The sequence below is a fragment of the Diadema antillarum genome, unplaced genomic scaffold (genome assembly GCF_040938485.1).
Source record: "Diadema antillarum isolate AM-2024a unplaced genomic scaffold, OU_Dant_1.0 seq00000998_RagTag, whole genome shotgun sequence".
In the NCBI taxonomy this organism is placed as follows: Eukaryota; Metazoa; Echinodermata; class Echinoidea; order Diadematoida; family Diadematidae; genus Diadema; species Diadema antillarum.
The window spans coordinates 1,907,947-2,147,466 of record NW_027271836.1 but is presented as its reverse complement, the minus strand read 5'-3'; the positions used below and the strand labels follow the sequence as shown (position 1 = coordinate 2,147,466).

At 38.2% G+C, this 239,520-nt stretch overlaps 1 protein-coding gene across 1 annotated transcript; it reads right to left on the bottom strand.

Annotated features, from left to right (window-relative positions):
- Positions 1–7,429: 7,429 nt before the first annotated feature.
- On the bottom strand, positions 7,430–220,784 carry LOC139742343 (voltage-dependent L-type calcium channel subunit alpha-1D-like). The gene is made up of 44 exons (XM_071652922.1): positions 220,496–220,784; positions 150,545–150,650; positions 106,609–106,748; positions 105,246–105,358; positions 104,443–104,595; positions 102,437–102,621; positions 93,696–93,799; positions 82,328–82,443; positions 80,238–80,291; positions 77,869–77,904; positions 71,379–71,472; positions 70,721–70,881; positions 66,659–66,884; positions 65,200–65,410; positions 63,423–63,543; positions 62,538–62,793; positions 61,186–61,213; positions 60,331–60,518; positions 58,269–58,398; positions 56,282–56,341; positions 55,758–55,864; positions 55,110–55,197; positions 54,153–54,313; positions 52,527–52,673; positions 51,682–51,883; positions 50,808–50,966; positions 49,623–49,733; positions 48,679–48,762; positions 36,398–36,520; positions 29,613–29,678; positions 28,823–28,914; positions 28,218–28,359; positions 27,869–27,996; positions 27,091–27,187; positions 25,675–25,777; positions 24,853–24,954; positions 24,195–24,325; positions 23,289–23,402; positions 22,530–22,933; positions 22,048–22,275; positions 21,147–21,164; positions 18,817–19,237; positions 16,331–16,714; positions 7,430–7,825 (listed from the first exon to the last, which is right to left on the bottom strand). The coding sequence occupies exons 1-44, from the start codon at positions 220,657–220,659 to the stop codon at positions 7,430–7,432; spliced, it is 6,654 nt and encodes a 2,217-aa protein (XP_071509023.1). The 5' UTR covers positions 220,660–220,784.
- Positions 220,785–239,520: the final 18,736 nt, after the last annotated feature.

Sequence of the window (239,520 nt, the reverse complement as noted above, 5' to 3'; positions counted from 1 at the left end):
AAAGCATGTGCATACTTTAGATATATATATAGAAAATTTTTAGAATACCAACTACCATATCCATGTGGTGTGAATCAGCAATATTTTGTCTGACGCCTAGCACTTTATCAGACAAGAGGATATCTGACATGACAAAGAGATGATTAGGTAGCTTAATGTATCTGTGAGAATAGGAGATTCTACTTGAGTTGCATACTGTATTCCAGACAAGATCCCGAAATGCTAAATTTATTGGAGCTTCTTTTTTTTTTCCGTACAGTGATGATAATGTGCAGGTGCTGAGTATTTTTACATTATGGAAATAACTTGTGTGTTGTCTACACGAGAAAGAAGTTTGAGGTGAAGGTTGTTTTTCCCATTACACATGTGTAATTATTGACAATTTCCCAACTGAAATATTTTGTGCAACTTTTTTGTTGTGCCCATGTGCGTGGTATATCTCTGTAGAAGGAAAGAATTGAAAATTCGTCGAAAACGTGTTCGTCCTTTTGTTTGCAAGTTTCTCCCGCGCCCCGAGGATATTCAAGAAGCGTACAACTCCAGTAATAACAGGAGTGTCACATGAAAAATTGCGCCAAAACTGGCTGTTGGTGCCACAAATTTTTTATTGGAAAATAAGGGAGACTAAAGACTATACTAAGATTTGTAGTAGTAGAGAAAACGTGATGACAGAGACAGGAGCCCACAATGCATGGACTGTATCTGTATGCATTGATGAGCATTTTTGTTATCTCGCAAGTCACAGCATATGTCTAGCATGTGAATGTATGTATTGATGATGGTCTTGTGAAGAATACCTTTTTTTTCTACAAATAAATTATTACACTTAAAATAGAATATCCAATCTACATGCAGTTGTTGCCTCTGTCATTACATACAGCGCACTCTTATCTCCCTTCCTCTCTATCACTCTCTCTCTGCGCACCTACCATATGAGTACCAAGAAAGGTGGGGGAAGGATGGGTCCAAGAAACGGTGAGCTGTAGTGATATTCTCATAAAATGTTTATTTAACAACCCCACATGTACTCTGTACAAGCTTCAGTATGACACAAGATAAACATGACATTCTTTCATTCACCATACGGGGCATGTTACAAGCCACTGGAATACAGGAACTCCAGGAAACGAGACGAGGGGAGCGCTGTCTGGCCCCTGACACACCTTCCCTGCGACTCTCGCCGTACAAACATAACATTGTGAATAGTTTACGCAAATGCTGTTTGATGTCGACACTGAACACAGATTTGAGGCCCTTCATGGTCTGACACTTAAAGACCTGTCCCCGTTTTGTGGGGCGGACCCATTGAAAGTTCCTTGTTTTTCGTGCTTACGCCATGATCAAACTCCAGCAGCTTGCATATTTCTCCAACAATGATAGACACGTGAAGCTGAAGGTACCGCATTCAATACTTGGTAACAATTTTTGTTCTCTTTAATAGTGGACAAAGCAAGAAAACCAACTTTGCCGTAAATACCTGCCTGCTTCATGTAAAGTACAATGTAAGTGTGCGTGGCATTGTAATCACACCGCCTTAAAGTGGATGAGTTACCTACTTTTGAATGTCGGCATTCTTATCTTTTAAAAAAAAAAAAAAAAAAAATCATGAAAATTGTCCAAAAACAAACAAAAAGCAGACCAACAACAATAATCTACATCTAACTTCAACCCTAACTCGTTGACAGGCGCCTATTAGATAATGTACAATATTTGGTCCCAAGTTCAAGTTTCACTCACTTGTGCATGTACAGTATAGTGGGAAGTGAAGACTAGGTAAGTGCCTACAAGTGCTCTTTCTACACAGCATATCAAAAGACTTAAAAAAAGGACAACATCAGTTTTGTGAAACAAAAGTGTTGTGTAGTGAAAAACCGTCTTAAAAGTCTACAAAAGTGTTTCTGAAGCAGCTTGGCTGTGGTACCACATTGCACTCAATGTTCTTTTCACGGGCCTTTAGGAACGGCAAATCGAAACAAAGTGCGGGCGTCACACTGGACATAACTTCTTCACACAGCATAGGTGCTTTATAGCTCGTGAAACTGGAACACAGAATGGTATGTGCAAAACAAATATAGAAATGGACAAATTTTTTGTGTGGTGGAGGAACAACATTTCCCTTCTTCGCATGAAACTGGAAAAGTTGTATAGACATGAGAAGCTGGACAAAGAGAGTCATTAAAAACATCAACTCTTTTTTAAATACTGAACCAAACTCATTTTTTGTGTGTGATAGATTCACTTGTGATAGATTCACAATATCCCACACATGCAGATTAGCTACATTGTGAGGCAGATATTGTAGTAATGAATATTTCAACCCTAACCTCCCTTGTTCCTGATAGTATCGTAATCTGCACACACATGCACACTGATTTGTCTAGTGTTATTTCTCAGCATGAATAGCCCTCTGTCCATCGGGAGGAAAAATCTGCCGTCAACCCAGTGACACACACATTCATTAACTGTCGATAAACACCAAATCACTGCTTCAGTACTAGTATCTTATCCTTGACAGTTAACTGTCATTTCTTCTTTAGACAATCTGGTACTATAAAGTATGCAGAAGTCGTAAAATCTGTATGCCTGTAGTCCTATAAATGCCCCATCGCTGTCGGAGCTTTCAAACGCAAAGTACAGTGCCCTTGTCATTAACGATTTGTCAGTACAAAGAGTAATTACTAAATTCTTTGGTTTGATTCAGTAGCAATGTGGTATCAACCACACAACCAGCTTGTCTCTCACATGAATGCATTTAAAAAAAGAAAACCCCCGCCTTCTCCATACTAAACGTCTCTCAAACTTAACAAAGATTTATTTAATGCTAGCCATCACAGATTACTATTTGACTTTTTGATTCCACTGTACCAGAAAATGTCAGGGAGAGATCTTCAGTGGATCCTAGAGAGTGTTCACTGTTCACGAGCATGGATGACTGTGGTCCTTTTAATAGTGTGCTTCATTGATTGATTTCCTTCCTTATACTTAAGGAAGGACTTTATATCTGCACTTTATGTAGATAATACAGTAATTGATGTTTCACAACATTTTACAACATAAGATGAAAGTTTGCCTTGGTCTAAAATGTTGTCATATCAACAACAACCACAAAAAAATGATAGGTAAAGAAAAGAAAACTGAAGTAGAGTATGAACCAACAAAACCGTAATGCTATGTAAAATCTAGGAATCCAAAGAGAAAAGAACCAAATTATTGCAGCTGGTGCCCACTGGTCCATGTTAAGAATTACAAACCCTTAAAAGCCTTGGTTTTTATTTTCATAGATTCAGTATGGGAAGACCTGCTGCTCTTTAATGTAATGTCTAACTTTGATACAAAACCAAACGCATGACAAGTGCTCTCATCATTACTTCAAATCTTACTTTGAGAACTCCAGTCCAAACAAAGCAAAGACCTTATTCGAATGTTGCGCACAAAGCTTTTTTACCACAGATAGAATTTCACTAATGAACTTTGCATGCAATGAACAGTGTATATGTAGTCGCCACATGATATTTTGAGTATATTTGTTTTTGTATGTAGGCATCTATGTCTGCTTATTTTATCTTTTCTGATATCATTTTGTCTGTGTCTGCAGCAGGCCTAGCAAACATAATAGGCAAACACTGGTTTAATGATTCCATTTTTCATCCATAAACACAACTACATGTACCTGCAGTAGAATTCTGAATGCAGCTATGAAGAAATACAGGTGCACCATATAAAAAAAAAAGAAAAACAAAGAAAGAAAATAAACAAACAGAGAGACTACTAGCTATACAATTGATACATTTGTTATATTATATTAGTTGGAACACATACAAACGCTGGGGTGTAAATCTATCATTCTATTGAAAGAGCTTAAATTGCGGGTAAGATCACACACAAAACTTTGCACACATGGACTGAAAATAAAGTGGAAAGATTGAACAATATAAACGCAATTTGCAAGACTACCTCTTGACAGCTAAATTATGCATTTGTCGACACCAATACACAGTTGTGAACCTTGTCTTACAGCTGTAATTAACCAAACACAAAATGAAGGGGGAAAAAGGAGCATTTCAAGAAATTTACAGAGTTAAGAATTGCGCATATGATGAAGAAATATAAGGCCATCAATCAATACATGTTTTACATCAGACTACATATCAAAAGAATTTACATTAAAAAAAATCTATTACTATTTTTTGTTGGTTTGTTTTAGGTTTATTTTTTTTTCATAGACGATTCATTTTGCCAAGCTTAGGCAGTTTAGATCTCGAAGGTATTAAGATACAGAGTATGTTGGTTCTCACTTCTTGTAACCTGTGTTGCTAAACTCTCTTATTCTACAACCTCTGTATACAAAACAGCACTGTCCCATCTCATTCCAGCTTTTATGAAAAGCATATAATGACTCGTAACCCAATAAATATGTATAAGAATATAATAAAAATATCATAGCAATGATTTTTATTGTCACTGTGAAATATCCATAACCGTTCATGATTATTTAGGCACCCCTGCATAAGCCAGTATGCAAATTTGTCAACAGAAAATATTAGATCGAAATGACTTGGCCACAGTAAAGTAGAAAGAGACGCATGTTCTTACACAACAGCGTTTTAGTGTGAAGAGTTCATCAAATAAGCATGTTACTCGAGAGCACCTATCGGTTAGAAACTGTCGAGTTTGGCAACCTGAAAGGGGGAAAAAGGCCATTTGTCCATGAAAGACGTTTTCCCTTTATGTTCCCCAGTATGTTTACAAGAGATTGGTAATACCTAGGCTTGCTGCCAACAGTTGGGAAATAATGTAGCACACTTTGTTTTCAGTGACATCAGCACCAGATTTTAGGAATCCCTTGAACCCACCCCCACACCCTGAGGGCCGCTAGAACAGCTGCCATGAAAGAGGGTTTTTTTCTACATTTGTTTGGGTTTTTTTTTCTGTATATAAAGGAGACCACTTAACCATTGTACAAAATTAAATACATGGGCTGCATATCCACCGACTAATAAATGCCTGACTACTATTTGCTCATCAATGTTTATTTCCTACGACAGACATCACTGCAATGGCATCAGTTCTTTTGGCATCAACTTGTTGAAAGTGATGTTGTACTGCAAACCTTATGAATTCTGATCATATGTGTATTTATGTTTGGCATTTATGGGAAAAGGACACAGATATAAGCTGTCGCAGTGAGAACTTTCTGAAAATATTCTCAAGGAATCAACATGCTAGTACTGCATCCGTGCATGCTTGTCAAAGGGATATGGCGCTGCTGTAGTAGTGGTCACACTTTTCAAACTTTCAAACCAGATTGAATGAATTTTGTACGCTCACGCCATCATCTTTTCAATGCAACACTGATATCTTCCTCAGAGAAAATATATCAAAAAAGACCAGAAATGCACAATCATTTTCAGAAGCTGCTTCATGGGTACATCCTAGCTGACTCTGTGACTACAGGCACTGAAGATCAAGTCTGAAATTGTTGACGCCTCTTCAAAACTATTCCATTTTTATGATTGCCCGTCTACTTAGTTGATCTCTGAGATAACTGAATGGGTATATGAGTGAAGTACTGCCTAGGACGGCCAAGCACAGACAGCACGGCATGTATCTGGTCTCGTCTCCTACAGACAGATTAATCCTTTAGGTGGTCTCAGTGCTGAGTGGCACAGAAATCCCAAAGTCCATGGCGCTCGCAAAAGGTTAAATGTGATATTTCTGTTCAAATAACCTTTGAATAACAACATGAAATCTATGGCAATGTCTACACAGTGATGCTGCATACACAAATCCGGTAATTCCACTTACAATGCCAACAGGGGCATGTACACCAAGTATTACATAACCAATATGTTTTCAGTATGTGTCCAGATCCAGGAACGAATTAATTTTGTTGTTTTTATTTTTTCTAAGATTAAAACAATGCGGCAATGACAATGTCACAGGAAATTTGCTTGTTCAATGCATGTGTGTCAGAAACTAATTACAGTGGGGGAGAGAAGAAGAGAGTGTTGAGAGATAGAGAAATCAATCCAGTTAGCAAGCGGTAAATTTTGTGGCTTTATTGTGACAGAGATCTGCCTTCGTCAGAAAAGGAAGAACACTTATGGGGTTTCGTCTTCCACAAAGCATTGTTCCCTAATAATGTAATGCCCCATTTACAGAGTATATACTACAAATCATATATCCTGTGATTTTTTCCCCCATAGTGCAGACAACACATTCTCTGTAACTCTGAACAAAAAGAAAAGCATCTCTTCTTTTGTCATAAAAAAGCATCTTTTAGTACTCTTAGACATTTGTGAAATGACTGTATATACCTTTTATATACAATCTCATCATTAAAAAAGAAACATCTATATCCATTTCCGTCAAAATTTATAATCACTTTATATACATAATGGTGATGATATAAAATCACATATAAGTAGTACAGTGCACCAGGCATGCTTCAAACATGATTTTTTTTCCCGACAAAGCGGACACAAAATACACAAGAATATATGTGTATGTACAACTCTGTTACTGCATGAAATTCATGACGACCAGACACCAAGAAATGCACTCCATGTTTGCTATTTTCTCCAATTCTTGCACAGAAATTTGCAAAATACTTCATATTGTGGCATGTGTTGGTATGCCACAAACAGTTTGAATATTCCTAAAAAACAAGCAATAGGGCACGAAGCAACGTATGAGGTCCTAGAATACAGTGCACTACCAAAGCTATAAGTGAGCAATGTTGCACATTAAAACTTATACTCGATTCATTCAGTCTCTTTTTTTCTCTCTCTTGGAGGTGTCCATGACGGTCGTTCCCTTTATTTGGTACAGAGCAGGTGCAGACAATTTTTCTCTCCTGCAAATCACACAAAATTAATCAATCAAACAAAATGCTACTCTCCTCTTGTTGATTCTAGGGAGAAGCCGAGTGGAGTCACACGAAGCACAAAGACACTTCAGCAAATCCCGTGAAATGAGCAGCTGATCCTCCATCACCATGGTATCCAACAAATCCTGATCATACTATCTTAATAATCTTAGATTATCTCCCTTCGGTGCTATGACACTTCACAAATGGCATTCGCTCAGTGCAGATTAATCCCTGCAGTGGATGATCCAAGCCCGCTTCAGCAGTAAGGAGCACCCGATCATATCTCCATCATCTCTAATTTTGGGGTGACAGCTGGTGCTGGGGTCAGATTGACCTTTCCATGTCGTCTCGCCGAAAGGAAACGGACTGGACTCTCCGCAGAGATCACACTGCAAACACGTTACAATCGTGTGTGAATGTGCGAGAGTATGTACAGGTACATGGTGTGGGAGAGACATAACAGAGAGTGTAAATGGGCCCCAGACGTGGGGGTGGGGGTGGGGGAGGGGGAGAGTGGGAAGATGAGGGGCAGGAGTGCAGTAGGGGTGGAAGTCACTGCTATAAAGTGGTGACGTACAGCACCCCTTCCTCATCAGCCTCCAACGTTCCAGATTCTGTGTCACTGTCCCTTCCCCCTTCTCTTCCTCCCCGGCCTCCGCCACCGCCCCCGCCCCTGTCCCCGCCTTCCCCATCTCCCTCCCGCCCCGACCGTCGCGTGTAGTCCCTCAGCTCGTACCCGCCCAGGTGGTCAAAGTACGGCAGCTGCGTGTCCACGGAGGTGCTGGTCGTCTTGACGACGGGCACCGAGGCGGGGTTGTCCTTGGCGAAGAGGAGGCGGTGGGCGGCGGAGTCCAGCTCAGCCTGAGTCATGTCGCAGGCCTCGGCCAGCTCCCTCCCAGCCATGCTGATGAGATCTCGATCATGAATGGGTGAGATGCCTTCCCCTGCCAGTAGCTACACCAGCACGGGAGGATGAGCAGGAGGGAAAAATACATAGAGGATACCAATGAGTCAAGATTTATGATGGGAGCTATAGTTACGTCCCATGTTACATGGACTTCTGACAGTATGATTAGTTAAACACATTGGATGGCACAAAGCAATGTTTGGGCTGTGAAATTTACAATTTTCTTCTGTATGAATTCCAGTTCAGTATGCAAAACCTGTCTCACCCCAAACCTGTTGCAGTCAATTACTACATTTTCATATAATAAACTTCTTTGTACGATATATTGAATGACAAACATTTTGACAGAGATTTGAGGAAGGAAAAAGCTTCAAAAAGTTGAAAAGAAGTGACTGACTCCACAAATTGCCCCTTTCTCCAAAAGACCCCTTGTGGTCTGCTCTTTTTCGCAAAGGCAAATTTTGAAATTTATCTTCATTATCATTCCATAATCACTCTACGACTGAAGGCACGTAATACAGAGTGAAGTATTATAATCAGGCACTGAAAATTAGCACATCATTGGGGATGTGATACAGGTAGCATTCTATTATGTTCATAAGGCCCCTTATTATGTACACAAGATTTCTATTGTCATTCCAAAACACAAAATAAGTAGTAACCATGGCAACATCCAAGAGTGCTGAAAACTGATTCACTTCAGCCACATGCTAACTTTCATTTCAAGTTATATATCATGGCATTAGTCTTTAACGCATTGGTGCCTACACTTGCATATACATATAAAAAATGTGTCCAAGCCACTTTTGGCAAAAGAAAAAAGGAAAACAAAGAAACTATTGGGCACGCAAGGTTTACTTTGCAGCTGGTTTTGCCAGAAGCTGCAGACTGACATAAGATAATGAAATCATGTGGGTATACTTTTACCCTACAGCCCTATAAATGAAATTACATGTATATCAAATAAAGTAGCTCTCCTATCATATCCACTTAACCTGTGACACATTCAAAACTCTTTCTTGAGCTACAACTTAAGCTGGCACTGGTCCCGGGAGGCAACCCCTTGGATAAGAATTATATCTCACTTCTGAACAGAAATAGCAAAGATCATTGAAAACCGTCAAGACAAATCACATCACAAGCTTTCATTTCAGTTATTTTTTCCCAGTACTGTCTGGATAAATGAGTAAAAGTTTAACCGTCCCTAGGAGCGGTAAGCCACACAAATACTAAACTGTGTACAGACTGCCAAACACTGCAAAAAAAAAAAGAAAAATAAATTCTACATGAATTGCTCATGAAAATGCAAATATATGTTTGGTGATTTTGTGATTAATATATATATATATGAGCTTTGCCACTTAATGTAAGCATTTTAACAGCAAGCTTGCAGGTCTGTGACTTGTTGTAGGGTAGGGTAGGGAGAGGGGGAGGGGAAGGGGAAAGGGGAGGGGAAGTGGGCAGGGGATGGATAAATTTTGATGGAATATAGTCAGTGTGGTGGGTTGCAAGCATGTGAAGACATAACTAAACCCAATATCTTGGAGCAATAACTGTTGTAGATACCGATATCTCGTCCTCATAAAGACTGACAGGTAGTTGAACCTTTGTTGCTTGCAAATTAATAAGGATGGGTTAATGAGTTACATTGGTTAAAAGATGCGATGGTTTTTGATAAATTTTCCACCAAAATATACAGTGGTTTATGACAAAAACAGGGCTGAAATGGAAGAGAAGCTTTAACTTTACCTGTGGACTGTAGCAATGAGTGATAACATGATAAATAATGGGGGGGGGGGGGGAGGGGCAGGGGGAGGGGGTTAGGTGTAGCTTCATGCTGTTAATAAAAATATGAAACAAAATTCTTGTCCACTTTTATCTTCAACCAAGGGGTTTTAGTATCTTGAATGAAGTCCTATCACTTTTAGCATGTTTCGATTAAGACTAAAGGTTTAGTTATTATCATCTTCTTATTAACCCTTTGAGGACAGGCTGATTTTGCTATAACACGCATTTTCCATAGACACAAGTATACTCAGGACTCATCTTCAACGGGTTAACCACGTAGAGTCCCCAACCAAACTGACTCACTTTGGTTGACAGTAAGGACTTGCATGGAAGGTGAAATACAGATGTCACATTTTTATTTTGATTATCATAAACATTGGCAGTTAAAATCATTTCATTTCAATGCTTGCCATTGATCAAAATATAAATAGACCTACATATCTAACAATACATTGTATGTGAATGATGCCAGAAGATTGTGGGAAACAAAAAAATATGAAAGAGACAGACAAGATTACTTGATTGTTCAGGGTAATTCTGAACCTGTAGCTGCACTGTAAGTCGGAAAAATTTGAAATGTTTCTGAATGAAAGACAAGACACTAAATAGTAATCATCTTCAGTTCTTATTGATATCCTGTGGTTGTGAAAGGCATGTGTGAGTATGGGGGGGGGGGGGGCTCTTTTTTTTGGCGGGGGGGGGGGGGGAGGGATGTGAAGTCCATATACAAACAAAAAGAAATCTCTCTCAGCTTCTGAGGGGATGGCCAATTTGGTAGACTTTATTTCAATAAACATGGTCAGTTTGCAAATATGTAACTTTAAGACAAACAAACAAAAGGGGGGCGGGATGGGGGGATATAAGTTGGAGCGAAATTTTCCTAGAAAACACTAAAATGTTGAGGAGATATTTATCAATATGGTTTTATATTGTATCTATACAATATGTAGCAAATATTGTTTTAGGGAGTAATTGTCTGAAACAAATCCATGCAAAATAAATGACTTCCACTCACAGCAAATGGTGGAGCCCTTACTTAAAAGAATCACACAAAATCTGCTGAATACTCTCCATATCTCACAGCACATCAATGGACTAATTTGCTCTGTGATAAAACTTTCTAGACATGGATGAAATTCTAAGGGATTCAATGGGAGATTATGATAATGTGGAGGTGGAAGGGAAATGGATAAAAACATGGGGAGGGGGTGTCTGAAGGGTTCCCGTGATTGAATGCCAAATTCAGTGAACCATTACCATGTTATGCCAAGTTTGCGTAATTCTTTTTTCATTATATCCACGTCAGCAAAATCACATCCACTAATTTGAACTAACAATTCAACTCTGCATAACAAGCTCAGCAAATGTGTATATCGGTTGATGGATTATATACATATTAAAGAATAATGAAAGAATATATGCATACATATGAGGAATATATAATGAACTACATGCACAAAATGATAATTAATGGTAATTACAGTGGTTTGGTGCAGTCATTATGTCTAAACAAACTGTGGATAAAAGAAATAAACAATTTTACAAGATGCAGGTACAGTACATATGGTAGGTAAATGTTTTACGAACTGCGCTTGCTGCATGAAAAATGTGTGCTCTGAATGTCTTCTTGAGTGGAAAAACTAGGTTTGCTTTTCAACAGCCCTCTTGATCCCCGTATGGTTAAAGGATTGGAAATGATTTGATTCATCTTGTTATCGTGTATTTGAAGTTTGTTGAATTGAAGAAAGATAGAATGATGGGGAATTATGATTCATATTACCAATTTCAAATGAAGAAACAAAATTTCAGATGTTGCACTGAGGCATGCCATGACTTTGATTATGCTTTTCAAAATGTATTGTGATTGTCCCAAGTTATATCTAGATTTATACTTTATTGATATCCTTAACTTGTTGTTCAGAATTTGATCAAATTAGTTGCATTGTAATTCAGGTGAAATGCCATCAATTCATCCAATTTATTAAGTGAATGAACAGCATTTCAACTCTGATAACCCAACTATTCTCTCCAAACAGTTCAAACTGCTAAAACAAGGTTCCTGATCAATTCGTGAGAAATTCTGGACAATAAAAGCTGAGAAAATGATCATAAAATTTGACACAAACATTTATCCTAGATAATCAAAAGTCTACTAAGTGGATTGCTTATTTGTACATCACAGATGCAAGAAGTCTGACTGAATATAATTTATTTCTTGCATATGTATAAATATGGAGAAAGAGTAAAATTTGTCTGAATTCAAAGATTGTGCTCCTCTTAAGATTAATAATGAAAAAAGGATAATTTAACTTAAAAACTAAAATGAAAAGGAGACTTTTTAGAATCTACTAATTCCTTGGCTTCATCTTTGTGCACATATACAAAAATATAAATGACAAAAGCACTTCTTTCTGCAGTGTAAGATAATTTTAGGCAGATTTCCAGGCAAGTGTATTTTGCATGTACAAAGTATGATCTGATGCATGGCACTTGCAATGATCAATACCCTCACTCTATTACAGGTGACTAGAAGGGACATTGTCATTCCTGAGCTTTAACCCTAACAGGGCCGGGGGCAGAATCCGCCCCCCCCTCGATGTTTCGCGCTATAATTCTGTAGCGCGAGAAGGCCTCGTCGCGAGGCTTCTTGACTTTCTTTGTTCAAGTCTCGAGCAACTTTTGAGACCAAATTTGCAACGTCCGCGCGTACTTTTTCGAAGCCATGCCTATTTTTGTAACAGCATGTTGCCCCAAAACGGGCACAATTTTGTGATTTTGTGTACATTTCCTATGGAAAACAGTGCTCTGTCATGAAAGTCATAAAAACCGGATTATTTTTACAATTAATCAGTTTCATTGATTAATTTTATGCTAATTATGATAGAAAAGTGGTCAGTGACAATTTCCAATAAAAAACAAAGAAAAAAAAAGAAAGTTGAAAAACAAAGAAAAACATAATAAATTCTGAAAAAATGACTTTTGGAAGTTTTGTGATGTACAATTGTTGAATATGCCAAAACAGATTTACAGACCAAAAAGTAGACTCTAAATGCTTTTGATTAGGCTAAAATATGATCTTGAGCTTTATTTGCATAATAATTGTTCTTCATCAGACTCCTTTAAAAGCAGTCTAAAAACTCACTTGTTTAAAGCCTCAATTTGATTACTCATTACATGTACTTGATATTTGTATGTCTTTTACTTCGTCACTTTCTCTTCCTTCCGCGCCTAGAGCACTCTGCAGAGTGGATTTGGCGCTATATAAATCATATCAATTATTATTTATTATTATTAATTGATTAAAATTTAAAAATTGAACGTTTCAAAAAATCTTATGACACAATCTTGTAGATTATGACGTGGGTGTCATGCATGCCAAATTTCATCGCAATCGCACCACTGATGGGGGGGGGGGGGGGGGAATCCGCCCCCCTCCGGTTCTAGCATACTGTAAAAGTGGATATTTTCGCGTGACTAATTTTTCGCGCTTGGCCGGGTCGGAAGAGTTTCGCGTGTTTTTAATTCCGCAGAATCAAGACATCACGCACAGGCACAAATGGCAAGCAAAAATATTCGCATGCTTTTATTTTCGCGCTAGTTTCTGGTTGCGCGAAATGCGCGAAAATTTGAACACCGCGAAAATTTCCACTTTTACAGTAGCCAAAAAAGCCCGGTCTGATTAGGGTTAAAGCTTGATCCTTTAGGTCATCACCATCATGACCCTGAACCAACCCGGAGAATCATACTTGCTGCCTGTGAGAGCTGCATGATACAACCATCACAGATCTAGAAGAAACAGCCTAATCCCACGCTCAGACATTTTTGCTCAGACATTTTTGCTCAGACACACTGCAGAGTATTGGACTCATCCGCAGTAGATGTGAAATAACTCCACCACAGCTGTAGATCCCATGACCTACTGTTTTAATGCCCTATACTGTTCCTGGTGGTCAACCCATATTTTGTGGGCTCATGCATGATAATTCGAACACAGGCCATTTTACAGATCTGTGTGATCTTATGACACCAATGATCAAACAGGACCTGCAATCCAAAAAGCTTTCTTTTATGTCGACTCCATCATATTTCTTGTTTCCTTTCATAAACCAGCATTACCCCCATCACTGACTATTTGTATCGTTTTACTGTCAGTAAGTTTATCCGATTGCTTTGTATTCGTTATTTTAAAGGCATAATTTACCATTTGCAGATGAAACAAAAACCCAGCATGAGTGCTTCAAAATAGTTTTGAATTGTGAGTTAGGGATAGAAACAACCAATGTAAAAATTCGAACCAGTATAATCGATGTTAAGTATTGTTAAATATACAAAATGTGAACAATAGTTATTATAAAAATGTTTCCAGACTAAACCGTCTACAGTTATGGTTTAATGAGAAAAATAGTGATATCTCCTTATACTTTAGGCTTTATTGCAAAAATTTCATACACATTGCAGTAGGATGTTTTGTGATACAACTGACCTAAACATATGCATCAAAAGTGATATCTTGAACATTTTTAAAATCACTGCTCCCAAATGTTAACTGGACCTTCATTTGAGAATCATGAAAATAAATGAAATGAAATGAAATGAAATGAAACACCACTTTGAATCATAACACAATAACTACAACCCTATCAGTATCCAAGTTCAGGCACGCAATAGCAGGAAACTACATGTAAGCCATTGGTCCATATGACTGTGGACCCACATTCACTATGTCCATCGAACCTAATTCGCCCAGGTCCAGACTTTGAATAATTATGTCAGCTGCGATTGTGAGATGCTAAAGCAATGTGTGCTCCCCCCGTGCCAGGGTTGAGATACAAATGTCAGGGGATGTGATTATGAAATGATTACACGGCCATGTGCATTTGTGTCCATGATGAGTAAATAGAAATGCAGATAGATCGACATGGAAGGGTACCACTCCCCTTCCTGTGAACATGTTCTGTGAAATTCCATGCAAGTAAAAACAAAAACCTTACATTCAGCTTTGCCATGCGTATGCTTTGCCTCTTGTACAGTGCTCTTTCCCGAGCCAAACATCTATGAATGCCTGACGAACAGAAATTTTTAACTCGTTGAAGACGGGCTGATTTTGCTATAACACGCATTTCCCATAGACACCTGCCCGAGTATTCTCGGGACTCGTCTTCAACGGGTTAATAGCAATGATAGGATTCCTTTTTCATGACCCAAACTAAAAAGAAAATATGTTTACCAACTAAGTGGGTGATCACTGGTAGATTTTGTGAAATCATTCCAATCTATTCTAAATCTGGTTCTATGAGATACAAACTCCTTTGTTTAAACATAAATATTTCATTTTCCTTGACTAAAGAAAATTTCAATTTTTTTTTCCTGGGGTAACTCCACTTTAGCTCATACTGTGTGAATCAGTTCAGCAGAGTTTAAAACAGATAACTGTAAATCATATAATTACTGAAATGACTTTTCAGAATATTTTGCTTAGTTTACAAAATGCTGTCAAACTCGCTCATGTATCATACCATCTATCTTTATATTCTTTTAGTTATATAAAGATTGTGCCTCACTGGAACAAAAATATTTTGGTGTAAAGTGCTCAGATTTAACATCTTAGTCTTCTCTTTAAAAAAAGGAACAAAGTGATGACTAGTGTTTAGTAATATTTACTGCCTATGAGAAATTTGGTTTGCAATTTGACTATTCACATTTTGTTTTATAAATTTCTCTATAATGTTTTACATTTGTTTTGTAGCTTATGGGGAAGGGAGTGGGCAAAAATTTACCCAACATTTCTCACTAATAAAGTAATAGGACTGGATTTAATTCAACTGTCTTTTCTTTTTCTAACCAGGCAAAGCTGACTGCAAGAAGTGTGCTTCAAATGCAACACAGTGTATATGTCACACAGCATTCTTAGCTCATTCACAGTTTCCTCGATATTTTTTAAAGCCATTTGCATTCACGCTCTCTTCAAAAATTCGGGATGCTTCAAGGCCAAAATGGTGTGGGCGCCCTCTACCTTTCTGTTTCTTTTCGGGTTTGGATTTGTTTAAGTCTTTGGGCGTGGACGCCGACTTGGCGGGCTGCGTAGAGAAACAGAAGGGGTGAAAAAATGGAGCCATGAACAACATGGTTTATGCCGACATGATGGAAATCAATATCAGTGGTGACTTTATTTACCACTAGATGACCTCACCAGTAACAAGACAATCAAATGACTCCTAAGAAACAAAACACATGAATTAAATTGCTATTACATGTTCCATACAGCTGGTACACTATAAATGCCTGATTAATATCATGATTCGTACTCACCTGATAGCTGAGGAGATTAAAAAAGTATCAAACATTCATTGAATGATGAAATTAAAAACAGCAAATTTCTATCGAACTTATAAGGACAGTAGAAATGAAAAGACAAGCCATAAAGTTTGAGAGTGATTCTAGGGGCAAAGGATGCCAAAAAAAAGTGCATGCTCAACACAGACATTTCAAAGCCCACATGATAAAAAATAAGTACAGGAATTTTAAAGCGACAGCGTATTCAGATAAAAAACAAACAAAAGGAAAGCAAATTATGAAGACTCATGCAAACAGATATTACTCAAGAAATAAACAAACCCATATCCAACCATTTGACTGCATAAAAGGTTCACAAACATTAAACCAAGTGTCAACAGAGATTAGAGTTGGTTGATTTGATCGGTATATGATCTGTCAAAGCAGCTAAAATGGGTGAGATTGTTAGTGGGCTAGGATCAATACTCTACCTGTGCAACTAAACTCTCAGCGCTACCCGCTACTTCTTCTGGACTGGGGTTCTGCCCCACCCCAGACTGACGCTCCACTTTGGACTTGGTGAGTGACTTGAAGAAGGCGGCGGAGGGGTCGCGGGACGTGCCGATCTCGCCCGTGGAGTGGCGCAGGGCCAGCGGCTCCTTGACAACGATGTTGTTGGGCGTGGCCGCCCCGGAGCCGCCCGTGGTGGGGAGGAGATGGGAGCTCTGAGTGGTAGGGCGGGGGATGGGGGTGTGGAGGGAGGAGCGCACCCGCCGGGGGGAGGACGGGGGCGTGAGCCACGCCCGCTGGCCCGGGGCGGACTCCCGGGCATTGCGGGTCTTGCCCTCGGGCGTCATTCCTGCCACGGCCATGACCTGTGAGAGAGGAGGGCGTAAGGAACACGGCAAATCTATCACATGCAAGACACAGCACACCACACTGTCAGAGAAACACAACGTTAGGCTACCACACGACTCACTGCAACAGTGAAGTGACTTACTGGGAGACAAGAATTTGGGGGAGAGAGAGTGACTCCTATTCTACTCCTCTAGAAAACCAATTCAACACACAGAAAAAGGAAGGAAGCATATCTGCTCATAAAGAGAATCAACTTTTCAGATTCCATGTATTTACAGTATTTCATATTACCATACCATCAGCTTTTTCATAATGCCCTTTAAAGCCTAATCTTTAAATGTCTGTAAGTTCATTTTAAGACTTAGCTCATTACAATGTAGTCATTGAAAACTTCAATTTGCCTTTATTGCCATGTCAATATCCAACTCATTGATTAAAATTCTAACTTCGAAAAGATGCATTTATAGATTATCCTATATTCACTCATGAATTTCAATCTCTCACTATGAATTTCAGTGAGCATCAAGAAATTGAATGAAAGGTTTTGTTGAATTTAAGGATTTGTTGAATTTCTGATAGTATCTATTCCTCATGCAATTTCGTTTTTTTTATTCTGACATTTTTTGGTTCTATTTCCAGACTTTTTTTAAAAGATATTAATAACTCTGCCACACAAGTTTAGTGTTTATTATTTTTTATCCTTATCTATCTTGCCTTTTTTGTGTGGAAACAGTCAGTGTTTGCTAAATTAAATCTCTCTTACAAAAAGGTGTATGTCTTCTCTTTTTGTATAACTGTTTACCAAACCCTCCTTTGATTTGTGTGTTCCAATGAATTTGTGAGCATTAAAAGGGGCAGTTTCCTTAAACGTATGTAAGTGGATAAAGTGAATGCAGGAAGGTGAGTGAAATATACAACTATAAAGGTCTGAGGAAACTTAGACAAGCCTCCCAAGAGATTTTAGGGTTGTTTCCCCCCCCCCCCCCCCATATTAATCATATGTTCCACCCTCTTAAGATTGGCACTATTCAAGAATTATTAAGCTGTAAGTACTTTAAAAAATAATAACAATACAAAATGTCCAATCAAAGCACATAGTCCATAAACTTTGTACTGAGACACATTGTACGTCATGGTATTTTACATTCTCCATGTCTGCTATGGGAGCTTTGGTCAAGTGCCCTTTCTATGTCCTAATGAAATAAATTTTGGTGAGATTTTCTTCGTGTTACTGCTTTGATGTCACAAAAATAGCTGTAAGTTCTTATCAAGAAATGGTAGCACATGGAGTTAATCAAAAACTTTCAAATTCACAGCATCTGATTAGACCTTCCACTTTTCCCTAAACTTTCACCGAGTGTTTCACTAATCTTTCTGTGTTCACTAAATCTACAAATACATTTGGGGATAATTCCCCATTGAATCAAACACTAAATCTCATGCTCTTAAGTCTCAACTACTTGTAGTCATCTTCAGTGTTAAGGGGTAAAACTAAACAACCGTGCTTTGGGTGCATTAGAATCGATCGCAGACCACGTGGTGTCAGCGTGAGAAAAACATGCCTCGGGAATGACTCAAGTCAAACAACAGCGCATCTTTTTGTGCCGAAACTTTAAAGGCTTCGTTTTTTGGGTAAAACTTCAGTAACAAGCATTCAGTCCATTTACTTTTCATTACACTTTTGGTGCACATAAAAAAAAAAGAATGAAAAAGAAGCCATTGAAGAGAAGGTATAAAATTGCATAGCAAAGGAAAATGAGCAGAACTGAAGTACGTTTTAAAATGGTACGTGAAGTTTTTGTGAGACTGCGCTGAAAAAATGACAACATTGCCAACGAGTGAGTCAAACGGTACGATGAATTAAGACATTCAATGATTTGGCAAGAGCCAGACGTTACGTGGAGGAGAACAAGCACTTCAAGTGCAAAGCATGTTAAGGAAAAAGAAGCTTCAAACAATCAGAAAATGAACATTCTCAAACTCATCGAGAGAAAGGCAAATTTGAAAGAGAGGGAGAGAGAGAGAAAAAAAAAGAAAGAAAGAAAGACAAGGAGAAAATAAGATTCTGTACTCAAGAAGAAAAAGAGCTAAATGTGATAAAGGTTATCACAAGACTCACCTGAGCTTGTGCTAGTTTGAGAGGCACTGCTGTCTTGCGATCTCCAGCGGGTACCAGACTGTCCGACTTTCCGACCCGTGACGAGAGAAGGGCCCGGCGGGTCGGGGAGCCCATCTTGCGGGGACTGTGGCCCAGACTGCCCAGACTCTCGCTGCCCAACTTTGGAAGACTTGTCTCCGTCGGCGACGGAACCGTGGTGGAGAAGTCGGGGCTGAGGGTGGCCGAGGGGGAGCGCGTGGGTGTGGGCATGGTGGTGGTGTTGGGGTGGCGGTTCGGGGGCGGGGTCGGGGTGTGGCTGCGGGACGAGGACGGGGAGCGTTCGGGGCTGAGGAGGGGTGAGGTGGGCGGATGGGAGGACGTCTCAGAGAGATTGTCTTCATCTTCCTCCTGGTAGCACTCTGTTCTTAGTGCAGGAGGCTCCCTGTGGATAGAAACAAATTAATTGCATTAACCAGTTTAGGACTACACATGTAGCTGATTTTGCTTTAACATGCACTTCCCCATAAACACCTGCCCGAGTATACTAAGGACTAGTCTTCAACGGGTGAAATCATCTTCTGCCCCCATGCGTTTGAGTGTATAACAACTGACCATGTTACCATTGCGTGAGAACCAATAATCTCAATCAAAGAATGACAAGAATAACCAAGACTTCTTCATCAGGGACAATGGAAAGTGTGATGCTAGATAAGCAAATTAGTAAGATGCTTGGTTCTCTTCTCTCGAGACAAAACTTGACAGAACAAAATGCTGAATATGTTAGGCTGAATGATATTGCAATACACTTTCATCATTACAGGTTCACTGGAACAAAAGTATATTATCAAGAATGAAAGCCTTGAACCTTTCTGATATGTTTTTGTAGAGGACACAACAACAAAATATATTTCATGCCATGTTGATGTCTAAGAATTGAACAATGAGATAGCCAGCCTCCACAAAGTATATCAAAATCACATTCAAGAGGTATACTGAATAGTTGATTGTCAAATTAAAATATTTCTGAACAGGTACTAAATTTACAAAGCTATCAAGAGAACTACTGATTATAGGAGTGACAAACTTCCTAGACCAAGAATCTAATTCATTTGTAATTGTCTGATCTTCAATTTGATCTACAAGACTAAAAAATGACATAAACAAGTAAAACATAATTCATACACAGCAAAGTAGACATTCAAGCTTATTCAAAGGGCTTTTAGATGATAATCACTTTGCTCATAGTAAAGCACAGCAACTCCCTATCTACTGTTTTCAGAAAAACAGCTCTGGGCCTATATGGTTAGTAAAATTTAAAGAAAACATATAAGATTACAGAATCCAACAACGGGTTATTACAAACCTGAGTCTATGACCCACATTTTATGACTGTTCCATCAAATTAGTATACAGAAAATCATTCACACAACAATTTTTAAGATGATTCATAGAAGTTACGACACTCATTTGTTAGATGTTTTCAATCATAGACACAGTGTTCATATTTCATGGTAGAATTTACAGGTTAGTGGAAAAGTTTACAGTTGTGTAGCACGAGCCACTTTGGTCCCAGATTTCACAGTTTAAACATGCTAAAGAAGAATGAAAGCCAGATATACCTGTGGATTGAGTGAATGCAGAAATATTCAGGAAAAATTGGACAGTTCCTTGAAAGACTTTAATCTAAAAGCTTTTGGTAGAGCCATCACTGGATGAAAAGACTACTACAGTTTGTGATGTATGGAAAATGATATACATGAAATAAAAAGAAAATTCCTCCAAATTTCCTTTTCATGAGAAGTATACGTTTCTTTGACATGTTGATGATATTTGTCATTAAAGGGTAATATTACTCCCCTGCTTTCTGATACCAGGTAAGTCAAGTGCTCTTTCATTATGCTCCAAAAGTGATATGATAAATTTTCTTTACTTTTGTTTTCTTCAAACCTTGCTGGTGCATGTGTTCTACTAATATTCCTGCATTCCCTCAATTAAGATATATATCTAAGTTTCATTCTCCTTTAATCGCTACTGTATAAATTGTACTGACACAAGATCTTTGGAACACGCCCACTCAACAGACACTTATCCCCATTTAGCATAACTAAAACCCATCCCCTCCTCTCAAAAATGAACATTATCATATAGACAGACGGACAGTACGAAGAAGTTAAGGTAGCATCCACAACTTTAACTTGATTTTGTTTACAATCTCATTGCATCACTGGGTACATGTATATTGGTGTTTCACTTCGCACAAGGGGTTGCTTTTCTTTTCTTCTCTTTTTTTCTTCCTTCTTCATTTGGGGAGGGACTCACCAACAAAGAGAAAAGAAATATTATATACGTACTCATAAACAGTGGACAGCCTTTCCGGCAAGAGAGGCATACAGGAAATGATAATATTTAGACAGGAGAATATTGGCTGGTCCCACATACACATATTTAGAGATATATAATCCTTAAAAGATACGAACATCAAATCAATTAGCAGAGTCTTTTCCATGTGTTTTACATTTGTTGTTGTTGTTGTTGTTGTATATGTGACAAGGTGATATGATGTTATTTTATGTTATATGATATTTCTATGGAAATTAGACAGAGTGGGTGATAGATTATACTACAAATTCTATCCACAAGACAGTAAGAAATGCACTTAAGAATGGATTCCATGCTGGTCTATTGATGTACATGAGGAAATGTTGGCACAGTTATGGTACCAAAAAAAAAAGAACTTTCTTTAACTGTATTCAGCTTTTATACCAATCTTTGTAATGTCACAGACACCTACTTTATTTATTGTTTAAAATTTGATAAATCTGAAACATTATTGATATGGCCTGATGCAAATATAAAAAGCTGTAATTGATTAAAGTTATATACATTGATGTTGTTGTAATTTGGAGCTATATGTACATGTATGCTGGATAACACTTAGCATTTTATCTCCTAATAGCATAAGGATAGTATTAACTCTGCACATGTTTATGGTAATTGAAGGCAGAAATTAAATTGCAAAGTGAAATGAAATCCAAACTCTGTAACTCTGCACATGTTTATGGTAATTGAAAGCAGAAATGAAATTGAAAAATGAAATCAAATCAAAACTCTCTAATGCTGCACATGTTTATAGTAATTGAAGGCAGAAATTAAATTGAAAAGCGAAATCAAATCAAAAAGCAAAATCAAATCACAATCAAAAGGCACATCAATTGAAGTACGCAGGGAAGCAATTCTCTTCCATACACCTACCTTGAGTAGTCCCTGTAGGGCTCCCGGTAAGGCTGCTGGTAAGGCTCCGGTCGGTACTCGCCGACCTCCTCCTCCGCCTTGGTCTGCGGCGATGGCGGCGGCTGATCCGCCTCGACCTCCCCACCGTCTTCCTCATCGTCATGGCGGTAAGGCGAATCGTCATGACGATGGTGGTGGTGGTGATTGTCTTCGTTGGGAAGGAGCGGCTGGCGTCCCTCTTTGCTGTTGCTGGAAAAGTGAGAGGGGCTGGGGGATTAATTTGACAATGTTTCTCACTGAAATACATTCAAAATATCACGAGAAGAAAGGGAGGCTATCTGTCAAGGATGATATCACAATTGTCAAGGAAACAAGAAACGATATCTAACACTGATATCCTGTGCACACACACAAAAAAAATGGATAAATCTTTTTTTAAAAAGGGGAAAAAAATAATGTGGTGAAAACATCACACCTTGCACTTAACTTGAAGGCAAGCTCACCTGTACCTGTTTCCAGGGCCCCGGTTGTTGGGAACACCCCTCCCTCCTGGTATCCTGCTGGACATGGGCGAGAAACCCCTGGAGTGGGGCGACGACACCTGTAGGGAGTTTGCGCTGTTGGGGGAGTAATGTCCGCCCCTGCCCCCGCGTAGTGACACCCCGTGGCCCTGGGGCCGCGGCGACATGTTGAAGGGGGACTTGTTCTGCGGGTTGTGGTTGTAGTTGTTGAGGCTGTTGGCTGGGGACAGCTTGCGGTGCTGGTTGGAGGGCGGCGAGATGACCAGGCTGTTGGGGTAGTAGGCAGGCGGGGGATCACGCCCTTGATAGTGGGTGTTGGCCATGGGCGTCGACTGCCGCCGATTGTGGTACATGTTGAGGACGGTGCCGAATAAGGAGTGACTTCTCTGTTATGCAAATTAGGCATACAGTAAGTCACAAACCAATAAAGAACATCGGTGAGTATGAACTAACTGTAGAATTGACTGTTATAACCTCTTTTACATAACCTTTATGCACTACTTCATAAATCTCTTATTCAAGAATAATACCCTGAAAACTTGGGGTTCATCATTTCTGGAGCAGCCTAGAGGATTGATGATTCAGACGGAGACCTCACAAAGTGATGATCTCTGAGTTTGAATGGTATTGTAGGCCCAACAAATTAGTTAATGCAGCAAATGCATTAACAGTGTCTGATTTTGGGGTCTGGACAGTCACATGTTGGTGTTAAGGCACCGAGAATAGAAGATATATACTCACCCTGTGATTTGGCTCGTCTGGTTCAAACTGCTCATTGTCGTCCATGCCTTCCAGGTTACCTGAGATGGCTCGCTTGATCTGAGGCCCAATCTCATGTAAGGTCCGTAAACCGGCCTACGGAAAGAGGATGACAACAAAAATCAATGGGTGAAAATAATTCAGGGTTGTAGAACATTGTAGAAGGGCACCAACACTGCATAAAGGGTATAATTTGGGAATTATTCTGCCGTTTGGCCAATGAACTGTTTCTTGGTTTATACGCATCTGAACGCTCAATAGTGGTGGCTACATAATTATTTTAATAGTGAATAATTTCTCTTTTTTTTTGATAGTGCATTATCTGCACCGGTGTACTGATATTGATTGAAAATCATGATCCCATGTGTCTAGGTGTTAGTGTGAGAAAGTGTAGCAGTCTCATCTAAAACATTTGACAAGGCATTTCAGATGAAACATTCCCAGCGGCAGTTTTACCGGTAGTGTGAAATAGCAACAGCTAAAGCACAACATTATCTTCTGAGGCAAGTTTATTGTGTTCAATTTTTTTTTTCAATTGTGGTAAGGCATTTTAATGCCCATTAGAAACATTTAATACAGTTGAATCTTTCAACTTGGTGAACCCTAAATCCAAGTAAACCTGTACTTGCACTAATGGTTATATGCAACAACATAGGTCAGCAAAGAGTACACACTTGCAAGTCCTTCACAAATTGATAGATTTAATTGTTCTAAATCACAAACATCTTGTTATGCTTGAAGAAGTAACAAATTTAAAATGAGTCACTGTAACACACAAGAAAAGAGTTTCTTCTCAGAGATGGGATATTTACAGTCCATCTACAAGACCCTAGAGCTATGCAAAACTTTTAATTGTCATCAGAATTCAAGCCCGGGGTGGAGACTTACCTGGAGAGCAAACGTGCTGTCGTGCCCTCCTGCTGACTTGATGGCTTCGTGCTTGCGCTTCTTGAAGCGACGGAAGTAGTCCTGGATCAGGAATGTTGCATAAAATTTGCCCACCGTCACATCGTCATCCCCTGAGAGGAGGCACGGGAGTTGCGAAGGTGGGAGGAGGGGGAGGGGGAGAAGATTTAGGAGGGAAAAAAAGAAACCATGCACTCAGCATTAGGAAATTCAACAACTATTCTGATCGATGCAGAAATGATACTGTTCAGATAAACATGTTTTCTTTCAATTTGAAATTTTACCCTTTAACCCTAAACTAAATCATTGCAATTCAAACCCAATAACTGTAATACAATTTACTACACACTGCTAAATCATATCCTATAGGACTATACATACAATTTTGTACTTGTGTTCACCTATTAAGATATGATGAGTCCCAAATAACTTTTGTCCTTTGTAGCAGGTTGCAACAACAATTGTTTACCATAACAAAGCAACATGGTGGTTCGTAAAAAACCACCAAGGAGCAGAATTTATTATTTTTTTTAAATCTATAAAGAAAGCAGAAATCACTCTTGACAGAGACAGTTTCAACCCTAGCTGCTATGAAGCTGGCCCATAGGAAAGGAGCAAGATGTATAGAGTTAATACTCACCTCCGGCGGGCGGGGCCACCTGGTCGAGAAGCTTCGGGCTCGTTCTCTTCCAAATCTTTTTGATGACAGCTCGTAGCTCCTCATTGCACTTGTCGATATTTCCTGTCAAAATGAACATGACCAATAGGTGTATGGAAGGAAAACTTCTTGACAAAATAATTAAAGCCTGTCAATAGATCGTTCTCCTGTAAAATTTTCTGGGGGTGTTGGAGTCACTATCTTGTTTACCGAGGCACTGATAACATGGTAAGTGAGAAAGTTGATGAAGCTTAACATACATTCATATGGACCAAACTTTTGGAAATGTAATGTATTCATCTGTATAGTGCCGAGGTTACTACTTTCATGGTGCCAGATATATATCCCTATATCCCAAAACATGGTCATAATGTGTGTGACATTTACCCGTCAGGTGTTACAACAACACAACAGCTCTACACAAAATGGCATTTTAATTATACAGACTCTGGTAGGATAACATTTGTAATTATATCAAAATTAATCTACTCCTATATAGACAGTTTGATTTATGCCATTTGTACCCATCAACAGAGAGCATGGCAATGAAGTTTGCCGACCAGTGAAAAAGCATAGAAAGGCTAAAGGGATCGACTAAAAGAAAAAAAGGCTCCTCAACTATAAAAAAAAAGTGTAAGACTGGGCATAAGATTCTGCATGAACTTTTTTTTACTTGAAACACCACCACCACCACCAACAATAACAACATAAACCAGAAATAAGATGATGACATCACTTCACATAAAATATTGTTGTAATGGGTTAGAGAGAACAGATTGGATGAAATGGAAGCAGTAATCTCACCTTCTGTTTTGATCTTGAGTGACGTCCTGATCAGTGCAAACAACGTTGCATTGAACATGACAGTGCCGTCACTGTTTAAGGGCATGTTCATTGAAACCAGCCTCTGCAACACAAGGAATAGGTACCAGTGATCACTTTTACATACAAATTTTTGACACAGCATTATCAGGAAAGTATTCTGGTGTTATTAAACTGCACTCTACAAGCATTAGAAATGCAGTTCACCTATCAGGTAATTAAGGTACATCTTTGTGTGGACTGCAATTCATAGCTCTTATTAGAAAGCACATTTACACAGTTTGCTATGATAAAAGCAATAATGTTGAGCATCAACTATTACTGTATTTGGTGACTTCCCATGGTTAGCCAAGCATGAATATGCATATAATCTCTGACCGAGGACTATGTGAAATATATGATTAACCAAAATCTTGATGAAGCAATCTAGATGATATGGAAGGTGATAGTATATAATATAGGATGTATTTGAATTTTTGTTTTCTTTCTGTAAAATATACTCCTGACATCTTGCTGGATGCTACTGCAGTGCAGTAATGGTGGTCCATAATCTCTTTTGTAATTTCTGCCTCATGGATATCACTAAGACTGATTTCTTATCTCAGCAGCAATATAATATCCTTGATTGAAATTCTCCTTCCATCATTCTCACTAGGTACAACGTACCACTTCATACTAAAGCTTGAAAAACTTGAAAAATCTTGGATACCAAGCTATTTACGCAAAGCAAAACAGGTGAACTGAATTGCAATTCTGCCTAAAATCATGGCACACAAATGTCAAACAAACTGCCTCTGCATCATGACAAATATTACAAAATTCTCCTCATTGCTTATAGATTTACTGTAAACATTTTGTCGCCAGTGGTCAGGTCCATCCGCTACATGTAAATGAATGACGTGATCTTATGCACCCACGCAAAACGTGCAGTAGTAATGTGGGGTCACATTTTTGGTGTTTACTTGTTTATTTCCAGTATAATGCGGTGTTATTATGCAGCAGGCACACGCAGAGTGCATATGCAATAATGGTTATTGCATCTAATTTTTCCCTTTTACTCTTGACTAAAACATATCGTCACCTCACATTATGAATACACTTTCAGAGCTTACAGTCAATATTTCCCCAACACTCAATTACTTACAAAACTACAAAATCTTGGTAGTTTGCAGATAGAGGTATTACTTGATGTTTTTTTGTGTACGACCAAATACAGCCTGCGCTGTGCACTGGCACAGTGTTGTCAACACATTTTAAACTTAAATCAAAAAGTACTGCTGCCATTTGAGTCTTTAAATTCATTTGCGACAGTGAAAATTGTGTTACACAGCAACAGCTTCCTGAAAACTGTTCCCATGTAGGGAATATACCCAGTTTCATGGAGGAGACTTCACTCACCTTACATGCTATCCTATGGGGGCAGAGTTTGCCAAAACCTAGAGGCGGAGATATGGATCTGAGTAACGTCACTACGTCTAGATGCTTGATTCGACCCCTGTCAAGTCAGATGGAAAGGATGAACAAAGAAAGGAAACCCTGTCAAAAGAATCGGCTTTAATCCACTATCATTCCTCTTTTAAATTTTACCTAAAAATATAGACAAATCATAGAAATGTTTTCTAAGAGGAATATTCTTGGAGTGACTCAAGCTTTCATTGAAAGATAAACATTTTTCTTGCATGAATTATACACAGACAAATATCTCTCTTGTTAACTCGATCTCTTCTCTAGGAGCTGAAAAAGAAGGGGCAGAGAAGATAGATGTTGAGATAGACGTATTGCAAGGAAGAAAGTGGTATATAAACACGTTTGTATGTACAAACATTCTTTATATAGAAAGAAAGAAAGATAGATAGATAGATAGATAGATAGATAGATAGATAGATAGATAGATACACGTGGATAGATAGAAAGATAGATAGATAGATAGATAGATAGATAGATAGATAGATACACGTGGATAGATAGAAAGATAGATAGATAGATAGATAGATAGATAGATAGATAGATAGATAGATAGATAGATAGATAGAAAAATAGATATAGATGGATTGATAAAAAGAGAGAGATGACATAGGTTGATTCCTAGTTTAATAAATAGAGACAGAAAAAGAGATTGAAAAACACAGATATGTAATGTGGGACACTCGAACCTTAAGGAATGAATCTGACTTACGTCGCATCAGGGTCAAACTCTGACCACTGTCTGACAAACTCGTCTAGATGGTGGGGCCCAAGAATTGACCAGTCCCTGGTCAGGTAGTCAAAATTATCCATGATAACAGCTACAAATAAATTGATGATCTGGCAAATGACAAAAGAAATACAGGAAATATTGCGAGTTGCGATCATGTGGAATACTGTGAAATGGATATCACTAGGTATAAGGCACACAAATATTGCTCGTATACAAGAGTATGTACACATTATAACAGAAGTGAACAGACATGAGATACAACATGTATGTTTAAACACCTAGTTATTTTGTTGGTGTAAAAGCCCATGATGTCTCTGGCAATACTCACAAGGAATGAACAGATGGAGTAAAAGGTGATGAAGTAGAAGTAGGCAAAGTTGTTGCCACACTTCCCCACCTCCTCCGACTCGCAGTCCGGCGAATCCGCACACGCCATCATGATCTGTTGCCATGCTTCGCCTGTTGCTGATCTACAGGGGGGGGGGGGAGCAACAAACATGTAAACACATGCATGTTTTGCATCTTATAAGTCTTCTTTCACTATTTACACAGAATTTGATCCTATCGGTTTCATACAAAGTCTTCCTCCTCACTTTCTTAATTTAGGCACAGTTGTATAAAAGTATCTGCCTGTTCAGGGGGACCAGCAAGAGTTGTACTGAGTTGCAACCCATTCCAAGTTTGTTAAATACATTAGTCAGTTTTATCTCGTCATTAGTTGCATATTACCTTGCAGGGCAATTGATAGAATTTATTTTTTTTTTCATTTTTACACCATAGTCAAAAAGTGTCAATTGTAGGCAACCTTGAGGATACCTCTCTGCCATATGACTGTTTATTGCCAAACTCAGAAAGAGGGCAGAGATCTACATTTAAAACCGAATATGATATTTTTCCTGTTTACTGTAATTAGTATATTACAGCTAGACTCACCTGAATAGCACCAATAGAGCAGCAAAAAACGTCTGGAAGTTATTATTCCTGTTAATCGCACCATCCTCTGTAATCTCAATTCTACCAAACATCTGTGGAGAAAGAATAAATAAAAAGAATATTACCCAATGGTTTTATCAGATGACTTACAATATATCTAACCCAAAGCTCCAAGAGCATCTTAACCCGTTGAGGACGAGTCCCGAGTATACTCGGGCAGGTGTCTATGGGAAATGCGTGTTGTAGCAAAATCAGTCCGTCCTCAACGGGTTAAATTTGTGAGTACCTTGGACTGGACTGTGAGCTGTTTGCATTTTTTCCTAAATCATATTGCAGCTATCACTGTACTTCACTGGTGAATTACTTGTCATGATGTTATCATATCCTATTTTGTTGCTAATGTCTTGAATGAATTATCAGTGTCATTATTCATTATTGCCATTCCCACTACTGTCATATTCATAAATTGCTACACATTCATAAATTTCATCAAAAGCATCAGTCAAAAGGTTGAAGGGACAATAGGAAAATGACTGCAATGCCATTGTCATATTGAAAATAGTGGTAGATAGGGGGGGGGGGAACTAGGGTATAGTATAACAATAAAAGAATAATTTCATTTCAGATTGGTCAATGTCTTTGCTCTCAGAACCTACTGAAGACGAGTCCCAAGTATACTCGGGCAGACGTATTGTAGCTAAATCAGCCCGTCCTCAATGGGTTAAAAGCATGCAATTAAAGGCTTTATTACAGGAGGACATCCTCACTTGGAAGAGGGCAAAGTTCTTACCTGCATTCCAATCACAGCATACACAAAGAACAACATGACGATCAATAACGCAACATAGGGCAGGGCCTGGAAGGGGTGAGGAAAGGAGAGATTGAAAAATACACAACATTATGCAAACAAATCAGAATATCATAATCATATCTATAACAATTATTTGTCTACGATTCAATCAAACCTCAAGTGTGACAGCCACATAGCTTTACTGAAGTGTTCACATCAACGGATATCAAAACCTTGCAAGAATTTTGTTTCCTAGTCTTGAGGTTTTCATGCCGTCAATCCCTCGTTTGAGGCGAGACCCCACTTTAACGAAGCTGATGGGATGCTATACCCCCCTAACGATCCTTCGTTTGAGAGTTGGGAGTCGAAGTACTTGTCCATTGCAAATTAACTTTCTGCTCAGGCGTGACAAACCTGGAGGCCAAGCCAGGGTTTAATGACTACAGCAGCTGTTGTATTACGTAAGCGCATGATAAGGATATCTGCCTGTGGCAGACCATTCAAAGTGAACTCAATTTTCTCTATCCTTTCTGAAGTTTTCAATTTTATATTCTATTGAGAAATTCTATGGTCATCCATTTTACATTTCAAACGAACAAAATTGACCCATAAATAACAAAAATACAGGAATAAGAAGGAGAGCATTGTAGAAGTTTGTCGACACACACACACACCATGGAGCTACATAGCCCATGCCAAAACCAAAACAATCTCCTCCTCTCACGGGTGCCCCCCCCCCCCCTCCCGTGGCGCTGTGGCGATGACTGATGCTTAGATTAGGCCAGGGTCAAGAAACAGGTGTTTTATATCTTTGCCCTTACAAAAAAGAACCATGGTTTTACCATGGTATACCATGGTATGGTAATGAACCATGGAAACCTGGTAATTTTGCCCTGGTAAAACCATGGTACATTACCATGGTATTACCATGGCAAAATACCATGGTATTACTGCTCTTACCATGTACCATGGTATATTACCATGGTATTACTGTGCTTACCAAATACCATGGTACCGGTACCATGGTACAATACCATGGTATTTCTGAGGTGATTTTACCATGGTATTACCATGGTATTACCCTGGTATTACCATGGTATTTACAATTTGAAAAGAAAAATAACATTAATGGTCGTGTATTTACAGCATGCAGAACTAGTATGTTACCTACATAACCTGGCCCCGAATCACATACACCTGTTTCTACACTATTGTACAAGACCTACATCCTAATCTATACAGGTCTACCTATCTGTATACCTAGAGTATACATCCTATTCCTAGATACATTGCTAGGGTATCAGTTCTTTATATATGGGCTGATATCTGAAAAGGTTTAAGGCATGGTTACTAACTACATGTCATGCATAATATTAGTCCTATCAAAATATGAATATGCATTGTTATAACACAAGTTAAAATAGTTGGTAACAAAAGAGAAATTTCCCAACATACTTCAAAGTTTAAACCCAGAATATATACTTTGGGTTTTTATGTCTTTTATCTATTTTCTCACCTTTTGCATGTTAGATGCTCTCTCATGAATATTCATGAGCGATACAGAAACCAAGTCAAAACATGGTTCGTGCAACTTGAATCAACTTGTGTTACATTTTCCAGTTGGGTTAATGAGGTTTAAACTGCATGGGAAGAAGTCAGTTCTTGGTACCATGGATATATTAGTACTAACCGGGTGTTTGCACTCACCCACACCCCCCCCCCCACACACACACACACAAGCACACACATACACACATACACACACTACACACATTCACACATATACTAAATACAGGCTGTAGTACATTTATTACATGAACATACCGGTATAATATTTTGGGTCGTACTTGGAATTTGTATGAGATAACACACAATGTGAATTAGTTCCAAAACTTTGCTTATCTTTAACGGGCCAGGCTTATTTGGCTATAAATGCTAAAAATTGCATTTTGGGAGGGAATTTCGCCTCCCCCCCCCCCTCCACAAGATCTCGACCATTAGTAGGCCTATTACGATCGTAGCGAAATTTGGCCCAAGTTACAACCACATTGTAATGTACAAAATTATGTGTTATATATCTTATATTTTTTTTTATTGTCAATTTCTAATTTTAATTCATCAATTAATTATTTGTGCAAATTAGGCCCATCATCTTATTTTAGCCTAATTAAAAGCATTAAGAGTCTATTTCTTAATCATTGGTAAGTCTGTTTTTTTACATGTTTAAAGACCATGCATCAGACATTAAAGGACTTCCAAAAGCCAATTTATTATGTATATGATTTTTTTTTTAGTTTCAAATGTATTTCTTTGTTTTTTATTGTTTCCTTTGTTTTCTTATGAGATTCTCATTGACCACTTTTATACCATAATTAGCATAAGATCAATCAATCGCAGTGATTAATGTTACAGCAGTGATAGCTCCAGGGGGCCCCTTCTTTAATTTTTGATAAGATAAAAATAAATAAATAAAAAGAAAACAAAATGAAAATGGGCGTGTCTGCCCCCTTTAATTGCGGAAGTGGCACCATGACAGATCCCTCCCCCATCCCCACCCCCACCCCATTTACGGAATTCCTGGATCTGCTCCGATAAAGAATAGTCAGATTTTTAAAGAGTTTCTTTGTTGCTGTTTTCAATCAATCTTTGCGTCGATTTTTTTTTTCAATCGGAGAAGGGACCGTACTTCACAAGCTTTGTCTTTTTAGTGGGTCCCTCCTTTTTTCACACAATGCATATTTCATTTATTTCACTTTTGTTACCTCAGCAACCACTGCATTGTACCCCTACTTTAGGTTTTCAATTATTGCTTTCTCTGTACAAATTCCATGCATTCTACTTTCATTGAAGAAAGCGAGATTTATGTTCACCAAATAGATTATTTTGCTGTGGAAAAAACAACAATGAATTTGAAGTTGAACTTGAAAAAAAGTCAGGAAAATGTCTCATGACAGGGTCTCTTCCATCACAGACTCGAAACATCGAGGGTGGATTCCGCCCTTCCCTCTCCTGCCACGTCCCTTAGAGTTTAAGGGGTTTACCTTTAGAATCGGTTGATATATATTTTGATTTTTCCCATTCGTTGCAAGTATACTCATAATGGTCCAATAGTTTTGACTGTAATGTATTGGTACGTTTATAATCGTTTAAAAAGTGGAATCAATTGGTAAAACTGCCAGATTTGATGAACTGGTATGAACTTCCCCAGTCATGCCAGTTTGATACATTACCCGGCTGGGTTCTACTAACTGTTACAGCCTAAACTTTATCAAAGTGCATGTAGGTTAAATCTGCATTGCTTTGAAGTTGAATAAATCTATCAGTTGTGTCAAGTCATTTGCAACAGGTATACAAGAGCCTGGTTCAAAAAAGTTGAATCTGCTGGAATCATGGAGTTGATGTTTTAGTATGCCAGTTCTTACTGGTAAATCTGCCTGTTGTGTCCAGTCGATTCAACCTGCACCAAATTGGTCCAATTTTTTCGGGGTCATCCCACAAGTCATACGGCCCACAAGCTCGACATTGCATCATGGGGCTTATTGTAAAAGTGTCGTGGGCCTTATTTACCTAGTGTCGCAGTCATGTGGGCCTTGTTCGCTAGGTGTCAAATTCATGGGTTGTTTGATTTGTTGGCTGTATGATTTGTGGGTGTCGAACTCGAATGTGCACTCATTGTTTCTACTGTAATCAACTGGTTGTTGTATGCCATTTCACACAATTTCTTTCAAGTGGATCATCAACTGAAAAATCTGCTTGTTGTGTCCAGTTGATCCCACTTTGTCTAAGGGCATACTTTGGTCTATTTCTTCCTACTGGAATCAACCAATAGGCTTTAATGTTCCAGTTTACACAATAGATCTAATTTTTTTAATCTGTCATTTTCATTAGAACAGTTCAACTGTTAGTGGTATGGCAGGGCCCTGTGGTATAGAGCAGCGACAACACTGGAGAGGCTCTCCTGGATAAGACCTTATTATTATTATTATCATTATTATTATCATTATTATTATTATTATCATTATTATCATTATTATTATTATTATTATTATTATTATTATTATTATTATCATCATCATTATTATCACCAGTACCACTATGCTACTACTATTAGGTATGTTGTTATTACACACATGTAACTCACTCATCACAGTTTGATCCATTTGTTCAAACTGGAGTCATCTATGTTTTCTCAGTGTACCAGTCCATTCCATCGCTTTCAAGTGGAATCAACTGGTAAATCTGCCAGTTGTGTCTAGTCAAGTTCAATACAATTATTGTATCTATACAGGAATCGGGTAGTTGATATTTCAGTATGACACTTTATTCCGTTTCTTGCAAATGGAATCCAGTGGTGAATCTGTAGGTTATGTCACTCTGTAGGTTATGTCAATGAATTCTAATTGGTAGACAATTGCCTAGTTTATTTCATTTGTTTCAGTCTGTCAGTTGGAATGAAATGTTAGTTTGGAGTCAACTTGTCTAAGTGGAGTCAACTAGTGAGTCTGCCAGTTGAACGACATGTTTTCCAGTTGGTACAAATAAAACTTCATAATCAATGATTTAGAGCCAGGCCATAATATTCAGCTGGAATTGATTGGGTTTTTTTTTTTCAGAGTGTGCCAGCTCATTCAATTTAGCGTCAGCTGGAATGGCGTGAGTTGGTATTAATTTTCATCTTTAATTGTATGGTAATTCACACCATGGTAATGTGAACGAGTATCGGCCTACTTCCAGTTTGCAACTATTTGAACAAGTTGGGTCAAACGGATAGCTATAATGGGACCATTTTTTTCCTTGTGATACCAGTAGAGAATGTACCTTTTTTCGTCATTATTTGACATTTAAAAGGAGTATACAGTACTGGATGAGATGAGGATTCAGCTTGTAACATTTTGCGAGATATTTAGAAACCACTCTTTGAAATGATAAAGAGCAGAAGAGGACTCAAACGTTTATTTAATGAAAACAGGCTGAGAAATGACTGAGATATCTAAAAACAAATTAAAACAAAGAGCTCCTAATGAAAGATGGGGCCTGTCAATTTGATTTTGATTTTTTTTGGGGGGGGTTGGTAATCTCAGCCATTTCAAGACGAATTTTCTTCAAAACGTTGAATCCTTCTTGAAATTACAGCTGTATATGCTCTTTCATTATTTTTTATTTCATGAGAGGTTTATCATCTAACAGAAAAAAATAAGTTGTAAATCTGAATCCTCATCTCAACCAGTACCTACTGTACAGTCCCTTTCAGCTATAAGAATATCATAATTGATATGTTGTTGTTGAACCATGGTATCACCATGGCTATTTTTGTGTACCCTTAGAAATACAGAAGATGACAAAAAGACTATGGTTATATATGCTGCGGTACGATTAAAGACCCTGTGGTTGTAGTACATGGTATGATGGTTATCATATGGTATCTCCGTGGTTATTCTATGGTACAAGTAGGCCTAGTAGTGCCAGAACCGTGCCATGGTATGATGGTTATTACATGGTATATCCATGGTTAATTAGTGCAGCGATACTGGGGAAATTCCTTATATACCATGGTTATTTTATGGTACAAGTGGTAATACCGTGGTGATGCCATGGTATGATGGCCATAACCCGGCATCACCATAGTTATTTTATTGTACCTGTATAGTTATACCAGGCAAATACAGTAGATGGCATGGTTTTTCCATGGTACTGGTAGTAATACCATGGTAGTGCTATGGTATAAAAATTATAACATACTATTACCATGGTTATTTTGTGTCGCCTATGGTAAAACCATGGAAATACCATAGACTTCACAGTTATTCTATAGTATACGTATCAGTACCATGGTCGTGTCATGGTATTGATAGTTTACCATGGTTTTTCTGTGGTATCACCGTGCATCACCATGGTTTTTCTGTGGTACTCGTAGCAATACCATTGATACCATGGTTTTACTATGGCAATTGAGGTTTTACCATGGTTTTTCTGTGGTATCACCATGCATCACCATGGTTTTTCTGTGGTACTCGTAGTAATACCATCGATACCATGGTTTTACTATGGCAATTGAGGTTTTACCATGGTAATACCGTAAATTTCATGGTTATTTTTTGTAAGGGTGGTTTTTAAGTCATTGATTGCCAAGATATACACTGGCATTATTTACGGGGGTGTAGCCTCTTCAAACGAGAGATTTGCGTCATGATCAACAGTTTCCAAAAATAAGTGGTCCTCTTATTACATAGCCATAATTTTATCCTTCTGGCCATCCACATAATGTATTATGCACAGACTTCAGAATATTGATCTAACATTATGTCTACTGTATTATTCCTGCATGTATCAAGACTGACGTTATGCGTGAATACATACATATGCATGCTCCACTTTTACACTATCCCGATAAAATTTGCAAACTGTAAAACCAGAAAAAAAAGTTGAATGTAATATTGGTGGAAAATACATACAATATGAATATCGAGGTTTATTTTTAAATCAGAAGTTTAATGTCTTAACTGCCTCCCATCTAAACATGAATACTCATATCGGGAGAGACCAAAATCATTTTATTATTTGGTTAACAATGTATATGCCCCTTATGTGTGAGCATATATACAAACAGTATATAAATTGCATATATATATATATATATATATATATATATATATGTACTGTATGTATATAAGCTCACACATAAGGGGCATATACATTGTTAACCAAATTATAAAATGTTCATACATATATGAGATACAATTTACCTACTTGAACATCTATGTACACAAAATAAAATTTCCCCTTACCTGGAAAGACTTGATAAATGTCCAGAGCAGAGTCCTGATTCCTTCCCCTCTGCTCAAAAGTTTGACCAATCTCATCACACGGAACAAGCGGAAGAAGTTGATGCTAAACTGCTTCTTACCCGGCTGCGGAGGGCAGAAAATCACGCAAAATATCATCAGTGAGCGTGGGACACAGAAAGAAAGTATAAAACCCATACACAAAAGCCAAAAAAAAAAAAAACTAGATGAAGAATGATATGCGATTACACTCAGAGGTTTCATAGTATGCTGCTCGGCAATCCTTTGTAGAGATATGTAAAGCATGCCAAATGTACACCATTACTCGCATACATGTGTTTCACTATTATGTTCATTCACTTGCAGTGCATGTGCATAATAGCTGACAGCCTTGGAGAACACTTTTGATGTCCTCAACACCTTTGTTATCCTCTTTGGGGAAACCCCCCAAAACAAAAAAACAAAACAAAACTTGGATGCCTTTAATAGCAATCTTTTTGTGTCTTACAACATGACTGCGCATCAAAACCCTGCTGGCCGCATGAAAACTGAAAGACATCCAAAGATGTCTACAAAGATATGAACTAAATGAATCAACAATGCTTGAAAGTACACCCTTTTAAGAGTGGTCATCCTTATGAACTTTGTTAGATGTAGAATATTTTCCCTGTCATTGTCTTACTATTCAAGAACAAATAATTTTGTTTGTTTTTTAATTTTTTCCCCTTATCAATATTTTTGCTCTTGTAAACAAAGAAATGACAGAAATTAATTTATTATGTAATTCAACAAAGCAAAAACCAATAGGGAAAATGGGAAATCTGAATAGTACAATCATTAACTTCATAAGTCAAAACTACATGACATTTTATCTATTTTATTTGCTCATTCTCTGTCCATCTTACTTGGTAATGAATTCTCTGGATTTTGCCACTTTTATAGTTCATCACATTCCTGGCAATTTTACTCCCACCACCAACTGCAACAACAATTATTTTTGACATACTTGACAAAACTTTTAAGGGCTGTTAAGAAGGAGTTGGTTATAACAGTCCGTTAAAGTACATATAAAAGGTCATATTCCGTGCCAAAGAAATGGATAGAATGAAAAACAAACTCACACTTTCATTAAAATTCTGATATCATGCTAAAATATACAAGATATTAATACTGTTATACCTAGAAGGCAAGATATCTTTAAAAAAAAAAAAACTTAGATCTGGTTTTCATTCATGTGCTTTGCAAAAAGAAAATAATTGTAATGATAATAATGAATAACAAAAATTCAGTGAGTCATGACAACTATTTAACCCAGAAGAGTGACCAACAGAAAAATAATACTGCTCTATGCTTCATTTTCTCTTTATATAAGTATGAAATGATGATATACTTACTGTATTTGCAATATTTGACAGATGCAAGTGCACTCTACTAATTTGTGAGGTCTCCAATTTCATGCACAAACACTATTTTTGCTCTCCCTATACAAGTAGCACTGGTGGCTATAGCACTGCTTTCCATGTTGGGTTAACCCACAACCAGTGATGCTGGTGCAGATCTATCTCGTATTAAACTAGAAGGGCAAGAACTACAGGGTAGATCATATCTTGGGCGTGAGAATGAGACCACGTCAAATTTCCTAGTCTGAATGCAAAAGTCTAAATAGATTCCAAACAGCAGATTGGTATTTCTCTTTTGGGAGGTGGATAAAGAAAAAAAAAAAGTGTGGAATGGTGCAAAATTCTGAAGTAGTCAGGAGTCTGGTGTGGGCAATCTCATATCTCCATTTTGCAGTGGGGAGGGTGGGGCTTTAACGTCGAGGTGCACCCAGGTGACTGGTGGGTGGACATGCTGTATGTCTTCATGATATATCGGTGTCATCTACGCTATACTGTCTGTGTCCTGTAATATTCCTCTCTCACCCTTATTAGTCATAGTCTTTAATTGCCATGTGAGTGTGATTAGGCAGCTAGGTTAATACTGTAAAAGTGGATAGATTTGTGTGAGTAATATTTCGGCTCTGTTTGGTATAAAGATGAATTTTTGTGTGTTTTTAATTCCACGGAATGAGGACATTGATTACTGGAACATAAGGCATGCAAAAATATTGGCATGCTTTATTTTCGCATAAGCTTCTGGTTGTGCAAAATGTGCAAAAATTTCAATACCATAAAAATTTCCACTTTTACAGTAATTTGTTATGTTCATTATTTCGAAGGTTCATTATTCCAAAGATTCATTAATTAAAAATGAAATAGGGTTCTTTAATTAGCAGATGAAATAAGATCTGTTATTCTGAAGGTTCATTAATCTGAAATGAAATAAGATCTGTATTTCCAAAGTTCTGTTAATCTGAAAACAAAATAAGGTTGGTAATTTTGAAGGCTAGTTATGTTCGCATCCCTCTTTTTATTTTCAGATTAACAAACCTTCAGAATAACAAACTTACTTTCATTTTTGGATTAACAAATCTCCCATATTACAAACTTTATTTCATTTTTGGACTGACAAACGTTTCGAATAAAGAAAATAATTTCATTTTTGGATTAAGGAACCATTGGAAAAATGAACCTTTGGAATAAGGTCGCAATGATCGGATTAAGAAACCCTATTTCATTTTCAGATCAATGATCATGTAGGTATAGGAAATTTGTGTGTTTCGGAATAATGAACCTTCGGAATAACGAACATCACCCAATTAGGCAGACAGAGTGTGTGTGTGTGTGTGTGTGTGTGTGTGTGTGTGTGTGTGTGTGTGTGTGTGAATAGCATTCCTTTACATGCGACTAGGGAATGAAAATATTACTCTTTCTCTCTCTCTCTCCCTCTCTCTCTCTCTCTCCCGTTAACAGAGAGTCTTTCAAAACATCCCTGCCTAAGTCTTGGTCTTAGCAACTTGTTGCAGATTTGTTGTAAAATCTAATTTCTTTCTTGCCTTTTTTCTTGGGGGGGGGGGGAGCACATATGTACATTCCCCCTTTTACTGAATATTATGAAATAATAGAATGTGATATCCTAGGAACAAGGCTTGAATGCACATGGATTATGTACACAAAGGGTATTTAATGGACTTAACATAACTTTGTTAGTGTTAAGAAAACTCAAGCCAGGAATTCCCAATGCATTGAGTGATCATAATGTGTGAACTTAAAGCCACATTTCAGCATTAACCATGTGTTGCTTGCATAGAGCAATAATAGACAAAAAGAAAATGTGTTAGCCAAGATGTACCAGTGCTGAGAAAAGTAGCAATATAATATCACAGGCTTGCTGCTGATGCAAAAATCAAGAGAGATCTAAGCTTTAAAAGAAAAAGATCAAAAGAAATGTCATCCAGCAAAGCCCCAATTAGATTAACCAAAGTTATTATGCAAGTAATAAATCAGGTCACTCACATTACAAACAAAGATTAAAGGAGGAAAACAATCCCCCTACATGCACAGTAAGAATGACCTGTAATTCCTGCAGTTAACTGAGTGGAGAGGGGAATGATATTTAGAATATTAAGAAGGATATTTGACAAATGCAAACCCAATACAAACTTCTGTATGTGAGTAGCAGTACTATATTATATGCTTTACATTCACCACCAAAAAAGTAGCAACTACAGCTTTTCCTTTGTCAATTCAAATAATAAACTTATTCTTTGGATTGCATTGATGCAAAAAAATCACTAAACTTGGTATTTCTCCTATTTTTAAAGGGAAAGGATCATCCTATTTGGAGGCAGTCAAAACAAATCTTTACCAATGGTGATGGTGTATTCACTCATTGCCACATAAGTGCACACATTTACAAGAAATTTTCTGTATCTCTATGTGCAGTGCTTCACAGATTTTGTTCAACAAGGTTTGGAAAAGTCAAAGAAACAAATCTAGGCCAATTTGACTGAAAAGTTTTGCTACCATGACACCAACATCCTAAAAAAAATAAAAAAATGACCTACTCAAGAACGTTGTGCCATATTAAAAGAACTGTGCAGAGATATGCTCTTTTACGGAACATTCTACAAGCAAATACACCTGGGTATAAAAATGTATGCGTGAGAGGGTGAACATATGTGTGTATGTGTGTGTGTGTGTGTGTGTGTGTGTGTATATGTGTGAGTTTGTTTGTCTGTTTCAACATGAGGGTTGGGGAGTGTCTTTGTCAGTCAAAGAGACAGTTAGCATTGATAGCAGTCCCTCATGAAACCATTCCAAACAGGCATACTGGTGTGACTACCAAGAGTGGTACAGGTCGAAAGATAATGGATATGTTGGAAGTGATAATGCTGCTAATTTCGGCTAGAGAGGACAGAAGAAAAAAAAATTATCGGTACCAGCTTCAGGTGCATTTGATGCTACTGAGAGAGTGAAAAATATCGGAGAAGGAAAGTGCAGCTAAGAAGTCGCGATGACGTACTAGTGAGGAGGACAGGCTAAACATTTTCAGAGTACAGAGTGCACGGATAGGTATGAGTAGATACTTGGAAGAAGAAGAGATGATCGCGGAAATTGTCGTTTGATTTACCGATTGCATAACCTGTCGAGCATTCGCCCCCAACAACCAAATGTAGCCATCGAACAGAAAAAAAAAGTAGGGTGAAAAAAAAGGAGAAATAGAGAATTCACTTGTCTAGTATGTCAAGACTTCTTGATAATACCAATAAAGAAACTTGTCTCACAAATACCAACAACGGAACCAGACATCACGACAAGAATACGACAGGTGTAGACGGTGACGACATTGACTAGTTATATCGTGAAATTTCAGACTATAATCTCAAGGGCCATACGTGTATCTCTACATGCATGTGCACTCATTCTGCAAAACGGGCATTTTTAGTCTTTTGTAGGTATTGCATGTGTGGCATCTTTCTATATTTGCAGTGAGATTAAGAGGAGCAAGACAGAGATGTCTAAATATTTCAAACAACACATGCAAGCCTCCTAAATTTGTATATTATATTTTCTTTTCTTTTAATTCTGACACCTGAGATCAAGAAAATTCATATTGCTGCAGCCAACTTCCTCAGAAAAGATATCTAATCACCGTTAATGTCAGCAACTTTCTATTTCATCTACATCACGAGGGGAAAATGGGAAAAAAATTTTTTGACGGTAATACCATTCAGGGTAAATATACTTATTTCATTTTCATGCACATAATTACATATCATTTTTTTAAGAATGTGGAAGGGGAAACGTTTGATAAGCCCCATATGTCTTTTCCAAGTTGATCAAGTTTATATTGGACAAAAATATAGAATACCATGGATGGGTAGTAAACATTCTCAGTTTCAAGGTTTATTGTCAGTAAAAAAGCACAGAAAATTTGTCACATGATTGAACTATAGCACTTTCACTTGTTAGCATTTAGATAATGCATAATTGATATCAAGAATTCCATTAAATCAAAATAAAATGACTTTTATGACAAAGATGATGTGTTATACACATACGGTGAACAACATATAGACACACAGACGTACAGACAAGGACGAACAAAGACAAAGTGATACGGTGACAATTCAGCTGGCAGAAATTTGGTAATATTAGTTTCTGAATATGCAAGTACTGGTGTTATAACCTACTGCTGGTTAAACCTGAGCCAAACTCCACATTTTCTTTTTCCTCTGGGTTCAATTTTATAATGTCTGCGCAAGAAAAAGAAAATCAGGCCCTTTTGGCAATTTCTATGAAATAAAGAAAATAGATGAAAAGCAAATTTTTCTGACCAAAACAAAAACAATAACAAAATGTCAAATTCAATGAACAGATTGCAATCTTAGGATCTAGCATGTAGTTGCCCATCAACCATCAGATAAACATTAGATTGTGGACAAATCATCTTGCCCAATATGTCAGCGATCTTTTAATAAGGAAATCCTTCCGTTGTGTTTGAGATTTATCTCTACCATAGTGGATGTGCACACTTCAGAAGAGTTTCCGAGGAATCAAAACAGAGATAGTTTTGAAATCTCTGCCAACCTCAGCGGCATTCAAGTGAAGAAATGACAGCTGTGAGAACACACACGCAAAAAGAATGTGCGGCTAGAGGTCACAAAAAAAATGTGTACAGTTAAAAGAAAACGTCACCAAAAAAAATCATATCATCGCAATCTTTGTAACGCTCATTCACTGGTGACATGGCAATTTGTGCATGTCTACTCTACAATGTGTCAGCTTAGCCTTAAAAGAATTGCAAATTATGTGCAGAAACTAAACAACATCTTAAGTTAAAAGGAAATTAAGTGCAGAAACTAAATCATACTTAATGTCACTTTAAAAGAACAAACAAACTGTTCAACAAGAACAAAATGCGATACATTTATAGAGGCGGTAGAAATAACTTGAGGTAAATAAAAATCGGAGAAAGAGAAATGTAGAGTTTGGCGTGACAGTATGACAGAGCTGAAACAGTTGACAAATTAAAAGGCTATCAGATAAAATGCTTAGTTTTTCCTCGGGTCCTACTTTGGCACTATACAGCTTCACATCAGCCAGCACTATTAGATACTAACATTCACCCCTAGAAATCAAAACTGACAAAAAAAAAAAACTTTCTTTAGGGTTCAGACAGTGGATTATATGCCAAACCACTCTTGAGACAAGCACTGATGTATGAGATTGACACAATTAATTTTGATCAAAACATGATTATCAATTAGTAGGAACATTGAGACACCTCATTACCAAAGTTTTGCTGATAATACCCAAACACCCACTGTTTACGGATCACGATTCCACATGTGACTAAGACACACAAGTCCACACATTCATTCTCTAATGGTTTACACCGTACAGTCAAATTACAGTGAACACCATTAGAATTTTAAAAAAAAGACAATTCTTCCAGAGTAAATTTCATATCTTCCAGAAGAATCACAGTATTATTTCAATTGAAAAATGAATTAACAAATCACAACAGCATTAACTCTCTGTGTAAAACCCTGCAAGGGGGAAGTGCAAACAAGTCAGCAATGTGAATTATCTGAAATGCATCTGTTTGAATAATAATCAAAATAACTCAGTCTAAGTAACACGGGGGCACTGAGGTATTTTGTTTTTCATTTTACTGATTTGTCTAACATTTAAGTCCTGAATAGGAACCAAAATTACTGGCATAAAGAAAGAAGGTTTGTCAGATGATAGTATGGCACTGTTATTATGAGATCTATCTGGTGAGAATGTCCTACGCTCCTTAGCTTTAATACAGAAGTATCAACAAAATACTAGCCAAGAAAAAAAAAGGAGCAAAGATCACTGCAAGGTTCAGAGTAGTAGGGTAGGAGAGAACACATAGAGAGGCCCTCAAAATGGTGAAAATGCCCATCTGCTCTTAAAAAAAACAAACAAACAAACAAAATGAGACTATCAAAGATTTAAAAAAAATGCAAAAGGTCAAGGGTTATCACACTATACTACTTACAGAACAGCCATATAAATAAATAGATGGGTGGCCTTAAAGTTAATCGCAAAAATGAGAATTTAGCAAGAAACAAAAGGGGGGTATAAAGAATGTAATAAAAGCATGGATGCTCACGATGCACAAACATTTACAAGATGCATGCATCATCTAAGAAAAAAATTACCATTTTAAAAGATGAAATCATTTCACTTTAGGAGTACAGGCTTAAATTTATTTTCAAGGGTGTTCCTTTGGATGTTTCACTTGTTTGACTGAACATATTACTGGAATAGAATTTCTCTCAACCTCAGTTTTAAGAAATACTTCAAATCAATTACAACAAAGACTATCTTATGCATTGATCCTTCTTTAAGATGATAAATTCACTTGAATCATTTCAATACCCAATTAAATGCCTCAAAGTACCAACATATCAAAAATAACTTCCACCTATCTATACCAGTCATGGGATCAGGGAATGTTGTATGATAAACAATCTGTTCTCATAAGCAGCAAAATGAAATTCACAATATGACTTCAGAAATACAGAACTAATTTTTTGGTAAAGAATAAAAAATGCAATACTTATTATAAATTGACAAGGAAAGAATACAATATTATCTGTGGGATTAACTCCATATTCAAGCATGCACTATTGACTTTCATTACTTTGAAAGGAGATAAATTTGAAAAACATTGCATGGATTTACTTGTGAGCAAAACTTTTAAAGGCATTCTTTTAAGGGGACAAATATTTATCAACAAAACCATCAGTGATTGTTTTACCAGGAGCATATTGGATTCTGTATATCTTCTTATCAGGCAAAACAAAATGATACACTTTGGTGATATTACAGTGTAAATCTTATGTAGCAATGTGCCTACTTAGAATATCTGTTGAAACCTTCTGTGTAATATTGGTAAAAATTATTCAGCATTAAAAAGGGTTATTAGCTGACATTAATATCCTGATGTATACAATGTGCAAGCAAGTAGCATATATCCTTATGCAAGAAAGTCCAGAAAGGTGATTATTACTACTTTTTTGTTGGTCTTCCTCGTTAAGTGATAAAATTAATGACACTTCTACAACAAATGGTTTCACAGCTGGAACCACACACCACAGGATGCAGTGCTTACAATACACTGAATGACTACATATAATTGTGCGCAAAAATAAAATAAGAACAGTTTCAATGCAAAAAACGAATGTTGTCATATGAAAGAATAAGCAATAACCATACATATTTACTTGGATAACTCTTTTTACAGGGCAACATTAGATCCCAATATCACCAATGTTAATTTCTCTCTCTTTTTTTTTTAATACATATGTTAACGGACAAAATAAGGTTATATGATGAGGATTAAACCAGAATATGATTTTTTTTCTTTTTTTTTACACACTGATATGAAATAAGAAGGAGAATGCACGAATCTGAATGCCCCACATGTAAATTTTACAGAATAAGCCAACAGATTTCCAACCAAATGCATGCAAAACTGTTTTTTCAACAGAAATACAAGATGGATAGAAAGCCATGTTTATTTGAAAGGAAGGAAAATGAGAACAAAATAGATGTTGCACCAACCCTCTGTATTTTTTGTAGATTATTTGATTTGGTTTGAATAGCAGGTTCAAATGCCAGGGGGGAGAACAAAAACGAGTACGGGGTGGTCAATTTGGATGTGGGTGTTTTGGAAGGGGAGGGGGTGGAAGGAATAAACAAATAACAAACAAAAGAAAAACAAGCAGGATTGGTTATGTTAGTACAGCAATCCAACCAAATTAAAAAAAGAATCCATGTTATTCTTAGTATTAAAAGTATTGCTCACATTAATGATACATTTCTAATGATACATTTTAACCAGGTGTTAGGTTAATTACCACCAATTTTCACATTACCCACCATACTCTGCACCCTATCCCTTTTCATAACTCCTTATCATGAATGATTTTGTCATGTTTTATGCTTTGCACGAAGCCTATACCCCATTAAAAACAAGCCCAGTGTATACTTGGGCAGGTGTGTATGGGAGACACCTGTTGCAGCAAAATCAGTTCATCCCAAACAGGTTAAGTACAAATCTTGTACAATGTTAATTTACATGGGGAATATTGAAACAATGGCTTTACAATGGTAATCAGATATCTTATGAATTACATGCCAGTTAGGGATTCTTGCCTAAGCCATACATCTATTTTTTTTAGCAAAAGCTATAACAACCCTTTGAGCTTTCACGGACTCTTGACTTCACATGTGACCCTGCATCATAAAACACACAAACAGTCCCACGGGATGATTTTCGAGTAGGCCTGAAAATGTCAACCTCAAGCCAAAACCATGTGTGATATAAGTAGCCTATACCTATATGTGCATATGGGTGGCTGATATGCCTTGAACACTATCTCTAACCTGTGCTGCTAGAAATTCCCTTGTGTTGCTGACAAAAAGTGATTCATGAAAGATTATACCCATACACAAAACCCTCCATTCTTTCTACTGTCATTTCTAAAATCTGGAACCACAGTGATCAAGGTCCTTAATTAAGTAATTTAGAAGGAATTCTATAGATTTCAAATCTTAATTTGGAAATCTGACAATGAACTTTGTTCATCGCCCTATCAAATCACAGGCTATGAAAGATTTGGTGTCAGAACTGCCACAACTGCTCAGAAGTCAACAAAACTACAATTCACATGATCTACTGAAATGGCACATATGCATGTCTTAATTCATATCCACACATATTGTGCTCAGATAAAAGTATGAGACAGGACATGCAAGGAGAATAAGCCTGAATATTCTTCTTTTTGTTTGCACCAAGTCTTGCCTCCATCGTCTGTACAAAAGCGCTAAGAGATGAGACAGTAGGTTGTACGACCACGGCCACTAATCTTTTTGGCTTAAATTTCAGTGCCTTATCCTGAAGCAAAAACTTTGATTCAATTTACACAATCTTATCTGATGACACTTTGCTGTTTTGCGATGCAAGGTCACATGTAATCTCATGAAGATCTTGACTGACTAAAGTATATATGTGAATTTTGGTATCAAACATATACAAAACTTTTAACCTTAAAGTACATATCTTTTTTTTTTTGGGGGGGGGGGAGGAGGGGGAATTTTCTGATAAACATGGGAGGATGTGGAGAACTGTCATATAATTAGTAAATGGGCATGTAATGAGTGATTAGAAACAAATCGACAAGTCCCTGGTAGTTTGGTCAGTTGATAGAAGATCCCTGTACCAACACAATTTACACTTACTACCACCGGAAGTATCAAAAAGGGACACATTATTGGTGTGAGTTATATGATGGTAGTGTAGACCAGGTAAAACATCTAACATTACAAAACATGTCCAAATATTCAGTAATGATTGTAATCATCTTCCATACAGATCCTGAAGAAAAGGTACAAATGCATCTCAGGAAGGAATAAAATTGAAAGAGATTAACTGTGTATGGTATTATCATCATTTCAAATACTACCCAATCCATGAATATCATTTCAATTTTGCTGATAGACCCAATTCAAACTAATTCCTTTAATCACTTTTTGTTCCTAACTTTCTTCTATTTTATCTAAGATCAAACTACATTGAATACTTGATATCTGAAGATATTTCTATGCACTAACAGCCAAGTAACCCTTGGTTTCTACAATATTCTACATTTCTGGTCATCAAGAGCTTGTATAACTGATTCTCTGAGAGGGGGCGTGTATCTTTTTTCCTAGGCCTCCTGCAGACTAACAAATGCTGTACACTGTAGGAATTTCACATTCCGGACATCCTGAGTTGTCAATGTTTCTAATCTTCAAGACATTGCCATGTTCAGGGTAAGCAGTTCTCACTGCAAAGTAAGGGAAAGAAGACGGCAAGCTGATTCATTCATTTTTTCCAATTGAATTTGGACTAAAATGAGACACTTAAAGTAGTCAATGTAGTTCAGATTTCTTTGGGGTTTTTTTCCATTCAGATTCCAATGCTCATTAGAACAGCCTACTCTGTCCACAAAAATTTAAGGGTGTTTACCGTTTCTTGATAATAACTGAAGTTCTTGTGATGGCTCCTTTCTAATTAACAAAGTACTGTGCCGTGTACAATATGTGATTCTGGTAAAATGAATACTGAAAATTTATTTTCTACCCCTTTTTTTTTTTCTAAAGGGGGATGGAGTTGTTTTATCGTATTTCTTGGATTTCCCGTAGGAACTTGACCCATGAAACATAAAATTCTAAACTTGATCAAATAAATGTTTTCACTGTGGCCAAAACTTCAATGTGTAGGTACAAGTATGTTCTCTTCTGAGATGTCAATGATAACTTAATCTATGGCAGTACTCCTAGGAACAGTGTAGACATACTTGTAGTTGATCAAGTGTCACTTGTATCTACAGGCTCAATATCCTTGTAGGAACAAAAGGTAAGATGTGCTTAAAAATATATCAAGAAGGGCATGAAAGATATACATAATGGTTAATAATGCTTGAGAATTTTTTCATCAAAATTCCTGAAATATTTCTGATTAAGATCTGGTGATCAGATACCCAGTAAATATGGAATCACACTTTTCATTTTATCTAACACTAATTCATTTTTCAGTGACGTAATGACAAGAAGTCTTTTCTCTGTGTCAAATGGTTTTTAAATTTTCCCCTTCTTCTTAAGGCACACTTCAACCTCTTCAAAGTATATTCCTCCCAGAAAATGTTTAAATGTTCTGGCCATCTATAAAAGTTTTGCCCCTTTTCATATCTGGTTGATTTCAACCTTTTAGAACTACTTGAGCCTAGAAAATGCATACATATAAGAATAAAAAGTTTGAGAAATAACAAATATTGGGAAAGAGAATAAAAAAAAAACACTTGTAAAAGCGAGACTCACGTTGACCTCATCGGCCACAATATCGATGATACTGCCCAGCACAATGATGAAGTCAAACACGTTCCAAGAGTCCCGGAAATAGTTCTGATCACGAAAATAGAAAACAGAAAGCAAACAAATTAGCTAGATAAAGGCTTGAAAATTATGTCATTCCGTCCCATATTCAATACAAAATATCTTCCACTACAGAGACTAGCAAGAATAGAATAGTCATAACAGCATGAAAACAAACCGCATACCGTGAATTCCTTTCAAGATATTTAGATTTATATTTGAAGTTTAATATGAGTTGAAGTTTTGAAGTATTTATACAAGAACACTATACAATCAGTTTAATTCACTGATGATTGCAAATAAGAACACAAGTAAGACACCTCAGCATAATCAGCATTTAATTTGCAAACTCTCCCATAACATTAACAAACTTCCATCCATTTTTGTCTCCATCATTGACACTTTTGGCCACAACTATCAACTTTTTGTCACAACACTGGCTAAAAAAAATAAAGAAAAGACAAATGGCCAGTGAAGGCTGAGAAGGGGGCATCAATGCCCAGGCTTATTTTTTCTTTTTCTTTTTCTTTTTTTTTAAATTCAGTAATTAGTTATGTGGAGACTGACCAGACCTGTTTTTCAGTAGTCTCATCTATCTCCAACAATTCTGCTTTGGTACAGTCATACAATCATACAATCATAAATGTCACAGTATATAATTGTATTTTCATTCAAAGTACTTTCCTTTATTACTATGTTGTACTGATTTTGCTTAACCATATGTAAATGTTTTCACCTAATTGTTCTTTTGTTGGAAATGAAAATGAATGAAATGAAAAATGAAAAAGAAAATGTTTCCTTTTTCTGGGCTCACGTAGGTTAACAGAGAATAAAGTCATGACATGCTGTCAAACTTATTGCAATCATAATTCTGTGCAAAGTCTACCAACCTTGGGTTTGAAGGCAACGATCTTGAGCAGGAACTCTACGGTAAAGACCGCAGTGAAGATGATGTTCATGTAATCCAGGACTTTCTCATATGGCTTTGGTTGATCCCGGTACTGTGCACAAGAACAAGCAAAAATACATACAATGTATACCCTTTGACTTCAAAACGTGGTCGCTGTCACAGACTAACACATGGCAAAGTTCCTCCAGCATGCAATAGTACCAAATTTGAGCTCATCTCCAGCATTGAGAAGTATATTCCAGGTAAATCAGCTAATTGACATCAAAATAGAGACATGATTATGAATCTGACAGTGTACGTCTACAACTGTACCAGCCAGAATTGCAAAAGGATAAACATCAAATTTTAGGCATTTTGATGCACCTTATTCATGGTGGAGCAGTTTTGATTATTTCCTCTCTTTCCTGACTGCACACAACATGCTGCAACAAGAGAAACAGGGGGATCAACTTACAAGATTCAGTCCATTTTTTTTTTTTGGTGGCATTAATTCTGATTTTACCACTTGAATGTTAGCGTTGACCATGATGACTATGACAGACTAAGTAGGCCTATCTAATACAAATGATGGAAGTAGCATAAATCAAAAGAAAACGACATTCCTCTTGTCTCTAATTCATACAGTGTATATAATTTTGACAGACAAAGTTGATACTGGATACGCCGAATATTTCGCGAGGTTTTTATTTTCACGAATTTCGCAAGTTGGGTGCTATTCGCAAAGACACACAAAAATATTGACTCTGATCCCGATGTGAATGTTACGTACACGTGTACATTACTCCGTTCAGTACAGGACTCCATGATCGCGAATTTAACCACTCGCGAAATCGTCGGGAATTCCGATTTGTGAAAATTTAGACTCGCGAAATATATGGCGTATACAGTATTACAAATATATGTACATAAAAGAGACATAGATTTATACATATACACATAAATATACACACACATACCTATGTACACATACGTATACACACACATATACATGATCTGCGCATACAAGTATCTGTACATATAAACACACACAGACACACATGTATATACATATATGCCTATAAACATACACTTATACACACATACATTTATACATACAGACAGACAAACAGACAGGACACGACACATAGATGAGTATGAAAACCCATCACTTCACCAAAAGGCTTACTTTCATTGCCAGAATGATAGTGTTCACCATGATCAGCACAAAGATGAAGTACTCAAAGCCCCGAGACGTAACCAGCTTCCACACCAGGTGCTGCTTGGAGTTCTTTGGGATGTACTTCCGCTGGGGTTTGGCCTTCAGCGCAAACTCCAGACAATTTCTCTGCAGGATCGGAGGGGATGCACATTGTAGAGGAGGAGGAAAGAGGGGGGGGGGGGGGTGATATCAAAATCATGTATTCATAGGCATACTATGGAGCTCAATTGCTTCATTACTTTTGATATGTGATGCTGATTACATAAATACAACTTGCAGTACCTGTAAACATATGAATATATTTGAATACAGTAGCTAAAAGACACACTCACAGTTTGATTATGCTGCACTGCTTGTTTACTGTATACACTGAGTATGCATGAGAAATCTCTGTCGGTTGAAAAACATCTAAAGCGGGTTTTACTTTGGCAAACCACCACAATTAACACAGCAGCACCATACGATGTAGTGCAGCTCTGGTGCGCTAAACTAGCTGACCTGGTGATCTCATTCCACTACAAGTTCTTGTCGTCTCGCCTTCTCACTTTGACCTTTTCACAACTTCCTGCATCGACTCCTCTTTATCAAACTCTATCAGATTGTTTCATGTCCTGATCATGACTGAATTCTAGCTCATACTTCTCCTTTCCCTTTTTTCAAGAACTACATGTATCTTAATAACATGATAGTTAACAATATTCAATGTCTACAACCTCATCAACCAAAGCATCTAGCTCTTGTCTCCCTTATTATTTTGGAATATGCATTTTTGCTTTCATTTGCATATGACCTTTAACATTTGACCCTTTCTTGCATGCATCTCTATGTATCGACTACTGACCTGATTTTTGTCCAGCTCACAGTTCTTGTATTCCTGCTCTCCCTCACTCTGGAAGGTGACGATGACAAAACCCACAAAGATGTTCACCATGAAGAAGGCGATGACGATGATGTAGGCAAAGAAGAAGACAGCCACCGCCATGCGATTGTTGTGGATGGGGCCCTGGTCATCGACGGTGGAGTCAATGGCAACATACAGCAGTCTGAAAAAAAAAGAAGATATACAGTCATGTATACCATATTAGCAGTATCAATCCCACTCTATATTTGGTTTTAAAGTCAGATTCGTGTGAACTGTACAAAACTTTAAATATTGTAACTATATAAGTAATAAGTAATATGAAGAGTTGTATCAGTCTATCATAAATCTACCAGTTACATCAAATTCCACAAATAAAGCTGCGATTTGATTTGTATGAAAAAGCTTGAATGATTTACCCATTATACTCTTTCACTGGAGGTTTAAGATGCATCACTAAGGATTACTACCCTGTACTCCTTATATGACACAACATTCAGGAGATGCAACCTAACAGTTTTGAACATATCCTGCTTTTGCCATCACATTTTACCCAAAAACTTAATGAGTATTGAGCACATGCCCGAAACTAAGCTGAACATATTTAGCATGGATGTGCCTCACTGAAACACTCTGCACAGCATGAACAATGTGCATGGTTGGTGCCGGTTTGATTCTTGTGAAGGTATTAAAACTATATATGATGTAAAAGCACCATCAGTCACCATGGTAGGGTGGAATCTTGCAATACAAAGTCAATCTTTTCTTCTTCTTTTTTATATTAAAGAGGTTTAAGAGAAAAAGATGCACTCTGATACAATGTATACCTGGGCCATCCCTCAAACGTTGCTACAGTGAAGAGGGCGAGCATGGCACTACCCACGTTGTTGAAGTGGAACTCGTTGTTGCTCCACACACGCTCCGCAACAGTCACTTGGTTCAGGTCACCGTTTTCGTACTCGAAGTAGTAACCCCTGGGAACGAGAGAAGCGGACAGGTGGACAATCATGGGAATGCACAACCAGATGTTCACAAAAAGTAATGAAAGAAATGCCTGACATTGACTGACATTCATTTGAGTCATGTATTCAGAATTCCTATACAGTACATGTAGGTACTTTATGCATGATGTTTAAACCCTTTGTTTACTTTGAGTGCTAATTGGCACATGACCCCATGGTGTTGCACACATTGTCCAAAGTTCCTGGCAAAGAAAGGGTTAGTGGGGATGATTGAGAGATGATCTCTGACGTAGATTTAAGCGCTCCATTCATGTAATACTGGCTCTAATAATATTGACTCTATGTGTATGAACAACCGCCATGATAAAACATGCAAAAAATAACAACAAAGAAAGATGAATTGAGCTAAGGTTAATGAATAGTATAAGAGAAAAAAATGATTCCTATATACCCCCATATGCATTATGTGTGGGTGGGGGTATAAAAAGAGACAGGAGATAACAAACTGCACAACTACAAGTCTAGCTAGACCAAAGATAGTAGAGTTAAGAAGATAGGAAGGAGCATGATAAAAATGGAAACAAAATGGCTACCCTACATGACGATACAAAAGAGAGCTATATAAGTACAAACTCAGTACACCTAGGAACATCATTTATTTCCAAAGTTAGTGGTATTCATATTATTCTAAAAAGATTTAAAGATTATAGTCATAGCTTTTTTCGATTAAGGGGATTATTTTGAAGAACGAGATTTTAAAGTAATAAGGATTATTTCGAGGAGGTAAAAAATTTGGCAACAACATGATTTAAAAATAAAGTTCAGGCTACACTCCCTCAAAGATGCTTGATAAACAACAACAACAACTTCAAAGACAGCGCATCACCTGAGACGCGCTGTCTTTGAAGTTGTTGTTGTTGTTTATCAAGCGTCTTTGAGTGGTCTCAGGTGATGTGTGTAATACGCTTGAGGACTTTGCGCTGTCCATTTGTTTTGTACAGGATTAGCGTGCACTTTCCTGTCTTTTCAGTTAGCGTCTTTGGTCTAGATACTACAAAAGATTCATGAAGAAATCTAAATCAGGGTCAATCAAGATCAGAAGAACAATATGTTATATGATTAGGTGATATTAAGATAAGTGGTTGGTTGAAAGATCTTAACTGCAGTGATGAAATGACTGCTTTGGCATCTTATGAAACTAATTAAAAAAGGCATACGCTAAAACCTTGACCACTGTTTCGTTCAATGTGCACGCTTGTCACACCTCATTCATTCCTATTTTGAAAACAGCGATAGAAGAAGATATTTTCACCACTTACAGAATGTACGATTGACATCATTATCATCCAGATAATTTTTTTTTTTCAGAAACGTTTTCCCATGACATTGGTGTCACAGAAAAAACAGACTACAAATACATTTCTGAAAAAAAGAAAATAAAATAGGACTCGTAGAGCAAAAAGGTGGCACAGATAGCCAAGAGTGACTCACTGGCACTGATCCTCCGTGAGTTTGGAGCTGTCAGTGCAGGAGAAGAAGGTACCGCGAAAGAGCTGCACCCCGATGCACGCAAACATGAAGACCAGGAGCAGTGTCACTAGCATGATGTTGCCGATTGTCTTGATGGCAACAAAGACACACTGAACCACATGCTGCAGGGAGGGAGGAGTGAGGGGGAGATGGATCAGGAACGAGGGGAAAAAATATTTATGTTTCAAGTCATCATCATAACTATTCGGTTGTCTCATTAAAGCATTGATTAGATTGTTGAAAATTCTTATTTCTGTCTCTATAATCATCCTTGGCATGGTTTTCATTGATGATCATTACTGCATTAGTTGAAAGTGTACTTACCACCAAACTCATGTCATTGCCATTATCATTTGAAACTGCAATGTTACTCCCATCATTATCAACATCATCACCACCAAACCACCACCATCATCACTAATGTCATTCAGTGTTATTTACATTATATCACGATCATACTGTCAACACTGTCATCCATCTTTCCTTAGTCACCGGGTTCAATCATTATTCTCATCAAGATCGTTATGAAGAAAATTCTCAATATCATCATTGATATCATCATCAGCACCATCCTCACCATCATCATCACCATCATCAAAATAATCATTATCTTTCTCAACACGATCATCATCACAATTGATGCTATAACTCATAACTGTCACCTACATGTATCTCTACTTCACTGTCATTTATTTTCATCCTCCTCATTATCATCATCATTCCCACCACTATCAATGTGTACATGATTCTTGTTACTATCAGTCCTATTATCATTATTATCACCATCACCATCACCACCATCATTGTCGTCATCACTGGAACCATCACTATCTTCACTGCAATTAGACCGAAATCATTCCACCTATTGGATGGTGTTACCACCGACAATGGTCCCGAGTCGGTCTCAGTCCTTCCTACCTTAAGCCCCTTGGCTCTGTTGATTGCCCTGAGTGGCCTAAGCACCCTGAGAACCCTCAGGATCTTCACAGCAGAGATCTTCTGACCTCTGCAGAGTGAGTGGGAGAGAGAGGGGGGAGAGAGAGGAAAGAGAGCTAATCAGTTTGTGGGGAAAATATCTTGTTCAACAAGAATGAACAAAAAGATACACCATTGCACTGATTTTCATTGTGATGATCAGATTGGAAAGAAAAGTATCATAAATTGTATCCTGGATGGTGAGGGGGAGGGATGAATTGATGTGAAATGTGTTTCATTTCATACAATGTATGAATGAACATATGAATATATCTGTTTCTCCTTTCACCAAATCTGACAAAATTTCACAGTCTGAATAAGACATAATTGTCTTAATGACATATTTCAGATAATGTTTGGATGTTGTAATCTTCACATTTGACATTTTGACAACAAAATGGACAGACTGACATACATCAAACACACATGGACAGGTAGGTTAAACAAGATAGAATACATTTCTTAAAATATGTAGGGACATACATGTCAGTCAACTTTAAATGGCAGATGACAGCAGAAAAGGAGAGCTTTAATTGCAAACAGAAAGTAAGGACTGTGTACGTTGATGGCTTTAAACATGACTCCACTTACCTGAAGATTATTGAAATGTACGCTACTGTAACAACCAAAAGATCCAGCAGATTGAAAGAATTACGACAGAAGGCACCTTTATGGAGTACCAGTCCATAGGCAACAACCTAGAAACAAAACAAAACAAAACAAAAATTTTTCAGGGAAATAAAGATACTAAAATAGGAGTTTAATTTCTATTATTTTTATAATCTAACTACATAGAACAAGGTACAATTACCTCAACGTAGACAAGTAGGGTTATGAAGTAGAGTTAAACATTTCATATGGCCATATACATTTCTCTATAACTTCTGAAGTTATGAAACTAATTATAAGGTGATCTAACGGCATTATTCTAAAGACGTGGAACAACTGGTCTGGTAGTAAAAGTGCAAAATAGTCAAGAAGAATGTAAACCATTAGATGTGCCTTCCGTTGCGCCAGATTACAAAATGATCAAAGACAGAACTTATCTGTAGTCATGTACAGTGATAGTACATTGTATATTCCTTGATGAATCAGAGAATAGTTTAATTGCTTACCTTTAGTAGAATTTCGATAGTAAATATTGTTGTGAATCCGTAGTCAAAAAAGTTCAAAATCTGTTGGAGCAAGAAAGACAAGAACATGATAAATAGCTGAACTATTGTATTTCTCACTGTGCTATTTCCAATGCGCATTTCCTGGTAGTTGGATATACCATGAGGAAATACAGTCAATTTGAATGTCATCAAAGTTCACAGTTCAAAACTTGACTCTCTTCTCTAATAGTGTACATGACTTTCAGAGTGCAAAAGTCATTACACTCAGGCTACATATCGTCGGTTGAGAATGATAAGGGCTTTAAGTTGCCACTAAACCCATAGTGTTCGAGACAACTTAACGCCCTTCTCATTGTCAACAGACGATATTTTGCAATCAACTTGCGACATTTGTTGCAACACAGTCCTCAAGATGAAATCTCCATTGTACCGACAAATATGTGATCATTGTGTTAAGACACACCTACAGATAGGAATACTCCGTGCTCTACAGTTTTCTACCCCCAGAGAGATCCATAGTAACTTAACCCTTTATGTGTCAGGGACTTTGATGCGTATGTACAATGTTATATTCCACATACTATTAAAAAGAATCTTGCTATAGGATTGGTCAAGAGCTGATCACGTGATAAAGCGTAGTTTTGCCCATCACATCACCTGAGAAGAAAGGTTCGTTACACTCTACGATAGTCATTTTGTTTCGCTGATATCTTAGTCCACACAGTCCTAACGCGTGATATAACTTACAATTTTGAGTACGGACGAAATGAAAGTGCGTTGCACTGTGGTCTATCATTTGACCTGGGTCAAGTGATAGACCACAGTGCAACGCACTTTTATTTCGGTGCCATGTGTGGGGCGCGGAGCAAATTTGTTGTTTTGTCATCTACACGCATACGTCATAAAGACACTACGTAGCCTAAGCCCTGAGGATACCCTAAGACAGCTAAAACGGTTTCAGATGTGGAATAAAATGGGAATATCTAGGACCCTAGATGTGGAATATAAAGCAAATAATCAACTTTTAGTTTTAGGCAAAGAGACAAACTATCACTTCCTCGGCGATCTGAATGTGTACGCTATCTTTCCTCAGCTGTGCTTCGGAAAGATAGCTACATCCAGATCGCCTCGGAAGTGATAGTTTGTCCCATCACCTTCACCAACGTTGATTATTTGCTTACTATCACATTTTCCTTGCCACCTGGCACTCAAAGCATGCACAGGGTTCAACAGCATATAATATGTTATGAATGCTTACACCACTGGTCACCATTGTCGCTTGACAAAGTTTCAGAAAACATTGCCCCCCCCATTCCCCCCCCCCCCTAAAAAAAGGTGATATTCCCAAATAAATGAAGACTTTTGAATTGAACATTTTAAATTAGAATTTTAACATCTCAACCCCATCCTGCAATTTTTTTTAGGGTAAAAAGTTGTTTTGAAATTCAACATTGGCTAGTTTTATTGTGGCACAGTACTGTAATGATTTGAATACACCTATGGTGTTTAAATACCTAAACTCCTTCTTAAATTCTTTATGCATCTCAACTTCAGAGCTCAGTTTCTGATTACTAGCTGTGTCTGTTTGATAGGGGGCTTCCCTATCATCTCTGGTGTGGGCTTTTGGAAATAATTGGATCAAGCCGTGCATGCCTAGGAAGCTTTGCTTGTGTAGAATTTAAAGATATATTAACACATGGTGTATTGACTTATGCCTGGTAACTTTACCAGGCCTTCATAGCAACAGATCACATATGTCACCCCTTGTACGGTAACAAATGAATGGAGTCAAAAGGGTCTCTGACTAAGATCCTGCTAGGATTGAAAGCTCGGGCCCCTTACTCCATTGGCTTGCCACTATTGGGTAAAGCAGTTTTCAGCAGCTTTTTTTGCTAACGTGTGAATGACAGAATGAAAGCAAAATCCCAGTTGAAAGCCCCAGACATTGGTATGAGTGTATGAGAGGTAGGAAAAGGGTTCCACTGACGTTATTTCGGGTCTTGGCCTTGTCCAACGGATCCTCAGCTGCCAACATAGCACTGCTGACCAGGATCAGAACTAGCACCACGTTGGTAAAATAAGGATGGTTGACTATTCTATGGCATAGACACCGGAATCTGAAGACAAAATTTGATATACATATCAGGAATTGCATGACATTGACATGAAACAGCAGATATTTAGACTTCTATGTATCAGAGCTAACTGCGTCAGAACTATACTGCATGTTGGTAATGATTACGGATAGTCAACTATTTTACGTTTGTGTACCACTGTTAGCAGCATTTTAATATCATTAGGATCATGGAGAATTCGATTGCATAAACAGTGTAGATTGACAAGAAAGTGATGTAGCCATTAGTAGTCAATTGCCCTAACAAGCAGACAATGGCAAGATAAGTATTAATAATTTTCTAAGTTAGATCTTGCACAGCTAGGACCATAATAACCGACCTTTATTATTATCTTGGCCAATTTATGTACAAACTAAGTAATAACTTGTTGCCGTCTGTTTTCACCAGCATGTTTGCGAGAAACCACTCGTTCCATAGATATCCGACCCATTACTCTGATGAATTCCATCTGCCTTTAAAAAGGACTATGTTTCCACAATCTATATTTTGATATATATTAAATATTGGAACAACCTCTGTAACAGTTTAAAGGCATCTCCAAGTTTAAGTTCTTTTAAAAGTAATCTGAAGAAAAAAAAAATTTGAACAGTTACAAGAACTTATCTAAATTATCATTATGAAAATTAATATTTTGTATATTATTTTCATGAAATCGTAACATTGTGTTGATATTTTAATGGTTGCAAAGAATTGGAAAATCCAACTGTATATTCTGATAAAATCATGGCTAAGCGGCTCCATCCATCCACTACCTCTCCTCTGGTTATAGTTAGGTTAGTTATAGGTCTTTTTGTCTTAGCTTCTTTGTTTCTTTCACTTTTTATGTATATCAGTCAATCGATCAAATAATATCTTGTATTACGTGTGGGGGAAATGCATCCTACAAACCCAGCTTTTTAGTATTCCTTCCCCATTATGTATACATGTACTTACAATTTTCGTAAACTTATCCTTTATTTTGTATTATGATGAAATCTATGTATTCAATTTCTGTAACATATTTATATGTTTCTGTTGGAAATGAAAAAAATAAATGAATGAATGAATGAATGAATGAAATGAATGAAATAATGCTGGAGGGGCAGTTAATTGTCTTAAAGAAGACAAAACCACAGCAAAGTTCCAGTAATCCCTTCAAAAAAAGATTTAAAAAAAACTAGGCATTAACCACAGAAAGCACAAGTTTTTGAAGATGAGAATGTTTGACTGTTACAGGGCATAAACATTGGATGGCAATTACAAACAAATCTGTAGATAATCTGATCATAGGCCTCGACACATTTTTTCACAAAATTGCAAGAGATTTTCGCTACAAGAGCAGAGAACCACCAAAAGTAGACAGCAGTGATGTGAACACCAAATGCATATTCTCCCATTGAGTGTGCTGGGGTCATACCTGTTTGTTGGAGAGAATATAAAAAGGGAGTTTGTTTTGGGCATAGGTTGAGTCTTAAGGTGAGTGTGTCCTACCTGTTTGTTGGAGAGAATATAAAAAGGGAGTTTGTTTTGGGCATAGGTTGAGTCTTAAGGTGAGTGTGTCCTACCTGTTTGTTGGAGAGAATATAAAAAGGGAGTTTGTTTTGGGCATAGCTTGAGTCTTAAGGTGAGTGTGTCCTACCTGTTTGTTGGAGAGAATATAAAAAGGGAGTTTGTTTTGGGCATAGGTTGAGTCTTAAGGTGAGTGTGTCCTACCTGTTTGTTGGAGAGAATATAAAAAGGGAGTTTGTTTTGGGCATAGGTTGAGTCTTAAGGTGAGTGTGTCATACCTGTTTGTTGGAGAGAATATAAAAAGGGAGTTTGTTTTGGGCATAGGTTGAGTCTTAAGGTGAGTGTGTCCTACCTGTTTGTTGGAGAGAATATAAAAAGGGAGTTTGTTTTGGGCATAGGTTGAGTCTTAAGGTGAGTGTGTCATACCTGTTTGTTGGAGAGAATATAAAAAGGGAGTTTGTTTTGGGCATAGGTTGAGTCTTGGTGGGTATGTTGAGTTCTGACAGTCTGCGGGGTCTCGCTGAGGCCGTCGTCAGCGTCTCCACTTCTTCCTCCTCCTCGTCGTTTTCACCCGGCTCTTTCAGCGACTTCTTCACATCGTCTTCATCTATCACCTGTTGGTGGATGTCAAGAAAAAGGTAAGCAAGTGTTATATGCTTCCTCAAGTATCATGTGCCTTAGTAACTACAGACCTTTCTTCTTCTCCTTAACAATGTTGTCATGCTGCTTATCTTTTTCCCATTAGTTCATCACAAAAAAAAACACAACAGCACAATACAAAAATTTAAAAAAAATCAACACAGCTCAAGAAAGACATCAAGAGCAGTCATGAAAAAGAATATGCATACATAGATAGATGGCTGTAAATATATAGACATAATACAGAGAGAAAGATAGATGTATAGACAGATAAATAGATAGATGTATGAATATAGATAGACAGATAAATAGATAAAATGTAGGTATATATCAACCAGTACACATCATTTAACAGTGGCAGAAAGAAAAATGTAATGTCTCTTTTTGAAAGTCAGACAAAATACATGTATAAAATCATGAAATTGCTGCTCATGATCCAAGTTCAAGACTGCTGGTTTCTGTATAATCATATCACTTTAAAGGACTATATTTAAGACCTCTCAGTGCCATATGTTTGAAGATAAAATAGAGCAAGCTTTGCAAAGATATGCAAGTTATACTGAACTTTCTTAAATTTGCTGTTGTAGCTTTCTTGTAGCTTTGTGTTGTTGTTTCTTTTTATATATCTGAAGGCATACTTACGTGAGCCTTTTCTTCACTGTCTGTTGATCTGCAGAAAAAGAAGATTGATAAACAGGTGACATTAACCTTTTGTGTGCTTTGAGTATCAAATGGCACAGAAAACCCATAGCTTTGTGCACATTGTCAAAAGTCCCTGGCACAGAAAGGGTTAACAGATAAAAGGCAAATGAAGGACATAGAGAAAGGAGACAAAAAAATTAGACTCACTCTTTGTTTACAGGAAACAGATGAACCAAGTAATAAGTCCTGTCAGAAAGTACAACATCTTGGAGGTGATAGGTATATTTATTGATGCATTCATCCTCTCTGAGGTCCTGCTCTCTAAAACTTTACTGTCAGTGATGCAATTATGTGACTACATGTAGTTGTAGCCGAACAAGGAGAGGCACTTAGTATCCATGCAGAATTCTGTCGCAGTCAATAAGCTACAACAACATTCACCGTCACAATTGCGTCAGGAATATTTCATGGAAGTGGACAATGAATACTTCATCATGTAGTAATTCTAGATCTGCAATTGTGATTCTAAAGAATGAGTTTTCTGTTGTTCAAGGAAGCAGTTCCTTTCATGAAAGAAACTGTGGAGTGAGACTATGTTCTGATGAACTGCAAGTTCTTGCATACCTTTGTTTTTTTCAATTACAAAGACAACAGATTAAAAAAAAATACATAATAAACTTGACAGAGCTTTTATCATAGCACACATACTGTACAGTGTAGCTGCACTACTGCTCCTAAGCATATGGTTCTCTCAGAAACAAAAAAAGCGTGATTAAAGACACTTTGCTGAAGATGTGGTTGGGAAAAAAATGGTAATGAATTTGTTTCTTTATAATGCAACTCCAAACTGACAAACTTAGCTAAGAAAAATCAATTTTGGCATGACTATACCATGGGATTTTATTAACACCTCTTCTAATGGGAAAAGTGACATTAAAGCACATTCTGAATTAACAGAATACTTTTTTTGCCAAGTTTATTTTCAAGGGTCAGGATTGGCAAGCAGCTGCAGCAAAAAGATGACAACTACAATGTAAGGATGGCTTTATCACAGTTTCCAAAGGTCGTAACTGAATTTGAATTGTCAAACTTCATACATCTGTTTAGTACTGTACAAGTGAAAATTTTCATGTATTTTGCATAAAAATAAAAGCGCATAAATTTTTGTACTTCTTATACGTTGTATGTAACAACTTTAAATATTTTGATTTCACAAAAGTAAAAACCTGCAAAATTTACAATGTATCTCACCCAGCTGAGTACTAAAATACACGCTCAGAAAAATTTTTGCTTTTAAAAATTTATTTCATGATATCTATTCCTCAGGAGATGACCATAACTGCTATACTCACTTGCTTTTGTGATTGAGAGACCCGTCGGCCTCTTTGCTAAATACTGCCTTGCGCTTCTCTTGTAGCCTCTTTGGACCGCGGATGACCCCCTTAGGGTCGACTCCAGGGGGCAGCTGCTTGGAGAGGTCAAACTCATTGGCTCTCCGGATGGACTTGTTACGCTTCTCCTCCTCCTTCTCCTTCTCCAGGGCGGTGAGGGACTCCGCGTCGGCCAGGTTGTCGACAGCGATGGCCAAGAATACATTGAGAAGGATGTCTTTGGTTGTCAGGGCAAACATAGTCAAGGAAACTACAAATGTGTAGCTCAAAGCATGACTGTGTGTGATGGATATATCCCTCCATCAAATACCAGGGTAATGTAACTGCATTATGATCATGATAAAGCTAAGAGATGGAGGGGATACCAATTCATGTGTTGGCTACATTGATTATTATGAGTCTCATCAAAATATCACAGAAATTGTCTTCGCAAAAAGTAACTACATTTAGGCCTACAAGCCATGGCAGTCACATAATGAATCCCACAATGGAACAAGATTAATAGTTTGCTTTCTTCTATTTTCACTTGGTGAAAACTAACTAGCATGGAATAAATATTTCATCCCAGGTAGTCCCGTTGACACATCATAAACACCCTCTTCATCAATTGTGGCTACTCCACATCTGGCGTCCGCATCAATTAATCACAGTAAGAACAAGTTAAAAATGAGTCATGAAGCTCAGTTGAGCTCTCCAGCTTAAAACCTCTGATATCCCCATTAATAATCAAAAGTGACAAGGGTACGTAGCCTACAAATATGATACATACATCATGGATTTACTGTGATCCCTCCACATTAATTTGGACACTGGATGAAATAATCTCCACATGAGAGAAAGGGATACAGTTTCCACAGATGTAGAGTATGATGAAGTAGGTGCTGGCCAGAATGCCGATGGATTTGACGCCTCCATAGGCCTGTATCCCATCATACATCACCTCATTCCAGTCCTCACCGGTTAAGATCTACAGGGTGGGATGGTAAACCAATATACAAATAGTGACGGACAGTCGATCAATCTCATATTAGGAATCTTTTGAAGTATTGTATAATACAATTGTACCAGATATCGCATAATCACACAGGAGGAATTAGGCGTTGCTTTGCTCTTCAAAAGGCATTTGACATAGGATTATTTGACTGCTGCTGGCAGACAAAGTTCTGATCATCCAAAATAATGTTTCTTCTGTCTTCTGTGAAATGCTGAGTCTTAGATATAAGACGATACATACAAAGTATCACATAATCATTTCTTCTTTCTTCCAGGAATTTTTTGTCCTCATTTTCAAAAGCTCTCTTTTTGCAACCTTCTCTATACAGTTATTCATACATTTAATCTACTCATCACAATTGCCTGAACGCAGGTACACAGACAAACAACCATTTCTATACCCACCCATCTTTCTATCAATCTATCAATCTAGCAATGTGCAATGTATCTCTCTATCTCTCTGTATCTCTACTCAAATGTCTACCTGCATCTACAGCATATTTACTTTCTATCCATCTGTCATCATCAATTTATCCTTTTCACCTTCTATCTATCCTTTCATCCATCTGCCTGTCAAGCAATTTGTATCAATCTATCTCTATATCTATATTTTTATCTTTCATCTCTCTATCCGTCCTCCTGTCTTTTTATTCAATTTGTTTCAATCCATCTTTCTATCCTTTTACTCTCTGTCCATCCTCTTTATCAATGTTTTAATTTATCTCTCTATCTTTCCTTTTATCTCTCATCTCATTATCCACCTGTCTGCTAATTGTTTGTCCATTTTTTGTCAGTCTATCTCTCTACTGATCCTTTTCTTTCTCATCTCTCTATCCATCTACCTGTCTGTCAATCAATTTGTATCAATTTATCCCTCTATCAACACTTCTGTTTTTAAAAGCTCTCTATCCATCTACCTGTCTCTCAATCAATTCATATCAGGCTACTGTAAAACATGATATATTCATGGCATGAAATTTTCGCAAATTGGAGCCGACGGCCTTTTTCTTGGCATGAAATTTTCGTGAATTGTCACTGGCATTCACTGCATATAGTGCAGACAAGAACTTTGGCATGCATTTAAATTTCACAAATCTTGACACTCACCAAAGTCGAGAAATTAAAATGCATGCAATATTCCTCGTTTTATAGTATCCTTCTATTCTTCTATCTCTCATCTCTCTATCCATCAGCTTGTGTTTAAATCAATTTGTATCAATCTATCTCTCTATCCTTTTATCTATCTCTCACCTCTCTATTCATCTGTCTGTCTGTCAATCAGTTTTTATCAATCTTTCTCTCTATCTATACTTCTATTTTACATCTCTCTATCTATCTACCTGTGTCTCAATCAATTCATATCAATCTATGTTTCTAATCTTCTACCTCTCTTCTTTATATCCATCTGCCTGCTTGTTTACGCCTGCAGGATACTTCTCTCCCACTTTTGGGCCCCATTTCATAAAAAGTCAAAATGATAGCAACTCTTGCTGGAATGGCAATTGTCATGGTAATGGCAAGAATCCAGCTTCCTGATTGGCTGTTGCTATGGATCAGTTGCCATTCCAGCAAGAGTTGCTATCCTAACATCCTTTATGAAATGGGGCCCTGATCTGCGTGATCCCCTCACCTGGAACACTGTAAAGAGAGACTGAAAGAAGCTATCAAAGTTGCTCCTGGGCTTCAGTTCGGTGCTCTCAAAGTTGAAGTGTCCGCCAAAGACCTGCATCCCGAGGAGGGCGAAGATGAGGATGAAGAGGAAGAGGAGGAGCAGGAGGCTGGCAATTGAGCGCATACTGTTCAACAAGGATGCCACGAGGTTTCGAAGGGAAGTCCAGTACCTGGTGGACACAACAAAGAACAGAAATAAAACAAAACAAAGGCAGAAAAGGAAACCATGAATGACTTGTCTATTTTTTTCCAGAAATGTGACAGCCCAGTGGCTTGCAAACCAGGAATGTTATCAAAGATGTCACAAGGTCTCAAAGTGAACTCAAAACCTCGTACAACTGTAGGCTATAGCTAAAAGTTAAGTGGAAGTGTGAATTCTGTGCCATCAGCAAGAATGCTTCAAGGCTTTGGATTGGTTCCGAAGGAGTTAACCCTTAGAGAGTTCCTGGACAAGATGTCATCCATATTACTGTCCTAGGGGTGCCAACATCCACCCAGAAAAATGAAGGAGACTCCAAGGTGTGTAACAACATATGTCTCAATGAGAAAAAAATAATAATTCTTAAATCATAGACATATTCATATTATGTTATATCCAGACATGAAAGATTTAGAAGATTTCCAATATAAAATGAAAGCAATGTGAAACAAAACAAGTTTGTATTAAGCCTAACTTACCTGGGCTATTTAGCGAGCTTGAATTCCTGGGGGGGGGCATTATGGACCCCCCTTCAGATCTCGGCCGTTGATAGCGCGATCGCCGCAAAATTTTGCATGAACATAAAGCCGGATGTAATCTACAAGACTGTTACGTTCAATTTTAAAAAAATTTGCATTTTCTATTCTAACACAATTAATTATGCAAATACATTGTATATGCAAAAAAACTCATTTTCGTCTGTAATTGGCTTATAAAAGCTTATGGAATGCTGATTTCTGGTGTAAATATTCCTAGTGACATTCCAAACATTTGTGCGTAAAAAAATTTCAGTATCAAAATTAATTTCTTATGTTTTTTATTGTTTTATCAATTCTTCATGTATTTCCTTGTTTTTTCGAACTTTTGTTTCTGTTGTTTTTTCAGCAGAATTTGTCACACACATTTTTTGAAGCATAATTATACTAAAATAAATTGATTTCAGCCATTGAAATTAAAAATATGAATCTTTATATGAATTAATTGAAAAAATACAATTTGTATCGACTTTTTGATACGTTTTTGAGCAATTTTGGGGTTGATGAAAGTTTTTTGAAGGGGTGTGGCTTCGGAACAGTATGCCCGGGCGCAACAAATTTGGTCCCAGGTAAGTTAGGGTTAAGTGAATCAAGTGGCATCAAACAGGAACAAAAGATAAACAAAATGACACCTAAAATGACAGAGACTAGACGAAGAAGGGAGGGATTGTAACAATGCCGACCTGGTAGCTTTGAAAACCCTGAGAAGTCTGACACAGCGCAGCACGCTGATGCCGATGGGCGGGATGATGGAGGCGTAGATGAAGACCACCTCGATGATGCTGGAGCAGACGACGAAGCAGTCGAAGCGGTTGAAGAGCGAGACGAAGTAGCCCTGGAGTCCCAGGCTGTACATCTTGATGATCATCTCCACAGTGAAGATGACTACAAAGCACAGGTTACCAAAATCTACAGAGACAGACAGACAAGAGTAAGGGAAGGAATGAGAGTTTGATTGCAAAATGGAGCTACATTTTTTAATATTTTAAAGGGAATCTCTCCCCTAAAATTTAGATTTGAGAGGTGTGAGAGCATGTCCTACGAACTCTAGAGAAAATTGTATCCCATTACAAAAAAATGTCCCAAACTGCGAAATATTAATTTTAATAAAGCAGCATGCACTAGTGCGCGCTGCAATAGTAGCCAGATCTGAAAATAGTAGCCGCGCGTCGACCATCGGTGTGTGCACGTTTCCTTCATTTGCCTCCGTCTGCACAGAGCTATATCGAATACTGTTTATTGGTATCGCCTCATCGAGCCATATAAATGCATCCGCATGAGTAGAGGCTGCCATGGCTGCCTGGTCAGTGACCCGGCGCGGTGCGGTATTCTCATGGTCGGACATCCGGGTATTTTGCGTGTCACGGGGTCATGGATAGCGTTGGAGTGAAAACAAACCACTCGCGTGAGCCACAGAACTCTTTTAAGAGTTCTGTGGCGTGAGCCTGGAGTGAACGCTGTACGTGTTTTCTGCCGGGGCGCCCCGCGAGCATAGCGCTAGCGCAAGCTGGTACTGTAGCTGTGCGGGCGGCAGGATTAGGCCCTAGGCCTACTCTAAATTAGGCCCTACCCTAAGTACTACAGTACTAACGTTAGACCTACCTGAAGTTTCTATGAGGTACTAAGTAAGCGTAGATATCGGGGTAAGGCCTACTCAAAGAGGTTCCACTGCACATCTGGCCATTTTGTCGGGTCGTTGATCCAGAGTCCTGCCGCGATTTCATACGGGCACAGCTAGGTCTAGTCCGGCCGCCTTAAACTTGGCAAAATACCGGGACCGATCGATCGACAGGATCCAGATTTTTAGAATATTGCTGGCAAGACATGATGCATGTATCTCATGAATGATGGCACAAATGACAAAATGAATAATGAAAAACAGTCCCCATGTCGAGCTGCGTAGAGTTGCACATAAATTATACGCGTCGCACATGCACAGCATGCAGTATGCGCATTATGCAGGCTTAGCGCTTGCAAGCTGTTTGTTTTCACTCCAGTCGACCGGAAGTGACGTGTAGCCGACCGCAAGAATAGCACCAACCTAGCCGCATACGTGGCGTGGACATTTGCGTGCGTTTGTGTGTTTTGCGAGTATCGTAGTACACTGATCATACAGAAAATTATCAAACTACGCAATCCAATGCAATCAATAAGGCCAGAAGACTACTCTTAGATCAAGGCGCATGTAATGTTTGGCATTTTAGAGATTGCTCTATGTCTCTTTATATATTGCTATATCTCTGTATGTGAGTAACGTTGCACTCTTATATTTCATAGGGATATTACCAGTACAATAACCTACAATGTCAGAAAACTACATTTCTGTGTACATTTACACTTTAACTCTTTATGTGCCACGTTCGCATATTCTGCTCAAACGCACAAACCCACCAAAACTGATTGATAAATTGCCAAATGCCACAGTACAATTAAGGCGTTTCTTGTGATTCCATTCCTCTCACATGTACAGTCAGACCATTAAGTTATGTTACTCCCGCACGCACTGCGCACAGGGCCGCTTCGTGCGGTTGCGTGCAGGTTCGTGCGATTTTGCACGGGTGCGTGTGGCTCCGTGCGCCCCCGTACGCGCCCGTGCGTAGTCGTGCTCCCGCGTGTGGATCCGAACGCCTCAGTGCGAATCTGTACGCCCGCGTGCGGATCCATACTCCCTCACACTGACTGGCACGCAGCCGCAAGGAGGCGCACGAGGTCGCACGGGGTCGCATGGGGGCGTAGAGAGGCGCACGCACCCGCACGAGATCGTACGAAATGGCACGAAGACGCACGCACCCGTATGAAACCACATGCAACCGCACGAAGCAGCCCCGTGCGCTGTGCGTGCGGGAGTAACATAACTTAATGGTCTGACTGTAACTTGCACTTTATACGGTGATTGACTAGCGAGCCACGTTTCACTATACAGCTTTCCTGCACTACATATATACTGTATATGTAAACTCAGGACTGCATTTTGCTGTTACCAAGGAATAGTAAAGCTGTGGGTATAAAATGTTACTCAGAATACGGACAAGGTGGGTTCTTAACCCCATACGTGTCAATGTTTGCAATCTCATCACACTCTGTTATGACACGCTGTTCTAAACTATGGATTCAAGATGACTTTTGGTGTGCATAAACCACTCGGCAATGCACGATTATTGAGGGGTACTGCAGACCAAGCATGTAAGCACTTCTGAGGGCAATATGCCATCTATGCTGTGATGTCCTAGAACTTTATCTGGAGTGTTCACGGCTGTCAACAAGCTCTAAATCGACACCCAGTGCACTCCAGCGTCCAAAGGACTCTCTCTATGCTTCTATCGGAGACTTCTGTCGCAAAATCATGGTCAAAGATGTCAGCCAAAATTTCCAAGGAGTTAAGACACAAAACATTTTCTTTTTACTTGATACTCAGTACTGCATGCATATCACACACATGAGGAGACATCTACTCGTCATAGTCTATTTATACTGTCTGTCTCCAGACGACACAAAAAAGAGCAATGATGCCATTTTTTCTCAAAATCCATGAGATATGGGGATAAAAACCCTACACATCTGTCACAGCAGGGCAAAGAAGCGATAATGAAGAATGCCGCAACAGCGTACCGTATCTCAAGGTGCACCTGTCCACTAAGCATTTGACCCATCAATTATTGGCCACTGGAACACCTGCGCCCATGTATTTCTCATTACTGTGACAATGTGTCACTGATCCTTAGGGGAACACATAAAACACCCCAAAAAAGGAGACAAATTGCACATCCCTCAAATGTCACCCGGAGATGCCCATAATCTGTCGCAAAAAAAAAAAAGAAGAAGAAGAAGAAAGAGCTGTCTAGAGCAAGGATCAATCAGAAATAGCCCAGTCAGCTTCAACACCTATCCAATACCTGCTAGGAAGTCACACATAGTACAACAACTGTAAAGTCCTTCAAAGACTTTGAAGAGAAAAAGAAAATGAGGGAGACAGAAAGGTTTGGAGGTCATTAACAGTAGATCACCCTCAACACTTCATTTGACAGTTTATTTTACCACTGGATTCTAAACTTTGAGAGGAAGAGGACTCGGCTATGTAAAAAGGCTGGCAGTTATAATGGGGGCTGGTGATACACTAAACATTTCTGCTACTTTGAGCCATAAAGGTTAAAACACTTCTACTACAACATTGCTTTTGGTGGATTGCACTGACAATCGATAGCTCTGCTCATCATCTTAACCCCTTTTCAGGCGCTACATTACTATCAAATCCTATGTTTTTGAATATCTCTGGCACCATGTTAAAGTAGTATATTTATTTTGCAGTGACACTATAACCACCTTGTATACATAATGTATTGATTTGATTCATGAGCTAACTGATTTTCACCTTATTTCTACAGGCCGGCAATTACCGAGCTTTGTTCCGAATAAAAAGTTCATTTCATGGTATACACTTGTGTAAAGCCACCCTTCTTTACAGTTCACGTATCACCATATATTACTATTAACAGGACTTAATCTATCGTCAGCCAGGTTATTCAGGGCCAAGAGCTGACAACCCTCACTAGTAATCTAGGAATGGAAGAAGGGACAGCTATTTACAACAGTGCAGCTAGTTAATCTTAAAGAAACAAACAAACAAAAACGTTGACCCATTACGTATAGATGTCATGCATGCTGAGCACTAAAATGTATGAGAAATATTCCATCTATGAGACATCTGTCTATACAAACTAGGGTGAAAGTTCTACAGGGCAACTCACCTTGGAAATTGGTCAGCCATGTTGGCTGGTTGTAGTGCTCCGACGCCAAAATGACTGTATTGAAGAATACCATGACGATGACGATCCAATAGAAAGCTTGCGACTTCACTGCCTGGCGACACAGCCTTCTACACCTTCTATTCCATCGTCTCAGTTGTCGCCTGTGGTGGTGCAGGACAGTAGAGGGCAGTGTGTAGAAGACAAGATGAATCTTACTTTTCGTATCCATACAGCTGTAGCTTATAACACTACACACAATCTCCATGACTGACATTCTCTCTCTTTTTTTTTTTTTTTTGCTTTATACATCTACAATTCTTTAGTCTGCATTAGCATTTCTCTAATTACAAAATCTTGCTCTTCTGTTAACAGCATCCTTTTCATTTTGGTGCCAATCAACATCAATACATGATTTTGGGGTTTGTTCACTTGTTTGTTTGTTTGTTTGTTTGTTTATTTGTTTGTTGTTTGTTGAAGGGGTTGTGACTTTTGTGTATTTTTACAACACCTGATTATGCTCTTATTTTGCTCCATGCACCAACTACCTTCACAAAATCCCCAATTGACTTCAGCCTGACTCTGTCTGCCCACTATTAAAGCAGTCTTCACACCCACTTCTTCTCACACAGTGAGATGGACGGAGGAACACCCACTGTACCTCTCTTTCTGCATCCACTGCTGTTGAGGGATTTCGCTGCTCCCCATCTCTTCCGACTTCTCATCCGAGTCCGACTCACTGAGCGGTTTAGGAACTACAGTAGAGGAAAAAAAGAAAATGTTAGACATGGGAGATAAAGAAATATCTTAAAACTGTCAGATTTTGTCTTTTTTTTTTCCAAGATGTGGAGCAAGATCACACTATCATGATTACAGATTTGGCAGGACTTAATCCAGGCTGGTTCATCAGCATATACTTACCTCATGACATCTTGGCTTACCAAACTGCATTCTTTGGAAGAGCAGACGAAGATGACATTTTGACTAGGGTTTCGATTTGGGGTTTTCCCCTCAGCTCACAAAATGGAGTGATAATGATGTTTTCCACAAGCCTGAGGGAGGCTCAGTCATGTTGAATTGTATTTCTTACATGTACGTCATCGACATGTTGTTTCCGTTTTGCTCTAAACATGTTTGATTTTAGGGGTTTTGGTTTTCTTGATAAACTATTCTGACCTCAAGTCCTACAAACCCAGTTTGTAAAATGCCCCACATTTGGCAAGAGAGTGCTTTGTTAGCCAAGTACATTTGTACGTTCTGGGTGACGCATTCTCTTGACTTTTGCCAACTGAAGTGACATATATCATTACACCCGCACACCTCATCCTCTTTGTATTTTCCTCCACCAGAACTTTTTTTTGACTAGTCCAAACTTCTATTCAGACAGCCCTAAATAGTAAAACAACGACAAGGATTTCTTCTTCTTTTTTTTTGAGTGAATTCACTGTCGGTGACATGACACCATCACTTGTCATGTGGAAACATGCAAGAAAATGACACTCTGAAAAACAACATCCCTTTTCCCATTTCACTGAACATTGAACGAAGGTTTCAAAAGCAAAAAAATAAAATAAAATGATAATAATAATACTACTGAAAATAATCCAGTGTGGATTTCCCTGGCAGTGAACGGAGCAAAAGACAGTGAGAGTGAGGCTCACATTGTCATTTCCTACATTAAACATATCTTGACATCAAACAATAAGATTCCCAGCTGCAAAGTAACTGTAACCCATCTGCTTCCAATATGTTAAAATCTCAATGGCACCCCAAAGTCCTGGAAGGAATGAGTTGATAACATGTCTCAGACCTTTTTTATCTAGTTCACAGGCAACTGAGAAACATTAATCATAGCTCCTGATTTATTTGTACCACAGTCAAAATTCTGTGTATAGAAGGGAACATACCCTGTGGATGTCAAAGGCTTTTGTGACTGGACAATTTGAAAAGTTCTGACAACTGGGGGATTTCCAACAGATTTAGCAAATTCCTAGAGCTCACAAACTAGACTTACAGAAACAATTTTGCAAAATGAAGACGACGGCACTGGGTGAGTTTTTAGTTCAGCAGACGAACCACAGACTTTGAAAATTCCCTGGACGTGAACGTGGCGGTTTGCTGGCGAGAGCTGCGACTTTAATCAAGTTAAATTCGACCATCTTGGGTCCGTCTCTTCAAGTCTGTTTGTCTGTTGGCATACCTTACAGCACACATCTAGTCCACGGAATGCATGTTTCCACTTTTGCTACAGACACTCCATTCCTTTCCCTCCAGCCACCCTAGCCTTGTTCTCACCCAAACAAACTTGATTAGGGCGCCGACAATGCCATTCCAACAATCCGTAAATGTCAGAGACAGTGTTAGGGCAAGTTAATTATCATTCAGGCGACATCTCACCACAAGATGGGGTGGGGATGCAGAAAGTCAAAAATGTAGCAATGCCGAACTCCGAGAAATGTCAAATGTTAAGCAATTGTCCTCCAGTCCAATTTCTACCGCTTTGCTCAATTTGATTTTCATTTGGTCATTAGAATCCACTTTTTTTTTGTTAAATAAGTAGCATTGCACACTGGTAGACATTAAACTAAAAATCTAGCAAGTTGACTGTAGTGCAGTTACAACTACACCTTAAAGCCAAAACAAAGTTTTCAGAATAAGTCAAAATTCATCTTCCACAATTTAGAATTTGCATTACATCAAAAGTGTCTACCACCACACTTGTCTGGCTGACAAGATTTGCCGGGATAATACATCGTTTTGGAGTATTTTGAGATCTAAAGTGCACAATAATTTGGATTGTCTGCATGCAACTTGTATTCCTTAAGCACCCTGTCCATTCAGAAGTGGGTAGGTAGAGTGTTACATGATGCCTGACTGTGCCCTAGCAATTGTATTTTCCATCAAGCTGCACGCGATTCACTCTTGCACGGAAGATCAGGGACAGTGGATATTGCTGTGGCACTTCTGGCGAACCTGTTTGGCTAATATTTCACATTTCCTTCATTACCCAAGCGAATTTGGGTTATCACAAAATATTCAACACATTTCTTACATGTGTGCATACATTTTGGACCAAAAATTGACAGTTTCTTCAGGCATATGAGAACTATATTTCGCCTTTGAGATAACTGCTTCAGAGATAATGCACTGGTCTATCTAAAAATGGATATCTACACTGTCATTATGGCAAAACATATTCCATCCAATAATGCCTTTCCCATACTCACCATCGCTGAATATTAACCCATTGAGGACGGTTTGATTTTGCTACAACATGCATTTCCCATAGACGCTTGCCCGATTATACTCGGGACTTGTCCTCAATGGGTTAAAGGGATAATATCAAGTTAACAGATTGACCGTTATACCAAGAAAGAGTTGAAAGTTAACTAGACATAAGATTAGCATTTCCTCAAATGAGTGTTTCTACTTCAAGATCTTTGGACATGAATTAGGAATATATTTCATCTCTGTGTTTACACACCTGAAATGCTGCTACAGGAAACACAAAAACTGAACAGGATGAGTAAAATCATTGGCCACTGTCATGTTGAAATAAGTAGACTGCTTCACAAAGTTCACACAATCAAATAGTGATGCATACAACAACAATAAAAAATATACTGCTCTATTGGTGTTACCTCCAAAAATAAACATTTAGCAATTAGACCGAATACTTCTGAATAAAGAATGACAAAGTTTCAAGAGTTAATACACACATAGAACACATGGTGCTTCAGTAAGAACATTAGAGAAAGAATGCCAGTGCATGGTTGCAGAAAGATATAAGAAAGAAGAGTTTAAAGTCCATGGTAATGTCCTTCATTAGCTTACTTGAAAAAAAAAACACGAAAGAATGATGGGGGGGTGGGGGAGGGGGGAGTTAGGAGAAGGGGGAAGAGGGAAGGGGTCATGAGTAAGTCCCACTTGGGTGGAAACTGAAAAATCTTGCTGATCAAGCCAGCCACCACCTTTCAAGCAGAATTCTCACTTTTCAAAGCTGTGACTGAAGAAAAGTTTTATTTCACTGAAAAGTGTACCAACAGTGAAAAGAAACATGGAACTACAGATTATTGCAAATAAACACCACACTTGCGTGATTGACTTGCACTACCAGAGATTTTGTTGAAAGAGTGAGAGAACGTGAGCTGAAAAACATCGCCCACTGCAACTAGTGATTTACTTTTTTTTTAATCTTTCTTTTACTTCTTTTTTTTTTTGCAGAGGTGATGTCAGTGCGCAGGCCAAAACAGACAAAAGATGTATGAGCCAAGACGCCACTCAAAGGGTGATGCAAAACACGACAGTGCCAAAGAGATGCACAAGCAATGAACACTTAATTTGGAAAATGAGGTGTGGGGGAGCGCAAGCAACAAGGAGGTAGGGGGGAAAAAAGCTCCATTCAACAACAGACACTCAGTACCAAAAAAAAAAGAGAAATAAAATACAACAGTTATTCATCAACATTCGGCAAATTAACCTAGAGCCCAAATGGCCCCAAAGAACCTCTAAAGCCCATATCTTTACAAACTAAGATGGAGGACAATCGTTTTACGATATTTGTGGCAGTAGGGCACAATTTGTCAAAAGGGCAAGTAATCATAATTTGGTCCAGCATGGAAATAATCTACATCTAATCCTTTTGACTTTGAACTACAGAGCTCACTACTGTTCACAATATTGCTTGATACTCTAGTGAATGAAAAACGAGACTGATATTGAAAATGCCAATTGATATGACTGAACAGACTTTGACTTGTCTTTTATCACTTTGCTGTCACTGTCTTCCATTAAATAGATTTTTCATCAAATATGAAAAACATTTGGATCTCTTGACAGAAGAAAGCACAAAAGTGAGAAGAAAATTCTTAGGAGGTTTATAAACATTGCAGGAAAACCCCTGAAAGTTTAAGATTTTGCTGGCAGTGCATTTAGAGAAAACATGAATGACAAAGAACATCAGTCGATGCTCATTGTTATCTCTTGATAAGCCCCATACATTGTATATTGCACATAATGTGCCCATAGCAAATATCAATGCACAGAATACAAGCACACACTCATAAACACTCATACAATGCACACACATACAGACATACATACACTAGCTCACACACACACACACACCCACACACACACCCACACACACACACAAACAACAAAACACACTGTCCACTCCTTTAATGCGGCACGTAAATAATTTCCAGCACAATTAACCTTTCCTCGAGAGCTTTGAGGTCGTTTTCTGAGATGGACCTTCCATTTTCCCTCTCCCGTAATTGGGAACACGTGCCCAAAGCACGTTTTCTGAAATGACTTTGGCAGCCGCACGAATCAAACTGGACAAAATCGGGAGGGGGGGGGGGGACACCACTTTAGTCAAAAGTGTCATCTTCCCTGGTAATAAATATCTGCTTTTGACATCACTGTATTTAAAGTAATACTGTTTTTTTACTTTGTTCTCATGATAATATTAATATGACACACAACCTTTGTGATACTATATTACAGACATTGCATAAGGAGGTGTCTCAGATATTTTTGTAAACCTTACATTAAGTATGAACCAACACGTGAGCTCCGTGAATGATAATGAAACCTCTTTTTGATTTAAAATATGTGCAAGAATAAGACATATTTGATCTTTTTTCCCCCTTTGTAAACCACTGTCCCCTATAAAGTACACTTCCTTTTCTTGAAATTGATCACAACACATTTTTGCCCAAACCACAACTCTTGCAGTCATTCAAAAAATGATTTCTCATCATTTGAAGAAAAAAAAAAGAAGAAAAGATTTTTCATCATTTGGAAAAAAAGATAGTCAGGGATGCCAACCTTGTAAACAGCACTGTGGTATTCTGAGGGTTGAAAAGGCATATTCTTGGAGGAAAACAGCTAATTTTACCTTTCCTGCACTAGATATGCATAGTGATACAATTTGGGAAAAAGAGTATTTTTGTAAAACCTGCAGCAGTTTTGGCCAAAACAGTACAAAATGCTACAAAAAATGTAGCAGGTGGCATATCTGTGTAAGGACTGATATCAATGCAAATAGAAATGAATGGAGACATGACATGACATTGCTATGGGCAGAGGTGTTTTTGCTGTGGTGAAGGAGGAGAAGGAGTATTCTTAACCATATGTGACCGTGCATCACAAAACAAACAAAAAGTCGCACCCCTTGATTCTATGTGAGGACTCAAAACAGGTGAAATGGGTCAACTACAGTCAATCTTGAGTTTTTCATATTTTCTGAAACAGCTATCTTTCTTCTACATTATTCTTGAGTTTGGGATCATAACACAAATGGGAAAATGTGTTTCCAGCAGTTTTCTACAACCCATTTTTGGGGGAGAGTAGAATGATCAGGTTTATATCAGAGGCCCCTTTTCAATTTTTTTTAATTATTTGTACACTCTTCACTTTCAAGTCTAAGAACTTTAGAAAGAATAATGCTACTGCTTTGAAAGTTGCATTAATCATGGACAGAATGTGTTAATAGAACATGCTCAAATTCAGCTTAATCTAATAATTCCTTCATTGTTGTTGCTCCGATGATTGACATCCTGTGTTTTGTCCCTTTTATCGCCCAGCTAGCGCGGCTTGGTGAAAGATTAAGCGCTTGAATAGACCCTGTACTTCAGAGCCTCTTTTCTCAGTTCACACTTTCACAGAGTGTGTGCTTTCTTCTCAGTATTTAGGTAGGTTAGGGGAGTCCATTTGAATTGAGTTATACATCATTTTAAAGCTTAAAGTCTGCTCTTTCTGAATCTGCCCTGAACTGAAAATCCATGTCTGGCGACTTTTTGTTTGTTTTGTGGTGCAGGGTCACATATTCATGTGGTGCAGGGTCACATATTCATATGGAGCAAATTTATCTACAAAATAATATTGCAAAGAAAGCTGCTGGGAGGTGAAGTCTAGCAGAGTAGCGGTCAGCTTTTGATAGAAACAGCCAGAGACAAATACCAGGACAGGGCATTGCATTCTCCCATCTTTAAAAAAAATACTAAACATACTGAGGCTAACATCTACAACACAAAATGTTCATTATAGCATTCCCAGCTGTTCCTTTTGTGTTTGAGCCAGGAAAAAAAAATGGGAGAAAAAAAAAATCACATGACAAGCATGCAACATGACATGAATAATACCTTTGGTGTTTAAGGTACCCAGTCTTTTCCAGAGGACTGCGTGTGTCAAAGGTCACAAGGTGAGGGGTCAAGATCATGTCAGTTGGGTAGGTTAATGCAACAGGGGTGTATTATAGGTTAAAGATGGACTCAAGGAGAGAGTGTTAGGTTAGGTTAATGCATTCCATCAAATTACCAACATGTGCTTATAAATGTATATACATATGAACAGACATGTGAATATACTCATATGCAGATGAGAGGTATATATATAAATATATATATATATATATATATCTGTCGCCAAGTCAAATATATCTAGAGGTGAATGTGTGGACTTATATGAATTCCTCCATATAGTAAGGAGGAGAGTTAGAAGTGAAAAAGCAAACTATGTTCTGCATTTTACACCAAAACTAGTTAGTACTTGGACTGCTAAAAGAATCATTTTTTTCAGTATCATGTTTAGTAGCTATCTGCTCAACTAGTACTATCTGTGGATTAGAAACACTTTAAGACATCCATTTTATAGGGTGATGCGTGAGAAGTTTCACTCAAATGGAAAGAGTGGGGAGAGTTTACCCTTTTTGAAAAACCGCTTTTCTGCAAATGGAGGAAAATTGGTATTCAAATGAAACGTTACTCACAATGAACACAAGATGATATCTATATTCTAGAAGTTTTTCAAATGGTGAATACTTCATGAAATTCATGTAAGTAAAAAACACCCGTCCCATACCAATTAAAATCAAGATCAAGCATGTGAATGTACGGTGATTTAATGGGAGATATTTCATTGAACTTGCATTGCTGTTTTTAACAATTTACAAGAACATTTTGCTATAAGGATATTATTACACCTTAAAACCTTAGCAACGACGCTTATACAGCTTTATGAGAATATTGAATGTACAAAGTAAACAAGAAACAGTATAACTCTATACTCTCATATTCTTATTATCCTAACATATTATTAACATATGGCAATTTTAGATATTTGATGTTTTTTTCCCCTGAAGCATAGTAGTTCATTCATTCAATCATCCATTCATTCAATGAGATAATATTCCAGAAGGTTAGTACTTGTTGATTAATATATTTATGAAATATGAAATCTATTATCTCATATCTGGTAACAATGGATAGATTTACATTGTAACTGCTCTCAAATTTCTGCCATTTTATTCTTTGCAGACAGAGAGATGACAAGTTAATCTTTTTCTTCCAATTTCAAATTGTTTACAATGGAATAAAATCCATAATAAGTAGCAAATCAGGGAATGGACACACTGGTTTCCGTAGGGATGGGTGGGGCATGAACAACAATCAGTAACTAAAGGGGTAAAAAAATCATTTCTTTCACTGTCTGAAAAACAGGGAGGGGACATGTGATGAATGCTCTAGTATATTTATTCTTTGATTTTTCAGGTAAGGGTAACAAAGGTATTTGCAATGATTGAGCAAATAGTGATGGGAGAGGTTAAAACCAATGCTTGACTTTTTTTTTCTTTTTTTTGTGGGAGGCAAGACTAGTTTCACATCTATGCAAGACAGCAATGCATAAATGCATAAACTCATCAAACCACTTTGGTGGAAAGTGTACTAGGACTTGGGAATTTCCTCTCTTTTTATCCTTAGGGAAAACACACAAAATGGTGGACTTCACAGCATTAACATCACGGATATCACTTTTAAAGGATGGGTCATGACGTTCATATTAACCAACTTTCAATTCCTCATGCTTCTACTCCAACAGTCAGAGCAAAATACATTTGCACTCAATGCTGAAATCATTATTAAGCTTGACAATTGTATGCAAACTACTGGTTGCTTTCCCCATTATGTAAGACAAATTCTTGAAACTGTTTGCATTTAGTTATGGGATGGTTTAACTAGAAGTATAATAATTCATAGATCTTTTAAATAGATACACATGAAAAACGATTATAGGTGATACTCCATACAATATCTTTTATTTGGAGATCTAATCAAATATTTTACCAAATACAATTGTGTGTAAAATGCTAGATAGCTTACAGTAAAATTTAATCCTCATAGTTTGATATTTTTTCTGGAATGTGTAAAAAGTTGCTGAACAGACATGGCATCTTGAAACTTTATCCTTCATCACCAGTGTATTCATGGTAAATTAACACTCTGTAAATACAATATCTGAAAAAAAAAGTAGTGTTAGTGTCCAGAACATCTTCTGTCAATGAACACTGCAACAGAAAATTTAATTTGAGAACATCAAATAAAAATTCAAGAAAGAAATTCCAAACAGCAATGATCTGACAATCAGAAGTTTACAAGCAGATGCTAAATCAAAACATACTAAAGAAATCAGTTCCTATCTTCACAAATTCTATTTCCAAAATATGCAAACTTACCGTGTTTGGGTGGCCCCTGATTTTGTTCACTGTCATTATCAGGGTCAATGTCCTCTGTGTGAACAAAAAGAATGGAAAAAATAAACAGTTGAAGATGATCATGTATAACATGCAACGACAAAAACTGTAAGTGCATTTCGTCGGCCTCATGCCAAAAGGGCCTTAACACCATCAACTTTGTACACTATTAGTGCCCTATTGGCATGAGGCTGACGATTTTTGCCTTATAAGCAATGTTCACATGGTCATGCACTAATTCATAACTTGAAAATTACTTCCTAACTACAAGTTGCATTCATAGGATGTTTATCACCAATAGAACTTTAGTTAGCTTACAATATGCTACACTTGATAAGATCCAGAGGCCCAACATGCAATGACCCCCATATCATACATACTACACCTTTACGTCACAAGTCTACAGAAAAATAAAAAGTAGTAAAACATTGATAGGGTCCTGCTCATAATATTCACTATATTCTTGTAAAAAGTTCTTCCAATTTATTTTTCTTATATTTTCCCTTTCCTTATTTCTTTTCTTCTTCTTCTTTTTTTTTTGTGGGGGGGGGGGGGGGGTTCTGTTTTGTGCCATATTGATACCAATGAACTAGCAATGAAAAAGACTTGCATGTACTACGCCTGACAGCCAGGGAGGGTAAAAAGTCCATCTTTAGTATACAGTATGTCCCAAAAAAAAATTACAACGGGCCCTCTGCAATGATATCTTTAAAAAATAGTGAATCAATCAAAAGTACAAATTCAGGAGATGAAACTATAACTCATTGCCCACATCTTACAGAAAACCCCATTCGATTTGCTTCCGTGATCAGAGAGAAATGAGGAATTTTGCAGAGGATGACAGGAATCTTTTCCCTCCACGTTCTGTCTATTGTATTCACACACAAGAGCATCGAATTGCCAAAATAAGAAGAATGAGACTCATAACATGCTTTACAACAATCCACATTTCTCTGTGACCGCTTAACCAAATTGAATGGGGTTTTCTGCAAAATAGAGCTAAGATGTTATATTTTAAGACCCTGAAGTAGCACGTAGACAGGTTGATCATATTAGGTGTTATCAATTCGAAAATCTGGTTGTAATTTTTGGGGCGACTTACTGCAGTATGTCCTCCAAAAAATTACAATCAGATTTTCGCATTGATAATGCTCAATATGATTTAGATTTTTTTAATGCTACTTCAGGGTCTTAAAATAAAATGTTTCAGCTCTATTTTGCAGAAATCCCCATTAGATTTGGTTGAGCGGTCACAGAGAAATGTGGATTGTTGTAAAGCATGTCATGAATCGGATTCTTCCGAGTGTAGCATTTCGATAATCTTGTGTGTGAATAATAGACAGAACTTGGACAGAAGAGATTCACGACATCCTCTACAAAATTCTGTATTTCTCTTTGACCACTGAAACAAATCAAGTGGGGTTTTCTTGAAGATGTGGGCAATAAGTTATAGTTTCATACCCTGAATTTGTGTTTAGATTGATTCACTATTTTTAAAGATATCATTGCGGAGGGCTCCGTTGTAATTTTTTGGGGGACATACTGTACAAGGGCTTGGTTTCATATCAGAAAACTATTGTGGAATCATGTGATCTAGTTAGTTTGTTGTTGTTTTTATATGGAGAATGTTCTTACATAGAGTAAAATCATCCTACTCTTGCACTATAATTGTGCTTTTTGTTAATGCAAAACAAGTTTGTAAGGGGTAATGAGTAATTCTTTTTACATAGATAATGAACATACAAGTGAAAAAAGCCCCCTCAAATGTCTTGCTCATTAGGAATTCTAAACTAGAAACTTGAGGAATCTATACATATTTCTGTGATGTTCATTAATAAAGTTGTACATGCTTTACTACATTCATAGGTGGACGACCGTAACATGATTTTGAGTAACAATGGACACGTCAGATGACCCACACTGCACCTAGTCACATGGAGGCTGATTCGTTCTGCATTCGAGTCCGCATAGACATGCCTTGTTATCAAGCCCTGCGATTAGCAGCTATTACAGCAGCATGCCCTAGAACTGAATATATTACATAACCGGTTGCAATGGTAACAAGTACTGACCCGCCTGCGTGATCCAATCCAGGTATCCTCTCAGGTCCTCTTCTATTTGCTGCTTCTCTCGCAACTTTTGGAAGGCACCACGAGCTTTCGCTTTCTCCCTCTCCTTGGAAAATTCTCTGCAACATAAAGACAATCACGGTAATGAGAACACAACCCAACCACAATACAAAGCGGAGGTCACTTGTTAATTGCTTCTATGCTTAGACAAAAACATTGTGTGTGTTTGTGTGTGTGTGTGTGTGTGTGTCTCTCTCTCTCTCTTTCATAAGAGTGAAATTGCTTTCTTAAATTCTTGGCTTGTGTAACTCATCGAAACATAAACTATCAAAGCCATGAGGAAAACGAGCACGAATAATTTGATGATTAAACAATATATCTCTATCTTTTTCTCTCTCTTCCTCCTTTGTCTCCCCCCTTCTATGGCGTACTGTATACGCTGAATATTTTGCAAGGTTTTTATTTTCGCGAATTTCACGAGTCAAGTGCTACTCGCAAATTTAAAAACAAGCGAAAATATCTACTTTGATCGGCAAAATAATGTGATGTGCACGCATGCATTCCTCCATTCACTACTGTATTCCACAACTGCGCATTTAACCACTCGCAAAATTGATGAGAAGTCCCTATTCCCAAGAAAAATTAGACTCGCTAAATATATGGCGCATACAATACATTTTTTCTCAATCTCCAACATACAAAGATTTTCTCATTTTTGGCTCCTACTACTGTAGAGCCATTGGGAGGGGGGAGGGTACCTCAGATACGGTATTTCAGTTCCATCTACACTGCTGTCTGCATCATTCACTAGCACATCCATACATCATGTTCAATGTGCAGTCAAAGGCAGAAACAGAGCACACAACCACTCAAAGAACTCCAATGTCGCAATTAAGGTAACAGCACGTATTGCTTCCTTGCTGGCCGTCTTTACGGGATGAATTGTCAACCCAGATATCTGCATGAATGCTTTGCTGAAAACTGCACATCCAAAAATAGCTTGCCCACTGGAGAACAAAAAGGAAATTCTGTTTACAAAGGAAATGTGCAGTCTTCAGATTGCAACATGATTGAATTTACAACAGTTTTATTTTATGTGCGTGTGTGTGTGTGTTTGTGTGTTTGGGTGTGAATATGTGACAAGAACAGAGATAGTCATGTTACAATACAATCATAAATCAATATTTTGTGCATACCATTACTACATGAAGCAAACCATCCTCTGTTGGTGGTCTGCAGATTACATTCAATCACAGCTGATATTTGTTGAAAGATACCGTAAGTCAATTACACTCAACCACTGCTGTAAAACATGATATATTCGCGGCACAAAATTTTCACGAATTGGAGCCGACGGCCTTTTTCGTGGCATGACATTTTCGCGAATTGCCACTGGCATTCAATGCATATAGTGTAGACAAGAAATTTTGCGTGCATTTTAATTTTGCAAATCATGGCGCTCGCGAAATTCGCGAAATGAAAATTCACGCAAACATTCCTTGTTTTACAGTAATTCTCGTAGGTTTGATTTGATATACCTGCAATTTTTTATGACATCTGCAAGTCTTTTGCTGATTTGATTTTGTAAATTATTGGATTCATCAAAAGAAAGAAAAAGTTAAATGTGATTTGTCAGATAATTGAGGTATTCATAAAGGCAAACCTAAAAATGAAGACAATTTTGAGAAAAAAAAAATATGGGTTTGAAGACAAATATATAATACTTGATCATAAGAAGAAAGAGAAAAAACATGCAGATTGTAAAAATACACAAGGCAAGTTATACTGTGAGCATTCCTCAGAAGGAAAAATAATCCAGATAAACTGATTTCATAGATTGCTATATAATTGATGGCAAGCTTGGCAAACTGAGCTCTTAATGCCTTCTTAAGCACCTTCATTTTTTTTAAATGTCTTTATATCTCTGTCAATTTAAAGGAGGGTGCCAAACAATATTTACGTTTACTTCAGAGAATAACTAGAATCACAAAATACACTGCAGATGTTTCATTAAGCCTTACAGTGCTGTGTTTGCCCACTTGCACACAGGCTGGAGTGCTTTCTTTGGCAAATGGCACAGATTTCTGGAAGCTAACAGTCAATGAACAGAGATTATCTAATCCCCCTACTCCAGAATGCATCACCATGGCTATCTTTTTGGCTTGAGGCATATTGCTACACCTGAGTGGGCTCACTAGTCTACCACTAGGTCAAGCTTGGATTAAGTACTGATCGCAAAGGAAAAAGCTTGAGTAGCTAGGCTACGTGCCCTGGCACGTAAAAGGTTAAAATTGGATACTAGAAAGATATAGTATGAAAGTTTCACAGGAGGATGATGATGACGATAGTATTTATAATGATAACAATGGCAAATGTCTGCGGAAATTATTTCTAAACAGTAACGAGCTATTGGCACACATCAACCTGCATATATTTTCAATGAAACACAAACTTTTAAGAAGCAATGACATACACTTGCAATTTGGATTGCAGAACTTTATTTCAGCAGAGGGCAATCTTAAGGAGAGCCGATGAAAAAAAAGAAGAAAGCTGGCAAACCTCAGCAGTCTTCATACTGCAAATTATTCCTTCTGTCACGGCCCAAACAATATATCAAGCTTAATTTCCCCCCTCAGTGGAAGGGCCGACGACCCCACCACTTCCTCTGGTCACTCAAAATGGCCATAAACTCTCCAAAAATGGTCGGTTGGAATGCAGGAAGAATATATCTTCCAATGCCCAGGTTACTGATTAAGGTCAGTGATGAATCACTTGTGCCCTTTACAGTGCAGCGAATGAAGCATGAATCTAGTTTGACTTCCATATACGCTCTTCTTGGATGCACTTAAAAAAAGAATAATTTTGAAGATGGCGATGTCAAGTTCACTAAGTTTTTCCCATCTTGCAGGCTCTTCAGCTACTACTATCTCGATGTAATTGCCGTCAATCAATTTTTTTTTTCACTCTTTACAATGTTGTAAACACCACCCTGATTATATTTTTTTCTTTTTTTACCTTTGCCTGCAACAGCGTTCTTTGGGTGACTTTTGAATGCCTTATTAACTCTTTATGTGCCACGTTGGCACGTCCGACTCAGTCGACGGCGCGCCAACTTCACATATTCTGCTCAACAAACAACGCCGCCAAAACCGGTCGATAAATCGCTAATCACTGCTAATCCCACGGCACAATGAAAGCGTTTCTCGTGCTTTTGTTCCTCTCATTATAGGGCTTGCATTGTATGTGGTGATTGACTATCAAGCGGTGTTCCCAACTAGATTTGCTCGTACATTCTAAGTTTCTGTCACGGTTTTATGTGCAAAAGTGATGCCTTTACAGTAATCCCTGGTAATGTAGTAACTGGTCATTCAAACGAAAAATTGAAAATAGATTCGTCATACAATTTATTTCGAAACAAAGCTTGGCATTCCTCTTAAACTTTGCCTACTATTATGCCCATCTTAACATAAATTTGTAGGAGTTATACAAATTGGAAAAACAGAATTCTTTCTCAAAGCATGACTACCTTCCTGTCTCAGAATAACGTGGCACACAGGGGGTTTCCACCATGGCACATAAAGAGTTAAAGGAAGCTATGCAGTAATATACGTAGTGTATTTCCACCCATCTACGTGCGATACATGCAACTGGATGTCGCACAGAATAAAACTTGGGTAGTTGATCTATGGTTGGAAAAGGAAACATAGCTTGGCGCCCAGCCAATAATGTATTGGACGGCCTAGATTTGATTTTCTTCTTCTCCTTGTTTTCCGAGACAGGTGTTGTAAAGATGGTTTGTTTTGTTTTGATGGGGTTTGGGGGGTATAAACTACATACAAGGAGACTCTTCCTTATTCATAAAAGGTCCTCCATCTATTCAGCCCTTTGCTTTTAGGTTGGTGGTGGGCCTCCTTTATAGTTAATTGAGATGTCAGAATCTAGTAGGGAACAAGTTTATGAAAAGTCATGCTACTTGGGAACTGACAATGTTTTGCATGAACTGACATTTTTTCCAGACATATGAAACCCAGTCAGGTATAGGGGACAAGATTAAGTATGGTGCTTTCAAAAGTGTTCTCATGTACGGGCTGGGGTCTATGCAAGATGCAGTGGTGATAAGATAAAGGTTTAGAGATGTTTTGTGGCCTTCATTTTCATAATCATTGCTGTAATGAACTGTTATTTTCATAAATCTTAAAAACAAGATGATTTTACTGAAATGGTAGAATATCCTGGCAATCACAGGCCATAAGGGCAATACTGCTTTTATTGATCAGACTAAGTAAGAAGGCCTTTCTGCTTCTAAACTTTTTTTTGGGGGGGGGGGTGGCAATGGAATGAAATGTTTCCACATCAAAAGATGTCAAAGACGTTGATTGACAGCAAAAACAAAAAACAAAAACAAAAACAAAAACAAAAACAAACAAAAACCTCATTGTAGCATACATAACTGCTTTTTGTTCACTTATTAAAAAAAGAAATCATTCTGCTTGATAAAGAAACCACAATCACATTTCTCAATCTGGACAGGTCACAGAAAGTACACACATAAAAATCATTGAGAATGTCAAGGGATATGCTGTTCATTCAGTTTGGAAATTTTGAGAGTTCTGGCACTGTAACCATGGTAAAAACAACAACAAAATGTGTCTGATATAATCACATCAGTTCACTAAACAATGTATGACGTCTTTTGTTATGGAGACATTAGTTCCACTTAGCGGACACAGCGCGGCTACCCATCACCACAAGGTGTAATGAAGCGAGTTGTAATTCCATCATTTTATAATGAGAGATGCGGTGGGGGGAGCCTGTATCGCTGAGTGCATAGTTTCCAAGAACACACAAGGCCAGTAGCACATTCAATGTCGCACCAAAAAAGCACTCCACTTTGTCGTCATGAAAATGTGCGGGTTGGAGCTGCTGACTGAAAAAGCACGAAATCTAGATGAATTTATTTTTATTCAAAAGTTTCTTTCTCACAAAAAAGCTCCTATCAATAACAAGGCTGTTGCTATTGCAATTTATACTGTAGACATCTACAAATGTGTATATTTGCATGCATATGCATCCTGTAAGGGCATCAGTGCATGTGTTTACATCCAGAAAACAAAAAATATTCACTAAAAATTTGGGTGTGTCTCTTCCTTCAAAGAGAAAATGACATGTGCTTAGCTAGTTCTTGGACTAATCAGTTATCTACAACTTTACAAGATCAAGAAATCATTAACTGGATAGGGTGATGTTGCTTTAATACATGTTTTCCATAGAGACATGCCCAAGTATAGTGGTCTTCAACGGGTTAAAGACTTCATAACAAGGATGCACAAATGTTCTCTAATGGAAGGGTTTATGAAGGATGTAACATAAAATTGTTTCTTTTTTTTTTTGGGGGGGGGGGGAAGGGGGGATGGGCAGGGAGATATGGTGTGGGGAACCAAAGCAGCCCTATCTGAAACGGAAACAACAACCTCACAACAAGTATTTATGTTTCTCCTAATTTTTACAGTATAAACCCGTCCTGAGGGAGAGTAATCTCCCACCCCCATTCATTACAGTATTCCTTATCAGTACACATAAAGGCCCAAGTGGCTTCAAACACCTCGTTTTGTATCATTTTCAACACATTTCACATTTAGTCCACCAAACGCATACACAGACACAGACACACACACACACACACACACACACACACACACACACACACACACATGAGCTGAACTTTGACAGTGCATTGGGATCCCTAATGAAAAGGAGGTGACAATGTTTTCATGTTGGCCCTACACTTTGCCATGTCTTTTAGATGATTGTCAACCCAGATGGAAGTAGGGACATTAGATCCACTGCACATGGCCATCAAAACTCATCCTTTGGTTTCTTGTTGAAGCAATCATATTCTAAGCATACTTTCACATGACAGCATACCATTCAAGGCTGTTTGCAAGCACTAGAGTAAAGTAAGATCATAAGAACAGGGTCATGGGAGTTCTATTAATCCATCCTGAGTTCCTACAAAATGCAGGATTTCTATGGGAAAGGCCACCAAGTTGTGATTACTCGATGGGTTACAATTCATTCATAGCAAGTACAAACTCAGGATATTGCTGCATTGCTTGAATTTTTGCTCTTAAAACATGCCATCGGTTTCAGCCAAAATAAACATTCCCACACTTATGAATGATTATGCTCTGTATCATCTGTATCACAGGTTTGGACAATCATTCTGCAAAGTATTTCAAAAGCTTTCAAGCGTCATATTTGATTGAAATAAACTGAATAGAATTTCATTTGATTAATCCCCCCCCCCCCCCCAAAAAAAAAAGAAGAAAAAAAAAAGAAGGAAGAGTAACTGCTTTTAGAGACATGCCTGATATTGAGGCAGAAATGTGACTGGAAACCAGAGGCTTAAAAGTGTCGAGTAAGTGCACTTTGATTTTGTTTAGTGTTTAATGAAAAGCACGCTGACTGGTAATCTTGACACATGGAATGGAGAACTAAGTTCTGACATTAATGTGATGTCGCATCAATCTCTTGTGGCAGGCAATTAATAAGATGAGGGGGAAGATGGGATTAGCACCTATCACTGACGGCTCCAAGTCTGATGTCAACAACGCCTCTGACTGAGATGTACCAGTCTCAATGTGAGGTGTTCTCAGAAACACCTCGTACGACATTCACGCACTCGCGAGGGTGTAAGGTTGTGAATCCGAACAAGGACGCCCTCAACTCTCAGTGCATTTCATTTGCCAGTCACGCCATCCACTGTGTCGCTTTTTTCACCACTTTGCTCAGATGTGGGGGAGGGGGGTGAACTAAAGGTCAGTGAACAGGGATTAACATAATACCTCTAATCCCTATCCCACCACTTTGACCTCAAATGGATCTCTGATACTGTCCAGAGTCTGAATGGGTTGACCAATATTACACGAGGGGTCAAGTTATATAGGAATTGACTCACTACCTCTAAAACACAGCAATATATATCGTCCAAAAGAGGTGCTTTGTGTAAGCTGAGGTTTGACCAAATATTCATGAACTACATAACGTAGCATGGCAAGTTGTAACTACGTTGTATGTTCATCAAGTGCATAAGTTGTAGAGAATTGCTTTTTTTTCCTGCTTACATGTTTAAGTATAAAGGGAAATGTTGAATTGTACCTTTACAGAATATACATTTGTGTACATATTACTATACACATGATATATATTTGTATTCATCTCTTTCTTTCTCTCATTATATGTGACCCTGCATAACAAAACCAACAAAAAGTTGCCAGACATGGATTTTTAGCTAAGAGCAAATTCTGAAAGAGCAGACTTCAAGCTTTAAAATGATGTATATCTCAATTTAAATGAACTCTCCTAACCTATCTAAATATCGGAAAGAAAGCACACACTCAGAAAAAGTGTGAACTAAGAAAAGAGGCTCTGAAGTACAGGGTCTATCCATGCATTTAGTCTTTACCAAGCCATGATAGCTGTATGATGAATGGGACAAAAACAGGATGTACAACCACCGGAGCAACAACAAGAAAGGGATTATCACATTAAGTTGAAATTTAGGATGCCTTATTAACATATTCTTTCCATGGTTAATGCCAACTTTCATAGCAGTAGCATCATCCTTTCTAAAGTTATTAGAGTTGAAAGTGAAGAGTGTGTACGGGGTTTTTAAGAAATGAAAAGGGGACTCTATAAGACACAGATAATCACAATATTCTACAAAAAAAGTGTTGGAGAAAAATTGCTAAAAACACCATTTCCAGTCCTTCTATGATCCCAAACTTTAGCATTATGTAGCTTGCTCTTTCAGAATACATAAAAAACTCAAAATTGGCTAGGTTGACCCATTTCACCTATTTTTAACCCTCACACAAAATCAGTGCATGGGACTTTTTGTTGGTTTTGTGACGCATGGTCACATATCATAGCATAGAGTTTCAACAATTGTTCCATGTTCATATCATGAGAAGACAGCAATTCTATGTATCTAACCATGGCACTCTGCCAATGCACATGTACATTATCTATGTTACCCACAGCCACTTGGATATGTGACATAGTATGATAGCATTGCATTTGATTACACATGCTGCAGCAGTGTTCACTCCTTGTAATCTCAGCTATTTCATTTTCGCCTCGATAGCGAGACACGTACATCAGTTGGCCTTCATAAACCGTAGATTAATAACTTTTGAAGACAGAGGAAACCTGAGGCCCAGGCCCCACAAATGAATCACAGGCCTTTTCTTCCTCTCTTTCTTTCTTTTATCCCAGCACCTAAGCAGCTGAGCCCTTTGTAATCTCTTCAAGACTTTGCATGTAATTTTCTTTTTCCTGCAGTCTCTTGAAGATTTGGTTTTGCGTGGACAGGCAGGTGCTTGTAACAAGAGTAAATGACCATTAAGGAAGAGCCCTTGAAGGGATATGAAATGCCACGAGTTAAGGAGATGTGATGAATAATTTACTACCCACAAGTATCATCTTTCCATTTCAGATGAAAATGCAATCTATCTTTTGTCTGAACTATCATCCCAACAGTATTTGCACTTCTTTAAGAAAAAAAAAACAATCTTTGACATCAATGAACATCTTCAATACATGTGTCAGAACAATAACACTATTGCCAATTTACAAAATCTGATGCTACAGTATACCATTAACTATAATATCATACCTTTCTCCTTCCAGTTCATCACACACATATATTTTGATATGTGGGACTGTCAATTTGGCAGCATAGTGTTAAGGTTCCAATACTGATCAATCACTGTAAGGGGCCACTGACTCGTGAAGGAAAAAATTAACGTTTTCATAGAGACCATCTTTGCAGACAATAGTGGCAAATGGCAGAGATTGTGCTTGAGGGAAAACTTTCTCTCAGCTTCCATTTACTTTCATTTGATAACCATTATTAGATTTTTATCTATTGAAGTGCCTCGCCAAGGTGCAACTGTCGCTGCCAGGGGATTTGAACCCCAGACCTTAAGCTAACAGTCCATTGTCTTTATATGTACTCAGCTACAACAGCTCCACAATCATATTGACAATACCAGCAGCAACAAAAGTATAACGTACTAACAATGTCACAAATCAGCAACATGGCCATCTCGATAGAAACATCACACATTACTGTACATTTGTGTGAGCAAAGAGTTTGCAATTAATGTGACCATATCTTGTGACAAATCTATTGCAGCCTTTTTGAGAGAGAACAAAAAAAAAAATAGTCTGAGAGCAATTTTGTCACTTCTATTGGTATGAGGTGTTCCAGTAATTTTACAAATTGTGTGAAATTGATAAATCTTGACATCCTTTGAAGACTGCAAATTTCAGATGTGATTAGGTGTCAAACCAGAAGGGGGATCTAATGAGAAAAGTGTATATGGGCTGACTTCAAATAATTACGGTTATTGCTAAGTTCAGGATGACAAAAAGAATTGTAACCAGCTGTATTTCCCGTTCCCCTTTTATTTTGTATGACTGCAGGTCGACACATGTCACTCACAGCCTTGCCATTCTTTTCACTCATCGGTGCCTGGCTGGACGAAACCATTCCAAAAGTACCGAAGAAAACAAACATTTGTGCTTGCATAGGGCAATTAAACCAATAAGTTGGAATGCAGTGGTAATTGACATGATTGATCGTTTTCCCGAAGGGAATCGATGGCGACTGCTGTGATGTTGCCCCACATTTTTGCAGGCGTGTTTTGAGAGCCTTAGCATCCAGTAATGTGACGGTGAGGATGACAGAGTCAATACGCTTTCGCACGGTGAAGACGGGCTGGTTTTTTGGCGCCTCCCGGATCCATCAACATTTGGCAGTGGGCCTCGCAACGCACGGAATGCCACGCCCTGGGGCAACTCGGACGCCCGGATTGGGTGTGCGGGGGTCGACCCAATGCGTCCTGAATTTGACCCCATCAGCAGCGCAGTATGCTTTTCACCTGTCTCACAGATGTAACATGCTAATGAATTTCTCACTACCTGTGCTAAACATTCACTTTCCACTTTGTAAACATGTCAGTACTCTTAGAATGTAATCAAGTAAGACTGAGCAATACTGCATGAGCTGCTGTCAATGAATAGTTCATTTGTCTAATTGGACGAACCACAATTTATCATGCATTACATATTTTTTGCTTTACAATATTTAATTATGAAAATATTTTGCTATTGCATACCTTGTCCATCTCATGACATATCCTATACATTAATAAATTGTTACAGAAAAGAATATGAAATTATGTTTTCTCAAAGAAAATGAAAATGAAATCTGAATCAAACTGAACTGAATTTTTTTCTTTAGCATCTCAGAACAGATTTATATGGTAACTTGCATAACGACGCCCGGAGATGCCTTGTCTGCAGTTCAGATTTTAACACACATGAAAAATGTAATAATATGGCAAACAGAGAGAAAAGAAAAAAACCTCCTGGAATTCTCTGTAACAAGAGAGGGAGCTGGCCTGAAGAAAGGGGTTGCCCAAATCTCCCTTGCACTTGATGACATTAGAAGAAATTAATACTGCCATCCGCTACCTTGCCAAGCCATTTTGTCAGCCACAGATTATTTTTTACAATATACTGCATATGTCGAATATTTTTTATTTTTGCGAATTTCGCGAGTCAGGTGCTATTCGCGAAATTAAAGACACGCGAAAATAATGATTCAGATCCCGATATGAACATGACGCACACGTATACATTTCTCCGTTATGTGCAGTCCTCCACGAGCACAAATTTAACCACTCATGAAATCGTCGGGAAGTCCCGATTCGCAAAGATTTAGACTCGGTAAATATATGGCGTATACAGTATTTCACTTTGGTAGGTGAACTTTGACAGTACACTCATGTGTAACAATGCTACAGTCAACACACACACACACACACACACACACACACACACACACACACACACACACACACACACACACACACACACATGCACATACAAGTACACACACACTAACATGCACAAAAAACAGCAACAAAACATGGACTATAATAAGGATATAATCCCTAACCATTTGTAGCTAGTTTGGGACATTGGCACCAATCTGCGAGGAAAGCTAGTCAGATGATGTGCCGATCGACGAACATGGCACAAGAGGGTACCAACACTGGGAAATGATTCTGATTGTACAACTCAAAATATCTCTACAGATGGATATGTTCCTCTCTATGTTTTGCCATATCATGTACATTTGCCACATCATACTGTAGTAATGGCATCGGACGTACAGACATCACAACATGGGAATTCATCCACTTGAAGGAATGTTGTAGCAATGAGAGTTGATGCAGCTGGACGGGCAAGAGTTTGACAGAACTAGATTCCATTGATACATTCAGGTCAGGTGACTTACCCGCTCAGAACACCAAGAACCAGGTTAAGGACGAAGAAGGACCCGATGATGATCAGACTCACAAAGTAAATAAATGGCCACGCCATTCCTGCTGCATCGTTGATCTGAAGGAATTAAAAAAAGATATGTATACATCATAAATCAAGAGAGAACATTTTCCAACAATGCATCATCCTATTGAATACACATCTGTATCTTGGGCAAAATCCATTTACTCTTCATTACTTCTTGGGCAAATGTTGGTTAACTCTCAATAAATCTGGAATTTTCTCCCCTTTCTGCCTATAGTTTCTCTTTATCTCCCTGTCTTTATTTCCCTTTACATATTTGGATCATTTTAATAGGCCTATACTTTATCTCCCCCTGTATGTCTTTTTCTATGTTTATTTAATACTTGAATGAGCCTAAACTTTCTCTCTCCTTCCCTTTTTGTTTTTAGTTTTAATGTGCCTACACTTTCCTCCCCCATCTCTGTCTGTCTGTCTGTCTGTCTGTCTGTCTGTCTGTCTGTCTGTTTCTCTCTCTCTCTCTCTTCCTTTCTATGTTAAGTAGTGTCAATGAGCCTAATCTTTCCTCTTTGTCTGTATGTCTTTCTCTCTCTGTTTCTCTTTCTTCTTCTTATCCTTTTCCATTTCCTCCCACCGATGACCTCAGCCTGCTTGATGTAAGTGCACTGGCAAACATCTGCCATCACCCGGACCCTTGAAATGGAGACAAGTCCAAATGTACGAGGGGTATCGAGTGAATCGCGTTGCGGGTCCCATCCCAAACATTAGGCCTCTTACGTCTCATATCCACTGTACAGCTCATGTTGCCATCCTTGTTTCTCACCCACGCACAAAAAAGAAAAAAAGCAGAAATCAATCAGTCCCACTACACTTGAATACATGGGGGGGGGGGGGGGGGGGAGGAGTCTCCGGAATAGGCACATACCAGCAAGCTAACCCAAGTCAAAGATCAGAACAAACATAATCAGAGTGATTAAAAGCTCATCATGCTTGCACTCTCCCCCTTTTCCCCCCACCTGCCCTCTCAGCTCTTTTACCAAATTTGTTTTCTTCCTGCTCCTATACTTCCACAAGGAGAGTGAAGACGGACAAACATACACACACAGGAGAGCGAGACGTTCAGAGTCACATGATTACTCGAAAAGTCAGGTGATATCTGAATGACATCAACATTCAGCACTGATTCGTAAACCAACCAGACGGCAGAATTGGTTCAATTTTCAATAATGTCCAGATTGATCGCAGAGGGCTAATTTGATATTTCTCATTAGGGAGAGAAATGAGTACAAATATTTTCACTGCACTGGGGTCATTACTCAACAATCTAGCCTCTCATTTTCTATCTGACTTTTGATTTTATAAATCCATATCAGAGAGAGAGGAACAAAACTACTTGTGCATCGCCCTACAGATGCAAATGATTCTATCTGCTATGTTGTCAAGGAATCAAAGAAGTAAAAGAAAAGATCACCACAATACCTCTACCAATATTTGGCAATGCAGACAAACACTGGTCAATGAATCTTAAGTGATTTGTGTGAGTAAAATGATTTTCTTCCATTCTTTTGATGTATCTGTACAAGATATGATTTTCAGAAAATATGATATTTTGACATGAAAGGTATATCTGTACATATTGACTTCTTAACTGCAAGTATTTCAAAGGATCCCTTGAAATAAAACTTTAGCCAGGAGGCAATTTGAACATATTCTGATCTAATACCAAATCAATCATCACTAAGCCATATCTCATTACTTCAGAGTTTTCTTGGTTTTATATCTCTGACAAGTATTGGAGTAAAATGGTGAAAGATAACATGGGTTATATTTCCAAGCATTTATGAGATGGCTTTATCATCATAAAAAAACATAATACAAAGCAAAACAAAAAACAGAGGAAACTACAGGCGCAAGCTTTGAAGGTTGGAGTAAATTAGCTAAAAGATTTTGCTTTTCATGGCAATTAGAGCAATAGAAAGAGTCTCCTTCTCCCAAGATGTTGCTGTCCGAGTCGTTGCCGAGGTAGCACCACGGCCAAGACGCAGATTGTCAAACATCATCAAAATTCAACAGAGGTGAATTAAGGTTTTGATTATTTCCCTCTCACTCAAGCTCTCTATTTCTCCATCCCCCCCCCACCCCATCTACCTATATCTCTTATCAATTCCCTTCCAATTACTCCGTCTTCTTCAATTACCTCTTCTTTTATCACAAGGAATTTTTGTCCTTTTCTTCTCTCTCTCTATTTATCTACATCCATCTCTCTCACATTCCCTTTCCAATTGCTATTCCTTGTTTAATTGCCTTCATTTTCATCACAATAGTTTTATTTCTATCATTCCCTTTCCGCCATAGCAACTTCCATTTCTGCAGTTATCTCTACTCCTATACTCCTGTCTTGTTTTCATCAAGACATCTTCTCTTTTCTTCGGCTTATTTTTAACTTTTTTCTTCTGTTTGTCTCCTTTCCTTCAGGCCAGCTCACTATGTGTTCTGCAAATAATATACCTATTTCTTTGGAATATGTTTACTCTCTCCATCTTTCCATGTACTTCTCATTTCTACAATTTCCTTTCCAGTTATGAATATGACGAAAATTGGATGATAAAATCTCGTTCATATATTGGCTGCTATTATTTCTGAATTGAGTATGGCAAAAAAAAATGACAACTGGGTCTATAAAAGTCTACTGTGATACATCAGTGGGTCAATAATCATTCAACAAAATAAGCACAATACCTTTAATAAATTTTACATGATAATGAATATGCAGAGACTCCAACCCAAAACACCTTCTGATCTGGAGATTCTCCTGCCCGAAACCCCTAGCAAACGGGAGACTCCAAGTTGATGTGTGCGAAGCGCGAAGTTCCTAGGGTTCTAGATGTTCTCTGGTGCTTTTAAGGCATATTTTTTCAACACACGATAGCAATAAGTAAGAAATACTTTCCACCGGGAGACACAGAGCCAGGGCGGGAGAAATCAAATCTCAATCGGAGAACGGGAGATTTTGCAAAAAATGGGCTTTCGGCGGGAGATCTCCCGTCGAAAACGGGAGAGTTGGAGTCTCTGAATATGTGCAATCTAGCCGAAATCCCCTTGGATATATTTTCATGGGTTATACACTATTACAAACAACAATAATGGTAGAGGTGTTATTGTTTTCATCGCTATCATCATATTGTCAATCATCATCATAAATATCTGGAATACCATAAATATTTCGATCACTGCTAAACAGTCAATGCAATGCAAACCCACACCATTATCACAACCATTATGATCATCGGCTACATTGTTATTCATTTGATGTTAAAGATTACTAGTATTTTTTGTCTTCACTACAATTTGACCGTCTTTAATGCACACCAGCTTCGTTCGGCTCCCCCCTCCCTTTTCCCCTCCCCCTTTAACCCCACTCAGACCACAAACTTTGCACGGTACCAGTCTGCTCGGCAAAGGTCATGGTTTTTCCCATCCGGTCATCTGGCGGTCAGCTATAGACACAGATAGGATCTCCAGGTAACACGCAGTCTGGCCTCACATTCCAATCCCAGTCACAAACTATTCATCCACCTCGCTTAAGCCAGACACCACGCTGTTTTCAGTTTTAAACTGTTCCTGCTGTTTTTTGGGGGGTGGGGGTGGGGAGATTTCACAAATGCACACCCAAAACAAGAAACAGAATCAGAAGTATGTAAATGTCATGGCACCGGCCATGATATAATGGGCATTGCAAGAAAGGCCCTCCATAACCTGAATAGAGGACATTTTTGTCTTGTTTTTTTAAGCAGAAGTGCAGAGGACATACTTAGCTGTCAAGTGGTGACTTCCTCTGAAATTTGTACTTTACAAGGACTGAATGTCCACAGAGTCACAGATATCCGCCCACTAGCAGTTTGGAAATCTACACCAATAATTTCCGTTTCATTCTGAGTATACTTTATGACATACTTGAATCCAAAAGAAGGGAAACACACAAATGGAGTATAGCGAAATGGAGACATGTTTATGAGATATCGAGTGAATTTTTGGTTTGTTTTCTTTTCAAAGATTTTTTTCCCTTATTTGTATCTGTCCTTAGAGCAAGATAGGAAAAGCTTCTTGAAAGTCACTCTCCGAGCATGAAATGACTCCTCATGTACTCAGACACGCTCTGATAATGACAACAGTCTACTCCTCGAATCACTTCCTCCATTAACCTTCCACCGCCTCATGAATGAGGACAGGCATCCCTCCAAGGGGAGGGGCGAGGGTTGGGACTCTCTAGGATTAATTCTGACGACAATTTGCTGTATGTGTGTATATGTGTGTGTGTGTGTGGGGGGGGGCACAAGGGAGGAAGGGTGGCATCTCAGGGGCCCTCATGTCCCTATCTTTCAACACACCCCTCCCTGCCACGATTCTGCTGTATCTTTGGGTAACTGTATCATACACCTGAGGATCTCTAAAGGCTGGGCACACTTCAGGAAGTGACTGGAAAGGGCGGAGGGGGTTGATTGGAAGAAAGATGGCATTAGCAACAAATGTCTCAAGAACAACAAACCTCACAGTGACACATTCTGAGTTGGCAGAGGGATGGGAAAAGAGAAAGGGGATCAATTGAGATGGGAAGGAAGCAAATCACACAGTCCAGAAATTTATGAAAACAAAAAAATTCAATTTGTAACAGGAATATAATGGCTGCCATTTCTCATGTGTGTTGTTGTTGCTGTTGTTGTTCTCCATATCTTATAATACTGAACTTCATCATGTGAAAAGATCTGAAAATTTGAGTGCATATTGCATTTATGAGAAGTGATTCCACCCTCTTGTTCACTAAGTAACCATCTCAAAAACCTAATTCTCTGGTTGCAAAGATCACAGGAATGCCTTTTTAAAATTTTTGTGCAGCTGCAGATCACACGATGGCACAATGAAGGATAGTATCAGTGATTAAGCATATAGACAAGACTCTGAACATTCTGAATTCTTTGACTCCCCATATAAGCCCCAATATATACCCCATCCCCTCCTCCTTCAATTTTCTCATGGGCTGGAAGCATGTAGTGCATCTTAAAGTTGATCTATCAACAAAGACCTATTACTCTTTTCAAGCTAACATGACATCAAGGCTATACAGCTATATCTGCAGAGATGAGTCAACATTTTTGATGCATGTACAGAACATTCCACAAAGACATGAAGTCATTCGCATTAGACGTGTTTTTTGGATTGGGGAATATTTTTCAGATCTTGTACATTCTTGCTCCAGAAAATTTGATGTGACAAAGGAAGAAAAGAGATGCAGGCAGGGAAAAAAAAGAGACAATTCCACTCTTTCTAAACTATATCATAAATGTATCTTCTGGTCACAACTATTTAATTCAATGAGATAAAGATAGAAAGCAAAAGCGAGTAAAGGAAAGAAAGAGAGATTAGAACAGAGAGAATGAGAAAAAGGTAGAGACAAAAAATGGAAATAACAGACTGAGCGCAGAGAAAAAAAAAGAGAAAAAAAATGAGGAAACGGGGGAAAATTATAATGATAGAATACAAGATACAATCGTTGTACATCAAGGTGGGGGAATGAGGGGGAAAAAAAATGGCTGATCGGCCAGGAGCCTAGCTGTCGCCCTAATGATTGTAATATTGCCTTGACCAATCTTGCAGGACAAACACATATCAATCAGTGTGTCGTTTGGACGGGAGAACTCGGCAACCATCCGAAACCTTCCTGTCGGGGGTTGGTATACATACACACATCGTCGACACACATCGATCAGTGGTCGTCCGGGGGAGAAAAAGTCACATGACACCGACACGCAATCTGTATACAATAATCTCCGGCGTATCATGAAAATTGACAGATTTCCTCTGCAGAGTGCACATCGCAAAGTCACAAGCATTTGTTTTGTACATGGACCTGATGCATTGACACACCTACATGCATCCCATCTCCCTCCAATATTTTACAGCACGTGATTCTAATATTGTTCTCGATCTGTAGTTTGACAAAGTTCTTTTGCATTCTCTCCGTTGTGTTTGTTTGTTGTTGTTGTTTGTTCTGTTTATCCATATACAATTATTCTCCTTTAACCATCAGGTCTTAAAGGGTTTGTTCTAATATTAATGAAATCAACGGAATAACTAGTTTGCTACAAACAATCGTAACTCACTGCTCATATGAACTGGGTGTGGCCTACATGAGAAATACACTAGCCCCATTCACTCTTATAGTGAAATATGGCTGTATTTAGGGTTATTCAAATTTCAGACGAAATACGGATGCAATCTTTGTGTGTGAATTGTGTCACGAAAAACCACTCATTGTACAACAGTGTATTTCTCCAATGATTTGCGTCGGATAGGTAAACTTTCGAACTAGTAATACCATGGTATTTTGCAATGAAAATCGTAACAACAGAACGTGATAGTTTGTAGATGAGAATAATAGCAATATCAACAGTGTAATACCAAGATACAGTAATTCTAATGTATTAGATTAACCTATTACTTACCAGCTCCAGAAATCCTCAAGGGATCTGTACAAGGATTACTAGATTCCAGGAGGTAACAGGTATAATCGTTTCTCAATTTCACCTTTTCTACATCTTTTCTTATATTTCATATCTACCTGTTTAAATTCATGATCTCAATTGATTTCATACAGAGCATTCAAAAATTTTTGCTCCACCTTATCCCATTTGGATCCCTATTACATCATCTTATCTTTTGTCATCCTGTCCCCCCCCCCCCTCCTTTGCATCAGTTTTGGTTTCCTCTATGTAAACTAACTATTCCAAAATCCACTGTATTTCTAGCAACACAGATTTTAATCTGTTTCCTGCATTTCTCAATTAGTTCCTCTCATAAGAAAGCATCCATTTAAAATGAAGGAGCAAGTATCAAAAGTTCTGTTAATTTTTTCTTTTTTTTTTCTTTTTTTTTGGGGGGGGGGGGGTGAGAAAAAGGAAAAAGGAAGAGCTTTGTGCATCATTTGGGCTGGTATAGAATGACATATATATCACTGAAATGTATTATAAACACTATTTACCTCATGGAAAAAACGAGCAAAACAGAATTTTGCCTGCCAGGATCACGGGCAAACATCGGGTACCAGTGGTTTAAATGTGGCATGTAACCATTTGGCTAAGGTGTGTGCGTTGGCACTCATTATGTTTATTACATCTCAGACATACATCGCCACACTGTCAAATGCTAATGAGCAGTTTTGGCCAGGTTTGCACGGTTCCCGTCCAGCCATAAATTAAACCCCCGGCACTGCAAACACAGCCCTCATTTTTTTTTCTTCCTTCCTTTCTCGCTCTTCCCCAATTTTCTAGACGATGAGTCCTCGATGCATTTCTCCATCTCGTGCTCACAAATCATGAAGGCTCATTGCATGTTAGACAGGACACTGGGAAGGGGCGGGGACCAGCAAGTAATGTTTTGTGTTTCTGTTTTTTTTTATAGAAAAAATGTTATATATATCTTTTGCAAGTATCACAAAACTTGAACTTGAAGAATAATGTCTCCGAACATTATGTAAGAAATCTTACAGTAATACACTTCAGAGTTCCTTACAAAGAAATTGACAAACTAACCTTGTGTTACTCAAGAATACCCTTCCCTTTTGTACCAAGAACAATGCTTGCAATTTTTGCAGGGTCTGTTAAAGTTCACTGGAAATCTATAGTACTGTTTCCCCCTCCATTGCCAAGAAGTTTTAAGTTTTATTATTCTGAGGAAACATTTGAATTACCTACCTCTACAATGTACCAGCTTATGAGAGGAATCTAATTTCAAGGGTTGCCAGAGGAAGACAAGAACTTTAAGTGTAGCATTTGGAATTTGAATGTAATTAAATCTATACATATTTCCTTCATAAAGTTAAAGGAAAACAATCTCAAGGCTTTCACAATGGAATGTATATGTATAATCAATGTGCTGAAACAGTTGGGGGGGGGGAGCAGGAAGAGGAGGGAGGGAGGGATATTTTCAAGTGGGTAGCAGTTTACCAGAAATGCAAGTTCATCTCTGTATATTCTCAGGTTCTAGGTGTTATTCATTCTTAGGTTTTACTGTATTTGTGTACAAGTGAAGTGCCACCATACACATTCTTTTCACCATACCCTGAAGAGACAGTGAAAGTGGGCGTACCAATGTCCGAAGTCTGCTGCCCGCAGACACTGGCCATGTCTCATCTGTGGTTATTTTTTTTTTTGCCTTTTTTTTTTAACAACATGCAAATTTATGGTAATGTAATGTGACATTCAGTGTACAGGTAAGGCTTCCACTAACTTACCCCTTTCTGTGCCACAGACTTTGGATAGTGTGTACACCACTATGAGGTTTTCCGTGCTAGTCAGCTCTCAAAGCACACAAAGGGTTTATTGACATCAGGCAGAAATCATACCAAACATTACAACAGAACACGAGACATTCACTCACACTTTTCTCGCCACCCTTATGATATAATTGCCCTGCTTGACAAGAAGAAATTAGACCTTTTACTACAGTATGTGCTCCTAAGGCCATTAATCACTATGGCAACGGTGAGCTATTTGTGGTCACTGTCCGCGAAAAAGAAAACACACAAAATTCATCTCTCCCTGCCGAGAGGAACAATAGGTTGTGTGAAAATGTCCAGTTGGACAGTATTCTGTATAATACAGTATGATATAATGCTAGTGTATTTTGATAATAGTAAAAATAACATTTTGATTAATACAATGCACGGTATTTACTCACGTCATACATGATGTCGGTCCACCCTTCCATGGTGATGCACTGGAACACGGTCAGCATGGCCAGTCCGATATTGTCAAACGTGGTGATGCCATTGTTGGGACCCTCCCAGCCCTCATCGCAGGACGTCCCGTTGCGACATGAGTACCCCGCCCCGCACGGGTGTGGGTCTTTCATGTCCAGTATGTCTATGTTGACAACAATAAACAAAAACATAGGGTTAATGCTTGATGTAAGTGATTTCTCTAAATGTGGTCTATTTTCACATTTTGACTGATACTTGCAAAATTAACCACTGGTGGAAATAATGGCGCCCATATTACCATATTACAAATGCATGGTGCATTAATCAAGTTCAAAGTGGAAATATTGGCACCCATATTACAAAAGTATGGTGCATTAATCAAGTTCAACATGGAAATATTGCTCATTTTTCTCTTGAAAAGTGAAAATACTTCATTCTCAATCCAGCATTGTGGTTCCGGATTGCAAATTCAACCATTCATGACATTGTCTTATAAGTCCAATTTCGGAAATATCAAACTTAAAGAAATAAATAATGGTGTATATATATACACATATAACAGTAGTTATACACTTTACAAAGAGAAATAACAATTTTATAAAATCACTTTGGAGATTGGATGCATTTCTTAAAAGTTGTGAATTTGAAATTTTGTCCCAAAAGTGAGTGGGGGGGGGGGGGGGGGAGACAGTCCAGTGTAGGTAATGAAATGCCACTGATCTTCAGTGCTATGATGTGGAATCTTATATCATGTATTCAATACATTAACCATTTTTAGCCCCTGACATCCCCTTTAACTGCCATCATAAAAATCACTAAGATCTTGGTGTATGTAATATTTGATAATTTGAGTTGGTTTCAATTATGCGCTACCTGAATCTCTATGCTAAAAAAGATTATCAATGTTCACCCTGATATATCCATTTACGATATGAAATGCCAAATGTCTTACAACACTATAACAGTGTAGTTTTAACTAGCTCAGGCATTCGGGTATATTTGTGTGTTGTATTGTGAGCTTTGGTATTTTGCAAGCAACTTTTAACACGAAAGCTTGAACTGAATCCTGCTGATACCTATATTATATCTTACAGTTGCCAAGAAGACTTTTGAGACAACAGCAGCAACAAAAAATCCCACTAGCTGACAGCTTGGCTAAATATGAAAGGTGCCAGTTGGGGAGGGGATAGGGAAAGGAGAAGGGGGTGAGGAAAGGGGGAGGGTTGGAGTCAAAGGTAATAGATGGGTAGCTGTAAAACCAGAAATATTTGCAGCATGAAACTTAAAGTGTACCAATACCCTGAAAATCAAATTAGTGTACAGCTAGAATACACAAAAAACAGCCATAATTCAGCTGTGATAGCCCATGAAAGTTTACATATGTCGATAAATCAGCTCATATCTGTACAACAATTTGGCATCTGTGCTCCACGCATTTAAGTTCTGCTCTGTAAGCGCCCATAGAACCGATGTAAGTGCACTCTAGCTATACACATACGTTTTTATGAATAATATCAAGATTCCATGTCGATCAGTTAGACAATCGCGTGCACGCATCCATATATCACTATCGTTCAAGACGTTTTTGGAAAAAAATATTGACAGCACGAACATTTGATAGAAAGAATCAGGTGATCAACTAGTCCATTTTAAGTTATTTTTGTGTTTGTACACTCTTTAGAATTTACATTTAAACCCCAATAGATAAAACTTGGAGTGACAAAATACAAATATTTTGCAGAGGGCATGTCTTAAGTATGAATATAATACTTAGGATGTTGGTGCACTTTAAGCAAATTGGAGCTGACGGTCTTTATCGCAACATGGAACTTTCACAAAATGTCACTGGCATTCAACACATTGTGCAGACGAGAACTTCCATGTGCATTTACATTTTCGCGAATCCTGGCTCCTTGTGAAATTTGCAAAAGTTTCACACACGCAGACATTTCTGGTTTCACAGTACTTATCTGATGGAACTCACTCGTGTCTTTGATGTAGCATGTTTTGTGCATGTAGTCCATGAAGAGCTCAAGGCCAATGATGGCATAGATAATGATGACGAAGATGACCAGCAGTGCAATGTGGAGGAGGGGAACCATGGCACGCACAATTGAGTTGAGTACAACTTGTAAGCCTAGGTACAAAGTGAAGAGAAGCAAGTAGCACACAGATCTATACAGAAACATATACATTTGACATTATATATCCATGTATATATATATATATATATATATATATATATATATATATATATATATATATATATATATATATATATATACATGTTTATATACATACAATTTTTAATTCAAACTTTATCTATTTTTTTTCAAGAGAATATACAACAGAATGATTGAAATCAGACATTCTATGTTTGAATAATATACAAATAGATAAAATAAAATGTTCATATCTTGATTAGAAAGAAAACAACTATCTTCAAAATAATTTAATGAATCTTTCTCCCTCAATGTAGATGACTGAATTTTAAAAATACATACCATCAAAACAAAATTTCTTATGAACTATGACACTTTTACTTACCTAGTAGTAATGATAATTGTACGAAGTGGAATTTCTTTGATAATTTGGGATAGCTTGCATTGACAAAATTACTAAGAAGACTACACTTTGAACCTGAAACAAGCAATGTTGATACCACATACTATCTACAAGACACACAATGCTTCAGGGATAAAATGATATGACAAATTCACTTAACTCCTAACCATCTAATTGTGTTCACACTTAAAAGAAATAAATTATTGTACATAGCATACTCACTGGGAACTCCTGATACAAGGCGCAGTGGTCTGAACACTCTGAAGGCGCGGAGAGCTTTGACATCAAAATTGTTGTTCTTGAACTTGGCAACTGATAATATTGTACTGATAGCCCTGTGAAAATACAAAAATCACGATAATGTTGAGAACATTTTCTGAACATGCTCTTAACCTTGCTATTGCCATCACTAAAATAAACCTAGTTACACATAAGTTCAAAGCACAAACTTGACACCACACAACCCAAAAACAAAACAAAAAAGAATTCATATTTAGTTTGCAGATTTTTATTATGTAAGATGGGTTAAGTTATGGTAAAAAAGAAAATAAAAGAAGAAGAAGTAAAAAACAACACGGAAATGTATGCCTGGGGCTTGTCTAGGGAATCAGTATAAAATACTAAATGCTGATTACTCTAAGAATTCTCATCTCATTATCTATTCCTCTTCATTTTAACAAGTATACATGATTTCTTTTTCTTGATGTGTAAGATTTTGAGAATTCCATCAAAACTGCATTACAAAACATTGTGTGGCCTTGCCTGATAGTGTTTTACTATTACACAGCATTTTAACTATTCAATATTACACTCAGCTTGCAAAACTTGGAAAGTGTGGTATATTTAGTAACTCATTTCACAAAGTGAAAACTCTAACTGGTCTCTTGTTTAATTTTTGGTTACCCGTGTGTGGAAACAATGATTTTTTTTTTAAATATTATCTTGACAGACTACTTGGAGCAATTTTATGGCAGATTTTGCAAACTAAATGAGATTATACTCACTGTACTGCACAGGAAAAGAACTGTTGGTGAGTATCCCACTGCTTCTAAGATACGATTGTGTCTTATAGATTTGATACGCGACACATCCACTATCCACTGGGAATGGGTTAAAACAGCTTTGCTTTCACTAAAGTTCTCTTGGGCACTGAGCAATGCAAATCATACAAGAATTCTGGACCTGAACGGTAAGCGATACAGGCTTGTGGAAATAAAGTATGGCATAAAAGATGGAGGTTCACATAGATGTATAATTTGCAATCCCATACCAGCTATGTCCATGAAAAAGAGAGAATGCAAAGAGAAGAAGTGGATCAAGGAAAGACAGGAGAAGAGTCCAGCATTTATCAAGTTATTCATAGATCTTCAGTGCATTTCAAAAATCATCATTAACATAATTTCATCTTCTCTGTGCAAATCACCATGGAAACAAATCCTACGGCCGTCTCTCTGCCACATGAGAGAGAAAGAAAAAAAGAGAAAGAAATAAAATAGGAGGAAGAAGTAGAAGAAGAGAAGCAGTCAAGTAAATGGTAGGATTATGGCCGCAGGGAGGTTTTGTGGGTTCAAACAATGAGACTTACCCTACTACTACGATGACAAAATCTAATATATTCCAGCCGCTCCTAAGGTAGGCTCCTGGATGGAAGAGGAAACCCTGGGCAGTGATCTTCAGCAGGGCTTCAATAAGAAAGATGATGAGGAAAGCATATTCTACAAATTCCTGCAGAATGAGAGAAGAGAAAGAGAGGGAAAAAAAAAAACCTGCAATGAGACTTTAGTCAATTGTTTAATAAGATGATATGATGGCAAGAATGGAGAAAAATATACAGCAATTAACAACAAATATATGTTTCTTCTGACTGAACCGTGAATGTCCTAGAAACATTGAAATATTACTTGTATATCTGCAAGACATATGACTGCAAAGTACATTAAAATAGAGTGGATTACAAATCATATTGTGAGAGAGATATGAGGAAAAGCATGGAAAAAGAGGCATTGGAATTGCTGAAAAAAAAGTGATGGCAGACATATTTGTGACCGTGCATCACAAAACCAACAAAAAGTCGCACCCCTTTGATTTTACATGAGGACTCAAAAAAAGGTAAAATGGGTCAAGCAAGTCAATTTTTAGTTTTCCATATTTTCTGAAAGAGCTATTCTTCTTCTACATCATTCTTAAGTTTAGGATCATAAAAAGAATGGGAAAGTGGGTTTTCAACAGTTTTTCTACAAACCTTTTTTGATAGAGTAGTGTGATCAGGTATGTCTCAGAGGCCCCCTTTTTATTTCTTGGAAATCCTATGCACACTCTTCACTTCAATTCTAATAACTTTTGAAAGGATAATGCTACTGCTTTGAAAGTTGACATTAATCATGGAAAGAATGTGTTGATAGAGCATGCTTAATTTCAGCTTAATCTGATAATCTCTTTATTGTTGTTGCTACGGTGGTTTACATCCTGTTTTTTTCTCCCATTCATCACACAGCTAGCACAGCTTAGTGAAAATCAGGTGCTTTAATAGATTCTGTACTTCAGAGCCTCTTTTCTCAGTTCACTCTTTTCCACAGTATGTGCTTTCTTTCCAATATTTAGATAGGTTAGGAGAGTCCATTTGAATTGAGTTATACATCATTTTGAAGCTTAGAGTCTGCTCTTTTTGGATCTGCCATTACTTAAAAAACCATGTCTGGCAACATTTTTTGGTTTTGTGGTGCAGGGTCCCATTTAAGTCCCATATTATATATGTGAAGAGAAATCTGATTCAGCATCTTGAGAGAAGGACGGAGATATATTGAATGAAATGCAAGAATATTAGAGGAACATACTTATCAATAACAATGTATCTTTAAAGTGATCTCAACAGGAATTGGGTTGCATCACATCAAGCAGAGCATACAATTCCTGCTTTTGTGGTATGACAGAAAATTACAATGTTTTCTTTTTTTTTGGGGGGGGGGTAGGTATTTTAGGAGACAAGATGTGATATACACACCAAAAAGCTGATAAGATTCACAGTCTTCCATTTAGTCAATTTTTCTTTCTATTGTCTCTTATATTTCTGACACACACAAAAAAAGAGAAACAATTTGTGCCAATGCAGTAAGCGCATCATCATGACATTATATACATTTTAAAAAAGGAATGTGAAATGTTTAAACATATTTTAGATCAATGTAACATTCAATATCATTCGGAACCAATATGAGAATATGCGTAATATGCCATGACAGTTACTATGACAACAGACAGGTGGGCTGTGGACATTTTGCCCATTGTAATAGTATCTGTCATAATTGTATGATTGTCTATATTTTGCCATGAAACAGGGCTACTGGAAGTCTCAATATGACATTATCATGAAAAGGTAGTGATACGAAAGAAAGATGAACATTTTCAAAGTTGAAAGTGCATCAAAGAGAGCAAGAGAAGAGAGATAATGTTGCACTCTTTACAACAATCAAATAATGTAAGACCTCCTCAACACACAACAACAAAATATACAGAAAGATACCATCTATAGTTGATAAGGTCAAGGTAAACTTCAGGTGATCATTTTTTTTTTCAAGCCTGAAAATCAGAGGGAATGCCACATGGCAAGATGCATCTCAATTGTGTATCTTTTTATTTATTCATTTATTTTAATTTTTTATCATTTTTTTCTTTTCTTTTTCTTAATGGACAGCCAGGTCTCAAGAATACTATTAAAGGAGGTTATCCACAACAGCCCCACGAAATCGCAAGTACATCAGTATGATATAAACTTATATACATAAATTTGTACACACAACCACACACACACACACACACACACACACACACACACACACACACACACACACACAGTCATGTGGCATGGGAGGGGGGAGGGGAGGGAGCAGCAGGCGGATATTATGGAACAATTATTAAGGGCAGGCATTCGGTGTGGGGAATTTCAGTGTCAAATGGTGTGCCGGTAATTGATCAGCCACAACTCTTCTCCTTCTCTGCGAATCACATTACTCTGGTGGCATTTATTGACCTATTAGGCCGGGCAGGGACCAGCTATTGCACTAAAACAGGAACAGTTGGAGGGGGTGCATGGTTAGCAGTGTACCTACATCCCCCCTTCCCCATCAATTTCATTGGGGAAAGCATTTATAGACAGAACAGTTCAAAGGTGATTTGTCAGCCTATTATGGCTCAAGAAAGAAACCACAATGACATCTAATTCCTAGACACAACTTGGAAAAACGTTTAAATGATCAATCATAGCTAAATTGTGCTAATTCAACATCCTTTCTGTCTTAAACAAAATCAGACTTTCAGATTAACCTCTTCCCCCCAATAGACAGAAATGGAACAGTTCTTCTTGACAGTCTTTCCCTCAATTTAAGGTCTTCCCATTTTTAGCCCCAAATCAGGTAAAAATGGCAGCAGCTGTCACAGCTGCACATACCCAACAGGGTGATGTACCAGTGCATTCAAGTCAATGCATCCAGTTTGCTTGCATAAAGGTCTGGTGCTATGTTGGGCATTCCTACGGCAAGCTGTCTCATTCTGGAAGAGAAAACATTGCCATAAAAGTATGCACAAACTTATAGTATAAATGCTCGTAAGCCAGATCATTGCAACCCTATCTCATTTTTATTTTGAAGTGTGAATGTTGTTTTTTAGTCATTCTTGCTAGTAAATGTAGATTAAAATACTTTTTATAGCATTTTACACATCTTCTTGTAGCCTTTACATTAGATGTGTTCATATCACCCATATGTCTCACTTAAAAGGAAAAAAATGCATTAATTGATCATACAGTGCAGTTTTAAGATATATATCATAGCAGACCTTGATTTCTGTCTAAACTCCCATGGTAATTTGGAGATGGACGCCGCCAGCCGCTCCTCAGGTCACTACCCTCTTACTGTCATCCAAGCAGACTTAAAACTCTTTTTATCCTCTAAAAATAGGTGCACGCTATCCGATGAGTTTTGGAGATGTCTCCCTCACACACACAAAGTAATAACAATGATTATCATGGTGCTTTGTGTGTAAGTTGCTGATATAAGAGGTAATAACAATGGACTAGATTTGGGTGAAATCTGTATGTGGGAGGGGGCAAATTGAATTTGTTTCTCCAACACTGATTAGGTCTTTGAGATTCTGCCTTCATGCCAACGTTTAATTTGCTTGCCTTCATAGTACTCCATAGTACATTTGTGAGCTGAATTGCATTTTATGGAACAATGACATGCAGATGCTTCCTGATTAGCTGTGTAATTACTTTCTTCCACATGGAGTGTGTGTGTGATATGAAGCTGTATATATGGCAGATAATCAGTTTGTTCCGTGTGCAGTGCACACTGGCTCTGTGTCAACTCTGCACTGTACCACAAAGCCAAGGAATAATACAAATCATGCATAGATTTCTGCATTGCTTTATCTACTACTGGTATTAGTGTTTTTTTTTCTGTTTATTTTGATTTGCTGGGATTATACTCCACACAAGAAAAAGCAAAAAAAAAAAAATTTCTGAATTCCTTTTTTCAAAGTTTCTGGATGAAGAACTATAAATATATCATCCTTTCCCTTACAGCTAATTTAATAATGGAATGATACGAATCTAAATATGATATCAAGATTGGATGTAAGGCTGACAAGGACTAAACAAAACGCACTTGAAAGTATGTGTGGGAGTTTTCTTCTGCAGTTTTGCAATGTTATTAGAGCTGAACATGACACTATTAAAATTGAACAAAAAACCTTTTATTTTCTTTTTTCTTTTTTTAAAGAAGCAACAGATCCTCATGATAAGTAGTGATGAATGCTAGATGTCGTGCGTGCGCACAGAGCTACAACATACGGAAAGCAGCTGCTTGTCAGCTTGGTTGTCTAGTGTACACATTCGTACCGTCTGGCACACCGCATTGCCACCTCACTTCTCAAAAAAAAAGAAAAAAAAAAGTCCCCATTCCCACAGCAAGCTGCAGACAAATCAATTCAGCACACGGAGGGGCCCTTCACCACGAGTATTCCTCTTCTTCCAAGGCATCCTCCTCTTCCGAGGCATCCTCGTTGATGATGTGGCCATGAATAACCCCTGTTCCCCCATCTCCATACTTCCCCATCCTTCTCCCTCCACCCAACCCCCCCTTCCCATTTGCCCCCATCCTCTCCCTCCCTCTTCATCTCTTTCTCTCTCTCTCTCTCTCTCTCTCTCCCGCCCCCACCCACAACCGGCCATTGCATACAAATTGGAGAGTTTCTGGTTGTCATGGCAACCTCATGCTTGCAGATTCCAGGATGCTGCCTCAATCTGCCTGTCTACCAGCCTGCCTGTCTACCCTATGTGTTAAGCCAGACAGCACGTACTGAACCCACCGCCACCGAAGTCAGCCCCGTGATGCTGTACGTAATCAGATAGCCGCGACTGATACGCATTATGCATCTTATCACGTCTCACCATCAGAATACATATTTTTATACAATATACTGAAATGCATAAAAAGAAAATGCACACAAATCCTCTTTCTAACGGTCTGAGAAAATTTGTACGCTGGATTAGGTCAATACAAAATTCAGCATAATTATGTCCCATCTCTTTGATTCCCTTACACATGTTTGGTTGCTTTATTTGCAGGTCAATCATTTTGGCTACATATATTTCACATATTAAATCTGCCATTTCTCTCTGATCTATCGGTTTACTGTTTGTGATGATATTTTGGCACATGTCTTTAGTTCTTCTGCCTCTTCTTTTTATCATAATTTTTATTGTTATTATGATTACAATCATTATTGCTATTACTGTGATTATTGTTATTATAAACATCAATAATATGACTGCAATTATTATCATCATCATTATGATTGATATAAACTGAGTACAATTATTTTGCCATTATGCACCTTTGTTATTAGCAATGTATTGTCTACACATCTTTGCCTATTCTTCAAAGAAGTGTGTTACTTGTAGACATGTTGAAACCAAAGAGAAATACCAAAAGAGACTATAAATCCATGTAAATTCTGCCTCCATCAAAGCATCATATGTTACAGAATCATTCAATCTCTAGTGTTCCTTGAGAATTTTGCCAATCAAAGCTCCTGCTGACCCACTGCAAAGGCATTTAGCAAATTTAATAGATTTTAGGGGAGAACAGCATGCCATAGAGTCATATACAGAATCAAAAATTAGAATAGCATACACATTTTTCTTGCCCGATAGTTTCATTGACTTCTTTCATCAAAGGTCCATTAACCCGTTGAGGACAAGTCTTGAGTATACTTGGGCAAGCATCTGTGGGAAATGCGTGCTGCAGCAAAATCAAACCGTCCCCAACGGGTTAAACAAACATTGTATTGTTAATTCAGATGATGACATTTGCCACCTCTGTCTTATAATAGTAAATATTCCTATAAAAATAAACTTTTTTTCCCATTATTTTCTGGACAAATATGAGTGAGGAGCACCATTCAAGTGGTGTCACAGATTTGTCTGATTAACAAATCCCAAAAGAATCTAAAAGACAAGTATCTTGTCTAGAACACCATGTCTTGATAGCTACAACATCTTGAAAATCCTTGCGTTTCAATATTAGACTAGAGTGGGGATGATGATAGTACAGATGGTATATTGTAAGTCATTACAGAACAAGAATTTGACCTTGGGATCCTATCAGTGTGGTATCACAGGATGTGACGCCCTGACAATGCTGCAAAAAAAAAGGGGGGAACACGCTGGAATGCAACTTCACAAATGAAGTAGGATTTTTGAAATAGGGCTACACCATAACCTATCATTTTTGCTCTGGACCAAAAAAAAAAAAAAATGAATCAGCTCTCACCTGAATCATATCATTCAGTAAGTTTTGACCAGATAAGTGACACTAGAAGGCAAAAAAAAAATAACAACAACCAAACAACTAGGTTTTTATTCTTTCTGGTACTAGTTATCAGAGCCGACTGTTTCTAATGTCTGCTGCATTGATATTCCACATGTCTGGCGGTAAATGAACATCAGGAGAAGTCATGTTTCCTGTCATTACACTTCATATGTGAGGTAACGTCCCAGCAGAATGTGCGGCATTATTGCACTCCCCTAATACCGCCCTTTTTTTGACTCGGGTGGTTACTTCCGCATAATTGAGTGATGATATCACGGCTCTCAAGGTAACATTCATGAGGCGGGGACCACATGTGATCACATTTCGCCCTTCCTCTGTTCAAACTGAGGCCAAAGGAAGACCCCCCCCCCCCCCATCCCAACCCACCCCACCAACCCCCCCCCCCCAAAAAAAAAAAAAAAAAAAATCAGGTAAATGCATGTACACAATCACGTGACTGCGCCATTTGGGAGCTCGGAGATGAATGTGATAAGGGGTAATGCCTCATCCCCCATAAAGTGCACTTTGGCAACATTCTTCTGTGACCCCAACCTGCACTCTCGCCACTGTAGAGAAATTATATTCTGATATCTTTGCTACATGTACTTCTCTCCTTATTTCTGTATGTCCCACTACAAACAGTCATTTTCCTAACATATCATCTTTCACCCAAGAGTGTGGCACTGATTCACAGTATTTAACTCATTTTGATGGAGCTTTTATGTTTCTCCACAAAAAAGCTGAGGAGTAATATATAGTGTGCATGTGTGTGGATTCATGTATTCAAGTATGTATTCATTATCACATACAAGAAATCATCTACACTACTGCTAAATGTAAAGCCCATTCTCTTGTGCAAGCAGGCATAACATATGAATGTACCAGTAGGTCCTAACATTTGTACACATGTATATATATTGTATATGTGTACATTAAAAGCAGCTTCACTATTATATACCAAATACAAAAAAGAAGATATTGTTTTATATGAGTTAACATCTGTTTACTTCACATACAGTGCTTAATAACTGTAGTTCAGTAGACAATTAACAAGACCATAATCCCACTTTCTGTCTTTAAAAACAGGTTTTCCTTTCAAACAAAAAAATAGTGTGAGAAACATTGCTAGCAGCCCTATTTTGATGTGAATGAACTCAATGTCCTACTTCCCCATATATTCACTGATACTCTCCGCACTTGGAATTCTCTGCACAAAAGTATACATGGCTTGATAAGGGCTTCCCTTTAAATCTGTACCAACAAAGACAATGAAATGACAAAAAGTAAACAAATAAAGCTGTAACTAATAAATACTGGTTGGCCTCTTTTTGCACATGTATTGATTACGATCAGCTCTATCTCCAGCTCCACCCACAATGAAATGCACTGTCTGGGAGCGTGGTGTAGAGAATGGAATGGAATTCCAAGTAAGTCTTGACTCACTACAAGAGTTCAAACAGTCAACACTGTCATTCAACCAGCCATGAAGGGTGGGAGGAGGGGGAGGGGGTGAAGGGTGGAGTGATTTAATAATTCTTAATTCAGCCTACTGTATTTCCGGTACATGAACCACAGAGTAATGCTACGTTTACACCATGCTCCAGGTGGAGAAGGCAGCCCCGTTTGCTCGAAACATATTATGCTGTGGTTTATAGGTGGGACATTCTCCTGTTTTTCCCCCCTTTATATTTTCGTCTTGTTTGTTCCAGTCCTCGCTCCACTGAACATATGGCTATAAGACACTGTTCTCAGGGTGTCTGGTCAGGCTAGACTACATATCTTCCGGATTGCCTCCAAGTTTTGTTAGGGCCTATTACGCGCCATCGCGTTTTGTTATACGTTCATCCCATTTTACTACAGCCTGCAAGGTTCCTCATTAGCACCGGGAATGCCGTGGCAAATTTTTTGATAGTTTAAAGATATGATACGGCATCCATGGCAATCACAGCTGTCACGTTTGCCTATCCCGTCCCACTGCGTTGTCTCACATCCATTCCGTTTTGTCCAGTGGCCTGAAAAGTGACTGCCATGGCCACCAGGAACATGGTGTGAACGCAGCATAACTGACTGCCAAACTGCAATTGTATTTATACAAAAGTGACTTTTGATGATATAAGAAATTTTTTTTTAAATTTAAATCTACGTTAACAAAAGGCTCTAAACAAACACTACACTGGACAAAGAATGTTGGTCAACCTTGTTTGTGTGCAAGTTTGCAGGAAGCGGGGAAACAATACCATATTCATAATGCATGAACAAGTGGAATGATTGTTACCAAAGCTTTCAGTAATTCTGAAACAAGATAAGGTAATTTGAAGAGATTGTATGCCATGATATTACGGAACCAAAACAGCATTTCATTTTCCTACAAGACTTTTGTGGATGAGCAGGACATCCACATAATCATCTGTTATCATCTGGTTAATCTTTGTGTTATGTGCATCTGTGTGTGCGTATATATTCAGTATATGGTATTGTGAATTTGTGTGTATTGTGTTGTGTATGTGGATGCATGGGACAGTGTATATATATGGCAGTCTGCGTTCGTACAGTCACTTTATTGCATGCCTCACTGAATACCTCATCAAGGATTCTTTTGCTGGTGCAGTCTGCACTTCGGTGCCAAGAACTCATTATTTTACTGCAAAACCAGAAACATTCACAGTATGAAACTTTCAGGAATTGGAGCCCATGGCCCCGTTTTTGGCATGAAACTTTCGCAAATTGGACTGACTGCCTTTTTTGCAGCATAAAACTTTCACGAATTGCCACTGGCATTCGATGCGTTGGGCAGACAAAAAAATTTCACATGCATTTCACTTAAATTACAAATCTTGGCTAACGATATTTTAAAGAGTTTCATGCACAAGTAAATTTGGGTTTTCACAGTAATGAAACATTATACCATGCACTCCATTACAAACTTCCAAATTACTATTACACCCTTGTGCTATCTGGCTACAGCTCCCCCCCCCCCAGAAAAAAAAAAATAGAGAAAAAAAAAATGTAACAGATTGAACATAAATATTACATATTCTGACAACAGACACGACCACGGCATTTACACCAGAAACTACAATGGTAGCCTACACTTAACACCATTGTGTGAATCCAGTGTTTGTGTCTTAATATAAAATAATTGGGAAGACAAATATTGAGCTGGTGATGTGATTACATAATCTGGCTGGAAAGTTCAATACTTGTAGAGGCCTGATGATGCTTTGACGGATGCTTAAACGGCTCATTGGATCCTGCGATACAAAGAATCATATCGTCTGTTGAGAACCAGAAGGGCTTTATCACAATTTGTTGGGGTGTGGAGTAGATTGGTATCACACCGTAGAGCTTGGTCTCTTCTACAGCATAGTGTTAATTTTTGAATATTTTCATTTTCAGTAATGTGTTAAAAATCAAAATCACAAGGGTGCTATTTTACCAGATATTTGAAAAAAAATGCTTAGAAATCTACCTACTTTGATTAAATAAACTTTGTATTTAATGAAAATTGATTGTTTTCTTTTTGTTTAGGCTCAAATCTTAGAACATGATAGCGCCCCTTCTGGTTCCCAGCCAACGATATGGTGGGTAATATCATTCCCTCTACAAGCAAATCTCTGGAATTGGCGACCCAGAAATCTTACAAGATTCATCATGGGATCAACTGAATAACAAGATACTTCACATTCTCTCACATTATACAGTCAATGATTAACCCTTACCTTGCTTTGAGCACAAGTTTTGGCATACACGCAGGAGAACATTGTGCACCAATTGGCGTAGATGTCTGGAAACTAATCGTCAAAGAATACAGATTCCCTAGTGACCATGCATGTGATACTTATTGTGTCACCTTAGCCTTCCTGTTAGACTGAGGCACACTGCTACACATGAGTGGACACGCTATTCCTTTAAGAACTACTTTAGGTTTGCTGGTGCTGGTGAAAAAGTTTAGCAAGTTGAGCCAAGAAGTGTTAGGGCACACAAATAGTTAAAGCTAGGAGGGATACCATGGTTACACTCTTACATTCTGTGCGGAATTCTTCTTGTCCTATCAGCCACAGCAAAAAGGGCACATAACAAGACAAAAGAAAAATCAATATTACAAAAAGCACATAATATAAATAATGTTTATTATTATCCATACAGAGGATTTTTAGAGCCCAAATACAAGCGTTATTTTGTCGACGCACCTCATAACCTCCAACCCATTTAAAAAGTTTGCTGAACTCGACCAATATTTTTTGCCGAGGCGACCAATATTTAAAATATTGGACGGCAAGAGGGGGATTCCCCAAAGTTTTTTATAAACTGCACCGTGATTGGGTGAGATACATGTATATACGAGATGACCTGAAATATGAAGTAAAAACGTCTGTGATTGGTCAATCACGAATTAACTAGAATATCGTTTCTTCTAAAATTCTGTGTTTATACAAACAAATTTCATATATCAATTAGTTGAAATTGTTTTTCATACAATTTTTCAAAATATCACTTTCATAACAGGAAGTTACATTTAGGTTTGATGAAAACAAGTTGCATTTTTTTTTGTGCATGCAGGCACAAGGCGACGATTGATCTGCAGCTCTGCATGCTCAGCGCTACGGCTAGATAGCCCGCGCGCGATATACAAATACATGTAGCCGGCCGCCGCTTGCATTTGCATGCGCGACAGTAGGACTACAGTACTACGGTGTATAGTTGTGGTAGTAGCCTAATTCGATCTTTCACGATCTACGGTAGATGTGACGTGAATTGTTTCTCAGATCTCGGGTACAAATACATAATGTATCTAATTCTGGTCTAAATTAGCTAGATCTCGGTCTAACAGTAACATTGGTCATGACGGCTACCTTGGATACATAGATCACTGTTTTATCAGAGACTGAAGTGGATTAACTTGCACTGAAGAGTGTACATGTACCATACCCCATGTCAGGATCACTACACAGTAGGACACCATACAGCACTTGGAGACAGAAAGGGTAGGTCTAAGTGAAAACATTCTTTGCTAAAATCCTCTGCAGGATTATAATGATAATATTGAATGTCCTATTTTCGGTTAATACAAGGAAATATTGGACTCGCTAAGCAAAATATTGGACTCGTCTTCGACTCGTCCAATATTTTTGCATAGCTCGTCCAATATTTCCTTGTATTAATCTCAAGGCCATCCAATAGTATATAATTATCTATCTATTTCCAGAGATATGAACAGAATATAAACAGGTCTCCCCCTCCTCCCACATGACATTTAATTCCATTTCCAAAATGAAATCATGGCCCTTAACAACATTGCCTACAGATTTGTTTGTGGTGTCTTTTCTCTGCTTCAAGAATATTTAAGATAGTTTGTGGAGAGTAATTCATCTACAGACTCTTTGCTAAATAGTGTTCACTCCAGAATGGAAGATACGCGTTCATTATTTTCATTAAATTCCTCAGATTTTTCAATTGAAAGTTTGCCTTCAGCTCCCCTTAGGGATCAATGGATGCATCAAAAATTCTTCTACGATGCCAGTCTTCATTGACAGATCAGCAACGGAAGACAATGATGCAAATGAAATGAAATTGAATTATTATGCCTCACTGAGCGGGTAGGAGGGAACATATCAGGTGTTTTATGGGGTGGGGTACGTGTCTTGGGGGAAATATCAAATGATATTTGAACCGGGAACAGACAGACATATTGCATGCGTAATTAATCCTGCTGCACTGGACAGACAGAGAATGAGTAGGAAGCAAGAAATGCCTGTGAGGTTGGTGTATTCAACCCAAGGTACAGATTCATCTTTCTCTATTCTACCCTTTCATTGCATTTCCTTGTATTAAAGGCAACCATCAGGCTCGGAAAGACTTTTATTTAGGTGCTTTTGGCTTTAAAATACAGACTAATGAAACTGTGATTTCCATGAAAAGAAAACCAAGGAATAATCAGTGGTGTTTACAGAATTGATTGAGTATACGAATTCCGTCTGCAACTTTTGTCTATTTGTGCATTTTTTTAATTGCCTGCTTTCAATGCTTGTTTATTCTGAATCAATGGCCCACTGTATCTCAGATAACAGAAAGGCATATTGGCTGCCCCCACATATTGATAGTACATGTAGGTATAAACTAGCATTATAATCATGCAACCATCCACAGTGGTTGCTACTGTGTGCAGGTGGGGGCCAGTGATATATATTTCAATTGCATCATATTATTTTTTTTTCTCCTTAAAGATCATCAACTCCGCATAAAATTCCATGAATGTTACCCTTTTGTAGAGTCAGCAGTAATTTGGTGTGATATATGTTGATGGGTGGTGCATCTGTCATATAGCAAGATCAAAGTCTTTGCACGATAATACCCTTTAAACCACAACCACAAACTGTTGTTTTCTTTGTTCATGCTATGAGTGCATTCATCAGAGGGCTGCATTTGAAAATGTTTTATAATTTCCTGTTTTTCTTTCCAACTACTTATCAATATTTCTGGCATGAAACTATACCATTTGAAAAATGTGAACACTTTTGTAGTTTACACTAGGCTTGGAATCTCTCTGTTTAACTTTCTTGCAGTAAGGTGATAACTATGAAATTGGAAATTCCCTTTTTTTCTAAGACACTATGGAAATGGAAACGCCCTTTTTCTGAGAGAGAAAAAAGAAAACATGAAAACAGCACGAAATGTTACAATACAGAATTCCCGTAGTGGACATCATTTCTTCGATGGGGAGCCGCCATTGGCTTGCGCTTCCTCAAAAAGCTTCACTCATGACTCATGTTGCCCAATCAATACTGCTGCATGTGGTGATAAGCCTGATTATCGTAATCAATAACTACAACGCCCAGTGGCGACAGCACTGGCTGAACCTACCACAGCAGGTGCAAATGGCTTTGTTGTGTACATTCAACCCAACATTTGGCCTTGGAATGCCCGTAAAGCTTGCTGCATACGATATGCAGGGAACATGTGCCAAGTCAGAAGTCTAACAACAACTAGAGTGAAAGAAAAAAAAAAGATAGACAACTCCTATAGATTAAATATCCTTTATCAGCTGGAAATTTTCCAGCATTATGAACCTCAAAATATACTTATAGGAGGGAGCTGCAAATTTCACACTAATTTGAAAAGGATTAGACAAAATGATCATGTAATCATAGATCTAAGCTTGTGGAGGAGGGTGATTCAGAAAAAAAGAGAAACAGACAGAGGAATACACAAATTCCAAAACCTCACACCCAATACACATACACATACAGTGTATATACACACCCAACACACTTACTGTATATAAACATACATGTTACAATCAACACTCATGCCTCTGTACTGTATCCAACAGATGTAATACACACCCAACACACATACATACACACACCCAACAGAATAGAATCACACATCCAACACAAACATACACATTCTCATCTCAAACACATTTATAAACACAACCAATGCAAAAATGGGATGCACAGTTTTTATACCCAACTCATTTGTTGCTTGGAAGTTTGCATGGTGATATAACTGAGGAAGAGAGGTTAGTGGCAACACCATGTACACCTGTATGTAGTCCTTCCCCACCCAACACATTCATATAGGCATATACACCCAAAATACATGCATACAAACCTAATACACATTGGAATATCATACACACACACACACACACACACACACACACACATTGTGGTAGCCAAGGATGGTCTAGTATTGGAGCTAACAGCTTTACCACCACTTTTCTGTTTTTTGTTTTGAGTGTGTGTGTGTGTATGTGTGCATGTGTGTGTGTGTGTGTGCACATCTTTGCTCCAGAAAAAGGGTGAACTCCAAAATTGCCTGGGAGCTAGGAAAAATTATCAGGCAATCAGCAGGCTAATTAACTCATGTCCCAAAAAGATATTCCATCACTGCAAACTCTTTTTCACAGCACTGATTGAATAAATTACTCCCCGAAGCACCCCAGTATGAGGATCGAGTGTTGCCAATTTGCAAACCGCGTGGTTGTCACGAAGCCAGGAATACCCAGAGGTAAGTAAAGCATTATAGATAGCATAGTATTCATTGCTTTCCCACAAACTGCATGCATTGGTACTTATAATGTAGGATCGGTTCATGTGCAAAAAGATGAGCCTTGGCCCAAAAGAATCTTCCTTACATCATCTGCTACCTCCTTTATTCTTATCAAATTAATTTCTAAAGTTTTTAATTTGGTCAGTATTCTGACAGCATTCATGTTTGTCAATCAAATTTGCACGTTTGTTTTCTACACATGTATCCAACACCTTTTCAATGGTTGTCCCCTCCCAAATAAATGACTACATAGTCATATACCACAGCATATGGTTAAGTTGAGATATCTTGATCCAAATTGTCAATCCAAGTTTCCAAGAAAGACCAATGGAGTTGGAAAGGTTAAATCAGTAGCTGTCAAATACATTCAATTTCTGGGCCACAAAAAGATATTTGCTGTGAGGAATTAATTCTGACCAAAGATGCTAAATTAATAATAAAATTGTTTCATATCTTCCATAGATTTCAACAAGATCATTATATGTGACTCGCGGCAAAAAAAGGATCCGAAAGTCGAGGGAGGACAATTTTCTGAAAATGACATGACATTATTCCCTTACTCTTCCACTTTAATTTCATATACAACATGACTCATAAAAGTACTCGGTTGCAGAAATATGGATGATTTTATTAGCGCATGTCGAGTGGTTTAAGAAATCAGCGTTTCGAGAAACCCGCCTTCAAAGTTTTCCTTCCAACGCTATCATGATCAAGGGGAAGCAAGACAGTTTTCGCCATTTGACAAAAGATGTACACTGCGAGCAACCTCCGCGATGTTCATTTAAGCTTAGCACCAGCAGTCTGCGCACGACCAATCAGTAATCAGGATGCCACGCACTGACCAATAAGATCACTCCCTCATTGTTACGGGTGGAGTCTAGCTGCGGCGCTTAATCCAAATCTTCGGACACGTTTCTGTTCCGTTGAAAGTCAGAAAATCATGGCCCAGAAATTTCGGCAGATGATAGAAGATACATTAGACTACAAAATTATGTCAAGAAACAGAAATCTGAACATTTTTGATGGATTTTGATGATCTGACTTCAAACTCGGTTTTCACGGCTCACCCGTCAGCGACTTTAGGATCCTTTTGTTGTAGCGGGTCACATATGTACATTTATGAATTACTATATGTCACATATGAATACGAGTATGTATGTATGTATGTATGTATGTAGGCATGCATATATATACATGTATATATATGAATATAATATATGCACACTCTGTACATGTACAGAAGTACTTTTAAGGAAAAAGAAGAGTTGTTCTATTGACATTTTATCTTTAAAGCTTTGCAGTAGTGATGTGATATAGTGCAGCAGACAGCTCTATGCAAATGTACTTTAATCTGCTTCCTACAATACAAGAATCTCAAACACCCATGGACTTGTATAGGTTCAATTAGCATAATATTGTAAAAGCTGTTATTTTGGCCAGGGTTTAATATTTGTGAAATTCGTGAATCACTGTTAACAACACAAAAAAATATCACCACTAATACTGAATAAATATGCATTTGTGCACTGACGATAGTCTCAGTGTAAAATTGTGAAAACAACTTCTTGTGAAAATGTCTGTGACCTCCTTATTTGCAAGAACTACATGAAACTCACAGCTTTTACATTGCATACAATGTGATAACTCTTATACTCTCTGCCTGTCTGTCTGTCTCTGTCTCTCCCTCTCTATCTCTGTCTCTCTCTCTCTCTCTCCCTCTCTCTCACTCTGAACTAATACTGTATGCACCATATATTTTACTTGGTTTTTATATTCTCGAATGTCTTGAGTCCTTAAAAAGTGCAATTTGCAAAAATTAACAACACGCAATAAGATTAATTCTGATCCCAACATTAATCTGCAACATGTACGCATACTTTTCTCCATTCCTTAATGTTCTCCACGATTGCGAATTTAATCACTAGTAAAATTGTAGGGGAGTTCCAATTTGTAAAAACAAACAAAAAAACAACAACAACAGCAGAATCACAAATCATATAGCAGATAGAGTATCTTGAAATACTCTTGGCATCTTTTTCTTCTTCTTCTTTGAAATACAGCTAGCTCCTTGCAGTAGTGAAAGAGTTAAGAAAAAAGTTGTTCTAAAAGTATCAAGTGATGCATATCTCAAAAACATTTCAGTCCTTCAAGGCACACACAACTTAAAACTTTGAGAGCATCAGAAATAGTAGATTTTTTTTCTAGAAAAGAATCTGGGCATGAAGACAAGTAGGTAGCTGCACACTGGTAATCCTTCAAGTCTATTATCTGTCTCTGATGGCTTTTTGTCATAGTCCAGAGTCACATTAGCTCTAAAGAGTATGAATCATATTTCAAGAATGTACTTACAATATATCTCTACCTGAAGGCCAGTGACTGATGATGGATGTCGCACGGTGAAATGGAATTCTATATGTGTGAGAGCATTCCCAAAATTAGCGCAGAGGAAAAGTTGTGTATCCCTCCCCTTCCCTAACCATCATCCTTCCCTTCTCTCTTTTCCATCTCTTTCTCTCTCTTTTTCTGTCTTTCCATTCTCACTTTCTATCTCTTTCTTTTCTCTATTTTCTTGTACATCTCGGCAAATTGGAAAACACAACTGTGAGCCCACACAAATCAGTAGAAAGCTGATGGCACACGCCTGACTAAAAGGAATGGGGCCAAGGCTGTGGGGATGGTTGCTGTTTGGCAGCCTCAAGGACTATCAAGATGCCTGGCTGCGCTGCGCTATTCAAAGGGTGCAGAGTAGAGTTACGATCACGTCATCTGGGCCTGACATGAAGATGGCCTTCTCTCCCCCCTCCCCTTTCCTCTTGCCTGGGGGAACGCGTGCGGGGGTTGCGGGGGCCATGGACGATAGCAGTGATGTCATAATCGCGATATGCGACATGTCGCGTGGGGGCTGAAGGGGTGACACCATAGCACGGCCACCCTGGTGATTGACAGACAGACAGACAGAGACTGTACAAAGGGCAGATGGATAGATGGATAGATGGAGAGATGCAAAGACAGAACCTGTACAAAGGATAGATAGATAGATGGATGGATGGATGGATGGATGGATGGATGGATGCACGGATGCATGGATGGATAGAAGCTGCATGAAGGATAGATAAATAGATGAATAAATGGATAGAGACTGTATGAAGGACAGATGGATATAGATGGATGGAGGGATAAGTTTATGTATGAATGAATAGATGTACAGATGGATGGATAGAGACTTTAGAAAGGACAGATGGATCCATGCATGGATGAATAAAGACTGAAGAAGGGTTAGATACTGTAAATGCATGGATGCATGATAGATGGAAAGATGGATACATAGATGAGTCGATGTATGGATGATATGGGAATGATGCACAAGTTGCAACCAGTTTCTACTTGTATTAGAGATTCTGGACCAGTTAAATGTGAGTCCGAAAAGAAAACAAATGTTGATAAGCACAACAGTGAAACTTGGATCTATTGAATTTGGAATAAAAATTAGGGAAATACTGAAATTATGTTCCAATAAGTTTCAACAAACAGTTCTTGAACAGTCAATATGAATATGCAAGTAAGTGAGTTGATGGTAATTGATATCATTGCCTCACAACTTAATGTGTAGCAGAGACTCCAACCCAAAGCACCTTCTGATCTGGAGATTCTCCCGCCTGAAACCCCTAGCAAACAGGAGACTCCAAGTTGATGTGTGCGAAGCGCGAAGTTCCTAGGGTTCTAGATGGTCTCTGGTGTTATCTGAGGCTTAGTTTTTCAATTATACGATAGCAATAGGTAAGAAATCCTTTCCAACGGAGCCAGGGCGGGAGAAATTAAATCTCAAACGGGAGAACGGGAGATTTTGCAAAAATGGGTTTTCGGCGGGAGATCTCCCGTCGAAAACGGGAGAGTTGGAGTCTCTGGTGTAGTTCCCATACAAAAATCATGAAATTTCTGCTGTTTTTTATCAAATGCAATTATGCTCCACCATTGAATCTTAATATATCTGACTGATCATTATTTTTCAGTTATTCAGCCAGGAATGATATGTTTTATATCTTTATCTGAGAAGAATTGAACTTTCATAATTTTTTTAAACAAACAGTAGAAAAACATAAAATGATGACATCATCAGCTTACTGATTCACATAATCATATCAACTGTTCAAGAACTATTTTTGCAAAAACTGGCTAATCTTCAAAATTTCATAACTTCTTTACTTTCAATCCAATTTTGAGAAAATTCACATTATTGTGCTTTTAAATTGGTTGTTTCTTCTTCAGATGAAGTTATTTCTGGTTAAGAATTGTCCTTCATGAAATGCTGCAAAATTTGCAACCAATCTGTACACATAGGAGAGATTAAAAAATGCTAGTCTTCTTGCTCTGCAAGAAAATCTTGTGAATTTGAATATAAATGGCTACATAGGAACAATGTCAACATGAAAATTAGACTGACAGTTAAAGTTCATTGAGGAAATGCCGGAGAAGAGCAGAATGCAGATGAATAAAGGCTCTTCAGGCCAATCAGTAAAAGAAATTCATGATATGCTCAGTTATCAGCCTTGACTGGCCTGAATAAATTGTCAACCAGTAATGTAATGATTAACAGAGAAAAAAACAATGGCCATTTTCATGATACAATGAACTGATTAACAATATGGCTGCTGGCACTGATAGCTTCAAGCAAAGGATGATGAAGAAGTGTTAAAATTTAGTATAAAATCACAAAGAAATGTAAGAATGAACATCCTTTATATCTGTGAAAAAAGATGATACAAACAAAACATGTATATGCGTGGGTGTGAGTGTGTGAGTATGTGTGCTTGTTTTCTGTATTAATATATCACAAAGGCAATCACAAGTCAGTGATTCTGGAAGGGACAAAATGAAAAAAGTCCATGAATGACATTGGTCAGGACATTCCAAAGAAATTACATTAATTCCCAATCTTCCAGGTAGCATGATTAATGACTCAGCCAATTGCATTTTGAATGGCACACGCAGGATCAATTTCATAAATCATCTTTGACAGATGGCAGGATTTTATTTATCTTGCCCATTCCCATACAGAGGTACATCACTGAAAAGGTCAGAAAGTACAACTATATAGTGCCGAAGTCAGAAATGTTCATTTACGATTCAGATCAAAGGCTGAAAGAGAAGAAATTAATTAAACCAATCTTTCCACACCACTGAAAGAGAAAATGTTGACAATGGAATCTCATCTTCTTTTATCAATGGTATACATGCTCCCTCTTTACCCTCACTAATCACACAAACATTAAATACCTTTTCAGAATTGATATTTGAGTTCTCTGATATATGCCAATTCCAATAGGCCACTGCTAAATTCCCCTACTTCTAACACTGCCAAGCAGCTTCATGTACATGTAAGCATTTGCTGTAATCATTGTTTATTCCACATTAACAGTATTCAGACTGTCTGTCAGTTAATAAGTATGCCTGATATACAAAACTATTTTGAGTTTTCTTTAAGTCTTCAGGCTTTTTCCATTTTTGTAAGATAAATCAGTTCCTTTTTATAGATTGAAATGTCTTATCAGAAGACATGGACCAGCTACTGTGAAATGACATCAGTATGATGACATGAATCTATATATTGCAGATTTTTCTTTATAAAGGCAAGATACTCAATATCCACAATTGAGATTCTGAAAGTTAGAATACTGGTAACACATTAAAAAGTAATGCATAGCTGAAGTTGCAGATTGTCATCTTTATTATCTGTATAGTGCTTGCAATTGTACCAGTGGCAATAGAAATAGTAGTAGTAGTAGTAGTAGTAGTAGTAGTAGTAGTAGTAGTAGTAGTAGTAGTAGTAATAGTAGTAGTAGTAGTAGTTTAGTAGTAGTAGTAGTAGTAGTAGTAGTAGTAGTAGTACTGTAGTAGTAGTAGTACTGTAGTAGTAGTAGTAGTAGTAGTAGTAGTACTCTAGTAGTAGTAGTAGTAGTAGTAGTAGTAGTAGTAGTAGTAGTAGTAGTAGTAGTACTCTAGTAGTAGTAGTAGTAGTAGTAGTAGTAGTAGTAGTAGTAGTAGTAGTAGTAGTACTCTAGTAGTAGTAGTAGTAGTAGTAGTAGTAATAATAATAATAACAATAATAATAATAATAATAATAATAATAATAATAATAATAGCTGTAGTTAAAATTTGAGTAGGAGGAGCAGAGAAAAAATTCTTCAAAACCTTTAAAGATTATAAGAGAATATTTACTGTGCACAGTAATTTACAGTAAGAACACTGACTGCCAAAATATATTGAGAAAAAATAACAACGACCAAATATGATTCTGTGCCCCCAATCTTGAATCGAACTGACCACTACATTTGTACAAACTGTAACCTGTCAGTTCTGAGTTGATAGACTGTTCATCTAGGATGGAAGAAGTGGGAGTTGTATTTGTGGAGGGGGAGGGGGTATGGGTGGGGAGCTTGTTGGTTCAGGAAGGGTACACGACTGCTATCGTTCCTGCAGTTTCGATCCTGCATTCCAATCTCCGGCATCGGAGCGTCTGTCTGCCACGACAGAAAGACAGCGAGAGAGAGTAGGGAGGCCTGAGTTTGCTCCTGCGACCGACGACAGTCGGAGCAGCGCCTCTCATCTCCCGCATGAGGTGAACATGTAATGTGATAGCCTAACACTAGGAGCCTCTGCCAACACGAGCTCAAGCTCGGAGGACACTTGTGTTTAACAGTAGAGAGTATGGAGACATGGCGAAGGATGGGGGGGGGGCGAAGAGAGATCGGATGGGTGGATGGAAAACAGTGCGATGGTTTTTAAAAGTTCATCCTGTCCACATAAAGGGTCGGGGTCAATGAGTGAATTGAAAGAACTGTAAAAGTTCATCAGTTCTACTTATATATGGAAGAGAAGGGGGGGGGGCTGGTTTCAATTGGTGGATTAAAAACAGTAGAGAGTATCAAAGTGTGATGTCACAGCCATTTATTGCCATGGAAACTGGTTTAAAACAACCTCACACAGCCCGAATATCTGTGGAAAAAATGGTTGCCGACCATGCTTGAATAAAAGACTGTGACATCATCACTTACATGTAATTCTGTTTTCTCTGTTGTGAAAGGTCATACTTCCAGTTATGATAGTGTAAACTGGGGCAGGGTTCAATGGGTGGATGGAAAACAGTTCATCGCCAAAGTTTGTCAGTCTCAACATACAGACAGCTGTGAAATATGGAGACAAGATAAGGATGCAGGCAATGAAAGATGTGATGGGTGGCTGGAAAACAATACATGTGTCCTTTTGATTCATTCTTCCCACATTGAATCATGCCATATGGGGCGGGGAGTCAAAAAGGGTGGATGGACGATAGTGTCTTGAGTGAGTTCATCTTTCCCCAACACAAGATGTGTGGGAGGTTTCAATGGTGGGACAGAAAACAAACAGTTTGCTGATAAGGATACTATCTCTTCTCATATTGACAGCTATAAAATGTTTACTGCTTGTAGGAGGAGGACGGGGATGATGGGCATGACTCTTGTATCATCCCTCTAGATACCAAATGTGTGTATGGGGGGGGGGGTGAGAAGGATAGAATGTTTGTATAGTATGTCAAAAAAAAAATACAATTGGATTTCTGCATTGATAACTTTCAAAATGATTACACAATCTGATTCAGTTTTATCCAGTGTATAAGCACCTCGCTTTGATGAATTTCACCTTCATATATATATGTATTTTGTTCTTTGTGTAGTATAATTTTCTAGTGTCTTGTATTGTATTAATGTAACTATTTTAGCTGTAATTCCTGGGATCAGCTATAGAAAGACCAATGGTCTATGTTGATTCCCCCACAAACTGATATAACTGTTTTCATGTTGTGTTTTGTCTCAAGTCAAATTGATACACAAGTTGTACATATTTTTTTTTTATTATTTCAATGTTTTATGTACAGTTCTTGTAATTCTTTGTAAATCCTTTTTATCGGGATATGGAAATAAATGAAATGAAATTATTATTGCAGGGTATAAAACTATAACTATTGCCTACATCTTGCAGAAAAGCCCATTCGATTTGGTTGAGTGGTAACAGAGAAATGGGAATCATCGTAAAGTATGTCATGGGTCTGTTTCTTCCAAGTTGATCAGCATTTGAATGCTCTTGGCATTTTGTAAGGTGTGAGCACAATGGACAAAACTTGGAGAAAAAGGATTCCCAACATGCTCTACAAAGATCCCAATTTCTCTGTGACCACTGAATCAAATTGAATGGGATTTTCTGTAAGATGTATGTAATAAGTTATAGTTTCATACCTTGAAAGGGCATACTTATTGATTCACCATCTTTTAAAGTTATCATTGCAGTAAGTCCAATTGTAATTTCTTTTTTCTGTTTTGTTTTTTGTTTTGTTTTTTTTTGGGGGGGAACATGCAGTATAATGCAGGCACTTCCCAATTGCAGCTGTTAAAGGGTATGTACAGTTCTGGTCAAGGTAAAGATTTAGCTTTTAACGTTTTGTGAGATATTCAGAAACCACTCTATGAGATGTCAAAGAGCATGCAGTTCTAAGGGGTATCAAAAGTTTATTCGATGAAAATCGGTTTTGAAATGGCTGATATATCCAAAAACAAGGTGAAACAAAGAGATACCAATAAAGTTGGGGCATGTCGCCTTTTATTATTAGCACTTTTTTGGATATCTCAGCCATTTGAAAACCAATTTTCATCAAATAAACGTTGAATCCTTTTTAAAATTACATGCTCTTTTATATTTCATAAGAGGCTTTTCATTATCTCACTTAGGAATGTTCAAAACATGAATCCCTACCTCACCCAGTACTGTACAGTCCCTGTAAGATGACTGGTACTGTTTGGTGTTGGATGCTGCTGTAGTAGTACATGTAGGCAGCAAAATGAGGTAAAGAGCTTTGATGGTGACTGACATGAACTAATGATGTCAAGATATTGCAAGGAAAAAAGGGTAATTTCACAAGAACAATATGAAAAATAACTTTTATCAAAAGTCACTATTACTTTATGATACACCTTGTCATCTTCTCTTTTCACTGTAATTCTACTTGCATCACAATGTTCAAAGTTTTGCTTGCCCTCTTAGAGGATATATCAAACACCCAATATAAATTCACCTTGGTGGCTACTTCTTGCTGTAATAAGAAGAGATCATACTCGTGGATAGAGTCTATCTTCAGATACGATAAAAAAAAAGAAAATATGTGTGTGTGTATACATATATGTGTATATTTCTTATTGAGTCTTCTAATATAAAGCCTTCTTGGTCTATGATGGACTTAAAGATTTGTGTTATCAAATTGCTTTTCCACATACATTTGTGTAGGCTTGGTATTTGATTTTTTTTCCCCAGATAAACCCCACCAACTAAAATCTTAATGCATCATCCATCAAAATAACTTAATTACTGTGAGTTGGGAAAGATTTACATCACAGTGTCAGGGAACTGACTTTATGCAGTCTACGATATGTCACTCGAAATGTGTGGGCAAGGTTAGCTGGCCGCTGGGAGTCAGGACATTTCCCCAGGTAAGGTGAAAGCATCAACTGGGAGAGAGCTATGTCTACACTTGCAGTGCTGCTCTTGTCTCCGATGACTCGAACACCTAAGGTGAGGCGATGTTTGTTGGCATCGCTGGAACTGCATCCCAAGCTGTTATCCCGCAGAATAGCCCGCACAACACTCGAGCCAGAAGAGAGGTGTGCTGGGGCGAGGGGGTAATAAAAGCTTCACAACAGAACCTCTTGTTCTCCTCCTCATCCATCACGAGATGATCGAGGCACGGATGCGGGCACTGCATGCTCGTATTATTGAATTCATCGCCATGGAAACCAGAAAGCCCCAACGCTCTTAATCCCTGTGCTACATGACCTCATAGCCATAAACAGCAGAGAGTAGCCATTAAGACGGCTACAGAGTATAAAAACCTCCTTTCTAGTCGACCCTGAAAATGTGGCCTACATCAATGACTCCTACAGAGAGTGACTCTGCAATTTGGCACCATGAATTACAAGTCTTTCTTTTTACTGGAACCTTCTCACCACAAACAAGTAAAGGATGACTGCCAAACTTAGAGGGGGGGGGGGTATATCCTGGAAACATTTCTGATCATTGGGAGATTGGCGACAAAGCTGAAAGAAAAGGAACTCATCAGAACAATAACCATACTTTCCTGGACAGAAAATACCCAGGAAATGGTGACAAACCACCAATGAAAGTGAGGGTGTGGGGCCGACAATGGGCCCATGAAAGATGGCAGCCAGTGTGGATGAGGCAGATTTCTATGCCCCATGGATATGGAGGGAGAGGATCACATGGTACCTGAATGATAAGGATTTCCTTGTGAATTAGTATACAGCACGACAGAGCAACAGTGTTTTGCAGGAGACGGACATGCCAATACCTTGCTCTATGAAGAAAATGAATGTGTTATTCGAATGCACAAATGAAATTATAGAATGATTATAATGTATACTGCTGAGCAACATCCTGATAGGCAGACCAAGGATCTTATACTTGTCTAAAATAAAATGATGACGATGTTTTTTATCCTCGCAGAAATTAAAGAAGCCAAATCTATCTTGCCTACTTGGTTTATGACCACATTAAAGCTAACGAGAGAGAGAAAAAAAAAGGAGAGGATCCACTGTGATCCCAGAGGGAGTATACGATCAGTGAGCTGGCTGGCATGTAACAGTAGTAGCTGCCATTTGACTAATCCCACGAACACATGTGCAAAATCTTCCAGTCCCGGTTGGCCCACAGCCCAATGACACTTTCCAAAAATACGCTTCGCATCCGCACTGGTTCTGTCTGGCCCCATTCACCTCCCTTGAAGCCTGTAAATGTCACATGGTTACAAGTAATGGGGTTGATGACGAACAGGCACCAGCATCAAACTCCCAGCGCCCCGATCTGAAAATAGCTCCTAAATCTCCCATTTTGATGGGGGCAAGAGCTCACATGTATATTTACTCGCACGTTTGCGCACGACCAAAAGCACAAAGCACGATAATAGAAATAAATGATGTATTTCACATGTGATGCGAAAGAAATAAAGCACCATGACACATAATGTAAGAAGCTCTCTTCACTAAAATGCAAACCTTAGAAACCCACAAAAGTTTATTATTTTGTTTTTATCTTGCCATTCTATTTTGTTTAGAAAGAAGGAATTCTCTTGACTACAGATCACTTAAAAAGAACAGTGTAGCATTTCATGAAACTTGTTAGCCACTGACAAGTGTTTTGAGCTACTGAAATCCTTGCATCTGATCAGTTGAGAGCAAATTTGTCAGTAAAAATCACTGACAAAACACTTGATGAAATGCCCCCAGGTTCTGTTTTTCATGTCTGTCAAGTAGGCTGTTTAAAGAACAAACTCTCATTCCAGTCATGAATACAAATCTTCTGTAAGAGGCTTGTTATGACAACTTATTTAAAAGCTGTCATCTTTCCTCTCCTCCCCGTAAAAAGATATATATAGACAATCTCACCAGGCACAAGATCTTACAAATGGCATATTATCATTGATGATTTGTGGGATGCTTTCACCTCGGGCTCCATGTCTGCAGTTTCTATCCCTCATACACTTCTTACAAACTTCATGCCATTTTGGGGCGGGGGTTTGTTTTTCTGCAATCTTTACTTGATTTCCTTCAAAGAAATTGAATAACATAGCAATCATACTGTCAATTATTACAATAAAAATTGTGCTTTCCACAATATAAGTTCACGACAGAAATAGTAACAATAGGCACTGTCAGACTGGTAAAAGATCGAGAAGTTTTAGATTGCGATCTTTAAGATCTTGAAGTTTTGACAGTGTGACCACAAACTTCCCTAAAAACTTCTCCCAAAACTTCTCACGAAACTTCCCACTCCAGCTTGGGATTCTCCCCCTATGCAACCCCCCATCAAACTTCTCGATCTTTTGCCAGTGTGATCAGACAAGAAAACATCGGCAAGACTTTGCAATCTTAAACTTCTAGATTTTTTGCGGGTCTGACCACGCCTATTACGGTATACGCCGAATATTTTGTGAGGTTTTTATTTTCGCTAATATCGCGAGTCAGGTGCTATTCGCGAAATTAAAGAGACGCGAAAATATTGACTGTGATCCCGATGTGGATGTAACGTACGCATGCGCAATTCTCTGTTCAGTACAAGACTCCACGATCACGAATTTAACCACTCGCGAAATCGTTGGGAATTCCCGATTCATGAAAATTTAGACTCACAAAATATATAGAGTATACAGTGTGTGTCGTAACAATTCAAAAAGCAAACACTAAACAGGACTCACCTTGGATTTACAACTAAAAAAGGGGAAATCAGCTATTGTTTGACCTTAATGCCATGGCCTACACACACAAACACACACACACACACACACACATAAACACACAAATACACACACACTGTCTATCTCTCTTTCCTCCTTCCTCTTTTTCCCTCTATCCTTCAATTTTTCTCTCTCTTTGTCTTTGACTCTCTCATCCTCTCTCTCCTTCTTGGATCTCGTCACTCATCCAGCACTCACTACCATCTCCCCACCATAAAAACAATCACTAATGCTGAGGATGTGTACATGACACAATGTTTTCTGATTGGACAAGTCTACGAGTACCAGGTCCCACCACACAATGACTACAATTTTCATTATACACACTCTAAAAGAAGGGGATATAATCGCAGCTAATACTCATCATCACTCCCGCTTAAATACTACATCCAATGACATTCTTGTGTTTAGTTTAGCACTATTCATTGTCAGTGCTATTATTTTCATTACCACATTTATGTAACAATGTTTTTTGAGTTGACTGTACACAGCTGTCTGTGGCTGACTTCTCATTTGTTAGTGTGGAACTTCTCACATTCCTATTTTGATAATAGAGTGAATGCCTAATTGCAACTATAACCAACCCATTGCTTTCTCTCCCTCCCTCTTTTCCTCTTTGACTCTCCTTTTTTCTCACTCACCATCTCTCTATTTCTCTCGTATTTTCCTATTTTTGTTTTTTGTATCTCTAATTTCTACATCATGACTTTTATTTCTACTTCTGTTCTCTCATGTTCTCTAACAAGCTTGTGCCTCCTCGTACACGTTTACAGTTCCCCCTTATATACCCTCCTTCTTTTCTTCCTTTTTCATTTTCTGCTTTGAGGTATATCATTATCTCCCTAATTATTGTTCCTTCTTTCTCCCCCTCCCCCCCCCCCCCCCCAAACTCCATCTACTGGCACCTGTCATCATCTTTGGGCTGTATTGTACCTGGCAACGTTGGCAATCATTGAATGCATGGTCCGATGCACCTACACATGCTTCCAGATGCATGGCCCATGAATGCTGATCAGGGTGCGTTCACATGCGCAGGATAATGTTTCGGGCCTCTCCAAGTGCTATCAGGCAGATGGGCTGTCCTGTGTCTTTCACAGTGCCCTTCCTTTGAACTCGGGATCTCCTCCCAACTAGCTCTTTTTCAGTTTGGGGCATCACAATTAGCTGCATGGATACTGCCACATAAGGGCACTAAAATGATTCTGTTGTTGTTGTTGGCATGACAATTGTTACAATATCTTCTGACTTTTCTGTCTTTCACAACAAATTGTGCCCCACTCTGCTGAAAAAAAAAGAATGAGCAAAACAGAAAGAGGCTAAACAAAATTGCTACATTGTAAAAATCATCAGTTCACCAGTCCTTAGAGCTAGATAAAAACAAAAAACAAAACCAAGACTTATATCAAGGGGGAAAAAAATTAGCTACATGTAGAGTTACTCACTCTTCCCCTACATTCTTTGCATCATACAGAGTAGTATCAAAATTTGTCCAGTGTGGAAGATATGACTTCTCCTGGTATTCAAGGCACTAGTCAACACCACAGAAGGATTTTTGTTAAGTGCCCTCTGGCAGTAATCCGCTCAAATTCACTTGTGATCCTTCGAATGGCCTTACATCTCACATCCACCTCCCAATTCCATCGGTCACGAGCACGGAAGTCAAATAATGACCTGTGTTATTGTGATACGTGATCCATATCATAAAGTTGCTGTCAATGATATATCATCAAATATCATCTCCCTCCCCCCCCCCCTTAAAAAAAATACAAGCAAAAATTCAATTTCATTATCAATAATGACACACTGTCTGTTTGTTTCCAAAACCAACAGTCTACAGGATTTGCCAATTCAAGATTGCAGCTCTGACGGTGATTGATGCACGCAGATGACAGCCAGCCATTTCTGGTGCTCGCTGTGACGTGGGTGTGCTCGAGCTCACACATGACCGTGCCACAAGATTCTAGGATGGGAATATTTCTCCAGATGTGAATGTGACAGCGGTTTTTGGGGAGGATCAGACGAGGAATTGGTTTTCATGGCAGATTTCTACCAGCACCGCCTAAATGAGGCATTACTTTCCACGAATGAATACCACTCTTTCGATATTGTCGTCTGCCATCGCCGTCTGCACAATCAAGTGGGGGGAAATGGGGGCACAGGGAAGCACTTTCTGGAGGGAGAGGCGGTCCGAATCGGCTGATTAGCCATTTAGTCGAGCTCTGTGGTGAATAATTCTATTCAATTTTTATAGCCGGCATTGGAACATGGTACTAATGGAATGAGGAGGGGGAACATGACTGTCTGCGATCACCCAGGGTTGTAAACAAACTTCTAATTGCAGAATACTACGTAATCAGGTTGGTTTCATTAGTGGAGGAGAGATGCCTAACTCTAGAACAGCACCTCTCCACAGTTCAATAGATAGTATGTGATCCACCACCACAAGAACCTGATAAAGTCAACTCACATGAATTTTATGAGTTGTTATCTTCAGATTCTCCAGACTCTTAAGTTTTCCAATGACACTAGGGCCTTGAAATTTTGGTTTTAAGACAGTTTTAAAGATATCCCTTTTGATTTCCAAACAAATCTAAACTATAAAAAAGTGTTGATACCACATTCAAAGAAATTTGACCGCTGATACACACATTAGGTATATAATGTTAGCACAATTATGACAAAAGTTTACATCACTCCTAATCATCTCTTTCTACCCCTTTCTTCTCTTTTATTTGCACTGTCATTTTTCAAAATCCATCCATTCCCATCCTCACCACCATAAACCTTCTTCCCAGCACACTTTTCCCTCCACATAGCTTCCTCATGACATACCCTTTCCCCACCCATCTCTCCCTCTCCCAACCTTGTTCCTCACATGGTACTCTAATTCACCCCATCCCCTAGCTATCCCTCTCCCTTCTACTACCAACTTCCACACAGCTCTCTCACACTGCAGCACCCCTTATCCCATCGCCCTCACTGTTCCCATCAACTTTATTCCCCATCTCTTTCCCCACCACCATACAACTTCCTCCCACCACACCTTATTCCCATGAATTCCCCCCTCCCTCCCCATCTCCACATGGCTTCCTTATGCCACCCCCTTCTCTCTCACATTCCCATTCTCCACCCCCATCCCCCATACAGGTTACTCACATGGTACCCTAATTCATCCCATTCCCTATCCCTCTTCCTACCACCAACTTCCACACAGCTCCCTCACTGCACCCCATCACATTGCCCTCATCCTTACTTGTCTACTTTAATCCCCATCTCGCTCTAAACCAACATACAACTTCCTCACACCACACCCTTCCCCATTTCCCTTCTCCCTGTCCCCTCCCCACCAACACACAACTTCCTTATACCATACCTTTTCACCCCCCCCCCCCACTTCCACACAGCTTTCATGTAGTGGCATTCACAGATAGCACGCTGTGAAAGATCTTCAAGACAGCCACAACACCCCAACCGTGCTGCGGAACCTGAATCTTGCTCGCTAGTATTTACAAGCACACTTAACCGCCATATGTGATACTGTCAAAGACTATTTGCCTGTGAGGCTAAGCACACAGGCAACCCACACACTGTCCAATGATCTCTCAATTTCTGCGATGAATATGAGGGCAATAAATTGTTTGTCATGACAGAATATCTGGGTTTATAGTTTCCTCCTCCCATACACTGGCATTTAAGATGTAATGCTGTGATCTATTTTGAGAGCCTACATTGTAAATAACCCGCCTAGGCATATTTACAAACCATGGAATTTATAAAATGTCATTAGCTCTATTCATCTTCTTTTTTTTTTTTGTGGTGCTATTTGGATTTGTGTGTGTGTGTGTGTGTGTGTGTTATTTGGAAGGATTTTTTTTCTTTTGATTTCCTTAGAGCACTTTGTCTGCCATTTTTTCATTGCCTTTGGTGCTATTTTATTTATATTTCAATTCCTCATTGTGTCTACATATGAGGACAGAGAAATGAAAGATACCACAATCAGGAATTAATGTGGGCATCTTTAATTGATTTTCATGGTCAATGGTTACATATATGTATATATGTATATATACAACCTTACCTTTACAGCATGTTTTTGTTTTCCAAAGTGCAATTATGTACACTTTAAGAATATTGACAGGTTCCCTTAAAAATGAATCAAATATATCTGCAATATCAACAGGAATGCCTGCCAAATGAATCAAATGTATTTGCAATTTCACCTGGAATGGCTAAGAAAAATGAACATTATAACTCTGCAGTTGGCCAAAGTCTGGCACCTATAATATCTTCTCATGTCAAATCTATACTGCTTACAACAACAAAAAAGTGGAAGAATGCAAAAGCACAATTTGTCAGGAAATATCATTGGTGCCTCTGTAAAGGACTGCTGTACTATGTCCATACAAGTGAAGAAAATGCTTGATAATGACTCCATTAATCTATTAAAACCAGCAATACCACCACATCCACTAACCATTTGCCCAGCAGCAAACGGTGACACGTACCTGGGAAATGTGGTGGCTAATTTTTCAGCACAGCAATTCTGCCAGATTTGGAGTATGCAGTGTTGTACTACAGATTGAACTAAATGCTGCCTTCCAAGGTCAAACAGTCAGGGGCAGTGGGGTGTCAGTGGGGTGTACGAACTTTTTCCATTCGGCACGACACATAGGGAAGGGCTGTGGGCCACTGACGGGGGCTCATCCTTAACCGGGCTAATGATGCAACTGTCTGAATCCATCAGAATTAGTCTCTCATACTTCCATCTATATCTCTCCATTTTTCTCTCGTTCTCTCCCTCTCTCCTTCTCTTTCTTACTCATTTCTGACACTATCTTTCTTTTCTTCTTTTATTTATCCATCTTTTTTCACTGATCTGTTAATCATATTCTTCTCTTCTATTTCTTTGTTCACAAGAACAGGTGATAATCAGCTACTTCTTTATAGTTTCTTGACACCTTGTGTACAAATGAATAAATTACATATTTATCAATCATCAATACTTCCAAACTATCTCTTATCCTTAGCCAACTTAGCTCTTTCATATACTGTAAAACATGATATTTTAGCGGCATGAAATTTTCGCGAATTGCCTCTAACATTCAATGCGTATAGTGTAGACAAGAACTTTCATGTGCATTTTAATTTTGCGAATTTTGGCTCTCACAAAATTTGCAAAACTAAAATGCACATGAACATTCCTTGTTTTACAGTATGTGTTTATTATACTTTCCATTTTGTGCCTTTAACAGAGGCCCAGTGACATCATCCTCACTACAGCAACAGCTAATTTTCTCCCCAATTTCCCAAGAGTGTATGGAAAATTCTCAGTCAAGAGATCATTCACATCTTTATAATGCCAATTGTCTCCAGGATTACCCTAAGAGAATGACCTTTAAGCATCTGTGGTCAAGTGACCTTTGCTTACATCACATTTCATCACCACCACTTCATTCCCACTTACGAGAGGTGAGAAATATGAGGGTGATTTTTGAAAGAGTTTTCACACATGTATTCCCAATGTGTGGCAGTGTTCTGTCTATCTCTTTTATCAAATAAAAGGAAAGCAACTTCAGCATATCTGTCTTGGGTGGACGTGCCCTTACCTTCAACCCACCCCCCTTTCCCACAAACACATCTCTTTGGTGCCTCATGCATGGAGCACACATGTACCATAGGTAATTCCATCACAAGGTCAACCTTACAAACTACTGGTATTCCATCACAAAATTAACTATGTGCAAGTGATCTCATCATAAAATCAACTTCTGCTTTTGACTTCTCATGATATTAACAACTGAAAGTCATTTGGTCATGAAATTAACTGCTACAAATACCTCAGTAATTTCGTCTCAAAATCATGTACTGCAAGTCATATTGTCATGAAATTAACTACTGCAAATTACATTGTCACATAATGAACTACTGCAATTCATTTCATCATGAAATGAACTACTGCAATTGATTTGGTCAAGAAATCAACTACTGCAAATTATTTTGTAATGAAATCAACTAGTGCAATTTCGTGACAAAATCAGGGATTTCCAAACAGAATCAACTGTAAGTAACCATGCAGCATATAATGTGTGATGACAGCACAAACATTTTGCAGAGTATTAGATAATTTTGCAATTGAGTGAGTCAATGTCATTCTTTATAACAAGATTGAATAAATGACAACAATCTCTCATTTACTGGAAATAGATTTTATTTTCATGCAAAACGCTTCTAAATATATTCAAATTTTGAAAAGAAATTCAAATCTTTTCATAGCAGAAAATTGAATTCTATCTTATTCAAATCATAACCAGCATGAATATGATATTCATGTATCATTACATTACACGATGGATGTGAGTGAATACTTCTGTGCTAATCCAACATGGTTCTCATGACATACAGGAATACATATCTGTTCATTAAAAAAAAAAAAAGCACACACACACACAGAAACGCAGAAGTATAATTCTTGCCTGTCTTTGGTATGAGAGTCAAACACACAACATAAGAGTTTTGAGGAGAGTGAACCCCCTTTCATACCCCTGAAGGAATGAAGATGAGAGCTGCATGTGGAGAGTGCAGCATGTTTTCTCCATCAGAAATGGGATACCAGTGACTCACATCCAACGGCTCCTCTAGAGATGCCTGGTATCAGAAACCAGTCTCTGTCTCTCTCCTCGTCTTTCTTTCTTTCTCTCTCTCTCTCTCTCTCCATGATATTTCCATTTTTCTCTATTTAAAGGGATGCACTGCAAAACACTTCCAATATAGTACTGGCTAAGATGAGGATTCACCTTTTATCTTTTGGCAAGATACTTTGATAGAAACCACTTTATGAAATGTTATAGAACATACAATTCTAAGAAAAATTAAAAGTTTATTCGATGAAAATCGGTTTTGAAAAAGCTGATATATCCAAAAATAATGTAAAACAAGCCATTCTAATAAAAGGTGGGTCCTGCTTGTCATTAGTATCGCTTTGTGTTGGATATCTCAGCAATTTCCAAACCAATTTTAACCATATAAACTTTGAATTCCTCTTAGAATCATGTGATCATTAATATTTCATAAGTTGTTGCTCATTATCTCAAAAAAAAATAATTACCTAAAATGTTGGAAACCTGAAGCCCCATCTTAAGTGAAACTGTACTATCCCTTTAAAATCGTCTATCTCTCTCTTTGTTCCCTATCTTCATTCTTATCTCTCTCATTCTCTCTCTATATAGTCTATCTGACTTCTCCTCTTCCTTTCCTTATTTCATTTTGTCTCTTCTTCTCTGTCTCTGTTCTTTATTATCCATCTTTCTATCTCTTTCCTTAGTTTTATCTTACTTTCTGTCTATCTTTCTTTTTCTTATTTTTTTTCAATCCATCTTTTCATTTCTATTTTCTGTCTGTTATTTGTCTTCAATCTCTCCCTGCGTTCTTTTAATCCTCAATCTCCCCTATCACTGTAATATGCAAGAGCTTTAATTTCATTATGAAAGAGATAAAAAATACATAACATTTACATACATATAACTATATACATTGTATATATAAAACTCATCAAACTTTTATATGCCTGACCTACTAAATGAATGATTGAAAATGAAAAGTAAATATAAGACTGCTAAAAGGGCACTAACTGCTGCCCAAAACAGCATCAACATCATCTACAGAGAATCATATTCTACATCTCTCAATGGCTTTCTGGTTCTCATCATCAAACAATTTTGTCCCTATGTTATCTCTTCGAAATGCAGTCCTACATTTTGATAAGCAAAAGAACAGATTTTCAATCATCGGCCCATCAGTATCTGCCTGTTTGGGGCATCAAAGACAGTAAGTTTTACACCCTGGAGATTGTCCATCCAGCTGATGTCTTTCTGCAGCTAATAGTCCTGACAAGACGCATCAAAATACAGCATTCAGAGCAGCTCCCCCCCCCCCCCCTCCACCCCTCTTTCCGTATCCATTCACACAAGTATGTATTTTCTGGGCTGACTCCTCAGAGCGAGTGACACAGTACACCATTAATAATGTACCAACAATTTGCCGGCCGATAATGGAAAATCAGTCCCGTGTGGGGTAGCACGAGGCGCAGACTCGGTAAACACACAAACACACAATACACTCAACCGCAAGTAGCCAGTACCTCTGATGACAGATCCACACAGACATAAAAGGATTCAGATATCGTAAATATGGGGTAAGAAAATACACAGCCAGCAAGTGAAAGAAGACATTAGGAAGTATAAGAGAACACAGGAGAGATGGTGCAAAATGGTTTAAAGAAAGAGAAAATGGAAACAAAAATAACATAAATGATGAACTGTGTGAAAAAGAAATAAACTATATGGGTAATTCCATAAAATTAGGACCCACTTTGTGACATGCCTATTTTGCCAATAAAATCAGAAAATCAGATTTTTGTTCAACATAACTTTAAAAAAACATTCATATTGAGTAAGTCCCTTGAAAACTGACTGAAAATTAACATTCTACACTGAAATTGAAGGAAGTCAGCATACCAAATTGCAGTGTATGGGGACACCATTGGTGTCCCCCTTACACGGTGAACCGTCCATTTTGGCATCTTACCACATATTTCAAACTAGTTCTATGTTTGTTTCAATAGAAGTGATTATTTTGAAGTAAGAAATTAACTATACTATTGAAAAAATGACACAACCCCTATTTTTGGCCAGGAAAAAGATTCTTCAATGTTTCTCGTGTAAGGGGGACACCAAATATTATTTTTGCATTTTTTTTTTCAAATCAATAGAGTGGTCAATTTTTGATACCTGTTACAAAGAAACCATAGCTACATTGTAAAATATGCCAATGAGGAGCAATTGTTGTGATAAGACACAAAAAATTAGCTATCACTGTGCCCTGACATAATATTTAGGGGGACACCAAAGCCACGTGCGTGTGTGAAAATTATAATTTGGTCTTTTTTTCAAATTTATTTATTTTATCCCAATTTTCTCTTGAAATCTTTTAAACTATGTGATTGCTACCAAAATAACAACAAACAGTTCAACACTGGTCCTTAATATGGATTCTACACTCATAAATTAAGGTTTCTCCTGTAAACAATTATGGGGACACCAAAACTTACACGTGAAACGTCTTTCTTGGGATTTACGTGCGCAAATGTGTATCAATTGATGCATGAATTATATTTATAGTGTTCAAAATTTGCTCTTCTTTTATCATTTTTGACCCCTTAAAATAGAGTTTAATCCACAAACAAGCTGTAAATCTGTCTAACTGGTGTTACAGTAAAATGTCACACAATTTCGCCCAAAAACATGATTTTTGCACTTTTTGTCAAAATTCATGTGGAACTTTGAAGAACCAATTTCTATATTTTACTTTGAAAAGAAAGGTACTTACCTGAATAAGAGTATTCAGAAGTAAAATTGATTATGGTATGTAATTTTCAAGCAATGACAATATGAAGCGAATAGAAGGGGCATTTAACTAGTGGGACCCTTTATAATGGAATTACCCATATAGAGAAAAAAAGAGAAGGATACCGTGAGATTGTATCTATCAATTACAACATCACTTTGACTGATATGTAAATTTGAGTTTTATCATTTGTCTGTGATAAGACAATAAGGTATGATCGCCAACACTGACGGCAGCATCAAACATATCTTGTGTAAAACGATCACAGACTCGAGAGAACATTTCCTCAGTTTGAGCATCAGGTAATGTTTACCACTTCCCCCTTCTGGAGCCAATCCCCTCCCATCCATCGCTGACATGAACTCGCATTCTCCAAATTCCTTCCCTCATCATCCTCTACAAACCTGAGGATGCCTCAAGGCTTTTACAGTTAGTACGTCGTGAGGCAGGACACAGGAGGCACAAGCAAACCCAACTATTATCTCTCTGCACTTTGAAAGGAGACTTAATATAGCCCAGGTCTTGAGATGCCTTGCAAGTTTGTTTCTTGGTTGTTGGGTTTTTTTCTTCTGAGCCTGCTGAGTTGACTGACAATTGCAACAGAGATGCAAGAGAAAAGGGAATTATTTTCAACTACCCTAGAGGGTGAGGGGCAGTGGTGATGATAAGATATTGACATTGCGGTGATGAATGACAGCAGAATACACAAGAAAATGTTTCAAGGACAGAGAGGAAAGAGGAATGAGAGCAAAATTGTCAAATGCAAAATTGTTCAAAGTACAGGATGGTGAACTGGTGGGTAGACTTGAAACATAAAGAAACAGAAGGAAATAAAAAATTATAGAATAAAAGAATAAACAGAATAAAAGAAATAGATAGAAGAATATAAGAAGAAATTATATAATAGAAGAAGTATGAAGATCAAAAAAGAAACAGCAGCACTAAATGTAAGAAAAGGAGAGCAATGGAGAAACATTTTTTAGACATCAAACCTACAGAATCTTCTGACAGATATGAGGAGTGGAATAAAATGATCACTATATACAGACAGAGAGAGGAAAAAATATAGCTCATTTCTAGACGGACACAGAAAGGATATGAGTGAGAGGAAGGATCACATGGGCAGCACAGGAGAAAGTAACAAGGAGAAAAGAGAATGAAGTATGGAATGTGAAGAAAACATAATTATCTGAAAACATAACACAGAGTGGCAGAGAGAGAGACAACAGTATGTAATTGCACAGAGGCAGAAATAGGAAAACTGGCATTCAGCATAAAAATATGGCAAGAATTGTTTGTACTTTAATCCACCCTCAATGCCACAGTGGATAGACGCAATCAAGCTGATGCCAGCATTTAACTCCACTGAGCTTCGACAAACAATACACGCAACATGGATCGTCGAGACAGAGAGAGAAGGGGGAGGGGAGACAGAAAGTGAAATAGAGATGTTTGAAGAAATAGATAGACAGACGGAGTATCAAAGACAGAGAAAGAAACAGTACGAGTGAAAATTGTTAGCTTTTGTTGGTTGAATAGTCAGATTCGTGCTGAAAGAAGCAGGGGAAAACTGCGACAACAGGCACTGGCAGCTGCTGAAGGTTACTGAGCCACGAATAGCCCTAGACTGCCGCAAAATGACTACAAAGAATCCATTCTATCCATTACACCTGAGTAGATTCCAACCCTCACTTGCCATACAAATATAAATATATATTTCTATATTTCTCTTATAACAATGTTTGCAGGATTTCTATCTCTCCCTCCCCCTCTCTCCCCCTTTGTTTCTCCCTATCCCTCTCTCCAAGTTCAATGATACATGCTTTTAGTTCTTTTGATTATTGATTCATAGAGTTCTTATTCCTAATGGAATTCAGCAAGATGTATTATTGTGCAGATCTGAGAGCTGTGTTTTACAGAGAAACAAACACATGTTCACCTTTAACTGTGGGAAGAGGAGCCTCAAAAATACTTGTATATGTTTAGCTACTTGCAGTTATCATTGTGTTTTTCTTTGTGTATCTACATAAGTGCATACATAGTTATATATATACCCATATACATGCACATGCACGTGTGTATATGATTTGTGTACTGTACACGCCATATATTGCATGAGGTCGTTATTATCACAAATTTCACAAATTTAAAAACACACAAAAATATTAGCTCTGATCCCAACATGAATGTAACATGCACACATACATTTTTTCCATTCAGTACTGTTCTCCACGAGCGTAAATTTAACCACACACAACATAATCAGTAAGTCCTGACTTGAAAAAAGAAAAAGAAATAGACCCGCTAAATATACAAAGTAAGTACCTTATGCACATACAGTACATAATATTTCTATTTACACTGATTTGTGTGTATGCTTGTCTTTACTGTAGATGACCATTATAAACTAAATTGACAATTCCTACTATTCTTTCGTCCACACAACATATTTACAGGAAAGGCATCTTTTTTTCCAATACAGACGTAAAACTGAAAAGTTTTTTCCTTGTGTACAGAGCGTGTACCGTGGAGACGGTGGGGTTTGAAGTTGCAACCTGCTGCCCAGCCTTGGTGCGATGATTACGCTAATGCACCGCACCCTCGGTGCCCAATATATTTGCACGGCCAATTGCCTCCCAAACCCAGACAAATGGGATTGGTGTAAGGATGAGGCAGAAAGAAGAGGGAGATAGAAAGATAGAGAGATATATACTATATATTCATATATGCGGGGGAGAGATAGGGAGAGAAACATAAAGAAGCTAAGACAGTGAAAGATAGAGAAAAAGAGTGTAGAGAGAGGGGGAAAAGATTACTGAAGAGAGAGCAAAAGGTGTCATTACACTTTCAGTGTCAGCGATGCATTGAGCCTTGCATTCACACCAGCAGTCACATTTTTAAAAGGTCAGCATGAAGAAAAGATTAAAGGTCAATGATTAACTCTACAGGCTCAAGCCCAATCTCCTTTTCTCACTTCTTTGCTTCAATCAAATACTCCCATTTAACCCATAGGCACTTGCTTTCAACTACATGTTGCACACAAAGTGTGGTGTTGTCTTATAATCAACACTGATTTTACCCTATTTTTGCAAAATGCCCTTCTGTCCTTGCATTCAAAGTGAAACTTTTGGCTTTAATCTGCAAGTTCGTTGTGCATTAGATTCTTATAGCTTATACAGAATATTCTGAATAAGAGAAACCAACTCTCAGTTCTCAAACAATTTGTAGACATTTATATCTATCATCAGAGGCACACTTGCCAGATTGACGTACTTAAAGATAGGTCATCCCTTTTGCATGCAAATTTTTGAGAATTTGGTGAGGATACTTAGGTATTGAAGAAAACACTATTTGGAAACCTCCTGTAAATTTTGAACTCAAGTGGGTCTTTATTTGTTGAGTTATATTGACCGTTAAGATCAAAAAATTATTTCGTACTATGAAAAAATTACAAATCTAAACTACTAGTCTAGTTTTACAGACCTGTGTGATGCACTTATGTAGTTCATGTAAGTGATGTGTTGTTATTTGCCATAGATAACAAAGTATAAAAGAAGCTAGTAAATTCTTCTTTTCTAACAGGTTTAACATGCATATCTTTTGTTCGAAGTTTATTATCATATTACAACCACAGGAGGATTAGTATATGCAGCTGAGCCTTGTACACAGAATATGTTACGGTGAGTATTTGGTGCATTATTTGAATTTTAACGGCTAACAACCTTCAAATATCACAGAAATGTTATAGCTTTACAATAGTCTTGTCATTCTGGTGGAATATATCATGTTCTGTGCTATTCGGGAAGGAAATGCAAAAGGGATGGCCCATCTTTAAGTGAGTGTTATCTAAGGATGGGTGACAAATTGTACCATTCTTTGAAAGTGATGGCATCACATTATTAAAAGTTATATAACTTGCCCAAATGATTATGTTTTTGACAATGTTCTCCCCTATACACACATAAATTACCTATGGAACAGCCTGAATAAATCTAACCAATATATACATAGTATTGAATGTTTGCATGACCATGAGTTAGTTTACAGTGTGATAACATTCTTCCTCCTCAGAGTGCATTATTGTGATTACAGTCATTGTTTCCTAAAACTTAGTACAGTTGAACCTCTCTTATCCGGCCTCCCTTTATCCGGATCTCTCTATTATACGGACGGAATCTTGTCGTGATTTTTTTTTTTATAATTACGGGAGGAAAGGGGGATTCCCAACTCCCTGAGAACTCCTACACAAACACACATGAATTACATATTACTTCCAACATGATTAACATACATTACATCAAATTTCCTTCCAAATTGCTTACCTTCAGACATTTTAACATCCCCAAACATCCCAAAATGTAACAATGAAAAGGTTGCAGTATACACATTACTACATGTGGTACTACAATGGGCTACATCAATACATGTGTATGTATATGTACATGTATAAAGCATTGAGTCTCCCGTATCCGGCCAAATCCCTTATCCGGATGAGCCCCGGTCCCGACTTGTCCGGATACGAGAGGTTCAACTGTACTACTATCTTGTTTCAAGAGTAGCTACATGATCTGTTTCCTTCATCCATCATTGTTTCTCTTTCCCCTCCTTTGGAAATATCTGATGATTCTTTTAAACTATATACTTTCCATTGAAAAGATCCACACAAACCCTTACTTTATTGATTCCACACAAGGGCCCTAGGATTGAGAGTTATCTTAGTAAGATGTGAAATAACTACTGCCACATTTCCTCAATGAGGAATAGCTTTGTAGAAGAAAGAGAACACATTACATGCATCAGTGTTGGCCTTATGTTCATCCACCCAGAAACCCCAAGATAGAATCTCTCACTCGGAGGTCCTGCATGACAACACTATTTGGGTGGAGGAGTTCCTCTCATGCTTGCCGTCTGTCAACAGTTGTGAAGCACGTAAGCCAGGCTATAAATTCCTTTGGTCATGTGACATTGTAAAGAAGAGAAGAAAACCTTCATATGCTCTACATGTGAGAGGGAAGAGTTTACTTTCTGTCCTGGTCACACCACATTTGGGTGAGATAATGGTTACACATGCCAAGAAGGAAGAGTTCCTGTTTGATCTGCCATCAAACGTTTTCCAAACACCGGAAACATTAAATGGTAATGATTAATGTTTCCCCGACCATACATCCGCAACATTTGCTGGCACTGATTAAAGCTTCCCCCCCCCCCCCCGACATCTCAAACACTTAATAGTTTTCATTTATGTGACCCCCTCCCCAAATATTGGAAAATGAATATCTAATAGCAATGATTAATGCCCCCATTAAATATTAAAAGCACTTCAAGCTAAAGTTCCCCCCCCAAAAAAAAAAAAAAAAAAAAAAAAAAAAACCATCGGAACTACCTACTGACAGCAATTAATGTCAGCTACCCCAAATCACTTGTGTGTTGGGCAGTAAGTTGTTAGTCACTATTGCTTTATACCTGAAGAGTAAGATTACAAAAGATTGTCCAATAGCATCCTGTTCTTTTATGGCCCAGACTACACCGTGAATGGGGGGGGGGGGGGGGAGGGGGCATGATTTCATGTCCCTTCTTCAATCACAGTTTAGAAAATGATAAGTGATTGAGAAATACTACTTGTCTTCTTGGGAGTTTGACTTTATTTTTCCCTCATGTGAAGATATTTTGTCTCGGTCCAATAACAATAATCTACTATTCAAACCTGATGATACTTCATTAATACCAACATTATTAGCCCATTCTTATTTGTAAAAATGCCTAAAAATCAATTTAACACTGAATTCTAGTTGAAATTAATGTTTGAATATCAGTGGAATTTCAAAGAATATAAATCCCCTGGAGGTATACTCAATGGTACTATAGGATGAGTATGTTTTACGACCATGGGGTCACACATTGGGTCTGCAGAATGAATATAATGGTCAAAGTTCACTAAAAATGTTTTACTGCAATTCCAAACATGAATTGTATGAGTCCAATCATGTTATCTTTGATATATCATTCCAAAGAGCAGAGAGTGGGTTATTACATGTGAACAAAATGAAGCAATTAATGATAGTGAAATGAAGACAAATAAACTAATTTCTTATGTTAAAGCACTACTCACATCAAAGGGTGATCTTTACATCTTCCTCCATTTTCTATTTTCCCCCTCTAACAATATCTTTCTCTTGTTTTTCACTGCAAACTCTTTCCTCTGTCACTCACAGTGGGAGTAAAAATGTAAACAGCCGAACTATGCCTAACTTCTAACTTGAGCGTGTCCCCACTGGGCAGACTTAAAATGCCGACTTATCTCTGGAGTCAGAGCAGAGATCGGGAGGAGGGAGGGAGGGAGGGTGGTGTAGGATAAATGAGAGAGAGGGAGACCGAGTGAGCCTGCCTTACTTTTGCCCTACTTCAAGTGCAAGTGCAGGGGAATGGGGGGGGGGGGGGGGGAGAGAGCCTTCTGTCTGAAAAAAACCTGTTGCATAGCAATCAGCACGGCCACACACACTGGGTCCATTAGTGGCATCACGACTGAGTGGAGAAACACATTATACAGTGAACGAACAAACAGTGAGATTCTAAGGCACTCGCTCACACACACACACACACACACAAAAATCACACACACACATGTGTGGTGTGTGTGTATATGTGTGTGTGTGTGTGTGTGCATGTGTGTAACATGCACACACATTTGTGCACACACAGACATAGACACATACACTCAACTTCTCTCCCTTTCTTCTCTGGCAGGAGAAACTGACACTATTTAACCTGTTATGGACGATCAGATTTTGCTACAGCTGTACAACACACATTTCCAATAGACACCTGCCCTAGTATACTCTGGACTAGTCTTCAACAGGTTAAGGGGGATCGAGGGACAGAAGGGGGAGGGAAGAGGGGGAAGAAAGGGGAGGGGGTGGGGATAAAGGGCGGAGGAAGGCGACAGGGAAAGTTGAGATTAAGCTAAAAGCATATTTAGTGGGTCAGCAGGACATCAAAGAATACATTTTCCACTATGGCCCTGTGTTCTGAAACTCCACATGTGTCTTCTTCCAAGGGTGCAAAGTACACGTATTGGAAAAAGCACACTCTAGTGTTACGGCCATTTACAACCATTTCACGGCATAATAAAGCCACATGCACAAGTCATCAAGTACGTTAATGCAGTCATGGTTTTATCCAACATGCACCATTAACAACAAGAATTATTCTTTTTAATAATAATGTGACCCATATTCATATGGAACACTTTTTTTTTTAACTATCATCTTCCAGAGCTGTTAGTCAACCAACTTTCCCCACCAATCCCTGTTTCAATATTTGGAAGTCACAGGAAGAATCTTTTTTCTATTTCTTTTTTGTTGTTGCTGTTTTCTGAATACTGTAAGAGTAAGATTATCTCAATCTGTATTCTCATTTATAAAAATGTAAAAACTCATTATTGATGAAGGAGGTAAAATATATCACCACCACCATGTAATGAAAGTGTTTGATGATCTTTGATTTTAAACTTCTGATTTTTCACCAGAAAACACTTTTAGAAGAAAGACATATTTAGACAAAGTGCAGTGACCTTTGAACTCTGAACGACTTTTGCCCCAAAATCTCATCAGCATATCAACATCTCAAGCTACACTCATGAACACACATCAACAAAGTCTCTCCCCCCCCCCCAAAAAAAAAAAAACCACACACACACATACATACACACAAATTCCTTACAGCACAATATCAAAATCTGTGTACAGACAGACAGACACGCACGCACACAGATGGAGAGAGAGGCAACCTGTAAACGTAATGCCTCCCGGCTCCCTTTGGGGATGGATGGCGGACATTGAATGAGGAGGAAAGGTTGGTGGACTTACCAAGTTACTGTTGACATCATTGGAGTCCTGTTTGGGGAACGGTGTGTAGGTGGCCAGGGCTATACAGTTGGCAAAGATGGTGATGAGGATCAGATACTCAAACGGCGTGGAGGAAGAGGAAGATGATGATGATGAGGAGGAGGAGGAGGAGGAAAAGAATCTGGTCAAGGAAAACTTAACATTAAATCAATGTACAGCTGAGGGAAGAAAACAAACACCCTTCCATGCTTAGTCATCAGTGGTTTTCAAAACCCTGTGACATTTAAACAAAGTGTGTCGACTTCATGCAGGAAATGAATATGGATGCTGTAAGATGCATGAAAGACTTGAACTTGTATTTGATGCTGCATATTGCATCTGCAGATTGTACGATTGTGTCTCGGGTATAATTCTTTTTCATTGTGTCTACTAAACATTGATATGCTGTATGAGACAAATTATGGAAGTCAGTGACACAAGTTTGATCAACTTATTGCAATCACATCAATGTATCATCCATATTACATGCGAGTTTACAGCCAAGCCAAGCATGAATTAATACATCACATCTTAATTCAACTCTATGGTTACTGAAGTGTGTGTAATAAAAATATAATAAAGCAAACACATGTAAGAACATAGAAAAATAACTGACAGATACAATGAATTGTGACTAAAAGACAAAATAGATTCTGGTCAATCCATTTGATTGGCTCCATTGGTTGAAATGGCATGCCTGTTAACACTTGTAGCTACATGTAAAACTTCATATTAGAAAAATGATCTCTAATTTGCACATATACCTGAACTTGTGAAAGATGACATAATTCCAACCAAATTCTGGAAAAAAGGCAAAACCTTGATTTATTTGGTTTAAATAATTGTCACATATCCTTCTGATAACATATCTAAAAGTGGTTAACCCATTGAGGATGAGTCCCGAGTATACTCAAGCAAGTATCAATGAGAAATGCATGTTGTAGCAAAATCAACCCGTCCTCAACAGGTTAAGTTCACATGGTAATGTCCAGGCTTTAAGTAAACTTGAAGTTAGCTAACATTGGAGATGATACTGGCTCCCATAGGGCATATATGGATCATGTGAATGTAAATCACAGAAAGTTTACCTGTTAATAGTTAACTTCAAGTCTATGCGATGCTCTTTAATAACCGCAAGAAACTTTGTGGCTAATAGCATTATGCACAGATCAATGATCAGGACATCCTCCTGTGAAGCATCATACAAGCAAGTGGGCCTACGTGAACTGAACTGGTAATTACGCTTGAACCCCTGTGAGTGCTGAATTACTTCCTAGTATAAATGAACACCTACGCCAAAACGTTACCAAACTGGGGTCATTGAATACAGCACACTGTAATACTCAATCTTATTGTTGAGCACTGCTCATTGTCAGTCATATCAAGTCGTTTAATCACTGTGTGAAATTACTTCTTAGGAGATAATCTATCTCTTACGGATAATGCCATGACTTTGTGCACATTCCTTGTTAGGGCAAGCTATGACTCCTACATTTCCCTTTATGCATTCTTATTTTCCTTTATACATCAAACTTCATTCAACAGCACCTCTTATGGTGACCTGTCACAAAAGGTATTTTCTAAACAATCTGTCTGCTTCATGGACATTTCTAAATCAAGCAGTTTCTATTTTAGGCAAGCAAACAAATTGTTTTCCTTTTGTTTCATGTTTACCTCATTGTAGACACACCTGTCTCAGTCACCTGGAATGCATCTTCTTATCACCTGGTGTTCTTTTTCATGTCAAAAATACTTGACAAACAAGAAAACATCATTCCATTTGCCACCTGTCATTTTATTGCACATCCAAAATTTCTTTTGTTGTTGACTTTAACAAAAGAATCTCCTGAAAGCTTGTTTCATGTTATTGTTCATAGTTTATTTATAGATCAAGAAAACAAAATTCATCACCTGTTTCATGTCAATTAATGAAACAGACACCTGTCTTAGTTATTCTGTAACAAAGGATTGTCATGCCCACCTGCTCTGAGTGAAAGTCAAAAGTATCACTTCTGCTCCCAGATCAACAAAATACATGTTTTTGTTTGTTTTTCAACCAGGTTCCTGGCCATTTCATGTGACAGGCGGATATTTGTTTTGATGGCCCAGCATCAAAAGCTATTCTCCACCACCTGTTTCACATTCATGAGTGTTCTGTATCATTCAACTTGTATCCTCAATCGTCTGAGTTGTAAAAACAAATATGAAACTGAAAGCAGCTTGCAATGTATAGTGATCAGATAGCTGAAAAATTGGACAAATGCAGAGTCAGGACACAGAAGTGTAAAATTGAACTGATTTTGTTTTCAGCACCGTGAATGGGTGAATGTCTTGTGGGTTTCATCTTGATATGACAAATCAAAACATTACGTTCTTATGAGCTTTCTGTTGACTCATGTCTCTTAATTTCATCAACAGAGTACCAAAGTGATGATGTCACAGTTTTATGTTATAGCTTGGGTTGGAACAAGGTGTATGCATAAACACTCAGACCAGGTGAAAACCAGTTCCCATGGCGATGAATGGCTATGACATCACACTTTGCTACTCTTTATGCTGTGAGTTTCAGACAATTGAAAAATACTCACACACAGCAGCACTTCACCTTGTCAGATATGATTTGGATATCCCTCCCTGATATATATTATTTCACTGTGACAGTAGACTCCAAGCTGCCATTTTCATCATCATCTCTGCTAGAAGTGTTAACATGGGACTGCTTTAACATCAGCTCATTTACATATCACTTGCAGTCTGAATAACACTTATCATCACTGATGCTTAAGAAGTCCTGCAACATTGCAACAAGATTGTAGTTATTGTTGTTGTTGTTTTGTTTGTTTGTTTGTTTGCTTGTTTTTTGTTGTTTTTTTTTTGGGGGGGTGGGGTGGGGTGGGGGTGGGTGTGGTTATTCTATTGACCATACGCTTCTAGAGACTACAGCAATGAAATGTATGGTCCAAATAGATTACTCTCAAAGTCTACCTCACCATTGTCAATTTGTGCAAATGCAGAAAGAAATACATAAAGCTGACAGATGGGCAAACATAAAGAAAGACAACTTGACAATGAGTGGATGAATTTTCCAAAGCATACTATCTCCCATACACTTGAGAGAAAGCGGCTGCCACTGTAAATGCTGCCAAATGCAATCTAAACATCATTAGCCATATCTCCTGTGGGACAACTGGCATTATAGGAGTTGTCAATGTTAAATACTTCTCCCTCCCCCCCCCCACACACACACAAACACCTTTAAGAGTGGGGGTTCTTTTTTAATTACCCATTCCACAAGAGACAGTATAGAGAAAAAGCGTGTAAAAAGCTTAAAGTACAGGACAAAACTGATACGAGTCATCATCCTAAAATGGTATTTTATTTTTGCTCTGCAATAAGTCTCCCAAGCATCACTAACATGTATTCTCACTGAAAATCACAGCAGACAACACCAACTTACACCCACACACCCATCAAGAACCATTACCCTATGCAAGGAGTTTCTGTTATCTGATAATGCCTTTTTTTTTCAGTCCTCTCTACTTTCTCGCGATACAAGTCATCGCGCTCCTCGATGACGCATGAAATATGATGAAAAACGAGTTCACACCAAAAGCGACAACATGGTTTAGCCTCGTTACAAACATCTCACATTCAATTCTCTCTCTATTTTTTCTTCTTTACCCGGAGTTCAAGTACCGTTCAAACTGAATTTTGTGCAGACAGAGTGCAAGAGACCTTGAAATATCTTGGGATGATATGAATATCTCAAGGAAATAATTTGTAAGATACTGATTGATTTGCAGGGTACAGTTTTATAGCATAGGTAAACAAGAGGTGTGAAAAAAAAAATAGCCCGAAGGAAAGAATCAGTACCTGGTAATGTTCTTTTACTAGAAGTAGAACACGTAAGATTTTGTTGCTATTACACTTCATAGAAGAATTTCACATGTATATGTATAACTTAAGTGATATATCCCACATCATTAATGTAAGCTAATCCATTTATTACTTCTGATGCCTTAGGCTATGTAACATATTTATGCAGAGTTTTCTGGAAAATATGTTATATCTGACCCTGCAACTGTCAAATTGCACAACACTAATCAAAATCAATACAACTATATAAATAAAACACTATGAAATCCACAAATTTAAGCATCAAGCTTCATGGATATTACAACATCTCATAATTGCTATAGCCTCAAGTTATACACTCATATGATGTAACAATTCTGTAACACAAAATCCACTTCTTTGCACCAGGAGAATTAATGCATGCCAGCATGTTACTCATGATGACAAAAATTGAAAAAAACAAACAAAGAAAGAAACAATTTGTCAAAAGTTTCGGAACATTGTTCCTCAGAGTATCTGGTATTTATTTCCATCAATGCACTTGTTCTGTCTCGACAACAAAACGTAGGGAGCAAATGAGACAGGATAACTTATATTGTCCTGGTGAGTTATATGTACACTCTCGACTCCAATATTCCTGCAATAGAGGTCATTTGTGATCTACAACATGCCCCCAACGTCTCGGCAGAACATCAAAGGACTTCTAGACTGATGCACTCACTATGCATTTTGATGAGCACGACATAAATCAACCCCTCTCAAGAACGAAAATGAGAGGCTAAGTGGTCACTGTACGGGACGAAAATGCCGCGGAACTGCCGCCAATGTGAGGCTTCCGCTTGTCAAACAGTGCAAGCCACGGCGGCGCATGTTTTCCCATTCCCTCTGCAACCCTTATCCCTCCCCACTCCCCCCACCCCCCCCCCCCCCCCAAGCAAATGACCTTTCAGAATATTTGACTAGAGTTGCATGAAGAACAGTTGACAAGCGAGTTCCAATTAAAGCAATTAATTTTTCGACAGTACCTTGAAATACAACAAGCTTCCAAGAAAGAAAATCACAAATTCTATTTCATATCCTGCTGAATGCATGACACTTTAATACCATCCCCCCCCCCAACACAAAAAACCTAAAAAGAAATACAGAGATTATTATCCTCTATAAATGCTATATGCTGTCATCTTAAACAATTCTACACAATAATCAAAGACATAGTTTCCTTTAGATGTGCCACTGCTATACCTTTGGTTTACAAACTGCATGTATGCAAGAGGTAAAGAGAAAGCATGAAAACTTGCATTAATGCAAGATTGAACAAGTATGCCCCTTCAATGAGATCTTGAAGGGCTCAAGAGATGAAAATTATTCTTAGGATTTTTTTTTTCCTGGGGAGTTAATTCCATGTTTAGTTCTTCGTTATAATTGTATCAACATCAGCTACAACTAAATATCAATAAATGACACCTTAAATTTACAACATCCACATGCCTTTCAAGGCTGCTTGGAGCCACAATCGCAAAAAGCAAAAGGCAAATGCAGTCAATAACTGACCATCAACAGGTAGCCGTGGGCGATACGACCCACGCACTGTCCACCTGTTCTGACGATTTCCAGCCACATGCCTGATTCAAAGATTAGCAGCGGCAAAGGCTTGTTTGCTTGTGTGCGACACTCTACAGCTGGGTAAGTAGCGGGCTCTGAATCTCAAACGGCTTTGATCTAGCCGTGATTGTACATGGCCAGGATCGAGGCAATGCTAGAAGATGAAGGAGGTTGCTATTCTATTCACAAAAATAGAAAATCCTGTCCCTTAATGCCGACAGCCTCACCTTAATTTTGATTTTCCTATCCTTCTCCTCTCACTTTTTATCACCCCTGTATTTTTCACTTTCAAACCTCATATCTTGGGTAACACCTCCTTCCCCTTCTTTTGATTCCTATGTTTGTTTTTTTCTTTCAGTACATCTGTCATATTGATTCCTATGTGTCTATTCCACCTTGCTTCTGTGCTGTTAAACAATCAGCAACTTGTCTCAATATCTGAATTCCTTTAAGCTTATGCCAACTTATAAATAGTTAATCAAGCACCCCCCCCCCCCCCCCACAAAAAAAAAAAATGAGAAGAGAGAGAATGCTTGAATTTTTTAATTGTTTCAAAAAAGAAATGATCTCACTGAGTTTCCTATAGAGTCCAACAAACATTAACTATCCCTTCCAACTCTGGAAATAAGAATATGATGCTTTATTTACTGAGAATGAGACAGAGAGAGAATATTGGAGGGAACCAAAAAGGAACAAAAAATATGGAAATCCTAATCTCTCCTAATGTCTCTGGCACAAAAAGGGTAACTTATTTATGAAAAGTAACATCTTACATGTAAGAATCAAATCCTCAAACTGGACACAGGTTGCTGACCTATTCTTGAATCATCCAATAATCTGTGTCATATAAAGCATGAATACTAGTGTATAGAAAAGACAAAAATCCTTTTGATCTTAGCAGACATATATGCATATAAATACAACAATTTTGGAACCTATAGCACATTACTTTATAATCCTCTGCATGCAAACTGATTTTTTAACTGCTGCCAATGTACTAATCCTCCAGCATCAGCTTTAAGTGGAGACTTTAAATAAACACAACTAGTTGACTCCAGCAATAAATTTCTTACTGCGCAAACTAATTAACACTAAAATGCTTGAGGATTATATGAACATTGTAATGAGACCTGTATACAATGTGATCCACAAAATTTGATAGTCACAGACAAGAAATGTATGCTGACTGCCAGAAAGCACACTCGTAGTCACCCTACCGTGTCGGATGTGAGTAAATATGAGCATGGCATTTTATGGGTCAAACACATGGGTCAAACTATGTTCTGACATTACTCTGAGAATGCAGATGGGTGAAAAAACAGATATGCCTCAACTCTAATCAAGTGCTCTCTCTCCCTCCCTCCCTCTATCCCCCTCCCCCTCCCCCTCTTGGTCTGTTGAATCGTTGAACCAAGGCAGCACTGAGGATGGGTCATCAGTCACTCATCACTGCGTGTGTCGGCCCTCATCGGAGCTTGCAGCGGCCATCTCGAAGGCAACGAGATATGATTGCTTCTCTGTGATGAATATTTCATCTTCCAGCCCTTTTTCCACCACACTGCATCGCCCTTCCTCCCAACAAAACGGCCGGTAATTGACATACAAAAAAGCCCGGAGGCCTCGCTGTTTCATTCATAATGCAGCCCCTAAGCACACACACTACATTCCAGCCTGCCTAATTGGGTTCGACTCATTTTGAAAGATTACGCTTTCGGACCCATAAAAAAAACGTGACAAACGGGGTACTTAGGACCTGAGGGTAACCAGGTCAGAGTGGTATTGGAATGAAAATACTTTTCATCCCTTGTCATCAAGTATTAAGGCAAACCCCAAACTACTAGGGAAAGTGTTGATTTACAACCTGATTGTTGAAAGACTTTGCTATATACATGTTCCAAAAAAAAACGTAAGAATTATATTCAATCTAAGTATCAAGGCATGAAGTAGTACAAGCAAAGATATGTTCATCACCCTGATGAAGTCACTTAAATTTTGAAGAGTACTGGTCAGTTTATGCAAGTTGGGAAATGGAAATTTGCTTTTGCAAGCAGTTATTTGGTGCTGTGATCAAACTGAACTCCATATACTCGTATATCACCTTCTTGCTACAAATACTTACAGCCAACCTCAGCTGCTATTAGTATGTCAAGTAATGAAAAACTTTGAAAACTTTTATACATGCACATCACTGACAAAAGTAAACTTGAACATCTATAGGAATAAAAAGACTGATATGAGTACATGCATATAGTAACTGAGACAAAGGATAGATGGTACTATCATATGACTTATGAAATCAAAAGAACATATTCAACCTGACTCATGGTAAGACATCTTTAACTTCACATGACCCTTTCTGCAAAATACAAAAGAGCAGACTGATTTAGACTCATGTCTTAATTCTGCAAATATGCAGTGTCAGGCATCTGCATAGCCTCCTAAAAGCAATTGCATTACACTATGAGAATTGGACTACAAGAACAGCAAGCACAACCACCAATTCAACACTCCACTCCATTCATTTTTACAGAACTATGATAAGCAACAAAATTAATAATTAAATAAATAAAACATTCATATATATCAATGGCAGGAAACAAGATACACTGCATTTCATTGTCTTTGCCATTCCCAGCAGCTATTGTGGCAAATGGAAGGGGAGGTAAACACTAATTTCTCATCATCAGTATTTCCAAATGTCAATGCAACAAGTAATGAATAAAAAAGTTTATCTAAGTACTATATATATTGTGTATCGTCTATCCTTTCCTCATTTTCCTGCCTCATCCACGTCAGTATAGTGTATTTTATTAAAAAAAGGGAAATCCTTGTAATCACCAATACATTTGTCATCGCTTCGTAAAGGCTATGGATTATTTCCACGCTCATGCTAAATTTGCTACCTGTTGTGTAAAGTTGCCATTGTTATATTAGTAACGTACCATAAGAGATCTGCAAAAGTGCGTATCAAAGTTGAATAGTATCGGGTGGTGAAGAGCGGATACATACAGCTACTGTAGGCCCCTTACATTAGGGGTTGATCATGACCGGGCGGGGGGAGAGGAAGAAGAAAATGAATACGACTCTTGAGGCAAAGCCTGGATTCCCTGACACTCATCAAGACTGCATGTTATCAGGATTTTTAAAGCCTTTTGAGGCCAACTGTTCAAAATATGAGAAAAGAAAATCCTGGAATTGATGACATCTCTTGCTCACTTTGCATACAAATGACGGCTTGGGAAAAACGCGTTCCAATTTGATGCGCAATCTCGAAATCTACCGCCGCGTCCTTGAGCGTGTTATTGCTCTCTGCCTTTAGACATTAAGTTTTGCTGAATGGGCGTACAGAGTGAAACTGTCTTTGCGAACTGGAAATGTGCCTTGAATACCAACAAAACAAGAATGCTTGTTCACAAACATTCATGGTCACTGCACAGATCTTAAAACAGATTCACCAACATACACATGTACCCGATCATCAAAACAAAAGGAGTGGTGGAAAAGTCTTTTGATCCTCATGCTCTGTGGTAGTCATGGTTGCCACAACTAGCATATTCCTTGGATTTATGCATTAGTCTTCAGAGGGTATGAGCGACAAAACCAGCAAAGTCCAAATTGGGGGGGGGGGATTCATAGAATTATATAAAAAGAGAGGCATCGATTATAATCCTACGGACATTTGTACTCTGAGATATGCAAGATGATGATAATGATCACATCAAGTCAAAAGAAACACATTATCACATGGTGGAAAGACATTTCTAGCTGTCACGGCCTGTGTCATTACTACCCTCTGTATTATGCTTAAAATTACTATGCCTTTGACTTCAATGCATTTAATCTGTTGTAATACATGCCCATAGGTTTCATGATTATTTTCATATTGATCCGCATGACACATTCAAAACTGAACGAAATTTTCAAAGGCATACCCAAATATTTCACCATACTGACATCTTGACTGGACATTGCCAAGGCAATCTCTGTGGGATTTATGACAGAAAAAAAAATAAAAATGTTTTTCCCTGATACAGCTTGCATTGACTTCTAATCAACAAAAGCTTAATTGTATTCTAACCACTCAAGACAAATCTAGAAATTACATCTTTCCTGTCACTCACCATCTGCCTTCTTTTTTTTCTTCTTGTACCATTCAGATCAACACAGCACTGTGCATGGAGCCAGCAAGAAAGGTTTGTAATGTATTCAGATTTCAGGTTTTCCATAGCAACCAGTATGCTTAACCAACCTTTCCTGCCTATCTGAGATGTTTAATAAATGCAAACTGGATCAGTATCAGGCTTTACATATAGATTTACAAAAGTACGCAAAGGAATTGCAAATTGCATGCTCAGATCACCAGGAAAAAAATCCATAAATTTGATTACAATAGCCGGGTTCACACGTACATCAATTAGCGGGATACAAATCTCGAGATTTGCATCGCGATCGTCATCCCGATTTTTTTGCACGTGTGGACAGAAAAAACCCGAAAATTAGCGGGATAAGCATCGCGATGCTAATCCCGAGAAATCTTGCGCTGGTTCGCCAATTAGCGGGATAATTGGCCCCGCGCTGGTACGTGTGAACGGTCAGGATTAGAATATCGAGTTTTTATATCCCATCATGCAATGCGCACATCACAACAGCAAGGCATCTGCGAAGAGGTCCTTCACCTCTTTGGAGCACAACAACAACAGCGCGCGAACCACACCACTGACGCGTAAAAGACAATGGACAAAGGTAAGTGCGCGCAGGCAGTGATAGAGAAGGGCGCTACGTGACCCAGTTTGCAGGCTTTGCTGTTATCTCTATCGGCAATTAGCGGGATAATTCGGTACGTGTGGACGCTCGCCAAATTAGCGGGATACCGATCGCGATCGCTATCCCGCTAATTTGGTACGTGTGGACGCTCGCAAAAAAACTCGGGATGTGCATCGCGATCGTCATCCCGCTATTTTGTACGTGTGAACCCGGCTAATACAACACTCCAGTATTGCAGGATACCCGAAAACTACAGAGGTTGGATCACAAACAGACATACCGATCCATTTAAGCTGTATGAAAAAAAAAAAACCCACACACTCACATTCCTGTAGATAAACACAATTGCATTGGTATTAGTAACAGTTTTCCATTGAACAACAATCAGAGCAGACTTTTGACCCATTGCTATGGTGACCTTAGATTGTAAGCTTCCTGCCATTCTGCAGCAAAGCTACTATCAAATTTTGTATTCCTACATTTTGATGTAATAATTTTAATTTTCCTATACCACTGCAGAATAACACGGTAAATCACAGAATATAGATTTTTAATTAATCATTTGAACAATCAGTATTCATTGTATACAAACTTCATGCTACTGCAACATATACAAAACTTGGATTAAAGCAAATTGGTATATATAGGAGCATATGAGAAAATAATATAACTCTTCCAATTTTTTCCTCTCCTTATTTGTGATTGGATTAAGGCAACAAAGGATTAAAAGCACCACCGGGTAATTAGGAAGCTCAAGCTGCTTTAATCCATCTGGCTAGGTAGTTAAAACCGCCTGCTGGATGACGCTGCTGACGTGGGGATGAATCGCTAACAATTCTGTCCCCAAATGGTCTCCACCTCTCTTGCCGATTGCTCCCACAGAGATCCCCCTGTCTCATGGCCAATCAGCGTATATGGCATATTGCGGTCATATTCAGCTCATCCTGATGTAAATCTGCCGCCGTGCCTGACAGACCTAAACCAAATTCATACCCAGTTCAGACTTTCATATCTGAGTTTGATTCATTTTTTTTTTTTCGACAGTAAGCAGGGAATGTTCTCTTCTCCCTTTTTGTTATGCTTCTGAGAGAATGCATAGCATTATTTCATGATATCAACCTCAGCCATCATGAGTAACACAATCTATGTCGTTCTGATCCTGGTGAGATACACAAGCACATATAATGCTACAGCCTGCTTGAGGCTTTTTAACCTGTTCCATACTGAATTCTGATATGCAAATAGACTTAATACGCAGGCCATCAGGTTCCCATATGGAGCGGGTTAACAATGAGCGGGATAGTAAGAACGCATCTGACACAGTAATCTACGACCAAAATAATGGTCACATTTAAAAACACGGGGAAAAAAAACATTTCCAAGCTCTGATCTATCATGATAAGATTTATTCTTGTCATCCCCTCCCTCCTCCCTGACTAATTTTCATCCATGACAGGCATGAAACTTGAGGTTTAATATAGGGCTTACAACGTCGCTTTACAACGAAAATTTACCTTTCATCTTCTGGCTTTCAACCAGCCTATTGAATGCACAGAACAATATAAGGAGGAATCAAATATATATAATATATAGAGCGCACACTGTATATAGACTCTTTGCTTTTGATTCATTTCTACAATCATCTCATAGGCAAAGACAATACCCAACTAATGAGAAACCATCTTCGACATGTTAGCTTCTGTTCCAAAAGCTACAAACACACACGATTATACTGCAGTGCCATTTGGAAGAAAATAAAGAATACAAAGCAATAACACCAATAAAGCATACAAGAGCAGAGGAACTGTATCATAATCACAACTTCAACCCCCCCCCCCCCCTCTTTGCAATGAGGATACTGTGTTATTTATGTAACCAGTGCCTTGAGCTAGTGAGCATGGTGAATTAACACCAAAGAATCAGAGGTCTTTCTGCCCCTGGGAGAGAGGAAGTATACATCTCGATTTCCTATTTTTGATATTTGGCAGAGAAGCGGAAGTTTTGCCACAGAAGTTCATAAAGATTCAGGTGATTTTTTTTTCCCCCTCTCTCCCTCCTTCTCTCTCTGCCTCACCCTCTCTCTCTTCTTTCTCTCTCTACTTTTTTTACTCACTCTATCTTTCTTTTTCTCTCTTTTTCATCAGCTTCCTGCCAAAAGGAATCACCTTTTTTTTTTACATTGTTGCTTTTTTTTCACATGAACAGAAACTCTCAAGTACCGTTCATACGTCTATAAAAACTTGCTACTTTCCTCCTAATCCTGATATTCTCTCACAGTCAAACTTCAACCAAGAATCTTACAGAGCATCTTTAGTGCCAAAAATGAAAGAAAAATGTTTTTGTTTTTCACAATTGGGCATGTTTACAAATCTCAAGGCAGAGATCATTCTTTTAAAGGAAGAATACACTCTGTGTTTTATTTGACTGTAGTTCAGTCCTGCATGCAAGCAGGCTTTGGTGTGTGTGTATACACCACAAACAAAGGCAAGCAACATCATTTATCCTTTTAATGTGTATGAATTTAGATTTTTTTTTCTTTACAGGGAGTGGGTATGATATAACAATGATCCTATGAATTTATATGGATTACAAAAGGGTGAAACAAACAGCTAATGACCAGAGATGCATCACATGACTAATGTTGGTCTTGATTAATGACAAATGTAGAAATCTGTGTTTTATTCATTTCTAGATAAAGTGTTGAGGGGGAAGATAGATTAGCTTGGATCAGATTAGATTAGATTATTTAATTTGCTTTGAATTAGATCAAATTAAGTAGATAAGTTAAGATCAAAGAAGCATGAATAAGCTCTATCGTCCTATGATTTACATCACTTATTCCAGAATACACTTTAGTGTCAATGGGAAAATTCATGAATACAGCATCACGAGCAAAGAAACAACACCTTGTGAATGCTTTTAATTTTGTCTATATCAGTTTTTACATTAAATTCATCCTTGGAATTGTGCTGTTTATGGACACTGTGAAATGAGGATTACAAGAGCACATAACTTGTAAACAAGTCATGCTGAATTCATGCTATTCATAGTTAATGCATCCATATATATCACGTATATGGAGTACAGAGAATCAACATTGCTTGTAATCCATATCTAAGGCAAAATGTTGTTGTTGTCGTTGCAATTTTAATTTGCATTAAAGCAGGGCAAGGACAAACTTAAATCACAATGTGCTTGATATACATCTTTTGTGTGGGTATGAAATGGAACATGCTGATTTTCATTAGGAGCATTATTCATTCATGTATTCACATTGTATCATTTGTCTAGACGGAAGTATCAGCAGGGTAGGGTTTCACAGAAATGAAAATATACATCCAATAACATCAGCACTCATGCAGAAGTGTTACTGTCCGCGGTAAAGTTAGGATCTGTGGGCGTGGGGTGGGGGGAGAGTAAACGAGAACGAGAAAGATGGGGGGAGCCTAGAGTTTACCAAATACATTCAAAATTTATATACCGATGAGATGAATATCTTACGGATGGCGTCCTCTATTACACAAGATCTGGGGTTCTGTTTTTGTTCTGTTTTTTCTTACACCTCAACATTCCAAAATCACATTTCACAGCTCCCCTCTTGACACAGCTGGCCCCTATGATCTGAATGCAGGAAGCATGAATGGCTACAATATCGCAAATCATGCGAGACTTCCTCCGTAACACATCCACGTCGACGCCCAATGTGAAAAAGGGAGAAAGAGATAGAGATAGAAGTATATACTAAAAAGATAGATGGATAGATAGATGGATAGAAAGAAAGAGAGAAAAGGCACATTATTCCCATGTTTTCCTCATCACCTGCCACTGTCCGGGATCGCATCCCTCACCAACATCCATTCCCTGCGGTCTCATCTGATCCTCGACGTGATGAATCGGTGTTTGCCCGCCACCAAAATTTGTGTCGGGTCGGGCGCGGTGTGTGTCTCGGGACAGACAGGTCCAACCTCCCGGGGGAAATCTGCTCTCCGTTAATCAGCAGATACACAACATTGAATCTCAAAGGCAGACTGTTTTCATGTCCCCTATTCTCCCTTTCCCTCTCCCCTCCCCCCCCCCCCCCCCCCCCTCCATTCCACTCCTTCCATCATCACTTTCCTCTTTGTTTCTGATTATTTTGGCTACTGGAGTAAAGGAAGAGCAGTAGTGATCAATGGCTCACTCAGAAAAAAAAAAAAGATAGAAAACACATTGAGTACAATGAAATGGCAAGGGCAACACAAAAGGAAAAAAATATGATACATACATGTGTATGTCAGGTCTCGATATTAACTTTTTTCTCTGTCGGCAAATTCTTAAAGTTTGAAATTTTGGTGGCCCAAAATAAAAAGGAGCATTATTCATTTTGATTCTTAGTTGCTCAATTGGGCTACCAAAAATTAGATGGCCCGACATCAATTTTTAGTGGCCCCAGGCCGCCACTAATGTCAAGCTCTGTATGTACAGAAGATGACGTGGCTGCACTTGCAGCAGTAAAAGTAGTAGCAGGAGGAGTGACATAAGTCGCAGAAGTAATGAGAACTTTTTTGTCAAACTTCTACAGAGAATACAAGAAGTAAAAGTAATAGACGTAATATCAATAGTAGCAATAAGATTATTGTAGGTAGAGGTAGTAATAGAAGTGTTATTAGCAGTGGTACAAGTAGCTGAAGTATTAAGAGCAGATCTATAAAGTTATAGCAGTACAAGTACATGTATGTAGTGATATAAACAAAGGTTGCTGAATATTGTCATCGCGTGTAATCACCGAAGTGTCCTCCTACATGGTCTGATTGATAAGACCTCCAGTGGATGTCAAATCAATGAAAATGAACTTTTGTAAAATGTGCAGGAGACGTTCTTGCACTAACCAAAGCCACCATGATGGATGTGGGCTGTGTTTACAGCCTGGGGTACCTGCTACGCATCAAGAGGCACATTCATTAAGAAGATCGAAAGATGGCAACAATGATGCCACACCAGAGAAGCGAGAAAGCTGAACTGGGATGGGGGGGGGGGGGGGAGAAGAAGAGTGTTATTGAGGTTAATCAGGTGTAATTTGGCCACCTTCCACGCTGTGATCTATTCTTTCAGCCCTTTCATTATGCTAAACGAGCCTCTAATGAGACAATTAGTGTGTGGCGAGGTGGTTTTCGCATCTTCGCCACGCTTGCGCGTTGACTTCACTTGCACACGCTGACACAGCATGCGCTTGCGAAAGAGAAGTACAACTTTTCTCCCATTACTGGAGGCACATTTACTGCATTACATATTTTACATGCGGTATTCTCTTTACGGGACTACAGGGAGTAGTCTTAAGGCTGATGATACAGGAGGAAGTTTATGGGAGAGTTTGTTCCATGTACAATCAAACATTTTCAGAATACGCGAAATCTCACTTTTGCATTAAGCTGCACTAAAGCCAGTACCAAGTAGCAACCGAACGTCAGCATTAATGGTAAGAGTAGCTTTAACTCTAATATTACTACTGTGAGTGATGGTAATAATAGTGGTAGATGTGATGTAAGAAGCACTCGGAAATAGTAATGTCAGCCTTGGTGTGATAGGAGTAATACATAGGCTGTAGTAGGTGTAGTAGCAGCTGAAGAACTAGCAAAATGAGAATTAGTAGTGGTAATTGTGGAAGAAGAAGTGGTAATGCTAGTAGTAGTGGTAGTAGTTGTAGTAATACAAAGAGAAGTAGTGGCAGTCATATATAGTAGCAGTAGTATAATAGTAGTGGTAGTAGTAGAAGCAGCAGTAGTAGTAGTAGTAGTGATAGTAGTAGAAGTGGTACTTGACTGTGGTAGTAATAGTAGCAGCAGTAGCAGAAATAGCATAGTTGATATAGTAAGTTGTAGTTGCACTATAGTAGTTGTTGCAGTTGTAATATTACCATTGTCATGTGATGGAACAAATTTTACTTCATGATAGTGGTGACTGTGCAAGTAATGGTAGTATTTATAAGTGAGGGTATTATCAGAATTAGTACTACTAGTGTTTTGTGATAACTGTAGCAACAGGACTAGTTATGAAAGTAGATGTAGTTATGGTAATGACAGAAGCAGAGCAAAGAGTAGCAGTAGACATAAAAAGTAGACATCATAGTTGTTGCAGTAGAAGTAGAAGTAGAAGTAGTAGTAGTGGTAGAGAGTAGCATAATAGTAGTATGAGTATAATAGCAGTAGCAGCAGCAGTAGTAGTATCTATATGCACTGGTATTTGAAGTACCAGAAGTTGTATGCATACATGTGACTAGCAGTAGTATGGAAGCTGCATTTAAACTTCTAACAGTGCAATTGCGGCAAGTGTGATAGCCTTTAAACAAGGCGACTCGCTCTGCGTGCCCCCGTATATAGCGCGTTTACCCCACAAACCTGTTGGCCGGCGAGTGGAGCGAGCCGCCTTTATCCACTCGTTCAGGGATGTGTACTTTTGTCGTCGTTGTTGCTTTATATTCTTTGACAAATTTGCGTACAACTTTGACGCAGAAAATACACACGGCACCAAGGCAAGCCTCGTTAATATTAAGTAACTATTCTTATTCCAGCTAATATTAAGTAGAATAAGAATAGTTACTTAATATTAACGAGGCTTGCCTTGGTGCCGTGTGTATTTTCTGCGTCAAATTTGTACGCAAATTTGTCAAAGAATATAAAGCAACAACAACGACAAAAGTACACATCCCTGAACGAGTGGATAAAGGCGGCTCGCTCCACTCGCCGGCCAACAGGTTTGTGGGGTAAACGCGCTATACAGGGGCACGCAGAGCGAGTCGCCTTGTTTAAAGGCTACAAGTGTGATGGCAATGTTGGTTTAACAACAGCAGTGGAAAAAAAAAGTAGAAGAAAATTTGACATTGGATCTTCTTATCAACATAACATGGTTCCATTCAAAGACTGATACCAAGCATCCTTGAAACAGCAAGCTGCACTCGTAATTTTCATATCTGTATCCCTATGAAATTACAGATAAATCAAAATAAGATATCAACATACTTCATACACAAAACTATTTGTATAGGTTATTTTGCATACAGAGACAGCAAGCTAGACAGTTATATAAAAGGGGAAAAAATTCAATGGATATCCTCTCCCTGGCTCGCGATCTTGCAATTCAAATACCCTCCCCATTTCTCATTACAAACCCAGCTCCTCATCAAAGAAACGAGCGTTCACTGACATTTTACAACAGTTTTGTAATTAGACGCTGGCTGCTTGAAAGCGGTGGAGAATTCTTTGAAAACAAGGAGAAAAAAAGAGAGTCATCTTTTATGTCCTGACGGCAACAAATCTCACGACTTCATCTACAGTTGCCATGGGAACACACCACCGCTCGGCTGGCAAAGTACCACAGCAAAACGACTCTCCCCCAAACCCAGCAGGCACTGCCAGGCACGCAGCACTGGAATGGAGTTATGAACGGTTTACATCACCAAGCGAGAGGAGAAAACGATACCCTGTGGGATAATGCGTAAGCTACGTGCGCAATTCATTGATGGGCATTCATCCCGGCTGGTTTCGTGACCGATTTCAAGGCTATTGCAAGTCTCTCTTTTTTTTAACGGTGAAAAGAGTATTTCTTTGTAGGCCACGCTGTATTTCCCAAAGTCTGGGATAAAACGTCAAACGTACGTATCAACACACCTTGGTGTATTTTGAGGTTTGCTTAGTTTGTGTTGTAATTTCATGAGTGGGCAGAAAAAAAAAATGTCATCAATAGAGAATGAAGACTCTTCCAAGTTTGCTTTGTGAAGTTTGTTTGAGGAATTCTTTTCACTGAAAAGTCTTGAAATTAATCGGATCTATAGCTGACAGTGGTTACCAGTGGTGACATGTAAATACTGCATTGACTATCATGTCTGGGTGATATCAGTGATCTGTTAAACCATTATTGGTATGAATCATCTGTGATATCATGGATAATATATGATAAGATATTGTCTGATAACTTCAATGAGCTATGAAGAGTGAAAACAAGAGTATTCTACAGGAGCCCATACACTACCAAAGATATGATCTATAGGAGATTACACACACAGCTACACAAGCACACTAGTCTCTACTTTTCCAAAACAGACTTTACTGAGAGTACAAACTTATTATGTCAGCCTAGACATAAGACTAACAGCATGAAAACACACATGAATACACACACACACACACAAATTCAAATGCACACACAAAACTAACCTCTACAAACTGTACCTTCATTTGTGTGGGGGCCTCGTTCTCACCGACAAGATAATTAGCAAAAACAAAAGCCTCATATTGAGCTGTAACGCAGCTTGCTGCTCTCGCAAGATTATGCACTAAATATAACTACCATATCAAGCACTTTGGGTGCTGCTTTGAGCTTTTTATTTTTAAAAACTGGTGTGTACAAGGGGGGAAAATTGCCTATATATCTTCCTAATACAAAGACACAAGAATTCTATAGGCTGTAATCATACAAAAGCACTCTTCTAATTTATGTCAGTAAGTATTGAATAAACTTGTGTTGACCTTGAAATACCTTTTCACACAACAAAAGTTTGCATCCAAGCTTTAAGGCATGAATGTGCAAGTAGAGCACACATGAACTTCACAGACATACATGCAAAACAAATAGTTTGAAGGTTACAAAATTTACAGGTTTGATTAGTGTTCCATAGCAAAGGTATGTCACTATACTTCATTTTACAACTTTTTTAGAGTGATTCGTGTATGTACACAGGTCATACTAATTTATCTAATTTTTTACAGATGGGGTAAATCTTTTTTTTTTTTCACATAAATATTTAACAGCCTCTGAAGTGGAAAGGCAAATTAAAAAAAAAATACATAAAATGACTGAGGTATTGAGACTACAGGACATCGGATGGAAGGAGGCATGAAAAACAAATCTATTTTTAATCCCAATATGAAACAGGTAAAGTGTACTGTCAAACACGATTTTCTATACTGATAAGTAATAAAGCGTCAAAAGTACTTTTTAGCCCCCTACTTGAATTAACCAGCTCCATCCACCTTTGGCATTATGGACTTCCTCTCCCCTCTACACGATGCAGAGAGCATTTACCCAGAAACACCCACTGGCATCAAAGATGAAAGGCAACCAACACACACACACACATACACACACACACACACTCACACTCACACATGCATAACTTCTTGTGGTTGCCATGGCAACCTGGACTGGCTGAATGCTCCATCACGGCTTGCTTGGCCGCCAAGACACTCTCCTGAGGAAATGGACGGACAGACAGACAGATACACAGACACACAGACAGGAGAAACAGTATCACAAGAAACAGTACAACCAGAGAGAAAAAAAAAAATGGAGAAAGAGGAAAACATCCGATACTAAAAATATAATTTCTCATCTCTCATATAAGAAATTATAGGGAATGGAAAACAAGACACAAGATGAACCTGGAAAAAATTGATGAAAAAGAACAGTGGCACTGATCGGAAAGACTCCAATATACAACAACACAAACATATACTGTCAGCTTGCTTGATAGAGGGCGATACAATGACGGAAATAGTACAAACACAATGAGATCATGACTGAATACCACACTACCAAATTATGATGAAAACACAGGAAGAAGAGAAAAACAACAGCTGTGAGACCTAAAATTCCAGACACTGCAAAAAAAGGCACGCAATTACGGAAAGACAGATAAGGTTAGCGATGGAAGAAGGCGATAAGAGGAAAAAGTGAGGGCTGAAAGCAGAGAGTCGTTAGCAATGGGTCTCTTTACGTTCGGTGGCGCGGCAGCCAGGAGCAACAGTTGAGGTTACGTATTAAACGCACCACTTACGTCAATGACAAACGGGTGTGTTTTGATGGCAGCTTGTTCTCACCCCTCACTAACCCCCCCCCCCACCTCTCCCTTTCTCCTCTCTTTCTGTCTTTAATGCCACAAACACGCACTCATAACCATGGCAAAATCCTGGAATGCACACAGGGCGGCTGAGAAATGACCGACAAGGCTTATATTCAATCCACACGGCCATTGCCATAGGGAGTAAAGTGGCTCCGCATTTGGACGCACAAGTTTGTCGGTCACTCCACACACGCCGGCGGCGGCAACGTTGTCTTGGAAGAGACTGTTTTGAGAGTCTATAAGCCAACGCTAGCACAGAGCGGTAATGACATTTACCACGCCTTGTGTTTACTCAGCATTATGGCTCAATCAATTCTTCCTTAAAACATGAACATCTAGCGCGCATTTAACACACACACACACACACTTGCAATTGCACAGCTTATATTCAACAATTTGACTCTTGATAGGAATGAAAGCTTCTGTGTTCTATACAACTGAAACATGTCTTGGATATCTGTATTTTGTTCACAATGCATACTCGATTGGGCAGTAATTACACATTGAATAAAATCTGCAAATTTCACAATCATGATCATCGAAGAGTAAAAAAAAAAAAAATGGGAGCAATGAAAAATATTTGAGTGAAAAGTGCTTAGTTTCTTAAACATCAGACAGTGTATTTCATGTGAGTGCACTTTTTCCAAGTTATTTGTTGATGCCAGATGAATTGTTTCAACATGGCAAATCTGACACATTACATAACAATAGAATAATCTTTTGCTTTCTTGGAAAGCTTGTACACTTGCATTTTTTCCTTGAAGGAGAATGAGGCTGCTGGAAACTGTGTGTCACATTTGTGCGTACATACGTCATCGCATCTCATCCGGACCCTGATTCTTGGCAGAAAACAACAAACAAGTCGGGCGCCTCTCGTGGCCTACCACTTGACAGACAACGTCCGTGAGGTCATCGCTGGAAGAACACACAAACATACACACAAACACACAAACACACAACTACACACACAGAAAACATACAAACACACGCGCATACACAGACATACACTGCACACACGCAGTCACAGACACATACACTGTACACATGCAGGCACACACAGCTAGATGCCTCCACACATACCAAAGTCTGATCGATACCATAGAGATGGACCATTTTTGCCAAACTTCCGCCCATGCATGTAGATGACGGGCTGTGCCAATCACGTTTGGACAGCTCAGCAAACGTCCAGCCATCTCTGTCCCTCTTGATCTCTCCCCTACGTCACTCTCCCACACACACAGACAAAAAAAAAAAGAAAATCACCGCGGTCAACTCCACTGAAAGGATGCAAACACTCAAGACGTCTCAACCTTTGATGACCATCGCATACTTCGGAGGTGCACTCCACTTCAGTCAACTTTCACCTTTCCTACAGAAAATGACTTTGACAACCACAAGGTCTTCACATGAATACAATATCTACCAAGCCTTCGTGATTGAGTCCATTCAACAGAGACTTAGAAAGGACTGAAGTGGTGATGCAGCTGACTTTAAAGGAATGATGTCATGCAAATTCATGTTGATTTGTGTTGATTCATGATACCCTCAATATCATATTTGTGGCCAAATGAATATCTAGATGTATGCCAAATATTCTATAATAATATTTCTACTATTGTTCTTCAGATTACTTTGATATATATATACACACACACACACACACATTTTAAAAAAAAACATTCCAAACCAGGATTCTGCCAGTGACATCATCTGTCAATCACCGCTATTAAAAGTACTAATATGATAATCAAAAGACACTGGAATGCATTCTCCCTGCACTGAGCATAACTTGCATGTTTCCATGGTAATTATATGACTAACAAAAAACCATTACAGGAAAATATGCAAGTTATGCTTGGCATAGGGGAAGGTGGATTCCAACGTCTTTTGTTAATCACAACACTTTTTCATAATGATTGGCAGATGTCGTCACTGGCAGAATCTTGCCTTTGGAAGTTTTGTTTTTGTGTGTGTGTGTGTGTTTGTGTGTTTTATCGTTGTTGGTTTTTTTTTATGAGCATGTCCAAGTAGGAGATATCATTTTGAAACGTATGTCACATATCGTTGCTGGGGTGACAAGACCTAGCGTATCTACAAAATATCAAATGTTCAGGAGAGCCAAAAAACATGGCGGCCAAAGCACTATACCGAATGGGATAGCCTTTCCTTTGACATGCCGTGGCGGCTTCATTTTTGGAGTAAGACAGTTGGGATTTGGACAGGACATCACTTGTCCAATTATTTGACCATTAATCCAAAAAAGTCATTTTCACCAAAATTGTAGATACAAGGTCTTGTCACCCCAGCGACGATATATTCTTTTGGCCAAATAAGTGATAACCAGGGTATTATGAATCAATACAAGTCAAGATGTATTTGCATCACACAGCCCCTTTATAAAGAATCATATTTCCTCCTGCCAGCTGAAGCATGATTTGGTCAACGAAATCAATGAGACAAGACTCTCTCACTAGTTGTAAGCATTTCCTTCCAAAGAGTATATTCAACAACACTGATTTTTTTTAAAAGGTAAATACGCTTCTTTTGCAAAAAACATCATAGTTGCTATTTCTGACTGCTCGCAATGTTGTCTACAAGGATTGATATCCATCTGCAAAGTGTCTATTATTGACATTTCATGTTGCATTACCACAATTTTGCAGCGCATTTCATTCCTTAATTTGTAATTTTCATTGACTTGCCAATTGACTTGTAATGGTTTTGAGCAGATACTAGCATTTCAGGAGAGTGGGCAATCATTGCCATCTACATGATTTTTTTTTTACAGTATATATTCTTAGATTTTTTTTTTCACTTGCTAGAACACACAAAAAAGGTTGAACAAATAATAAAGCACTGAGAAATCTTGCTGACAGAAATTCCAATATATGTTTTATATCTCAATATATTGTTGGTTTTAAATTCATTCGATCTTTGGTGCAAACTGCCTGCACATTTTTAAACACAACAAAATTCTACTAATCAAATCAAGAACGAGGTTTGCGCCTCATTTTTTTTTCATCCAACTTCCGACGTCATCATGACGTTAGCCAGTGTACTGCCATCTTTCTAATTGCTCTAGCAGTAATTGGCCAAATTACTGGTTATTACCTGTTGCTATGAGGCAAATCCTAGGTGGGGAAATGTGCTTGTTTGAAGTTGTGGAATGAAAAGGTAATATCCCCAGGTCTGTTTGAATAAAGACCTCGTCTGCTGTGATATAACTCAATCAGTCAAACTACATTTCTATTAAAAAAAAAAAAAAAATGGGGGTGGTAAATTATGTTATACATATAGATATATTTCATGCATATGCAATTTTCATATTTGATCTTGTCCCAGTGACATATGACCCTTACATTTATTCACTCTAATATTTTTTCTGTATCTTTTTAATCTGAACCACCAAATTTCTCTCTGAGGGGAAAAGGATGCAACATAAGAACCTCCTGCCTCCATCCTAGGTGTATGGCCACACCATGATGCATTATCCCGATGCATCATTCATTCAGACTGGCGTTTGATCCAAACTGTCAATGACTCGGACACATGAATTTCTAACACACATTGGATAAGAAGTCAATCAAACAGAGCTATATGGTTTTGCTTTTAAAGCATTTCCAGCACCTTAATCACTGGAATTCATCCCTTGCCTCAAGAGATGAAAAACAAAATGTCCATTCTCCACTGAAGCTTCTTGTCCTTAATCTTTGTTGTTGCTGTTGTTTCTCTGCTGCAAAAAAAAAATCACCTCATCAATTTTCTTTCCTATGCCCCCTCTCTCCCTTTTTCTGTACCCCTGTTTCTATTTCACTATCTTGTTCAGTCTTGATTTCAGTGGCTTATGTTCTCTTAATCCACAGCAAGCATTTTATACTTTCGTTAGCATCACTGGGAAAGCATCACTTCTTGCCCGCGTCATTGCAATTTGCCTGTCATAAATGGCATGCTGACGTGATACTCAGGAGGAGTGTGTGGATTGAGGAATGGGGGGGGGGGGGATACCTTTGATCTCTGTGGGATGAGGGGAGGTGGAAGACAAGGATGATGGGGACAGGGATAGAAGGTGTACTGCAAAAAGTCAGGTGTTAGATATGAAACACCTGAGTTGGTGTTAAATTTCCGGTGCTCATTGTGTGGTGTTAAATTAACATCTCCGGGTATCACTTCAAAATATAAAACTTGTTTTCTTCTTCTTATTGATTTTGAATTAACAAATTAACACCATGAAGTGCCAGGTAAACACTTTTCAATACCAATCACAACATCCTTTCTACACCTGTCAGTGTATTCCTCTATTGATACTTGTTTGTGTTAGATTTACACTGTAACACCCTTGGTATTCAATCTAACACCAATCTTTTTGCAGTGTGAGGAGGAGGAAGATGATGGACAGGCAAAGGAGGGAGTGACAAGGTAGAGGAAGAGGAAAAAGAAGAAGACGAGGAAGGCGGAAGACAAAGGCAAGAACAAGAAAGAAAAGGAAAGGAACAAGAACATGGAGAGGAAGAAAAGGAGAAGGAAAATGAAGGCAAGGAAAAGGCAGGAGAAAAGGAAGAGGAAAGAGAGGAAGAATTGGATAACTACAAGGGAAATGAGCAAAGTCAAGGAGCACAGGAAGGAGATGAACACAAGAAAGAAGAAGAGAAAGGCAAAGAAAAAGAGAACAGAAGGGAAAAGTATTGAGAAAAAGAATGCAAAGAAAGAGAAAGAGGAGTGAGAGAAGGAAAGAAGTAGCATCTTGCCTTCATGTATGTGCAACAGGAAGTGAGTTGGTTGTGGCAGGGTATAGGAGGGGGCACTCAAGTACGAGGGACGATGATGATAGCCGTCAATCAGCCGCTTCAAAGACAACAAATTAAAGACCACATATTTGAACTCGAGGGTCACTGGCTTGTCCCCATCATTTTGCCTATCTGCATCTTGATCGCTCACAGCAAACATGGAAGATACGCATCAGTTGTCTTAATGGATGCAAAGTCTACCTCCCTCGCTTCTCTTTCACAATCACTTTTTTTTTTTCATTTCTCTCTCTTCACTTCAACCTCCAGCTATACTAGCACTCTCTATTTTTCTCTCTATACTTCTAAAAAAAAATCATATTTCTGTTACAACAGAAATATTTTTTTTTTGTATCGCTTGATATCTGTGTGGTTCACATCATCTGGTTTCCCAACACTTTTGTAGATTCTTTCATGAATGAAGACTAAGAACTCCTCTGCATGCAACCATTTCCACTCTTCCTCTTTCTTTGCCTTTCTTTTCTTTTTGTTTTTCTAACATTGAACAATCCCAATCATATGTTGCAATTACCATGTTTAGTGTATAAAACTGTGAAATTTGGGGATTTCGCTGAGAATAGGAAAGCAGAAATTTCATCAATAGTCTTGAGAGTGATACATTAACCACTTTTTCATCAAATTTCCCTATAGTGTTTAAATGCTGATCTTCTTTATGCTTTGAGTGTGTCTGGAATGCTTGAGCTGATTTTATCTACACCGTGTTTGTCTGGTGGCTACAGCTTTTTCTACCATTTCCGTGGTTATTTTTGAGGAAATAAAGCAGTTAACAAGGTCACATAGCATTTAGAAGCATCTCGTCTACTCGTCAATAGAATTTAGTTTTGGTGACTCTCTAGAGTATCAAAGGGATGTCACAGTCTTTTGTTATATCTTAGTGCTGGTTCCACACATGATATCCTTGCATAAGGCTTCAGGCAGTGGGTTGGAACCGGGTATGAACATGGTTAGAAACCATTGTGTTCACAGATACTGTATTTGGGTTACTTGAGGTCGTTTAGAACCAGTTTTGATAGTGATGAATGGCCATGATGTCACACTCCAGTACTCTTTTGGCTCTTTATGAAAATAGACCATATTTTTTCCTGGTTTGATAATTTAATTGACCAGTATTTTTTTTTTTTGTACATCTAATTATACACAGACTTCGAAGCCAATTTTTCTCACAGGAGTGCCCTTTTTATCCCAATGAGGACGAGTTGATTTTGCTTTAACACACGTTTCCCACAGACACCTGATCAAGCATACTCGGGGCTAGTCTTGAACGGGTTAACCTGATCATGTACCATTTCTATTGTATGATATAGGCAAATCTTGAGTCACTGGAAAACTCATAGCCTGACACACATGGAGATGTGTAAATCAAGAAATCAATGTTCGGAAAAATTTGCCGGGCTTCCGTGGTGGCGAGGCAGCTTTGTTTTCAATGTTGCCACAATGGTGATAACAACAGCAAGGCCATCTTACTCATTAATATACAGGCACAAACATACACATACACAGACTCTCTTTCTCTCTCTTTTTCATTCTCTCTCTACCGATCTATCTATCTCTCTCTCTCACCTCCAATAACCTTCCCACACATACTATGTCTTCAACGTTGCTGAGCTGGTGACAACAGTAGCGAGGTTATCTCACTCACTAATCATGCAGGAACAAGCATATAAACACATTCTCTCTTTATTCCCCTTCTCTAACTCTCTCTCTCTTTCTCTTCATCTCTCTTTTAGTCTCTTTCTATATATCTCTCTCATATATATATAAATATATATATATATATATATATATATATATATATAAATATAAATATATATATTGTATATATTGTATTTGCCTCTCTCATTTATATTTTTCTATGTAAGTCACCTACCTCTACGTCTCACATACTGACAAGACAGCAACAGCACATAAGCATGGCCACTTCATTAATATACAAACATATAAGCATTTGACATTGATGCTCATGCAGATACACAAACACATAAACATACACAAATACATTGTCCTCTTTTTCTCTGTCTGTCTGTCTGTCTGTTTATCTGTCTTGGTCTTTGTCCCCCTCTCTCTCACTTTCTTTTTTTTTTTTCTCTTTCTCCTAATTTTCATCTCATAGTCTGTACAATATCAATTTCCCACCTCGAGCATCATGAGGAACGTCTGAGCATGCACACACACCAAGGCCCTGCATCAATTGATCTGAAAGTCTGCATGCAGGTAAGGCAGGATTGAAATCATTTCCATTTCTTCCCATAATACAAACCAACACACCTATCTTTCTCATCAAAACATACTTTCACACACACAGAAACACCAAACACACGCAAACACACACACACACACACACACACACACAAACCCGTATTCACTTGTACTTGCATTCATGCACATGTGAAAACACACATACCACTATTCCACAGTCCCTGGATATAAATCCTACATGAATAGCCTCTAAAAAACAGAAAATACACACACACACACACACACACACACACACACACACACACACACACACACACACACACACAAGGTGAAACAAAGCTTTTGTCACAAGCACCTGGAAAATTGGATCCTCTTATATTAACAGATGAGAAAAATAACATGGACTGTGTGTCCTCCTCTGTATCTAGGGTCTTCTGAAGATGATACACATATTAGATTATTTGCTACTAATGCTAGAAGCAAATGAATCTCAGTTCAGAAAAAAAAATAAGTGCACACTTGCAAGGGGTCTTCTGCTTGAATTACAAAATCTGTACAGAAATGCTTGGCAGTGTTGGGGAGATAGGAGATGGTTAATCAATTTGATTTTACCAAAATTTTACTGTCGAATAAAACATCAGATGAGTAGTGGAAAGTGAATCAGTGCAGTTTAATCATATGTGCAACAGATATTATCCTTTACATTTTGATAAGGTTCCCGCTCGTACCAGACACCAACAGAAGAAGTTCATGTGATCTCATGTAATTCTTGTGCATGTTTTATACCGGGCAATTTAGGTCTCCTATTTCATTTCTCTCGATCTCACCCTAAATCCATTTCTCTCTCTCTCTTTCTCTCGATGCCATGATTTCATTTTGAGTGGTGAGTGGTGTTTTTTACCTCTACTTGTACACACTCACTTTATAACATCATCCAATGTGACACCTCTTTTACAATTTCTTTTTTTTTCCGGTGAGATATCTCCCTCAAAAAACCTGTCAAAAAAAAAATCAAATTTGGCTTCAGGTTTTGGTTTTTTTTTTCAGGCACCTCTGTCGGCTCCCAGTGATCAATCTCGGCTTCATCAAAACTGGTTTGCTCCGTTTTGACGCAAAAATAAGACGTTACACTTTGAGAGAGAGTGCGGCTGGATGAATCCATCAGGGCAGTTGTCATGTTATTGGGTCAACGGAGACCACTCAATTCAATAGACGTTATTACCCTCACTCCCACACAACAGGGTCGAAGCCATCCTTCCACGCAAATCAAACGTCATGTCGGCTTTATCTCATATAGATCCAGCCACCGCTGGTAAGGGGGAATTTGGCTGGTTGAACTGTTTTTGTGCAATATGAGTGAGAGTAACCACAATGAAAAAGGAGACCAAAAGAGAGACCAAAAAACAGGGAAAAAATCCAGGGGGAGATGTAAATGGTCGATCTGCTCTATCTCTCAAATTTAGTTCACTTCCCGTCCAAACGTCATCTCACCTACCACCATTTCCTGACTTCACATCAAAAGTAGATCAGCTGTGAAATTAAAATGAATTCTTTTCATTAAAGGGACTTGTCAGTCATTTCCAACAGGATTTTGAATATTTTCTTTTACAAAACAGACAGCTTTAAGATCCTTTGAACTCTCAAAAAGATTATAGTAATTTCAACATCTGACATTTAGGGCTTAATGCAGTGAGGAGGGACTAAGTTTCTCGGAATTTCCCAATGCCTGTATGTGTACTTTTTTTTTCTATGGCTTCCATTTTATACCTTTCCATATTGTGATTAAAACATAGAGAAAACTAATGGGGAGTTACCAAGAATTTAGACCCTTTTTTCTTTAATACCATCTTTAATAACTATAATATTTCGAAGCACAAATAGGTTTCTGTCAATCACATTTAAATAGTCATATCAAATCAGTGATTTCTTTGCAATACCATTCCTCCATAATCAACATTTCTTGTTTTAGCACTTTCAATGTTCATTCTTCCCATTCTAAAATCTGTCTCATTTTTTCCTCTCTTATTTTCATTGCATTAAAAACCCATTTCCCCATGAAATCCCTTGCTACAAGCCATTTCAATACTAAATTGTCACCTATTCCGCTTTTCCAATAAAAGATTGATCTTTATTATTCTTTTCCCGTTGTAATCTTTCCGGTGTACATGTACATTTCATCTAAAATGGATGATGAAATATATCAAGATTGATAATAGGGTATCTGCAAAAATCCCAATAGTCTCTCGCCAAAAAGATATAAAAGTGAGATCCCACACACATGACAAGGGAAATGAAAGCTGCAAAAATCCATTTCCATCTTTATGGTGCTGATAATCAAGTTATCTCTTTCTCTCTCTCAATTTCTTTTTCTTTCCCTCTCTCATTCTTTCAATTTCTATTTGAGTACATATATATTCATATATATATATATCTATCTGTCTATCTCTCAACCGGAATATATCTCTTTCTCTCTTTCTCTATGTGGTGAGAATACTTTCCATATAAAGTTAAAAGAGTTGTATCTGCCATGACAATAATCTCTCAACCTATGAGTTTCATGATGACATTTTGACTGATGACAGATGAAAAGTTGCCCGTCATCCTTTCTAAACTTCTTGCCCTAAAATTTCATTCTCATTACTACTTAAATCCAATAACTCCTACACAAGGCAACCAATCTAACATAATATGTCGCTTGAAGATATAATTAAGTTTTTCCTCCTCTCCATCTTCCTACTCATTCAAATAAACTTTGTCTCTCCATATTCTCATCCATAAACTCTGAATTTCAACATCTTAGCATAGTCTTACATTTACTTGCTCATTGTCTGGAGCACTATATTGATGTCTCATGACCTCCCCATCCTACAAATCAATTTCTCTAACACACTGCCTCTGTTTTTGTTTTGGTTTTTTTCTTCTCTCTCTCTCTTTCCCTCTCTCTTCTTCATCTTGGCTTCTTTTATTCCTGTTTGCTCTTTCTCTACCTCGCAGTCCACCTCTCTCTCTTTCTCGCTGAAACATGGCACTGATGCGATCTTCTCTATCCCATGCTTAGCCTCCCCTCTTTCCCCCAAGTACAGTTCAAGTGCAAACACATGGCGAATCCTCCCTCGCTGGTTGTGCCACCACCACGCTACCGCGTCATCTGACCTTGCATGGAACATCAGCCACTGTCTTGCCCATGCCTCACCATTCGGGGGTTTTCCTTTATAATTTGGCTGGCTTTACACATGGCTGGCTTCAATAAACACAGATTCCTTCACCATACACAGCACATCCATATGAAAACTTGTATCCATATGAAGACCGGATACCATGGAAGAACAGAATCATTATAATAAATCTAACATGGGCAATCCATCCATTCTGTATATATAATCTTTCTTTGATTCATGAATGATTTATGTATTTTTTGCATGATTTTAATGTGAAATAGAGAATAAATTAACAAACAAACAAATATGACGTAGTTTATATGTATTTATAAATACACGCACCTACACACAAAGAGATAGATATAGTCATGAATCTGTAGTACTTATGACTATATAATTCAGATACATGAATGAAAAATATCCTGCCGTCGACAACTGTAATACTTTATACCCCATGTATTTCTGGCTTCATTTCTGGCTTCATTTCAGGCTTCGTGGTCAACATACACAAACAATAACAATATTTCCTTCCTCATGTTATCCTCCATCTCTCTCTCCCTCCCTCCCCCCCCCCTCCCCCCCCCCCCCCCCCCCCACATCATCTTTCAAACCAGCATGTTGCCACAGTGTGGAGTCTCTAAAACATGAATGGCCACCCTGCTCCTCCTCCAAAAACATCCTGGGGGGTGAGTTACCTGAGCCTTTATTGGCTTTCGGAGCGGCTTCCAATATCGGACTAACTTCCCATTTCTCGGAGATGCGTTGTCATCAGCTCTGTGGAGCGAAAGCTGTAAAGGTTACAGACACATGTAGCTTTGGGCTCCTTTTTCCCTCCCTCAGTCCCAACCCACTTCTCCCTTTCTCTCTCTCTCTCTTCACTTTTTTTCCCCCAGTGCATGATATATGTCACAAACCATACTGCTCTCTTTTATACTACAGTACACAATCCATTAGATATGGCCTGATTTATTTAGAGCTTCACAGTATTAGTAATATATCTAACACTGGCATATATGGGTATGAATAGCAGTGCAAAGAGGCTTCACAGCAATCATTAGCCCCATTTAAAAAATAGAAGTTGCTAAGATTTCAGAGAAACCATACTGTTAGGTAAATATCTATCTTAGATGTCAAAAACTCTGCCCTCAGTTTTTCTAACAGCCCAAATACTTCCATCACATTATTCATTAAAATAATATCAATTCACATTAGGGCTCAGACAATAACATACAACTGTACAATTGGCAGATACTAATCAGTAATGAGCAGCATACCCACTCCTCAAAATTTCTTCTCCTTTTTCCACTCATGGTATTTATTAGATACTCCCAATGATGGGCTTTCAGAACAGTGGCTATTCTCCATCTTTACAGTACCCTGTGGTGATAGACATAAGTCTTCCACTCAAGTTATCAATTCGAATTCAACAGAAGAAGATTTCTCCTAAAATACACAAAATATTTCGCACGATCATTAACATTAGGCTGCTAAGGATTCAATTATTGAGATCAAGAGTTTACTTTATAATATGACCTGTAAGTTACTTATGTCATAGTTCGTATTTGTGATTTGTGACATGATTTTAATTTTTGAGACTTCACATGACAGTTTTTTTTTTTGTTTCCTAGTAGACAGCTGCCTCCAGTAACACTCTACTTCTTTATATAAAGGAAATTATCCCATTGCATAAAGGTATTTTCTATGATGAACAACAAACAGAGTTAGCTTATCAATCCTTTTCCTACACTAACACAACCTACACAAAAACTGGCGAGTCATTACGAGAAAACCATCAAACCAACAAGCATACAAGAGGAAGGGGAGGAGGGGAAAATGGACTGCAACATATTCTATTAATCTGGTTCATTGTTCCTGCCCCAGTGACAACGTTGACATGACTTTGCACGAAAGCCCAAATTTCCAGTGCTAGACTGGATAATGACTTCAACAACGATTGCACAAATTTCCTTGTTCGGCACCCAGACAACAGACAGAGAGGTAAGGGGGTATGATATTGACGCAAAACTGTGAAGTACTCCCTCACGTGCAGGCGTGACATGAAAGGCTACCGTGCCCACTGCATCTAACTTTTGGCATGTGCCGTAAACCTGATAAATGCATGAAAAAAAACCAATTACCAATTACATAAGGAATCATATCACAATTATGCAGGCAGTGATCTCACATTCACTGCTTAGGAGAACAGTCTGATTTTCTATGTTGGACTACACCAGACTATACCATTCTTTTTTTCATATTCAACTTTGATATAGTAATCAGTCAGGAGAAAGAACAGTTTCCTAGAAGTACTGTAAAAGTGGAAATTTTTGTGCATTTCGCGCAACCAGAAGCTGCGCGAAAATAAAAGCATGTGAATATATTTGTGTGCCATATGTTCCAGTACTTGATGTCTTGATTCCGCAGAATTAAAAACATGCGAAACTTCTTACACGGCAAAGTGCGAAAAAAATTTTGCGCGAAAATATCCACTTTCACAGTACTTTCCCTATATACTGCCCTCAATATTCTGTTGCTAATTCAGTAGGTCTGCACCGATTCCAAAGCACAGTTTGTTGATCTCCATCGTGGGACATTTCGCATGCACAAGGGGAAGCCGGATGTCTTCCCCTCTGCATACATAGTGCTTCATTTCAAGTTTACAGCCTTTACCTCTTATAGCCTCACTGCAATAGTAAGTAGGTTAATTCATCACACTCTGTGAATTACAACAAAATCAATTTGTGGAAAATTTCATCACCATTTGCCAAGAATATTGCCAATCTTTGCCTAAAAACAGCAAGTACTGCTCCCCCATCCCCTCTCCCCCCCCCCCCCCAAAAAAAGAATACACACAACCAGAAATCGCGATGGTATCATTTCTCTGCAGCAATCTCCGACTTCCATTAAACTCTGCTACTGACACACAGCTAATCCTTAAAGTGCGAATGGATTCCCGGAGAGCTGACGGTTTGATTAATTGCAGACGGCCGGATTTGACTTCACTTCAAGTGAGCAGAGAGATGCGCGGCATATCTTTAAAAATGGCATGATTTAAGCCGGGTTCCGCAAAACTTTTCCCTGTCTCTTGTCTGGATTAGATCAAAGTTTAATGAGTCTCATTGCTACTAAATTCTCTGCCCATATAAAGAAAAACACAGGCAAATCTCTTTGAATTCAAAAAGTTTTGGTTTAGTTTCATGGTTTGATGAGTTTGGTCACATTACAAAAGGATATAATTCATTATAATTGTGCACATAACTGGAATCAAAGTAGAAAATAAGTTTTCATTATTCAGTAACTACATGTTTTCAATGTACTTTGTACTAGATCACTGCTTTTTCATGTCCAGATTGGTGATCTTTTGAACAAGCAACAGAACAAGAAAATTGCTAGAGTAAGATATTTCACGTCCTACAAAGCTGACTCATAAATCATGCTTTACTGCTAAATTTACCAAGTCACGATTGATCCTGGTTGAAATGCAAAATCTAGATCTTGTAGGAGAAAGCTGACATATCACATGAAGGTTCAGCTCTTGGAGAATGTATCCCTAGGCCTCATGGAGGCCCTTTGTGCCATCTTTTGAAAAATTCTGTGTCCACAAGCAGTTAAGACAAATAACTGACTCCTGCCAAGCTTGACTAAAATATGTTCATTTATATCCCAAAAGAAGATAAAAATGTTCAAAGAATTTGACTGTCTTTCAAATGTCCACATCCAGTATTCCCTTCAGGGGTCAACCTTGACCTAAACTGGCACTGCCATGGTGAAACTGAAGAGGTAACCCTGAATAAATAAGACCATATTACACTCTAATCTTTACCATGGTAAGAATGATGCAGTTCTTTCAATAGCAGTGTTCCATTTTTCTGTTTCTGACAATTCCAACCCTAGCTAAGAGGCTCTTAATCACTGAAAGGATTGCAAGCATCAAAATATTTCTAATGATACCCATTTCATCTTGACATACATGTAAACATATACAGTATCATTATTCATTATGAAATGCATATTTGACAGTCTACTCCTATTTATAGACTGAAAGACATATAACAGAAAATAAAGAGAACTAGGAAGACAAATGGTTTAATGGTAAAGACAACAACAAACAAAAGAAACAGCTGCATTAGTCATCGAGCGCTAGGCTCACAATTTCCAGTTTCAATTCAATCTGTAATCTTTCGGGGAAAACTGCAGTAGCTGCAAGCTAGCCAGCGCAATGTTTGTCCTAGACAGCTTACAGGAGGAGACATGATTTAGATGAGATTCATGTTAGAGGCAAAAAGAGCAGCGGAGGTAGACCATGACCCATTATAGCATCCCTGTGTTAATTTACCCAGTAGCGTATTACACAGAAACCCACACACCCACGTTGCTGCTGCTGCTATTCATTTCATGGGAAAGAGACCCCCGATGAAAAAAAAAATAATTGCTAGGGATTCGGTAATCCACATAAATGTTTAGCTTGAATTATCTTTGACTAACTCAGTATTTGGATTGCCACGCGGGTAGCTACTAGAGGCTGCCACGTGCTAGATTCCAATTCGGCGTACCTAATTCAATCAAGTCATCTCTGGAAGCAAAACGAACACTAACAATCAGCCTCGTACATTTCCCTGAAAAACTGTCATACACCACTAGCATCACTTATGCGTTGAATGTCAATCATGGCCTGTGTGAATGTGCATCCTTTCCATGAAAATGTGATGATGGAAATGATTAGGTTAACCTGATCATGTTAACCCTCTCTGTGCTAGGGACTTTGGACAATGTGCACAGTGCTATGGGGTTTCCTGTGCTTTCGCACTCAAAGCACTCCAGGGGTTAAAAGGTGGCAAGGTGAAACAAGAGTTTCACTGGAAAAAAAAATTGTTAGCAGCCTTTCAGTGCATTGGCAGTGCATAGAAATAATGTGTTTTGTCAGGCTTTGTGTCTTGTCCATGGTTTATCATCATAAGATATGAATATAGTCTAAACTAGCTACATACCATAGCAACTTCTTCTGGATGTGTGTAGGGTTCAAAATCAACAAAAATATAACATTTTATAATGATATTACTTGTAAAGGAATGAACATGAATGGGGTTTTATTTTTGTTGCGCATAGATTCTTTATTCTGGACCATATGTGTCATATGCCATTATATGTATACTAATAAACATGTATACAACTGTACATCACAGAGAGCATGGCTTTATGCAAAAGTCGTTTTCACATTGTAATTCCATTAATGTATATGAGATATTTGAGCTGGGCCCCATTTCATCAAAAGATATAATCGATTGTAAATTTCCTTACCACACAGGTTGCCATAGACTTATGATAGAAATCACCTGTATAATCAATTATAACTCTTCATAAAACAGGGCCCTGGTTTCTTATGAAGTCCTGCCTGATAATTGCTTGAGGGTATTTGTTTTTTTCACAAGTAAATCAGAAGACTATCACTGGGAAATATATGGACAAAATTTATTTCATTAAAAAAATGGAAAGGGAAAATTGGCAAAGGGCTGGTAGGTGGAAGGACCACTCTACATGTAGCCCTGGAAATGCCTGGAGGTTGTGCTTTCCTGGAATTCTTTTTCTTCTAGTCTCACGCATCCATAATGTCCCCCGTGGATGGTGGGGTGAGGCGACTGAATCCCTGATGCTTGCTCCAGGCCAGATGGCTCCGTTGGTAGATATATAATATGCAAATAATCAGACAAAGGAGAAGTGGGAACGGACAAACGGTCACACTGAATGGAGGTTCAAAACAAAATCTGCTCTATATCGTCATCCGCCGTGCATCATTAATCAGTAAACAAACTTCCTTCTGGGAAGCGATTCTAGCACCTACGGAGAAAGATGAGCCACTCGGAGATGTGCGCGGGGAAACCGATATCGCGGGCGAGAAGCCATCTCTTGACACGAGCATCAACAGGTGCTCACTCGAGGAGCGGCGCAAGGCAGAGAAAACTCAGCACTCTTCATCTCCCTTCTCTTACCACACATCCATGATGTCCCAAGGTTGGCGAGAATTATGGACAGATTTCTGGATGAGAATCCCTCTGGGTATTCTATCATTTAAGCAGCTCAAGGAGAATCCAGAATGCATTGCACCAGAACAAAAGTATTTCTCGTGTGTCACTTGGTCTGTCATATTAACAGATTTGTTCTCAAGAATGATGGTGTCAATCATACCATGGAAACATACTCTCTCTGCTTGAATTACAATGTAACTACCTTTCCAACAAAACATGTGTGAGTTTTAGCATAAGTGAATTCAGCATACAGAGGAAACAGTCAAGAATGTGCTCATTGAATGATGACAAGCTGCATTCATTCTATGAATAGCCAGTTTGATAAAGTTTGTGGAAATTTGATCTTTGAGTGGCAGGTGCCAGCAGCGCTAAGGCATCGATTGGTTGGCTCATCACCCTGACACCACATGTATTAAAATGAGAATGTAGACTTCTGATGTCCTTGAATGGAAAGTTAAATCATACAAGAGTGAATCATTCATTCAGTTCATCGAAACTGTCAATCTTATAGAAAAACAATAACCTCATTCTTTATCTAGACCATTAATGATGAAGAGTGGAAGACAGATTTGCTTCACATAAAGGCAACTAGATATGACATACTCTGCCATGAGTCAGCACAATACATTTTGCCATCATCCATTGTTTCTATATAATAGAAGATTGATAACCATATAAACAGGGTCTGGAGGTCACAATCCATGGCAAGGCTTACAGAGAACTCTCTGATCTCCGATCACATATCCAAGGAATTTCTAACACCCAGGATACGTCAGGCACTTTACATTCTTTACAGGCTAGTAGTATGGAACCAAACTGCTGTTGGGACGCCTAGGTGCTTGTGTTAAAATCATGTGCATCAAATCATAAAAACTAAGACACACTAGATTGATTCACCAGAAAGTCTTGGGATGGTCCAGAACATCAAATGACACAAAAAGTTCTAGATGAAACCTTACTCATACTAAGAAAAAGCATCCAGGCATTTTGTTACAAAGTTTCATGCTGTTATCAAAAGTGTCATTAAATGCTCCCAGGAGTTGCAACTTTACAACAATTACAAGGGGGACCACTTTAAACCTGTAGCAACTGGGGGCAAGCCAATCAGCTGCAAGTATATCAGCTCTCGCCATGGTAGTGAAAATGCTCAGTGGCAAAGTTTGTAAACAGTTCATTGAGAAATCTGCACTCATGCCTTCTGGCTATCTGTTGACAGAAAAAAAAAGACAGCGAAAGTAATCATGGAATTCATGAAGACTTTGTTAAACAGGGGAATGCTGCAATGTTAATGCCGGTACTTCCATTCAGACACAGCTAGGTAAGAGAAGTAATCAGGGAGATTAACGAAGGCACACTGAGACAAAGAAAACAGCAAAGCAAACTTGAGAGTGCCCTCATATCACATTTCAGAGAGGAGCAACTCCTGCCCTGAAGTTAACTGTCAGAAGGACTTCTCGGAAATGCCATTCGGAGTAAAGGGATGTGCGTATGGGATATGGAAGAACGGAAGTGTGACCGCAGACGTGCTTAGAGATGAGAAAAGAGGGAATCCCTGACGACTGAGTGTCCCAATTAGATTCACCGAATCATCGTCAGTTGCGCTCTCTGAGATGTGTTGGTAAAACTAAACATGTCAACTGTTGTGTGCACCGCAATGCCTGCCCAAGATGGCATTGCTCTAAGGATATTTTTTTCCCTCTTTACTTCTCTCTGAAAAGAAAAAACGGAAATGTAGTAGTAACCCTATCGCCAAATTGCCCTAATTATTCCCAAACCTATGAATCCATTTGGACCAAATCTCCCAAGAATCTATATGAGGGCTGAAAGATGCTTGCAAAAACCACACTAGAAAAAAACACCCAAAAAAAGACATACATTGCATGCTGCAAAGTCTCCAGAAAGGAAACAAAAGAGCTCTGACTTTTGATTATGTCTTTTTATCTCTACCACCATCAACCCTGCAGGACTTATACAACTTATTTCTAAAGTAGCTCACATCAATGTAGATGATACACTTTGCGAGGAGGGGGGGGGGGGGGGGGCTTTGAGAAACTCGCGGACACGCAGCTTGGCTTACGAAAGTTCTCCGAACATCTTGCCAATAAATCTCATTAAAGTGTGATCTGTCAAACTATGAGATTTTGATGGAGATGAAGATTTGCTCCCTATTTTGTACCTTCTATCATTAATAGATATATTCAATTTGTCACTCGCAGAAAACTGACAGGATCCTCAACAACTTTATCACTTGAAATGGAGAAGAATTCCTCATCTCATAGCTACCTTGCATTCCAACTCAGAGAATTTTCCATTTGCACTTTGTTTTTAATGGCAAGCTCATAGATTAGAATTGTGTCAGTTTAAGACATCATGAGCTTTCCTAACCATTAATTCTATGATGACAGTACTCAAATATGTAAATAAGTAACGTTTATCAAGGAAAACAACAGTCACTAAGACTAACAGTAAGCTGCACAGTATGAGTGAAATATGTACATTGGTTAAGAATGAATAAATTGTATCACATGTATGATGTTCACTTACAAAGCTTAAACTTACAGGTGTTACATGATGTATGATATGTAACATGAAAGCTCATTTGTCAAGACTTATATTCACTTCTCAAAGCTTCATTAACTTTATCCATGAAATTTACTAGAAATGTGTACCTACCATTTATTACAAATACCGTGATAGATGGATAGAGTTTCACAGTACAATCTTTGAAGTCAATAACAATGATGTTGACATGGTAGTGATAACAAAGAAAAAATGGTTGAATTTTTTGTGCTTGATATTACCAAAATCACAAGTAGAGGGAGAAAAAATCTCCTGAAGCTAATGTTGAATTATTGCAATCTGGGGTACTGGATTAGAGAAATGATGATCATGAAAGTGTAAGCGGGTATTTATAATTGATGAGCACACACTACAGTGAGGAGAGGAAAATCACTTTTAATCTCTTTGTTCATTAACGCTGTTGTCATCAACGAACCCTCCCAATTTTCATAAGCGTTCAGATGCATGAGAGAGCCTCACTGCAAATTGACACAGTGTCTGCTAATTTTAAGCTCCAGCGGGGGATAATAAGAATAAAAGATTGCACAGTAATTGAGCAATTTCTGTGCCCTAAAAACTTTCCGATTACATTTCCAGTCAGAGTATGTAAAAGCTTGGCAAGTTCTATTTTCTTTTCCTTTTTTAACTTCCCTCACTGTCCAAATCAGGACAAGCTACAAATTCATTCAGGAGTTTTAAATTAACATCATATACCATATGATTTATCTGTTATCAGTCCACGCCCACTCCATCCCACCCTCGCAAATGCACCCGAAGGGTTCACAGGTTTTCATGTATAATATGATGACTCCTTAGTGTATCTACTGCACATTAAGGCACATTTGCACATCCAAGTCTAATGCTAGACCGCACTGTCTGCACTGCCATAGAAACCACAATACTCTTTCACATTGAACACAAGCTACAAAGAGATCAGCTCCACACTGGCTATTCTGAGTAAATTTGCACCATAAATAGTAGTCTCTATTGTAAAAGTGGACATTTTTGCAGTGTGGAAACTGTTGTGCATTTCACAAAACAAGAAACTAGCAAGAAAATGGAAGCTTGCATACTTTTTTTATTCCTTGCTATATGTAACATTATTTGATATTTTGATTACACAGAATTAAAAAACAAAAAACAAATTTGCCTTATCCGGCAGAACACACAAAAATTACTTGCAAAAAAAAAAAAAAAAAATCATTTTTATAGTATGCACATCTCATTGGAATCCTTTAGTTACCAACACAGAGTCGCACTGTCTGCACTTCCCACTGTCCAGTGGTTTCATGGACACTATATACATATCTTCTGGAGTCGCTAACCTCACCCTGAAAGTAGAACACTGCCATGAAACACAACCCTCTCCACTTCACTGATTTCATTTGCCTGGAAATTTCATTCGGCCCCATGATACATCTACGTGATACATCTCCTTCAAATTCCAAGAAACAGGGCACTGGCAACATCACACAGTTCTCAGGACTGCCTACAGAGAAAAAAAAAAATCTGGATTAGAATATTTTTACCTCGCAAGCTACATCTTGCATTCAAGTGCTCACTGTCAGCTCCCACAATTTTTGCCACAGGAAAATAATACTCGGACGCATAGGTACATGTAGCACCATGTATGTCATGATGAATGTACAACATGTGAGCATATTTGTAAATGACACAGTTCTTGTAAGTCAACTTTTCATAATTATGATGTGAAAATATGCTTTATTATTCTTTTGTTGATTTGCTTTGTCTTGCTTTTGCACTGTGACTTGACATACAAAAATCTATCTATGCATTGTACATTTTAAATCAGATACCCGCCTCTTCCTCGATCGTATCTCCTTCTTTTTTTTTTCTTCTTCTTCTCTGGTAGCACATCAACCATAGAAGATTTTCACTGAGTCGGGCTGACAACGGCAGTGACCACTCTTGCCACATGGTCATTCAACTTTAGCTGAGGATTTTTTGCTTGATGTGACTGTCCGCGAATGTGGACTGGGGGAGTCTTGTACGGACAAAACTGATACATCTAACATCATCTGTCACGTACTTGCATTCTTCCTGTTTTGTCACATCTCGCATCCATCAGGAGCCATCCCATCACGTCAAAGGGATTACAACTATTCCCGCTTTTCCTCTCAGTGTGGTGTACGTGCAAGATGCTCAGCAGAGCATGCAACTGGAGTTTTAACGAGAAGCGCGATCTTCTTCCTTCTTTAGGCATCTTTCAATACTCATCTTAATTTCGACAAGGGTACATTTATCAGGAGTTTCAGAATTCGTCTAGTTCCAGTAGGTTTAATGGCATCTTTTTTCTCTTCAATTTCAACTCTCAAACTTGATACAGAGCTGGGTCTGTTGAGTCTGAAAACATACATGTAATACATAATGCTGTATTAACCTTAATTTTGATTGAAATGTATCTCCCATTGCTACTTTCTCTTTTGTCTACTACACAAACTATGACTTCTGAATAAATGTGATGAGTTACAGATACAAACTTCTAAGTAAGGCGTAAACTAGGCCCTGCAGCCCACTTTTTCATTCTTCAGTTTTTGCACATTATTCTTTATTTCATATCTTAGAGTAACTTAAGCCCAACCCCCCCCCCCCCCAAAGTGCCAATAGAAGTTGCTTTGCCATTGCCATAAGAGTGCTCTGAATCATTCCTAATCCCTGTGAAATGAAAACAAAAAAGCAGCAATAAATAGCTTGGAGGTTATGCTGGTAAGTAAACATGATAATACACCGCTAGCAGACTGCCACACAGACTAATGGAGGTCTTCCTAGACGGTGATAAATGTATCGCCCCGGCATTCCATCCTGCTGCCAGCAATAGACTCCTCCTCGTCATCCCACAGGCATCTCCATCAGCGGGACCCGCATCACTCCTCTGGTGTTCTACGCCCCCAATATGTCCTCTCTTCCTTACATATGGTAACCTCATCCAATCCCATCCTGCCTCCCCCCCCCCCTTCCCAATCTCTATTTGATTAACACATGACAATGCAAGCATTCACTTGACACATTTCATGAAAATGCTAAAACTTTATTGTGTGTGAGTGCACTATGCTAACATCCTTTCTTCTCAACAGGATTATCATTAAAACACTTCTAGAATCAAACAATCAAACAATGATTAGTAATGATGAATAATAGAATGAAATATACACAGAAACATGCCTTTGTTTCCAATATATTTATGTCTTTCTTAATCATCTTTGATATGATATTCTAAATCTGTAAGTAGATTGTTTATTTTCATTGGTCTACACATGCCAAATTTCAAGACATATAGAATTACATTCACTAAAATACACCATTCATATCTTTTTAAAGTATTCAAACATCAAAAGTATAAACAATCTTTACTAGCTGTCTTATTCTGACATCCTTAACTACTCTTCAAATCGGGATATTTTCTCATTGAATCTCCATTATGTGAGGACATAATTCCCTTACAATGAGTATAATAGCAAAAGGTTAGAATTTTGAATAACATCTGAATAGTCTTTTTGATGTAATATTTGATTTGAAATCATTAAAATGGCAAAGGGTACAGACTACTAAATCACTATTTAAAAAGTCAAAAACACATGGCGGATGGATGGCTATGAACAAATCGCATATTCCCTGTACTGCCTAATATTCAAGTCTTCCTCTCTATTGTGGCTCACAAGTTTTAATCTGACTCTCTATTTGAACATGCCATTGCTTGTTTTCAAATCCTTTAAAAGCCTGATGTTTGAGAAGTCAATCCTCCAATTTGTGTGCCCTTTTCACAACTACAAGTTATCATGATGGGAAGGGAGGAGGGGGATTATGCTAATCGATGTGATCTGCTACTCTGAAGATCTATCAACTCTAAGGGTGAATATATCCCTCCTCTCTAGAACATGCAACTCCCCCTAATGCAGCGTCAAGTTGACCAAACTTTGAGGGTGGCTTGCTAAAACGTGAGTGTGCATCAACAGGATTCGGGTAAACACTGATCAGACAGGGAGGGGGGATTGGAATGAGCCATGCTACACACAAATGACCCCCCCAAGAGCTCAGGGTGACACAAGTTACAATGACAGAAAGTCGCTAAAACTGATCCTTTCACACACATACATACACACACACACACACACACATACACTCACACACACACATACACACACACACACACACACACACACACACAAGAGAAAATACAAAAATATCTCTGATCAAGTGTGATAGCCAAAGAGGCATGAGCGTGGAGAAAGGAACTGGGGCGAATGTTGGCATTACCTAGAAGGAAAAGATGTCACGAACCGCCTGACGATTGACAATGCTCAAATTCCTACCTGCTGATAGCCATCACATTGGAGGGTCATGTTGCCCCACGAAGGAAGTGACGAAGGTATGGACTCGAGCAAATTCCGGGTAAAGTACACTCTACACGGCTAATGAGAAGGGCAGATAAAGCAATTCACATTGAGAATTCATCTGTCATCATGCTTGTCTTACACTACACGCAACCCTATCAGACAATGGTACCCCGAGATTCAAAACTTAATACTGAAAATATGAATTCCATGAAAAAGAAACAAGAATAAAACAAGCGGGTGACAAATTTGGCAAACTGTTGTGTTCAGTCCAGAAATACAGTCCAACAAATTTTGTCTCAAACAATAGTGTTGCATTAATTCTATTTGTAGTTACACTTAGCCATTTCCTGTTTTTGATTAATTTCTATGGCTCTTTGACCAATCAATGTGGGTGGAATCCCTTATGGGCATTAGAAATTATGGAGGTTACTCCGGTGTAACAACAATGCCTAATATCTCAGAATGGATCTACAGCTGGAGATATTTGGAGTGTGTAGAGAAAATTCTAAAGACAGGATATAAGATTGAAGTAAATCAGGAATAGACTTTACAAAAGACAACCCGGGAAATGAAAAAAGCCTTGAGAAAATAATTTCAGTTCCACGAATTGCACAAACCTTCCTGGCACTTAAAATTTCTTCATTTTGGAAATCTGTATCTAATGAAAACTGTTCCCCTGTTTCCTAGAACTAGATTTCATTGACAAAGTATATTTTCACTGTACAGCCACACAAACAAACAAAACACACATACACACACACACATACACACACACACACACACACACACACACACACACACACACACACATATACACAAGCACATACACACAAACACACGCACAAAGCAATATGTTACACATCCTTTTCCCCCCTGAACATCCTTCCATTATGTCAAAATATACCACAGGAAATTTGATTACCAATAAAATTCTTAACTTTGGCGAGAAAACTTTGTCAGAAGGATGCAAGAGCAGAAACCATAAATTCACATCAAACAAGATAACACTGATCCATTAAAGACCAGTCATTCATAAACTATGTTCAAAGCATGTAAGGACTTTGTAATTCACTAAAATTACACTGTACAAGACTGATTACTTTGATGACACGATGTAATTGACTCCATTTAGAATCCACAACATTGATGCTCTTGTCTCATTTTTGGTGGGTGTTACCAGTGATTATGAGAATTTTGAAGGGTGAACGGAAATTGGCAATGTATGGGCCATTAGAGCTTCATATAAGAATAAACCGACTCATGCACACAAGTTCAACTCCTAATGTAGGCGTCAGATCATATGGGTGAGGAAAGATGGTTGATGTATCTAATTCATCATTTACCAGACAATATTCTGATGGGCCCCGTAAAATGTTCATTGAAGAGTAACCATGGATGTGCTTCACACACACACACACACACACACACACCGAATTCAAGACTCATTAACTCTTCAGGATTGTCAAACTTTGATTAGATTACCAGCCACGGAATCCTGAGGCTTCTACTGTACCTTAAAGAGAAAGAAGTGGTAAAGATTGTATTCCCTTCACATCAATCTTTCTTGACTCAAAGCCTAGATTCTACATTAATGCCAAAAGGAAAGAGATCTCATGCACCAGTGGGTTGGCCCCAGCAACCAATTTACCCTTTCACGCTAGTCACTCACTGGATAACCCACAAAATTCAATGGGGAGTCAAACATGGAACATTTGCAAAAAAGAAAAAATGTCTTTCATGCTAGCGTTCTTGTTCTCGCTTGAATTTTTCCTCTGCACCGCAAGTACATTTAATGGCGCATGGCCCGCAAGATGGTATTGGTATACCGACCTTCCCTTTTAATCTAGGAGTTTAGCCGCGATGCTTTTTCATTCTACAGCATCACTCGAGACTTTACAGGGACACTGGAGTTTACCAGGGCAGTTTGAGGGTAAGATTTCTTAAAAGTCACATGGTATTTCATCTGGGAGTTTACCTGTGATGCTTTTCGATGCTACAGCATCGGCTGCCAGTTCATATGGCTGGTAAATCTCAAGTGAAATTTGCTATTAAGTATAAAAAGGGTATAAATCCTATGACGGTATGCTTGACTTTACGCTTTCATGCTCAAGAAAGTGCTTGTTTGTAACTACAATGTTTCTACACAGATTTCATGCTAATTGAGTAATTATTGACAAGTCTCAATGCATGGATCACATTTCTCACAAAAACTTTGTCAAAACATATGATCGATCATGTTTTGCTGGAATTTAAGTGCACATTTTGAAATCCAAATGGTTTCAACATTTTAAACACCATTGGGGTAACAAATAACTCTACCTTTTATCAATATCCATCACAGTGCCCAGGGCCTGTACATACACGTGTATGTATCCTTGCATGTAAGCTTTTGATCAAGTATTGCATTTTTGATCGACAGGTCACAAAAATAGGTGATAAAGCTGTTGTAAGGAATGTTGTTTGCAGTCATGAATTAGACTCTCTGTGTGCCTGAACAACCAATAATGCCAAACACATTGAGAAATGAGTTGCAGAAACAAGATCACTTTAACAAATTATTCTGTAAGTGTGAAACCTCTCTTCATCTGCAACTTGACAAGGATTTTGAAGATGATCTAGATTACAACCAACACCCCCCCCCCCTTTTCTAACGTCACCCTCCCCACCACTTCTCCAAACTGACATACTTTCTGGACATGTTTCTCATATGACATGGTTGAGTGCATTATTACAATTTCCCTCGTCCATGTCCACCATGTGAGCTCACAGAGAGGATAATTTCCAGCTGGGCTCCAGTCATCATCCCCCCCCCCCCCCACCATTCAATCGCACGGTGATCCCAAAAGGTTAAACCGCTAAGGCTGTTGAGTCTCCCCAAGTATTGTGTCCTCTCCAATTACCCAGCATTAGCCCATCCCCTACATCTTACTCGGTCTGCGATGCCCTTTGAACACATCAGACACAAGTCCTCTTATCAACCCTCCCTTTGCACTCTCTCTCTCTCTTCATCTCAATCTCTGATCTCTCCTTCTCTTTCTCTCTTTATGAATCTCTCTATCTCTCTCTCTCTTTATGAATATTTCTCTTTAACCTGTTGTAAGACAAAAATATGCCTAAGCTCGTGTTTGTCTTCTTTTTTTTTTCATCCATTTGCACATTGCACAGATCAATCAGCATACAAAATGTAGGTCAACAACTTGTTTTTAAAATTGCACCACTGCAATGGTCAACCTTGTTTACTTTTTGATATCAGCATCCATGTAGTTGATTATCATACAACAATATCATATTCTGCTAAAACTCAAACAAAGTGGTATTTCAAATTCATTTATTCATCCAACTGCTTCTAACCTTTACATCTGCATTGAGTATAATGGCACAAGGTTGGAAATGAGATCTGACATACATTTATTTATTATACTTTTGTCCAGGCTAGCCTTAATATTTCCACTGAATATATCAGGACTAGTAAAAAATATCAAATTGCTTTGAGATTCAACCCACTCTTGCCATATAAAGTGTTCTATAATGTACATTTCTCCATCTCTCCTTCTGCCTTTCTTTCTTTCACACACACCCACACACACACACACTCACACACACACAACCCCTCATGGTTCACCCAAGGTGACTAGTCAGCAAACGGTATCGACCAGGCACACTGTGCTATATGCTACTAGAAGAAGAACACACACACTCAACACCCACACACATTACATAAAGTCAAGGTAGCAGTTAGTCTTCGATGTGCAAACCACAGTTTGCTTTGATTTCATCCATATAGGATGCTCACAGCACTGTGATTTTGTCATAGCATCATCACATGGCTGCCACGTGCTCATCATGTAAAAGATAAGATAAAAAATAAAAGACTAGAGCAAGCAACTGCGGTACAGTCAACTGAGATTCCCTTCACTTCCTCATACAGTCACTATATGCCATACATGTTTATGGCACTTGTTTGCATTTTGATGGATTTACTAATCTTGACCACTGATCAAGGGTTGATTCTAAGCCCTCTCCACACAGCCAAAAAAATAGAAATTAAACATATTTTCTGACATACTTCCAAATGCTTTATACCAAAATAGCATTATCACCTGGCTTACCAAAAAGTAATCCCTAGCCAAAAGACAGCATTTTTACTTAACTTTGGTGGCCTTAGGCCTTGATCTTTTACTCCTATAATTGCAGGCAACTATGTGATTATTCACTCCTGTCTTCACACCATATATTACCACTGGAAATTCCTAGCTGATGATGTGGCTGGAAAATAACTTCTTAGAATTGACCTTAAGGGATTTTGCCTAAAATCTGATTTGCCAATCTTCATGTCATGTAGCTTGCCTGGGCCAGGTCCAAAAAATCATCCAAAATTTAATGCCTCATTCACCCTGAAGAGTGGAGCCATTAAAATATAGTTGCAAATTGACCTAATTAAAATCATAATAGGCTTCAAAATGCACCTTTTATTTGCTTTTAGACATTGTAATATTTTCAGCACTTCAGCAAGTTTTATATGAAATATGCCTAGATAGGCAGAAGAAGAAAATCAGGATTAGGAACAACAGGGGGCGTGTTAACAAGTACAATACAAGCCTTCATGTATCATAGTATATTTTCGTGAAATCATGGACAAACAGGAACCAAGCACCCTGTGTTTCACCTGCCCTCCTGCCTACCTAAACTTTTACACCTTAAATGTTACCTGTATTCTAATAAAATGATCATATAAAAATGACGATCAATAATAATATCACGCTCTTGTAGAATTCAAGTTTTATCAAAACACTTTTTTTTAAAATCCAGTGGTATCTACATGAAGAGGTGTGAAATGTTTAATTTTATTGAAGGATGCAGAGGTATTTTTTTGTGATGGAGACCTCACTTTCATTTTCCTCGTATTAGCCTTTATTCAAGTGGTAAATTGAGTATAACCATCCTTTCTAACTCAGGCAAAGAATGCATTAATGCTTTCCATCATGTTACAATGATTCTAAAGAGGTACACTGTATATAACGTGAAACTCAGTATTTCATGGTCGGAGGGGGAGGGTTAAAAAAAGGTTGAGCTCTTTACCATTCTTTGCATGACCTCTGCTGATGAACCGCGCATATTTCCCTTTGAGTCTACCCACTATGAATGACTCTCACTACTACAAGGTTGCCATGCACCATATCCTTTTTTTTTTCTTTTTTTTTTGTGCATTCCACCCTGTCCCATCCCCGCCCCCATTCCCAGGGCCTGATGATCAGAAATGGCTTTCAGCCACGCCTGGAATATTGGCAGACTGATGGAGCGCTTAGCCAAAAGTGATGGCAAGTTACTCCAATTTTCGGCCAGTCTCTTTTCCGCATGCCCCATCACATCAGTCGGAGGGGAACTCCCCATTAGGCTGACATGGGCCAGGTAAAGTGCCGTTAAACCGACTCGTTTACGGGGTAGGCCCAGATGCGGTAGTGTTTGCAAAGCACCATATCTACTCAAATTAGTCTATTGCCCCCTACCAGTCTTGAAATATATCACCGCAACACACATATACTGTATATCCAACATGCCTTTTAACTGATACAGGTATAGGCTAACTCCCAATAGCCATATCATGGATGAGACATTCAGGAGAAAATTTGCTAGGCATAATGTATTCTCTACAAAGAATATACCACACATGCACATGATCACTCTCAAAATCTTTATCATGGATTTTCCCCATACAAAATCATGATAAATTGAAAAGATCAGGGTGATTTAGTCTTATATCTCAAACATCACTTTTACAGTAAAAAATAAAATAAAATACAAGAAACAATGTTTTTTTTTCACAAATCTTTACTAGAAATATACAATTTTTCAGCTATACCTTATAACGTCGAGAGAGACCTAATGAACAAGCTTACCATATTCATGGAAAATATACTGTTATATTTACTGTTTAGCACACCAAGGTTTTTCATTCCCTTTTCTGCGATATTGGAGCTGTTCACTTGTAAGCAAAAGCAAGTAGGCCGAGCTAAATATAGGTGTGACTTTGGACGTGCACTGACTGTATTTTTAGACCTTATTGATGCTGAATGCGCCTTGCAAGAATACAGAATTTCGTGCAGCTGCAAGCAAAGCATACCACGCCACAAAGGTGGCACACTGCATAAATGCATGCTTGTTTACTCTTGGTTTATCAAAAGTGCTACGGGAAATGCCTGTATTAATGCTAAGATTTCCACCCGGCATTATTTTTCTACCGATACACGATAATTCACAAACAGCAGGTGTGGAAACGAAATGTTAAATTGATTCCGCAACTATCACAGTATGTCGGGGAAAACCCAAATCAATTCAGTTTACGTACAATCCATATGCCTTCACTCCCAGCAGTGCAATAACACATGTGTGCACATTGGCAATTTGACAACCATTTTTGCTTAGGAAGACAAAACAAAAGTGTCATTGACCGGTAGTTGAAGTGTGTACCTGCCAGACACATTCAATATAATCACCACTTGGAAGCATTACCACAACCAGGCCATATAATCTCTGAACCTGGATCCTACGCTGGTTAATATGTCATAAAGACTTCCATTGCAGCAAGAAATAAATCAGTAACATCATTGCTATCACTAGCAGGGAGGGAAACAAAATTTACATGAAAATTTTGTTCAAGTGACTGCTACTGAATTAGTGAAAGAAAGAAAGAAAATCACTGTGGGCGTGTATATTTACCCCCCTCCCCCCCCCCCCCCCCCCCCCCGCAAACATGTCCACTTTTCTTCCTCTTCCTATGTATAAAATCATTATTCCTATGGATACTCAATGAGATGGGGAGACCTTATTCATATCAATGCAACTCTATGATCTTTGCACTTTGAGTGTAGACTACACATGAATACTGATTCTAAGCTCACTTATATGATATGAGCAAATCAGAACAAGCTAGTCTGAAACAAGGAAAAGTAGAAATTACGCGGTGGGTAATATATGTCCCCGCTGGAAGTAGCATTTTGTAGCAAAATGTACAATATAGGTCAAAAATCAAGGTCAAAGGTCAAAGAGGTCAAAGGTCAAAATTCTGTGAAGGAGTTTTGAAGCCCTCACCTAGTGCCATCACATAAAGCAAACGGAATCGAAATCGGGTTAGAAATGGCGGAGTAGCATTTTGTAGCCAATGTACAATATAGGTCAAAAATCAAGGTCAAAGGTCAAAATTCTGTGTAGAAGTTTTGAAGCCCTCACCTAGTGCCATCACATAAAGCAAATGGAATCGAAATTGGGTTAGAAATGGCGAAGGAGTAGCATTTTGTAGCAAAATGTACAATACAGGTTAAAAATCAAGGTCAAAGGTCAAAGAAGTCAAAGGTCAAAATTCTGTGTAGAAGTTTTGAAGCCCTCACCTAGTGCCATCACATAAAGCAAACGGAATCGAAATCGGGTTAGAAATGGCGAAGGAGTAGCATTTTGTAGCAAAATGTACAATACAGGTTAAAAATCAAGGTCAAAGGTCAAAGAAGTCAAAGGTCAAAATTCTGTGCAGAAGTTTTGAAGCCCTCACCTAGTGCCATCACATAAAGCAAACGGAATCGAAATCGGGTTAGAAATGGCGAAGGAGTAGCATTTTGTAGCATTTTGATCACACACGGATGCACACACACACACAGACACACGGACACACACACGTACGGAGCCCGTTTCATAGTCCCCTGCTCGGACTCGTTCGGCGGAGACAAAAATAGTCAAGTCATAGCATGCTGAAGATTAAAAAATATACATACACATTAAACATCAGCTATTCGGTGTTAATTTCAGACACAAATCACTCAAAACAGTAATTCTTTTTTCTACTTTTTAAAGTGTAAGGCTAAGGGTTTTGATTTGATGTACATAATACTGGTCTCTTTTTTTTTATTATTTATTCTGCTACTCATAACCCAACATAATGACAATTTGAGAGAAAACAAAAGAAATTCACCAGCTTCATCTGTAATGTGTTGACATACAAACCTATCAACTCAGCCAGCTCGGTTAAAAGTAAATTCAATATTCACCAATCAAATTGCTACTTATTCTTGTATATTATGCTGTCATTGCTAATATGTTGTTATCACATCCCATACATGTCTAAAATAATTGCAAGTACTAAAGCATTTGGTAACTTTTTATTTTGCTGTTAAAAAGAAATAAATACACTTTATACTGTGTGACACTCATATCTCAATACGTTGTGGGAGTCAATCAAATTATCAATTGTCATGGGTTAATCACTGGCCTAATTTTGTATCCTGTGCAGCCATGCTACGAATACGTCATTGTCGAATGAATCAATTTTGCTTTCTAGGTCGGCAACTTACTGCTACCAATAGTCGCCAATCAGGGGCAAATGAAAGAAATTGGGTTAGCTAGATAAACAGCATTTGAGTAAGATTTGTCGATACTGTGCCTAGATATGATGGCAAGAAAGAAACACACGTTCATTTTCCCAAAAAAAAAGCAACCTAACATCCCCAGTCCACCAGATTATCTTTGTCAATAACAGAAAAATCCTATCATTCATTCAAGGATTTTTGCCGACTGAAGAATGCAGAAGTGAGACCACTGTTCTGCAGTAATCATCTCACTGTGGTAGCCAGAGTAGTCACTGCTACTGCAATTGATTCAAAAGAGGCCCAGCTACTGAAATCTTTGTCTTTAAATCCAGCGTAATCTTCTTGGGGGCAAGGCTCAGTGCCAGGAAATACTTTGTACATTTTTAGGAAGAGATATTGTAGATTTCATACACACATATTATCGAGAGCACATAAGAAGCTGAAGTCAATAATTCAAAAAGGGACTGCATGGAAAACAGGCAAGATCTTTAATAGCATCCATCAAAGACATACATCACTATTCATTTTAATAGCAACAGCAAGAGCTATGCTCACGAAAAGCTCTGGACTTCCAACTGACACGAAACCCCAAATATATACTTTATGCAGATATAAAAATGTTACACTAATGTATCTCTGTTTTACCAAGAAACTTGTTCAAAACTTTCAAAGAATCAGTAGAAGACTAATCTGCAATGCATCTGCTATGTTCAAGGTGGTCCATGAGCACTGCATTTGAACATCAAACCAATTTCTGAGAGGTCATTTTATGTATCTTGTATTTGCATGCTCTATTTTATCTAAATTCTCTACACCATACGCCAACTGAATTAGCCCCTTAAACCAGACACTCTCACCCTTTGTGCATATAGACCAATGACCAAATATGATCAGAAATATTTGACCCTGGCCGATCCTCACGCCCCATCTAAGTTTGCTTGATAGGCAGATTGAGAAAAAAGCATGCCTCGGCTGGATTGTATTACCATACCATCTAGGCACACAAGCATTACAGACTGGTGACCCCCGTCTCCGACTCCCTTGCGTTCCTCCTCGTGTCTACCCACATCCTGCATGGCGTGAGATGAGGGGGCATGCCACCAGTCTTGCTCATGTCTCAAACTTTCTGGTGACCATCAAGAGAGGCCTTGCAGACGCTCCGGCTGCATGGCTGTTCATTTCAAGACAGCTATGCCAGAGACTGGTGCACCAAGTTCCGCCTTACCACGGTATCACGTCAGCCATGGCAGTAATGTGATAGACAGGATTGATTACCAGTCTGCCATGGCTCAGATTTCTAATTAGTTGGACGGACCGACACAGTTAATTGCAATATGATGTAGCAGCTTCTTGATGTATAGCAAGTGCAGAATATGATGTAATTGCTGTATTCTGACGTTAACCGTGACAATAATTTCCACAATTGCAATTTAGCAGACCAAGATATTTCAACCATCATAGTAATGCAATTATTCTACGTTGGTATTCGATGTCAACAATTTCTTTTGATATATTATCTATGCTCACAAGCCTGTTCATGATGTAATGACAAAAATAATGTGTTTATCACAACTGTGTTGATTTAATGAAAAATACGGTATGGCTTTAAAAAGCGAAGTAGGAAGAGTTTTAAGTAAATGAAAGGAACCTAAGCAGAGCAAGATGGGGAAAAAAAAGAGCTAATGGAATAATCTCAACATTCATTATTACCACTGAATATGCTTGAGTTAAAGTCTAGTACTGTACTTTAAGCTTCTGATTATCATGATAATTTATCATTTTCAGTCAAGAGAGCAAGTAAAGCCCAAGTTCAAATTTGCAAGATTTACAAACACTGGCACTTCGTTCATAATTTGGTTATTTTGCTTTGTGAACTGCTAAAGTCCAGGTTATGACAGTATGATGTTTCTGAAAAGAAAGTAAACAAAACAATTATTACAGCAGTTATTTCTCACAGACTAGAATGATACAAGGCATTAACAACACTAAGAGATTATTGTTGATTTATAATTTCTTGAAATCTGTGGACAGAATTTACACCTTGCTCAGGCAGAGGGACAGAGTACAAGCAATAGCCAAAAGGAATTTAATTCTAAGTTCCATTCATAATGTTTAAATTTGGCCATCTTTTATAAAATAACCAGCGTAGCATGTTTAACTTTAATCTTCAGAGCTGAGCTCAAGAATTTATTGCTACACCTACATGTACATTTCTTACATCTGCCCCACAAATCAAACTCACTGAGATTTGCAAGCTACACTGGATGCTGTGAAGATGGTAAGTTTTTTTATTTCCAATTGGTTCACTATCAAAACATTATGTTGATACTCAACATCTCTGTTATTGCTACTTCTACCAATCTGTTCGGGCACAATGTAAATGTCACATTGAGATGGCGGCACGGGAAGGGTTAACAAGTCACTGCTCTCACAGACGTGGCCAAAAGCCAAGGATGTTAGGCGCAGTTCACCTGCATTGCAATGCCCCCGCTGTGAAGCAAACCAGGGCTTTCCACCCCGCCCCCTTCTCCTTTCTCCCCCTGCCCTGCCCCATCACAGTCTGGCAACCATGCAGTTAATCTTGGCCCAGATTCCAGGCCAGACCTCGCATGCAACACACCCTGCATCTCACACGCCCCACTCTTTTAGAGGTGGTGTCTGCAGGGTTGGCATGGCAACAAGGCCACGGAGAGAAATCGCACTGTACACTAGTTGTGTAAGAGCCTCGATCCGCAGGCACCCTACAGGGGCAGAGGTATGCATGGATCACTGATTTTGCTCTCAAGTAGCACTCTATTGGATAAAGTGTCTTTTTCATACCCACTGGCTCTTGAATGCTGATGTAATCTCTTAACACAAATTTGGAAGGAAAAAAAAATCACTCAGATGCGCTAGGATTCACTGAATTTATGCTCTCTACTGTTTATCTTTCTTTTTGAAGAACAAAAAACTTTTTTCCAAATACAATTAATTTTTTCAGTGATAGTAGATAAATCTGTCTGGCCGAAGTTCATTATCAACCCATTGAGGGACGAGCTGATTTTGCTATTTAACACACAATACCCATAGACACCTGCCCAAGCATACTTGTGAGTAGTCTCTCCTTCAGGGATTCTTAAAATAAACATGGACATCAATTAGATTTTTTTTTTTTCAGAATATCATCATTGCTTACTTGCAAGTGCAGGTCAAACATATTATATGGCACATTGTTGTAGATCATGTTTGTAGTATCCCCCACATTAGATTGCATCTTTGACTTGCACTATACATACAGGCCTGTCTCTCTGTCTCTCGCTCTCTCCCTCACACACACTGACACATGACATAGTCCGCTATTACATCATGTAAGGTAATATGGCGCTAACTTGCCAATTCTGCCTAACTTGCCAATTCTGCCAATGATTACCTTCATGTGTGAGTTATTGATGAGGAAAATCCCATATTGTTGTCAGCTGCAAGCAACCACAAACCTTGTCCTTCAACCACACACCCACATACATGCACATAACAACCTACACATACAGTGTTTACACACACTTATCACCATGCACACATACACACACACAACATACACACACACATGAACAAAGGCACACATGCCACACATATACAAATATACACATTATATACATATACACACATGCACACACAAACTTTACACTTGGAGTTCTTTTATTTTATATATTTTTATGTATATATCAGAACTAATCCATTGTTCTCAGGAAACAGACATATCATGCATCAAATCTATCATATGGAAAATTTTCCTATCAGAGTTAACTGTTCAAAATATCATAAATGTAAAGTTGGCAATGCTAGCTTTATTAAGAGGTAGGGGACCGTCAGAAAGGTTGTACACAGATGTCTGTTTTTAGCTGAAAATGCAATGATGCGAGTACTCTTTTTCAGCAAAATAACAACAAAAAGACACATAATGTACATACAACTGTATGTAGCTCAGGAATCTCTGCATGTAAATAGTGTGTAAGCTTCACAACAACACACTAGTGGCTGGCACAAGCCTGTAGAGTAAACAGTAACACATGTTATCATGCCACTTTCACCTGGTTCACAGCTCCGTAGGAAGCCATTTAGACTGTGATTTGACCACATTTGGCCCAGCAGTAAAGAGACTGGTATCATATACCAGGAGAAGCAGGTGCAATGGCTTAATGTGATAAAACTGTGGTAATCTTTGTTGGGGGCAGCTGTGCTACCAGTCACAGCTTCAACTCTTGTAATATAATCACACAACCCACAGATATTTTACATCAGCAGGTGTGGGGATTCCAGACTGGTTTACCACTTGGTAATGGTTGGTGACTGGACTTCCCCCCCCCCCCCCATGTCAGATTGTCAACATTTTCCCAGAATACTAGATCCATAATGCTGATGGCTAGCTTTTAAGAACTGCACACACACACACACACACACACACACACACACACACACACACAAACACTCACACAAATAAATATAATTATGTACTATATCATTTTTCTTCCACTGCAGTTATTCCCTTTGTGTATAGTATCATGTAGTTAGCCCTGTTGAGAAAACCATGTACTTGTGTTGATGGAAAACTGCATTTCAATGCACTTTGTTCCCATTAATCATTACTGCATTTCTAATGAAGTATTACATATATTGCAAATGAAGGGCACAAACAAACAAAACAAATGTTTCTTTCTCCTAGCCCTGCCATAGACAAACTGTCAGCACTACTTAAAGATCAATTAATCCTTATTGATGTCTACACATCAAAACACAAGTGCTACAACTAAGCCACTCATCCTGTTAAGGGTACTGGCCATTGTAAAATGCTGTGAAATTTCATTGATTGGATTATCAACCATGCCCCCCTCCCCCCTACACACACACAAATCATTTTTGTAATGCTTCTCTTCCGAAACTCACACTCACTTACTTTAAGTCACAATCAAGATTTGACTTTGAATTATCTCTAACTTTTCATGACACCCTACCGCAAGAGGTGTTATTTCACAAGGACTTACAAACACAATACCATTTATGCAAACATGCAGAAAAGAGAAATTCAGTGAATTAGCATTTTGTCCTCTGGAATGACGCAAATCTGGCATGATGTATTCACTTTGCTATTTAACTTCCAGAGAAACCACATCAAACTAGCCTTATTATAACCTGTAAATAGCTTTATACAGCTGAACCTCTCTTATCCGGCCTCCCTTTATCCGGATCTCTCTATTATACGGACGCAATCTCGCCGTGATTTATTTTTATTTTTTTAATAATTACGGGAGGAAAGGGGGATTCCCAACTCCTTGAGAACTCCTACACAAACACACATGAATTACATATTACTTCCAACATGATTAACATAGATTACATCAAATTTCCTTCCAAATTGCTTACCTTCAGACGCATTTTAACATCCCCAAACATCCCCAAATGTAACAATGAAAAGGTTGCAGTATACACATTACTACATGTGGTACTACGATGGGCTACATCAGTACATGTGTATGTATATGTACATGTATATTAAGCATTGAGTCTCCCGTATCCGGCCAAATCCCTTATCCGTATGAGCCCCGGTCCCGACTTGTCCGGATACGAGAGGTTCAACTGTACATCTCTGGACCAAGTTTTGTTGGATTGGCAGAATACAGTGTGATTAATCAATCATAACAAATTCAAAATTTTCCCACAAGCCTATGATATGATTCAAACAATGAAGACAAATTAAGAGTGTTTTTTTTTAGATATGTCCTGTCATGAACTGATGTGAAGCTATTTACATCTATAGAGACATTCCCTTTAACACCCCTTCATCTTCTATAATCAACCTCAACCACTTCACATCAAAGTAAGATATGAAACAGATTTCTCAATCACTTCACATCTAAGTAAGATATGAACCAGATTTATACTATGTGACACAAATAGACAATATAGTAATACACCTGTGGTGAAGGAAAATGCATAAAATGCTTACCTCTGGTGAAACAAAATCTGTGTTACATTCTTTGTTTGTGCATATTTTTATGTGTGTGTATGCATGTGTGATTGTGTGTATGTGTGTGTGTATACATATAGTTATATGCGTGTGCATTTTTGCGTGTGCATTCTAACTGCAAATTGCCTACATAATTTCCATGCACATATAAAGATCAGGCTGCATCAATGCTTGTAGAGTGTGTGTTTTAAAGCATTTATTGCGGAAAAGTCTATGGTTGCTGAAAAAAACAGTGGTGGTATACATTTTGACATTGAAAATTGCCAGATAAGACCCCGAGTTGTTAAAAATCAATTTCCAAATTCATCGCCTACGTACAGGATTTATGTTGTAAGTGCATAATTTGTGAGTCTGAACAATGCATTTCGGTAAATCTAGACCTTCCTTTCAATATGACACCATTTATAAAGTAAGTGATATTATCTTGCAACTGCTAAAAGTAGGATGTGTGATGAGTTCATGATTGAACGAAATGGAATGTCTAAATTGTGCATGTTTAATAGCACACTCTACGGCTAGAACACATGATGACAGGGTACTTTCACCACTTTGGCTGGATTTAGTAAGTAATTATTTAAAACCAGGATTTCAATAAAATCTGAATTACTATGTCCTTCACAATTTGAGTGACTATAAATTTCATTTTGACTATCATTAAAACAAATTCATATCAGGCATCAGCACTGAAGACGCACTAACAACAATTTTTACATACTTTGCAACTGGTATAAGCAGGACCACACATCACAAAGAACTTTCTGTTCTCTGTCTGAAATCATTATGACACTGCAAGCTGAAGACACTTTGAACATCAGATTCAGTTAATAGTTCAGGAGAAATGTGGCTTTTAAACATGAAAGTCTGGCTAAAAATCTAGAAATATTGATAATCTGATATGAGTATATTTCCATTTGCTACATTGCAAGCTTTCATATGACACATTATTTTCCCTGGCTTTATGTTGAACAACCTGTGATGTAAAATGAAAGACATCTGGTTACTAGAAATGTACAAGTTTCGAGGAAAATTGACTTCATGGTCAAGATGAGGTTAAGGGTAAAGGGGATTTAAAAGCATTCAACTTTGACTTTATGGCAACATGCATCAAAAGGTTAAATCAAACCACTATGATACTTTAAAAATGCTACCTTTGATAATTATTACTTTATTCAGACTGAGTGCCTACATTGTATATGTAAAGCACCTAACGCTCATCAAAGATGACATTTTAGCAAATGGTATCATGAAACTTTCACTCAAATCTCACAGACATACTCACTGATTTTGTTTTGTTAACCCATTTCACTCCTTCTTTGTTTGCATGCTTAATCTACCTTTGAATAGATTTCATCCTTTAGTCTTAATTTCTTTAGCAAACCAGAACAAGGATCATTAATAGAGTTGGCCACCTCTCAACAGTTATTGCACATTCCATAAGGGCAATTATGCACAAGTCTCCACAGCAATAGCAATCCATCAAAGAATGCCCATATGAGAGAGAAGGAGATTGAAAAAAAAGAAATCCCCTAAAAAGTCATATCATAGAGCCTGCATTGTCAGATACAGAGTAGCAGCGCTGGGGCTAAATGTAAATGCAACATCTAGCTTTTAGCGCGGGTTTCATAGGAAATCTATTCACTCAGGTAATTATCGCGCGCTACGTGCACAGGTTGTTGGGTACAGGCAGGCTTGTCACACAAGGGGGAGAGGATGAGTGTGTGGGATAAACACGGCATAGCGGCTGGCAGGAAATGGTTGCCTGGCAACCGTATCTCCACTCTCTTTTTTTCTCTCTCTCTTTTTAATATGCACCATCTGCATTGTTCTTCATGGGAAAGAGCTGCAATCCGTGGCCTCAGCACACTTGCGGGTGAATGCAGCCGCTGCACTCTCTTTCACTCACGCTTGCTTTTCTGCTCCTTCATGCTTTCTACAAACACGGTCAAGCCAGCAGAACATGAGCTTTGCGTCATGAACGCCTGCCACCTTTATCTCCCGCCCTCGAGTAAAGGCAGAGTCCACAGTATACCGAGCAGAAATGCACGCTTCTTCATTTTGCTACCACTGCCTCCCATTGTTTACATCAGCCGAGCTTACATTATCAATACGCCTCACCTCTGCTCAAACATGAACTCGATTTTCAGACGGTGGTGCTAATGCAGAATGCGACAGACTTTCATATTTGACATAATCTGCAGTATCTGCACTTAACCTATTCATTGCCATTAGTCATAGCTAGTATGTTCTCTCATAATTGGGAGGTGGGGGAAATGAAGCATGTTTAATATATGATATCACAAAATATTTTGGTCAACTAAACTTGACTGATTGTAGTACAATCTGTATGACACCAGCCAGAAACTATGGCTCTTGCTGTGTTGGATGTTGCCCAACTGGCAATATCAAATGGAAGCACTCATGACAAGCATACTGTACTTTCCATTATGTACACAGTGTTTCAATTTGATTTCTGCATATGAATGAATGATTGAAACTCCATCTAATGAATTTGAAATATTATTATAGAAACAAATGAGACGTGTCTCTGATCTGCTATGACAGACAGAGTTGTATTTTCAAAGCAGATGTTTTAGTATTTTCCTGTTCTTAATTCTTTTCATTCTGCCCATCCCATGGCCTACTCCCTGTGGAAATACTGTGCCCAAGATTTATATGTGACCAGAATTGAAAAAAGAAGAAGAAAGAGTCAACATTGACATCATGCAAAGTGGACTTGATTACAACTGAGCAAAACTAATTTTACACACAAGAAATATGAAGAACATTGTACAAAGTACATTCCCGTTTTTAGTTTTAGAAGATGTTTGCTATCGGGACACTGAATATTATTTATACATATAATTATATAACAAATCATAGAATCTGTCATCATAGCCACATTCACACATGGGAAGTAATGGTTTTTGCATCGTGATTCAAAACTCGAGTTTATTTGCCACCGTTCACACACGCAGCGCAAGACAAATTATTACAATGTTTCGATAACAAAATTAACAGTGACCGGAACTTGATACCGAGAGTCCAAGTATGCGGACCTGCTGTGGCACATTGAATTGTGGGATTACAAAACTTGAATTTCTCTTTGTGTACCATTCACAAACACTACTCAAGGCGAATGATTGCAATGTTTCATGTAAAAAAAAAAATTTGCATCAAGATGCAGCTCTTGATACAAGCGTTATTGTATCCACACACAGAAATTCAATGGTTTTTGCATAATTTCTATTCAAAAACTTGATTTTCAAAGAGCATTACCTGGGGTGTGTGTGAACGGCACCATTATTTCTTTACCTCAATCATCCCACTTGCGAAACTGACCCGACCACCGGAACCTTGAAAACAAACAAGATGATCCTGCCCCTTTATTACATTGTGTACATTATACAACTTTCAGTTTAATTGGGGTGTTGGCTTTTACTGACACGTTGAGAGAATTAATAGACTCTGACTGGCTTTCCACACCACTGAATGACACGGAAATGAGAATGAGGATGGAATCGTGGTGGCGATGGAGGATTGGGGGGGGGGAGGGAGAAGTGAGGAAGGGAGAGGAGGGATGAATACTCCATTGATTCTGAACAGGATATTATTCACCCGGAGAGGATTAATAGATGAGAGCCGAAGTGATGCTGACACCGTGCTGAATCTCGGAGGAGGAGGAGCGCATCATTACCAATCATCCCAAAAGCCACAGACAAGCATCCGCTTCCAACACTCATTTTCTTCTCCTTCTCAAACCCTTCCTTAGTGTCATCCTATAGTAGGACTTAACACAGTCATTGTCTAACCCTCTTGCCCTGACAATAGAGTAAACTCCCACAGGATTTAATAAGCTAACACATTCACTTCCTATAAGCAATTATAATGGATTATTGTCCAGACCAGAGTGTGGCAATATCTGACTGTGGTCAAAATTCGACACAAAGCATGATGGGATTGGGTGAATGAACTAACGTGACATCAAAATGATACCCTTCCACACACCACATATGGAGGAAAAAAAAAAGAAATGAAACCATTGCTGGTGGAAAATTCATTATTGATAGATTCATGAATATACCACATGCTGTCACGTGGTATGTTGTGGTATTCTTTGAAACCTATCAAACATGGAGTTTGCTGTGACAGGGGAAATGTTCTTTCATATCAGAACTAATCTAAAAATGCATCGGATGTCACCCTTTTCTGACTTAAAACTGTGCCTACAATGTACAAAACATGATTTACAAAATATTAGTTGACAGTATACCTGTCAGCTAGCTATCATAAGCATTCATTCTCACGCCTCATGAATATTCACAAGGATTTTCCACTTCTCATTTTGTGAGCATTGATTAGTATTAGTGGTCAGCCCTGTTCTTCACCATTCTCACACATGCCAAACAGGCAATAACACCGCTCGCCCATCTATCTGCACGCTACCAGCAATGCAGCAGGGGCAGTGTGCGTGACCCCTGCATCCAACCCTCCAAGCATTGTAGAGCAAGATCAATACTTTCTCGATCAAAACATTTACATCATGCTCTAATTACCACCCACACAGGGACGTGACAATCTCATTTAAAAGAAAAAAAGGGGGAATGTCTATTTTAATAACAGAATGGTTTGCATATTTTCTTGGAATAGGTCACAACACAATGCATCCAATGTTAAAGGGACATGGAAAAAAAAAAACGAAGAAGAATCTACTCTGTCACTGGCTGTCATTCAATATGTATGAGGTTGCTGTGATGATCATACTGTCAAGCGGTAATCCTTTTACGGCACACTCTGGAAGAAATCACCTTAATGCCAAGGCCCACAGATTATTAGCACTTACATTGGTTGATTACCATCTTTCTACTGTGAGGTCAAAATTGGCAAATGGCTGAGTGAGGGCCTTGGTGCCACTGTCAAGGGCAATTACAAGTGAACTGAAAGAGTGTTACGCGAACACACACACAAATACTCATATACACACACACATCTGATTACCCTATCTAAAAGTCACGTAAAGCATAAAACTAACTTGCACTGTGTGCATATCAGTGAACCTATATGTACAAAGAGACTTTTGTGTGCATGATACACATTTAAATATTTTATGTAGCTCACGATTATGAAGTGCTATAATGGTAATAACCTTGTATGTTAAAATTGATATAATGTATCTGTTTTGATTTCTAAATAACTTTACAAATTGATGTTTATTGCCAAAAAAACAGAAAAAAAAACCCAAGCCAGGTAGGAGAAGAGACAGGCTCATGTTAGATGATACAGTATTCTTAAACATTACCTCTCCCAAAACCTACTTCATTACTTGCACAATAAAGACTAGTATCAGTGCCAATGCAATGTACATTATCTAAAAAAATAATAATAAAAACATGCATACTGTATCAAATATTGTAACCTAGAGCTGGTGTTAGGAAAACGTCAATACATTTTGCTCAGACAGTTAGAATCAATACCATTTTTTTTTCTAAAAGAATGATACTTTTACAGTGTGTCGGCGGATTCAGTAAAGAATGGTAAGCTACAATATGTGCTGTTGGCCAGATTGCTCTCATGACTTACGTCACAAGAACGTTGCAATCATACCTCACTGCAATGAATGTTTAATGACAGGGACATGAACATACTTATAAAATATCTAATTTATCACTGCTTTAATGGTACCTTTTGCCACATTTTTGTAGTGTGCGCAATAATTAATCATCATGCTGTTATTTGAATTTTTTCCTGCACTTCCCTTCAGAAAAAAATGTTTTTGTCTTTTTCTCCCCTCTTGACTAAAATTATCATTCGTCATGATAAATCCCCAGCAAAGTATTTGGGTACATCCTCAGACGGGGACAGCCGGCATTACCTTCCCAGACAATGATAAACAATAGGTACACCACACTAATAGAGTGTATTAAACTTGATTAAAATTCCAGTGTATACACAGAACAAACACTCCTCTCAAGTGTATTTCTCGCTTTACCTCAGGCTTTCCCTTGAAAAAAAGGGGCAGGGAAGGTGGATGGGGGAAGGGAGAAATAGGGAGGGGTGGGGGGGGGGGGGCTCGGAGAGAGAGCGAGAAGGGTACATGGCTTTTCAGCCCTCAGTCTGCTGCTGAGGAAATCCTACTCTCTGGAATGCCATCAAATGCCAGGCATAAGTCTGTCTGCCCTATGGCTCTCTGTGTCACAGATTGACTACATGTGTGCCGTTCTAGCTCGCTGGGTTATTAGATTATTACAACTGCTAACTATGCATTGTGTAAATGCATACATGTATTAAATGTAGTGCACAGAGTGACCATACTATAGTGAGTATGTTTCCTTTCATTTTCGTTGTCTGCTACATCATTGTAACTCGCTTCTCTAGAAGATGGATATAAGTTACCTCTTCTTTTGCACCTCCCTCAATGTTTTAATTTTGTATGAGGTTTTTTTTTTTAAACTATTAATTGGGTCTAGGATGCTAAGTAGCACTTTGATATATCAATTGTGCATTAAAGTGTACAATATTGTGTATCTGCTAAAATAGGTTGAGCAATCCTTGCCATATTTAAGAATACACTTGCCATATTAACAATCGAAATAAAAATAATTGATTTCTTTGGCTAGATTGCTTCTAATTTGAAGTCTATTATCATGGAGTAATTTGAAACAGGTGCATATTTCATGCCCCGCATCTCCTCCTATCAGAGCAAATACAGACATTGCACAAAATATGCACCAGACACAGGTAACATTCATCATGGTTTTAGCAGTCTCAAATGATTAAGGACACACAACGATTATGGCGATTAGCTGTGGTATGGGAAAAATCTTGAAAGGAGCACACAACAGACCACACACAGCCCGGTGAATAAACTGCATGTCTCTCTGCTACTCTCTTGTGCTTCGCTCATCTGTGCAGTCACCATGGCAACCTCCCTTGCAATTTTCATGATTCGGGCTAGACAGCCTTCCAGGCACTACTTGCATACTCATCAAGGCGGGCAGACGACAGGCACAGGTAGGGTAAATATCATGGGGCATTGTCAGCACGGCGATGCTGCATCCTTCAAGAACACTTTTCTTTGTCCTAACGCAGAGAAAATGAATGCATTGATCAACGTCGTACATCAAGACAAGTGTGTATATATTCCTCTCATGAACAGGATGAATGCATGTACACAATCTGCCACTGCAATTGTGTATAGATTATGACTGTGACATTGCTATATGATACTCTGTGAAGCGCTGACTTTGCATCAATCCTAGTTACACAGGAAACTATGACAGGTCTATGACTTTTACTGACAAAAAAAGCAATAACAAACGAAACATGAAGACAATAATCACTGTCAACATAAACATGACTCAGTAATTTCCATAAAAATCACCATAACTAGCTATCAGTCGTTGTATGCATGGCCAAGTAAAGAAAACCGACAAATCATTGTTTGTGGACACTTTGCCAAAACGTTGGCTCAACATTTGCAGTGATCGGTGACAGAATGCCACATACACTGTATTCTGTACATTTAATAACCAATGTTTGTCAGACATTCAGTAGCACATTTCATCACTGTTGGACTCCAACTGGGTTAGAGTATTTCAACAGGCAGTCAGTGACTGACTCACACTGATAGAAATGTCCCATTGCATGCCCTGCTTGTCAACCGATGGAGACGTCATGGCGACCACCAAGAATCAGTCCAAAAATACTGGAACAAACAGTCTTCGGTACCAATAGCAGAGAATTAGCAGAGAATTTTCTTTGGACCATGGATGTGGTTTTGATATCAAATAAAAAGCCGACGACAAATGTGAAAAAACAGCAACAACAAAACTATGACTGCATAAAATCTGCAATGATCAACTACCCACAGGAGGTTAGGTCACATACTGGCGACTACTGTATTAAAAGCTGTTATTTTGGTGAGGGTTTAACATTTTTTCGCGAATTTTGTGAATCACAGATGGACTGCGAATTTAACAACACACGAATATTTCACCATACGCTAAGGCAGTAGTGCCCTTATGAAGGCCTCCGTGGCAATTCACAATTTAAACAACATCTCACGAAAATGTCCGTGACCTCCTCATTAGCGAAAATATCTGTATGCGAAAATAACAGCGTATACAGTGTACTTGTCACAGCTGGTAGCACTATGGGTGACAGGGATAAGAGATGAATGTTAAAAGTAGTAATGAGTCTAGGATGATAACTCATCCTTCACAAATCTGTGATTCCTTATCAATATTTGACTAGATTTATTCACTGCGTGGAAGTTTGTTCCTTTGTTACTACATGTACAACTGTATGTACTCATCAAATTTTCAAATACCAAATTCAATATTTTTGTGGGGGGATTTTTACATGTACCTAGCCTTCATTAATAAGACAGTTCCTGTTTTTTAATTACTGTATACGCTATAATTTTCGCGTACATAAATTTTCGCGAATTGCCGCTGTCACACATTTTCGCAAGTGGTTAAATTAGCGATTGGGGGACCAGAGGAAATATGAAGTGGCAAAGAAAGTGTTAATTTTCAACTTACTAGCAAATAAGAATGATACTAGTTATACACTGCATGAAAAAGACTTGCCAAACTCTGCGAACTAGTAAGTTAGAATTCAACATTTTTGAAGTGGTTAAGTCCATCGCGCTAGATTTGTGACGAGTGGTCCCCTTGCGATAATGGATTGGCTCTCTACAGTATCGTAAGTAGACGTGGACGTGCGTAAACAAGCTTAGCCAGTATAGTCTGTTCGGTAAGCCGTGACATGGTATACTAGTACTGAAATGTTCGTATCATCAAGGCAAGGGATTCATTTTGGAAGGTGATATTTTCGCGTGTTGTTAATTTCGCGAATAGCTCCCGACTCGCAAAATTCGCGAAAATAAAACCCCCGTGAAATATATAGCGTATACAGTACATAGTGAAGCGGAAATCACTATCTCTAAATTTTATTTTTTATTTTTGGTATTGTTGCACTATTTACATTATTATGTTTGTATCTGTGGATTATGTTTGTATCTGTGGAGTGCATATGGAGTTAAATATCTCTTTACAGTCAGTTGATTCTGGTGAGCGTTAATGCAAGCACCTACACATGGTTTTGAGGTAGTACCAATTTCCTCCAGTAGTTCATGTAAACATGATTTAATTACAGCTGTATGCACTGAGTAAATACTCGAGTGTTGACACAATCATACCAGCACTCTTGCAGAGGGCTTGTGTAAAATAACCAATACCCATTCAATGAAACGATGAAACTACGATTAGTACTCATTCCAGATATTTCACATGAGAGTTTACAGCAAAATAGCATCATTGGTGAGCTGTACAGTTGTGCTTGTGGGCATGGCAAGAAAAAAAAATGAAAGCACTGGCTAAGTACTTTACCACTTCTTGTGAATTATATGAAGATCAATAAGATTTGCAATAACTCTGCTGAAACATCAAAGAACCATATGTGCATCTTTCAATGTTCATACACATGTAATATGCATAAATGCATGTATGCATAATGTATTATAAACACATAATTTCTGTTGCCTTGACAGCAATTTGAGGCAACTACCAACCCACAATGCACATTACCCAGTGCAAGAGATTTATGCTGAATGGTGCGTGACCGCAGTGCAAACAGGCCCCTAATCAATAGTACACTGGTTCTGTTGGTGCAGTGCCGTAGCAGGTGCAGAGCACCCATCTTGCTCTAGTCTCGGGAGATTTTTAATCAATAGGGTGCAATGTTGTAAACCTGCAGTATACGTCCAAGAATAGAATCCAGTCAACGACACGGTGTCCCCTGGGAAAATTAAATTCAGTGCAGCCTGTTTTCAGTGAAAATATTGGTAAATGAAGCTTTTTGGACTCCTATCCATTAAAACTTTTTGATGCCAAAGGCATGAAAATCTCATTTATGAGTCTGCAATTAACTCACTGCTTGTTTGAGACAGGTGGATAGAGTGTACAGCCCAGGGGTCATAGGGTGAAAGGAGGGAGGTGCTCATTTCTGACACTCTTTATATGAATTCTTGCCTAATGGTTATCTTAGTTGGCAACATGCCAGGTAAAATGTGCACATTTTGAATTTGTGAATTTGTGAAAGTCACATAGTTAACATGATTTACACCATATGTTTCTATAACAGCCTGTCAATAGCACACCTCAATACAAGCGCTCAGATTAAGGGCATGAAAAGAAAATACACCGGCAGTGGAAAGGTTTTCCATAATTGGAGGCATATTTTCCACCATTGTACATAGGCATGGGAATGAATTAGTAAGCACGTTTATTATAAACACAACCACACTTCCTAATATCAATTCAGTTTGACACTGAACTCAATTTCTGTGGAAGTACTGCCTATCATTAATGGATATTGTCATATAAACTATGTCTGAATTTCTGTCATATGGGCTTCTAAACATATTGGCTAGCCTTGAGTGGGATAAAAATACTCTATACAGCACATACATGAAATAAAAATAATTTGGTAAAATCTTCAGTGGTATGGTTCCTCCTGTGTGTAATATGCAATAGGTCAATTCCATTGTGACTTATGGGACAAAGTGACAATTTTTGGCAATTTCAAACCAGTATTTTGAGAAAATAGTTGCATCAAATGCATTTTTCTCAGTTCATGGTTAGATCCATCATATCACAGTTTATGAAAACACCATATTTAGTTTGAAAAGTATCATTGCATTACGTACAGCAACAAAAAATTGCTGTCGTGACTTATGGGACATCTGAGGACCACCGTTTTTCACGTGGGAAAGTAAGTTCTGAAATATTCTTACACACAGAGACTCTGGAAAGATATTTTCTTTCCTGAATGTAGCAAAGGGTTGGTGCTTACCCTGAGCCAAGTGGTATGAATATCTACTCATTGGTACAGTAGCAGGATAGGGAAAACCAGTGTGACTGATGGGACACAAAAACGTGACTTATGGGACGCTATCAACTACCACATTTTGAGATTGAGAGAATAATATTTACTGATGCCGGAACAAGATCTAGAACATCATAAAACCAATCTATGACCAAAGAACATTCAGAAAATAAGCCATCTGAGAATTACACAAGCTGTATTATGGTCATAATAGTGTATCAGAAATGATACATAAATTCTGCAAAAATTGGCAATTTTCATGAAAAATGAAGGTTTTTCGGACATAACTCCACTCCACGTTCACCGATGTTCACAAATGAGGTATCAAAATATCCGTTGTGAAAGGCTGCCTTGAGTAAACAATACCAGATCATCTAATTAAGCTTCATTAATCATCTATACTCAATAGTTTGATTATCATAAAATGCAACCTTTCCGTGGAATTGACCAATAGCCAGTCACTATTTCATCTGATTTGTTTGGTTGGTAGCATCTAATGCTTCTTTTTATACAGCTAGCTGTTTACTTGGTTATGATACATTAATGCACTCATTTCGCTTGCAATTCTGATCATCTATGAACAGACTATAGACCTTAATTCAAGACCCCTTCATATCATACTGTCCAAAATACCTATAAACATAGATTCAAATTCAATGTACACATTTGGAAAAAAAAAAAAAAGTTGTTCCTGCCAACCAGAAGGCTTACCCATGGCTTACCAGTCATAGCAATACATACCAAAATGTCATGTCAGTACCATTCATTGCCATGGATACTAGTTCTAAACAACCTCACCTTTATTGTTGCTGACCATGCTTGCACCTGGTTCCAACCCAAGCTATAACAAAAGACTATGACATCATCACTTTGGTATTCTATGCGCAAACTAAGTCTCATTACTGAAATATACTCATAACAGCTACAAATGTATAAGTTATGAAAATGCTTGTTTGTTTCTTAATTAACAAACCAAGATGCAGTTTATAGATCCCAAAACTGGCACATTCTCCTATAAATCCCCATCAACACACTTGATTTCAGTTAGAACAGCTATAATCCATCAATGCAGAGTTATTTGTTAAATGTTGCAGAAGCACACATTCAAACTGTTTTCACTAGTATAATTCCTTACATGTCAGTAGTCTTCACAGTTACTGTTTCATAGACTTGATATTTTCCGGCATTAAAACAAAATGGAGGCAAAGGACTACCGCAAAGGATGAAAAATCATATTTTGTTTTCCCACTGGCAACATGTGACTAAAAAATCAATCTTAAAATACATCATGCCTTTTAGCTGGATCAAGTATAAAATTGACTGTGAAAGAAAAGATCAGGGCTGCCAACCTCTGCCAATCCGGAATCTAGTCATGCAGAGTTTAAAACATATTTTGAAGACAAACATCACATTCCAGTTGGAAAATAGAGAGATTGCCTGTTTCAGACTCATGCAAACATTGGCTAAAAATTATCAGACTTTTCAGATTGATAAAAAGGATATTTCCACTCCACGATGCTGATGCACATCCTCCTGACAGGATTGTCCAGCGTCAGACAGAAAAGCGAGCGCGGGGGCCGCGAGGGCACCCCGATGTGCTGCTTCTTCTTGCCGTAAGCGTTGCGCTTCATGCTGTTGACGGTGTTGGCGGCCGCCAGCGCCTGCATCCAGGCGTTGCTTAGCGGTTGCTCGGAGAGCGGGACGGTCGTGGTCTGGCCCGGGGTAGGTGCCCCTAGGCCAGTGGTGGTGGTGGTGGTGGCACTGGACGGGGCCGTGCCAGAGGTCGCAAGAGGTCGTGACCCCGGCGCCGCCTGGGACGCAGGAACGGTCCCGCTGACGTAGGTACCGCTACTGCCGGTCCCGGCCGGTGCAGCATTATTGTATGGACCTGGAGAGAACAAGACAAAAGAAGTCATTTATTTGTAGCCCTTTACATTATATGACTATCATCAACAGTGTCTTTTCTATCCATACAGGATCGTGTTTTCAATATATCTCTTACAGCTTGGTCCAAAGGTACACGATGAGTATGACAAATTTCTGCAAAGTCAAAATGAGGATACCACATACAAATACACAATAATTACCATGAAAACATATTTCAGGGTTGATGAAAATATAAGAATTGATACTGGATGAATAAATTGGTGATTTATGTTACTGTTGGTTTATTTTATCATTAAACTCATTTAACACTGAAGGATTCACTATACTTTTCTAATTCAGGGAATTAGTCTGGTGCCAAAGGATCTATATTTTCTATGCATTTTCACAAAGACTTGCCATGTTTGTTACGTGTATGATAATACAACCTTCATTAAACTTTACATATCACGTTCACATACATCTCCAGAGATTTAAAAGTAAGAATAAAGATTATAGTCATGCTATTATGCATTTAATCAAGAACTCACTATTTACTGTTTAAGTCATTTATTGGATTAAAATCTTCTGATGGTGGTATCTAGCATTTGAGAGTTTCGGTGATAGCAGTTGAAATAAAATCGATAAACAGCAATGGCTATACCCCTAAGGGTGGGATTTCACGGAGCACGCGAACGATTTGCGAAGGACGCGAATGACAAAATCCAACATTCGGAAAAGTTTTTCTCCGAATGTTTTCCGACAATGAAGCCGAAAACTATTCTCGCGCAATTTGTGCGAAGTTCCCACGACGTATGTGCGATTGTCGTGTGTATCATTGCTAAAGTACAGCATGTTACGTACACGAAGAACACGCGACGGAAATGCGAACAACGAAACATTTTCAATAATCATGGGAGAAAATAGCAAGGAGAGGTGGAAGCAAGAAAAAAATCAACTCAAAAAGCTTTCTTGAGTTGATTTTTTTCCCCTGTATTTCTCCTTTCTTTTTCTCTCATTTCTCTATCGCATGTGTTTGCCTACATTTTTTCCCCCTATAGTAGAGCAGATAAGCCCTCAAAATCACGTGAATTGTGCAAAATTTGACTAAAGCATGAAACTTTCACCAGTGTTAGTACATACCATAAGATTTATTTTAAGATCGGGAGGTAAGTCTGATTTGACCTCTGATGACCTCCAGAGGTCAATGTACTTTAGATATCAGAAAATCGATGTTTTTAGACATTTGCAAATGATATATGTGGTTATGTTGCACTAAACATGCATTTATACCACAGAGAAATCATTTCCAGATTCAACAGAGCACTGACAGGTTTTTACCTTTGACCTCTGATGACCTCCAGAGGTCAATGAACTTTAAATATCAAAATATCGATGTTTTTAGACATTTGTGAATGATATATGTGGTTATGATTCACTAAACATGCATCTATACTTCAGGGAAACCATTTTCTGATTCCACAGAGCATTGACAGGTTTTAACCTTTGACCTCTGATGACCTTTGGAGGTCAATGACCTCAAAATATTATATTGATCTGTGATGTCATTGGTTAATGGTAAGCATTGTTAAGATGTACAAAACAAGCATATTTGTCTTACAATGAAATTGTCTTCATATTCTAAAGAGCAGACAGGTTTCTACCTTTGACCTCTGATGACCTTGAGAGGTCAATGACCTCAGAATATCAGAATATTGAAGTATGACATCATTGGTGAAAGGTCAAACATGGTAAAGATGTACAAAACAAGCATATCTGTGTACTATGACATCGTCTTCATATTCCAAGGCACACAGACGAGTTTCTGCCTTTGACCTCTGATGATCTCGAGAGGTCAATGACCTCAAAGTATCAGAATAGTTTGGCATCATCAATGGTAAACATGATGATGTTTTAGAGAGCACTCGTAGGCCCTGTTTATTAACGAGCCATTACCGTTCACCTATGAAAATCACACAAGGTCAAATACCTCGAATGAAATGTGAGGATGTTAATATTGATATTGCGATAGTTAATAGTTAATAATTGTTTATAATGTAGGGCTTACAAACCATGCATTTCTGTTACCAAAAAAGTGGCTACTCATTCCGCAGAACTTTTCAGGTAATTATCTAAGTCGGGTATGTGCACAGAGCAAGGGGTGTCGATCTGTTTTCACGTGGGGGGGGGGGGACTTGGAGAATATGTAAAAGCATAAGTTCATGGTGCAAAGGAATGAAGCGGAGGGGGAGGGGGAGGATGTGGGTGGGGGATTGGATTTTTGCAGGTTTAGACCTGAAATCAGCGATTCAGTGTAGCTCTTGTTTAATGTGTGCGTCATCACATATACGGAAGTTGATGGGGTGTGGGCGCATCTCACCTACCCTCCTCCCAAAGACGAAGTTTTTTTTATTTAAGAATCTGAAGCATACGTTTTGGGGAATATTTGGAAAATTATGGATCACCAAGGTGTACCAAGTCTATATGGATGGGAACCCAGCAAGCGCAGCATTGGCGAGGGTAGGGTATTCCACTCCCATTCGACAGAGCTCTTGTATTTTGAGAAATGAGATTCAACGACCTGGCACACAGGCAGTTTTGAAGGAATACCTCGAAATTTGTATCAAAAAGGTGTAGTAAGTCAGCCATCTATGGAGGAAGACCAATCGACAGAAGGATGTGGGTGGAGGTATCCCCCTCCCACATTATGGAGCTTTTGCATTCTTTTGTTTGCAATTCGATGATCTTGTGCCACTCTTGGTTGAACTACCATTTTGAAAAAAAAAAGTCCATACCCAAATGTGTAGCCATAATCAATGCATGGAGGAGAGGTTGATACAGCGAGAGGAGGGTATGAAAGGGGCTGTCCCCCAATCCTTCCCATGCGAGGGAGCCTTTGCAGTAAGAATAGAAATGTAAAAAAAAAATCTAGTATACACATTTATGATGGAATATTTGGGAAATTATCAGTAAAAGGAGTGTACCAAATCTAAGGGTAGAAACCGAGGAGGGATTGTTAATTGAAAGATACACTACCCCCTCCAACAAGAGGGATTTTCTTTAATATGTCGGAACTGAAATTAAAGATCTAGTACATACTTTGTGATGATATAGAACAAAAATGGGACAAAAGCACTGAGCGTATATGGAAGGGGACATAACGAAAGATAGTGTGGGGGAGGGGGTATGCAAAGGAGATTCTGCCTTTTAATCTGGTGCATACTATAGCTGAAATGTTCGGTGACAGTTCATTTTCTGTCAAAAAAGTGAAGAAAAAAAATCTCAATCTCAGGAAATACTTGGAGGCAAAGTTTTATGTCCCCACCATTCCCCCTCCCATATTTTCTCGGGAGGCGGGGCAAATGCCTCTTGCCCTCCAAAATGAACAATCGTGCATATATAGGAAAGGCTTTTCATCTTTGGAATTCAAATAAAAATATCTCTTAAAAACATTTTTCACAGAATAAGGGAAATTATCATTCCCCAAAGTATGTTATATCTGTGGAAGGAACCAAGCAGGGGGAAGGAGTCTATCAAAAGGAGATATCCCCTCTCACAGAAGGGAGATTTTGCATTTCAGAATTAAATTTTAACAATCCGATGCACACTTAAAGTGAAAAACTTGGGCAGTTTTCTGTCTAAAAAGCAAAAAACAAAAAACAACAACAAAAACTAACAACAACAAAACATAGTCCACATCTCAGAATTTAATGGGGTGGGGGTCAACTATCCCTGCCACCACCCCACCCCTCCTCCAAACTGATGCCCCGGTATGTGCATGTGTTTTATTCCACTTGTTGAAAAGAAGAGAGAGTTTTAAGAAACAATATTGTTCAGTGGTCGCTATTCCAGTCAAGTAAATTGTTTATCAATAAGGTGATTTCCTTCACCTGTATACCTTAAGATGATGTAGGCCTGGTATTTGCCTTGCACGTTATTACATCTATTTCTTTTTTAGTATTCTCGTTTATATTTTGATGTGAAAGTTGTTTACTTTGCCACGATTTTATTTGTACATAGAAAAAATAATCCAAGACTGAAAATGAAACTGATACAATATTTAATGATTGACATGATGCACATATTGTGTATTTCTATAGCAATAAAAGTGAGCAATTCAAAAGGTGTGCACTCATTTCACATGAACATTAGCGATGATCCTCTGACCTCTGGAGGATATTGAAAGATATGCATCAAAATGTAAGAATATTGATGTCTGGTCTCATTGGTTTGTAATGGCCAGCTGCTTATGAAATAATAATTATATTTAAAAAAATGCATTTTGTGCATGTGTGTGTGTGTGTCCAAAATTGTATGCAGAGTATTCCACACACAGTTCAATTTTGACTTCCATCTAGGACAATGAGCGGTTACTTTTTTCTCAACTACACTGCAATATCAAAATCTATTGAAAAAACACGGTGGCGGCTGGGTCTAACACATTATCATTCCTTTTCGTTGGAGATCCATGCGGGATGGTCAAAACAAACATAAAAAATAGATATCTCAGACCTAATTGTTATAACAAAGCATCATATCCTCATATACCCAACCCAACCCTCTATGCCCAGACAATGTAAACCACCCCATGGACTTACTTGGAGCTTTAGAATATCCTTTGTCAACAGAGAGAGACATCCAAACCTTTGCAGTGCCGACTAAGATCTGCCATGGAACTGATTGGTATTGGCTCTGCATCATTGACAGCAGATCTCGTTTCCTATTCTCCTTTTTCTTCTTCTTCTTCTTCATTATACTGTGCAATCTTGTAATATTCGGCCATGGAGCCTTTTCTTAATTGGTTAAAGAAGGTATCCAAAGAGCTATATGAAGCAAAAAACAACAAACAAATGCAAAAACAAAAAGAGAGACATATGTATCTTTAATATTTAAACAGAGCTGAATATTGAGTATCTCTCTCCTGAAGTGTTTCAAAGAGATACAAGAGACAGTGGCCGAGAGTAGCCGCCACCTTTTTTGGGAGTAGGCCTACTTTGTGTTCTTGCAAATGATGCCTGACATTGGTCATTTGCCCTTTTTGAAGAATGCAGCAATAGAGCCACAGCTTCCTGCGGAGTGGATATTGTGGGGTTCTTGATGCAGAACATCATCGCTGAATTTGCCTGAGCTGTACTTTCTTACAGGGATTGCCATTGTAGTTTTGTTTTGTTTTGCTTTGTTTTGTTTTTCAAGTGTGGCTGTAACACTGCTTGTTTTGCATATGATGGTCATTGCAGCTAAAGAGTGCATATCTTCTCTGGATCATTCCAAACTTCATGATGTTTCACCTGGGTGACTGGATCCCAGATGATGCATGCATATTCCAGGACAGTCCTGAGCGGTATGGAGTAGCAAAACACCTGAACTTTATGATACTCGTATCTTCGTCTGGAGAGAGTCTTTGGTTGAAGTATAACCTTTTTAAGCTGCTGTGGCGATTTGATTCCAGCTGAGCCTCCTATTGGAACTCCAAAATATTTTGCACAATCCGCTTTCTCCATGGTTTGCCATGAATGCTTATCTATTCCCTGGGTAGGTCTCGGATGGCAATAGCTAGTTGCAATACACAGGATTGCTTAATGTGGAATGCATGTTGGGCCTCACAGTATGTCGAAGTTTTCAAGATGGTCCATGATGTCGCAGCTGTGGACTGTATACTCCAGGACCATGAGTCATTCATCGCAGTCATACTGTAACAACCCACCAGCTTTACACTGGCCAATACAGGCCCACCAGCTGGAAACTATGCAAATATTGCCCATGAGCTTGACACTTAGGCAAACCAGTCCCATAATGAGTCCGACAAATGGGGGAAAAGATCTATGAGACTGACACTGAATAGATTAAACACTCTGTATATCAGTCTCGTGGGCCTTGTTTTCCTCGAGTGTCGAGATAATGGCCATATTTGCCTATATTTGCTAGTCTACATAACTAACCCAAACATAACAGTTGTATTTGAGGTCACTGCCATCACTCAAGAAACTTAAGCTTTATTTCTGAAGTAATTGACCTCTCACATTCCAGAGACCTGTTACTATAAACCAATGCTCTGTGGAATATGCATACATACTTTGATCAAAACATCAATGCGTGATTTGTACGTGATTAAGCATTTACGATTACACCAATGAAGCCAAACATCAATACAGGTAAGCCTACACATGTGACCTCAGTGACCTCTCATTGTCCTGAGAGGACAAAGTTGGATATAATGCACAGGCTAATGACCAATGTTCCATGGAATGACAAGATTCTTCTATTATAGCATAAATGATTGTACATCGGGTATTACAAAGTTGACCATTGACTATACATAGAATATCAATATTCTGATATTTTGAGGTCATTGACATGTCACCTTCCTCAGAGGTCAAAGGTAGAGACACGTGAGTAATTTCTCTTCCTCTGTGGAATAGGAAAACAATTCAATTGTAATACAAATGCATATAACATCTAAATCATGTTTGTCATCAACCAATTGCACCAAATATCAATGTTCTGACATTTTGAGGTCATTGGCCTCATCATAGGTCATCTGAGGTCATCAGAGGTCAAAGGTAGAAATCTGACTCGAAAGGCTCAGTGGAACATTGAAGCAATTCCTCTTACAAAAATTAGTTTTTAGTACATAATTATCGTGTTTCAGTTATGAGTGACACATTAAAATATCAATTTTCTGACATTTTGAGGTCATTGACCTCTGAAGGTCATCAGAGGTCAAAGACAGAAACCTGTCAGGGCTCTGTGTAATATAAAGACAATTTCACTGTGACAAAAATTAAGTTTTAGTACATCATTACTGTGTTTTATCATTAACCAATGATGCAAAATATCAATTTTCTGACATTTTGAGGTCATTGACCTCTGGAGGTCATCAGAGGTCAAAGGTAGAAACCTGTCAGGGCTCTGTGGAACATAAAGACAATTTCACTGTGACAAATATTAAGTTTTAGTACATCATTACTGTGTTTATCATTAACCAATGACGCAAAATATCAATTTTCTTAGATTTTGAGGTCATTGACCTCTAGAGGTCATCAGAGGTCAATTCAGACTTACCTCCCGATCTTAAAATTAATCTTATAGCATGTACTAACAATGGTGAAAGTTTCATGCTTTAGTCAAATTTTGCACAATTCTTCGGCTTATCTGCTCTACTACTAGGACGTATCTCCACTAGTAAAGCATTTGTTCCTTTTTTTTTTTGCAGTTCCTCCAACACATAATCTCTATAGTTCAAATGAAATTTACATTGATTTTAAGTGTATTCTGCGATTTTTTTTTGTATATCAAATATTCTTTCTCTTTGCTAGTCTTTAATTTCTTTCGTTACTATAGTTGTTAATATTTAATTGTTTGATGTTTAGATGTATACTACGATTTTTATTTGTAGAAAACGTACAGGGCATACATCCCTCAAACGTGCGCTAAACGTTCGCGAGAATGTCTCAAAAGGTACGCGAACAGTTCGCGATTACGTCGTAAAATGATCGGAAAAACTTCGCAGATTTCGCGTAACATACGCGAGACATTCTCCGAAGTTTCGGAGTCTGTTTGGGGTTTCACGAACATTTTGCGAACATCGCGCGTGTCTTGCGAAGGTCTTGCGCATATGACGAAGCTTTAAAGACACTTTCGAGAACAATTCACGAGCAAATCCCGACTAAGTGTGCGGAAAAGGTTCGCAAAAAATTTCAAACTTTTTTGAAATTATCGCCGAAGTAAAAACGACATTCGCGAACAATTGACGACGCTTCCGAACCCTCACGTTTGTTTGGCGATCTTTTGCAGACTAAAATGCGAACGCTGGATTTTGCCATTCGCGTCATTCGCAAATCGTTCGCGTGCTCCGTGAAATCCCACCCTTAGACATTATCATGCTAGCAAATTATGCAAGCAAATGATCTTTATAATTACTTCTATGTGTATTGTTCTTTTAAAGCGTGTAACATGTTTCAAGGATATACTCAAATCACTAAAAAACCACCAGATCCACCACTTGCATATATGAGCACACATAAACATGCATATATATGCACCTTCATACACACACAAACACACACACATACACACTTACATATCCCCACAGACAAGACGGAATCTAACCATGGGCACAGTAATTATGTCCATTACACGCAATGGCACACTCTCTAATGATGTGACGTATGGACTTTTCCAATAAATACGAATTGCCAGGGTGCAAAAAGCCGTCTGTGTTCATGTCCATTAACTATCAAAGCATACTCTAGGATGCGCAGCAAAATGCTGCAGGTACCACAAATGTATACTGTAAGGGCAAAAAAAAAAAAAGTTAGAAAGAAAAAATATGCGCAATGATAGTATGTACATGTGACATTTTGATGCACTGCCTGAGAAGTTGAAGCTAGTCTTTGATAATGTGAAGGAGGAAGGGACCTTGCGTCTTTGATGAATGTGATCTAAATGGAAATGAATGTGGGAAGGGATGACACTTATGGAAGCGCCTGTCGTGTTTGCTCCTCTCGAGTGGCTTGAACGCACTCGAGATTTATGCAAATCATGAAAATCAATATCGTCAGCTCGCGAATCTTCCTCGGCTGCAACAGGCAAAAGCTGCCTCACACCGTACTAAACAGACGTGGATGACATCACCCTATTAGATTATCTACAATTATGGGGGAAAATATACAAAAAGATGTTTACTGCGGAGTTCATGACTATGTGGACAGGCTTAAGAGGGGTCCCTGAATTTGCATTTCATATCCACTACACTACCTTCATAGTGGCAGATCAAATCAGTTTCATTCAGGTTTATGCACGTCAGAGTAATATATCTTTATTGGAGATTTTTTTAGATCCTAGAATATTAATTCTGAAAGCAATGCTCAAGAAGATTTCATGAAATTCTGCACATATTTTTTTTAAAATAAAACGCATCATGACATCTTCAGTAACAGCTTTTAATCTGGTCTTTTGAAATATGATACCTGCAAGGCTTTTACTTGCTATAATTATCTTCATATGTAGACAAAAGTATTCCCTTTAAAATGTATGCATCTGTGCTTGTCAAAACATTCATCTATCAGTCTTCATAAGCAATTACATAGTTATTACATACTCATTGTTTGCTAATGATTAGAAGCACTGTACATTGAAAAAAGACGAACAATTGTTACCACCACAGCATCACTTCCTCAAATTCAATCTTGAAAAAACAAAAAATTAATATATATATTATATATATATCTCATTCAAATCATGTTCTTGCCTCACATAGTATTTCTTTTACAATGACATTACAATTGTACATCTTATACTTTAAAAGCATTCGAGGTACAGTTCAACCTCGATTATCCGGCCATGTCGGGACCGGCGCTCATCTGGATAAGCAAACTGGCCGGATATGGGAGACACAATGTTAATGTTTATAGCTGCCATCCAAGCTGCCGTCCCAGTGCACTGGCAGCTAGGCAGGTAGCGCACCCCGCAACGGTGGTGTAATCTATGCTACATTGTAGCCTGCGCAAAATTGTAGTCCCTTCTTTACAAAAATAAAGTATATCTTTATGTGAAAATTATACATGTTTTACCTCATTATATACTGAGAAACCTACCATGCACATCTTATGAAATTTAATAGTGAAATAGATCCATGAAAAGATGTTTAAGTCACTGTTTTTTCTCAATTTTTGGATGAAAAAAAAAAAGTCCTTCACTGCGTGAACACGTCCGGATAATAGAGATTTCCGGATAAAAGGAGGCCGGATAATCGAGGTCGAACTGTACCTGGTAGTCCATGTATGGCATGGAGGGTAGTTCTTTTTTGCCAGTGTTTACAAAATTCCAAAACAAGAGCAGTTGTGAATGAAAAAAAAAATAGAGCAACATAATGTACAGTCTATCACTGCAAAGTTTCTTAGGCACGACAGCATCACAAATCCACTACACAGTAAGCATTTGAATGTCAATAAGCATCATGACACAAGATGTTGTAGATCTCTGGGGCCATACGACTGAATTCTCTTGCAGAGAGACATTTACCACATGATTGACATTTCTGCAGTCGTAACTAATAATCTGTGGTATTTCATTCAATATTTATTGATTTTTTTCTTCTTGTTTTACCACTTTTTTTCTCTTTTGAGGCACACTTTCTCTTTGACGTAATCCAGCCTGTAAATGTAACAATGTAAATCATGAAGTGTGATCACAATTTAGAAGGGTGTTCTTGTTACCGTATTACATGGAGAGTTTAGACGCAAAAAGCGAAATATCCATTTTTATCAACTTGAGGTATTTGGGGTAGAAGCTCCCAAGAAAACAAAGAAAATAATTCACACATATGTGTGATATGTGTCATGCATAATAACCCAAATACCTCTATGTTTGTTCATTTCGTTGCCCTTTTTAAGACGATACTCACAATATATAGCGTGCTATGTTCGTACTTTCTTTCTATCGTTCCACCTCTCTGCTTTTCATGAAGAAATAGCTGACAATCTTTCGCACCGTGTTACACCGCGTAACAATTACCAGTCTTGTGACATGAGATAGGATTTTTTTCTTTGCTATCCTCTGAATAGGTGGCGTGACATTGGCTATCAGTTCATTGAACTGTAAATTTAGTGCACAACTATGGCACGTATATTGTAATACCAATCTTGGAGAATGAACAGAAGCAGTATTGCGTTATGTAATAACGTGTTCAATTGGAATGGTGACATGTCTTTATTCCGGGTAGTACTTATTTTCCCTCTCTTCTCTAAACAAATTGAATTTGAATTGCATTGACTCTAATTCTTTTATATTAGATGCCATGACACGCCACGAATTTGGCTTTATTCTCCATTTTTCTTTTGTAAATAGGGTAACCAAACTGCAGACCCTGTCTCATATCATGTCATGTCCGTGGTTAATGGCGTCACTTTCTGTCACTAGGGCTGCTGTGTCATTCGTTTCTCTCTTCTCCTTTTCTTTTTCCTCTTCTGCAATTTCTAACTCCCGTGTCATCCCTCAGCTTGGTGGCGTGATGTTGTCGGTTTAAGAAAAATAAGTAATGACACAAGTATACACAGAGTTTTTTATGTATTTAAGTAAAAATGGGTGGGTCATGAGGTGTCATTTAGCTTCGATTCTAATTTCAGGCTCTCCACCTGGTGGAGTAGCGTTAATCTGATTCTGTGATGAACTATAGGTATAATGATAAATTATATGGATAATTTGGTTGAAATGAAATGTTAAGATGATGTATTTTCAGAGTATTAGTATATCATAATGTAATGGATGTTTGACTTCTGTGTTTGTTTATTTTTTCGAGGATCGGTTTAATCTTCGTTCCTTCTCCTTTGTTAGGAAAATTCTGGTTTTGATTCAGAGTTGACAAATAATTTGATTTTTATTGAAATTTATAGTTTGGGTTCGGCAAACTTTGATGGGGTGGGAAGGGCTCTCTTTCTTGCATGTTGTTCACTACTCATGAATAAGAGCTATAGAATTATGTATAATAGGCTGTATTATTTTCTTGTCTTTGTGCTGTCCTTGTTTATTGTCGGTAATATGCTCTCTTGTAACCCTTTCACCTTGTATTCTTCTCCTACTACCCTCTCCCCCTTCTACCATTCCGACTTCATTCTTTCCGCAGCGATGCTCGCATTCTTCCGTTATCCCTTTTCTTCTGTTCTTTGGGTCATCGCCTCGTGCCCTCGAACGCACTCTGCATGGTTCTCGCTGAAACTCGAGTTCGGTCTTGTCATTCATCTTATATATTTTAGATGATGCGAATTGAAAACTTCGCTTTCAGTTTACTAAATGACGACGAATTTTTTGATATGTTTCATCAAGACCCTGTGTCATATACAATTAATGAATCCAATAATGAGTATCCTGCTGTTTATGACTTCGATTTTTTTTAAACAGATGTAGAATTTAATGAGGATAATCATGAACAATATGTAAGTTCAAAGTATCATACTATGAATCAGTTCAAATCCTTAACCGGACTTACTGATTGTTTCTCATTATTGCATTTGAACATTAGGAGTTTGAATAAGAATTTTGATAATTTTTGTTGTTTTCTGGACAATACTCATGATATATCTTTTTCTATAATAGGTCTTAGTGAAACATGGATTACTCAGGATTCTGCTTCCGCATATTCTCTTCCAGGCTATGATTTCATAGAAAATAGTAGACGCGATAGAATGGGCGGAGGTGTCGGTTTATACATCAAACAAAACCTTGATTATGTTATGCACAAAGATTTAATGTGCATGAACGGAGTCATCGAGTCATTATGTGTTGAAATCAAGGTCGCCCATGCCAAAAACATACTTGTATTCATGATGTATAGACCTCCTAATTCTAACACCCAAGACTTTTTGGATTATTTGCAAATTTTATTCCATAATTCAGTATTTTATAATAAAGACTGTTATATTATGGGAGATTTCAATATAGATTTATCTAAGTTCCAAGCAATGAATACTGCTCAATCTTTTCTTGATATCATGATGTCCACATCTTTTTTACCCCTTATAACCAAACCAACTCGAGTAACCAATCACTCGGCAACTCTTATTGATAATATATTTTGTAACATTAACCCCTTACCGGTCTCTGGTATTGTTCTCTCAGATTTATCAGACCATTACCCTATTTTCACTCACATACCCCTTCAGAAAGACATTACCATGAATGACCCGGTGTCAACTTTCCGGAAAGTTACACCTGGAAATATAGAGAGATTGCAAAACGACCTCGGTAATGTGGATTGGTCTTCTGTATATAATACCGAAGATACAAATGAGGCTTATAATTCGTTCATGAGTACTTTAATATCGCTTATGGATAAGAATGTTCCTGTTGTTAAAAAGAAATCTAGAAATTATAAGAGATCCCCTAGACTTCCATGGATATCTAAGTCTTTACTGCGATCAATCAATCGAAAGAATAATTTGTATTATGCTGACAAAATTAAACGTACTCAGCAATCTCATGATAGATACACTTCATATAAAAACGTCCTCACACAAATATTACGTTATGAGAAACGGAAATATTTTACTAATCAGATAAGTTTGTTTAAACATGATATTCAAAATACTTGGAAAGTTATCAATATGGCTATCAACAAAAATAAGCACAAACCCCGTATTACATCAATCAAATATGGTGATTTATTTGTTGATGATGTTTCTTCAATAGTTGATATCTTTAATCAGTATTTTTCACAAATGGGTAATTCCGTGAAGTTGGGGCACAAAGTGTTACATTTCAGCATAACTCAATACTAATTATGCTATACATATATTGTTTATAGGCTTTACATTTGTATTGAGACCATACATTTTCCTGGAAATTTTGTGCCATTCAGACTCAATTTTGATGAAGTTATCTTAAAAAAATGTAACGGTGTCCTGTAGCATCGTGACGTGTCCATGTAGCATCGTGATAGTTAAAATCTGGTCCTAAAAGACAAATTAATGCAATTAGCTTGACCAAAATTTGATATAATATGCATAATTACTAGATTAGTCAGATAGCTAAATATCTTAACTTTCCTTTCCACAGTTTTACTTTTACAAGAAAATTTACACAATGTGTCACTATGCTACGCGGTGTCCACCAAATGTAACAAAAAAGGACACCGCGTAGCATCGTGATACATTTTGTAATTTTCTTTTAAAATTAAAACTGTGTACAGGAAATTTGAGATATTTAGCTATCTGACTAATCTAGTAAATATGCATATTGCATCAAATTTTGGTCAAGCTAATTGCCATAATTTGTCTCTTAGGACCAAATTTTAAAATATCACGATGCTACATGGACACGTCCCGATGCTACAGGACACCGTTACATATTGTTTAATAACTTCATCAAAATTGAGTCTGAATGGCACAAAATTTCCAGGAAAATGTGTGGCCTCAATGCAAATGTAAAGCCTACAAACAATAAATGTATAGCATCATTAATATTGAGTTATGCTGAAATGTATTTTTCAAATATCACGATGCTACATGGACACTGCCCCAACTTCATGGAATTACCCAAATAGGAAGTAATCTTGCCCAAAATATTCCACATACTCATCTGAATTTTCAAGATTATTTAGAAGGCCCGAATCCTAGCTCATTGTTTTTCATGCCTTTGCACAGAAATGAATTATTAGATATAGTTCAGAATTTAAAAAATAAAAAAAGCTCTGGTTATGACGGCATTGATAATGTCCTTTTAAAAAATATTATTGATTATATCGTTGATCCACTTGTACATGTATTTAATTTGTCTATAAGTAACGGTGTTGTCCCTGAGGCTATGAAAGTCTCGAAAATAATTCCTGTCCATAAAAAAAGGGGAAAGGGAAGATGTCTCCAATTATAGACCAATATCCCTGCTAACCTCCGTTTCGAAAATGTTAGAAAGGGTTGTTTACACCAGACTCTTGAAGTTCTTGGACACTCATAAAATAATTTCTGATTATCAGTTCGGATTTCGGCAAAAGCATTGCACATCTCATGCAATCCTTACTTTCCTTGACAGGGTTTCAAAAGCGATAGATACATTTCATCATACTATTGGAGTCTTCCTGGACCTCTCCAAGGCCTTTGATACCATAGACCACAACATACTGCTTCACAAATTATCACATTATGGTATCAGGGGAAAGGCCTTGGAGTGGTTCACGAGTTACCTTACTAATCGAAAACAATTTGTATTTATCAATGGTCACGCATCGACTACGCAAAATGTTGACTGTGGTGTTCCTCAGGGAAGTTTACTAGGTCCCCTTTTATTTATTCTTTATGTCAATGATATGTCAAATTCTTCAAACATCCTCTCTTTCTTATTATTTGCAGATGATACTAATGTGTTTTTATCTGATTCTGATCCCGATCGATTAATTGATACTTTAAATAGTGAATTAATGAAGTTACTTCATTGGTTAAGAGCGAACAAACTGTCAATAAATTTGCAAAAAACTAAATGTATGTTGTTCAGTAATTCGCTGGAAAATTTACCGAGAAATGTTCTTCTGGAAGACACGGTCATAGAAGAAGTCTCTTCCATCAAATTTTTAGGTTTGATCCTGGACAATAAACTTACCTGGGGTTTGCATATTGATTCTGTATGTCGTGTTATTTCAAGGAATATAGGTATTATAAACAAAGTCAAATTTTATCTTCCCAAAAATGTACTTTTTATGTTATATTCTACTTTGATACTACCTTATTTAAACTACGGGATACTCGCATGGGGAAACACTTTTTCTACTTATACAGAAAGAATATTATTATTACAGAAAAAAGCTCTTCGTATCATTTGTCACGAATCGTGGAGAAGTCATACTAATAATTTATTTCACGAAAATAATATTCTGAAAATTTATGATCTTTATCGTTTGCAATTAGGACAATTCATGTACAAACTCACCAACAATTCTCTCCCCCTGGTGTTTGATTCCATGTTTTTAAAGAATGAAACTGTTCATGCATATCCAACCCGTCAATCCCATGAATATCATTTGCCTTTGACTAGGACGGTTTTTGCTAAATCCTTATTCTCCTTTTCTGGACCAAAATTCTGGAATTCTCTTGATAATAACATCAAAGAAGCTTTAAGTTTTCATACATTTTCTTTAAAGTTAAAGAAATATTTAAAAATGTCGTATGCAGCATAATGATTCATTCTTTATATATATATATATATATATATATATATGTGATTTTCAAAACTGTTGTTGCTCGGTAGTGTCACTATACACACTTTGTTTATCAGTGAGCCCGTACTTCTGTGCCTCTAGTGCCCTGGTTATGACCCATCGTTTCCTTCTCTCTCTCTCTCTCTCTGCCCCCCCCCCCCCCCCCCCCCCTTGCCCACTTCGGGACTTACTACCTTCCTCACTATATCTCTATCCTCTCATCTATCTTTCCTTACAAGAGAGCCGCCTTGTGTCTGTCAATGTGCATTGGTATGTGTGCATGTATGTGTGTATTTGTCTGTCTTTTTTTTCTTTTTTCCGCTTAGGGAAATTGTTGTTTTGTTGTTTTTGTTACTATGTGTGTGTGTGTGTGTGTGTTTTTATACGAGGGGACTGCACTCTACAAGCTCTGCTTTTTAGCAGTCCCCTCCATTTCCAGCAATATTGTGTATGCATTTACCACAGCGACACGAGTTATTTTTTGTATCTATGTTGGAAATTTACCTGTATCTGTGTTACAATGTTATTTCTGTTGATCGCATTGTGGTACTGATTTTCTGACAACTGTTTATGCGAATGTTTCATTGTACTTCCAATTATTTTGTTTGTTGGAAATGAAAATAAATGAACTTGAACTTGAACTTGAACTTGATAATTTTGATATCTTCACAGATATTTTTATGTAATGAATAGAGTATCACTGAAATTATTAAATTTGTCTCTACTTGACAATGACCTTACTCAACTAAAACAAAAACTTTGAAATGGCGTTTATCTGTTCTTGTAGCCCGTGTAGTGGGTTATTGTAAGTTTTGAATCCCTCAAAGTGATTTAACGCGGAGTAAAAAGACCCAGAATGGATAGGACTGAGCGCATTGGACGACATACAGTACATTAGAATTGACTCCCCGACTTCGGTCATCTACGGGATGAGGGTAAGTGTTAAGAGATGACTGGGGATTTAATTCAGGAATATGGTATCTGTCATGACATTTTTTTATTCTCCTCACTTACAATTTCATGGCATGATAACAATACTCAAATAAACTGGAGGCATCACCTATAAAGAATAACAAAAATTCAATGTTCATGCACAATATCAAATAGTTTTCATTCCTGCTCCATCCCATGTCGGCAGACCATTTTGTCAGACAGAACTGCAAATAAATATGCAGTATCTCTCGCCTCAGCTTAAATGGCACGATGCCAATGGTGACATTTAACACAACATTCATGAATTGTAAATGCCTGAGTGGATATTGGGAGGGGGGAAGCAATATAACATTCTCTTCCTGAATGCGATGCCATTAGGGACAATCTGTTGGACCACATGGCTACATAGCTGTCAGTTTGAAAGGTTATTGATCAAAAGGGATCATTTTTCCAATCAAGACAGTTGGTCATTAGTGGCACTACAATGTAGCCTGCACACAGATAGATTCTTTTGTTGTTGTTGTTTTTTTTTTTGTTCTGACTAGGTCATGATGGTTGGCGATCGATGACACTGAAACGCAGTGCATTTACAGGGTCACCTGACTCACAGACACATATCACATGATGCACAGAATGTATTTTTGTCATGTACAGTGTCATTTCATAGTAAACCATATTTCTGCAACAACCCTCAGCCATGGCTATCACAACCCTCACAGCAGATTTCATACTATCTGAGGAGAAAAGTATGATCCTCACATTTCTATACCAATATATATGAACTAGTCTCTCACTTCCACAACCCTAAATTACCAATGCTCGGAAACCCTACGAGCATTGAGAATTTAGGGTTTCTGGGATGAACACTGAAACTATGGCTTGCTATAGCTCAGTCGGTAGAGCACCGGGCTAGCAATCTGGTGGTCTCAGGTTCAAATTCCAATGGAATCCCATTTTCTTTGCTCATTTTTCCACTAATAAATTATATTCCTTTCTGGTCAGTTTCCTTCTGTTTGCATTTGTTACATACTAAAAAAACTGCATCACTTCGGCAATCTCTTGCATTTATCCCCAAGTTGAATTATCATACGGGTTTATGCCAGGTTTAAGTGTGTGCGTGTAAATTGGAACTACACGTAACATGAGAAATACTGATGATGCTGGGCTTGTATAGTGATGACTTTATTCAGTCAAATTATATACACACTATAATGACAGTGAATCATGCTCATAATCTGTGGCATCCAATGCTTTGGATTCAGTTAAATGAAAAAGTTTTTACCTCTTCTGTGCTGAGCATTTGGAAATAGATTGATACTTGTACATGTCCTCTTTCAAAAGAGCGGATACACACAAGTTTTTAGAACTCTTCTGGCTAAACTGTGATACTCATTGATGCCAACTCACAACTATACTTTATCATCTAACTTAGATGTGCCCATGCGATACTGTGTAAATGAGTGTGCTAAATATAGACACTGGTTGAAGTCTGCATGTGTTACCTTGGTATTCACAAAATTCAGTCAATACATGATTCTTTTTAATCTATTGTAATGTGCAGACTACACTGCATGCACACATTTCATGAGCCCAATCTTTACTGGAAGCCCCCCCCCCCCCCCTCTCTCTCTCTCTCTTTCATAATGTACACGTGTATATTTCATAGGACTGATGTGAAAAAGGAAAGAAATCCTAGTTATGGAGGATTAAGTGATATGCTAGGTATCCCCTGGCTACCTACAAAACCACACTCAAAGACTGGCTCCTGTCAATAGCCAGAGCCTCTGGGAACAATACAGTTGACACACAGTTCTTTCAAATTATATTCTAAAGTACCTTGACCCGCTCATCATGGTGAAAGGGGGCTCTTGGCCTATAGTTGATACTGAATACTATCATCATCATCATCAATTTTACTAATGCAAGACTAGTAGTTATATACATTTTTTTTTTATTTGGATGGCCATCTTTTGGTAAAATATTACAACAGAACCAGACAGACTATAACTTTATATTTAATTCATTGTTACCTGGATGACCTTCAACAGGG

What these genes read in the sequence shown, in the direction of transcription:
- LOC139742343 (XM_071652922.1), bottom strand. Translation starts at nt 220,659, where the DNA reads ATGCAGGCGCTGGCGGCCGCCAACACCGTCAACAGCATGAAGCGCAAC. An exon ending in ATGATGTCAACAGTAACTTG is followed by an intron (nt 106,749 to 150,544) that starts GTAAGTCCACCA and finishes CTCATTCTGCAG; the next exon opens with GAATTTGTAGAATATGCTTT. An exon ending in GGTGGCCCCGCCCGCCGGAG is followed by an intron (nt 24,326 to 24,852) that starts GTGAGTATTAAC and finishes GCCTCCTCTCAG; the next exon opens with GGGATGACGATGTGACGGTG.